General features: G+C 39.2%; 6 protein-coding genes across 7 annotated transcripts; 3 read left to right on the top strand and 3 right to left on the bottom strand.

Annotated features, from left to right (window-relative positions):
- Positions 1-30,007: 30,007 nt before the first annotated feature.
- On the top strand, positions 30,008-32,225 carry RGS2 (regulator of G protein signaling 2). The gene is made up of 5 exons (XM_032192203.1): positions 30,008-30,128; positions 30,228-30,329; positions 30,438-30,499; positions 31,240-31,406; positions 31,828-32,225. Exons 1-5 carry the CDS (start codon positions 30,016-30,018, stop codon positions 32,020-32,022), a joined length of 639 nt encoding a protein of 212 aa, XP_032048094.1. The 5' UTR covers positions 30,008-30,015; the 3' UTR covers positions 32,023-32,225.
- A 48,739-nt stretch (positions 32,226-80,964) lies between these two features.
- On the bottom strand, positions 80,965-99,182 carry UCHL5 (ubiquitin C-terminal hydrolase L5). The gene is made up of 11 exons (XM_032192703.1): positions 98,998-99,182; positions 98,509-98,572; positions 96,404-96,509; positions 88,416-88,541; positions 88,270-88,331; positions 88,044-88,174; positions 86,162-86,225; positions 84,950-85,052; positions 84,430-84,543; positions 83,984-84,082; positions 80,965-81,581 (listed from the first exon to the last, which is right to left on the bottom strand). The coding sequence occupies exons 1-11, from the start codon at positions 99,077-99,079 to the stop codon at positions 81,537-81,539; spliced, it is 996 nt and encodes a 331-aa protein (XP_032048594.1). The 5' UTR covers positions 99,080-99,182; the 3' UTR covers positions 80,965-81,536.
- Positions 99,183-99,304: 122 nt separating this feature from the next.
- Positions 99,305-117,078, top strand: RO60 (Ro60, Y RNA binding protein). Its single transcript, XM_032192793.1, has 9 exons — positions 99,305-99,449; positions 104,284-104,882; positions 105,400-105,620; positions 105,886-106,032; positions 106,783-106,920; positions 107,261-107,377; positions 108,124-108,237; positions 108,644-108,790; positions 110,116-117,078. Exons 2-9 carry the CDS (start codon positions 104,303-104,305, stop codon positions 110,266-110,268), a joined length of 1,617 nt encoding a protein of 538 aa, XP_032048684.1. The 5' UTR covers positions 99,305-99,449; positions 104,284-104,302; the 3' UTR covers positions 110,269-117,078.
- Positions 117,079-117,630: 552 nt separating this feature from the next.
- On the bottom strand, positions 117,631-120,202 carry GLRX2 (glutaredoxin 2). Its single transcript, XM_032192794.1, has 4 exons — positions 120,146-120,202; positions 119,800-119,869; positions 119,098-119,274; positions 117,631-118,471 (listed from the first exon to the last, which is right to left on the bottom strand). Exons 1-4 carry the CDS (start codon positions 120,178-120,180, stop codon positions 118,352-118,354), a joined length of 402 nt encoding a protein of 133 aa, XP_032048685.1. The 5' UTR covers positions 120,181-120,202; the 3' UTR covers positions 117,631-118,351.
- Positions 120,203-121,946: 1,744 nt separating this feature from the next.
- Positions 121,947-221,816, top strand: CDC73 (cell division cycle 73). Its single transcript, XM_032191879.1, has 17 exons — positions 121,947-122,108; positions 126,034-126,139; positions 126,561-126,630; positions 127,571-127,633; positions 127,722-127,774; positions 129,470-129,558; positions 131,815-132,031; positions 142,334-142,432; positions 143,699-143,777; positions 151,194-151,258; positions 201,008-201,065; positions 203,923-203,958; positions 204,271-204,358; positions 211,483-211,644; positions 213,530-213,630; positions 216,724-216,865; positions 218,075-221,816. Exons 1-17 carry the CDS (start codon positions 121,978-121,980, stop codon positions 218,109-218,111), a joined length of 1,596 nt encoding a protein of 531 aa, XP_032047770.1. The 5' UTR covers positions 121,947-121,977; the 3' UTR covers positions 218,112-221,816.
- Positions 175,290-182,447, bottom strand: B3GALT2 (beta-1,3-galactosyltransferase 2). Of its 2 annotated transcripts, XM_032191881.1 has the most exons (3): positions 181,863-182,447; positions 181,183-181,348; positions 175,290-177,020 (listed from the first exon to the last, which is right to left on the bottom strand). In XM_032191881.1, exon 3 carries the CDS (start codon positions 176,889-176,891, stop codon positions 175,623-175,625), a length of 1,269 nt encoding a protein of 422 aa, XP_032047772.1. In that variant the 5' UTR covers positions 176,892-177,020; positions 181,183-181,348; positions 181,863-182,447; the 3' UTR covers positions 175,290-175,622. The 2 variants fall into 2 exon arrangements, with proteins under 2 accessions (XP_032047772.1, XP_032047771.1); XM_032191880.1 differs by lacking the exon at positions 181,183-181,348.
- Positions 221,817-288,358: the final 66,542 nt, after the last annotated feature.

Genomic DNA, 288,358 nt, shown 5'->3' on the forward strand with positions numbered 1-288,358 from the left:
GAAAATGGACAAGGAGCTTCTCTTACTGTTGCTCACACTAACTGTTCTGAGTAGCAACTAATTTTTATTTCAATTTCTTTATATATAGGCTATCTTGATAGAAACTAAAAAAAAAAAAAATAAGAGGCAGAAGACTGTTCAAATTTTAGAGGTGCGTTTGATGCCTGTGCTTTTAATTGAAGTGTCAGGATTGTGCAGGGCTCAGTTAATGAACCAAGCTAAAAAAAATATCTGAAGATACTCTGTACAACTGTCCAAGTCTAATTCTTAGAATTTTCTACCTCACATTAAAAGGCCTAAAACTTGTTAAACCTTGACAGCTTCCTTATAGGAATTCTTTTCTCATTACTGATAAGGAACTCCTAAAAGCACTTAAAAGTTGCTTTTCTGCCTCAGTCCAAGTTAAACTGGAAACCTGCCAAAAGCTACACTTGTCCTTGGTCTTGTCACAGTCTTGGCCACATGAGGCAACCCCAGCAAGCCATTCACAGTGAAAAATTCATATTTACCTCCCCTTTGTGAAGACAGCAGTTTGTTTAACGAAAGGAAGGTGACATGGCTAATAGCTGATATTGCCAAAACCGTAATGGGTACGTGCACGTTACAGAACGCACAGCAGCCAATCAAGCAGCTCATCCTGTTCTAGCACATTAATAAATATTCATTAAGCTGTGTCACTTGTGTTCCCTTTTAGTAATTTAAAAAGTTGCTACCACGAGAGATGCCACTTATTTATTCCCACTACTGTAAACAATGTGGCTCTGTCTCAGGTTTCTTTAGAGATTTCTGAATTCTGGAAACCAGCCAGCTATTAGTCACAAATGAATGAATTAGCACTGAGATAAGTGTAAAGAAGGGGGAAATAATATAAAAATATTTTTTTGAAGTTCCAACATGAACTAAAATAAGCTAAATAAGAGCATGAAAAGTGTTGTCTATAAATAGACAACTGATGGAATTTTACACAAATTGGAATTGCAATTCTGTCCCTCCAGGAAGTATTGATAAGCTTCTTTTACTTTCTAAATAAAAATAGTAATAAAAAAAATACAGCAAGCAGCAATATCAGAAGAAATAACATCCCATGCTGATGAGCATACTAAGTCAGTTTAGGGCCCCTTATCTGAAGGAAGGAAAACAGCTGGAAGGGAATTTTTCATAATTTGTATTCAAATAATTCATATTTGTATAACTCCTCTAGATGTGGCCAGCTGAACAGTTCCCTTCAAGTCATTACTTGAAGGACATTAATTTCCTCTAGCAGGAAGATAAGATGTACTTCCAACACAGCTCTTCCAGCCTGTCTCATCTAGTCAGTGTTATTGCAGGTGGTGGCACAGAGGAGAGGTGAATTCCCAACATCTCTGAGCACCCAGCCTGCTGACTGGGTGCTCTTCTGCATGATCTGATGACCAACAACATAAAACCAACTTGGTCCCTCATCATATGGCAAAGCATGGTTAGTGCTTGGCATAAAGCCTTTCCCCTGTCTCATCCGTAGCTGCCAGTATAAAGAATGAAAGGGAAAAAAAGGGCAGTTAAATCATCTGCAAATTACCCTTCAAATCTAGCTATTAGCTAATTAAGTACTGCTCACAGAAGTTCAGTAACTTTTACATGTTCGTTTGCTCTTCAAAACTGTATGTGTATGATGCTTAGGTGTTTTGGAATATCAGCTACCTACTGAGCCCTTCATTCAGCATCACTAAAAAAAGAAAAATCCAATAATTCTTAAAAAAAAATAAATAAAAAATCACACTTATTCCAGTTAGAAGAGACAACATGCGACAATACAGCATCCTCATTAGCAAGGCGTACTCCAAATGGAATGATGCAACCTTGAGGTTTGGTGAGGAGCCAGAAATCACATTGATTTACCAATAGAGGTCTTGAAGTGATTTTTCAGAAATGATCCTTTTCTTCACAGAGGCTATACAGCTGGAAAGCATGCAAGCTTATAACTGGCCGATTGCAAAACAATACCTTCCACCACCAGTTTTCCAGGAACAATTTAAAGAGAGGTGTCTAAATCTCTTTAAAGAGATGTGCAAAACACAGGGTTTTGCTTTGGCAACAGTTGTTGCCACCAGACAACCCTCATCCAAGAAATTACAACTCCAGAACTTTTTGCATAATCAATTGTTCCTGTATTGCTCACAGGGAGGGGGAGCAGAACACAGAACTGGCCGTATCAGCCTTGTAAAATCCAGAGCACTTGTTATGAATCTGTCTGCCCGTTGCTGGAATTTGCACCAACAAATAGGTTAGACAGTGCTATTTCCAAGATGCAAGGTAATACACATGGATTTTTTTCTAATGCTTTACTCACACAAAGTCACGTAAGTCACCTTGCCATCCTTTTATATCCTCCTCTCCTGTCTGTGTGCATAAATTCTGCAGTTTTGAGGGAACGGGATTAAACTTTACTGCAGTGTCACTGGGGATCACTTTTCTTGTTGGAGATGTCTGAAGAGAGCAAATTTTCCACACAGATCTGGCACTGTGATACAACAGATCTGGAAAGTGATGTATTTGACCAAAAGCTTACCAGGAACAAAAAGTAGCAAGGACCATGCTGCCTCTAGTGTCAACTGGAATAAGTTTTAATGAGTAAGAGGAGTAGATCTGCTGAGTAAGAGTATGTCAGTATTAGTTGGCAACTTCTCAGAAAGACTGTTTAAAACAGTGTTCCAGGAATATTACCAAATAATTTCAGCATATTAGGTGAGTCATTGTGTTGGTGACGTGGAATAATTAGTTAAGAGGATGAAAATCAAGAAAACCGGAGAGTTCCACGTGGTAATGCTGCTGAAAAACTCAACCATCTGACACTGGATAAATGAACAAAACATTAGATGGTAACATACCCTTACAGTAAAGTAGTATTTCATAGTGCTGGCTCAACAATGGAAAAAAGAGAACATGACTACTGCACAGCAGACTTTTCAGTTAATCAATTATTTGTTATTATATGTTATTTGGTGCACTAGTTCCAAAATTATGGTTTATCAGCAGCAGATCAGAAAATAATCCAAGACCCAGAACGAGCTCAGCATAGACCCAATGTTAGCAACAGAAATAAACTAGCCTTTATGAAGCAGGTTTTTGTTTAGTCTCGAAAACCAGCTATTTCAAAATCAAATAAAATAGACATTGCTCAGGACACCGGTAGTGGCTGAGGCTCTTACTTTTGCTTAGTTTTAGCTGCATGTTTTTCCCAGGGCTCACTCAGGCTGCTGGGAACACCTGATTTCATCCTCACTTGCTGATGGAGATGAGCACTGTGATCACAACATCAGTATCAGAAAAGCTTCTCCTGTAAAGCACAAACTGTCCAGGCCATCTCACAAAGCACAATTATGAATTACCAAAAGGTTCATTAAGAAAGAGTTAATGAAGTTAACCAATGAGTTAAACCAATGTTTAACTAAGGCTGAGTGCAAGCTAGGAATGACACCTGTCAGTTTTGCATTTTTCAGGAGTCATACCACAGGCAATGACTAGCTGCCAGTCCTTCCCGTGCCTCATTCAAAACCCAGAGTAGACACCTCAAATTTCTAAAGCCACCTTTAGGTTATTCCAGTGTGTCTTCACATCCAGACAAAAACCTGGTTGAAATGGCCATTTAATCAGCACCCTCAAATGTTGTATGGAAAAAAATGACTGATAAGTTCATTTGCACAAAGCTAAGCAACAGTCTGCTGCTTTAGTCAGACTTCTGGAGAACAGGAGAGGAGGGAAAAAGGAAAGAAAGAAGAAAGGTGGGTTTTGGAGCGAGGTCTCCTATATACCACACAGGGTTTGTAGCCAGGGCAGCTGATGTGTTCAGCTTCATGAGAAGCGTTCAACTTTTTATTTTTGACAAGAGTGAAAGCTTGCAGCTAAAAGCCACATGAATTTTGCTTTGGGTTTGTTTATGGAAACGGACTGGAATAAGACAAGAAACCAACCTTACAACGGTTGTTTTTAAGAAACTTGTTTGCAGGTCTATAGATGAATACGGGAAGGAAGGACAAGAAAGCTGAAGTTCATCAGCTACATCTTTAAATTACGTATCTCCAAGTGATACTTGCCGTAAGTAAAGTGTTCTGTTATTTATCATATGGATCTGCTGAATGGCTCTAGCTCCCTTCTCATGTCATCAAGTCTTTCAATGAAAATAACGGGAAATCAAAGGCATAAGTGGAAAACAAGAGCACAATTACTACATAGGTTTATCAAATTTATTTAGAAAATAATCCAACAGCAAATGAGATGTGTAATTGAGGAGAAGATCAGCCTCGTGTTTAAGTGCGGAAGTTTAAAGAATCAGACAGGCACAAATAAGAATCCTCTCCAGACACTCAGATGAGATAAAGAGATTGCCCTTGTTATTTCCTCATCATGCATAACACAACACTGCTGATCTCTCTTCTATCAGATACAGGCCACAACCCTACTCAGAAATCAACTGACTGCAATGAATTCACCACGAGAATGAACCTAGCATTCCCAGGCAATCCTACACGGACTAGGAAACTCGGAACAGAAAAGCTAATAACAGGAGTGAAACGGGCAACACCTACTTACTGCTATAATTGGTATCAAACATTGGTACTGTGCAAATAGAAGATAGAAGCAAATAGCACTGCTTCTGGCACCTGGGAGAAAGGTTTTTTTTTTTTTCCCCCCCCCTTTTTGTTTAAATAAATTGTTCTGTTTATTCATTCTTCTGTCTTTCAGTAGAACCACAGATGTCCCTAGTCGATGAGGCATACTTCCTCTGGTATACTTGGAAAGAGCACAACACATTCAGGGAACCTACCTGTACCACAAACATTTATTCAGTGGCGCCTTCAGAAGACCACTCGTGATCTCTGTCAGGTTTTCTGTTGGGGTAAGGCAAAAAATTCTCAAAGTCTCAGCTGCAGGAGAAAGAGCACTTGCTACCTGGTGAGATTAGCGAGCCTTGTTCATACAGATAACTTTCTTTTATCAAGGAAAGGAACCAGAAGGTGACAAGGGAAGGTGACAGCTGGCAAACAGAAGGGCGGCTTCTGTATTGCTTTAAATTGTGTTGTAGAAGTAATGATGTAAAAATTACACACCCCTCTCCACCAACATTGCTACTTCAGGAGAATCTCTGCAGTGGGAACTTTTGCTTGCTTCCCCCAGTGCATAGGGCTGCACTGCACAGCTGCATCACACAGCTCCCGGAGCTGAGCAGAGCCACGTGCAACACCTCAGCAAAGGCCAGCCTGCTGAGAGACAACCCTCCTCCTCCCCGTCCAGGATTACCGTCAAGAGGAGTAAGTGGTGGGTGCTTTTATCTTCTTTCCTTTCCTACTGTGTCCAAGCCACAATGTGTGCCCTGTTAGTACACCAAGCCCATGGTAAAACTGAAATAATACAAGGAAATTTTTTGATCAATCAATTTGGGGTTACATTTTAAGCCACGTTTTCTTTCTAGCTTCTGGAAAGAAAGTGTGAAAATGTATCTTTGAAAGTACTTTAGAACAGGAAGAGGTGAAAAATCCTCTCTCTCAAGAAGAGAGAAATTCAAAAAGGCAGAGTTTAGAGATGGAGAGGTTTTAATCCAGCTTCACCCAGGGTGTGGTGTTAATGGTCACTAGCTATCTAAATCCTTCTGGTCTCCTGGTAGATTAAGAAAGCTTCATTTTTATTTTATAAAAGAAATTAAAGGCAATTTGTGAGATGAGTTTTGCAAAAAAAAATCACTCATAAAAGATAGGATGGGAACATCAAGCCTGATCTCCAACATAAAATTAAAGCCAGCAATTAGTTCCACATTAGCCTCGTAATGACCAGCAATGCTGTACCAACTTCAGACCACATTCAGATCAGTCTGGATATAAAACACAAAATAACCACACATTCACACACCATACACACAAACACAACTTTCAGCAGCCTACCAACACTGCTTTTCTGTCTTGGACAGAAGTACAAAATATCTTAGAACAGACTGTTCAGATTTGCTTGCAGATTTATAACCGGAACATTAATTCTCTGTGACACTTATTGTTGCCCTGTTTTGCTTTTTCAGATACTATCTCCTATGACATAGTAGCAATATATCAAAAAACATAATTATGTCAAACTTCAGCTAATAAAGCAAGTGCCAAATTGCTTCAAGGAAGGCTAGCAAGAAGAGTAATTTGTTAAGCCCAGGTTGGTTTCTTTGATGTAAAAGGCATACATAATATTATTTTGTATACATTTGCAGTATCAAAAACATTCCTACACCAATCTTCTACAACTGTTATCAAGAAATTACTTCAGATGGAAGTAGGGAAGCATGCTGTCTGACATTTATTCTCTTCAAGATGAGACATAAAATAATCAGCATTTTTTGTGATCATTTTTCATTATTGTAATTTTCTTTATCTATTGACTTTTTTTGACCCTTTAATTTGTAAAAGGCTTTTAAAACGCATCTGCAGCCTAATTTTAATCTAAGAAAGAACCTGTAATATAACTTCCTCCCCTCTCCCTGTTAATGACTACAAAATGCATTATACAAGAAAAAACAAAGTAAAAAAACTCTCATGTTTCATGTTTGCATGGAACACCTAACATCACTTGTACAAATTTAGAGACAGTGCAGTTTTCATATAAACATGACTTGGGTGGAGTAAATAACTCATTTCTTGTGATGCCCAAATCTGAAAATAATCAAGTCTGGAGAACAGAGCTGCAAATATAAGTAATGGGTATACTGATGGCTTTTTCTTACTTGGAGGACTAAATGCACTCTTCACCAAGGCAGAGGTCTGCATAGCAATACTATGCACAGTAGATGCAGACGTAACAGATCATACAACAAAATAATGCCTCAGTTTCTTTTTGATGCATTTAATGTTGTCAGTAACAAAACAAAAGCCATCCTTTATTCATTCTAAAGCATATGTTGTACTTTATGTGTTGAACATCACACGTGCCATAATGTGATCAAAATGCTACAGCTCTTAAAGGAGATGCTCCCAAGCTCCACGTTGGATTTCAAAACTGAGTTATATGAAAGCTACAGAAGTGTCACATAGTAATAATAAAAAAGGCACACATTTATTTCTGAGATGGTCATGTACCTGCCCAAGGAAACAGCTTCAGTAACATAACATATCTCACAGATAAGCAGCCAGTGCAGCTCACTAAGTGCCAGAAGAGCAAAGGAGAAGCTTGTTGGAGCAGGTGTGGGCTCAGATCTACTAGCATTGCTCTCTGTTGAGCATCCCAGGGTACAGGACACACAGACAGCAGAAGGTGGCAAACGCAAACCTTTGCTAGAGATTCATTTCCCAGACATAGCACAAAGATGGGTCTGAAACAGTGAAAACAAACAAAAAAAAACCAACGTATGCACGTATCTCCGTGTAACACTGAGAAATGTTCCTAGTCAAACTGTAAGCATCAGCTCCACATGCCCTGCTGTGTGCACTAGCTTTAATGAATTACTGAGCAGTGAGTACATTCTGTCCTCCTTCCTGGTAGCAGTCCAAATCTATACCCCTGCTCCCCAGGCATATTTCTCACCAGTTATGGGAAGCATTATAATCAAGTCCTTATCAAAAGATAATGGAAAATACAAAGAAGAAATAGAACTGATAAGAGACACAACACAAGCGTATTCTGGCCTGATATATCTTAGTCTGAAAATAAACCTATGGGTTGTCCTTATACTTGCCAAGCAGAAGCAAGCTGGACTTGCTTATTATCAAATCAGACACAGGTTCTTACCTATTCTTCAAGATGCTCACAAGTTGTAAGTTACACAGCAAAAATCCTGAAGCAAGACTCTTGGCCCTGCAGACAAGCCTAACAAACTGCAGGAGTGCCGTCCCTTCTCAACAGCCCAACACATGTGCAGAGCAAGGGCACTGCTGCCTGCAAACAACTCCTGAGAAATACCACTTCTAGGCACTGTAATACGCAGAACAACATCATCATAGCATTCATTCAGGCTTGGCTACTCTAAATTGTGTCTCTAACAGGCTGAGCAGAGGTCACAATCTTTAAAATACAGCTACCATTGGCAGCAAGCAAAGCGACATTAGCTGGGATGCCAGAAACCCAACTTCTGTTCGTTCCTCTCCCTGAAGGGGTTCAGGCCAACATTGCAGGAAGCTTCTGATAACATGTGAGCAATTATTCAATTCATTAAACTTGAATACTTAAAACAATGTTTCACTATACTGGAATCCCACTTAATTTACCTGCAAGTTGTAAATCCAACCATCTGTACTGCAGGAATTTGCTACAGGAGTGCTTTAGCCTCAGTTGCTCAGGTGCAAAAAATCCTGTTAGTGGATTAAATAGGTAAATTCAGCATAGCTGTTACTTCCTAAGTCACTCAGCTGTGTATTTTATGTAAGTACCCTCTATAAAATAAACTAATTACTTTAAAATTTCCAAAACACTTCCCTTCCTCTGAATACATCCCCTTCCTCCACTCAAAACCTCCAGAAACTTCATCATCTCTATATAATTGCAGTTAGATGCTCAAATACTAGTTACCACATCACCTGTTTCCACGTAGGGCAGCCCCAAATCAATAGAGATTCATGACTGTAATCATCAGCAGCTGCTAAATGAGCTGTTAGCTGTATCTACAGTAAGGCAGGAAAAACTAGCTGTTCCATGTGAGGCCATCCTGACTCACATCACTCAGATAGCTAATTTTAGATGTGAATATCTCCCTCAAAAAACATTGCATATTTTTCCTGTTATTTCTTCTCCATAGTGTTTTCTGATACATACTCTTGTCTAGTTTGAAGCACTGCATGTTATTGCGTGTACATATTCTTGGCGTGCAAAAAAGGCATTCTGTTCAATTTGAATTTGCAAAACTCCTCGACATCACACCATAATTAAAAAACTAGAGAAACCTGAAACGGCCATTCCATTGAGGATCATTAACAAAAAGAGAACTTTTTGCTGGTATCCTGTATCCCTGGGAGAACAGCTATCTGCTACTTTTTGAAACAACCGAAGTTACTATCTCTAGGTCACTATTGCAACGATTTGTAATCGCTATCAGTAAAAGTAGAAAAGCATTCAAGCCTGCCAATTAATTCAGCACGAATTTCCAGTAAAGATTGACCATTACCGAATGAACCCTGGCTGAATTCCTTCCAAGTTCAGAAGAAATACAGAGGGAGAGATTAAAATATGAAAATCTGAGCCTGCCCTTGTTTTCTTAATAGAGGTGCATCACAGGGTAGCTCTCATGGTTACTCTTTGGAGAAAGTGTCAAGGAGCAATGGGTTGTAGGCTGCATTTTGGGAGACCTGAGCCAAACTTCTCCAAAAGCCAGGTGTCAGAAGTGAGATCCTTGTCTGTGTTTATGCACATAGTTATATGGCCTGCATGTGATTAGCGCCCATGAACTTTGATTTACAAGCCTGAATCACAACTGTGCAAGGTTCTAGTTAGCTATCCGGTCACTCTGCCCTTTCTTAAATTCCAGCCATTTATTTGCATGCTTTTTACACAAAGCTGGAAGCTTAGGACTGGGAGGCAAAGTGAAAAATAAAATCCTCCCTGAGCTAATAACAGATAACTAGCCTCACAAGGTATCACAAGAAGTCATTTCACCAGGAGAAGCCATTGTTGAAAGACTGAATTTAGCATTTAAATAACCATTGCGGACAAAGCTAGGTGTTAGTAATGACAGGTAATAAAGAGATTTTAAAGATCTATTGGGATTTTCTTAAGTGTGACTGCTACAATATGTCCTGCCAAAATGTAGTAAAGTTTCGTCAAAAAAAAAAAAAAAAAAAAAGGTGTACTAACTTTCAGTAACTGTGGCACATCCTTAATATTAGTTTAGAGAAAGAGGATGGAACAAAAAGCGCATCTGACGCCTATGCAAATATTTTCTTTCCAAATCCTATTAGTCCTTAAAAAACACTTAGTCAACTGAATTTTGGCATCCAGCTCGGAAACAGCTGAACTACAACAGAACATAAGATAAGACCATTTTTCGTAAATTTCTTGGTTCAGTACATTCAGTTTGTACTGTAACTTTTTCAGATTTATTGCCGTTTCAAGTCAATGTATTATACACAGAGGAACTCTCCTGCATACAGTGTGGGTTGTCCAAGACATACAAGATGAGCAAGAAGAATTTTGTATATCTTTTCCTTCTGTATTTTACATATCAACTATTAATCCAATCTTCAACAGTATTTGGTGTAATTCACAAACACTGCACCTATTCATAAAATTTCCATTTCACTACCAAAAAGACGGAAAAATATTGCTGTTATGAGAAAAAGAAACATGCTTTGCAAGAGTCTAGTAATTCCTATGACCCTCATTTTACAATGTTCATTTCAGTATTATGTAGCAAATCCTGGCTGTAAATATAGACATTTTAAAACTAACTGCTTCATTCCTAAAGGAACTGCTTGCCAAATTTAACACGCCAAAACTTGTCTCTAGTTTCCTACTCCCTTCCAAACATACACATACTCAAAAACAAGACATCATGGGATCCTGCAAACCATGCAATACCCAATATATGTTTCCTGACCTTCTCAGTAGCTCTTTTTTATTCTACATTTCTCTATTACCATTTCTCTATTACCATTCTTCTGTTTTGCAGTTGTGCTCTGGAATTTAATTATCTCCCATTTTTACCTTTTGCCTATTAGGGGCAATTTATTCCTTAAATGGACAGTTTACATCCAGCTACCCACCCTATTATTTTGAGATTTCCTTTCCTGCTGCAGGAATGATAATGAAACAACTGCTGAGGACCATCACCCCTACCCCTCACATACACACACAATACAGACACATTTTAGTTTGTCTTTATAGTCTGCAAGTCTTGCCAGATCAGAAGGGGCTCAGGTGGTGGCAGCTGAGCTGCTCTCCTTAAAGCAGGGCAAGGCAGAAACTGCTGCAGCCATCCAGAGGAAGAAGTCCCCGTACTTCAGCTAGACCTCACTGACTCCTGTGCAACTCTGTTTTTACAAAAGTACTTCAGCAGCTGTATGGTTTTGTCATGGGTTTGCTAGGAAAGCTTGTCAAAAACAAACATTCATGCTAAAGGAAGTTCCTGCAAACCCTGACTGTTCCTTTCTGTGAAAGACCTTCAGCCTTCTTCCTATGAATTGAGGATTAAATATTTTGGTCAATAATGTAAAATACTGTTTTATGCATATAAGACTTCTCAGAAAAGTTTACCTGGAAATATGTCTAGTGTTTACGCTGTGATTAGTAAAGTGAAGCCAGGAAACCACAAAGAGGAAAAAAATATTGTATTATATGGGTTAAACAAGTTCTCTGACTCATTCTCTTAATAGTAAAAGAGTAAGCATATTTCCGTCTCCATTAATAATATAACTGCAATTAGAGCTTATAGCACGGTTGTGATAAGATGCTTTCTCCAGAATAAGTTTATTACAGTCATCAAAAATATCTGTGAACATTTAGTGGCTCAATACCTTTACGATAACAACTGTTCATTAGGGATCAATCCACAAGCATTAAGGTAACATTCCCAGTAAGGGAATATTGGCAAACAAGAGTAATCTCCCTGGAGATTTTTTAGCCAGAGACCCACCCCAGCAGCACCTACCGGCACCCCTCTGCTAGCACGGGGAACTGCTGCTGCACGCCCTGGTTTTGACTTCTCCGGCAGGAATAAATAGCGCTTCTTACTGCCCAGAACATGCATTCTTATTCTTTTGTGTTGTTCATTTTTTAGAAGTTTTTAAATGGCTGAAGTCAGAATATTTATAGCAGTACAAATTCTCTTGTATTACAGGGCAGTGATACTAATGTCAGAGACTCTAGCAAGATCTCGGCATGGATGGCCAGCAGTGCTTGACAGGTTCTCCAGGGGAGCGATTAGGAAACAACATGAACACTTGGAGATGGTTTTTGGTGCACACAGGCAGGCAATGAGAAACAACAGGCTAACCGTCTCTTTTGGAAAAGGCAGACGCTAATAAAGCACAAACGTGCAGATGAGGAAATCAAAAGGTACAGTCACAGGAACACAGGCAGAAAATCATGCTGGCAGGGTGTCAAGCTCGGCTTTTCCCAGTCAGTTGTCCACTATGCCAGGAACAAGGCTGCCTCACACCTGCAGCACACCCCCTGTACAAAATGGCTGCCCAGCCCAGGCACAGCTGCACAGGCCAGGCACGGTCTTCTTGTCATACACAACCATTCTGTCCAACACACTGCGTTTTCACTCCTGATGACTGCCCTGCTCTCCACAGTGCAGCCATTGCCTCACAACCTCTCTGAAATCCTATTAGGAATGCTGATTTTTCCTTTGCTGGTGACCTCCCTCTGGCCGGGCTGAGAAGAGGCCCCTCAGGCAGGGGCCATGGCCGGTGGCAACTGCTTTGGGGCCTTACCCTCACCAGCCGTCACCATTCCACAAGGAAGGCGAGCTAGAAGAGCCAGGATGGCCACGGGGTCTTTTGCCACAGGTGGCCATCCTGCTCGGTGTCCTGCTGCTGAGGGGAAGGCAGGCAGGAGGCACAGAGGGAGCCGTGTGGGCATGCCTGGGAGATTGTTCCCAGAAATGGCAACACCCATCCAATTTCTCCATCCAATTGCTCAATATGCTTTTATTTGTCATTAGATATACAAACAATTCTCACCCTAGACAATGCTAGACTACAAATATTTATTCTCATTAAGATAGAAGAAGAATTTCCATCTCATCCAACCTTGACCTTCTGGGTGTGGAAGATCACCTCCAGCCTGCAAACCATTAGGCCTTATATGCTTGTTTGTTGTTGTTTTTATTTATTTATTTGGTGGTGTCCTTCCCTTCCCTTCCCTTCCCTTCCCTTCCCTTCCCTTCCCTTCCCTTCCCTTCCCTTCCCTTCCCTTCCCTTCCCTTCCCTTCCCTTCCCTTCCCTTCCCTTCCCTTCCCTTCCCTTCCCTTCCCTTCCCTTCCCTTCCCTTCCCTTCCCTTCCCTTCCCTTCCCTTCCCTTCCCTTCCCTTCCCTTCCCTTCCCTTCCCTTCCCTTCCCTTCCCTTCCCTTCCCTTCCCTTCCCTTCCCTTCCCTTCCTTCTTGGCTTATTGTTATTTTTTGAATGAAGCCTTAGAAAATTTCATTCTCCCCTTACCCACTTGATGCTTCTGAATTTCTGAGCTCTTGCACAGAAATCATTTTTTTTTTTTTCCTCAAAACAGCCATCAACATGCACTTCATATCCAAGAAGCCTTTTGTGTTTTTTAGGTTGGAAGACCTCTCTGACTTTGAACCTAGAGCTACGTGAAGAAAACAAGCCAGGGCTGCCCAGTCCTCCTTCATTTGCTTCGTTTGTTTACAGATAAATGGTACGGATGTTAAGTGGAATCATCTAATTTATATGTTGAACATGATGATTTAAAGTGTATTAACTTACCATCTTAAATAGCTGTCCAGAAAATAAACTTGGCTAAACATTGCACTTTAGTTTTCAAAATTCTTCCAGTATTACAGAGCTGTTATTCAAACAATATCCCTCTGAAAAGGGACTTTTATAAAGCCTCTTCCATCTAGTCATGAGAAAGAAAGAAGAGTCAGGATGCAGAATGCCTCCTAAAGCTAATACTCTATTATGACAGAAGTGGAAGACACACATTTCGGTGATAGAACAACAGACATAATTTTTTTGAGAGCTGGGAGCCCCAAAGGTCCTTCTAGGCCTGTTAAGAAACCTTAGCACAAATATCTCTAATTCCATGTAGCAAAGCTACACAATAGAATAGGTTTTGTCATTAGCTATCCTACACAGGTAAAAGAAAATAGCACACGACAGTAATAATGCATTTTTGAATTTTCTGCAACCTCATGGCATTTATAGTAGACCAACCAAAGCTCTAATGTTTATGCTACCAAAGCCAAGCGAAAATATATAAGCAGTAGAAACCAAATGATACAGATCTGTTTACATTCTCATAGGCACTGAAACTGTTCCTTGTGGGAATGTCTGCAAATAATAGTTGAGATCATTTACCTTCTGAGGCACATCCTTCATTTTCAAAATTAGTAAACAAAAATCTTAGAGCATTGAGGATATTCTTTTGAATTTTATACACACACTGCCAAGCTAGCATTTCTGCAAAATACTGAGAAGCAAATCTAGTTCCAAGTTGTTCTTTTAACAACCTCTTTCCAGTAAAACAAAACAAAATAAAATAAAAATATCCAGATATGGAATTATTGATCTTATCCTGTTACAGAAATTCTCACATTACTGGATAGAGCTTGTAGAGACATGAGTACATTCATTGCAAGGTTAGAGAAGGAATATCTTGCAGGTCATTTCTAGAATATATTTGGAGTAAAAGAACGCATTTAAGCACTCTTGTTTTTATTCCTTGCTTCTTTTCCAGCAAGCTTGCAAGAAGAATCTTTCCTAGAAAAGCTGCTCTGTCTGGCAGCTATTCTTTCTCATCGTTTTTAGCTCTGGTTGTTTCTTTGGGTATTGCACTGCAAGAGACAGGATAATTTAATACAAGGAGACTTCAAAACTTTTAAATATTACTTTGCAAAGTTCATTTTCCGCTTTTTCTAGATGAGATTGGATTATTTTAAGATCTTCCTGTACTGCAAATGCTTATCTTTCCTTTAATTTTGGAATGCATATAAGCAAAATAATGCTAACGCGTTCTCCGAAGTACCTTCTAAAAATGTAAGATGTTCTTGTTTCTTGGAGCTTGTGCCTCTCCTGTCCCTTTCCAGGGACCTAAGGAACATGAGAACATGAGAACTAGAGATTTCATTGAAGAAATGGATTATTTATATTTTTAACAAACAACCCCCAGACAAACTTGCTGTGCCCTGTTTATAATAATACATACCAGTACAAGAACTAAGCCGCTGTCACTGAAACTTGACCACAGCAGGCATCATTGCAACCACAAACCTAAGGTTTTTTGAAACCTATGCTCAATCCTGACTGCAGTATTCAGCCCACCAAGATACCCCATATAATACCAAAACCAATTGTAATTTACTGGACCCTGTTATTCTAGCTTTTGGACCAAGCAATGTTCAGCAATGATATTTACAGAACCTAGCACTAATCCCAACACCATCTATCAGCTAAAATTCAGCATAAATCATCATGAACACCTGCTGCCATTGCAGTTTTGCTAGTCCACAACGATCTATTTAAAAAGTACTATCAGCCATCCTTTACTGAGCCCTCTCCTTAACTCTGGCTTGGTGCTGACAGCCTTTCTTTGAATGTCTTTATAGGCTGCACTGCACTGAGATTCCTGCCACAACATTTCTCGTGTGTTGCTTTATTCTTGGGAGCTAGCTTCTTATCTTTAAGAAGGTCAACAAATAGGACAAATAAGTTGGAAAGGGCAGGCATAGTTTTGTTTATAGATTAAAACCTGTCCATCTCATAAGTACTCTGAACTGTGACAAGTATTTTTTTAAAAACATTAAAATAATAAAACAAAAACAGAGTCCCAAGGAAAACAATGGGAAAATGCATGATTCCAGATGCAGATTAAATACTGTGCTGTAGGACCATATCCAGTCCTTCAGCCCAACCCTGTTTTTCCTCATTCTTATGACAAACAGTTCTAAAAACTTGCTCCATTCTTATTTCACCAGTTGTCACTAAAAAGGGGAAGTCATCTGAAGCATAAAATATGTATTGTGTGGGTAAAAATTATTACTGTCTGTACTGTCTTCACCTTCTGTAAAGGCCTGGATTTTGACTTGAATGAAACAAAAAGTGATTTCTGTTTCCTTCAGTTATCCAAAACATAGGTAAGTCATTTGAACTGTGCAAATATGAAACAGCTATAGAAAGGAATCTACTTTTTTTTCTGGAGTTAGTTTGATTTTCAGGGCCACACCAAAGACTATTTTTTTTCCTCCTAAGCATCTGTCCCTCAGAGGATCCTTCTGTAGATGCCACCATCTCCAGGCACAGGATTCCCTCCAGGAAAAAGGAGTAATCTGCATGGTCCTTAGGGTATAATGACATGAAGCCGAGCCTGTACAACTTAGAAAGAAACACTGACAAGAGCTTTCCCTTGCACCTTCTTCTCATTGTTTCTCTCCTATTGTATGCAGCAACTGGGCAAGTGAGGCAAGCGAGCACTAGATCGGCGCTGGAAAAGCCAGCTGAATTGCACCCAGAAGCTGCATGCGGTCTAGCTCCAGCACACAGAGGAACAGGAGCAAGGCCACTCCCTGCAGAAGCAAAGCACCATTTGCTCTGTTTAGCTGTGAAGTGAAACCACATCCCTCTACATCCCTTTTAAGGATGCACAAATGGTAAGGCTGAGGAACGGCAGGCCTCTGCCAGCAGGAACATCTGGAGGTTGCAGAGACTGAAATGGCTAATGTTTAAAGTCACTGATGGTTGTTCCTTCCCATAACATAAACATTGTTCTGTAAACATATTTTTTCTCTTTTGCAAGAATTAATTGTCTAGTAATAGCCCTATTTTTCTTCTTCCTTCCTTCCTTATTAGTACAGTAGTTTTAATATAGAAAAGACAAAGATGAATACAAATTTCCCACCACCGTGGTAAGTTTGTCCTTGTGCTTTGATAAACAAGAATAAGTGACTCCTCGGTTTCTCCTTGAGGTAATACCTTGTCTCTGCTTCCAGCAGGGATAAGTCTATGGTTGACATTTCTTCCTGGAATACGACTTGCTGAGCTCAACATTTTTAATTCCTTGTATGATGCAAAGTCTCCAGATCCATGAAACAAGGATATAAATTACCAGGCACAAAATAAATCTCTCTAATGGAGAAACTGTACACCTCAGAGAGAAGAAAATAAAAAAGTCATGCACATTTTATAGCTGAGATAAAGAACTGTTTTCTGATGAAGAGGATCGGCCACTTGTTTGTTTCTGCTCTGTCATTCCAGCTATATATTCATGCTTGCAACAGCAGTAAAATAGCTAAAGCAGTATTCTTGATTAATGATCTACCAGACTAATACAAAATCATCCAAACATATGACAAAACAGTGGGCTTACTGCGAATTTTAAAAGGAATGTTTGATAACAACTGAGATACTGAAGGAAGTTATTATCAGAAAAGTATTATGGGTGGAGGAATCACCTGCGGCTCTGGAGAGGGTGGCCAAGGGAAGAAGCTGATTTCTTCTCTGGTGGCTACTGAGAAGATTTTGACTTTTCCCATCTCTGTCTCTCACTCTCCACTGTCGTTTTGATTCTTCCCCTCAAATTACATTGATCATTCCATCTGATGTTTGTTATCGGCTATGAAAACCCACTAAAATTTTTTTGTGCATATGAACCTATCTCAGCATCCTTTGTGCCACAAAGGCAATTGTACCACAATTTTATAAACAAATTAAGGGTGAAACTTAGTACATACCATTAGATATATTTTTTTCAGGCTAAGGGAAAGAAAAGCCCAGTGTTAACTGGAAAGAATACAAGAAAAGCATTGGAGATCCCTCCTGATCTGAAAATCAGTAATCACGAACCTATGGTAGTTTTTTCTTGCAGAAGTGCATCTGTTGTGTTTTCTCTAAAGGTGCTGCTTGTTACTAGGGTTTTTGTACAGTGATGGACCTGCCTGGAAGACTTTCTAACCAGTGAAATATTTCAAACACATTTAAAGATACCACATGGAATGGTAGACTTGAAAAACCAACACAGTCAGCTGATGGAGCTGGCAGAACAGATACGGTCGCTGGCTACACAACCCAGTGTGGGAGAGCCCAGAGAGCTGGGATGCCCACACCAGCCAGGAGGCCCCACACATCCAGCAGAGGAAAAGGCAAAGAGCTCAGCTTGCTACCAACCACCTGGCAGGGCACCAAGGAGCTTGGCGAAGTGGGAAAACAGCCTGGAAGGAGCACAGATTATAGTCTCCATGCTGCTACATATTCCAGCAAAATGTTTTCATTTGGAAGAATCAGCATTTTCTAAGAGCAGAGCAGTCAGCTGGAACATCTCCAAACAACTCCAACACTCGTTTTAGTCACTGATGTTTTTACTCCCATCTTCCAGCTAATTAGCTACTGCTAGGAAAACGTGTGGAGATTCTCTACCTCTGCAGGTAGCATCTGTTTGTGAAGCATGCACAAACTACAAATAATGGGATCTTTGTCAACATCCAGCGTTTGGTTTGCAATCATCTCTTGTCACTCACTAAACACAGCCTCCTCATCCAGCCTTTAGATATAGTTTTGTTTCTTGCAAGAGATTAACATGTTTTTCTCACCTCATATTTTTAACAGATAAACATTTTACAAGTGACAGAACACTAAATAATTTTGCTTATCTGGTTTTTATCTATACCTCATCTTCTAAACATACTTTGAGCTGGGGTAAAATTAGACAGAGATGTTCTAAGTCCTTGGCACTTCAAATCTCTACTTTGGCTCAGCTGACAGCTCTAACTGGAAGTGATTATTTATACAGCCGTGTAAATGTTCATGGTGCTATTTAACCAAATAAAGTATATGCCATGAGTCTAGCAAAATCTTGTGCACATACAAGGTCCTTCATTGTAGGCTTTTCAGGGGTAAATACTTAAAATTTTAGTTGTGCAGTGGTCTGCAGACTAAATCTCATAAGGACACGTGAAATGCCCCAGTGGGTCACAGTAATGCCTTATCTGCCCGGCAGTGTGTCTCTAGAAGAAGATAGGTAAGAAAGCATAAGGAACCAGTTTCCTGCTCCCTTCCCAGACTGCCCTTCATCATGTGCAGTTGTTGTATTATGCTAGAGGATCTTTGTTTATTGTCCATCAACAGCAGCATCCCAGCCTGCTCCCCAACAAGAACACTAAGTGCCACAAGGTCCTGAGCATCAGGAAACAAAATCACAAGACTTACCTTCTCTGTATTTTCCAAGTGGCTCTGAACGTGATATTCCAAAAAGAACGACAATTAAGCATTAAACACAAACTGCTTAGTAACATTTTTGTCTTACGTCTTGAGTACTTGGAACACTTGTCAATGGCATCCACTTTTAATTACTGACTAAAATCTAGTTAGAAACCATGGATAAAGAAACCCAGAGCAAAAAAATGCTTAGGAATTTCACTAAGTGTGTGCCTAGAGAATGGATGTCTTGTGAGGCCATGAGAGGTGGTATTGCAGTAACTAAGAAACTAGCAGAAAAGCAGCTCAGTTTGTCTAGGTGCTGATGGAAAACCAACGATGTAAGGATTGAGCAAAGGGTGACTAAGGCAAAGTAAACAACACAAATGGATCTCTCTCTCCAGACAGACTCTCACTTGAAAATGGTTTCAGAAATGAATGGTTGGAGTTCTCTCCATGTATAACTATCCTAAATTCCCAAAAGCACAAAATGTTGTTATCACACTCAGAGAATAATCCAGTCCAAACTGCAGTCTGTCATAGATGTGGATAATTCCACGTGCATTTGAGTCTGCTTTCAAAAAAGTTTATTCAAAAAAGGTATGTGTTTCAAAGAGGCAACTGGATTTAGCAGACAATGTATTACGATGATGGCTGAAAATACTCAACGGTTACATGCATCTTAAGGAAGAAAAGTCTCTGGGCACGTGAATTCTTGCTAATGGCAAAGAAACGTGAGACAAAACACAGAGGATAAATGCTTCTCCCCTGCAATGTAATAGCCTAGTCATACAAAAGACAATGCAGCTGCACAATTAAGTACCCGGCTGCTTATGACTTAAAAATCATGCAGTACTGACTAAAGTGATCTAAGAACCTCCTCACATCCTCTTCACAGCAAGTGTTGTTGCTGTCTCATACAAATTTTCTTCTGTGGTATTCTGACTAGCTGTAAAACTTCAACACGTGTCTCAAACAGCAGTCCAGAGTTATGATTCTTGCTATTAAGCAAAAGTTAGTTACTATCCTCTATGGAGGTAAATTATATATAACCCAAGAGACATGATATGTAAAAAAAGAAACACATATTTACAAGCATCTTGTAAATCTGCGATCTGTTAACAGTGTTATCAGACTGGGTTCTTACAGTTCTATCGCTTAAACAGGATAAAACTTCTTTCTATAAATAAGTGATTCTGAAATATGAACAGAAATGATACCGACCACAAAATGGGAGAGCTAATGATTAAAACATAGGTAGTCCAATACATAAAAAATAGAAAAAGAGGGAGATTAAATCCAGGAACAACAGTAGAACTCGAGCAAACTGCAACGATTTCTTCTGCTGATGGGCCATAGATCATTACCAAGAGGCTGGGTAGCTGCAAGCTGATCTCTGGCCTTCTGAGGCTGTCATCAGATTCTACCCGGTACTGCGGGGTATTGTGAATGCAAAGGGACATAGAGGCCTGATTTTAGATTTCTTGATTTTTTTTTTTTTTTTTTCCAAAATAGTCTTGTGTCCTCAAGGGAAGAAAAAAATATGAGGATTTAATTAAATAAAAAGCTGGTGATTTCCCAGTTACCAGTGTAACTGGAAATAAAGTCTATCAGAGGACTGAGCTGGCTAGTAATGCTGTTATAAATGTAAATGCACACTAAAAAAGAAAATAAATGTCTTAGTTGCTTTGGGTCATAACAAAACTAACTTTTATTTCAGTTCCACGTTTTTTAGTTTGAATAAATACAAATAAAATAACATGGGACAGACAAAAGATTTAGTAAGAACATGTTCAAAGTAGTAACCCTGTATGATGCACACAGAGCAGTTGTGCCTCAGGAAAGCAGAAAGCATTGCGAAGAAGAAACATGCTACCAGCGTATATTTATTCTCCTCTTGTATCAAAAGGCTTTTCTTGTGTTGATTCTGCACCCAGTCCCAAATATCTGTCCTTTCTCTGTGAATTATATAAGAAACATACAATTATGATACATTCTGTATATAAAGGGAAAGCAGGAAAACTAGATACCAATTCTATTTGCATTTATTTATTTATTTATTTATTCTAATTTGAACTATTTAAAAAAAATAAATCAAGTGTTAATATTTCAGGCCATAGTAACAGCAGCTAGATAAAGTCATAGCAGTGACTGAAACCATGTTCTTACTTCTTAGCGGCAGCAACACAAGGATGGTACTGAGAAATTGGTGCCAAACCATGTTATCATCAGTAATTAATGTCAATAATTAAAATGCTGTTACATATTAAAAAACAAGTTAGTATTCAGTTTACACAGTATTTTCTGCATGTCTACACTCATGTTTTCATACTTTGGAACACATTTAAAATGAGCTGCGAGGTTACAGCCCTGATTACAAACACATTTTAACTTACCCCTGAGAGCTGACACTTAAAATATTTTAGCCACTGAGGACCACACAGCCAAGGCAGCGGGCGAGAGTGACTCTCCCTTGTCTGCTCAGGAAAGTGCATTGCAAATCTGATTCACTGCTTTACCCAGCACGTTATACACCAAGGAGACTGCGTGTGTTCATCCTGGTTCCATCTGCTATTCCCCCCCCCAATCTCTGAATTTCTCTTTCAGATTCAAGAGTAAATGGAAATATACATCATTTGCTTTGCACATACCAGGACAACATGCTTATTTACATTGTTCACATTCTCCCTTCAGCTGACGTTAATCATAAAGTGCAAAAATCCACAAACCACTAACCCCACCAGTGCTTTGCTGATGTCCAGCAAAGATAGACCAAAGACAGACATGATCTGACATTTGATCTGGAGGTGATGATCTGACATTTACTCTGAAAGAAATCCCTTTGTGAGCTGCAACACGCAGTTTACCAATGCAGGGGGTTCTCTGCTGTCAGAGCAGCTTTCACACAACCAGGAAAGAAGCAGTCAACAGCAATGCTGAGGGGCCTCTCTGCTGCTGAGTCCCAGTGTTGGTCCAATTTTAGACTCGTTACAGAAGTTTGGGCTTTCAAACTCAGGCATCGTCAGTGATTTTTTGCTGCCTAATCTTCTTCCCCATCACAGTAAACACAGTGCCTTGAATAAACTTGGGGCTGCTTCTGAATGAGTTATGGAAAGAATGAGAAAACAATGGCTGTTTGAGCTGAGCATCTTCGAACGGACCCTTCACTGAATGATGCTGGAAGAGCCACCTCTCTTTCAGCCTACATGCTGAAAGCCCTGGGAGGTTTTAGTGGCCGTTTTTCCGTTTGTAACTTAATCTGCTTGTATAATTGTTCTCCTAATTTGGCTTCTGGGCTTGTATGATTTTTTAAAATGGAATCTCTTCTTAGAACTAACAGCTCCTCTTCCCCTGCAGCGCCCTGTATTTCTCAGAGGCTTGTCCACAGATGTGCAATCGATCTCGCATAACCGCTGACTGTACACGTCAGCGGTTACAACACTGGCATTTGTCTGAAATAAAGAAAATGCAGTACAGCATACAAGGGAGGAATAATTCTATAATCATTCCATAATAAATGGAGGAAAATGTACTCTTATCTTGTACCCAAAGGAACCAGATGATAATTAATATAATGGACATTAGTTTTTAGTGGATATTAGCATAGGACATGGCAGGGAGTGATTTCCTCAAGATGTTTTTTGTTCTTCTTTCTTTTTCTTCTTGTAATTTATCTGATATGTTAAAGTATATTCCAAAGAGTTGATCTGAACCATCTTATCCCCTAAGTTCCAGTCTTGCCAGGAATGCTGTCTCAGTCTTCAAATAACAGCTTTGGTTGGAAAGCTACCAAAAAAAATAAAAAAAATCCACAACCTTATTTAAAGCAGAGGTTAAGTAAACAACTCGATTTAAAAATAATAAAATAAAATAAAATCCACAGCAGTTAACACTAGTTTATGTTAGCTGTAAAATAATTTTACCATCCCAGAACTTGAACTGTAGCTCACGTCACACCTCAGAGCAATGCGTATCACAAAAAGTAGGGAAGGATATTTCAAAGTACAGGTTTAGAAACTGCCACACAATTGGTTCAATTTTTAAAAGAATTTGGTATTAAGAAAAGTTTAATGAAAGGATCAGATAAAATCACAGTTAGTAGCACAGAGTATGCACCTGCTATGTGATAGCTGCTCATCTCTGAGACGATGCCACCAACCTAGAAACAAACACTGGCTGGCAGGGTTGCACCTGAGGAAAGCAAAGGAAGCATCCACAGGTGGTCTCAGGAAACATTTGGCCACTCCTGTGCAAGTGGAAAAATCTAATCTGAACCTTAATTAATGTTTCGTGCTCTCATTTGTCAGTGATGCTTCAGTCAATCCTTGGAGAGCATCTCTTTGCAACCAGAAAAATACAGAGTATTTCCAAGTAGAGGTCACATCACAGCTCCTGGCTGAAGGCTGCGATGTGGAGCGGAACCAAATGCTGTCAATGTAAAACAGAGCTTGCCAAAACACAGTCAGTAAGGTAGATGCAGCTACGTGCATCCCCTTCAGACTTTTAAGTGCAGCCTGTCAAAATGTGTAGTCCTGCACTGCCATTTGCTAGTGTGGTAAGCAACACAGAAAATGTTTGTTAAATGTAAAATTACCTGTCACCCTTGTCTGCTGTGGCAGTAACTGCTATGAGCAAGTCTACTGCTGGAACAACAGCAGAACATAGCTCCACTGATTTTTGGGGAGTTTTACTTGTTCAGCATGCACTGAAATGCAAGAAGTGACTTTATCGCTCTGTTCACATAGTTTAAAAGTTTGGACCATTATTTTCCGCATGGAATGACTCACCTAAAGCTGCTCGGATCCGCTGTCCTCCGAAGAGCTGTCTGAATGCTGAACAAATAACTGATGAGAAAAATGTTCCAGGAGAACAATGTACCTGCCTACAACTAATGCACTTCAGTTGGGGGACTGAGACATTATTTTGCAATGCTTAGCATTAAGTGCGTGACTAATCTGTCGAGCTGCTCGCCTGTGCCTCTTTCCCAGGCTAGCTCTGAGACAGTCGGCACCCCCAGTCCAGCCCTGGCCACAGCCTGACCTCTTCAGTGCACTCCTTAACCAGCCAGGAGGGAATTTCCAGAGCTTGATGAACCCAGACAAATATCACCCGACCATTCATTTGTCTCTCCCTTCACACTGGGAGTAGATCAGGATGCCACTGGATATATACAGTGGGATTACTAATATTGCACAGGAAACCTTCCTTCCAGCCTTCTCTAGCTTCAGAGAGCTTACTTTTACAAATTGCAACTACTCTTGTCAATACAGTGAATAGGAACTGTATGAGGTGGCAGCCCTTACTCAGATGCAGTGCCCTCTGACTTGAATAAGTGGGTGTGCTCACACAGTGCTTTCTGTTTCCTTGATTATCATATGGCTTTTACTGCATCTGAAACGCATTCATTACCTTGCTTCTTTTCACAGAAAAGCCTATACTCTAACACTGAATATTATAAAGAAAATACTATCCTTAAATAAAGAAAATGATATTTTTTTCACTGAAAAAAAAAATATATATTTTTTTTTCATTAAGAAAAACTAATTAAATCCACTGGTAGTTCCACCCAGCATTGAAATCAAGTCCTTCCAAGAAATGGTTTTGTTTAAACTTTCCCCCACCATGAAATAGGAAAGACTGACTTTTTGTCTCCAGTTCAGCTGAAATGCTTATTTTCAAAAATGCAAACACTTGAGCTGCTACAAATTTTTCTCCTCTCTAACCTTCAGCTTGCCCAGCACTGTGTTGCTGACTGCATTCACCTGTAGGAGTTGTAAAAGGGATTGGTTTTATAAGCCACGGAGACTTTCTAGCTCAGTATCTGACTAATGCCATTTAGGCACTTACAGAGACTTTCATTAACTTGGATTAAATAGTCATCAAAAGGACTGCATGTTGACTGTGTTACACACAAATAATATGATAAAGACAGTGCCCACATCCAGATTTAACAAACATATTTGATTGTTTAATGTCCCTCTGCACACTCAGTTTAACAAATATGGCCTTTGGGGAGGAAACAAAATAGACTGCAGTTTGAACAAAACACAGAGCCGGTGTTTTGCATCACCTCGTTAACCTCAAACAAGATTAATCACATCTCTTCAGCTGAGATGGTGTAACCCAGATAGTGTCTGCAAAGAAAATTTCATTGTTAAAAACACGCTGCTTCTTGCTAAGCTGTTTGTTTTCTGTGTTGACAAAAGATGTAAGGAATATGAGAATGTCCTGTCCTTTACAAGCTAGGCTATTTCAGTGGGCCTCCGTTCAGCTTCTGCTTCCAGCAGGATGAAGCAGGACTCCCACCAGCAGGACAGCACCCCAGCTGCTGTCCTGACCGCCGTTATTGATGGTTTCACCTTCGAAAACCAACGTTTCCCAATGCTGAAAGAAGCAGATTAGAGGTGGAATCAGAATCAACTGTTCAATGCCTAAATTCAGATTCTTTTTACAGTGTCGCTATAAATAAAGATGTATACATCCACATCACAGCAGTGCTGCAAGTAGGCATACGGTCCCAGTTTATCCACTTTTGGATAAATTTCAGCTCTAATTTTGGAAGCTTTGTCAGCTGCCATGGCTGTTTATGTAAAACAAGGTGGCTAACAGCTGGGAATGATGAGCGCTCACAGAGCTCTGTCTAGTTTATACATTGCTCACGGGATTTTGTTGTTAAGTGAAATGAGATCCATGTGTAATAAGATATATTTTATTTTTTATTTAGCAAAGACTGAACATTTAATTGCTCCAGTCTTACTGTTAAGCCACAGTAGTGCTAAATTTAGATCCAGAAATGGCTCCTTATTATTTGCAGGTTTGCAGTTTTACGACTGGAAAATAGTGCTGGGTGAAGAAGAGCTGCCCAGGGAGAGCAGTGCCCGAGTCAGCGAGTGCAACAAGCTGACCTCAACAAGCTTCAAGCAATTTATAGAAAACGGCAACAAAAACAACTAGAGAACCAACACGCCCTCATGCTACATGCCACTGAAGCTGTAAATGGGACTAGAAAGTCAGAACGCAAACAAGGGAATTAGAAGCAGACTAACGCTTTGAGTAAACAACTCCTCTTACACAAAAATATCAAAAGAGCGACAATTGTAATATCCATCTAGAAAATGGTGCCCTACCGTGCCATGCATGATTGATTGCCATTATTGACCAAAACACAGTGTAGAAGTATGGGCTTCCACCTGTAGCCAGGCTCCTCTGGGGTCTTCACACAGATACACGTGTCCATCCTGAGTGCTTCAGAGAAGGCACAGCCTCGAGGCAAGGTGCGAGCTGAGGCCCAGCCAATGCTGTCCCAAGAGGCGCGGTGGCGTTCCTCGCCCAGCTCCTGTGCTGATGCTTCCATCTCACACACACAGCACTGGGACAGTGAGGACTGTGTAGCTGCAAATTCAGAAAGAACACCGAAAATATGTGAAAATGCACCTGTACCATTTGCAATACATATTGCAGAACAAAAAGACATATCTCAATGGCTTATTCTTTCTTTTGAATAGGATTATTTTGTCAGTCACAGACAATAAGGGTTCAGTAAGCCGTTCCTCAGATTTAACTTTATAGATATAACTTTAACGTATAGTTTGAGCTGTCATGCGACAGCATATTCTCTCCTCCTGGCTTTACAAAACATGGCTATAACGTCTTTGGAGTATTTTTCATATGTTCTTTCCTTTCATCCAAATCTCCACTATAAAAAGAAGAAGCAAGGACTGGCATTTTAGAAAACACAGCCCCAGATTTAAATGTTATGCAGTGAGAACAGCAACTCACTGGGGACTGGGAAGAGATCAGCACAGCTATTGCAACACAGAACGTAACCAAGACGGAAAAAACCTCGTCTTCCATCCTGGATGTTTATTGCATACATTACAGTCCTCTGTACATCTTGCTATCACTGATGCTAGTGGGAAACGCAGAAGCAGAAAAAGAACAGAACATTCTCAAGAAAGCCTCTGCAAAGAGAAGTGTGATCTCCGGGGTGAGAGCTTGTGTCATTAAACGCCTGACATCAGATTTCATTGCTGGCAATAGCTGAATTCTCACCGACTTCAGCTGCAAAGTTTGGGCTATAGGCTCCCCGCCCCCACCACTTTCCAGTGGCCTTGCTGCTTTACAGTGAGATTACGGTTACAGAAATAGATGAAGTCCTCAGAAGAGCGTAAAGGAAAAGATTTGGCACCATGTCTGTATTTGGCCTCCGCAACCCAGAACCTCGCTGTTTTGACAGAGCTGAGGTCAGTGCACACAGAGTCGGAGAAAAAAAACAACACAAGAAAACCAGAAGTTGGTGCAATCAGACAATATTTAGGTTTGGGATGTCCAAAACAGGCTGTTTGATGAGCCCAAGCTCCGGGTAGCAGCACATGTCCAGCAGCCCCCTGGGGCCTGGCTGGGTCACTCAGCAGGGCGCTGGTCACAGTGCTTGATGCCAGGTGCCTCTTCTTTCTTAAAAAAATGCAAATGGAAAAGATCTTCTGTCATGCAAATGTTTAACCTTCTGGCACAGGTTAGCCTTGGAACCACAAAACACGCTGCACAACACAGTGAAGCAAGAAACCATTCTGTGAAGTTTCCCTTTTACTGGAGGAACAGTCATATCCATCCTCCCAGAGCATAATAAAAATGTAAACTAAAAATACATACTAATGCAGCCAATAAAATCAAATTTTAATCTGAATATTTCTTAAACCAAATGTTATAGTGAGTACATTTTATAAGGCCATCTGAACTCACGATTCCATATTCTGCTTTTTTTCTTAATCTGAAACACTTTTTCCACTGTCCAAAGACACCACAGTTGTTATAACTGCCTCCCTTAACAGTCACTTCCATTTTTATGGGCCTCTGAAAGAAGCAATTAAAAAGTTTAGAACAAATGCTATCACACAGCCATGATTCACACTGCTGTTTTCCATGCACTGACTCTGCCAGCTGGGCAGAGGCACGGGAATGCCCCTGCTCTACCTTGCCAGCCTCCCCCAGAGGCATCAAGAAAGCTTTTCCTCAGCTTTCAAACATCAGCAGGTCCTCAGGTGTGCTGTGGGGAAGCCCCCAAAGTATAAATGCTTAACCAAACCCTACTGCAGCTTACTAGACTCTGAAGTTTTCTCATCCTCCTGTTCGGAGCACATCCCTCCTTACATCTCTCCTATAGTCACCAGTGCTGTACCCTTGCAATTAATGCCTAATTTTCCCACTACCCCAGATGTTTTCCTCTAAACAATTTTGCATATCTCACATACCTGTCAACCCTGTAACAATTACCCATTCCCTGCACAGACTGTTCTCTCTCTCCCTTGGAGCTTCCCTGCAGTTTCCCTTCCAGCCCCATTCCCCATCAGCTGTGGATCCTGCTTCCCAGGAGAGCTTGGTGCGTTTCTCCAGCAGACAAGCACAAAACCCCAAAGTTCACCAGGTTACAATCGGTAGCACACCCCTAAGTCCAGGGCAGATACTCAAAGAAAAGGAACTCAGGGAGAATCAGGGTAAAAGAAACTTGAAGCCAGCACTGAAAATGGAGAAACCACCTATGAGTCGGGTAGATGAGGATGCACTGAGCACCGTGGCATTGCAGCACTTGGGTGAAGGAAACTCTCCTTGCAGAGCATTTGCTCCTTTACATAGGCTCTGCTATGTCATGGCCCCAGTGATGCCCAGGGCTGAGTTTCGAGCTGTTTCCTTACTCTGAAGCAGCCTAGCAGGGGCTGCATGCTGTGAGTTTCACACATGCAGACAGTTCCCAGTCCTCACACGTTGCGGGCCGCTCGGCAGCCCCTGGCCAGCTCCTGCCCAAACCGTCTGCAGCTGCACAGGCCGAAAATGCCTGGAAGCGAGCCAGCACAGCTCCATCCCTCACACAGGCACAGCCTGCCCTCGGCTCCTCTTGGCAAGTTCCTGTCAGCAAAGGTGCTGGTGCCCTTACGCCAATAACATTTCCATATCCCCTCCCTCCTGGGGTAACAGCCTCGTAATAAATTCCTGTAACAAGTCGATGTATGAGGTACAAGGCTAATGGGCTGCCTGCTGCAAAAGCCGTTTGGTAACACGCAGAGCACTGAACTTGGTTTTCCTATCAGAGCCCCTACAGGTCTTGCAAAGGACTTACAACTAGTGCCGGAAAGCATCCCTGTGCCGGTGTGTTCACAAAGCAAACAGAATTCACTTGCCCTGGGTATATCTCACCCAAGGCAAAACGCCTTGGCACGGCTTTGTGCACCTTCTGCGAGCAGGGGATGCCAGGCTGGGGGCTGGTTGCCTGGGAGGGGCGGGGGATGCTGCTGTGGCCCCGATGCTGCAGGGCTGTGCTGAAGTCAGGTTTTTGGGAAATGAGGACTCTGTGGCTGCTCTTGTGGGGCTGCAGGATGGGGAGGGGCTGCAGAGAGGGGCTGCAGGACGGGATGGGGATGCTGGACGCTGCACGGGGCGGCAGAGCCGAATTAGGGGCGGCAGGCTGCAGGGAATGGAAAGCGGCACCCCAAACACACGGCCATCCTGCGGTGTGGTGAGGGCGGACCCTTGTCTCTTGCTTTCCCGTTTGCTTGTTTAGCCTGTGGGATATGCACTGCATTTCCTTGAAAAATTCCCTTAAAAAAAACAAAAACAAAAACAAAAAAACCACAAAACTCGTCCCTCCAATAAAAGAGAAAAAAGAAAAAAGGAAAAAAAAAAAAGAAAAAAGAAAAAAGAAAAAAGAAAACAAAGGAAAAATAAGAAAAAAGAAAAAAGAAAAAAGAAAACAAAGGAAAAATAAGAAAAAAGAAAAAAAAAGAAAAAAGGAAAAAAAAAAGAAAAAAGAAAAAAAGAAGAAAGAAAACAAAGGAAAAATAAGAAAAAAGAAAAAGAAAAAAGGAAAAAAAGAAAAGAAGAAAAAATAAAAAAGGAAAAAAAATAAATTAGAAAAAAAAAGAAATAATAAAAAAGGGAAAAAGGGAAAAAAAGGAAAAAGGGGAAGAAAAAAGGGAAAAAAGGAAAAAAAGGGAAAGAAAAAAAGGGACCGTCCACATCCAAAGGCCGGGAGGGGCCGCGCCGCGGTGGGCGTGGCCTAGGAGAGGGGGGCGTGCCCACCCCGAGGGGCGTGGCGTGGGCTGGGGGCGTGCTCGTCCCCCGCGAGGGGCGTGGCCCGGGCCGGGGGGCGTGGCCTGAGGGCCTATATAAGGGGCGCGCGTCGGGCGGCAGGGCAGTGGCGGTTGCGGGCACGGTCGGGGCATGCAGAGCGCGATGCTGCTGGCGCTGCGGCCCGGCGGGCGGCACTCGGAGCGGGGCGGGCGGCGCCGCGGGGAGCTGGAGGAGGCGGAGAAGGGCCGCATGAAGCGCACCATGTGAGTGTGCCCCCGGCGGGGAGCGGTGGGGTGCGGGGGGAGGCTGGGACCCCTCTGCTGGGTGCCCCCGGTGCTAAAGGCGCTTCTCCCTTCTCCTAGCATTAAAGACTGGAAGAAGAGGCTGAGCTACTTCCTGCAGAACTCCTCTGCTTCCAGCAACGTGAAAGCCAGTAAGGGGGGGAAGCACCATGCCTACTACAGGTAAGTTACAGCGGGTTCTGATTAAATAACTCCAGTATTGCACAAAATTAAAAAAAAAAAAAAAAAGCTTGAGGAGCAGATGCTGATGTTCTCCGTGGTTCTCCGCAGGCCTTCCCCTGAAGAAGCTCGGCTGTGGGCAGAAGCCTTTGATGAACTCCTTGCTAACAAATGTAAGTTTGTCTTCAAACTCTAGCATTTAAAAGACTGAAACGATGGGGAACTTCTTGTCTTTAAGAGATTGTACCTTGCTTTGTGAACCAGTATTAAAACACTGGAATTCCCCTGCCATGGAGTATTCTCCTCCCAGAGGGAGCTGCAAGCTCTGTAGTTAAACCGTACCTGTTAGCTTGGCTTTGCCATAGGCTGTTTGCTGTGCTCTCTGCTTATCTAAGACGGACGCATTAAAACTTGGGAAGGGTTCTGCAACAAAGTTCAGTGCTCTCCAGGTTTTGTTGTAGCTCTACAAGGAAGAGCATGCAACAGCAAAGCGAAAGAGACTAAGAAATATTACTGTTTGCTCTTTGAACCTTTGAGTCATCCTTTCCATTGCAAGAAGTATTGCAGGGGGTTGTAGCCCTGTCATAAATACTTACTCCAGTCTGAAGGTTAATACGGGAGAACCTATCTAGAGAAAATTTTTTTATATGTGCAGGCATCACAAAAGGGAGCACAATGACTAGAAATGGCTTTTGTTTGTGTGTTTATCTAAAAATGAGTAACTTGAAGCCTGCCAAGCTGTTAGGGCGTTAGTTTGCTTGCGTACATAAAAGCGAACTTTTCATTGCTATCCCAGAAAGAACCAGATAAGAAACAGAGCAAAGTGTTTCGGTAGGAACAGATGTGATAAATGGGTAAATTCAAGATTCCTGAAATACTTAGTTGATGCATTTTTTTCCCCTCCTTTCCCTAGATGGTCTTGCTGCTTTCCGAGCCTTTCTGAAGTCTGAGTTCTGCGAGGAGAACATCGAGTTCTGGCTGGCCTGTGAGGACTTCAAGAAAACCAAGTCACCCCAGAAGCTCACATCAAAAGCAAAGAAGATCTACAATGACTTCATTGAGAAGGAGGCTCCCAAAGAGGTAAAGAAAACCTATTTGAACATAACTGCCCTGTTCTATGATTTTTTTTAGCCCTACTTTATTTTTCTGAACTCCTTTTGAGACACAGCTGTCTGAAATGCATCATATATGTCTCAACAAATACAACTCACCACTAATTGCCTTATCACCAAGTTGGACTATGGCACAAAGAGCATTTCAGGGAGTTCCCATCTAAGCTGGGGAAAACCAACAGTCTCACTGAACACCTGTAATGCTTGAGTTTAGCACTGAAAGATAGTAATCATCTGAATTACTTTGGGTTTTGGATTAATGAATTTTTAAAGGAAACTAAATTAATATAACCCTGTAGTAACAGGATTTTTTGAAAGCTCTTCAGAAATTCTTTGTTACATTTATTTGAATTAAGTTCTCAGAAGTAAATGTAATTTCTTTGTTTCAGATAAACATAGACTTCCAAACCAAGAACACAATCGCGCAGAACATCCAAGAAGCTACGCATACTTGCTTCAGCGCAGCGCAGAAGAGGGTTTACAGCTTAATGGAGAACAACTCGTACCCCAGGTTTTTGGAATCCGAGTTCTACCAGGAACTGTGCAAGAAGACACCTATCACCAGAGCTGCCCAAGGGACATGAGCTGTGGAGCTATGAGCTTGCTCTTTGCAAGGAGAAGCCTTTTAGTCACTGAGGAAGCAAGCCACAGCTGACCTGAAAGACTGAGGTACTGAGTACTCAGTCTCCTTTTCCATGGTGCAAAAGGACAACTACTGACTTCAGTGAAAGCTGATGGTAAAGAATGACATTGTTAGAGGGCACCCGAAGCGTGCCAGGCAGCTGCTGGCTATGCACTTATCTGAGTGCTGCAGTGGAAAGGTGCCTCCACGCCTCAGACTGAGCTGTGCAGTGTAAAGTCCTTGTCACGGCTGTGGTGTTGATAGAGCAGGTCAGAACAGGGCTTCCTTGTAAACAGAAGTGGCTCTGTACAGCTGGGCAGTGCTGGGAACTCGAGTTGGGTATTTATTTTTCCTAAACATCAACCAGTATTGCTGTCATCAGTCACTTGGTATTTTAACACCGGTTGTGTAAACTGACACCAGTTGCAGAGAAATGCGGTGGGTTTGTGTGTGACTTGTAGGCACTGCTACCCCTGTCACTGCGCTGTGAGGAAGGGAGATCCCCCTGCTCCCAGGGGGACAGGCTGTACAGCTGAGCATCCAGGGCTGGGTTGTGCCAGCAGGGCTGCACAAAGCCAGATGGAGGGCAAAACTTGGCCACAGAGAACAGGAGCTATGTAGTGTTATACTTAAAGGTGGATTATGATTGAGTTCTGCAACAATGTCATAATTCTGTCTTGAGGACAGCAAGCTTCAGTGAAGTCTTATTGTTTTTAATAAACTATTTTGATACAAAGCTGCTGTTGTTGTTTGTTTCGCACACAGATACAAGGTCTGGCACTGGAGGGGGTGTTCTGCAGTAGCTGTTCTCATGGGTGTGATCTCCAGGGTAGTTTTTAAGCTGTTACTTCTTAATCTAGCAGGCACGTTGCTTTTAGCAAAGTAAAAATCCTCAGAGCCTGGAAGTGTAACAGGGAAGATAAACTTCAGCACATCCTGTTTTAGCTACCTCCCCATGGAAATAATCTCTAGGACAGTGCAATTTGCATGCATGGGTAGGGATGACAACAAATCACCCAGAAAACAGCAGCAGCATTGCTGCTGGAGCTGAAAGGATGCTCCCTGGAACACAGCTACCTGTAACTGCTGCAGCAGCACAGCTGCTCAAGACCCCTGCTACAAGCAGGACTTGATTTTCAGGCTGCAAACCTCTGCAGTGTCAGTGGAGGTAAGACTGTAATGAAACCACTTGACTGCTGCTGTGTGAGCACTCCTTAGCAGGGAGCGTTCATGGTCATCCTTCATCCATGGATACTTTTTCTAATTGACAACATCCCAAAGCATTACCTCCAACAGTCCCACAGTTGTAAGCCATAATTTGCAAGCTTTCTGAGCTCAAGGGCTGCTCAACATCCTGGCTCCAGCTGCTTTGACCACACTCCTCAGGTCCCAGATTTACCTGTTTGGTCCATATATACCCACAACAGTCACTTCTACAGGGATCCACTTCATACACCAAGAAAATTTGCTACAGGACTTCCTATTTTAATTGTGCACCCAAAGATTGTGGGAAGGCAACTATTTTATGCATCCATATGCTCTTACATGCCCTGCAGTACACATACACAAATACACACATTATACTGCCTCTATACATGGAAAACAGCAAACACAGAGGCAACACAGCCCGATTTCCAGGGCTGAGTTTTACCTGTGGAGAGCTGGCTCCTAAAACCAAACTTTCTGATTAGTTATATCTACATCATTTAAGCACACAAAAAAATAAAATCTGAGCGGTATTTTACAGTAACAGAAAGCTTTCCCCCAACACCTAACCAGGAAAAAAGGTTGAGGCTGACAAGTGCTTTTGTAATCCAAAAAAATTTGAAGAGCATAAAAATAGCCAGAATTATACCTACTAATGACTCAGAGCCAGGGCAGGAATAATTCCATGAAATTTCATTGGCTTCAGTAAAGCCTCATCAACCTGTGCCAATCATGGTAATTAACCATTGCTGGTGTCTGGTTTCAGGGAAAGAAACATTTCTAATTTCAGCAGGTGCCAGAACTACTTATAGCACAGCCTGAAGTCCAGAGGGGAAAATTAGGTGGGGCTGCTAGGCAAGGCATCACTGCCTGAGGGCTATTCTTGTATATTCTTAATATCTGAGTTGTTTACGTGGAACTTGAAGTCTGTGCAGGCAGCTCCTTAGCTTGCACTGAGCATGCCATCAGGGTATCAAAAGCCAAGTTGTGTTGTGGCCCCAGGAAGGTTTTCATGCAGTCTGAGAGCCCTGATTTCAAGGGTACGCTTTGCAGCACAACGGTTTGATGCATCAACAACTACAAAAAAATATTAATTTCAGTAAAATGCTCAACACATCTGTGGACACATCTATTACTGCTTTATCAGTTTGCAGAAAGAGCCCTATTTTCCCAGCTCCCAGGGTAAGCTTCATCATAAAGTTTGGTACAGGCATGTTGGGAGCCCTACCACCTCTGGAAGATTGCTATGAACACTTCGTGGAGAAGCACGAACATACCAACTGCTTTAAGAGGTGCTTCTTCCATACTGTGGGCACCCTTGCAGCTATGGTTAAAACTGGTGCCCTGCTATGAGTATCCAACAGCAACAAATGAGCTGCTGATTTCCCCACCGATGCTGGTGTGGAAAGGTGGCTCTGGGAATGGCAGAGGGAGGTTCAGCAGAGCTGGGATCCTGCAAGCAAAGGTAAGGCCAGGGCATGGTTCTATTTTTTTTTTTTTTTTAAATATATATATTTTTAAACAAAACTCTCATCATGTTGTCAAGTTGCTCCAGCCCCTGGCCATGTTGACAGCCTCCCAGGCAGAATAAAATAAAGAGAAGGGATGCCTCTGGGTAACATCATTCCAGGAACCATAGCTGCAAATGAGAACAGGCTGTGAGCACGTCAGTCTGCAAACAAAGCTCGCTTTTTTAGAGAAAGGACTTGCTGCAAAAAGCTGAGGATGCAGAGAACTGGACACCTCCCAGAGGGTGGTGGTAGGGGGGCACCCCAGCTCTGCTGTCACAGCCTCCAGCAGCACCACGAGTCCTGGCTGATCCCAAGAAGTCAGCGCTGGCTCGTGCACCACTAACACAGCCAGTGTTGGGATAGGAGATCCTGCCTAACTGAAAAACACCGAACAAAAAGCAACTCAACTATCTATATATCACTTTCTTTTTTTAGCCTCTAGTTTCCCCATATCTTGTGCTTTTCTTACAGCTCTGGTTGCTGGAGGCAAGTGGTTCCCCTGCTTTCAGATCAAAAGATACATTTCTCACCCCTACAATTATGCAGAAAAAACTGAAATTGCAATCTGAGTCTGTGCACCCCTTGTAGATTCCCCAAACCAGAACATAAATGCTTCTGCTTAAATTGTATATATATATTTTTGGAAATATTAACTACAGTGTGACAATTTGAGGAAACTAGGTCATGATTTTCAAATGCCTGCATCTGGCAACAGCCTGTTTTAAAGAATTTGCTCTGCACAGGGCTATCTGACTGAGAGCCCTCCATGCTATCAAGAAGGAAACAAGTAAAGTAATCTCTTACAACAAGAAGCCAAGGCAGCTGACCCTTGGCAAGTGCACTCTGGCCCAAAGGCTGGAGAGGACCTCTGAGAACAGGGTGAGCTAAACAGCAAAGCTGACTCACCACTCCAGGCCAATGGGAAAACAATGCCACCCTGTAAACAAATTGAAATGCGCTGCTGTTGCTCCTTATATTTGTTTATTGTGGTCAAAAAATGTACCAAGACTATAAATAAAAATGCATTTCCACTTGAAATTCCAAAGTCCTATTTGGAGAACAGGAGGCTGATGACGGCTTTGCAGGGCTTTATAGGCATGCGTGCATGTTCATGGAAGGGTTCCTTGGATGGGACTTCACAACTTGGTGACTTTTATGCAGCACAAAATCATCAGCCTTTAGAAGTCTGGGGATTTTTGTATGTAAATATATTTCTGCAAATTTGGCTTAATATGATTTAAGTGGGGAAAAACTGTTTGGAGCCTGGGACAACATCCCAAACATCTTCCTTCAGGTGGCAAAGCATTACCTATGGCTTCTCCTCATCCCACCAGTCCAGCAATAGCTGGTGTCCCTCACGCATGCCAGGAACAAACTGCCAGGGAGCAGCAGGAGATGGGGACGACTGCTGGAAAGACTACAACATCAACCCATGGTCCGTGCCACAGACAGTGCAGAAATAGGGCTGGAGACAAACATACCTGCAATATAGATCCAAGATCCATCTAGGAGGGAGGAACAGACACAAGGCTGCACCTACAACACAGGGAGGGGCAGGGAAATCAAGGCTGAGCTTAAATTAAGCCCTCACCCCATGGCAGTAGGTGGCGGGGACCCAGGTGGGCCTGATCAGGACAATTAAGGCCATCAGTGCCCTGACACAACTGTGTAGGAGGTCTTTTCTGAGGGTTACTGTGCTAGCTGTATGGTCCCATCAGCTCACCGTCTTTAAGCACTCTGAATTTTTACAGAGTCTCTGCAGCAGGATTTGTGGTGAACATCCTCAGGAACACCCCACAGAGGATAGCCTCATGCACTTCTGTAGATGCACTAATTGACTTTATCCTCAGTGCTGTAGCTGCGAAATGACAGCTGGCCAGCAAAGAAACGCAGGCAAAATAGTCCCAACAGTTCTCCTACGCAGGAGTTTCAAACACGAGTCCTTTGTGTCTGTTGGCAACCTTTCATTAGAGTAAGCACTGAGATCAGAATTTCCAACAGCTACAAAGTACCCATGAGCAGCAATTACATGATGTTCCATTAAAATATTAAATATCCCATTCAAGATAATCTAATTGACAGGAATTAGTACTTGTGTTTCCCAGCCAATTTTCCCACTTCAGATCTAATGGAATAAGTTGTGTTTCTGCATTACAGATTTAGACAGAGAGCAGCTCTGTGGCCTCCTGGCTCGGAGCCTGACTTTGGGTTTTCAGAGGACATGGTACTAATCTAAAATTTATAGGGCTTGGAAAGTCGGCTGGCCAATATGGAAAAGGCACTTAGGAGCAGAGCAGGCTGTTTACTTAGCTGGTGTGCTCCTTCGCCTTCACAGATGTCAAAGGGAAATTGAAATAACAGCGACGTGAAAGGACACGAGTGTTACAGAGGGGCAGTGAGGCACTGGGCTAGCACCTTCCTGGCTCAGCCGTTTTGTAAAGGCTGACAGCATTAACCCTTCTGCCTGGACCTGCCAGAGATGAGGGCTGCTGCTGGGACTGAGCTCGGGAGGTGTCAGAGCAGTCCTGCAGCAGGACAGGGCTGTGGCAACTGCAGACTCATGGAGCTCGGAGGTCCTCCTGCTTCCAGCGGGCTTCGCGTTGCGTCACGGAGATTATCTGTCGTGTGTGGCTGCCCGCCCTGGCGTCCACCCAGGCTTCATGCGTCTGTTTGCAGAGCTGAGCTGTCTCCCGATTTGGCTGCGTCTGATTCCTGCTGTTTACACTGCCTGATACCCACTCCAAGGCTGGGACCAGGAGTCTGAGCAAGGAGAGAAATGACAGCCAGGAAGGCCAGGGCTCCTCCAGCTGCACTCAGTGCCATCAGTGGCCTGAAGGATTGCTTTTGCACCTTGTATTCTCAGCAGGAATACAAGGGGTTGGGAACAGGATCCTTCCATTCCCACAGGGAAAGCACAGCTCATGCTGCAGCAGTGTAGCTTGGCTCTTCCAGGTGGAAGTGCCAAGTAAAATCTGCAGCATAAATGGGTCATGGTTGAGAGCTGAGGAAAAAAACAGTTGTGACCTTAGGATTAGGTGGTAAAAGAGCTGTTTGGTTGGAAGGGTGGAGTTACGTAGTTACACGATCCAACTGGCTGCATCTTCGTACTGCTAGAGGGATAACACTTGTTTCAACAGGCTAATGGTGCCTGTATAAGCACATCAGGAGCTATTGAATATGCACAGAATTTTCCCGATAAAGCCTCTTGGCTTAATTTTTATACAGGAAAAAACAAGGCACTCTTCAGAGCCAGCTGTATGAATAAATTGGTTTATCTTTACACAGAGACCAAATTCGTTTTAATTTCAAATTCTCACAGATAGATTCTGTCCCTGGAGAGCCACTTACAGATAAGGGCCAAATCTATCACTCTGGAGAACTCACTGGGCCAGGACCTAGATCTGCATTCATATGGCTCTGTCCATAAGTCAGTGAGGAAGGAATAGAGGACGTGCCTTTTGCTAGCACCGAAGCAGCAATATATACTGTCACCCTTTCAATTTTCCTACAATTAACATTTGCTAACTATTTGTTGGGCCCAGACTCCTGATCCTGGTAGAAGCTATGGCAGCTAGAGGTACTGTAGAAATGCTTCAGTTACCCCCAAGCCCCACAGCAGTGTGTATGCTTTATTAAAGCTGAGAAGCTGGAATCCTTGGCAGCTATTTGTGACAACCATGGAAGTGAAACCTTTCCAATAACTGGAAGAATCCATCTGGCAGAGCTTTTTCAGAGCAATTTCCCAAAGGTTAAGAAGGCCTCTGCAGGTCTTGCTGTGTTAAATGTGCTCTGTGCCTCAGAGCTGCCTGCAGGGTCTGCTGGTGCAGTGAACCAAGATAAGGGATTGTGCTAAGTGAGCTCTGGAGCAGCACGATTGCCAGCAGGCAGGTTTGGAAAGCAGTGAAGAATGATACTTACCCTAGGACAGCTCCCAGCTGAACTGAGTCTCACTCTGCCCCAGGGATCTTCCTGAAGCTGGCAGGGGTCACCAAGCGTGGGTCTTCACACAGTGCCATGGAACAGGGCAGTGGAATTGGGATATTTAACACCTAGAAGACAAATAGATCATCTTTCCAGAGATCAGCACTTAAGCTACGTGTGTAGAGAGTCTGAAATGGCTTGAAGAGCACTAGCCCTCCTTTCTAGCCAACCTCTTTTCTCTTTTTGGCACCCCTCTCCCTGCATCCAAGTATTTCTTCTCTGAAAAAGTATCCCTGTCTAAAATGTCACATTTGCTTAATAATGTCTTGAAGCTGTTTGGCTCTGAGGAGAAGAGAGTACACAGTTTTTATGAAGTGTGGTGTTCTGGAGCACAGACACTTGTAAACTATTTCTCTTCTTGTATGTTTCCTTACAAAACCAACAAACTACACTGACATAATAATAATAATAATAAATAATAATAAAAATACTGTACTCTGGAATAAGCAGCCTGCATGCTGAAAGGTCATTTGTCTCTTGCCATGCAGATGTGCTTCAGCTCCCAGAAAAGGCACCTATACCACACACAGGAGCTTTAGCAAATCTCCCCGTATGTTTTTCCCAAGGCTGCTAGATACAGGGGAACCTACTGAAAGTGACTCTTAACTGCCTTGCCTCTTCACAGCTGAAATGCAAGGAAACTCATTTCTCAACCAGCTCCACTGGGCACCGTAGCACATGCAGTGGTTCTCTGTCAGCAGTTTCTGTCAGCCCCTGTGGCCTCACATCGGCCTGGCCCTGCTTCGCATTCAGTCATGGGTGCCTCCACGACAGGGCCCTTCTTCCCACAAGGGACATAAGGACTTGGTTAAGAGACAGAATGATATTTTAGGAAATATCAGAGATCTGCAGCTTTGGGCAGAGCAATTAGACCACCCCAGAGCACCCAGCAGACCTCAGGTAGTGCTGCATGGCTGGCGCAGCAAAGCAGGGAGCGTGCCTGTGACTGGACTGTAACAACAGGCTCCCAAAAGTAGCACCTAGACACCTCAGAGAGGGGTGACTCTCTGAAACACCATTTCAGCAGTCCCTGGGGGCTTTCTGGACCAAAACATGATTCCAGCCCCACGACAGGAGCATGGGGATTGGCGAGATGAGAGAGGAGAGCCCCTGGCATGGGCTGTGGCTTGCTCACACCAGCAGGGCCTTTGTGTCAGGGTGGACGCAAGGCAGGTGAAGCCAGGAAGGACATTGTGGGGCTGGCTGGGCACCAGTGAGGGGAACAAACCCTACAAACATTGCTTCAGCCCTGTGAACCACTGCTACACTGGGGTTTCATCCCCGGGTGGGGGGGCTCATTCCTGTCAGTATGTGAATGAGTAGGATCAATGCAGACTTGGAGGGGAAGGGTTACAATATACAGACCAGCATATTTTCCACTAGGAAATAGTAAGTGACTAACGACGTTGGCAGTCATTAACAAGAAGGCGAGTCAGGAAATAACGTCCAAAGACAGCAGCAGCTCCTCTGAGTAAGCGCAGGTTGGCGGAGCATCGCCCTGCTGCTGCCCTGCAGGGCGGGCTGGGCGCAGGCAGGTGCTCGTCCTGGTAGCGGGAGGACGATGGTGTCGATGCTACCAGAACAAAACATAAAACTACAAACACCACCACTAAGAAATACAAGGGGAGCAAAGTTCTTTTTACACGCAAAGAACAATGCCAGCTGCAGGGTTTGCACGAGGCTTTAGCACCACAAAGAACAGAGGAGCACGGATGAATTGGCACTCAGGAAGCATGGGGGCAGCTGACAGCAGATCACCAGCAGATAGGAATCCCCCTTCAGATCAAGGGTGCTGGCAGAGCATCAACATTTGCACGCCACAAGGAAAGAAACAATGAAGCTGTTTTGCTGCCTTACTGGCAACAAAATGTAGTTTGCACTTGTGGGAGCTAATGTGGCCAATTGCTTATTCCTGGAATAAGCCACTTGCATATAACCACAAAAGGATACACAGAATTATTTTAGTAGCAGTTTACCAAAACCAGCCACATTTAAGTTTTTTCTTCTTTTTTTTTTTTTTAGAATCTCAGCATGATGTCAACATGTGTATCAAAGGACCTTGAGCAACATCCCCAGCTGGATGACAGCTGTTTTGTCACATCCTTCCCAATTCCCCCGCCACATTCAGTGAGTGACACTGCACAGGATATGCTTTGGGACAGCATCAGCATTCCCACGTGAGCTTTCCAATGGTTGAACTTGCGTATTGCTACCAGCACAGATTCAGGGAATTTTGCTCAGAAGGACTAAGGATATGGTTCGCACGTTACGCTGCAGCATGACGTACCAGCAGCAGCTGCCTTATTGGGAAGAGCTCCCTCCCCATCCCTGCTCCCTGCACGTCCCTCACTGTCCTTGCATCTGATTTAGCAACTGTGCAGCTGCTGCGCAGCTGAATGAGCAAGCAGATCTGGCAGGAAGTTTTTCTTCTTTCCATGGGATCAGCTGGCTGGTCCACCTGACTGTCCAGACACCCAGCCTCTGGAAGGTTATGGGAAGAGAGGAACCTTCTGGTGGGAGGACACTGCCCAGACCATTGCAGCCTCCAGCCACATCAACCTCCCAGCCTTTACCCAGCACCTTGGGTGCACTTTGCAGGCTGTGCTGAGCAGTCTGTCCATCTGCTGGTACTGCCAGAGAACCCTAGCAGGTCATTAAAATGCAGTTTGAATCAGTCTGCAGCATCTGTGGCCCCAATGCTGACAAATCCTTTGCAGTATCATGAGCTGTGCTGTCCATACAGCTGAAATTTCCTTCCTCCTGCCAACAACAAAACTTGTGAAAAGACAGGCTTCTTTGATCTGCTCTCCCTTTGAAAAACAGAACTTCGGGGTCACCTGGTGTGTCACTAAGATTTGTGAAAAGACAGAGCTGGAACGGCAGCACATCTGGGTACGGAAACACATCCTTTCCCTCTCTGTCCCAGGTCACTGCTTAAAAACCAAGCACATTCTGCCCTGCTTCTTGAAAACAAAACAAAACAAAACAGAAAAAACAAACCCTCTGCTGAGTAAAATATATTGGCTTTCAGTGGGCTGCACCAGCTATGGCTGCAGGACCATGGCAGGGTGCAGGCAACCTTGCTGCACCAGGTTGCCTCAAGAAACAGCTATTTTGGGAAACTATTCAGATTGCTCAAAGAGGGGTCCTGCCTGAATCAGCTGGGAACAGCGTTAACATACTGACCATGGGTGAGGGGCAGGGTCCTTGTCCCTTCCCCTCAGCCAAAGGAGCCTTCAGGGGAAGGCTGTTTGAAGCCTGGGCTGTGTTTTGAAGCAGAGAGCCTTTGCTCTCCCTCTGGTGAGTACACAGCCAGACAGGCAGGAAGGTGGGGTGACCGACCTTCAGGTTCACACCCCTCATCACCGCTCTGTCATACTCTTCCCTTTGCGCTCCTCCTTGGGCACATCACCAGCCTTCTGTAAGGAATGCAATTAATCTGGAAACGGCACTGCTGATTTTCTGCCCCTCCTTCCTCGAAAACCTGACCAGACCGGTCATGTAACAGCACATGGAGATGTTCAAAGACTGCGGGAGCAACGTCCCCGTGGTGGATATCAGCAGCAAAGCTGGGAGTGCGGTGATGCCTTAATAGGGAGGGGACACCTTGGGTTGGTTCTCAGAAAAAGCTTGTTGGCTGGTTTAAGACCCAATGAATGAATTCATGTTACAGATCACCTGAACACCTACTGACGCTGCTCAGCCTTGTTGGGAGGTTCAAGGTTCAAATACAGCCTAAAAATAATTTTAGCACATTGGCTATGTGTCCTGCTATGAGTCACTGGCTTAATGCAAGTGGGTAAAAGTGTAAATGGACAAAGCGGCACAGCATCATCATTTTCCCAAAGCAGCTCAGTTGATTTCCAAATACAGCCAGGAAAGCACCAATGCAAATTCATATCTTCCAGCAGTACATTTTCATGTATTCAGTGGCTTTCTGGTGATGAGTGCAGTTTCCAGTATAAGCAAAACCCATGCTGTTATGGAACAAGGAAATACACTTTAAAACTCCTGTAGAGATTTTTACAAGGCAAATATCAGATTGAATAACACCTTGCTACAGATCCATTGCCAGAAATCAGTTTTACTGGTGATTAAGGTAACCACCTGAATTTGCCATTTTCAACAACATTTTGATACCACCAAGCAGTGATATTTGCCTAAACTAGATAAAATCGGACTGACATCATCAATAATTCAGTATATTTGAGATGAATGTTACTTCTAATTTTGCTTGTTGATGCTTATTTCTTACTGTGTAGTTTATAAATATTCTGTCCCTGCCATGCACTACCTGTAATGGAGAGAATGATTTACTGGAAACAGGCACAACTCAGCCACAGCAGCTGAACCTATTGTTATTACTGACTGCACGGTCTCTTCTGCAGTATCCAGAATCACAGTTTGACTAAGGCCAAACAAATTCTGATTAAAGCAAGAATTTTAACAGTTCTTGCTTGAACATTCACCTAAAACTTGCTAAAGCTTCATAGAAAATGTATTTAGAGTATATATGTGCTTCCAAATAACCCACACCTCCTAAATTGCTCTCTCCCAAACAGGCAGAGGGTACATAACTCACTGTTCTGCTAGGCTGCAGCAAGGAAGCCCCGTGATTGAGCCCTGCTGCAGTTTTAGGAACACCAGGGGATGGGGGTAAGTTGAAGCAGGAGGTCTTTCCCCTTTCCCAAGCCCTGATGCACGCAGATAATTATTTCTATTCTTGCAGTCTTCTCTGATTCCACAACTACTGTTTCTATTTACTGCCCTAGCTTGCGAAGATATTCCCTGAATTTGCCTTGCAAAACCCAGGGAATCCTTTTCACCCATATTTTCTCCTTGGCAAGAGAAAATGAAGTCAGCTGTATCAAATGTCTTTTTTTCTCCATGTCATATTTTTGCAAATACAGAGAAACAGATATGTCCTTGGTCAATACAAGATGATCAGAGGGATAGAAAGCAACTGTGAGATGATCTTGGAGCTCCATTTCTGGTTGGAAACAGCTCTGAAATGCAGCTTTTCTGTGCCACCAAACATTTGCCAGTTACTGATGGGCACGTCTCATCTCGCACTGCCAGCACAACTTTATTTTCATTGACCTTCTTGAGAGCAGCCACTCTCCTCCCTGGGGATCATCCAGCGCATGTTTTCCAAAAAAAACTCCTTGTGCAGCCAGCACTGACGTTTCCGATTAACCTTTACAGGCTGGGTTTTTCTGAAATCCAGCAGACGCTGGACACTCGGCCAGCACCAGCCCTGGCAGGTGACACTGCAGTGGCACCGCCCAGCTCCTTTTCAGGGCTGGGACTAAGCCCTCCAAACACCTGCAACTCTGTCTTAAGTCTTAGCTTCAAAAATGGCCCTCATTACTGCTGATACAGAAAGTTAAGTGGTACAGCTCTGGGTTTAGACCCAAAATACACCACAGTGAGGTACAAGATTCCTGTGCACTCTGTAAGTGGCTACAGTGAATTTTCTTTCTGACTATATATCCGATGTGATGATACTTATATAATAGATCCAAATTATTGATCCAGATCCAGTGCAAAGGGAGCTAGTGCTTAGAAGTTAAATGACTATTTAAAATACAGATACCTGCTAATGTTAGCATAAGATATATATGAAACACGCGTTTGGAATAGACAGACATTCCTCTCAAGTTCAGCCTTTAAGATAAGGCTGAAATTGAAACCAAACAATCGGCCACAGAAGCATCAACCTCGTCCTTGCTCAGTTCTCGGGCTGAGGCCTGGTCTGGATTTGGTGCATCAAAAGGCAACGAGGAGGACTGTTTTCCTGAACTGAAATTGGTATGACATGGAAATCAAAGAAATTCAATACCAGGTGGCAGGAAAGCCACAAGAACAGGCAGAAGTAATAAGCATCAGCTTTCCAGCTGTGCAGTTTTCTGTCCTTGCCTCATGAAAACAGTGTTTGCTGAGAAGGGCTGCCTGAAAAATTGGGACTGCATCCAGCACTAGCGGTTCGGTGAGCAGTTGAACTGAGGTCTTCCAGCCACCAGGATACTGCTTGGGTGCATGGGGACGCAAGATGAGACACCTCATTGTGTGAAGAAGCCTAGATTTAGGGGATACAAATGAGGAAATACACCCTGGCTTGAACTTGACTCTCATACAATAAATTTGGCATATTTTTGTTATAAAAAGGGAAGTTATTGATAAATCTTTCTTGCTTCTCAAACCAAAACCAGGCCTGACACTCTGAAGACAATTCTGATTGAAATAGAGCATAAGGTTTTGCAAAAAGCGGGATGGTTGGTACAAAGACTGGCATCTGCAAATGTCAGTCTAACAAATTTTGACTTTTCTGTTCAAAAATATCCCTCCTGATTCTTATGTCTGGGAAAATATTAAGTGATTCAATGAGGTTACAGTGATGCTTCAGTTTACTGGAAAATAAAAGGTTTTAATTCTTTCCGCAGCTCCATTAAGCATTTTCCTCGCAGGAGAATTTGCTGGAATAGTTAATGTGGAATAAAATATTCCACAGTACCCGGTCCAGGATAGAAATGTTCCAGCTTGGGTACACAGCTTTTTCCTAGTTTAGCCCATTTGGGGAATTACATTAAGCTAAAATGGATTCTCATTTGAAACAAGTTTCCAGTAACAGAGATGTTCATGAATCTCTTTAAATTTTAAACAGAGTTAACTCCAGAGCAATTTCCTAACACTAGGCCTTATTTTATTGCCGTACATTCCTGGGAGGAAATGGAAAATGAAGAAACGTACAAAGTCCCCAGATATCCCCTTCAATATGGCTTTCAAAGGGATGTGGCTTCACCGGGATCCTGCTGAGCACAGTAGCAAGCCCTTTAAGGAAAATCCCATTACTGCACTGTGTCTTACAACTTTCCCTTTCAAAGAACTTCCCACAGCAAAGCCCATGGGAATGGGAACACAGGCAGAAAGACCCAGATTGCGAAACCCAAGTCACACTCATTTCCCTCAGATCGGTCCTTGGAACAACTTTGCCGTCAGCTTGGAGTAGGGTTAATGCTTCAAGCTGAGAAAAAAAGAAAAAAAAAAAAAGGTGGCCGAGGGTTCTGCTCATGGCTTGACAAATAGTGCAGAGAAGGAAAGAAATAGCAAATAAATTTACAAAAGCCCTCCCTGCTTCTTGCGCTCCGGGAAGCGCCTGGCACCCAGCTACTCTTGCCAGGCGGCAGATGAAAGCAAACAAGCAGGAGCACGTCCTCGCACACTCTGCTGTGCCTCTGCAGATCGTCCAGGGGCTGAAAGTATCAGCAGCTTTAACATCTGACTCACTAGAGCAAAAGCAATGTTGGTCTGCGTGGTTATCAGAGCTGATAGCTCACTTGTGAGAAATCTCCAAGCAGCGGTTTGCAGCTGGGCATGCAAGGAGAGGGATCACGTTGTGTTTGCCCCCTTTGGCCCCACAATAATGCCCTGCTCCCAGCCACTGGCATGAGGAGGCTCCCCAATACTGGAGCTCTGGGCTTTGGGTACCCTGATGCTACCCAGAGAGGGGTGTGGAAGGCAACAGGCAGACATTTGTGCCCTTCTCTCACCCCCTCTGACTGGCAGTGGGCAAAACCACAGGGACTTGGTGTGTTGGGGGCATCCCAAAAGCCTGCAGAGTCTGTTGCTGCTCCCGGCTCAAAGGCTGGAGCAGAGCACCCTTAGGTGCTGAGACGAGGGGTTCGGCTGACTGAGCAGATCTGGAAACCAAGAAGGGCTGAAGCAGAGCTTAAAAGCTTCGTAAGGCTTTTGCTGAGGTTGTAATTAGGGCTCAAGAGCAGCGTGTTTTATCTGTCTTTCACACTCCTGTAAACACACAGAGATAGTGCTGACAGCTGGTGCTGAATTGAGCAGCTAAGGAAGGGCAAAACGCAGCTCCTCACAAATGGTAAAAAATCTAAGGTATTAGAAGTTCTCTGTCTGCACTCATACTGGAAGACCTTAGGATGAGCTTGTTTAACAGCACAGACAGCCATGCACACATCCCCATGAAAGCTTTCCTAGCTTTTATTTTAGGGTTGTGTTACCTGAGAAAGAGGTAAAAGCAGCACTGTGCTGCCAAAGCGAGGTCTGAGAATTGTGCCTTGCTGTCAGGGGCTGGAATGCGGTCCCACAGAGACTTGGGCTGGGCACTTCCCATCTATATTTAGGGTGTTGCAATCCTACCCTCTCACCCACACATTCTCACCCTCAGCGGGATGCTGGCTCTGGCATCTCTGCAGCCGAGAGTGAGCTGGCTCCCTAAATCCCAAAGTCACAAGCGGTGGCTTTTGTGCATGTGCTGTGGTGAGAGCGCACGGTGAGGCAGGACGTGGTGGCAAAACTGCTCCTCACTTTCAGCCACTTAATTGATTGAGAAAATGCTAAGAAGTGACTCAAAGCTCTCAAATACTCGATAGCACACGGTGATAAACCTGCACGTGGGGTTCTCACAGGAGCTGTCTGCAACACACCCAGAGCCTGACCCGCAGAGTTGTCTTGGATGACCTCTCATGCTGTGAGCCACGACAACATTATTAACAACCACCCGGCAGCTAATTACGCCTCACACACATCCCAGTGCACCAGCCTGTGCTGGGACAGTGTTTATGTGCCGAGTCTGTGCACGTTCCCACGCTCATAGTCAGCAGGAGCAAGGACTCACATCCATTCCCCATCCTCCCGTCTCTACCACAAAGAGGTGCACCCTTTGCTGCTCACACATTGCACTGAACGAAAACAAAAAAAATGTACCGAGTTTAAGAATAGAAACCTGATGTTCTCTGCTTGTTTGATTTTTCTTTTCATATCAGTCAGCCCATGAAGGTGCAGCCCTCGCTCTGTAGATTTAAGATTTATTCAAACAACTGTCAGACAGCATGAAGCTTTTTTTTTTTTTTTTTTTTTTTTTAGCAAAGTCCCACATACACACAGCACTCCCACTTACACCACTCATTATGCCGCTTCTTAATATTTTCCATATCAGTCACTGCTGCACACCAGGATATACATATTGAAATTTGCCCTTCCCTTTTGATTCATTCAGAAATGTCATCATGCACTGCCACAGATGTCAGCGCGGTGTCACTTACACTGCCTCGTGACACAGCTTCCTAAGCAGAGCAGTAAAAGTCGGGTGGTTAGGAAACAACTCTTAGCTGCTGCCATAGCAGTGGCAGCAATCAATCGTGGCACATTAATTAAGCGGGTATTTAGTAATACGCTGTAGTGAGATTATTTGACAAGGTTTCAGCAAGGAAAAATGAAAAGTGAAAGTTTAAGACTCGAGATTTTGCTTTAAGCAGGGCTAGGTCTTTTTGATTTAGAGCTGCACACAGATTAAAACTACGTTGTCCTCAGGCAGCACTTCTAGCTCCTGAAATCTCCTTTCCTTGTCCAAGAGCCCACAGCTGTTGGAGCTGTGGCTTAACATGACAAATTCAATTTTCTTTTTACAACACCTGTGGTTGCAAAACAAATACTGAAATAAAACTTCCAAATGTCCAGGAGACTGCAAAGCTAGCAACCCCTCCTCATCCTCCTCCAATGTAAATCCTCTTTCTCTTAAAATGTAAAAGTTTTTTAGTTTTTGAATTATGATTACATTTAACATTTAGGACTGACATAAAGTGGTGCAATGTCATTGTCTCTGCTTGCAGCCTCTGCTGCTGTAGATGGCAGAACCCTAACACTGTGGAACTTCAAAAAATTATTATTTAGACCTCACTGTGGAGGGTCAGAGCCAGACTTCCAGCAGCAGCTGCTTAAAATAGCAACCATTTTTCTCAGTTTATAAATTTAAATACCATTTATGGACACAGCACTACAGGGAGGGGGGGGGTGTGCTCCCCTTCTTATATACAAACATAGAGTTTCAGACCAGTAGGGTTAAACAAAACTGCCAAAACGACGACACACCACAGAAAACCTGTGGGCAGGCTGGAGAGGCGACACAGGAGCCAGAAACAGGAGCCGCATCCTCAGTTTGATGCCGTGAGGTGTGTGAGCACAGCACAGCAATGTGGGCTCCACTCAGCACAGCACAGCCTGCACCGCAGACACTGCTCCCTGTCATCTCACCAGCCACACGGGTGGGCAAGGGCAGGCAAAACTCACCTCACTGAGGACAAAAGGATGGTTTCACAACTATGACAGAGACGAAACAGGCTGCTGAATTCATCACAGCTCCCCGGGAGTGTTGCAACCTCCGTACTTTCTTCCCCTGCATGGGAGTCTCTCACTTTTCAGTGAAACACTTTGTGCTTAAATGGGTGCAGCTGTTGTACATCAGGGCCTTTTCAATGAAATCCTAAACGTGGCGTGAAAGGGCCTGAACAGTTTCAGGGTGCTTTTTCTTGATTCCTGCTAGTTGGGCACCCACAGTTTCGATCCCGTTTAGTAGCACATTATCTCGTGACAGGCGTCATTGGCTTCCAGGGACAAGCCGTGGAGTCGGGCAGCGAGCATTTACGGACACTGAGCCAGTCCCTGGGGAAAGGCCTTGTCTTAAATGTGCAGGCCACACCTTGCACCTCCATCTACTTGGCTGTAGGATCCGATCAGATGAGTGTAACTGCCCTAGATACGTTGGGTTTACCTCACTTTTTATCACACAAAAGCTCTCCTCAATGTGGATGACCTTCAGGAAGAAAAATTTACAGAAAGAAAGAAAGAATAAAATACAAGCAAAACCCTAAATTCAGACATTTCATTTGAGTCGCTAACACTGCGTATTTTTGTATAAGTGCTGTAGTTTAGCGCTCAGCCTTTTATCTTTGCAAATGCAAGAGACAAAGTAAATAAGCATAACAAAATATATTTATATTTTATATTTAAACATTTCAATAGCCAGAAGGAGAATGGGGTTAAGACCAGGTACACAGAAAGTTAGTGTAAGGCAACATTATTTATAAATAAATTCCCTGGGGAATGACACCAACGATTTTTCTAACAGAAGACTTCACATTCTTGCCATATTTTCCTAAAACACTTAGAGGACTTGATTATTCTTTCTGAGAAGCTGCTAGCGCAATGTGCAGACCTCTCAGATGGCTCAAAGCGCTGTCAAATAGACCCTCAGTGCCAGCTGCTCTCTGATTTTGTACCAGGCTAGAGGCAGAACTGGGCCTTCCCCTTGTACCGAGGCAGGCCATGGGCTGTACGGGGTCTCAGGAGAAATGAGGAACGGGGTCACAGATAAATGTCATGGTGTGACAGCAGGGTGAGGACAGAGCCGTGCTGCAGGCCAGGGTGCAGGCAGGCAGGAGGACGTTTCCATCATCCACCAGCCTTTACTGCAGGGAAACCCAGGCCGGGCTTCAGGTGTTTTGGCTCTGATACCACCCTGCAGGCTCAGCAGGTTTGTGTGTGTGCGGGGAGAGCAGCTGAGCCCCCTTGGTCTGTGCTAAATTCTGCCCTGCTTTCCTTCACAGGCAGGGCCTGGCGCCTCCTATCAACAGGCACAGATCGCTGACAGAGGTTGCGGCTCCTTTCCTGCATCACTGGAGATAGATTGCCTTGTACATCAGAGATTACTGCAAAGTCCAGACTAGACCATTCTTGTTTGGGGAGAAAATGAGAAAGTACAAAAGGTGACTGTGGGTTATGTTTATAGACGTACTGTGCAGTGGCAAAGCAGTACAGAAACCAGAGAACACAGAAGGGCACCAAAAATTACCAGTTCCAGGCGGATTTCGTGTGTCACCTACCTGTGAACGATCTGCAGGGAGGTGGGAGTTCATGTGGGCTGCTGCCATGGCTGGGCTAGGAAAACAGTAAGCATGTCAAGTGTCTTCAAAAACCAAAGCAGCACATGGATTCTAGAATTAAAGACCATGTCTGGATGCATATACTCAGGGAAGGCTAAGCAAAATCTTACAAGCAACAATAATTCAAGCTTTTTTTTTTTTTTTTTTTTTTGCATGTCCACTTTTGCATCCATAATTATGTTCTTTTGGGACAGATTTACACATATAACACACACCAACACTGCCTCTATTTGTGTAACACACAATGCTCTGTGTCATTCACCAGGGTAAAATTTTCGAGGAGGAAATCCTGCCTGCCTGGTGGTGCCTTCGCACAACCTTCCTTCCCCTCAGCACAGTACGAACAGCACTGTGAATGCCCTTGGCTCTCAGATGCACACCTGACTGTGCAGACCTTATTTACTTCCCTGTATGGCTCAGGTACACTTACACTATTCACAATTAGGTGCACAATGCTGTCAGCTGCAGCATCACAGCATAAAACAGAAGCTACCTTCGCTCTCCTGTGGCTCTGGTGTGCCATACACCCTTCTTTTTCTCCTTAGTATGCAAACAGCAATGTGTGTGTGTTTGATGTGCTATTTCGTCTCTGTTTTTGAGCCTGCTACTAATAGCTAAGTAGTTCTAAATGTTTATGCTGGGTCTCTTAGAATAGTTCATCTTGTATTAGGGTCAGTAGGTTCTCATTGACTTCAAAATAGATTTTAATCCTAGCCAATAATTTCGAAACAAATAATACTTTTTTTTTTTTTTTTTTTTAGACAAACAGTATCTTGATATTCTTGCTAATGCTTTATCCATCTGTTGTGACTCTTGATAGTATTTTGCAATTGGGATTACAAAAGCTTGTAAAATGCAAAGGAGAGGATGGGAAAACACTAAAGCTCCCGGTTTGGGCTCTAGCTCAAACACATTGCTGTATGCTGACAGCGTGTAGGCACTCAGTTACAACACAACACCCACTGCCACCAAGATGTCTATAAATAAAAAAATGTGGAGTTTTGCTCTTCCACATCCAGCTCATTTCAAAAGGGGCAAATTATATCCTCATATTACATTGAGATATCTACACTGGTTATTCTGAAATAGTTTTTAGGATAAAAAAAAAAATCTCTAAGTGGAAGTGCTGGTTACTTTCCAAACATGTTTCATTATCTATAATCATTTTTTTTCAAGTATTACACCTTTGTATGGAGAGGTTTACCTTCGCCAACGCAAGCTAGCAGTGAGCTGTTTGCAATCAACAGTGTCTAATTCTGAGCTATAACCCATATGCTGCCGAGCACCTGCTCTCCGCCCACTTGCAAACACTTACTGGCCTCTGCAGCTGTTCTGGGTAGCTGGAAGACAACTTCATCAATACATATTCTGTATGAATTTACACCTTCCCACATCTATCAGTATTTCTACCCTGTGCTGTACTGCCTGGAGTTGCTTCTGACCGAATGCAACCGTATCTGACACAGCAGAAAGCCTCTTCCCGGCCAGAGGTCACATTGCTGTGCAGCAAGAGCCTCACTAGCCCAGGAGTGATTTATGGTTGGCTGGAGATTTTGAACTGATAATGTTATTTGTGGTGGTAGATTGCTCACGCATCAGGAGTAGTGCAAGACACTGAAAAAGGAACACAGTGTTCTGCTATTTATGTTTTCTGTAATAGTTCCCTCAAATACTAACGTTATTAACTTTCCTGTCAAACAAATGACGCTTAATTTTAGGCCATTAATGCGTGCGCCTCTTACACCTCAGGAGGTCCTGGACAAGCTTAAAATCTGATTGATATCTGAAATATACAAGTAGCAATGTGTAATAGATGGACTTATTTCAAAGCAGCTGTTTCTGGATGGCTCCTATCACAATTTAGGACCTCAAGCCACCAGCAAACTCTAAGAGAAGTTGCATTGACTTAAGCAGCATTACTTGTGCTTTGCTAGACCAAGGTCTCAGTGCTTCTAGCTTGGAGAGTTTGGAGTGGTACCCATGAGAGGGCCAGCAGGGAAGCACTATTTGATTAAAAACATTAAAACGCACCCATAGACTACAGCAGCTGTAACCACCTGCACGCACGACACGGAACACGGAGAGTGCTGAGGCTGGTTAGATGCACAGAAAAAAGACCTGGTTAGAAAGAGGCTGACATTTGCACATAACTGCGTTTCAGCACACAAGTGTGTTCCAAACGAAAACCAGTTTCCACTGTTGCCCTTTTCACACATGCTCAGAAGTTTCCAGCCACTCACCTTTGGCAAAAAGCTTCGTGCCTGGCCCCTGCGAGAAGGTCAGTTTGTTCTGAAACACGAACAAAAATTCTTTCAGCTGTCAAAGCTGCGTGGCAGCAAATGAATTCACTTTTATATCTCTTGTCTGCTTCATCACTGTCACCATATTCACGCATCCCAACCTCTCTTACAACATCCAGATACTTTTTTTTTTTTTTGAATGTCAGATTTGTTGATTGGTAAACAGAATTTATCCCCAAAGAATTTAAATACATAACAGGGAAATCAGGTCTCTCATTGCCATGTTTTTGATTGTTTTTAGCGAAACCTATTTTGGTCCTGTACCTTTTGTGCCACTGTCACAATCTTTAAGTGCTCATGCTGACGTTTGCATAATTTGCATGAGGGAGACTGAAGTGTTTCATGGAAACACAATGTAAAGTCTAGGAAGAGAATGCTTTTCATAGGGGGCAGGAAGGAAACAACAGAGGCAAGGACAACTGGGGTAATATTTTCCATTATGCCATTCAGGGCTTGCTCTACGAGCTGCATTTATTCTGACAGACATGCTCTAAACCATAATTTTTCACTGGACTGGTATATTTCGGCCAACTATTTCCATATGAACCTACAGTTCCCCTATAGTCTTTCAGCAGAAAAAGTACAGACAGATGCAAATTAGACCATGATGTTACTGGAAGATCTACCTGCACAGACCATTTATCTTCCAGCCAGTGCCCAGCTGAAGAAAGGAGGATCCTGCGAGGAGGATCAGGAGAAAGGAGGGACTGAGAGGATTCCTTCATGTGCTGCAGTATCCTTTCAAAACACCCAAAGCAACCATTATTCCCCCCCACATTTACCTGAAATTCCAGTCCAGGCCCATGGTACCACCAGTCAGGACAACGCCACTGAGCTGGGAACGATAGGTTTTATGTTATTTTTAGAAAGCTAAGTTAGGTTAGTCACAGCTCAGAAGTGGTCCCAGGGAGGGGCAGGACTGCATAGTCCAGAGAGCTGAGGAAGGGAGGGGAGTGATGAGGTAGGGCAGGGAAGGAGGAACAGAAACATGCCGAGCTGCTCCACTGGCTAGACTGCCACTGAAAGCCTTGCTGAATACCTCAAACATTTTATCCTGGCAGTCAAGATATACCTTGGCTGGAACTTAAAGAATAATAAGGGAAGATGAGAAGACGGGAGATTTGGTGGAATAACAACAGGAGTCTTAAAAACCTGCAAAAGCCAAGCGATATAATAGTTATCAGAAATTAGCACACCAACAAACAGAGAAATCCTCAGAGTGATAGAGCCAGTTTAAAACCACAGAGGAGCTATCTTCTATTTGCAACTTCCCTCTATTTCTGTGATTATACGTTTGTTAACCCTGATAATTTATTGCATTGCTTCTATAAATATTACCTATGTTGGATTGCTTTGTCACTCAGCTTACATTTCCCGCATAGATCCCACGTGATGTTTCTCACCCCATCTTTTCTAGAAGATCTAAAAGACTAACGACTGTCAAGATAACAATGTTTCACCGAGAGGCACCTTCACACTCTTATGGCACTTCCAGCTTTGCTGGGTGCAAGTGAGTGTGTAGGAGAGATGACAAATGTAATGACAGGAGAGATGGAAATAAGAAGGCTGGACTTTTAAAATACAGTATCTTCATACATGCAACCTGCACCTCAGATAACCTCCACTTTGTCCAAAGACAAACTTTCTTTACTCACATCATCCAGTTACCTGCAGTATCCAATAGCCGAGAAAATTAGAGCTGGAAAAAGATCACAAGTGATGAGGCTGCCAGGAAAGAGGAGGTTTAGGAAGATGCTTCCTCTTGTATTACCAGCACAGCTGATGAAATGCAGTTTGTTTTACAGTCATCTAACAGTTAAAAATAGCATGAAAATGTAGTACAGAACAGAAAACTTTTAGGATTGAAAAAACATTTGTGGAAATTACTATAATAACTGGCAATATGTAGAAGAGAAAGAACTATATTCATTACACATCAGGGAAAAAAAAAAAAAAAAAAAGAGATGATGACAAGAAGACAGGTCAGAGTTCAGAGCTGAATCCTTAACCCCTTGCACATTTAGTGCCTGCTGTCCTTTCACCTCACTCCTGGTGCAGAACACTCCAGTCTTCACCATTACTTTTTTTTTTTAACCAGTTTTTCCTTACCACAGATGAGAAACGTAACCAAGGACTCAAGCAGTCCAGCTTCTGTTGCATAAGAAACTTCAGGATTTGGGGAATCTCAGTGTTAATTTTTTATTTTTATTTTTATTTTTATTTTTAAATGCAAAAAAGCATTCACAATGTCACGGAGTTACAGTGGAGCCCTTATGACCTTCACAGGGATGGAGTCATTTCACATTTATTACATCACAGAACAGACTTCAGAAACTCATTTATTTTACGCTTTAGAATGGATACTTATGCATTTATTTTTTGTTATCACATTTCAAATTACTTCCTTGCATGTAACTCCATCCCTTCAACTTTCTGTACAGGTCAAAGACCTTTTTAATCTTCTCAGGAATCTGGAGTTATTAGAAATAAGAACAAAAGTGAGAAAAGAGGAACAGAACAAAGAAACTACACAAAACCATAGCTGTTCTAAAAGCCTGAACACTCAGAGAGCTGCATTTGCACCACTGACTAAAATTAATGGGTATCACACCTTTCAGCTACCCAGCTCAGGGAGAAGGCAAGTCCTTAGGAGAGCAGAGATTTTATTTCTCCACGGACAAAAATAAAAATATAACCCTAAGCGAAAAGCTGAAATGTTTTTCTTTTTGCTTATAATAATGTTATTTCTTCTAAAAGAACATCCTTCACTCTGTAATAAGGAACTCAAGCATTTATAGTAATATATTTTAAATAGAACATGAATAGTTTAAAATCAGGTTAAAAACAATCTGGCTTGTAGTGCTTAATGGAAGATGGAAAATGCAGTCAACAAAGAAACATTATACTTCACAAGGGAAATGTTCTAATCTATTCTTAACTCATTTTTATCAATAATTCCCAGAGCTGGCTTCTAGCCATTCCAGATGAATAATCTAAAGCCAGGAAAAAAGCAGTTTGGACAGACATTATCCACATCTGTAATTCATCTGCCTTGCTATATTAAGTCATTCACCTGTTAAAAACTAATTTACTGGTATATAGATTAATATGCTTAAAGGTTACACAGCTAAAAATAACCCTGCCTCCAGGATTTTCTATACTGTGAAATACATAAATTCTCCTTGTCAGGAGGCTGCTATAAAAAGGCTTTTGCTTGTACTTCTAGAAGCAGACATTTTAAAGTTCAGTCAGGGGTTATATTTGGCAAACACAACCTGAATAGCTTCACAACATATATAAAGTTGCGTGGCTTGTTATTGAAGGTACTTTGTTATTGTCATTATTCAGGGGGAAAAAAAAAAGCTATTGGTCTCACCATGCACAGACAGAATAGTAGCATGTGCCTAAACCCAGCAAAATTGTGTATGAACATATATATTTTTTGTCAGTGGTGATTTTTACTTTTTTTTAATAACAGTAAAAAAAATAGTTTAAATCTCTAAATGCTCTATGGCTGAGCCAACTTAAAACCACAAGTTTTCTTTCTGCAAAATGACTGCCCCAGCAGGATGCAGCTGTGGCTCCTTCCCCCCTCCTATCATCCCTGTCCTGCTCGCCCACCCCAGCCACTGCTTTCCCAAGGATCCTGCTCCCGCACACCCCATCACCAGCTGCACCAGGCAGCCCATGCAACAGTCGGCCAGCATCTGTCCCCTGCTGAGTTTAGCAGGAATGAATTAGGGAATGTGGTTTTATTCTACCTTGCGCATCGTGAATAAAACCATTTGCAAGGCTGCACAGACGCACCGTAACCTCTGTGCTGCTGTTACGACAGCCCCAGTAGGGCTTAATAGAATATTTATTGCTTGTCATTAAATACAAAATGGAAAAAATGCTCTTCAACCTCTGGGAGTCTGGGATGACTTTCGCTGACCTGAAAGAAACAAACAAGGTTTCCATCTCTAATTTTAATTTGGAAAACACCGAGAAGTACTTCATGTAGGGTTAACTCTAGAGCTCTCCAGTGGCCAGGACATAACCCTTCAGTGCCACTCAGCAAGGCCTCGTGTCTTCTATGTACAGCCAAAGCCTCACGGCGTGCTAATGAAAACGCAGCAGGAAAGCCAATGTGGCAGAATGCCAGTTTCGTTAAATAGAAAATGTGCAGCTAGTAAGCTCTTGTCCATAAAAGAAGTTATCCGAGGGCCAAAACAACAATGGAAAATTGCAGTTCTAGTGTCAACGCTATGCCAAGGATTGTCAGAAACAAAGGGATTCTGCTCCAACCAAGCAGATGGAAATTCTTCTATCGCGTCGAGATAAAGCAGGCCTCCCTCCCGGGACCCAACCGCACGGTTACACCGCTGCCCGAGCAAAACCTTTCAACCACTCCCATGCAGAGCAGCATCCAGGAAGGCAGCTTGATACTGCAGCTATTTTTATGATTGATCTCCATTTCTCTTGTGCAGAGAGATACAAGCACAAGGACACCAATGTTCCATGAAAAAACTTCCTTTGATAAACAGGATGTTGGATTTTGTTTGGGGTCCCCCTCACACCTGTTCTCTTTATGGCTGCGTAAACATATCCTCGCCTCCCCGCAGATCCTTTTGCATACTGTACACATAACACATCTTCCTCCTGCTATATTCATCGCTTCAGTGGGAGCAGTTGGCGCGTCACTCAGTGCTCATGTTGTTAACAGGGCGCATGAATCACTCCTTATCTCATTTATGGCACCGTGGCAGAAAAACGCAAAGACAAATACATGAACCCATTCACAAACATTGCAAAGAAATGCACAAGTTTTCCTTTTAGCAGAACAAATAATGAGAAGTGACCTATCAGATCACAAGATCAGCTGGCATCCTGCTCTATAGAATTACTTATATTTACCTTCTCTTGCCTTATCTAACTCAATTAACTTGCGTTCAGGATATGAGTATACATTCATGTTTGTCTTTCCAAAGAGAGTACCATGACTGGAGCAAAGCTCTGTTGGAGCAAAATTCCACTGAAGTCAACATTATCCAGCCATGTAACACTAACATGGACACATGGGCTGAGTTATCGTTTGTTTTGACTGGTTAGATCATGTCCTGAAGCCGTGCCATGGCCCTCCTGAAGTCCATCACTGACCACACGAGGGGCTCCAGGCCCTGCCTCCAGCAGAATGCTCTGGGGGACACCCTGGGGTGTTCCTGAACAAACAAGGAGGGAGCAATGTCAACTTAAGGACGCTCCAGTCAACATTCCTCTCCATTTGCACCTTTCCCCACTCTTCTGGGTCCCTATCTCCTCTGACTCATCTGGGCTTTCACTGGTGTGTGCACTGCCTTCCCCTGCCTTAAAGCCAAGGACCATTCAATTCTGCAGGACAAGCATTGGCTGCCTTTGTCCAGAGAAGTCCAACTGCAGCACGGAGGAAAAAAAACACGAGATACCAAATTCTGATTTAAAAATGAGGTTTATACATAGCAGCGAGAGCATTAAATCTTGAGGTAGGAGCGGGTACGTGAGCTTACAATTAAGATGTGGCTCTTCTAGAGTTACTCTGTTTGTGATTCAGCTCTTAAATTTGGGATGGCAATTTTCTTGTAAGATCAAACACAGATCCAATATGTGTAACAAAATATAGGCTTTATCTTGAGACATATATCATCTTAATAAACAAAAGACAGGGACAGAGACAGGAAATCAATAAACTCGGTCTAGGAACAATATCAGGAACAATGAACTGGGGAAGAATAATAAGAGGAAATAGGGAAGATCAAGCACACTGAAGTAATTTTAGAAAGAAAGAAGACAATGACGTTCCTCTCAGCTAGCAGGGGAACTACAGTGAGGGTCACCTGGGTAGCTAGAAGTTATAAATAGCATGGAACAATAGCAAGTAAGAAACACCAGAACTTTTCAAGCTGAGAGGAAAGAAGTTTGACTTTAGAGTTCCATTTTTTTTTTTTTTTTTTTTTTTTTGTGTGTAGTAACTAATGATCATGTGAGAAGGACTCTACTTTTTTCCTAATTAGAGGTTGTTTATGAGTGCCCCTCTCATGGTGTGTCAGTTAGGAAGTCCAGGGCTGAGGAAAAACTGCCAAATCAGAGCTCCTGGCACATGGCCACAGGGCAAGATCAGAGAAACTAACTGAGTATTTCCAGTGAGACTGAGTGAAGAGGTAAAAATGCTGAAGAGCTTAGTTAAGACAGCTTTCTAAATGACTGCGGAATAAAGGGAGATCTGAAATAAAACATTTGAGCCAAGGAAAAAAAAAAAGTTAACTTGATTTTGAGTTGTCTCAGGCAAAAGGAAGACAATATACCTGTAAGTATATCCCATACCTCTGATTGCCTTGATGTTGTTAGAAATGACTGACAATGAGCTGATCTTTAAGAAGCACTGGTCCAGTGTCGAATGAGCTGCTGACCATTTAGGAACAGGGTTTATCTCATAGGATTTTTTTTCCCACTCCTCCACTACCCTCATTTACTTTAATCAAGCAGCAAGGTACAATACTTGTGGGCATTTACCAGCCTGCAATGCACAAGGAAAAGTTAAAAGCAAGACAATATGAAAAGGAAGAGAGACGCAGGGGGATAACGGTAACCACAGCGAGGACTGCACTGTCACAGTTCTTTTTATTAGAAAATTCCTAATTATTCCACTAAATCAAGCTCAAGCAACCCCATCTCCCAAGATAACTAGTGGCTTGCCCTATTCAGAACCTGGGTGTTTCACTGAAACCCCCTATTAAGCTTATAGAAATCTATTTATAGTTGTCATTGTAACCATCCAGTTTTCTGACTTTTCATGGGTATTTCATTACATCCTTTGTTTTCCAAAATGAGTCATTCTTGCTTTAGAGACATTTCTGAAGACAATACAATATGTGGAGATAATGTAATATTTTCCTGCCTCCAGGAGTTTTCTCAATAATTTTATTTCATTTTAGAGGACATTGTAAACATGTCTAATCACATTTCTATTCCTCTTGGGCTATACCATCAGCTGCTTTTAAACAGCATAGCTCCAATTTGGGTACCAATTCTAATGAGTCTTTCTCACTGAAATTAGCAGCATGATACAGATTGACGTTCAAACAAGATTTGGCCCAATTACATAATGTCTAACTACAGGCATTAGTTTATTTATTAAACAGTTGGAGAAACAACAATTCAATTATTTTTTAAAGCTCTTAATGACTATATAGATGGGAAAAGCACTAAAAAAAAATCATATATGTGAATACAGTAATGAAAAAGAATAAACAATATTCTTTTGGACCAACTTTGAGCTTTGTCACTACCATGACTGCCACTCATTTATATGCCAAGAAGACCTGTGGCATCCCAACTGTCCAAAAGGCATTTGGGAAAATTCATACATTTGTCCCACTGTGACCACCAGGACGACACAGACCTGCAGCAGGATACTTAACAAAGGTCACTGCTGGATTGTATTTTGCAAGTTTTGATTAAAGAGAGCTTGCAGCTATTTTTAAATTCTAGAAAACAGGCCTAACAAGGACAGACAATTAAACGAGTCTATATTTGGAGACATACTTGCTGACAATGGATTTGGCTTGAGTTGCCTTTGCTCTTTTCTGACCCCAATGAGTCAATATTTTATCCTGATTTTCAAGCTAAAAGACCACGACCAGATGTGTTTGATACACATGTGATTTTTATGACTGATTTATATATACTGACAAATTCTTGTCTTGGTTCTCCTTTGCTTCTCTTCCTCCCTCGCCTCTACTCTAGACAAGAAATAAAAATACCTTGGCCAACAGAAGGGTTTATTTGACCTCATTATATGAAGTCTAGTCGCAAACAACATTTTGACTGAGCAAAGACTTTCAAAATGATATTCCTGCTGTGCTCCAGGATTATCTTTCATTCTGATTACATGCAAATAATATGAGATCTGAAAACTATAGGGTTGTTTTTTTTTCCAACTTTCGTCATCAACAGCTGGCATGCTATGTGATGAAGAAGAAGAAAAAAATGCGTTTTTGTACTTTCAGAACTCATAACATTTATGCTGGTTTCAATGAAAAACACCAAACAGTCCCTGTTTTGTTCCCCCAAAACATATGTGTTTTAGTTACTGATTCTTAAAAGAATCCAGAGCTTCCACTTCCCTTCATGATCCCTTCAGGCTTATTTAGGACACAACAATGAGAAATTGTGCGTCACTTAGTATCTGGTAGTTTTAATCTTGATAATTTAAGATATTAGTATGTCCCACCACTTTATTTATTTTGTACTTTAATAACATTCACATGAATTTAAACAGGTAAATAAAAAAAATCCCAAATTTCCCATTATGGGTGACAGTAGACTCTGTTCTGCGCAGCTACCTGTTAGATGTGAATAAAGCAGCCAAAATCAGCCCTTTAAGAAAAAACCTTGCTAGTTTATATCAATAAAAGGCAAACAAGAAAGAAATGTTACATACATGTATATTAGAAATGGGATGCATGTTTTCAATAATGAATGCTAACATCCATTGGAAAAAATACCGAGAAGAAACAGTGAGAACTTCCTGCAGACTTCTTCAAATGTGCCCCACCACAGAAGCAATGTGAGCCGTGATAACTATTACAGTTATTAGAAGTATTTTGCTCTTCATCTGGAAGTTTAACAAAGTATTAGCCCAAACTGATGAAAATTCAGCTGAGGAAATTATACCTAAATATTCATTATTAGAATGAACTGGAAAAAATATATCCCTGTCCAATTACGTCCCAGCCCACTATTCAGCAAGGTCTACATACCCTGTTCTACGCCATAAACACCTCCTGTAAGCTCAATGCACCTCGAAGGAAAATGCTAGTGCAGCAGCTTTTGCCATAGGCTCCTGCTAAGAGTGGGATAAATAAAATAAAGGTAACGTTACAGTAAGATCATCCTGTTCCAGGTACAGCAGGGCATGGACAAACCTGTTCCGCTTTCCCTTTGTATTGCTAATGCTCTAATTTTAAATCTTTAAATATTGCTTCTTTGTTGAAAGGGATTTATGGGCAGGCACAAGTTGTCTCGTGTGCCAATAAATACCCTGGTGGTGGAATAGATACCTGAAGAGCTGTGAGGTGAGTTTGTCTAGTTTAGACTACTGCAAAGAATTTTAGTAGCAAGCTGGAAGATGCAGGAGTAGTCTGCAAAGCCGTGGTGATACATGCTCCTAACAAGCCTAACTCAGAAAACTAATAAAAGTCAGTAGTGATGGATAGACTTCAAATTTGGGATGTACAAATCAAAAGATGGTGCCACTTGGAGTACATTTCCTGGCCTGATGATAACATTAGGCAGGAACATTAGTTTACATACAGCTCAGAGCATTGGGCTGTAGAAGCTTAAAGAAGCTTGCAGGTTTCTCAGGACGAGGCAAGCAGTAGCAATTTTTGATTTTTTTTTTTTTAATTATTTTTTTCAACATTTATAACTTCACATATCCAAAGAAGAACAGGTAAAAACAACAAAAAAGTATAACAAACCACGTGGACAAACTAAGGTTGAGAAAGAGACAGTTATCAATGGATACTAAAATACATATATATTATATAGTATTGTGTATATATATTATATATGTAAGATCATATATATAGAGATAATGTATTTTTAAATGGTCATGCCCACAGCTAAAGCGAAGAAACAAGGCAGGGGCTGGCCACAGCATGTTAAATTAATCAAAGGCTTAAGGTGCAAAATTACTGAAACAAAGTTATAGCCCTAGACACGAGTTTCAAGTTACTCTCTCAACAAAACGAGCTTCCAATTGGGAAGATTCCCAAAACCACGCAGACGGGCTCAGCAGCACCTCAGGGCTACACACGATGCTGGGTGGCTGCGGAGCACCAACCCCAGCCCCAGGTGCTGCCCCAAACCAGAGAGGAACCCAGGGACAGCAGGAAATAAAAGAGAAGTTGGAATTTTCACATAGATAACGATCAGCGAGAAAACTATTGACAAAAGTTACGGTAAAGATGAAAAGTGATTTGTATAAAGGGTAGGGTAGTTCGGCACTGAGCTCCATGCCCCAAACCAGCAGCGCGGTTGCAGCGTTTTTCATTCAGACTTGAAAACATTTGCCTGATGCAAGATGCTCCTCACCCTCTAGCTGCAACCTCTCTGGTCTTACGGTGCCCTTACGCTGCCTACGAAGGACAGCCCCAGGGAACTGGGGGATCACAAATAAGATTTTATGACCTACTGGCTCGTGCCATCGTACCTTGTCCACTTACTCACACACAGGTATGGTCGTGGGCACACTCCACTGGTTAGGAAAATTCTCTACCGCATCCAAACACTGTAGTACTGCAAATGCTTCCAAAGATTTTGAGTATATTCATTATTGGGATAACTGCTCCTGAGAGCTTTCCTTTTATTTATCATTTACTCAGTCGGCAGAGAGCACAGATGCAGGGGATACAGTGGCTTCTTCATTTTACACCAGTGAAGCGGAGCACAGAAGCTGAAATAACTTGTCCTGCAGAAAATCAGTTATGGGATTGAGAAGAGAATAAAGCCCTAGGCTTATAGACCAGTGACATAATCACAAGACCCAGCTTTCCCTATGTAATTATTCTTACTGAAACCAAGTTAGCATTGGACACTGGGATGCTAGCCAGGGAATACATGGCAAGAACTGACCCAAAGGGAATTAGAAGTTTGCTTCGTGTTATTCCAGGCATGTTAATATTTAATAACCCCTACTGAAGCTGATCTGAATTTTTGCAGTGGTTCCCAAAGAGCTGAGAAGGTCTCTGAGGGAAGGACAGATGCAGAGAACTGACTGAGCGTGCTCCTTACCTCATCTTGTCCTCAAGTAGCATCTCTGTGCCTGCTTTCAACTATCCCAACCTGTTTTTTCACGCTGAACTTGAAACGGTTTGGCTTGGATGAATGCCTGTAAACGATACACAAACTTTACCTTTGTTTACTTGTTCTAGCATTGTTTTTAGTGCCGCTCGTATCTGCTACTCCACAAAAACAACAAAAAAAGCTTTTGATTTCTTGATGGTAGAGAAGCACGATCCCTTGCATGGAAATGCTCTTTGTACCCCATGACATACTGAAAGCCGCCCATAAATATTGACATTTTTGCGTTAGGTGACATTCCAAAGAAGCCATCGCTGACTTCTTATAAGCGACCTAAATATCAGAAAGGCCCAGGCTCAAACATCTTGCTGCTTGGTGCAACTGACGGAACAGTTAAACAGAGAAGCAGCAACCCTAAAAACAAATTGCCCATGCAGGGAAATATTTTCCTACAGATTATATGGCATATATTTGACATTTACTTGACCTCATTATACAGTCAAATAAGATATGTGCAGCAAAAAAGGTAGGTGCAGCAAAATTATACTTAAAGAAAGAAAAAAAAAAATCATGGCAGGAAGGTACTTTCGAAAGTTGTACTAAAACCACTGCAAATTCTGTGCTCAGAGGGGCAGGGACCAGGTGCAAGGGTCATTGCTCTGCAGGGTGGGCAACAGCAGAAAACGCAGGGCTGACTACTGCTCGCTCACCTCCGAATCCTGTGCTGGCCCTAGCACCTCACCCACACAACCCCATGTGCCATGATAACCTCGTAGGAAAATGCTACTGTGTTTGAATCAATGCAAATGTTTCTTATGTAAACCAAAGAACCTTTGCAGTAATATTTTAATTTGCAACCTGAAAACCTGCAGAATTACTGCCATTTACAGTAATCCACTCTCGCTGTGTTTACCTTGTTTTGGTAATTACTGGAAGATCGACAACACCATCCCCTACTTCAGTGCTCTCATCTAAAAATCTTCAATCTTACTTTTCCTCATTGAATGTATCACATAAGATCAACTATTTGTTTTACAGCACTTTTCCCCAATACTGCAAAAACCTGATGCAAAACCAAGAGAGGACTCCATGAGAATACAGCATTTCTCTTTCTAGTCTCCATATTGAAAGGAATGAGAGATCATTACATGTTAGGAGAACAGATAATGGAAGCCGTGTGGAGAAGAGACTTCTGCTCCCAAGTAGGAGACAAATTGGCAAACCCAGGTTTTTCACAAGAACCTCATTCTCAAAAGAGAGAAGAAAAGTTAAACCCAGAGTTTGATTTTAGCCTTCTGTGTTCAGGAAAAACATTTGAGACAGTCCCAGTGCAACCTCTGCAGATATAAAATTCATAGATGTGGCTTTGCAGAAGTCTATCACAAGGTCCCTTACATTTGCTTATGCACCCAGATGTAAATGATTCCCATACGTATTTGCAGGGCTATTTGGAAAATGTTATGAATTAGAATTGCTCAGTCAGATCATTCAATGTGATTCACTGTCTTGTTCATCACCCTTAGATCCACTGCATAGCGGACAGATATTTCCAGATGAAGCATTTGAAGAGGCAGTGAATTTCTGCAAAGAACCTTACTCAGTCACTTCCAGCAGCCCTCAGCGATCCCATCCTCAGAGCAGCTCCCATCACTTCTCTTCTCTGTCAGATGAAGATAAAGCTGTGGTTTCAGCTGTTGTTGAAGACAAAATGCACACTACTGCCATCATCCTTCAAGCTAAGCAAGTCTTGATTAAACAACTAGATGCATCCACTGAACTGCTCATCTTTTGACGCTTACACAGGACAGCAAAATGCCTGTGACAGTGGAAGGATCAAGTCCTGTTTTGTGCTACTCACTCAGAAAGGTGCTTATTTGAAGAAGGTATTTGTGTCGGCAAGGAACTGCACACCTGGAAAAGTGCTGTCTTCAGGCTGTGGGGTCGTGTTTTTTTTTTTTTTTGTTCATTTTACAGGAAAAAACACTTTAAACAGAGATAGAGGCTAAGTGGAGTCTCTGCACTGAGTAATCCTCATACATGAGAAACATTATTATTATCTGTGACAGTATAGACAAAATGATGGCACATACCAAAATGGTATAGACACAGCTGCTTTCCCCCCGCCCCCCAAAGTTTTATATTATAATAATGAGGGACAAATTCTACTTTCTGCCAGGGACTTCAAAAGAATTTGTAGAGATGTGGAACAGAACAGGATTTGTGCACTTGCAACAAATCATGGCAGAGTGTCATGTTTCTAGCAGACTTGATTTTTGAAAAAAAAGCTGGGAGTCACGCACTAAAGCATTCAGTAAACACATGACCTCCAACACACAACTGACAACATCAGGAAACTCCAAGACATTTCTGGACAAGGATTTTTCTTCATCTTACCCTGAATGAGGCTTTGCATATAGCCCCACTCGGTCTGACAGCAACTTAGTTATCAAGGTTCTTCATTAGGCAGGCTCAGCTATTCATGTCAAGGTATTTTAAGAATGTCTCTGATTTATTGTTGGAAGAAGCAGAACTGCTGAGCCTTAAGGCTTTTGCACATTGTGGGAACACATCAGGCCTTGAAAGCATTGCCCACAGACCCCACAATACGTGTGACTCATGAGATGCTATTCTTTTTTCAGCATGCAATTAAAAAAAATATTATTTATAGGATCACACATGCTACTAAGAAACTGTTTTTCTCTGAAGTTTAGGCATAGCAAGGGAATACTAATTTGGGTAAAATGTAGTATGCACAACTTCTTTGAACTAGGGCCACATAACATATCTTGGCAAAATATGTGGTTATAAAGAAGGACTTCAATTTCCCAAAATAATTCTGACATTAACAAGTTTGCTGAGGTTAACATCTGCCTGTTTTTGTCTCGGAAGTGACTTGAGCACCAAAGGAGTTTAAAGAACATGAATAGTGCATTTCCTTGTCTTAGGGTGCTCCTGTGCCTCATGATGGGTCTTTACACATATCCTCGTACAGGTCTTTCAGTTCTGGAAAAATGCTCTGGATAGGACTTGTCAAAAGCATTCAACACAGCCCCATCTGTTCCCACCACAGTTTGGGGCAAGAGGTCGGTAAAACCCAGTAGGGCAGAGAGGCATAAGATGTATATTACATGACTGTTCTTGCCATTGTCACTTGTGCTCTGAGGACTTCAGTGACGCAGGAGATGGCTCATCAGTGCTCATCTTGGCCCAGGCTATAAAGACAAAGTCTTAACAAAGATGACATTTACAAGAAAATTTAAGTCACAATCAGCCGTAACAAAGCATTACAGAATGGCACTAGGTTTATGATAGTACCTTTTCTTTGTACAAAATACCCCTTTTCTGAAGCTGATTACACCGTAGAGCATGAAGCATCATCTTACTGAAAATGAGCAGGAATTGGTTGTTTCGCATGCAGCAATCAGAAGAGAGGTAGGTACAGTTCCAAATAAAGTGGCACCTTGTAACGTGGGCTAGAACATGAAGCTAGAAATTCATGAGTGTTTAAAGCCATGCTCACACCTTGTAGTTTCAAACCTACTCGGGTTAGTCTGCTTTTCTTGCCTGAAGCCTAGGAACAGTTTTAAACCTAGTAATAGTTTTCTACGATTCAAGTAAAACAGAATTTTTAGTATCTGCAAAAAAAAAAAAAAAAAAGCAAAAAAAAAGCAAAAAAAAAGCAGGTGGATGAATTGGAACATGGTAAAGATCTGTTCAAGAGCAAACACCAGAAAACAGACGAGAGAGAGATCAGAACACTAATGAATAGGCTTGCACACTCTTTGCAGCACCGTCCTCATCTCTTAAGCTATTGATGGCAGCCTAAGAGAGGAGCCCCAGGCAGCAGCCCTGCTGCAAAAGGACCACTGCCAGTTCCACTCATGGTGCAGAAAGCAGGAGGGCAGTTCATCTGCCGGTGTCTGTTCATTCTGCAACAGTTTATAAAGCAGTGAAAGATTTTAAGTGGAAAACCCTTAAGCAGAAGACTCTTTTTGGTTTTCCCTTAAGCAGAAGACTCTTTTTGGTTTTGGCTTCCCTGCCTCTCAGCACAGAGTAAATTCATACAAGGATAGATCCTGAGAACAAATTACCTTTCCCCTCATAAACTGAACGCTGCTGTAAGTTTTTGCATTTCCCTTGTTCTCATTCAGAGCAATGGCACAGGAATCAAATGCAATAAAAATCTGTTGCTAAAACATACCCTGAAACACGACCCAGGCTGAAGGAACAACTGTCGCACTTTGCACACAATTCAGAAGGGCATTTGAGTTCCTGCTGTCACCAGAAGTTGTATTTTAATCGTTAGAGAACATGATATGCCTGGGACTGCGTGCAAGAGCTGCACAACACTGCAACATGAGCAACAGCCAGTATTTTTCCTTGGTTCATGCTAGGCAAACTGTCATAGTTTCTTTTCTCTCTATCTGATTTTATGCCAACATGTACCCAGAAAGCTGTCGTCTAGTCTTTCTGTCCCCGTGATGTATTGCACCAATCTCTTATTTCCCACAAGCTCATTTCTAAAAGAGCTTCTGTTCATTTATGTCTGCCTCATAAAAGATCTGCATTGTTTTTCTCCCCACCCCTGCCAAGACTAATAAAGAAACATTTTGCTAAGAAAAAACTCGAGCATCAATCAGATTTCATAACTGATTAGCTGGGAGATACTCTGGCTGCATTCGCAATTGGCCTCTTTCAACTGTTTTTGCTTCTAAAATTAGCTTAGCTATTTCCTGCGAGAAGTTTCAGGATAGAAGCAGAGACGCCCACAAGGCAGCACATTCGGGCTGTGAAAAGCTGATCGGGCTACCCAAGAAACCAGAGGAACTGCTCATCTCCCTGCCGCCAGCATGGCCATGGGAGCCCCACGCTGCAAGGTGCAGCCGGGAGTCCTGCATCTGTAAGCCTGATGTGGCAAGGGAAAGTCAGGAATGGGTATGTAAGACAAAGCACTGCTCATTAACTTCATCCCCTACATAACCAGGGTTCCCGTTATTATTTATGCCCGGGCTCGTTCCCACTTGGCTTGCTGCTGAGCAGCCAACACCTCACCTCTGCCAACAGCAGGATTCACGTGTCCAGGAGATGCCCTGGGTGCAACACCTCAGCCACCAGATGGTAGAAGTAGTCATTTATAAAAATGGTTCATACCCTCATGCATAAACAGATGCTCTACCCCAATTTTCAGAAGTTGTTTTCTCCAGCCAATTTACTCGCTCCTGTGAGATTCCACAGGGTAAATTCTGGGAAGTCCGAACAACCCCTGTGTGAGCAACATGTTTACACCGCACTCCGTGCAGGCCCTATTTACTCTGCTTTACACACTTCTGACTGCAGAAAAAGGTTGGACCTTGATAAAAAATAAGTTACAATTACTTCTCGGAGACGTGTACATTTTCTCCCTTTGCTCAGGTTTACTTTCTGCCACCGGGCAGGCAGCATTATGAAACACAAGCAGAGTGGCTGCTTCTGGTCACGGTGCAGTCAGTCTCATGCAAGATACTTACCAGGAGACATTTCCTTTTCAAACGAGGAGCTGACAAAACCATGTCTTGCTATGGACTGGTCTAAAGCACAGGCTGGGAACGTGTATTTCTGAGCGAGATGCAGTTTCTGAAAATAACTTGGTAGAAGAACACGATAAGACACCGTGACTGCTTCTGAAGCTCTGCTCAAGGAGTGCTCTTAAAGAAAAAAAGTAATCAAGTTGTAACAGAAAGGTCTAATAAAGGTGCCATCCCCCTGAAGTCTGTGATGACATTTTATCATAGTAATGCCAGAGGAGCAGTTAGGCACATTTGGACTAAGGTACACCTAGAGAAGATAGGCATAGAGTTTCTTTATCTAACATGTACTGTATAAAGAGAATAGATCCTTGGTAACTGAATGAAGCCAGCTTCATGAGACACATGAGACACAGCCCAAGTTTCTGTGACATTGCATATCTCACCCGGCTAGGAGAGCCAGGTAACAATTCTTTTACTTTGTCTTTTTTTTTTTTTTTTTTTTTTTTTTAGAGGAAGAGGTGGAAAGAAACCTTTTATAATTGACAACAGATCAAAATAACAGCATTATCCATGTAGCATTTTTGAACTCAAAAGGTTGTTGAGAAAAAAAAAGATTTCATCAAAACAATCACTGAGATACTGATACTGGCAACGTTACGCCAACTTCCTCCTGTGTATGCACAGACAGTAACATGGCTTCTTACAAACATACAACGCAACATGGCTGCTCACGAAGGTGACACATAATACTCCAAATAAAAAACAGAGAAAATTGTACTAAAAAAACAACAAGCAAAATAACAAGAACAGAAAGCCATTAGCTGCAAGTCTGGAGGCAAAACCGGATGCTGTTACAGTTCTTTTCAGTCCTGTTAACAATTTAGGCAGTGTTTAAACTGTGGGCATGACTGCTCTCTTCACAAGTCACTGCCAAGGTCTCAAGGAAGAAGATATAAAATGGATCATATGAGAATCGATGCACTGAATGTGAGCATCAACCTCCTCGTTTAAGGAATTCCCCCCCAAACAACATAAAGGTAATTTATTCTATTGAATTAGTATCAACTTTTAAGAGGTTGTAATTAAATTAATGTACACCCCTACTCTGCTAACATAAGATTACACCAGGCTGACTATTCCCAGGGACTCTGTCTTGCATGAATTGTATTAAAAAGTTAATTTTTCTTTGCATACTTAAAACCAAATCACGTTAGAGCCTGTAAATTATAATCCAATTACACTGTTCAGCCTCATTTAGACCTCCTGCTAAAGGAGGTCAGCACAAACAGGCAAATCCAAGAAGCTACAGCAGTGCTTTACTACAGCTGGGCATGGAAATCCCAGAGCCAAGGAGCCAGCAGAGCCCAAGCAGGAGCTGAGCAGTGTGTGCATTACACACAGCCACTCATTTGGGGATGTGCTGCGCAGTTTCTCCTTATCATCATCAACACCAAGATACATTTTCAAAAGCAGCACATCACCTTAAATATATGTTGCCAGAAAAGAAGACATCCTAAGTAGCAGGAGGCAATGATTTTCACAGAAATATTGTGGATACAGCCACAGTAAAGAATCTTGGGATTTCAGCTTGTACCTTTTTGTCAGTTGGGTTTCAGTAGGTCCTGTTCACTACTTCAGCATGGAAAGAGAAGTTTGGCAGTGTTGACAGCAGCCAGGAAGACAGAAACTCCTACAAGTCTGTTTGGCCAGCAGCAAACACTGAATGCGATGCTGCCCTAAATCCTCCCCACCTCTGCTGCTGGTGCCGGATGTGGAGCTGAGGAGAACATGAGGATGAAGACAGGCACACAGAGCCTAGAGTGCACGTCATAAGAACACTTCCACAGCAGATCTGTCAAGAGAAGGGCAGGCTTTGCACTTTTAAAGATATACAAGAAAAACAGTGGTGATGGTCCTTACCTGCTCCGTAACCCCCTCGTGGTTACAGCATTGCCCAAGGAAGAAGTGAGACGTCCTCCCTGTTCCCACAATGAGGCCGCTGGAGGGGCAGATGTACCTTAATCTGGATGGAATCAGGAGATAAAAATACAACAAAAACCTGTATCACTGTCCCTCCAGCAAGTGGCAAAGAGCTTTCTACATCAGTCTCTGCTTGCTCGATTTTTTGCGTTTTCACTCAAATTATCCAGAATGAATTTACCTTATTTAACTTTGTCTTGTGGCCATACTGTAGGCTATGTAGACACAGCTAAAAACATGAAGATCACATAGCTAGAGAGGATCCCATGCTATTTGCTCTTTCCTTACAGCTCAGGACAAGATACTCCTTGATGGGATATTCTGAAGGCACGGGGAGCCAGAAGGGGTTCTCCTGCAGGAAGACATCCAGACTTGGTACTGCCTGGCTCAGAGAGTCAGCTCTGCAGCAAGCTCATCCTCCCCAGCTCCTGACAGAAGATACCTTTGGAAAAATGAAATATCATCCCCCAGACCATCCCCCATCTGTATCAGAAGCCTTCCTGGACATGTCAGGCATCATGAAGCCTGCAATGTGGTCCAACACTTAAAAATTCCCTTGTAGCCGTGAGGCACAAGAAGAATTGGATGCTTTGATAAACCCTAAGGTAGTTTTTACTGCAAAGCAAGTGCAAGTACAAACTAGTTAGTGTGTTTGCTTTATTAATTCTGCATGTGCTAACCATGTATGTGGCAAATCACAAACTTAAAAGTAAAGAATATGCTGTAAGTACAAATGCTTCCAATGTTTCCAAAGTCCATTGAGGAAACTGGAAAAAAGAGATCAAAGTATCAATGAGGAAGTGACCTTTGTCTGTCCCTTCTATAGAGTAGTCAAAGGAACGGGACTCTATGCTTTATTCTCAAAGATAAAAAGTAGAAGTGTACTACAGGACAAGATTAAATAATCAGTACTTCATGCAAAACAGACTATTTTAATAGCTTGTAATTTTAAAGTAGCATTTACATCTCCAAATATCAATCCACTTTCTTGTGCTTCAAGTGCTTTAACATGAACTCATGACATTGTGAAATTTCACTTGACTGTGTTGCAAAAGAAAAATATCAGGAGAAGAAATAAAATAATATTAAATAAATATAGGATTACGTTTAAAAAAAAAAAAAAAAAAAAAGGGTGGGGGGAGAAGAAGGGTAGGAACAGTACATAGAAGCTTTCCAACTTTACTAGTTTGTTACATGGTTTATCAGAATGAAATAGTGACCTTAAACACTGAGCTTTTACCAAGTTTGTAAATAAGCAAGAGAACAGTAAAGCATAAAACCTCTTATAAATAATGAACTAAGAACAATATGGACTGAAGCCCAGTCTAAATTAAACATCTCATGTTTAACTCATTGCTGTCTCAAAGATGTTCTGAACTTAGTTTTATTTACGGCGTGACAGGACATGCTACAGGTATTTCTTATCTGCAACAGCTGCACACTAGCAATTGAGACAAAAACTGTTTGGAACTACAGCAAGTAGCTACTCAAAGGCAGTGAGCTGATGGCCTGTGTAAGTTACATATGCAGGCATGAGCCCTACTGTGTCTGCACAAATTATTTATGCAAGAAACCTGACTTGAGCAGACTCTTCATATGTGCATAAATATTTGCAGAACTGGGAATCAGTCAAATGCTGAGAAAAAACCCTCTTACACTAAATAAATAAATAAATATTCAAATACCTTGTGACAACATCTGAAAAAGTTGTGAAGCTCTCAACTAAGTCCCAATGCTAATCACATCTTCACAAGAAAAGGGTAACAAACAACTTCTTTGCCTGTGTGTTTGAGACATAAGACCAAATGTAATTGAAACAAACAATTAACATCACTCATCATTAAAAACCATCGGGCCATGGCATTTTTTTCTCCAGTGGAACAGCTGATGCATCTGACGTAGTGTCTGATTTTTCAGTCAAATATTTTTATTTTCTTTGGGGAAGCAGTATTTGAATGTACCATTTCAAAATGAAGGATCTTGTACAGACAAACACAGCCTTTATACCAGAACAAGGATCTGGACTTCGGCTTCACTGCAGCAAAGATTGCTATCTTTAGAGCTTGGCGTTTGCCATATAGCAAGTAATTATATTTACCAAGATACGAGGACTGTAAATTCAGAGTGTATGTCTAAAATAGAACCTGAAGCATACAATGTACCCGCTGTCTGCTACGAGCACAGTCATTAACATTTTACAGCAGTTGTGACCTATAAACTCCGTGTGCTGTGTACTGCGTTTGTGTACGCAACAAACCATGTGGTAGGCAGAAGTCACTGAATGCAGCTCTGCAGAGCAAGAATGGCTATTGTCAAAAGAAAGGCTCCGTGCAAGTCTTTGCACATCTATGTATATCTCCAGGTGCCACCTACAGGAATGCATGGACACAGAAGAGAAAATTTAATAATCTTGTATTGCACAGCAGAAAAGTCATCCAGATGTGCTCAGTGGAAAATAATTTCCTGTGACATTAATATTAACGAAAACCAGCATGTGCATTATAAGAATAAAGAACAAAGTTTGTTTCCTTTCTACATAAACCACATTCTTCTCTTCTGTTGCTCTCCCATCACACAACCAAAACTTATTTTCAAGTGCTTCTTCCATGCACTTTACAAACTTTCTCCCCACTGTCACCTCCAGCTTGCTGATAAGAAAAGTCTTGAGACGTGTTCTTTGTCAGTGCTATCCAACTCGCCTACTTCTTGCGTATTGTGTATATCTGGCTGTACTCAGCTGTTTTGTAACAAACTATGGCAAACCCATGATGCAATGATCCTGCTGCAAACACTGCATGCAATCTAACTGCTCCATCTAACATGAAAAACAAGCAGTCCTAGAATTACATAAATTTCTGCCCTTCTCATCGTCTCTTTTTTCTTCCACTTCAGCAGAAGCTTCCAAACACTTGTCTGTGTGATAGAGAAGGCCACTTCTCTCGTTTCCCCAATTTGGGTACTCTGTTGGTATTGAACTCCATTTTTCAGCTTGGATTTCAGAGTTTTCCATAAACTCTTTGGGTAATTTCAATTCCAGCATCATCTTCTGTACAAATATTGCTTAGCTTCTCGAGACAGAAGAGCATTCAGCCTCTGCAGCTCGCTAAGCCCTATCATTTACACCTGGCTTCCTTTCAGCTAGTCACAGCTTTTACCATTTTTGGTTCCCTGAGTCCACATCACGCTCTAGGCACACTTAGTCAGATTTCTGTTAAGTGTCGCAGACAATACTGTTAATGTGAGTTTGGTGGCTTCAAACTGGTAGCAGATGGCACAGCATGCAGCTTGAAGTGATTCACGAAACATAAAAAGGATAACAATCTACTGGAAGTGTCTCATCCCACTTCAAAGCACTGAAGCAAAATTCCAGCTACACAGAATTCTGATTCCCTTGCATCATTTCCAGGGAAAACAACTAAAAATTTTTTTCCGCTCCCCTTTCCATCACATAAACAATATTAGGGGCCAGGCCTCCAAAGCCAACCAGAGATTACAGCGTCTGATATTGAATAAATGAAAAAATATTTCTGAGACAGCCAAATATTCTCTTCTGGCTTTGACGTCTCTATTTCTGGTTTGTGGTGAAGTTACAGTTAAAATATTTCATGCATATAATACAAAGGGGCAGTTCATACCCCGTTTGGGAACTGACAATGCAAGAATGTGAAGTTCCCTAATATCACAGGGCTCTATCACAGGTAACATCCCACTCTCATGGTACTGCCAGCAATTGACTTGAATGCTTTTCGCAAAGAAGCAGTCTGATGATAAGTTATTGAGGATTGTTTTCACATTTAGGGTAAATTGCTACATCTTGGGATGGTGGAAGCATAAGCCAGGGAGAGCAGCACGTGCAGCAGAGTACACACTGAACAGTCTCTGGAGTCACTGCATTTGATTAAATTGACGAGTTGCTGAAGCATGAGTACAACACCAAGTGAAGGAAGAAGAGATGATCGATACCTAGAGGCATATTAAGCTCCAGAGAGCCAGTATGACCTCGTGATTGCTAGGAAAAATAGCTAACACAGAAACAGGAATCAAAACATTAAGCTAAGAAACCGAGAACATAGCAGTCAGAAAGCAATCCTAATACAGTTATGCATACAAACCTCCCAAACAACCGAGGATTCTTTGAGACCTGATTTGATAAGCACGGATATAGATAGTTTTTTATTTGATTTAAATAAAGCACCAAGTCCCAGGCACAACTATGATTTTGATGGCACACCATATGCTTCAGTTTGACCCAGGTCAATGCAGCAGGCTGCAGAAGCACGGTGAGCACTGGGTACAGAGGGGTGCAGTCGGGAAGCAGCAGGGACACGGTGCTGTCCCAGGAAAGGACCTACAGGTCCAAGGTCAAGCCACAAAGTGACCCAGCAGATATGGATCAGGATCAGGTCTGTGGAGAGTAACCAGGGCCAGGCACCAGCAGTCATCACCAGGCAAGGTGTTTTTTCAGACCAAAGGTGTCAGTGGCTTTATTCTGGGTCATGCATTAAGTGCAAGAAGTTCAGGAATGTTCAAAAACCTCAAGCCTACCATTAAAACAGAAATATCTGGGGGTGGGGTGGTCCTTTAGGCAACATAGACATTTTCTCTATTCATCATGTCATTTTGCATGTTTGTTGTGCAATATCGAAGGCAAGCCAAATTCATTAATTTAAATATATGTAATAATACAGTCTCAAAGTGGAAATAAATAATATCCTGCTGAAGCATAAAGCAAAGGCTAAAGTTCTACATCTAAACTTTGTTCCTTTGACTTTTTTCCTCAGTGGTAAGATTCAATTTTCAAGTAACTTTAGTTGTGAAGTTTGCATGTGCAGAAAACGTTTCTTACCCAAAATGCTTCCTACAATCACAGAAATCTTGAGAAAAAGAAAGAATTAATCACACTGCAAATAAAGAGAAATCCACTGCATTCATTATATCCTTCTTTTAAATTGGCACCATTTATTTGGCTCCAGTACGTCTCTTTGCTTTAATTGACCAAACCTGTGGATGACATTTCTGGTATCTTAAGTATTTACCATTCATTCGGCGAGGAATTTACGATAAAATGCTTATGGGAACTTTCATGAATGACGGAAATACCTTCAGTTAAGCAACAACTAAACAGATTCCCCAAGCAGAACCAAATCTCCTCGTTGTTTTTATTGGACATCTCTCTTTTTTTGCAGTGGGAGGAAGATCATTTTTATGTCTAATCAGTGATTTATTGTGAGTCACAAGAAGTGAATCAAATTTAATGGAAAATGAATCACATACCACAGCATCATCCATTATTGCTACTTCCTCAGGGTAAATTTCTTGCTGCTTATGGAATTCACTGATGTTTTTGTAGTCCTTGTCTGATACTCGCATGTTTCAAACACACTAAGAGGTTTAGATCCTTCATTACCTAACCTCATAAACTTAATGAAAACAATTGCAGGAAATGCTAACTGAATTAGCTTCTGTAGAAACAAACTGCAGAACATTCATGTAACAGCATACTTCAGACAGGGAATTGTTTGACGTAAAAATAAAGAGTGGATTTTTAAGAGTCAAAGCGAAAGGTCATGCTAAACGTTTGCTAGACTAAAACCTATGCTATAAGATGCTCAATACAGCAGAAAAATGCAAAATAAAGTGGTAAGAGGAGGTGGTATTATGTTGAAAAGCTACTCAAAGAAACAGCATAGCAAGTATACAGATCTATTTGTATCATAACAAGCGGATAGGTCTAACTATATCTGAAAGGCATACTCAGGGTTATTAGGCTCTTATTTTTCTCTATTTTTGTAAATCTTATAGCCTCACTGTTCAAAGGCGAGACCTTTGGAATATTGCAACTAAGAAATTAAACAAAGCATTACTTTATCTGCTGTTCATTCACACTTAAGAGCATGCCAACAATGTAGATCCAACTAATTACCAAAAGTCACAAGTCTTGCAAATCTAAGGCTTTAGCACCTGGAAGTGAAAAATAAATCTATTGTACACTGAAAGAAGAGTGAACTTCAATATTACTCCTCAAGGTATCACACATCTGCAGCACAAGCTGTGGGAGGGAAAGAAGGATAGTTTCCTACAGGAACAGTTTGGAAGAATAAGCAAATACAATATTAAACACTTTTACTTGTGTGTGGGGAGGAAATCATTCTCCACTGTGGCTTTCCAGGAATAAAGAAAAATTTCTCTACCACTACAGCGGACTTAAATCACACTTAGTCCTTCTCAGACATTAAAATCATTAAACATTTATTTCTCAAAGAGGCTCTGTTTTCGATTATGTTCGGATAACTGTACCCATGGACTCCACATCTACAGTATCTACCTCCATCGCATCACGAGAATAAATACATCTACTATTTGATCTGACATTTAAGAAGCTGATATAGCAATGTGTATGTACAGATAGCATGATCATCTTCTCTGCAATACCCTTTTATTTAAAAGGATATTGTGAACTTTAAAGAAAAGCCAGATAAGCTCATTTGCATTACTTAATGAGAGAGACAGCTAAAAATAATTTTATTTTTTAACTTTAGGTATTGCAATCTAAGTGGAAGAACTACTAGTAGTAACAGGTCATTTTCATGAACAGATGTAGAAATGCATAAACATCTATCCTTAACATATAAAAAGGCTGGCTTTATGTGTGTGTATATATAGTGTACACACACACACACACACACCTTTATATTTATATAAATATGTCTTCCTAAATCTCCCTGTGGCCTTAAACAGAACAGGAGACTGTGTCACCAATACAACCATCTGTATCTAATCTTTCCTCTAATAACTTTCTTCTGCTCAGGGGTAACTTAACTTAAACTGTTCTGGTGCAGGTCCATTCTATTTTATTCTTCTGTGACCAAAATAAAATTTATTTGAAGTAATACAATAGGAAAGATAATATTTTCCCCTGAAGCAAACACTTAAGGAGTGCAGTGGTATGTCTGACTTCATCTCTCCCTCCCAGCCAAAACCCGTGCTACTGTATTTTCACATGACTTTAACTGGGCAGCTACTCGCTCACATCAAAACACTGTTGAACATGCAAATGTTTACCATTTATGTTTTAGAACTCACGTACAAAAAAAATAAAAATATTACCCTGTGAAGGACAAAATCAGGTTATGGCAGAATTATTAATCTTGTCTATCAAAGCACTTAAAATATGAACTGCACTTGCTGTGAATATAACATGATTTTTAAAGAATCATTCAAGTCTGGTTGGTTGGTCAGCTCATTACAGTTATATCAAAAATAAATAAGTAATTGAATATCTTAGGTAATAAGGAGCAGAAGGCAATATCCCATGCATCTCAGGACAATGCCAAGTCCTTTACTATTCAGTGAATCACTATAGTGCTGATATCACATGGGTGTTCAGAGTGTTAAGTTGCTGGATCATAGTTTTCAGTGTTTCCTGTTTTAGCATTAATATATTTTTAAACTATAGCTTCAGTTATTTTTACAATTTTCATTAACTGGCTTCAAAAGCAATCAGCTAACAAACATGATCTCATGCTGCAGTTGTATCATTACACATCATTTGGCCTCACTCACCAAAATTCAAGTGGGGGTAAACAGGATTAAAGCATGTCTAAACCCTGACTATTAATAAAGACAAACACGCTGCATTATTATTAAATCTAGCACCGACAGCCAAAGCCGAGCAGTGAGACCACACTGAAATTTTACAGTGCGATTTTATGCTAACAGACTCTTAGTAAGTGGGAGACACGCTGACCTCTTTTGGGGGACAGGAAACAGCAATGGTAAAGCACATTTCTTCACAGAAACTGAACTTACTGTTTGCTACCAGTATGGCCAAATTTCTGTTTTGACAGCTACTCCACAACATATGTTTTTTTTCCAGCAAAATGCACAGCCCTTGAAATAAATCAAAGCACAAGCCTTTCACCATACTATAAAGAACAAAATACATCTTAATACTGTGAAAGAGAATAATACCCAAACCTCTATCTTGATTCTCCCCCACCCCAACACCTTTAATCTGGTAATTTTTCAAATTCACTTACAGCTTTACATTGATGTGATACCATCCTAAATGTAAGTCACACATAAATCATTACCTATAAAACCAAGACCCATTTTATGACAAGTGGTTTTACAAACTTGGTGAAAATGGTCTAAAATCATTAAGGTTTTGATCAAGAAAACCAGAAAGGCTGTGATATACAGTACGCTAGCTTTAAGTTGCTCTAGTTCTACACTAAATGCCTTTTTGGCTGATTTAAAAAACAAAACAAAACAAAACAAAAAAACACACCACATTTTTCACTCACACTGAACTATCAAGTTTTGTTCAAATTTGATCTCAACATTCACCATTCTCCCTGCCTACTCAATATCCACCTTTTTTTTTTCGTTCCACTAATTCACATTTCAGTTGCAATAGAAATTAAACAAAAAACAAAAACCAACAAAACAACCAACAATACAAACCTATTGTTTTTTTCTTCTTTAGCAAAATTCCTTTTCCTCTTATACCCACCCAAGTATGCACAGAGGAGAATGGAATAACTTCAAATTGACATTATTATGGAACAGGAAAATTGTGTTGTGGAAAGTTATTAAAAGTGAGAATGTCATGGTACAGCAGGAATCATCAGGCTATCACTTAAACTATAAACACTTTAAACAGATGAAGTTTAGAGTACAATTTTAAGCTCAGAAATGCCTCTTGAGAAAGAAAACCTTTCCCTTTTCCTAAGCAATGCTGCCTCAATGAAATACTAATGTAGAGAACACTTGTACAGAGCTATCTCCTCATCCATGGCTTACCTGATCAATTTTGTAGACAGATTTCATGTCCTTTTTTTTTTTTTTTTTGAAACAAATCTAATCCTTCCAGCCACTGCAATGACTGAAGTGTATCCTTTCAGCAGGAGAGTGCAGTTTATTTCTTTAGTCAAAATTTTATCCTGTCAATATATGCAATATATATAAAGCACCAACAAATAAAATAATTTGTTTCATATCTGGCTTTTCAGATGTGTTCTGGATACAGTACATTCTCATCATACAGGCCTGCAAGATCAAATGACCTCACAGTTCAATGTAGTCTAACTACAGGCAAAGTGAAACCTTTTACCAGTTTTAAATGTCTTCCAAACAATTTGAGTCCTTTTACTTCTTTTTCTTTATTTCTTGTCCAAGTCTTCCAGGAGAAAACTGAAAGGAAGTTTTCTAAATTAATTTACATATGCTATACACTAATAATGGTTGAATAATTGAAGAAGTACTACATATTGTTGCAATGGCCTGTTACTATCCTTATAAGAATGGTTTGCCTTTTCACAGTTCACACTGAGTAGCACTAAGAGGGTAGGAGGCTATGCAAGCTCTGCTCCCTTTGGTTCACAGAGGACAGGTCAAGCATCTTCACAGAATCACAGAATTTCTAGGTTGGAAGAGATCTCAAGATCATCGAGTCCAACCTCTGACCTAACACTAACAGTCCCCACTAAACCATATCCCTAAGCTCTACATCTAAACGTCTTTTGAAGACTTCCAGGGATGGATCTTCCAGGACAATGTTATCAACAAGAATCTTCCCACATGCTTTTTCTTATACAATTACATTTTCTTATGTGAATAAATTTTCTCTTACCTCCCAAGGTGAATTAAAAAGCATTGCTTTAAAGGCAACTTCAACATACCATATAACAGCACTAAATTATATCCAAGAACACTAACTCCCTGAGACAATGCTGTACTCTCTTTCTAAGACAAAATGACAATGCATATACTCAGAGTCATAAGACTGATGACCTTCAATACATATCTTAGTTACCTTATCCGATAATAAAAATACCACAGGAAGAAAGTTTGCCAAAATAAAAATGGGAATATTTATTATCTTTTCTACTAAAGCAATGCAGATCTTTTGAGATTATACATTGGTCTTTGCAAATGTTTCTACAGCTGAATTCATAATTTTCAACTTTGTAAAAAAATTAGACATGGACTTCTCAGAAACAAAGACACAGGGCATGTCGCTGAACATCTGGATAGTTGGGATGAGCTCAGAACAACTGTTAGTAGGGATGAGCAAAGGAAGCTCATGCTTATGCTTAAATTCTGGCATTCGCATCATCATAAACTTATGTGGGACAAAATGGGTACATTTTCCTTATGCGTTTTAGGCTCACTTCTCAAGCTTTCAGAAATCAGACTTTTAAATACTGAGTTTGATGAAGAGAACCTAAACATTACTTAGTAGCCCTACATGCACATGATGCAAGGGGAGGAAAAAAAATTGACCCGTGCATACAGTACAAGACAAACTGTAACAATTGTCAAACGTGCGCTGGACAAATTTAGAGTTTATGAAAAGTTTTATTTGTTGTCATGAAAATAGTTTCAGAAGCACATAATTATATGTATTTTGCAGTCATCTTCACTTGGCCTCCTGAACTTTCTTGGCATTCTGTTTTTCTTTCGCCTAGAAAGCAAAGGGAGATACCGTTAAACTCTGATATGACAGATCTACCTTCTATAGCTTTGACTGACTAGTCATTCTATTACTGAACCTTCAGCACAGAATGTTGTAGAAAGAGACATTCAAAATGTGCATTCAGATGCTTCAGAGGTATCCTACTGCTGGTTTACTACTAATAATATTTTATGTATAACAGCATGTAAGGATACATATAGGCATAAGTTTATATAATACAAAAGAAATGTTAAAGTTACATAATTCCTGGGGGTGTGGAAGCACTTCTTTTTATAACAGAAATTTTAACTTAGAATTTTCCTATCTCCACTCATTTCTTTTAGCTTACAAATAACTCTTACTAGTGAAAATATTTTACTTCTCAGACAAAAAATATATTCAGATACAGATTATCTGGAAAATATTAACAGGTGAATTCAAGATTAAAGGAAGATTTGTTCCAAGAAATGTAATCTAAGTAAATATAATTCCTCTAGATGTCTGCAATTCAGCATCAGGTTGGGTGGGACTGTTTGTCTGGCCTGAGGGCAGGAAGGCTCTAACAGGGATCAGGACAGGTTAGATCAATGGGCCACATCAAGCTGTGTGATGCTGCATCAGAAAGGCTAAATGCTGGGGGCTGTACTTGGGGCATAACAACCTCATGCAGTGGTACAGGCTTGGGGAAGTGGCTCAAAAGTTGCCTGGCAAAAAAAAGAGGTGGTGGTGCTGAATGTGATTCAACAGTGTGCCCAGGTGGCCAAGAAGGCCAATGGCATCCTGGCTTGTATCAGAAATAGCGTGGCCAGCAAGATTATGGAAATGATTGTCCCACTACACCTTGAGTACTGTGTTGAGTTTTGGGCCCCTCACTTCAAGAGGGGTACTGAGCTGCTCCAGTGTGTGCACAGAAGAGCAACAAAGCTGGTGAAGGGCCTAGACAACAAGATGTATGAGGAGTGGCTGAGGGAACTGCGGCTGTTTAGTCTGGAGGAAAGAAAGCTGAAGCTTTTTTTGCTCATTGCTCTTTGTAACTACCTGAAGGGAGGCTGCAGAGCAAGGAGGGTGTCAATCTCTTTTCTCAGGTGAAAAGTGATAGGATGCGAGGCAACTGCATCAAGTTACATGAGGGGAGATTTAGACTGAATATCAGGAAGACTTTCTTCATGGAAAGGTTGGTTAGACTTTAGAACAAGCTGCCCAGGGAGGTGTTACAGTTGCTGTTCCTAGAGGTATTTAAGAGACCTGTGGATATGGTGCTTACGGACATGGCTTAACGGTGGACTTGATGATCTCAAAGGTCTCTTCCAACCTAAATGATTCTGATTCTATTCTATGGGCATCAAGAAAACACAGATAGTTCCTAAGAGTGTTCATTGTCTCTCCCCCCCTCCTCAACTGGAACATCATAAAACCAGACTAAAGTTACTATTATAAACTACTACTCTACAAACGTACTCTAAGTATATTTAGCTAAATGAATATACTCATTAAATAATATTTAATTCTTTTTTCAAATTAATAATATACAGATCTTTTCTGACGTGAGTTGAAAATGAGGGATACTGGCTAAGGCACATCGATAGATATACAAGCTAGTACAATCATCTAATTACAATTTAAATACTTAAATAGCCATATTGCTATAAATATACTTTAACAACCTTGTCAAGGTGACAGACACTTTAAAAAACATGCTTTAACATTGATTTGCTATTAGGGTTTATAATAATGGCTAGATACTATACAAAGGGCAAAGCAATGAGCCAGTGAATTGGTACCGGGACGAAGACAATGAGGACAATTTTCAAGTCTTCTGAATTACCAGAGTTCTGTGCTAAGGTTGCCATCTAGCGTTGACAGCTAAATAAATCACCAGAACAGCTTTAAAGACTCCTGCTTGGCAAAAGGGATCAGCCTTGTACCTAGGTATCTGTACACGTATACTCTTATTTTCAGTTCAGAAAGGGATGTTAAGGTAGCATGGCAGAACTTCTACTACATAACTGAGGTTCCACACCACAGCCTTAATAGGAATTTTAATTTTCAGCGTAGAAAAATCCAAAATCATGCTTGTACCGTAGATTTTATGTGCTGTAACATGACCTTTACCTGATACTGGATTGCCTCTTCCTTTATCACCATCAGAAAACTTCATTTATGTTATCAAAGAGGAGATTGAACACTTTTATGCAAAAGCATGCTCTATCTCAAATCTCTGTTAGAATTCTACCTCCAGAATCACAAGGGACTATCAGATAAACCAGCAATATATTTCAACGTAGCAGTTTCAATAAATGAACCCATGCCATTTATACTGTCCTAAACAATTGACTGCATTTTAAAGAGGGTATAAAAAATTACAGCAATACATTGGCTTGTTTCTTATAAATCAACTGAAAAATACTCACTTTTTCTACTAATGGTATTAACTGTTGGTGTTCTGCTAAAGTCTTCAATAATTCCATGATGAAAGGTAAGTAGTTATGTTTTCTTCTAATATTTTCAATCTAAAAATGAATTTAAAACATTAAAAGATTATTTTGAGCATAGTGAATTTGCTTATATAATAATCATATAATAATTCTGTTAAAGTGAGAAATACACAAAGAATTGACAAAACAAAACTACAGAGAATGCAAACTGACTTGTAAGCCTTATGCTAAAAGGAAGCAAGCTAGTAAGTAACATGTAAATTCAGGATTGGCAGGTGAATTTATGTAAAATATTTAGCACATTGTTTTTCTAACACCCATTCAATTCCCTCAAATTAATTGCAACAGACTCCCATAGACATAACAGTTAGCTTTCTCTTGCATTTTTCCTATACTTTAATCAAAAAGCAAAAGCTACATACCTTATATCTTTTTAATTTTTGGTTTTCTTCTTCAATTAACATCTGGTATTTTGCAACCTCTGACTGTATAGAACTTAACATGTTACTGCTTTGATCTGTATCCATAGGCTCCTCCTTCCACAAAACAGAAAGTGTTAAACAAAGTTAGTGCAAAAAAGTCTTGCCTTTTGAGTATTTCTATTACAGAAAGATTCAGTTTTGCTTACAGTTACAGTAATATTCAAGGAATTTCTGCAGTTAATTTTAAGTGTATTATTGTTTTTTAATTAGGAAAATAATGGTTCAGTTATCACAGTTACCAGATTAGCCAGGACAGAGAGCCATATTCTGTAGCCATCCTGTACTGAGTGCTCAAATTAGCTCACGCAGGTGATCCCTGGGTATTACCAAGGTATCTCCAGCACAGCATTGGACAGGTATAGTAATCCATCCCTGCTCTTATTACTTGGAAAGGAGGTGAATAATAAAGACAGAACTGTCACCAAAGAACTACTCCACTACCTTAAATACCATGACTTACCTCTGCAAGTTGCCGCTGTAATTCTGCAATTCTCTGTTCATATATCATCTTTCTGTCAGACACAATAGCCATCAAATTAAACCTTATCTCGCCTTCACTGTATCTAAATAAAAAACAAACAAACAAATCAAAATTAGTCTCAAATCAAAAAGCCTCCCCCAGGATTTCCTTCCATTATAAGGGAATACATTTTTGGAGGGCTGGGGAAGGAACATAAAGAGTTCTATTAATTTAAGTTGTGCTATGGATCCAATCCTGCCATGAAATAAAATCAGACCTCAGATCAGCACTACCCAAACTGTAACTCCTAATAACCTGTTCTTCCAAGATACTACTGTTCCTGCCTGTGGTCCAAAAAAAAATAAATTATTTGAAACTGTATTCAGAAAAGAAAGGCACCAGGAAAAAAAAAAAAAAAAAAAAAAAGATATGTCTGACAACGAAATTTGTACAAGACTGCTGCATGCAATAGCTTTTATTTCCTTCTTACTGTTATATTTTAGACAGTAACATCCCCATACGATGTGAAAAGTACATTCAACAGTTAGATTAACAGTCCTTCCGGAGTTTAAATTCTCCAAATGGGGTGTGGCAGTCATATTTTGCTTACCAAATAAAAGTCTCCAAGTAAAAGATATTCAAAATTATTTTCTAAAACCAACATAAAATCAATTTTAACATGTTTACGGCTGTAACTTGGGCTCACAGCTAGGAAGCTGTGAAACTTCTGTAGTGCCTTTTTCTAGCTGAAATTTCCAAAATAACCAACATACGTAAGGAAAGTTTTTCTTCTATAAATACCAGATGTATGAATATATTTATTATCTGGTATTTTGAATTAAAAGTGCATGCCCAAACTTTATCCATGGTAATGGCACTGAGTTTTTCACTTGTGAAAACCCATAGGTGTCTAACAGTTAAACTTGCTCGCACTTTTTCAGAGTACTAGCAGCATCTCTCTTCACTACAGATACCTACTTTGATTAATCATACGGGAACACAGCGTATTTGAGACTTAATCTATTCATCACATTTGGCTCATGTTGGGCAATAGGTTCTGAAGTCACGCTGTGATATGCGCATAAAATGATGCACAAGCTTCATTCCTTAGAAATTCAGTTGAAAGCCTTTAATTGAAGGAAATCAAGAATAAGGATATATTTTTTAAATATGTATAAGGAGCCGTATTTTAAAAGCATCATGATCATTTACTTTTGTATACGTTTCTCTATGACAGGCCGTACAGCACTTATCCAGTCATCTTGATTGCACGCACCTAGAAAAAAAATAAAAAAATAAAAATTACTTATTCAAAGCTTATTGAAGATTCAGAACTTGTATAATTCTGGATTATGCACCAGTTTCTGATAGAATATGTACTAAGTTCTTCCTAGGCAAGAATCTTCCTAGGCAACTGCAGTCTCAAATTGATCACATGATCTTTTGGGGAAGTGGATTTACACTTTTTTGAATAGCTATATTTAGATAACTTCCCAAAACTCAGTTTTGGGAACAAAACTCAGTTTTAATAGCAAAAGCATCTAACATTTACCATGGTGATAAAGAACAGAAGAAAATTCTAATTTCAATGAGAAATTGGAAAATGGTTGGAAATCTGTAAAAAAAAAAAAAGGATGGACTCTTCAGAGAAAGAGCACAGCATATCATACCTTTAAATCTTCATATTGTATGAGAGTGTAAGAGATAAGGAAGTAAAGGAGACTATTGATTTTCTTATTCCCTGTCTTAAATAATTATTTTCCAATAAAAGTTCTTCTTTTTCATTAGGCCTACAAATGTGACCAATTGTTCCAAAGAATGTGAAAGAGCACAGAAAAAGGAAAAAAGTAATGGTAATCACAGCCATTCTATTTAGGTGAAATAAAGAGTTAACACTGCTTATGGAATACTACGTTAAAAAGCCAAACAGAAAAAAATAAAATAAAAGGATATATGATTGATAGCTTAGTCTCCTGTTTCTCTTGCAACCAACTAAAGATTCTCAAGATTCTGTTTAGACTAACTAAAGGTTAATTTCATAAATTGATAATGTCTTTCTAGCAATTTCAGGACCGTACAATAAATGAAAAAGCTTGTATGATCTTGTGACCATAATAGTTATGCTATTGATAGATGTGCTGGTTGTAGTCAGCAGCCAGACTGAAGGTGATATTTAGCAGAAAGCCATTACTCAGCCTAAAAATAAATAAAATTGTCAAGCACATTGAGAAAAGATGTTGGAAACAGAGTTTGGAACACTCTGGCTTATACCAGAGTCAAAAGAAAGTGCAGAAACATGGTAGGACTGTAACTTTTCAAGATACAAGATGTTACACGTACCACAAGTTAAGGAAGACTACAAGACATGAAACAGGAACTCTAACAGAGAATAAAAATAAGCTATGAGCAGCTATTCTCTCTGATATATTTTGGAAAATATTTGCTACCTATGGAGAAAGTGGGCACGGTGTAAGTGTCAGCTGCATAATGTACAACTACATGGGGTCAGCTGTACTTCCCCAGAAACAAACAATAAAATAAAGGGATACATTACAATTAACCTGTAGAAAAACAGCTTTCAAAACATGACATGGGAACTGTTTTGGGTAACAATACCACAAACAAAAGATAACATTGAGAATAAGGGGAACCATGCATTAATTGTAATGAAAGCAAAAAGCATTACATGGTTTTAATTTTTTTTTTTTTTTTTTTGAGACAAAGCTGAAAACAACTTATTTCCTCACATAAGAAGAGCAAATAACCATCAGTATATTATCAGTGCTTCTCAATTTGCAACAAAACTATTAAGGTATTAGAAACCCACAGGATTACATAGGCTTTTCATTTGATTACTGGATGAAAGGAGAGAGAATCAGAAACCTAGTGGAAGCAGAAAGAAAAATGGATTTTCAGATTAACAAAAATAAAACAACATGAATTTCTGCAAAGTATGCGACTGAGTTGTACATTAAGAAAATCTATATATATTTTAAATAAAGAGCTTTATTTGGTCCTAGAACATATATACAGCCAAATTGTTCCACCAAGTTATTGTTAAAAGGAAGGATGTTCAGAAAAGATGAAATATTACCTAAATCAATTGGTCCTTCCCTTAATCCATCTAGTTCATATAGCCGTCCATTAACAGGAACATAGCTTACAAAGTGAAACGCATCTTCTTCTTTTGCTGAAGACTTTGCATCAAATTCAAACATCTGTTGTCTGCAAAGAAAACGTAAGAGAAAAAAAGAGATCTGAGATTAAAAAGAACTTGCCTGAATTCTGCCTAGCTGGAAAACATGTAAAAGACTTGCTACCTGGCAAAACTGTTGTGCACTTGCCGAATCACTTCTGAGTTGCTTAGTGCCAAACCTTTCATCTGAAATTAGATAAAAAAGTTAAATTGTAACTCATCGTATATACAACACCGATACTTAAAATACAGAAAATAGTAAGCACTTACCGCAGCATCAAAACTTTGTGAAAATTCTTTAAATTCTGACAAAGTCTCTCCTAGATGGATGTCTTGATGAGCGCAATTTAATAGCACACTCACTATGGCTTGAGTAGCACAAGCATTATTTATTACCTACAAGAAAGTGCAAGCGTTGAGAATTTGCTCAGTACTGGTGACAAAAATATAGTTTAAATTTGGTAACATGTTTGGTTACACACACTGTCCTCGCTGATTCATGTTACTGCTTGCCTCTCAAGACAGCAAATCTAGCTGAGTAGCCACAGGAACAACTTTGCTGTAGAAGACCAATGAAACGAACACTGAATGTTGTATACTAGTAACTGATTAAACTAGTGTTTCACACCTCTGTTAGAAACTGTCATTCTACTGACTACCTCCCATTTTGTCCATTAATAAAGGACAAAACAACAAACAAATAAGGAAACAACACAAACCAGGAACCCTCTGATTTTAGTGGAACGACCAGTAAAACACTACTCATGGCAAGCTGCCCAAACTATATTAAACCTAGTGTTAAAAAACAAAAGAGTCATCCTCCCAAAGAGGATGTCATTCAAATAGTTCAAATAATCAGTATTCCTAACAGGATCAGAAGCACTCTAAGAATATTCATTTGGGCAATAAAGCACATAACCAGACCTGGAATGTTTTTCTTAAAAGGTTATGCTGGACAAAACGTATCAAATTTTGCTGAATGCCATATGAAATATAGATACCACACACACACACAAAAAAAAACACTTGTTTCTTACTTTCCAGTGTACCTATCCTTCTCAACAGAACATTTAAGTTACTATTGTGTGACTGTTCCTTAGACTTGAGCTAAATATTCTATTTTTAGAAATATAAACAAACTCCTTCACATTACAGTTGTGCCTTTAATAGTTTTAAAATCATATCCACACTAATATATATATAGCATTTAAAAAACATAAATGAGACCATAATACCAGAAGGACTTCAAATCAGCAGTTTTTTCCTCAGTGAGCTGAGAAAAATAATGTATTTTCAACCTGTGAGACTACTTTTCAATGGCAAATGCTACTTAACCTTCGGATTGGGAGAAAGAATGTTGCTTTTGTTTAAAAAAAAAAATAAAAAAAATAATAATTTCAGGACTGAATATGAAACCACTTCCAACAAAAAATAAGGGGTGCAGGGGGGAAGAATGAACAACTTTTTTTCATTATCAAAACCATCAAATTCTCCTCACTGAGTGCAAAGAGTTGTCAAAAGTGGGCAGAAATATCTGGCCATGTTTGCTTTTCTTTAATTCTCTTTATTTAAATTCTGTCGATCAGCATTGTCCCCTGCATTGCCATTCCTGCTCCAGAAACTGCCTCAGAGACATCACTTGTTTCTCTTGATCTTTTATGAAATCCTACTGTGTTAACACTATACGCCGTATTACACAGTTATTTTTTATAGTTCATGACATTCTTCGTTCATACTATGTCTTTCTAGTGCAGATCATAAAGTAATAATAAAACACTTCTTAGTTTAAGAAAAATACAATCTGGTTGTCTTAAATTTCAACCAAGAGAGTCAGCTGCACATGCGGCACCTGAAACAACTTAAATGGATTGCAGGTAGGCAAGCTAAAGGCTGCATTGCAGTTAGGAAAGAAAGAGCATGGAAGAAAATCAGTTGAGGGTAGTGAAATAACAAACAGCAGCAGAAAAAATGAATAACACAGACCAATAGAATGAAATAATTTGAAATCAAACTGTAACATAAAGGGAACCAAAACCAAAAGATTCTCTGCTGTGTGACTACGGAGTGGAATCAGACACTGTTGTAAGAGTACTAGGTTGAAAACAGGAGGATCTGAAATGGATTAGAGCAGGCCGGCCTGAAGCAGTGGTACAAACATTGAGGGAACTCAGCTGACACAGGAAGAAGGCAGGGAGGACAGCAGAGACCCCATGCAGTGAAGCACGTGCTATTAAAATGAAGGTACACTCGAGCAAACTTCAGCTGCAGAATAACTCACACAGGATATTAACAGCAGAGAGCACACCATGTGATGATAATTCTCACTGAAAAATCAAGATAGAATGATGAGTTGCTCTGGCAGACTGCTAACCCAACAGTGAATTCAGAAAGGGAAGGGAAAGTAAAAGAGACATTTTGAGTCTAGAGGCAGATCCTCACAGAAGCTGGACCAGCTGGATACAGGAGCTTGAACTAACAGCAAAAACACAAGGAAAAAAAAATAAACTCAGCATGGATTTGTGGTCTTACACTGAAAGGCAAATATTGGGACATTTTTGAATTCCAAGTGCAGTATGGAAGTAGTCTGCTTAAGTGTACAAGAACCATCTTAAACTATCTTGTCTTACTGCTAGAAAACAATACAGAACAAATGCAGATCTTAGACCAGTGCTAATGAAATGGAAACAAGTTACAGAACTAGAAATACTCCCAAAAATGTGAGGCAATAGGGAAGGAAAAAGCAGTAAGAAGAGAGTGCTCCAGCAGAGCAACAGGGGGAAGGGCAGGTGATTGATCTAAAAGGACAGCGTGGTGCTGGAGCCAGACGAGGGAGAAGGACCTGGTGGAAGGAGGAGGTGCCCAGCTAGCAGCAGCCCACAGGCAGGGCCAAGTACACTGACCAAGGAGGCGACTGTGGTACCAGAGGTAGATGAGTGCAAGGCTTACTTAGTACACAGCTCAGCATCCTGTCACTGCATGCAGCCAGTCCAACACTGCTGTACACGCAAGCTATTAAGTCCTTTTGGAGAGAAATGGTCAGGATGCCCATCTACCCCAACTTCCAACATATCTCCGTTACTTAAGGGTGTCTTAGTGTTGACTGCAAACATTTTCTACATTCAGACAGCATGACAGTACACACAGGTTGTCCTAGAAAAAAATCTTTTCAGCATAATAGTTTGAATTGAAGAAATTATGGAGGATTTTCTGCATTTGTCCAGAAATCTCCAAACTTACTGTATATTTCTGTCCAGTAAGTCCTGGAGCATTTGAACATTGATTTGATCAATATTCAAGGATTCTGACTTAAAGCAGACATCCATATTTGAAAGATTTTGCTGTTGGAAGCTACAAGCTCCATTTAATAATATTTGAAAAGAAAATGAAAAGCTAACAAACACAAACCAACCACCAATACATATGCACTAGCAAGATGCAGAAGCCAGACTCAACACCCTGGGAATACTGCTGCACTGCCAAGTGACACTTAGCTAAAAAGAAACCATAGCAAGGAGCTACTTGACAAGGCTATTTTGCCACGCTCTCCCATTAAGGTTCACAACTCCATAAGCAGACACCTTTCCCTAGCAATTCAGCTCAAGTTTCTGGGTCATCTTAAGGTTGTAGTACTTTGAGTCCTCAAATTACGTCCTCCATCCGATGGATCACCTAGTTTGTTTTTCAAACAAAACTTCTAAACAGCTCTGTGCTGTAACTACTAATACAACCAGCAAATCTCAAGGGTCTACATGCTAAGCATCAAAGCATTATAAAACAGTTGGCTTTACAAAGCCCAATGGCACAAAATTAACATTGAAACTTATTAATGTTTAAAACTCCTATTTAACTTAATTAATCCATCATTTGGTAAAAAAAAAAAAAAAAATAAAATATACAATCTTCCTGTCATTATGTTCCATTACTAAAAATCTTTCTGATTTTCATCAGGTGTGTATCCAAGTTCATTTAACTTCTTATGATGTTATCTGTTATCTCCCGTTTTGCTTTAGCATGGGTGTCTGGTCAATTTTAATGTTACCTAACCTGAAAATGTCAAAAAAAGAGTTTGAAATCAACTGAAGTATTTGAAAAAAAAAAAAAAAAAACACAATATTTAATGTGCTCTTATTAGTGGCACAAAGATAACTACAAACCCAAGTTTTTTTTATTACATTATCATTAGCAAGATTTTGCTTCTGAAAGTACAGACTTTTTTCCTGATTAATGATGTTATTGTTTTATTATCACAATTGTAATGTTCTATCATCAGAATGCAACACAATAAATACATGACACAAAATAAATGCATTATATCAATACTTCAGTAATAAAAACTGAAAGGGTTATTAAAATAATAATAAAAAAAGTAGGCAAGTTTACAGCTACAGCTTTCTTTTCTGTCAAAAGAGGCTTCCACTTCCACAGCGGTCAGCACAGAGTACAGCTATTCAAAACGGTGCTAAAGACAGCTGAATGCATGGAGTGGTACAACCACATAACTGCTGCATGTAAAAATAATGGCAAGGGCCTACTGAAACAACACAAAAATCAGGAAATTCAGAGTTAAGGCTGGAATTGTATCCTTAACTCACCTCATTGTGCCTAGGTATCCTAGCTCAAAGGGCAATTCATCCAGAGTTCTGTGACCCCCAAAAGAGGGCCAAATCATACCTAGGCATAACAGGGAGGCCAAATTTAAGATGAGTGCACGTAAAACTGACCAATAAAAGAAAAAAAAAGCCTTTAATATGTATGCAGATTTGACAGACTTTAAAATTCAACTCCTCCCCCCTCCCCAGCATATTCATGATTTAACCTTGTTCAGGATGGAATCGCCATTTAAAATTCCGCTACAACATCATCATGAAAGTGGGTAGGAGCAAAATATGAGCATGCAAAAGCTTATAAAAATCAGGTTTCCTAACACAATTTGAAAGTTGTTTTGCTGGACAGGGTATAGGACTTGTAGCCTTTTATATCTAAAGTTTCTTGCCAAATTAAATAATTTTCAACGTATAATATCCAATTAATATTGAACAGAAATGGAGCTACACTATTAATATAATTTCTTTCCAATATTGAATTGTTGTTGCATATTAACAGCTTAGTCTTGTTCATAGAGGATTCAGAATTTCATTTTAGAACTTCTCTGCAGTAAGACGTATTATACCCAATCTCTTTAGATGATAACATTTAAAAGAAGAAAATGTATCGGAATGGGAAAAAAAGGCAATCAACGAACTTAATGAGATTTTTATTGGCCCAGCGTCACGTCAGTTTTGAAGAAACAAACAGGCTGGTAATCTTAAAAGCCATACAAATCTTGCTAACCCAAACAAGAAATCTATTTGTCCTGGGCTTGCATCCTGTAAATGAACATATAGTTATCTTATTGATCACTTTTTTTTTGAGATGCTAAAAATAATAATAATAAAAAGATTCTTGAAAGATAACGCCCGTACCCTCCTCAAAGCCATTATAAGATTGGCCTTAAATATGTAAGGGGAAACTAAATAAAGAAGGGACGTGAACCCTGCAGCACGATAGCTGGGAGAAGTTGCTATTTTACAACAGAAATCTTTAATAGCAATGTTTGTCTTCCCTTCTGCTCCCGGGTGACTCAGCAAGATTCACAGACTGTGGTTTCAAGAAATACAGTAACATCACCTCTACCATCAGAGAAGCTCTTGTTCCCACTCACCTTTTACCAGCTTTGGCCTATACATTGTGAAACTAAATTAATACATCTGACAATGTGGCAGCAGACTAACCCAGAAAAACAAGCACAGGAAACCTACAGAAAACTGCTTGCTAACGATCTGCACCGGCTCATGGAAGTTCAATGAGCATCTGAGCCATTGGAAGAGAAGAGAACCATGCAGCCAAAAGGAGGCAGGCTGGGAGGACCAAGACTTCCATATTCTAATCAGCAGCAAATATTCACATCAGCCACTTGCTTGAAAAAACACTTATTAATCCTCAAATCACAGCTCATTGAGTTAAAACTCGCACCTTGGAGAAGTCAGCCTTAGTTAAAGCCACCGGAACTAAACAGGTGCTATACATTGCTGCCAAAATACTGAAACCAACTTGTTTCATTGATCTCTTGACTTGTAATTTTCATTTCTTTGCAGCTACTTCACTAGACATTCAGTCACAATTCCTCAAACCCTGCAAAACTGAACTGACGTGAAACATAAACTACATCTGTAAGGAACGTTTTGATTTTGCCAAGCCAGTGTACTCAACAAACAGACTAAACTAAAACATTACAAACAGATTATAATTTTAAACTCTTTTAAAGTTACTTTTGAACTATACGTTCAGTGTCATCCAGTGGAATAACTAGGAACTATTATTTTAAAATAGGGAACACTTCTGGAAACTGCTTTCCACACTTAATGAGTCAGACCAGCACACCCACCCTGAAGAAGTGCAGGTGAAGGTGGAAGGAAGATTAGAAAGGTCCTTCACCTCCACAATGAGAACTTTAACATGTTGGGATTTAATTTTAAAAGCAAAATATGAATGCTTCAATGAATGCTACAAAACAAAGAAAGCTTTTTTGTTGTTAGCCATGATTTTTTTCATATTTTTGTTAGCAAATCTAACATTATCTAAGTTTTCTGATGTACATTCTGCAAAGCCAAGTTAAAGCTCAAAGCTCTTCTTAGCCACTTACTCTTACACAGTGTCACATTCCAAAAAGGAAAATACTGGGGGGGAAAAGCAGATAAAGTAGAGCAAATAAATGCTGTGAAACTTTTGAGCTGCTACCTACTCATAGGAAATGAGAGAAAATCTCTTGTATGAGGATAAATTTGTGTTCATCTGAGAAAAAAACAAAACAAACAGAAAACAAAAAAACTTTCTACATTCATATCTGAGTTACTTCCTCCTGCCAAGTAGCTACCCTTTGACAGTTGTATCAAGGATTTTCTCTGAGATTCTTTGCAACAAGGCTACTCCATAGCCACAGCCTATTGATCACTAACAGTAGGTTTGATTATGTAGAAAGAATAACCTAAAGTGGTGCCTATCATGCCAATCAAGCTGTAAAGACAAAGGTAAGCTACTGCTGATCACTATATCCAAGAACGATGGACACTGATTGGCAGGACTCAAGAGCTGCAGCAGGGGAAGAATCAAGAAATAGTATTAAAACAGCCCAAGGAATAAAGTCAGCCACAACAGCATGAAACAGTAAGGTAAAAGGATTATAAGAGAAACTAATTAAAGACTATTATCTGCATAACAGAAGCACATATAGTCAGGTGAGCTATAAATATATCTTCTGATTCCATTGCTTTCCACATTTCTGTTTCTAGCTAGGAGTGCACGGACAATTCTTTATATCCTGAAATTTACATACGAAGCACTTCTGCATTTGTGGAAAAAGACGTGAGTGTGTGAGGCTTCTCAGAAAGCCTAATGGTTTGCCCTTTGATAAAACATATAGGGGTATCATTCTTGTTTGAACAGTTTCAATTATATCTTGAAAAAAGTTTCAAAAAAATATTACACACTTCTGCTTTCATTCTGGTTATTTTCTCTCGAGTTTTTTGCTTGTAAACAGTACAACAATATGCAGAGCAGCCTGTCAAAGGTAACACAGAATTTCAGCACTATGCTGTATTTAATGAAATGCAATGGATTACATTGGCAAAAATAATCATCCCAATTTCAACTTTCTGATTTAAATACTTCAAACTTAAAATTTACAGACCAAACTAGTCTGTAAAGTCTTAAAGAAAAGCATTATCCCTGGAAACATATTGACCTGACTGCAGAGTATTTGATAAACTCAAGAGACAAGAACTGGAGTGAAAAACATTTTTTCCTATGATTTGTTGAAAGTGGTTTCAAAAAAAGAACAACAAAAGACACACAAACCAAAAAGAACCAACACATCAATAAAAAAGCTAACTACAAAACAAGCCTTGCTCCTTCTGTCAAAAACTAAATAATTCTTTATGGTACAGAAGAGTTGCTTGCTCTTATTTATTTGTCAGCCCTCTCCTATACAAATTTTACTTTTTCTATTCCTGATAATATTTTTGTTTGACTTGATTAGCAAAGCAAATCTGATTGATCTGTCATCTTATACACTGTTTCTTGTCCCACAGGACTTGTTGCAAGTTATTCCACCTTGCAAAATGTTAATTTCTGCTTTCATTTTAACAAAATGCTAGTTTACCTTTCAGCATTAAAAGCTCTGTTTCATGACACATCTAACAAAAATACTGAACTTGCCGTACCTGTTTAGCAAAAAATATTGTATCCAGTCTGGAATCCTGAACAACAGAACCTGCTGGTTCCTCTCCAGGCTGCCACTTGAATAGGAAAATGAGCCCGTGTACTGGCCTAAAAAATAAAATTGATAGGAATAAAAACAACTGTATGGAGGAAAAGCATCAAAGCCAGAAACACATACTATAATTGAACCATATGCTGCTACAGTAATTGTTAATCATTTCTTTCTAAACACTAGGAGCTGACACTGGAAATTTTGGACCTGTTCTTTTAATTAGGCAGAACATACTTCAGACTTCTTTCCACGTATGCTAAACAATTGCAGTCTGAATTGGCATTTAGTAGTTTTCATAAGTCAGGACCAGTTTTTCTGGTCACTATAATAATTGCACAACGTCCTTTTGAATTTATTAGTGATTGGGAAATATTTTGATAGCTTTTTACCAATCGCATATATGAGCTGGAACTAAATTTTTGATACTCATTTTAGGCTTACATAAAATATTCAAAGAACAGAGCAGCTCTTGTGAAACTTCACACTTTGACATATCACTCCAAGAAGACACTTTTCTCTTCTTCTAAAACCATGTCTTGCTATTCAGACTACTTGTCTTGCACTGAAAATAGCTTTTACCGCATGTGGCACCGCATTCAGTACCCACAGCTACATTAAAGCAAAAACTTATTCATCGTATCAGTTCAAAATTGAGGTTATCTCCACAAAGGCGCCACAAAAGGTTTGTTTGCAAGAAGTGAACATGGTACTGTGCTACATAAGAAACTCTTCTGAACCTCTGACAGCATTAGCAGTAGGTCTGTTGCGGGAATTTGAAAAATGCTACATGTTAATGTATTATTAAACATCTTCAAGTTACAATGTTGTATCTGTAGATGGGAAGGAAGGAAGCTGGTGAAGACTCAAGATACACAACTGACAGTAAAAACAAGCAATGCTATAACTTTATGGGCAAAACAGGGAAGATTCCAATGGAGCACCAGATGAAGTGTATGGCTCAGGCAGCAAATAATCCACTACTGAAGTAACATTTCTGCCATTCAGGTGCCACTTGCAAAATACCTTTTTATATTCTTTTTATATATATATATATATATATATATATAAATATATACACATAATTATTTTTTTTGTGAGACAAAAAGAATCTAAAATCATACCTTCCATATTGATTGCTACCTCTCTGGAAAAATTAAATATATAAACGTAGCTTAACTGCACAGCAGTAGAATGTGGCCTAGGCTGGATGATTTTTTCTCTTAAAATATTGCTTGCAAACACAGATTAACACTTAATGCATAATGGAGAGAAGGGCAAGTGAATTACTGCTGCCGAATGAAGACAGCCCTGTTACAAATGATATCAGTCATCGTCAGTTATGACACGACTATTTGCCTTCACACACAGTTCTGTAGGAAAGATGGATAACACAAGTGCCTAGCTCCAGTAAATTAATTTAAGACAGCAGATAAAATGCCATGTTATGCAGGGAAGAAGGGAGGTAAGTTTTAAAAAAGCAACGACCAAAAGTTAAGCAACTTGTGAAAGGATGTAATTCAAGCCAATGACAAAGTCATCAGCAGATTTTCACGTTCTAGTTGCTATTATCATCTCTTCCCATAAACAGAAAAGCCATCTTACATACCAATGCATTAATAAAAGGTCATTTAATTACCAAGTACTTGATTAAATTAGGACTACAGGGAATGGCCTCGAGTTGCACCAGGGGAGGTTCAGGTTGGGAATGAGGAGACATTTCTCCTCAGGAAGAGCAGTCAGGCGTTGGGATGGGGTGCCCAGGGAGGTGGCGGAGTCACTGTCCCTGAGGGGGGTTTAAGGAAAGGTTGGACCTGGTGCTTAGGGACGTGGTTTAGTGGGAATATTGGTGGTAGAGGGACTGTAGGACCAGATGATCTTGGAGGTCTTTTCCAACCTTAATGATTCCATAAATCAAGATCCTAATTAATTTCTGGGGAAATTAGGAAAAAAAAAAAAAAAGAAAAGCCACCTTCCTGAGTTCAGTACATTTCTTTTGGAGAGTTCACACGAGCGTAAACTTAGAAAATATGCATGTCAGAAAAGAAAGCTCCTTACTTCAGTTTTTCAAAATTTTCTGGCTCCAAGCTCCAAATTTCTTCAACTTGTGCTCCTCTACAACCTGAATGAGAAAAGAGAGGTTTTCTCAGGTGCTGCACTTAAAAGGCGCATAATGAATAAAAAAAGGGAAGATTGATCTATTAGTTAAACAGAAACACAAGCAAAGTGGACTAGACTTTGTGAGGAAAAAAAAAAAAGAAATGAGATGCGACAGGAATTATAAATTAACAGGCAAAATGATTTTGTTTCTATCACCAAACGCCCCACAGACTGCCCCGCCGACACCACCACGCACCCCCTGTGCTGCCAGAGCTATAAAACGCGCGTCTATTAAAATTTCACCTCTGAGGAGCGGAGGCAGCCCCAAAAGGCTGCCCACCCCCTACCTCCATCCCCACCTCCCCCCTGCCCTCTGCTCCTCCGCCGGGAGGCTCCGAGCCCCCTCAGAGGCCGTCCCGCTGCCCCTTCCCGCCCTCCTTCCCTCACCGAAGCCCTTGATGAGCTCGGTGAAGACGCCGGGGTCGCTCTCCATCAGGCACCACTCCCCGGCGCTGCTGCCTCCCGACATGGCGGCGGCGGCGGCTCGGAGCCCTGAGGGGACGGAGCGAGCGCGCGAGGGCCGCCAGCAGCGGCACCGGCTCCGCGGCAAGGCCGAGGCGCGGCGCTCCCTTCCCGGCAGCCCCCGCAGCCCAGCTCCGGGGCGGGGACGGGGACGGGGCCGGGGATGGGACGGGGCCGGGGCCGCTCCCGCCTCCATCCGGGCACTGGGGGCGGCCCCATCCGGGGCCCGGGGATGCTGTCAGGGCGCCGCCGGGCGGAGCTGCTGGAGGCGGCCGTGGGGAGCCGGGGAGCGGCCGCGGGAGCTGCCGCGGGAGCTGCTGCCCCGCCTGGCCCAGCCGCCAGCCGGGCGGGCCCTGCCCTGCCCTGAGGTCTCGGAGGCAAGTGGGGGGCTGAGGGGCGGGGGTGAGGATGGGGGGGGATGAGGGAGAGGATGGGGGGCGCTGAGGGGGTCAGAGGGGGAATAAGGGGGACTAAGGGGGCCTGCGGGAGGGCTGAGGGGGTTATTGGGGGGATCAGGGGGTTATTGGGGGGATCAGGGGGTTATTGAGAGGATCAGGGGGTTATTGAGGGGATCAGGGGGTTTTGGGGGGAATCAGGGGGTTATTAAGGGGATCAGGGGGTTTTGGGGGGAATCAGGGTTTTTTGGGGGGAATCAGAGGGTTACTGGGGGGCTGGGGGCCGTTCAGGTGCCTGCTCGGGGCTGGTGGTTTCCAGAGGCACAGGCGCAGCCCTCAGCTCCTTCTCCATCCTCGGTTTCGGGCTGGTTTCAGCCTCGCCAGAGCAGAGTGGGCGAGCGCGGTTTCTCCCAGGACAAAGCCTATATGGTTTTGAAGAATTTGAGGGCGATTTGAAGTATTGTCTTTAAACTTTCAGCGCGATTTTTTTTTTTTGCCCCCACAAACATCCAGCTTAGCACAAGTCTAACCCTGTGTGCTTTCACTGCAAAGCTTATATCATCGCTGCTAACCTAGCAGTTTAAGAACTTAAAGACCATGGTTCTGTTAAAGCTTTCTGCTTAAAGTATATATTTTTTCGTATGTACCTGGAGCTTGTGCTGTAAGGCATCCCTTAAGAAAACCAGGAGTGATTTGGAGTAGTCGCAGAAAACGTGACCGAGGCTAACTCGGCCGTGTTATGGTACAGTGGCACATGGGTATCGACTGTCAGTCAAGGCTTAACCATCGGATAGGCTGTTTAGTGCCAGGCAAACCCATATTTTACTTACAGATTTATTTATGTTATGTTTAGAATATATAAAAACTCCTTCCCTGTGGAAAACAGTCTGGTGGATTATGGTTTACGTTTGATAAAATTCATCTGCATGGAGAATCTATGCTTACAAATGTCTAAAAGATACATATAAAATTGATTAATTAATGCTTTACCAAAACAAAACCACAATGCTTTACCAAAACAAAACCACAATAATTTAACTTCAACATTTTAGTTTGAATCGTTGATATGCATATTCTCCCATTGGTGGGAACTGGGCATTGTCAAGCTGGGCAGGTTCATATCATTTTTCTTCCATTAATAATTTAATTTGTTATAAAGTGTCTACTCTGCAACTTTTAAGGCTTTTCACACTGCTGTCTGCATTCAAACAGCTCAGAAGTTGGACATGGTTATGGAAGCAGAATATTCCTGCTGAATCCTCCATGAGTACTCAAAATTCAAGTTCACTGTTGCAGCTCAGTAGATGAGGAGTAGGGTTTTGGTAGGGCAGACACTCGCTGTGTACTTGCATTTATCCAGCTGTGGGAGTGAAAGCTGTGTGCATTTACAGGTGTTAAAGGAGGAAAATAACCTTGAAGACTGGGCAGGGGAGAGAGACTAGTTAGCAAGATGGAACACCTTTGGGAACTTGTAAGGCTGAAATATAAAACAGAATCTAGAAGTGGCCACCATGATTTAATTAGTTCAACACTGAATAAGGGTGTTAAGGAATTTATACTTTGTATTAGGACCCAGAACATGGTGTTGATTTGAACCTCTCTCAGTCCGTGAGGCAGCAATGAACCATTTGAGAGATGTCTGTTTTGTATCCTAGATACAGGTAATTGGAAGCATGCTAATTGGAAAGCATTAATAATTTTATTATTTGGCTGTTATTCATCTAGAAAATTAGAAAACGTTTCAGAAGACTTGTAAGCGTTATTGGGAGAAACACTGCAGTTAATTCATTCCATTGTGAAATACTATGTGCCATCCAACAAGAAGACTTAGAAGGCTGAATGAAAATGAAGGTGGAAATCATAAGAGTGTAAAACAGTATCTGTTTTTATAGCTCTATGAATATTCCTAAGAAAGCCAATTAAAGAGCTAAGTGTCAGAAAAACTAGAAGTGTGTATTGGTAACTGGCTTTTTAAAATACGGATGTTTGTGTCAGAAGGCAATAGGTGCTGCGGTTCACCTGTCACTTTTCAGCACTATGAGTCCATACAAAGGCCTAGCTATTTGAGTGAACATAAAAATCGTCCATTAGTAACATAAATGAATGGTATTTGTTATGTAATGTAACACAGAAGTGTACCAGGAGAATTTTCTTACCTGGTGGTTTGCTCTAAATTTCTTTAGTGCAATAAAATTTTAACGTGACAGCATGTTCCCACTTAAAGGAATTTTGCTTTTCAGGAGGATGGAAATACTAATCTTGCATTATAATACTTCATAAACAGCAACAACAACAAAATTTCAAATCAGATAACTATTAACTGTAATTTTAGAAATGTTAAAATTCTTTCATTTAGGTTTTGTTCCCGTTCTCAGGGTGGTGATGATAATGATAGCTAATGTGTGATGGTGACTAGAAGACAAAGCATGTGAGGACATCGTAATTGGGTGTAGTCCAAGTGAGACAGCGAGTGGACGTATCGGATGGAACCCATGCAAATGGAAAAATATAGGGAAAAATACAAAAATATTAAAAGAAATGCTCATATTTTGTAATATAATCCTCAGGGACATACATAACAATCAGTGGGATCATAAATGTTTTGATTCACTGAAGGCATGGCCCTTCCAGTTCAGCTTAAGTCTTGGTAGCCCATAGGTGGGTGAAAATAGTTTTCCCATTAGCTTTGTTACAGTGCAGTAATATTTGTTATGGTACAGATGAGAAAGACACAACAAGCAATTATTCTGTACGTTCCATATATATGGAGATCTACCTGCTCAGGCATGATCCTTTATGCATTACATTCTTACTTATACTTCAAGATAATGGTGTTTTTCAGTATCTTCTCACACACTCAGGTGTTTTGTTTTTTTTTTTGGTTGGTTGGCTTTTTTCCCTGAAAAATACACTAATGCGTTTCTGATTTCTGGATTTTTGTTTGGATTTTCTATGTTTATTATGGAACATTACCTACTGCGTAATGAAACCAACTAATTGAAATATACTGAAAAAAGACATTTGTTTAAGTGTTTATTTGTTTAATGTGTTTAAGACATTTAAAACAAACTGATATGGTACTCATGCATTGCAAATACCACTCTTGTTATTTTCAGTGTATTTGCATCCTTCAGATGTCAGTGAAAAAGTTGGATGAACTATGATGTATTTAAATGGCTTTGGCAGGAAACCTGGTTAGAATATTTAAGTAATATTAAGTAATGAGAAAAACAGCTGAGCTCCAATGCTCTGAATAATATAGTTAAAGATGTTTTTTAGTTAATTTTTAATTGAAACTTGCTTTTTAAAATCTGGTACGAGCATTTGGCTTCTATTTATTTTTTATTATTTTAGCAGCATGTAGAACATAATGGGACCACTGGTGATTGTTCATTTTGTTTGTTCTTATTGTTATTATTATTATTTTTTTAAATTCTGGATGCAGACAGCACGTCATTGCACGTGGGCAAGAATGGAGGAAGGCAGTCTGTAGTCTCATGCAAAGAAAGGAAAATTTGGTGTCAAAGAGGAAGTACAGAAGTTGTTTGTAAATAAGTACGTTACTCCCCTACACTGGGGAAGAAGTCTTTGTCTGCATTAGTGATATTTATTTGCGCTAACTTATCGTGGTCAATTGTGTTTATCTTCGGTACCCAAAAAAGCACATCAGAGGAAGGTATCTGCAATAATTAAAAAATGCCAAATGGATTTCTTTGAAATGTCATTTGTATGTGCATATTTTAAAATCTACATAGAGTTTGATGGATTGCAATATTGGTACTGTGTGTTTGTGTGTGTGTGTAAGTTGGTACCTCTTTAAGCTATTTAGAGTCTCTTTACTGAGGAAACTGAATTTGTTGTTGTCATGTTGATGTTTTGGGGCTAGTGATGATAGTGGGGGTTGGAATTAGATGGCCTTTAAGGTCCCTCCCCCCAAAAAACATTCTGTGATGATGGATTTTCTTCCTGTAACCCTGCTGATTTCGATTCACCTGCATTTATTTCAGTTTGTGTATTACAGGTTAAACAGTATCATGCTAAATGTTGTTTGAGCAAGAAGAGTGTTGTTGCCTACAATTACTGCTGCAGAACTCTTGCAACTCAAGAGTTTATAAATAAATAAACCTGAAAGGCTCAGACTCTGGATTTTCATGGTGTTCCCTTGCTTTTTAGCTTAAAATGTAAAACAGTACAAGACTTGCTAATATGTCCGTGTCTTGGATCTCACTTGAAACAGCAGACTGAGCCTGTAATAAAGAGATCTTTTTTTCTTGAGCTACTGCCAGTTGCTAAAAAGCTGTTGTGAAAGCCTCACTGAAGCCCACCATATTTAAACTCTCACAAAGTCTTCTGACTACCTAATTTTGCAGTATTTTACTCAATTATTTTAGCATCACCTTTCTTCACTTGGTCAGTATGACCAGCGCTTCTGCGAAATAGAGTGGGACAAGATCTGAGTTCTGACCAAATTCCAGTATACAATCCAAAAACCTACTAAGGAAACTAGTGGCAAAGGGGAATGGTGCCAGCAATATTTTCTGTACGCCACTGATTGTGGTAAAGTAGCTTCTAGCTTGGTTTTAGGGAAACAAATTTATCACCATTATAACACAGAGATTCTTTTTTTTTCCTTCTTCTTTTTCCTGTAACTGGTATTTGTTATTGCACACTGAGAGCGGACTCTTAATAGGTTTACGAAGGAAAAATTATAAATCTATGAGTATGATCCATACATTCAGATAAGAAGCAATAAAAGGATATAGTCATCAAGTTCTCACAGTACTTTTAAATAAGCTTTTTATTAATCTTTCAACAGACGTTTGGAAGTGTAAACAATGGAGGACGAGGCAAACCAAGTGCAATCCCTGAATGAAAAGCAGGTGCCTAACTCCGAGAGTGGTTATGTGTGGCACGTCACCGATACGAATCGACTGCATCGTTTCTTGTGTTTTGGTTCAGAAGGTGGTACTTACTGCACCAAGGAGCAGAAGCTGTGCTTTGAAAATGCAGAAGCTTTAACAAGGCTAATTGAAGAGGGTAGAGGTTGTGAAGTTGTTCAAGAAATAAAGACATTCAGTCAAGAAGGCAGAACAGCAAAACAGGAGCCCCTGCTTTTTGCTCTTGCAATCTGTTCGCAGTGTTCTGATGCAAAAACAAAACAAGCCGCGTTTAAAGCTGTTCCTGAGGTGTGTTGCATACCAACTCATCTCTTTACTTTCATCCAATTTAAAAAAGATCTGAAGGAGGGCATGAAATGTGGCATGTGGGGCCGTGCACTGAGGAAAGCTGTTGCAGATTGGTACAATGGAAAGAATGGCATGGCTGTTGCTTTAGCAGTTACAAAATATAAACAAAGAAGTGGTTGGTCTCATAAAGATCTCCTGAGATTGTCCCACCTAAAACCTGCCAGTGAAGGTAATATGCTTTTAATTTCCCTAGAAATACTATGTTTTAAGCCTCTTATATTTATTGTGGAACTATTTTGGAAACACTGGTACCAGTGTAGAATGATGACATATTGGTGATCATATCCTGGAACTGAGTGATCACATCAGAAATATAACTGTTTATCTTCAGAGGTAAACAGGGTTTATTTCTTGTTTTGCTCTGCGCATGTCAAGAAAAGGTAAAATAATACAATTCCCTCACTTTGTTGCTATCTAGCTTACAAATGATGAAATAAACTTTTTTCATCATTTGGGAAGATCTGTTGGTTTAGAACGAATTAGGCTCCTGGCTTATGAAGAGAATAAAACAGCTGTTCTAACTTGTATGGGGATGACCTCATTTAGCTGGTCAGCAGGTCTGGGAAATTCCATTTATGGTGGTGGTGGTTGTTTTTAACAAAAAAATGCTCTAACTTGTTTGCTTGCCAGAAAGATAAATGCCAATATGAAGAAGGTAATCCTGACTGGAAAATATTTTTCTATAGGAATTGCTATAGTCACTAAATACATTACCAAAGGGTGGAAAGATGTCCAAGAAGCTTATAAAGACAAAGCAGTTTCTGCTGAGACTGAAAAACTTCTAAAGTATCTGGAGGCTGTGGACAGGGTGAAACACACAAAAGATGAATTGGAAGTTACTCATTTAATAGAGGAATATGGTCTGGTTAGAGAACATCTACTGACAAACCATCTGAAATCTAAAGAGGTAGGTAAACTTCAGGAGCTTTGTATTCTCTTTAGAGTTAACACTTCTTAGAGTATTACGTCTTGATTTCCATTAAAAAAGCCCTTATGGTTTATTTTTTCCAAGTTTATTTACACAAGTGGCTAATTTAAAAATAATAAATATCTCTTTCATTTATTTTATAACTTGAACGTTTATTTTAAAATACAGTTATTTAATGTGCAGATGTCAGTTTTTGTACTTGGGAATCTCATCTTTTTTTTTTTTTCTCCTTCTTTGATCATAGGTTTGGAAGGCATTGCTGAAGGACATGCCCATTTCTGTATTATTGAGAAATTTAGGAAAGATGACAGCAAATTCAGTGCTTGAACCAAGAAGCTCAGAAGTGGCAATAATATGTGAAAGACTAAGAAATGAGAAATTATTAAAAAAGGTAAGAAATTTTTCATGATTTTTACTTTTAACCCCTTCTAACTTGCATTTCTTCAGGCAACCTCTTTACAGAATAAAAGAGAGATTATTTTTAAGAAATGTGTAGCTTATTCTTAAAAAACACCCAAACAACAACAGAAAACCCACGCAACAGTAGTGGAATTGCTGCCCCTTGATAATAAAACTTTAATTTCTCATTTGATTTTTTTTGCCCCTATTTCCAAAACTTTACAAATGAAGTGTATTGACGGCTAGGTTCTTTTCTTAATTTAAGTTTGAGGCAAGCTTTGCTTGTTGGGTTCATCCATTGCTCCTGAGTGTTGTAATTTAGAATGAACAAACACAAAAAGTGAGTGGAAGCCACTCTTCTAGGATCCTAGGAAATGAATGAAGAAACTAGCACAGCAGCTGAGAGAAAAAGTGACAAGGAGACTGGCTCCTTTCAGAGTGCTTTATTTTTTTCAGAGGTAATGCAATAAGAGGGAAAAGAGGGTTCCAATAGAATTCATTGCAAGATTCTGGAACGGGAATGAGGTTCATCATTGGATGATGATAAAGAAGCTACTTTACCTGTAACTGACAGCTATCAGTTCATGCTACAGCTTTAAAAAAGACTGCACAAACCTTTTGAACAAATTGAAGTAAACAGATCTTGCAGTAGGATCTTTTTAGTTTGTGTTGCCTTTTTTGTTTGTTTGTTTGTTTGAGTTCATACTACGTAAAACTTACTGTTGATTTATTTTGTCTGTAGGGTAGAATACATCCATTCCATATATTGGTTGCATTAGAAACCTATAAAGCTGGACATGGAAACAGAGGGAAGCTTTGGTGGCGTCCTGATGAAGACATTTTAGAAGCTTTAGATGCTTCGTTCTACAAAACTTTCAAGGTAATAAATAAAGTTCTTGAATTCACTAAGCTCTTTGAGAAGTCTCTTTTTTTTTCTGAAAGCTTATAAAATAATATAGAAAAATTTGTTGGGTGGATAATATTTTGAGAACCTCGTAATAAAAATCTTAGTAATGGGGATTTTATTAAACAGAGGACAAAAACAAAAATAAAAACAAAAACTGTCATATATTCAACTTTTGGCAATGTTATGGTCCTAATGTTGCCCCAAAAACAACTAAAAAAAAAAAAACACACCACACTTCTATGATTGAAAGTAGAAAAAGAAAGAAATTAATATATTATGTAGATATTTTCTTATTTTTTTCTTTTTCTTTTAGACAATTGAACCGACAGGGAAACGTTTCTTACTTGCAGTTGATGTCAGTGCATCAATGACCCAAAAAGTGTTGGGCAGTGTGCTGAATGCTAGCACGGTTGCAGCGGTGATGTGCATGGTGAGGCGTTAAACTTCTTTTATTTGTAGCTGTTTGCAGCTTGAGCTTCACTTTTGATACAAAGGTACTCTAAAACTGGTTAGAAACCAGAAGGAAGTTGATATATATAATTTTTTGTTATTATTTTTGCTACCGAAGGTGTGGCTTTATGGTAGACCAGATGCTTAAAGCAGCCAGATTCAGAAAGGTCACTTTAAAAAAGCTGGTTTCCAGTTTTAATCAAAGTGGTTGAGGCTGCTTTTTTACCTATTGAAACTGAAAATACATTGGGGAGAAAAAAAGAAACAAACAAACAAACAAAAAACCAAAAAAAATCCAGAAGCATTGATAATTTAATACAGATTGGATTGAGGAATTTTGGGATAATTTGAGCTATCAACACTGACTTTGTATCACAATTGCTTTTACCTCAGTTTGATATTCTAAAGCTTCTTGTGCATTTATATTAGAGTGGAACTTGTTTGCATTGAAAAATGTTCAGTGTTTTATGTCAAAGAGGGGAGAGAAGAAATAGGAAAGGATTTTTAGTTACAGTAATGAGAACATTTCTGCAGCTCTGATTTTGCACTGTCTATTCACAGTAGTATTACGAAGTATTTAAAGTATAGAGTGAAGCTTTAGCGTATATAATGAGCCATGCTGACTTACATACAAAAGGGTATGATGCCTCTTCAGCAGGGAATGCCTTGATTCAGTCAGGAAAAGTTCTAAATAACATTTTTATTTTTCGTCTTCCTCTTTCTCAGGTTGTAGCACGTACTGAGAAGGATTCCCATATCGTTGCCTTTTCACATGAAATTGTCCCTTGCCCTGTGACAGCTGATATGACGTTACCTCAAGTTTTAGTGAAAATGTATGAAGTATGTAAAAATAATTGAAAAAAATGCATTGCTTTTTTTTTTTTTTCTTCTAGTACTGTGATTAGTCTGTATCTGTATAGTAGAATGCTGTGTATTTTTTTTTCTCCCTTTTATTTAGGGGAAGTCCAGCAAATGTCATTATTTCAACTGCCTGAATATTAAATAAAGTAATTTAGAATGGCATTGCTAGATCACAATGGCTTAATTTGAAAACAATAACTTCAGTTATGTCATTATTTTATTTATTTAAGTGAAATGAATGAGTGAACTGTTGTTTTGTTGTTTAACAAAGACAATTCTGTATGTGATATACCACGAGGCTCACATAAAAAGTAATTTTCCATGAGTTACTAACTTCTGTAGTAATGTGTTCCATGTATACATATATTTTTTTTTTCCTTTTAAGATTCCAATGGGTACGACTGATTGTTCCCTTCCAATGATATGGGCTCAGAAAACACAGACAGCTGCTGATGTCTTCATTGTATTTACTGATAATGAGACATTTGCTGGAAATACTCATCCTGCAACAGCTCTTAGAGAGTACAGGGAGGTAAATATGCTTCTGAGTGCTTGCAATTGATGAATGCAGTATAGAATAAACACTAGTTCTCTACATGTTTTACAGATTAAACAAGTTGTTGCAATCTGCCGTAAATAATAATCTCGATATTGTTAAAAACATAAATTCTATGCTTAGGCTGAATTAGTGGAAGTAATTGCTCACATTCAAAGCCATTGAATTGAAAAAAGGATTTGTAATTAACCTACTTTGCTAGCTGTACTTGCAATATCAGTGAAAATTTGTTTGGTATTGAGACAGTGCATGAATTTCTACATTCTATAATTCTGTAATTGATTCTGAATTTTATAATTGATGAAATAATTTTTTTACAGGAAGCTCTTAAATAATGGTACTGTGCTCCCAGAATTAAATTCAACTTCGATCTCTGTATTAGATCTCACAAACATTAAACAAAGTAATGAAGACAAGTCTGTAGGGAAACACTCAAGAGGATAAGATGATAGGTACCATGTGAACAAAGCCCTATATGTTTTAAAGTGGCTATGTATGCTGTGGAGCTTTGCAATTTTGAAACAGAACTAAGAAAAACACTTCCTACCAGCACACTGCTATTAAAAATTATTTGAACAGCAAACAATCTTTTAGGCTTAAAGGGAACTATTTCTAAATTAATATATTTTAAACTGCAAAGACAAGTATGTATGGACATTGATCTTCATACCATGTCCACCCATTTGAAATTAATACCATAATCTTTAACTTGCCCAGTGAAACCTTACCACAGAGTTATTTAGTTGAGATTAGCTCCCTCCCACTCCTAAATTTTTGCTTTTAACAAAGAATTCCTGTACTCTGGCCTTAATATCACTTGCTTTGTTTTAACTTACACATGACTGACATGTAAATCAGCTCATTTAGCTGAGTTGTCCAGGTCACAGCTGCTTTATTTGTTCAACCAACACTTGGACTCTTTGCCTGAGACAAAAACATGCTCCTTGATTCGTGTTAGATGATTTGATTATTATTATTGAAAGTTTTCTCTCAGAATGATCTTCAGAATAGCAAATGCAGTGTTTACATTTGAAATCTATAAATCTTAATATTGCAGGGAAGTTTTGCCAGTAGCATTCATTGAAGTTTATTTGTATTTGCTTAAATATAACTGTTTTACTGCAACTTAAGTACGGTGTTAACAGGCAGCCTGCAATTCTTGTTACGGCATACCTAGGTTCTATCAGTATGCCTCTTCAGACAGTGGTTTATGTATGCCAGATAGCAAGATTTGGCCTCTGTCATGTTTCATTTACTGTATATGTGTGTATTTCTGAAAATATTTTCTGTTCTTCCTCTAGAAAATGGGTATTCCTGCTAAATTGATCGTATGTGGGATGACATCAAACAGCTTTACGATTGCCGATCCAGATGACAGAGGCATGTTGGATATATGTGGCTTTGATACAGGAGCTTTGGATGTTATTCAGAACTTCATTTTGGATTTGATTTAGCATTCTAGGTATCTGCTCTTCCCAATGGGTCCACTGCTGGCAACAGACTTTTCACCTTGGGAACTCCCAGCCAAATATACTTTATTAGAAAATGGCACATTATATACATATCAGAGCGTATCCGTTTTGCGAAGGGAAAACAAGAAAAGCAGATGAGACACCGCTTTTCTCTTTTCTCCTATTGCACACAATTTGAAATAACAATGGGAAGTTTGTTAAACGTAGCTACAGGGTTACACAACATGTAATTTAATTTCATTTATAATAGATTATAAATACTGAGATTTCTTTTTCCCCTGTTGCTGTGGAATGCTTGTTTGCAAGAGTGAATTGATGAATTATTCCTAGGATGGGCAGGACAGAAAAGTGGTTTTAGCTTTTGAATAATGTTAGTTTAACAACTAACATTAGTTTAGAGGGATCTTTCTTTAGACTTTTTTTTTTTTTTTTTTTTTTTTTAAAAAAAAAACTAAGGTTCAACAGTTTCCATAATTATACTTCAGATCTACAAAAGAAGTATTTTCTGGCACATGTGAGACCATGTAACTGTGATGCAGTATAAAAGTTACCCAGTGAGATTTTATACTGACAAAACTGAAAGTGGAAGAGCTCATGCTCATCTTTTATTTAGATTATTTGGATTTTCGAGGATAAAGTAACTCTTTCTAGAGAGAGGGGTAGTTTCTGTACAATGCAGTTTCAAAAGCACTATTTTAGATTTCATGTGCTTTGGTGAATATTCAACAAACCTTTTAGTAGCGAAAGGTTTTGGAAATGGCTAGGAAGCCACATTCAGTACATGTTGTAACTTCAGTTAGCATCAGCTCACTTTCAGTGAGGAAGATCAGCAAGTGCATGTGTCTTAGCCTACTCTTGAAAGCTGAGTAGCAACAACCAGAAACAAATGGCTATGTTTTCTTCAAAGGAATGTATTGGATGATACAAAAATCTTCCTAATGAGAATACTTCGTTTAAAAAAAATCTTTTTGTAGATTAACATTATTTCTGATTTCTTAAATTAATTCAATCTAACATTTTTCCAAACTACCTCCAGTTTATAGTGACCAATTCTTAAAAACTTTTATGAAGTGTACAGTTGCCTCGTTCTCAAAATCTTGTTTAGGAAGTGATTGAAACTGGATTTTTTTTTTTTTTTTAGTCTGATAGTAAGAGTGTGAGTAAATATGGAGAAAGCTAGTGAATATCTTACCACTTTGGAACAGGAATCAATAGCAATTCATGTGTATATGTATTTAAATCTGTGTGTGTGTGTATTTAGGTATGTGTGTTCAGGGGGGAAGTTAAAAGATCTCTTTCACAGATCAGTCTTAAAAGCTGAGAGCTTTTTTTCAGAGATGCTTTTACAACTTCCCCAAGATGTGTATGTCAGCCTCTTTTATGCTAATTCTGGCTGTTTTAAACAGTGAATTTGGTGTTAATTTGAAAATAATTATGGTTTATAAAGATTACCCGATTGTGGTAAATGACATGTAAGACCATATTTTTCTGCCTAAAAGACAAGCTTTTAAATGTAAAATTCAAGTTCATATTATACTTTTGATACTTGTAACACTTTTCATTATGCCTCCTACATATTGACTCGAAGTTCAAAGCTTGCATTCTGTAGGATGGTTATCTATTTTGGTGCTATCTAAAATATGAGATTACATGTTACTGAAGGTATTCTGCTACACACTTACACACTACCTTAATGAATAAATCAGAACGGTGAAGGAAGCCTTTTCTGACACTGATGTATAGGAACAACTCGAGAGTTGTTTTAAATCTGTGGCTTAAAGAGCTGATGGTAAGAATGTTAGTTTTCAGTGGACATGAATGTAGTTACTTCTGAATTATCCCTGCTATTATAATACAGCTCTGATAGAATGCTTGAACACAGGACTACCACCAGCTTGTCAGGTGACATCCAGAAAAAAACAAGCGTTCCTGCAGAAACTGATAAAATAGCACTTTGAGTTTGAAAATTAGCCATTTCCTTTGAAAAACTTCTTACCAAGTGTAGTCTTCTTGCAAAATGAACACAAGGAATTTGGGGCGTAAATGCACTTGCTCACTACATGTAAATTATTTAAAGTAAATGCACTGATGTTTTGGAGTTGTTTTTGGTAGTAATGTGTTTTAAATGAGGCAATAGTCAAACACCTGAATAGATGTTTCCTATTAAGCTAGCGATGTTGAAAATAACTGACAGATAAGTATCTTTTGCAGGTACTTTTTCTTTTTTGAAGTAGTTTTTGTGAAGTAATAGGAAATATTTTGGACTAAATATGAAATGAGAAACCTAAACTGGTATTTCAAGTAACTTTTTTGCAGTCAATTGCATAAATTTACTGCAAATAAATATTAGACTAGTTATTAACAGATTGATTGAACAGTTATTGTAGCGATGCATCTTTGAAAGCAGTCTGGTTTAAAATAAAATCCCTTGAACTACAGTAAAAGTGAAGGTGAATTTTTCAGTAGAACTTAGAGAAAATGTTGACACTAGATAGCTATGTGCTATGTTAAAGATAGTCACCCATGCTGGAGTACATAATTTGCCCCTAAATATTTACCATACCTCTGTACCAAAAAATCTTGTTAGATTATTGTAGATGCTGGTTTTCCAGTGTAAAGCTAGCACTGTTGAGATCATGTTGTCATCTGCTCCTCCTTTAAAGTTTCCAGAGAGAGGGGAAACTGAAGTAAATGCTGACAGATGAAATTTGGCAGTATGTTGGCCCTTGTTCCTCCTATTTTCTGTCTGGAGTTGGTTATTATCATACAGCAAGGGGCAAAGAAGACTGATCCTGCGTTTTCTTTTTCCATAGACTGATCTTTTTTTTTCTGTCTGTATGCTGAATTTTAGGGGAACTGTCTGACTCATTTGCTGTAACAAATTTCTCTTGATTTTAGTCTTTAGTTACTAAACAAATAATTTCTAGAACGATACCTGGACATGTGAAGAGGCAACAATTACTGTAATTTTTTTTTAAAGGAAAAAAAAACAGCTAAGACAGTTTCTCAGCTTTAGTTCAGTATACAATAAATAAAACCTTTCACTAGAGAGTGGACATGACTTTTTCAAGTTAGTGTTGTTTGCATTGGAGGAACACTGACTAACGAAAATGGGGCTATAATTGTGCACTACAGTTTAGTAGTGAAAATAGGACAGGAAAGATTTTAAAGATAGTGAAGTTTATTCAAAACATTAAAAAAAAAAAGAAAAAAAACACAATAAAAATCTAAATGCAGAGTGCAGGTGTAGACTAGGTGAATGCAGGTTTCTTGTTATTTGTCAGAATTAACAGGCTTTCAGTTTGACTGTCATTTCACTGTGAGCCCCTGATAATTCTTAAGTGTTAGATTATTGTCTAAGACTGTAATGTTCAGGCACTTTAGCATAAAGAAAGAAGAAAAGGATGTAATGGTTGGAAGCACAGCAGAGGTAAAATGTTCTTCTATAATGGAGGGCTGTAACCAGTGGACATCAGAGGTCATGTTTCCGCGTAGCAGTGATACAGACAAGAATGTGGGCACGTGCTGCTCAAGATTTCTTTAAAATTATGCATCGGTATTGTGTGTTGAATAAAGACAGTAATAATTTTGCCAAGAATTAGACTTTTGTGCCAGGATTTTTAGATCTACAGCAAGGAAAGGGAGAGTTTGGGATGCTTGTAGAACTTCCTTACAGGTAGAACTTGGGGCTTAATCCACAGTTGTGTGTTTAATAAAGAGAGGCCTCAAAGTAGGTCTAGGTCCGAAGTTAGCAGTGCCAGTCTAACTGCCCAGTACACAGCAGCCTCTAATAACTGGCCATAAAGTACCTTGCTGCTTTAAATCACTGTTAAACCTGTTTGTGAAACATAAATCATTGTGGGGACAGGACATTTGTTCTTTTTTGTTGTTGTTGCTTTTAAATTGGGGCCCACTAATACCCATTTATGGGTATGGCTTTCAAAGGCTATTCAATGAAGCGTATGTTCTTGGCTTAAAAAGTACACCAGCAGTTTTGGAAATGTATTTTACTAATGACTCTGTAAAAACACTAGGAAAATATTTTTCTCCATTGCAAAATGCTGTGCTGCTTAATCACGTAGCCACCATACCAAAAGCATTAGTATTGGTTCCGTTTATGTTGATTCTTCTATTACCCATTTTTTTCTGTGCTCTTCCTTTTCTCTGTTAATGTTGGCTTTTTTCTCCTTTTCCATCACCTCGTGAACCCAGACCTATACTTGAACCTCTTCTCACAAGCTCTTGTCCTTTCCTTTTTTGCCACTGTTCTAAATCTGCCATTTTGCTGTCATCAAGCACGTTAGCTTAGCTAAACAACTTAAGCCAGAACTGATGTCACAGTATTTATCTTAACTTAAAAAGGGACAACTTTTTCACCTTCTTTGATCATATGAATCTCTAATAAGATATTTAATTTGCTGTATCTATCAGCTTTTGGTTAAAAAAGAAAGTTGCATAATTACAAAAGTGCATCTTTGTTTCTTTAAAAAATCCAACATCTGCCTGTGAAACTAAATGGCTTACTTCTATAAAACAACCATTTAAAATCGGCTTTTCAAATGTAAAGCTTCTTTCTCGAGTTTGTTGAGTGGGTCAGAGCTTTTCATTCTGTCATATGTTACCTAGTTGTTACAAGCAGAATTAAGGAAACATTTAAATGAATCTTCTGGATGAGTGGGCAGCTTTTTAGCAATATTGAAAATATTGGAAGACTAGAATGTAGAAGCAAACCTCAGCAAAAATCACTTGTCTTGCTTGTGCTTTTAATCTTCCTTGTTTTTTTTTTAAGCATTTCATCACTTTATAGGGTTTATTTAGCTATTTGCAGTGGCTCACAGTGGACAAATACGCTGTAAGTAAATTGTTCTACTGGCTTTATTGCTGAAATGGTAGAGATTTCATCATACCCTGACAGAGTACAGTGTACAACGTTGCTGAGTAAGACTTAGGGGGAAAAGATAAAACAGTAGGACTATATTTTGTATGTGCTGCTCTGAGAGCTAGGACTTAAAATTAGCTAATTGCAGCATAAGGTATGGTGTCTTTAAGTATGTGTGCTTACATTTGGATTTATGATTTTGATACTGTAACATGTGGTTTCTTTAGGTATTTCTGCATTCTGAATTTAAGTTTAAATAAATATATTTGCATATATATGTGTGGTACAGTCAGAACTTTTACAAATACTTCATTAACAAATAACGAATGGAAATAGCTGTTTTCCTAATGTTACCAGCTTTTTAGTTAAGCACAACTATTTACAATAAAACATCTATTCTGTTACATTCTCATATAAAAGTGCAGTTCTACTCTCAAACTAATTCCATATAAGGAATGAAGAGATGAATGCATTCACAGCTCTGTCTGCTTAGTTAAATAACTTAACGTTTGTTTTTAACTACTCATGCTTCTTAGGAGCACGTTATTTGAGCTGGATGAGTGCTTAAGTATAATTCCTATTACAGAATATTTTAACGGACAATTTTTAACATTCACATCCCAAGACAACCATTACTTTAAAACAAACAGCTTTTCTTCTGGAGACACTACTAAGCAAAAAATATGGAACTTTTTATTTTGAATGCCTCTCCCTGCCCTTTTTTGTTCCTGGAGTAGAACCACACTTGAACTGCCATATAATGTTTAAATAACTTAAACATAACATGGCTTTGTGCCATCCAATAATGAAGGCACTGTCTTGCTGCTACTTTCTATGAAACGATACAAAATGAATGAGAAAACATTTGGATGGGGAGCCTTAATATAGCTGAAAAGAAATAACAAACTGGCACTCATGAGGCTCTGCAGGCGTATAGTAGGCTTTCTCAGCTATTGGAATGGAATATTGCCTTAAGTGACATTGCCCTGGGATTTCTGAAACGTAGAACTCAAAGGGGTATTTTAAACTACTGTTTTGGGACTTTTTCTATCAGGGAACAAAATGAAAAGTAAGGTCTTTGAAAAATTCCTTTGCGTACTGTTATTTTTACATGATGGATTTACAAGCTTTCAGGTGCAAAATTGTTAATCTAAGAAAACAAAACTGGCCTAAGAATTATACACAGGGAAAAAGAACACTTGGATACCAGCACATGTGCAAACTAAATTGCTTTATTAAGTATAAATTTAGGGAGAGATACACATTTGATGGTGTTTTAACTTAATGAGTGTGTCCTTGTAAAAAAAGACTTAAGGCAACGATGAAACTAGCAAAAGGTAGTGAACTGCAATAATAATATAACAAGGTCAGTGTGTTTAGTTAGCTAATTACACGTTAAAGATGCACAGTGCAGAGGACTCTATACTGAACTTTTACAAATTGTTACTTAAATTTATTTCAAAGCTGCAATGCAACAAGAAAGTCGTCAAATTCACTAAGGACAGCCTTACAGTCACAATTATCCAAGCTGAAGGTGGATGTGGCACTTTGTTTCCTTGTGGAAAGAAAGTTGTTTATGTGCACGCAGTGCCTGCAGCAATGGAAATAACAGACATCTTATTCACAAGGAGCGAATAAAAATGGACTTACTGTTTTTATTCTAAACTGTGCATCTTTAGTAGTGTAATAGTCCCTTTTATTGAGGAAAGGGATATAATTTTCTACTCGCGTATGATGAACTTTCCTGAAATAACCAAGTCTTGGCAGTGGCTGCTCTGGCTTTGGATGTACATTGTACTGAAACTATTGAATTTGGGTTTTTTAGACATTTAACTGCAAGTTAATATTGCTAGTAAACTGCATTCTGACTGTAGAACTTAAGTACTAAATAAACTCTATGCATATTAGACCCATTTTACTTGGTCTTGAGTTTCATAACAGCACTGGATTGATGATGATGTAGAGTTTAGTGTCACTGAGCTGCCTGGCTACACCAGGACATTCCAGAATGACAGCGTCCAGACTGATATAGTGGAGAGTAAAGATGAAAGTGCTTACCTACCACTCTACAACTGCAAGGATCTCTCTTCCCTTTTTCCATAGCACCTGAACTTATAATTAAGTACTTACAAGATCAGATGATGAAATACATGTATGAGGGAGGTAAACAAAGGTGGATATCCCCTCCCATTGGTGACTGTCAAGGGAGAACCTCCTACTACCCTAATCTTCCACAGACATATATGACCAAAGAATTTAACCAAAGAACAGGGGCTAGGGCTGGGAGACCCTAGAGTTCAAGCCTCTTCAGAAGATCCTAAGATACTCTCATACAATGGCAGCCTAGTCAGTTTTAAAACAGTGACTGACCCTTTGCAAGACCCCAAAGTTGCAGGTTACCTGCAATCCTCTGCTCCAACTGAGAGCAACTGTAGGAGAGAACAGTGAAGCTGACCTACTTCCTCTACTGCCAGCCTCCTTTATTTAAAAGAACAACTGATATCACAAAGCATACTCACTGATGCCATCCTTGCATAACACATTCCCCTAATTTACATTTAAGTTCTCTTGGAAATAAAATTACAATTAAAGTTGCACAAAAAAGAAGTGGTTTCAGCACTATTTACGAATACACAGAAGCAGAGCCAGTAGATACTGCTTTTAATAACAGCCGAAAAAAAATCAAACCACTACAAGTAGTGTAGAAGTAACAGATGAACAACAGTAAGAAACATGACACGCAGCAACATCACTACAAATGTGATGCTTTGTACTTTCTCTGATTGCAATTTGACATTTAAAATTTAACAAAGCCATTACATTGACCGTGTATTGTAACTGTGGTAGAATGAGACTAGAAAGACACCTTACTTTCAGGAAAACAAAATAAAACCCAGGATACTTCAAAAACCTTAACTCTACCACCAGTGCAACACCAATAAAATGACATCATTTGAATACACTTGGAGTTCCAAGAGGTTCTTAACGATTGTGGTAAAGCTGAGGCAAGGAAACCGAGTAATTTGTCAGTTCCATAGAGTCTGTGTCAGAGAATGATCTGAGATTCAGAAATTCTTGGCTTGAAGCTGTTACCCCCCAGCTGATGCAGTGTGTCTTTGCAATCTTTTTAACTTGTGTGAATTTGTACCTATATCAAGGCAGAACTAAGCTAAGCTAGATGGTGGTTCAGGATTTTCCTTTCAGCTGACATTGATGAATCAATGGCAGTAGCTTGCCTTCCTCATGAAGTCTTTGAGTATCTGTAGCACCTCCAACAAAAGTCCCATTAACAAACACTCTTGGGACCTATCGAGAACAAGAAAATTGCATCAGTCACTTCAAAAAAAGACAAAAACCTAGAGCAAAGCCCTGTGGACTCAAGTATTGTTATGTAAGCTTACACACCCACACCTACACTAAGTGGAATGTGTATGTATATGTACACACACACACACACGCACCATTTACTCTCTTAATATGCATATTAATGTTTCAGTATTACAGTACAACTCCTGCTTCTGTAATATTTACGGAAATTGAAAACTTTGTTCACTTGCTACTCAGAAGTGGATTTGAATTCACTATAGGGAAGATTCGTACAATTGAGTCAAGTGAGGCTATATAAAATTAAGGAATGGCAAACATGCTAAGTGTTAAACACAATGCAATAAATACAGCCGTACAAATGAAAACTGACTTTGATACTTCAGTCATCTTAGTGGCAGTACGGAAAAGAGATCACCTCTGAGGGACAGCCAGAAGGTCTCAAGAAAAAGCACAGAACCCTTCTGCAGTGCCTTGTTTTTCATTTAGGAGCTTGCATCCCAAGTTTACCCATCTCAGAAGACTGCAGACCTTGATATGTCCATAACCCATGGAAAACATAATTTAAATTCTTACTTTTCTTACTACATGCAAGAAAGTATACTCACTGTTCTGCCACCAGTCATCTGTTCAAGAACATCTTGTATCTGGCTTCCGTTTTCATTCAAGTCCAGTTCTACAGCTGTGTAATTTACATTCATGTGCTCAAAAAGCTTTTTTGCCTTTTTGCAGTAGAAGCACGTTGTTTTAGAGAAAATCACCACGCAGTTCTCTGAAATAATATCCTGTATATTTACAAGAACACTCAAGTAAGCGAGCCTTGTTTTTAAGTCAGTGTATTTTAACAGTATCCAACAGCCATGAAATCAAACAGGGAAATTATAAATCTGCTATTACTGTAACAAATGTTTAGTAGCAGTAATTTGACTAACTTTAATCCCCAATACTGATGATAGTACTGAATTAGACTAGAAGGCTGAAGAAAGACATACAAAGGATACAGCCTAGAAAGACCAGGTGGCAGCACTAAGGATGAACAATGCTGCCCATATTACTTGGTATTAATTACAACTAATTGTTAAAAAGTGGGTTGGACAGGCAGAACTTCTGACATAATTTTTTTGTGTAATTCAGACAAGCTTTGAAGCAGCCACAATTTAAAAAAAAAAAAAGAAGACACAAGCAGTTGAAGACACAAATGATATAATATTATAAAATAAATATAACATTATATTAATAATTATAATATAATATAATTACGTTATTATAATATTATATTATAATAATTAAAGACACAAGCAATTTGTTACCTGTATTTGGTTCGCAGCGTCATTGCTGGACAGCCCAACAGAGACGGGCTGGCTGTTCCCCATCCTAAAACTAAACAGAAACACGAGTCAGATAGGCATGCTTACAAAGAAAAGGCACCTTTTACAGCTCACAAATTATTATTTGTAAAGCATCGCAGCGCTGTCAATATCTCTCATAATTCCCCGTCACACTCAGGTTCACATCAGCTGCAACGCCGGGGGCTGTACGAGCTCGCACAGCGCGCAAGACAATCAAAATAAACCCTAGTTTTACAGACAAACACTTTTTATTTCCCTTTCCCCGTCCCTTTCCCTCCCCCCCTGTCCCCGTCCCGTCCCCACCCACCCCCGCCGCAGCCCGGCCGCCCCCCGCTGCAACATGGCGGCCGGCCGGAAGGGGCGTGGCCCCGCAGTCCTCGCGGCGGTCCGGCACGGCTCTAGGCCCCCCCCCCTCCACCCCCTTCCCGCCTCCCGGCCGAGCGCGGGGCTGCCCGCGGCGCTGCCTGCTTCGGGGGTGGCGCCCCGGGGGCCGCCTCTGAGCCCCTGGGGAGGTGCCGGGTGGGACTGGGGGTGCCGCGGGAGCCCCCTGCCCGCCTGCTGGGGTGGGACAGTGTAAAAGTGCAGCGGTCAGTCCTGTGACAAACAGCACAAACAGCACAAGGAAATCAGTTCATGTGTAAAAGCGACCCGTGTGGGCTGCCTGTGCTCCCTTATGGGTAGCAGGTTGACCCTGTTCAGACCCGGTGTGTTTGTCTTGCTCCTGTGCTACAAGGCTCAAACAATCCTTCTTGGTGTGTGTAATCTTGGTGAATTTACCTGTGGCTGCAAGTTGTCAAACCTTTTGATGAAAAAAAAAGCGTGGGTGTAGCCTGCTAAACCACGGCTGCATTAAAGTGGTCAACAAGCGCAGTTGGAAGCTGTGCCCTGGCAGTGTGCTGTCGCTGTACCAAGCTCTAACAGGTTTTCCCCTTTCAGATAAAGGTTTTCTAGATTCATCGCCTGGGCTAAATCTGATAAGCACTCAGGTATCTAATACCATGTGGTAAAAATACCGATTGGTAGTCTTACTATGTTCTCCAAAGTGAAGTGTGAGAACAGTTCTGCATACTTCCATCTAAAACTTTCAACAAAGGCACGCTGAAGTAAAAAGGCAAAACAATCACAACTTCATGAAACATAATGACTTTGTATGCTGCTAAAGAAAGTATTTGTAGTCTAGTTAAAAGCTGCTTAGGTGATGCCAAGTAGTTTCTGGATGAGAAACAGAAACAGGACTGGAACCACTGGAAGAATTTCAATTTCCATTTCAATTTTTCATGGGTTGCAGCTGCAGTAAATCTAATCTGAGAAGTTACATTCTGTTTATTCAGAATGCAATTCTGTTTATTCATGGTGGTTTTGCTTCCTTGGTACATGAATGCTATATCCCAGTGTTGGTGTTGCCTGGCGGGGAGCAGTGCGGTGGGTTCTGCTGTGCTGCTCATTTCCAGTGCTGTGGCTCAGCAGAAGATATTAAATTGGACAGAGGAGAAAGCGAAGGTGTGCTTGTAGGGAAAAACATGGATTTGGACTGACAAAAAGCCTGATGAGGCGTGCTCACAGGGGAGGCTTCGTGCCACAGAGCCCCACGAAGCCCTCCCCTCTGCGCTGCACGGACCCGGCCATGCAGATGATGAGGAGCTGGTGCGTGAGGAAAGTTTTTTGCAGAGACACCAAATATTTTCGAGATCACTTTATTCTCCTGGGGTGCCAACCACCTGCTCGCGTCAGAACCGAGTGCTGGTTCAGAACCCAACGCCAGAACTAAATCCTGACGGGAATTCAACGCCAGAACTGAATCCTGACAGGAATTAAAGTCTGACGAGTGATTTTAGCGCCTGATAACACCGGGGTCACACCACAGCGACTCCCTTTCCCCTCCCACCCCGCTCTGACGGGCGGGCGGCAGACCCCAGGCGGGGCCCCCTCAGCCCGCTGCGGCCGCCCAGGGGCGGGGCGGGGCGAGGCGAGGCGGGGCGAGGCGGGGCGGGGCGGGGCGGCGGCGCTGCTCAGGCGTTCTCCGCGGGCAGCCCGGGGCCTGGCGGCTGGCGGCGGGGTCCTCTCGCGGCTGGCGGCGGCGACGACGAGGACGGCGGCGGCGGGGCCGGCAGCGGCAGTGGCGGCGGCGGCGGGCAGAAGATGGCGGACGTGCTGAGCGTGCTGCGGCAGTACAACACGCAGAAGAAGGAGATCGTGGTGAAGGGCGACGAGGTGATCTTCGGCGAGTTCTCCTGGCCCAAGAACGTCAAGACCAACTATGTCATCTGGGGGTGAGCCGCCGGCGACGCGGGGTTTCGGGGGGTGGCGGCCGGGCTGAGCCCCGCCGGGCCTCGTTTGCCTCTTAGGGGGGGTTCCCGGGGCCGCCGGGCTCGCCTCGGGTCGCCCCCGGGGGCTGTGGGTGGGCAGGGGGGTGAGGCAGCCCCGCGGAGCCTGTCCTGGGTTTTGGGGAGAAATCCTCCAAAATCGGTGCGTGCCGGGGCTCCGGGCGGCTCGGCACCCCCCGCAGCTCGGGCTCCGGGTGGGGAGTGGGCGGTGAGCCCCGGGGAACGGGGGCTTGCTCGGCCCTGCCCTAACAGGCAGCTGGAAATCGCCTTTCTCTTCCTGGAGCGGCTACAGTCGGTTAAGTGCTACTTTGTATTTTTTTTAGAAAAGTTGTAGAACGGCAGTTTCTGTACCTGTTGGACTCGGTGGCTTTGCCGTGCGAGGGGCTGCTCTGCTCACCTTTCTCCAGAAAGTGGCAGCTGCAGGCTTGGGATATCCACCCTGAAAGGGCTTCAGTGAATCCTTTCAACCCAAGGGAAACTAACGCTGGTTGTTAAATGCCAGGTAGCGAGCGCTGCAGGTAGTGATCAAAGGGAGTGCCGTGTGCTCGGAAGTTTGCACGACCAGGAAAGCCGCAGATTTCTCAAACAAAACCCTTGTAGTTCACGCTACCCAGGGACGGATTTTTGATTTTTCATAATTACGATAAGGACGTTAACAGTGCTGTAGTGTCCTCTAGTTTGAGGAAGAAAGGAAAGAAATCTGTCTGCTTATGTTAATTTGTAGGCAGATTTTTTTAAAACTGCTGTAACTTCACGTTCAGTTTAAAGCTAGAAATGTGGTATTTCGTTGTCTATTTAAAGCTTTCAGAAATTTGCTTGGGATTTAGTTGCACTTCCTGGCTGAGAGGGGATACTGGTAGGTAGACCGGAGAGGAAGAAAATATTTGCATAAAGAGATAAGTTTTAAAGCTTTTGATAAGTCTTGATTTTGTTTTGCTGAGTAGCTACATAGAGGCTTAAGGTGTTTCCCTTGCTCCAAGTCGCTTTTCCCAGGCCGTAATAAGTAATGGTTAACTGGACAGACACGTTTCACCCCCATTCTGTAGGGAGCAGAGAAACCGATATGCTAGCCTGACTCTTCTACTGCTTAGGAAAACTTGATTTAGGTGTGGAAATTATTAACAAAAGGCAAGAAGGTGGCAGCTGGAGAGAAAAACTTTATTGGGTACATTAACACAGCTTTATCTTTATGGCCAAAGGGGGATCGTGGGGGAGCAGAGGATGTGCTGAGCAGTAGCAGTAACCACATCATAGCTGTGCAGTTCCTCATCTCTCGAGATAATGTTACAGACTTGTTATTTTTCAGTAAACTAGTAAATCCTGATTCAGACCCAAAAAGGTGGCTCCTGAACTTCTGGTAGAATGAGGCCGCTGTTGATTCACAGCATCTCTTGTGAGCCACGGTGGCATATTCTGTCTGAAATCCATAAACTGAAAAACCAGTTCCACGAGCTGGTTCTTCCTTTGAGATCACAGTTTGGGAGCTGTTAATTCTTGTAATTGCCAGGACGTACGAGGAACATCTTCAACAACTTCTAAGGTTCAAAATCTCTTACTAGGGTCACTCGAAGGGGTCCAAACTATGTGTGCAGTGAGCGGTTGTTAAGAGCTTAATCTTTCACGAAGCCAATATGATTTCTGTCTTAGGTGTCCACAGCCTGGTTGCTGTAATTGCATCTCTGTCTGCTATCGGTCTGGGGAGAGTAACCCAAGTCGGAATAGCAGCGGTGGCATTCGGTCCCTTCTAGAATTAGTCCCAGCAGACATTTAACACTGTGGCTCCTTGAGCAGCAAAGCTGGCAGAAGTCAGCAGCACTGCCTTCTCTCCGTGCTGGCGTGAGTGGCTGCCAAACAGTGAATTGGTCTGAGGAAAGGAGCCAGGGTAAGGGTAACCTGGAAACAAAACCCAGAAGGTCGTTCTGATGCAGGTTTGTTCCCAGATACAGTCCACAGAGCACAACTCGGAGTACTTCTGAAGGCAGGATGGACTAAGATGAGGTGTTTTGTTTGTTTTGACGTAAGGGTTGGTCCGCGGCCCCAGAAGAGTGATTATAGAATCGGTTTCAAAACCCAAGGAAGAAATCAATCTACCAGCACCTCATTTGCCTTGTTTACCCATCAGAGGGACTTGTTTGGACAGTTGAGAAGTTTTTAAACAGAGAGCAGCTGGTCGTGGGTATTGTGCTTTGTGTGAGACTCCGCGTGTCCAGTCTTGTATTTTTGAGGATTAGTGCTTGCTTTTGTGAATGAGACCCAGGCACTTAGAACCTCTATAAAAATCCATGCTTCAAACACAAAAAAGGAAGTAGAGCAGTTTAAAAAATGAATAAACTCGTGTCGCCCTTGGAGTGTGAATGGATGAACTGGAAATAAATTTCCGGTGCTAAAACCAAGCAGGTGAGGCTTTCTCTTTTGCATTATGTGAACATTTTCTTCAGTTTCTAAGCTGGAGTTTAACAAGAATTAAAAGTTGCATCACTTTTTTTAAGTGCTGGACTTTTCAAGGCTTGGATCGTAAGATTGTTTTTCTGAAATAACTGACGTAATTAGTAATATGGGAAAAGAAGATTAATTTCTTTTTGCTGCTTCACACAATTAACAAACGTTGGAAGTAAGCTGCATTCAGCTTAGCTTGCTTTTACCTCTTTATTTTGAGCAGGTCCTCTGGCAAGCCTGAAAGGATCACGAACTGCTGTTGAAATGCCAGTTTAGGCTTAGATTTTCTCCTTGCTGTACAATTGCTCTCCCATCTGACCCTCTCCCGTTAACATGCAGTATCTTGCATTGTCCTTGTGATAAAGCATCCTCTTGCAATGATAATGAGCATGGGGATTTCTTGCGTGTGTGGCTTAGGTGAAGTACCAGCTGTGCTCTGCCGAGCTTTGTCCATGCCTGGGGCTTTGTAATACTGTATTTCCAAATTAATAGATAACTGTTCAGTGTTTGTTTTCTAAATTACACCATTCATTGCTAAATAGTGTAAAGAAACTTGAGTAGATGAGCAGCTGGACTTTCTAATATAATCATTGGATGTGACGCACTTCAAAGAAATAAGGACTTACCCTGAGAAGAGAGAATCTACAGTGTTGATTGTAAAATGAAGTGACAACTGCAGCACGTGACACAGGCTTCACTTCAGAGCCAAGTCTATGTGGAGGAAGCTTTTGTTTCTACCAGTACTCTGAACAAGTTCAGATGCTACCTGATCAAAGATAGCAGGGAAGCAATAAAATAGCCAAATAATTCCTTGCAGTGGAGTCCAGTTTTGTTACAGTTGTTCAGCCAACTTTGTTTCCTAGTGGTTGAAAGATACAAAGTCTCTTTCCTTCCCTCCTCCTTGCAACAAAACATAACCCTTCCTTCCCCCATGTAAATACGCAGACTGAGTTCTTGGAAGGAAGGAAGAGTGATAGAAAAATCCTTTATTTTACCAATTCCTGAAGTATTTTGAATCATTTTTCTCCCTGTGAGATAAGGTGTGCTTGTTTTTCTCAGGCATCACTATGAAGGTAATGTTTTAAGCCTTCCTGTTAGTGATGAGTTCGGAAGGGGTTATTGGGTGCTTTTGATCAACATAATTTTTGTTTTGTGTAGAAAAGAAATTCCAAGAAAGCAGCAGTGGCACTATATCCACACTACAGAGACAACAGACTTTCACTTCTGGTACATTTAATAGGTGATTGTGTAGCTCTTCCAGGTTAAAGAAAGTTATGCTTGAGGAGTGGTTTTTATTTCTTCTGCCTTACCCCAGAGAGGTTGGCACTTCTGTGGTGAGTGTTTCGATGCTGGTGGTGAGCCGTGAGTAAAACCACTGTGCTTGGAGGGAAAACTCTTTGTTAAACATTAAAAACTGTGTTTCATGATTTTACAGGACCGGGAAGGAGGGTCAGCCCAGGGAATACTACACTTTGGATTCTATCTTGTTCCTGCTCAATAATGTGCACCTTTCGCATCCTGTTTATGTCCGTCGTGCTGCAGTAAGTAGACCATACAGAACTTCATTTTGTCTGGTTTGAGCTGAGTAATGTTTGCACAGTTATTGCCAGAGAATGATGGTAGCATTCTAGTGTCTGAATTTGTCTGGGGAAAGGGAAAAAGGTATGCAATGAAGTGTGTGTGTTTAAAAAATACTCTACTACTTATTTGCAAGCCTGAAGTGAAGGAGGAAAAAAGTCTGTCCTCCCTTTGTTTTATAGCAGATGACGTGTTTCATTTTGTGCAGTTAAACATCCTCCAGAAAGTAGTTGCATTTTTAAGCTTGATAGTTGTGCTTGCTTGTGACGCGGGATGTGTTTTCTGTTCTTTGTGTGGATGAGTGGTCAATGAAAGTGGAAAAATCTTAATCAAGAGTCTTTCTGAGGGAATAACAGTTTAATGTCAAGTCTGCTGTCTTTTCAGACTGAAAACATTCCTGTGGTAAGAAGACCTGATAGGAAAGACTTACTTGCATACCTAAATGGGGAGACATGTGAGTGATGTTTTCTGTTAAAGACACAGTACTCTCTTGCTTTGCATTTATGGGATAAATGAGGGGGCAACACATAAGGGTCAATCTGTAGCTTAACTGACTACGTTCAGACCTCTCAAACTAATTCTTCTTTCAATTATTTTATTCTGAACTTAACTGTTTTTAAGACGCTTAGGAGCTGCATTCCTACGCATGTTTAGAAGTGAGCTACTTGATGATTAACATCCTTGGTTAATGGTTATCTGTTAGAATGCTCCGTGTTTGTTTCTTCCTTCTCTCTAGATTGTGGGAAACTTTGATTTTGATGCAATGAGTGTGTGGGATAAAGTCTGCAGTATACTAAAATGTATCAAATCACTGCTTTTTCAGTCTGGCAGATTTTCCTGGTATTCTACTGTGCTAAAATTTCTGTTACCAACAGTCAGAGAAAAGAGGTTTCTCTGTGACCAGAGAAAGATAAATATGGCCTACTTTATCTTGCTCTGTCTTGCATGTGGTCTCTCTACGTTGGAATATGAGATGATTTCTGTAATATGAGCAGTAAGCCTTTTTTAGAGGGACCCTCAGGTTGTCTTTCTTCCAAAAAGCAGATGAACAAGTAGATCTTGATTCCAGGTTATAAAGTAATTTTTGTGACTGGTTTCTCCTGTGTAGTATATACAGATCATAGAATTGCTGACTAATGTAGGAAGGGACCACAGAGTCATCTGGTTCAGTCCCCATTTTGAAGAGTCAAATGGCCCCAGGCAATCTGATTTAACTTGGTATCAAGTTCTGAATATCTCTGCTGCCAGTGTATGACAACCTTTGATAAAGACATTATTTTCTTAATATCTAATTAGAATTTACACTGTTGCCTTTTAGCTGTTGTTCTTCATCCTTTTATACTGAAATACTTATCAAACCTTTTGTAATTACATGAAATATTGTTTGATTACAGCAACCTCGTCAAGTATAGACAGAAGTGCTCCACTTGAAATTGGCCTTCAACGATCCACTCAAGGTATAGTTCAACTAAAAAGTAGCCTCAAAGTTTGTTTTATGAAAGTATTCTGCAATGCTCCATTTTTAATGTCCTCTTTTTCTTGTAGTTAAAAGAGCAGCAGATGAAATACTAGCAGAAGCAAAGAAACCAAGAATAGAGGTAATGACAGTAACTGTCATTGATATAAATTTGGTGTGTGTGTGTGTGTAAATTATAGTTTTTATCTTGTTTTATATCAGTTCAGTCGCCCTCTGGGTGCACACGCTACTTCTGTTAGTGTGTACATGAACCAGGAGGAGATAGAACTAAGGAATTCTAGCCTCTGGTTTAAACTTGGAATTTGAGTTGCTGGCTGTACATTGGAGTGTGAAAGGGTAAAGCTTGACCACGGATCTATAAATATCTGTTGCATTATGATCTGTCTGCTGGGAGCTATGTGATTAGAATCAAAGTGCTATGTAACGAATAATTACCGTGATGTGCCATTTGTGAGCTGACATAACTTAAAACAAATGAGTACATATCAATAAGATGGGCATTTATCTGCTATTTTAGTCTCTTTATAGCAGTATACAAAACTGTTGTCCCTGTGATTTAGTATTTTCTGAGGCTATGTGTTGGATAATTAAACAGTGTATTTTCAGAATTATCTCTCGCATAAAATTGACATGTCTAGTTCTAACACATATTGTATTATGTAATTCTGCCTGGTTTTAAAAAGGAGTTTTTTTTTTTTTTTTTTTTTTCCTCAATTACTTTTTAACTGTGTTCATCCATTTTTTTTTTCTTCTGAGTTGTTAAAAATCTGTCTGTACATATTTTCGGAGCTCTGAGGCTCTTGATTTCTTCTTAGAAGAAGATTATTGTAAATACATACATTCCATTATTCCAGAATTGCATTTTAACAGTGCTTGTGTTTATCTTTATCAGCATGAGATTAGTGAGAACTTTGGGCATTCTTAATGGCTCACAAGCACAATTGCTCTGACATGACGTATCGGTGATCTGTAGAGTTACATTCTACATTTCCCTATGTGGTTGTGATGCTATTATGTTGAAGATGTACAGTTGGAAAACATTATGATTTGGAGATTCAAGAATTCTGCATACGAACCTGATCAGTTTATGGCCATCTTTTTGTTTGTTTCTTTGCTGCTCAGTCTGTGAAGTCTGTTTTAAGCTATTCAGAAACTGTTTCAGTGTAGAGATTCCAGGTCTCTCCTGATACGCAGGCATGACTGTTTTTGCCATGCTTCAGCCTTTTAGCAGTAGGACAGGCTTGACGATGATTTAGATTTTGTGGGGAAATAAGACTGATAAGACATAAATGGTATCAGCTTTAAGAAGCTGAAAAAATGGCATAAAGTTGCTTTCTCACCTTACATGTCTGTCTCCATCCTCGCTTGAGTAACTGGAAGTTGCTTTACTGGTCTTTACTCTTGACTTCTCTATATATTAAGAATGCCATTTTTGAAAGTTCTACATCAAAATGTCACAGTTCTGGGCAGTTTTCCGTAAAAACATCATTGAGCTTGTCAAAAATGTATGTATACATATTGTCCTACTTATTGTTTGTCACCTTCAAATTCTCTTACTGCTTTTCTATTATTTTGCATTCTTGTCTCAGCAAGGCACTTTATAAAGGAATGGTAGTCTCCTTTTCATTTTTCTAATTGTGATTCTTAAAAAAATTCCAGTAGGTGTACAATTAATACTAGTGCACAGTTCAAAAATGCTTGGAAATAAAGATAGTCCTTGCTAATCTTAAAGTGAATTCTATATAGCTTTAATTCTAGCTGTATTTCTTTCATTAAAGAGAATACACAAAAATTTAAGCACTGCTGTTACTCCTAGGATGAAGAGTGTGTGCGCCTTGACAAGGAGCGGTTGGCGGCTCGGTTGGAAGGACATAAAGAAGGTATCGTGCAAACAGAGCAGATCAGGTAGGAATACTTCAATTTCATATGGATAATGCTTAATTAAAAGACTAATAACAATTAGGCATGTGGTCTTACTTCTGTCCACTAGCTCTCATTGGAAGTATTTTGCCTCACCTCTATCCCCCCTTCCCTTAGGTGCTATCATCAATTATACTTGAGGGGATAGAACCTCATGCCTGGTCAGAATCCTGTTCATGAGTGGAAGTTCAGATGGTGTGGCATGAGATATCTTGTTTTTTTTTTTTTTTTTTTTTTTTTTTTTAATTCACAAGTGTAAGAGCAGTTGCCTCACGTTGCCCTCCAACCCCCACCACTTACGCTTTCTTCTGCCATGGTGTTTATCTAAGCAGTCAAAGACAATGAGCAGAATTTCAAAGGAAAGCTGATGATCTCTGTTTCAAAGAAAGAAAACCTTGTACTGAGGAGTATCTTGTGCACAAAAGGAGGAGAATAATGTAAGAATACATTTAAGGTTAGCAGGACCTCAGTTTGACTCCCTGCAGAGGTGAGCTTGTTTCCTCCAAGGAGGCAGTAGACTACCAGAGGATAATGTCCTGTCATTGCCATAAGTAGTAATCAGTATTCAAGTGTTCGAAAACTTGACCGTACCCTTTATTTTTCTGTTGAATCTATCCAGAATTTTGCAGAGAATGACACCTGTTTTTGTGTCTTACACCATATCTTCCCTAAGCCAGGCAGAGAGGAAATGAAATTATTGCAAGACCTTGTTGATGCTAAGGATCTTGTGCTTAGTAGATACTTAGTAGGATACCAAACTCTAGTAACTCATTTTCAAATACCTGAGTTCTGAAACCGTAATGTAAAGGTAGTTGCTTTATTTCTTGCATGTGTCAACTCTCAGAATGCAAAATGGGAATCATGCTTCCTGCTAGGAAGGTGTATGAGTATGCAGTAACACTTTCATCTGCATTGGATTTTGCAAATAAATAGTTTCACTTGATAGAGCAACTGCATTCTTCAAAAATTTATTTCCTGAGCATAAGCAATGTTGTGAATGCTTGTTTGTTCCTTACCAGGATTAAATTTATCAGTTAGCCTTTCAACAATTAATATAGCCAAGTGAGGTATAATTGCACCTAAGCACATAAAAATATCTTCTTTCCATCTGTCTTGTTTAGGTGTACATAAAAGGAAACTGTTTTAAAAAAAGAACAACAACAAAAAAACACACACCATTTGATTGTCATACCTGACTAAAAGTCAGGAAGTTTAAGAAACAAAGTGTAACTGTGCACATTGTTTTGTGTAAACTGATGATTTGGATGTTAGTTGCAGTGTGTTACAAGCAAAGGTTTTGGAGTATGAGACAGTATTATAGTGAAGATGACCAAATGTTATTTGTAATTACCTAGTAAAAATCTGTAAATACAGAATACAATTGAATGCAAAAGATTGTCCCTTTAAAAGTGCAAGTAATGTTCACAACCGGTGAATTTTGTCACTCTTGTTGCTCATTTAAGAGCAACAAATAAGTTCCTTTTTCAGTAGCTTAGGTGTAAAAGGAGATTGCTTCACAGTGTAATTTTTCAATGTGTTCTCAAAAAAACCATGTAAAATAGAATTGGTTACATGCAGTTGGGATTGTGCAATTCGGTCCTTTTTATTCTTCAGTTAACCTGGAAAACAATAGTGCTCAGTGTTTGGCAACTAAATCCTGCTGTGTTTACAATTAAAAGCAAACAGATAAAAATGTTGCACTTTTGGACTGAGCTGAGCTACTTCAAATACAGTTTAACGTGGACAAAGTTATTACCATCTGTTGTTTGTTTGGCCTACATGCTATGAAAAGGTAACACTGATCTTCCAAGTTCCCAAGTCCGCCTAACAGAGCCTCAACCAGAATTTAGTTTAATGCTTTGGAAGCCTGAGATTGGCTGACTAGACACAAAATTGTAATTCACTATAAATTACTAGGAGGTGAAAGTCAGATGATACTGTGAATGGAAGTGTTAGTCCTGATGCTTTACATGTGCAGTCTTTATTTCTGCTTGTTATAGTTGGGATTTTTTTTTTTTGACTTTTTTTGTGCTAATACCTGTATGGAGTCTTTTGTCAGAAAAATGCTGTTTTGGGCATTAGAATCAATGCTAAGCTCATATAATCTTTATGTATAAGTAAGGTGACTTTTTTATGGCATGAATGTAAATTTAAGCAGGAGGAAACTACTCATTCAGAAATCCTCTCAGAAGAATTGTTTGTGCTGTTATTCAGTCTCTTCTGCTATTTTTGCTCATTTAGGTCCTTGTCTGAAGCCATGTCAGTGGAAAAAATTGCTGCTATCAAAGCAAAAATCATGGCAAAGAAAAGATCCACTATCAAAACTGATCTGGATGATGACATAACTGCTCTTAAACAGAGAAGTTTTGTTGATGCTGAAGTGGATGTAACCAGAGATATTGTCAGCAGGGAGAGAGTATGGAGGACAAGAACTACAATCTTACAAAGCACAGGCAAGGTAATGCTGCAGATACCAAGCTATTTCTATGATCCAAATGGCAAACTGCATTTTCTCTTTATTGTACCTCTAGCTTGTTCACTGTAGACTTCAGATGACCAAGAGAGGATTATGCTTAGTGTTCTAGGTAAAGGTATGCTGGAGAGCTCCTGGCACAGTGACAGAGTTCATTCTTTCCTCATTACCGAAAGCTTAAAATAGATCTCAAAATACTTCCTTCAGCCATTTAAAAGATACCAAGTAGTCACTTAATTCCTCTTAAACAAAGCTGGTTTGAGCCTTACAATTGGGAAGGCTGTAGGAAGTACCTGTAGGTGTAAAACAGACAAAAGCGGGGTGTAACTGATACAAGTAGCAACATACCTACATGGAAAGAAAGTCCAAAGGCTGCTAAGCTGTGGAAAACAGTGGAAAAGTAATGAGAGAAAATAATAAAATGAACAAAACCAGAAAGAGTTGACGTGACGAGGCTTTTCTGTGTCTTTTTGTTCCTTCATGCTCCTTTAATTGATGTCTTTATCTGTACTTGGTTACGTGCCATCCAGAGCATGGTTGCAAGCACAGCTGATAGCCTGATTGTCCAAAGAGAGCAAGCTTTCTTTATAGCAGACAATTGAGGCTAAATTTCTCAAGGAAGCAGTAAGTCAATTCCTAACAGATTGCGGAGGTCTGTTTTCCTGAGGTGGTTGTCAGATTGTATCCCTTGCCTTCTCTACTTCTCTAAGTACTGTCACAGGAAAACAATGTCTCGACATTAAGCAAAGGAGTTCCCAGTTTTAGCTTGTCTTATTTTTAACAGTATTTTACATGATAGTCATTTTTGCAACATAGTCTCATGACCTCAGTGGAATAAACACTTTGGAATTATGGGGTAATTAATAGGAATATGGCACATACCTGTGCATTATGCGCAGAGTCAATATTGCTGCTTTAAGTCTGAGATTTTTAGCAATCTCACCACTGAACAGTTATAAATAAATGTTAGAGATAAATTAAAAAACAACAACAACAAAGCAAACAAAAACAATCCAAAACAAACAGAAAAACACTTCAATCATCCAAAATGTATGTATTGAAGGAATCTGGGTAACTTTTCCTCCTGTAGTGAATCAGTCATGGCATTCATATCTTTACATGCCTTGCAGGGGAGTCTTGCAAAGATGACGAGTAAAGAGTTTTTTTTTTTTTTTTTTTTTTTTTTTTTTTTTAATCCTAGTATCCCTGTAATAACAGTAAGACGAGGTAGCAATCTTAGGCAAAACCTAGCACAGGAAGAAGGACAAAAAGAGATTAAGTTTGGTCAGGGACTCTGGAAAGTAGTTCCTTTGACTAGTCTGAGGAATAATTAGCGAGTCCTTTTTTCTGTTTGCACAGAACTTTGGGAGTGTTCTCCCAATACATACAGAACAGAATACAAACAGAAATCATCAGAGGTTTATATTTTTGAGCAAGAAACTGAGAGTAAATGGGTGGGGAAACATCACTCTGTTACACAGGGCTAAGGTTATATCCCAGAACCTCACAAAGCATTTTGATTTCTGAAAGAGCCTTTGCAAAGATAGTCTCAAGTTGTTAGGAAACTCAGGTATGTTCTTTCCAGCAAATCATTCCTTATCTACTTTCCAGTTCATACAAAGAATTTTGATCCAGGTAGCACAGTACCCCCTGCAACTGCTCTTTTGGCTTTTCTGTATGATACTTGGCTTGCTAATGTGCCTATTAATTCTTTTTATTGTAATTTTTCAATATCTGCTTGATACAGATTTATCTATAGTCTCTTGAATCCTCTTAAATGTATTTAAAAATGAAGCTGCCTTCAACAGTAGTTTACCATGTAGGATCTTTTTCATATTTGAATTTCTTTAGATCTCCAGGGGTAATGGTACCAAATTATGAGAACCCTAAAATGTCAGTTTCCTTGTTTCTTTATAAAAAATGATTCAGCCTGAGACAGATCCTCAAGCTGTCTCCATCACAGAGGAAAAGCTCCTGCATGTAAACTTTCCCAGTGTTCTCTGTAGTAAACATTGATGTAGAGAAGGCTTAAGATCTAAAAGGAAAACACTAGGAATATCAGGCTTCAAAACAAAATATATCATCTTTAACATGTTTTGGGCATTTTTATCTGTTTTTTATGTCTCTGGAAAAGTACAGATTCCTTCAGCAAGATGCTCCTCAATGTTCTACGTACAGCTCTAAAGGTTTTCATGATGCTTGTGTTCTGCCCTTTTAGATGTTATCTTTTACTTTAACTATCTTTTAATAGTGACTTCATAGTTACGTCACTCCCTTAGCTGAAATTAGCAGTGAATTTTTTATGGCAAAAGGTGTAAGGTTTTCTTTTGCTTCACAAGAATGTTGGATTTGAGTACATTGATACCCCTGTTACAGTGTTCTTCAGAAGCTACATTTCGAAGTAGGTGTTCTGCGGTCTAAATAAAGAGCTGTTTTTCCTTTTGTGACTTCTTTGGCCAGATGCTCCAAGAAATAATTGCTTATGATAGCTAAAGAATTAATCTTAGCATGGCTTCCCTTCTTGACCCTCATCCTACCTACAAAATAACTGTTATCTCATAATTGCTTTCTTTGGGATTACTGGAGTTCTGTTACTGTCCAGTGTATATTGGCAGGAGAGCCCTAGTGCTTTTGTACAAGTTGCCATTCATTAACTGTCATTCAGTGGTTGTCATTCGTGCTTTGGCTCCAAGGTTGCTATAATGCACAGCCCGTATCCGTATGATCCCTTCCATTACCCCTATGTTGTACTCAGCTATTGCATTGATCCTTGGCTATCGTTATACTGATTTTGTGAGGTTGCTGTTGGTTTTTAAAAGCAGACACTTCACTTATCTTTTTTGTTTTTAAGACTTCCAGAATTTGCAGTTGTCTGCTTGCGTTATCTTTAAATTTTGCTTAGAACTTCTTGTTGAAGTATTATTTTTACTTAGTTTTCTATCTGATTATTATGCACTCCTACCCTTTTTGGGAAATCTAGTGTTTGATTTAATCCCAGGTGGATGAGTCATCCTGTGCTGTCTCTTGCACATCTGTTGGCCTTCCCAGTCTGCGCTGTAGTCTCTTAGAGTTCATGCATAATGTGACATTTTCATGTAATTGCTTTTCAGAGCCAAAGTGCATTTGTTTAGTGTGGGGTTTTTCTTGCCATTATAGTAGTTTAATTTTAGAACTATTTGGGTGGCTATATAGTTCAGAGGCAATTTAATTTCAGATTTGAATAAACGTATGCAACGTTGCTGTCTTGGTGAGCTGAGAGTCTAACCAACTGAAAACTCAACTTCTGAGTTCCCTTACCATTTCTTTAACAGCCACAATTGTTGGGGGCTTTGAGAATCCTTTGAGAGTCTCATCTCTTTTGTCTGTCTTCAGTCCTCACACAGTCCAGTTCTAATTGCTGACCTTCACAAACAAGCACAAAAATCAGGGTAAAGGAATTACTGCCTTAACACCAGAGATGTGCTGGGGGAAAGAAGCAGTACAGGCAAAGGGAGAGGAGTTCTAGAAATGAAGTCAAAATTACTTCATCTGTGGATTGATATTTGGACCAGGTGTTAGTGCTGTAAGTGTCTTGCTGTTTCTTTTGCTGGCCTTTTTTGTATAAAGCACATATAATAATTTAGGATGTTTACTTACACCATGTTAGAGGGGTATGAATTGAGTTTTTGATAACATAGTCATACTATTGACTATGAAACCTGTTTCTGGAGGGCAGGTTGAGCTTGTCAGATTTTATCTACATTAAATCAGTTTGAGCTGAAACTGTATATCTTAAGGGAAAATACTAGCAAAATACTGCTTTTGTAACTTATTTAGTGAGAGACCCTTTGTTTATTGAACTGGACATCTTTTCTGGCAGCTAGGATTTGAACCCATACATAGAATATTTAACACCATAAGTATTTGGAGTTACAAGTTTTGAATTACTGCTTTATATCTGTTTCACAAAATAAACCATTGAACATCTAGAAAAATCTTCGTGTTTAAACAGAAATTGATTCCTCCCTTTCATGTTCTTCCTTTGTCTTTCCTTCCTGAATAATTCTTTGATTTCTGTAATCTCTAGTAGCAGGCTTCAGCAATCTTTTTTTTTTTTTTTTTTTTTGAAGCAAAAAACACCTCATTCCATTTCTACTGTAAATGGAAATGTGTTCATAGCACTTGAATTCTTCCTGTAGGAATGCGAAAGTAGTCTAAGCAGGATTTTCAGCAATCACAAATATATTGGAAAGGAGTAATTATCTTAGTGATTGATGTACTTGAGTTTTCTTAGGCTCCCAGTGTGTTCAGAAATATTCTATAAATAACCAGCATAGTAATGGAGCAGGCTGGGTTGAACCTGTGCTCCTTGTGTGTAGAGAAATCTTAAAACTGGAATCGTGACAATACACTAGCAGTGGCCTTGTGAATTTATAATTCTCTGAGGTGAATGGCTGTTCTTACGGGAATAATGTGCTCTGAGCATTTCTGGTTTTTTTTTCTTCCTTCCCAAATCTTTGATCCATTTCTTTTTATGGATGTTACAGATTACTGCTAAAACTTTAAATTTGGGGTAGCAGTCTTGAGTTGTATTTTCTTGAAAGTATAAACATATCAGAACTACCTTTCCGTGAGCAAACTAACCCTATGGACAGAAGGAACAATATAATCAGTCCAATTGAACATACAGAAGGCAACTTGGTATAGGATCTGGATTATTTGAAACTGTCCCTCTAGTTTAGTTTCATAATCATTGGTTCATAAAACTGTGGGGTTTGTTAATATAAGATTTTCTTTACATGCATGTTAATTACTATGTCCGGGTTGCAATGTTGAAGGAAAAGCCTCACTTTTTACTTCCTGTTACTTCCCTTATGCAGACTGGCCAATTTGATCTTCTTACAGTCTGGGTAGATAGTCCTCTCCCTGATTAATATTTACTGTATGAGAAAGATAAAAGTAAATGTTCTGAATTTTGACTTTTTAAACATATTAAAAATATTTTTTTCCTAATGAAGTAGGAAGTAAGACCAAATAAAACACTTGTATTCTGTCTTAATCCTAGCATTTTTATATACCTCCTCGTTTTTAAAATAAAGATTTTCAATAATAGGGTTGACTACTTTGACAGTAAGTGCATATTTGAAGTAAATGCTGTTGAGATTATTTTTTTAGTTACTGTTTTCGTAATTTTTTTGTACTTTTTGATCGCTTATAGCAATGAAGTTCCCTGCCAAGGGGATTACAAACTACACTTACTGCAATTTCAGTAAAGTTTTTACTGCACCTTCTTTTAATTGACAACGCTTAAATTGAAGTAACTTTATAGCAAGACTAATATGGTATTTTAAGTTATTTTTGACAGCTAAAAGGTCTGAGTAAAATTTTGGAAATTGTAATTCTTTGTAAAAGCAATTTTGTTTTTGAGCTCTAGGTGGCAGAATTGTTCTGTGTTCCTGAAATTCACAATAGTGGTGAATTTAATTGTGAAGTTGAAAAGATGAAGGTGTCCCAGGTTAATAGCAATTAGTGCTTTCAAATGGAACGAGTGTATGGTTTTAGAAGGCCTGTGCACAAGTGACACGGTATAGATTTCAAATCCCAAACTCTACTTCAATGTATATTAGCTTACTCAGTAAAACTGGGAAGACAGTTGTATTGCTGCTAGACACTCGATGTGGTTTGAGTACAGCTCTTGAAGGAAGAATGGACCAGACCGTGAAAGTTGTTTTCATAGTGAGCAATATTGAATCTCTCTTTGGGACTAGGTACCTCAAATTTGTCAGAAAACCGCTGGGGTAACAGAGCTGTGTTACCTGAAGGAAATTTAGGTTAGCTGTAAAGTAACATCACACTTGTGCGCTTCTTCAATGACTTAAAAATAAAATAATAAACAAAAAATACCCACCTGCATTTCTATATGGTGCATATATATATATATAAGAAGAAGTAACTTCAGGTTACGTACAAAGTATTTTTTTTTTTTTTTTTTAAAGCAGATTTTATGCTGTGTTCTATTTTCAGGACATTAGTGTTGCTCTTTCATACTTCTGAGTTAATGTTTATTCTATTTTAAATTAGATGCTTTATATGTCTTTCACATAAAATACTCTTACTATAAAAATCTAGTGGGGGGAAAAAATAGAACAAGTGAGGAATGAAACTTGTCACTGGAAACAGTCCACAAATAGGGCTAATAACTATGTTTTATTTCAGTGCAGTAGACTGTAGTAGTACTTAAACTTTTTGACTGGTGGAATATTATTTGTTTCCCAGAGCAGATTTTGTGATAAGGGGTGTCTGACTTTAATTTTAATTTTCCATGGCAGTTACTGATAAATCAAGTTTTAATAATGCTTTTTTATATATGCCCTCGTTGGACAGTTTAAAGAAATTTGTCATATACTCTGCTCCAGTTTGTTAGCTATATCGATTGTGATAATTTCTTACATTGGTACTGTCCTGAAAGCATAACGAAAACGATCTATTTATACTTAGGTGGTTCTTTTGCAACTTGTTTGTTCTGTTTATACCTTCTGTATGAAACATACTGTTGTATGAGTTACTGCATGATGGTCATTGCAGGCCAAAAGTGTATGGAAAATAGTTTGAGAAGTACCATAAGCTTTCTGCAAGCACGCCTGTCAGTGCAGTTGAGCATCTTCTCCTTCTTATTCAAGGGAAGCAAAGGAATGAAAACAGGAGAGGGGCATGTACACCTGGTTCAAAAAGGAGGCATTATTTCATGACAATTCCATAATCTGTGGTCGTATTTCCATCTGTGGTCTTTACGAGGAGTTTCCGCCTTAGGAGAATAAAGATGTTGGGTCAGAAACGATGGAAACTTTTTATGGTCTGAATAAGCACAGTGCAGAAAATACCAGTACTTTGTGTAGCTGTTCTACCTGTGTTTGCATGCATGCAGCTGTCTCTGAATATCAATCTTGTATGTATTCAACCTTTGATTCTGAGGGCAGTGTAGCATACAACACAAAATACAATGCTCTAAGACTATCTTCAATTCAGAATAACAAGGAGGAGAGAATCAGCTTCAGTGGTTGTGAACAGTTTCTGTGGAAGATGCTTAGAGTTTAAGACATAGGAGTGTGCCTTAAATGACACTGGATTTAGGTGTGTGATTTAAATTTCCATGTGTAAAACTTTCTTTTAATTTTACAGTCAATCGGTTTATGTGCCACACAAACTGTTTAAATTCTCCTGTACTTTTTAAGAACACCTGAATACAGTTGGCACATTCATGCCATGCAGCACATAAGAATTACTAAAAATCTGTGATGAGAATATGCATCGTGCCTTGGTTTGTCATTGGCTGCAAAGGACTTAGCAGCATGTCTGAGCGTATCAAGCAAACGTGTAAAGAAGCGTGGAAGGGGCTTCCTGATTCTTCCTTCTCTGTCTGCTGTAAATTTGGATGATATTTATAGTATTCTACAGCTCTTGATCATCCTGGGATTCAGGTCCAACAGGAAATCCTTATCTCAAATAAGAATTTGAGTTTATAGGGTTGTTTCTAGGATCTTCTTTCTTTGCTTTGAAATGCCAGTATGTAAAATCTGATACAAACCGATTACAGCTGATTTATGGGGATGTTTTGAAGCCATGTTCTCTAAGTGTTTCTAGTTCTGTATGTCAGATTTCTGTAAGAGATATTTTTATGAGATGAAATCTGTTCTTTCTTGATGATTGGTATTAGAAACTATTATTTTTAAAATACTTTCTAAAAATCATTAGTATTATTTTTTTAAAAAGTATTATTTTTTTAAAGTATTATTTTTTGCTAATCTGATAAATAGCAGTTAAAGCTGTTCTTGTGACTAGAGTTCTTTGTCAATGAGCTTTAGGGTGAAGGATAGTTACAGAAATTAAATACAGGTTACAGGATAAATGTTGCAGGCTTTTATTTTTTTAAAGAACAAACTGTATTATATTTATATGAAAGCAGTTTTATTACAGGAGGAGTTCTGCTAGTGATGTAACTTGGTGCTCTTCCCCACCAGAGTAGGCTGATCGTATTTGTTCTGGTATTTCTCCTAAAACAGCCTGGTGTTAAATTAACACCAGTGATAGTAACTTGACTTGCTGTGTGTTAGTCACTGTGTTGGCAGGGGATCGAGCATCTGCTGCTGTAAATCTTGAGAATTTATATACGACTGAAGGTTTTCCTGAAGAACATGTGTGACTCTTGCTGTGAGATGATGATCACCAGTGTTTATCTGCCCATAGCTGCTGTCCTTGATTGTCTGTTGGTTCCCATTGCCTTCTCTTCCAATCTACATCTAGTGCGTGCATGAGTCCTCTTTGTAGAGGCATGAAGGAGGATGGGAGGAGAAATCTATTACTATAGAGAATTATTTAAGAAAATATCAGAAACCAGGTTTGATAGCTGCTGAAACATTCTTCCTCTCTTTTTCTTCCTAAGTGTGGTAGAATACTATTAGGTGTAGACATGGCTGGAGTTAATAAAGAGCTTTCATGGGAGTAGCAGCACTCTAGGCAGATAAAAACAAAAATGAATGAACTTGTCCTTTTATACGGAAGACTTCCTCAAGCATTGTTTTAAAAGAATGTTCAAATTTCTTTAAGAGCTAGTACAGAGAGAGACAGATTTTTTTTTTTGTTTTGTTTTTGTTTCCTGGTCTGTCCCCCAGATTGGAAGTTTTTGGTAATAAAACTGTTGCATTTGGTATTAAGTTTAACTAAATCTAGGGTAGAGGCTAAGGGCTGTTTATTTTCTGGATCTGTAAAGGGATAAACAATGAAAACTTAGTGGTCTTTCCTCTCTGCAGGGCTTTACAAATCAGTTGGAACCTGCAATGGACTTTGTGCTCGATCATTTTCTGTCACAACAATGTAATCCCACATCCCCAAACAAGCCAATAAACAGCAAGATGATGATTGTAGTTTGAGCATTTGTTAAAGCACTGCTGTTTTTTTCCCCTTTCGAACTGATATTACTTGTGTCCTTGGGGGACCTGCATTTTCATGGTTTCAGAGAAAACATCAGCAAGAACGCTTTGTAATTCTATGCTTATTAACGAGTTCTTTTCAGCAGACTGGAGAATATCTTTTTTTTTTTTTAACCTAAAATTCCTTGTCCTGGACCAAATTTTAATTTCCTTCAGTTTATTAAAAACTGAGATACTAAAATGCCTTTGAAAAAAAAAAAAAAACATAATTGGAAATTTAATTCCACTTTTACAAGTATGGTAACTGTAGGTTTTGTGAATGAGATAGGTTTGTGAAAGTTGGCTGTAGCTTCCCTATGACTGCAAGACTTGGCTTCTACATGGACAATCACTCTAAGTTCCTTCTCTTGTTATTTAATTAGTTCATCCTTCTGAGTTTCAGAAGACTCAGGAGCTTGTCTTTCCAAGAGGCAATATGTGATGAAACGCAGCAAGGACAAGAATTGTGATTATTATGCTGCCCAGTCCAGAGTCTGGAGGAAGTCTCTGAATTTCAAGTTAAAAAATATAGTTGCACTTTCTTTCCAAAGAACAGAGCTGATTTTGAGTATCCACATATAATTGATATGCACATGGCTCGCGGCTCTTTGAAATGTTTTTCCATTTTTTGACAGAAAGAGTGTTGCATGAGTTCTTTCAGTCTTTGTGAAAAGAACTTCTTTGTGTGTGCAAGGAATGGCTTTGCCTTCATAAGTGGTTGCTGGGGGTATTCCAGTTCCAGCCCTTCTGGCTTGGAGCAAGTTGACAATGTGCTGACTGGCTGAGGTCAAGTGAGTGAGCCTAGAGAAGCTTTGAATTAGAGCTCTCCCTATAAATTATTTCTACAAAATTCACCCCAGACATGATTGCTTTATAATTTTTGCATTTGGTTCGTAATACCAGTGGTCTTCATTAACAACATTTCAGTGTTAGCTTACAATGCTGTGGAAGACTCTAAGCATATGAATTCTTGATCCTATTCCAAGCTATTAACAAGTTGCTTTCATTAATTGATAAAAGGTTTCTTTTACTGATGATCCATTACTAAAATAGCCAGTAATGAAAGACGTGTCCATATCTCTAACTTAAAATGTGTATTAACTGGTCATGTAATAAGTGTCTGCCTTTCAAAAGGTTAATTAGCACTTTTTGTTTGGAGTAAAACAATCCTATTAATACTAGCTGGAGGAATGTGCTTAAAAACATTAATTGATATAACTCATGCCCCAATGACTTGTTTTTCTGTAAAGCACAGGTTAATGGAATGGTTTCTTCCATGTGTATTAGTATCACTTGAAACAGATTGTCATCGAGGTTCACAGGTATTCAATATGTTTTTCAGAACTTTGCCAAAAATATTTTTGCAATTCTTCAATCAGTAAAAGCCAGAGAAGAAGGCCGAGCACCTGAGCAAAGACCTGCACCAAACACAGCACCAACGGTAAGAGCAGCACCTTGAGCATGAAGGTTTTCACTCTGAAAGTGCGAGTACACTGTCTTGTGGTTATTAAACATGAAGTTTGTATTAGTTTAGTTTCAGTGAATGAGTAACTTTCAAGCATAACTTCACAGATATTCTTTGCCTTAAATTACATTTACTGGTATTTAAAGAGTTGAATATTTTAGTTTAATTTGTTCAATATGTTCTTGTTACTTACCGATGAAAGTGTTAGTGCCAGCTTCGGTATGTATCAAACACCAGAGACATTCTGCATCTATTTGGAAGAAATGCATTACTTGAGACTGCTGCCATTTCAAACAATTTTTTTTGCTGGTGGGTTTTTTGACAGATAGGGTAGCAAATGTTTAAGAATCTGGAACATGACTCACTGGCGGGAACAGCTTGAACCAGCTTTCTTTTGCCTGTAATAAATCAGGAAGACAGACTTATAGCTTTATTGTTTAAGCTGTCTGGGTATTAGACTGGATTTGTTCTGTGTGTTTACTATTGGTCTCTATTAAACATAATGTATTCTTGAACTCGGTGACAGTCTACTATAAAAACTGTTTAATTTTACTTGGGTTTATTCTTGCTACCACTGCATTTAACAAAGAACTAAATTTAAGTAGCAAGGTGAGTTTCAACTTTCAAATATTTGCTTTGTTGAATTTTATAAATTGTCCATAGGACTCTTCAAACGTACCATGCAGAATGGTATCAGACACAGAAAAAATGAATTGGTGTATAGTGGTGTGTTACAGGTGCTTTTAAAAAAACACACAAATAACATGAAACCAAACCTCTCCTTCCCCTTTTATTTACAGAATACTTTTTTCACCAAATCTGGTTTTATTTTGGCAGACTAACAGATTTCTAGCTTAATCAAGCTGGCAAGAAACATTGTGTGTGTCTGGTGGAAGCCTTAACCATGAGTTGTCAGTTGACAATTTTTTTTCTGAATCTTGAGGATATTACAGGAACTCAGTGATTTTTAGAAAACTTGAAGATTTTACCTAATGCAGTTTGCTATTACTATTTAAGTTTTGCCTCTGGTTGTTGTTGTTTCTTTCAGTATGCACTTCCAAATTTTCTGTTAGGCTGTAAGTGGATGTTGAAACTAGACACAGCAGTATTCAAATACATTGAAAATCCTACAAAGTGAACTAATTTTATTGTCTTAAGCAGTTCCGTATAATGCTTTGTGAACTTCACAAATCAGCAGATATTTTCAGGACGTCTAAAAAAAACTTATTTAACCTGTTTTAGGATCCCACTTTGCGAAATAAGCAACCTATTCCAGCTGCCTACAACAGATACGATCAGGAAAGATTCAAAGGCAAAGAGGGTAAGTTGATTGTAATCCTTCTTAAAAATAATAATTAAAATATATAAAAGGGAAATGAAATCAATGAATTGTAAAGTCAGGGTTGTAGGCTTTTCTGTGCTGTTGCTTGCAAACCTAAGCAAAGACCAAAAAAGTTATTGCTGTGCCTAAAGATAGCTTTTGTCCAGTGGTAATACTGGGTAACCAAGTCTAAAAATATTATCTCTTAGCAATGCTTTCTACCATTTAGGAAGCAAACCGAAAGCTTAGAGCCAGAACTTGCTGAAAAAAATTGTCTGGGGAAGCATGTGCATTAATAAATATATTTGCAGATCTACTGTTTTGTTTTATGAATGTTAGAGGAATCAAATGAAATAAGTTACCCCTCCTCATACAAACACAATTACTTCAGAAGTTGCTTTCAGTAATCGTGTTACTACCTTGTGTCTCTAACGAAAAAAATGACAGCAGCGCAAAATATTAGCTTCTTTCTAGAGAGAAGATGGAAATAATCTACAATATTTAAGAATTTTCATTCATTTTAAGCCAGAGTGGAAGCTTGAACTTGAGTAATGATTAGTCTTTCTAAATCAGAATTTGTTTTGTCCCCCTTGCTTTTTTTCATCTTAAGTTCTGGTTCTAGTATTGTTGTCTTGCTCTGTTTCGGTTTTGCAAATAGTGTTTGTTGTGGTCGGATGTTTTCTTGTTTCTTGTAGATTGGCAAGGCAAATTCTTCTACACTTTTGTATTGTCTCTTCATTCTTGTTATCAAACAAAATCATTCTGTTCCTTAATGAAGCTTCATATGCATGATGTTCAGGGCGCTCTTTTCCGGCTGCAATAGCTTACGTGCTGTTAAATGCTACTGTAAATTACAGATGAGCAGTTCAGCTTGCATCTTGCAGAGTGTTTTGCTTTGTCAAAGTTAATACCATTTTTTCTGTTTGGGGAAAGTGAATAACAAACATCAGAGAACTTGCATGGTATTCCATGTACGTGCTGTACTGTAGCTGATTGTGTTCAGTTCTGTGTTGAAATGGGAAAGAATGAAAAAACCCTCCCCTAAATACATCTACTGGTACTTGTTCGGTTTTGTTTCTCATAATTTGTAGTCTTCAGTACTTGAGCATTTGCCAACTAGTTTTTCTTACCCTTCATTGGAAATTGTAGTGATTTTCTTAAAGTAAATAGCTATACTGGACAGTGTGAAATTAGAGGTGGAGAAATCAATTAATGCCCAGGTATAACAGTTCAAATGTACCGATTGTACCAATTCTTGCCCCACTGAGTGCATCTAACAGTATAGGCAGCAAAGTAAAGTTTCTCTGTGCTGCTCTAAGTCTTGTCCCTTTAGTAATGTTCCACATTGTTGTTTTTTCTTAAGGTTTCAACATAGAAGTCAGTCATGGTGAAAATACCACTATTTTTAGTCTTATTTGGTGTAAATTGGAGAGGGGCTTGCTGTACAGCCACGTGATTTCATTCCATAATTGTGAAAAGAATAATTAACCAAATTGTACAGGAAAGCTTTGCTGTTGACTTCCTGCTATTGTCATTTTATGTTGAAATTATTCTTGTAATTGTTGGATTTTCAAACATAGGTACAGTTTTTCAGAAGTACGTCAATTTCAAACAAGTGTGAAGTGTTAGGTCTAGGCAATAGATAACTAAGAAATGTTTAAAACTGAGGAGACTCTGGACCACAGTAAATATTTTTTCTTGTCTCATTTTAAGTATATCTTTTAAATTGTGATTTCTGTCCTGTAGGAGAATGGGTAGTAAGAGTTCCAGAGTTCTGAAACTTGACTAACTTGTTAAACATACTTACTGCATTCATTTCTGAGGTTGTAGGGTTCTGTTTCTTTTTGGCAGAAAATGTGTAAGAGCTTCACGTTTGGAAAAAGTAGATTGTGCTTGTGATAGATCACTTCTGTGCTCTCTCTCTTTCCTGGCTTTATGTGACCAGGTGCTTTGATAATGTGTCTATTCGGTAGTGGAAAATATACGCATATTTGTGTTGTGGCTTTCTTAATACTGTGACACTTTAAGAACTTGAATTTAATTACCTGTAAGATTGTTATTAAACTGTTTTAGATGAACTTCACCGAGAAGTTTGTAAGCTCTAGCTAATGAAACTTGGAAATTTAGGCTCGAAACTTCAGTTTTACTTGTTAGGGAGTAGTACTGAAAAGGAGTGTTCAGTAAACTATTTTGTAGAATGAAATTTGGTGTCAGTGACTTAATTGCCATGGGTGTGAAGTGGGGTAGTGAATCATTTCCAGGCAGTCTGCAGAGCTATTATCTGTTTTGAAAAGTATACAGATAAAAAAAAAAAAAGTGATTATTCAATCTTATTCATCGGCAATTCAAGTAAAGTCTTTTATTTGAGTTTTCCAGCTTTGGAGAGGTGTATTCCTTCAAACTGTTTGTTTGCCTAGACTTCCTTCAAGAAGCAAGCCTTTTTAAAACTGTTATTCTTAGGCAACGTGTTGGTGCTCAAGTTTACACCTGGATGGGATGGCTAGAGCTGCAGCAGGTGCAGAAGCAAAATGTCTGGTGACCTAGATTGACAGAGAGCAGTGGGCTCTGAGCAAATGGAAGGCACTTTGAGCATTAATACTCATATGTGAGGAAATGGAACATCTGACTGCATCATGATGGAGAATATAATCAGTCCAATAAGCTGATGCATTAGTGTGCATATTTTCATTACTAGGTCTAATTCTTCTAAATGAGAGAAGGCACTCAGTTTGATGCACGGTGATGCTAGAAAGGTAACTAGTGATGAACCACGCTAGGAAAGTATATGATTCTTTAGAGAATTTTTGGGTCATTGAACTGCGAAATTGTGATCATAATACATGCAGTGACTGGAGAAGGAAAGCTAGTCTTAATGTTAGCTGGTGACAGTTTGTTTTGAAGCAATAGAACTGATTATGCAGTAGTTATTGTGTTTAGTCTCTAGAGATGCAGGTTTTAGACATATCTTGATCAAGATGTTTTTAACAATGCTTATGTTTATTAAACTGATTATATTTGGCAAACAGAAAAAGCTGTAATACATTTACCACTATAAGTTAACGCTGGGTTTTGCTTGCATTCTTTATTCTGTATTTGAAGTATTAAATCTGGACTGCTTTTTGCCTAAATGAAGTTTGTATGATTGCCTAGCTATTTCATAATTTATAGAAAAAATCCAAGTTATTGAAGACTCTTACATAGCTTTTTTTAGCGGTTGTTCTGCCTCCAATTCAAAGTTGAAAAACAAAGACCTGCAGTTTCACCATCATGATGCTTTTCTTTTTAAAGGGTCTCTTTTCTTCCCAAACACTTACTATTTTAACTGTGGTTTTCTTTATCGCCACTGGTGAAAGTACGATTTTGAAACTGGAGTTGCAAACTAATTCTTGGCCAGGCATCTATATTTCATGCCTGTGCTGCTGCATGACTCAGCAGCGCAGGTTTGAGCCGCTGAAGAAGGGATAGAAGAAGAAACGCGTAGCACTGGTGGTGTTAGAGTACGTATGGTACAGCTTTTATGCTGATGTATGCTGGGGTCACGTCCCCTGGTGCTCCAGGTTGCTCTGTGTTCTGCTCTTCTTTACTGTGACCTGTTGGTCCTCTTGTGTCCTAGGGCTGCTATTGAGCAGCTGTGTCGGGGTCAGGCGCTGCCCTCGGAGAATGCTCGGGAAGAAATGCCGCTCCTCTTTCTGTGTTGGCCCTTGAATGTCTTTTACAAACAGCTGCAGCAACCTGGCTAACAGCCTCAGTAATTTTTGAAGTGGGAATGCAGCCATAGCTGTGGAGTTCCTGACTTGGAAACGTTTGTTCCCTGCTTTGCGCAGGCTGTGTACAGGGAGTGGAGCTGAAGGTACTGTATGTAGCTCTGTGCAGAGATGAAGACCTTCAAAAAAGGCATGAACGTACAGTACGGTGACAGGGCTCTTGCAGTTCCCGGTGTTTATTTCTGCAATTGAGTGCAGTGAGTGGCTGACTGTTAGAATATCACAAGGTAAATAGCCTGAGCAAAGAATGTCTGTGCTGTTGTCAGTTTAAAGAGGGTTGCTGTGGCTATCTGGAAGCTGGCAATGCTGAACTCATTCATCAGCTGCTTAAGTGTTTGAGGCAGGGAAGTTGAGAGCTGGTGGGCTGTTGAGGAGGTGGTTTCTTCTGCTCATCCCACCCTACCTGCAGGTAGCAGGCCCTGGAGTCCCCAGGAGATCTCATAGTGGCTGTGGCGACTGTTTGCAGGAATCAAAGTGGGCACCTGCATTCTACTTGGCCCATTCAGCTTCTCTCAGACTTAAATCAATAAGAAAAGGCACTATGCCATTGTTTACCGATGATCAGAAATGTTTTATTTAGCACCTAAGTAGCTGTTAAATAGCATTGGAAGGCCTGTATACCTGCTGGAAATACACAGCAGGCTAAGAGCCCACTCTCTAATGCCTGAGGCAAGAGCTGGCTCTTCAGATCCTAGTTGTTTACTCCTCCTGCTAGGAGGAGGGAGAAGCACAAGGCTGGGAGAAGGGAACCAGAGAGATCCAAGGCCTCATTCAGTGGCTCTTGTGGCTCCTTGAACCAGGACACATTTTTGAGAGACTTAAGATTTTTGCAGAAGATGAAACCATTTGTGGTTGAACAGGGTCTTGTTCCCTGCAAGGTGCTTCTTTCCCCTTTGTTATTAGATTTCATTTTCTAACTGTGCTGCTGGCTCTGTGGGCTTTTATTCCCTTTGCGTGGCTGATGGAGACTTGAGTTACAGTTCTTGTTGTGTGTGTATATCTATATATTTAGTTCAGGAGGAATGCAAGGTTTTACAGGGACAAAGAAACAGGTTGTTGGAAAGATACCTGAAATGGAGAGCAAATGTGAAGAACTAATTAACTGTAGAAGCAAGGTTTATGCTGAGAGGAAAGGAGCGGGCAGGCCAGGCATGGTGGGGGGGTGCTGCTTGCTGGTCTTGTTAAGGGGTGTCTGTATCCCGGAGTTTGGGAAAGATGTCTGGTTGAAACAGTCGAGAACCTCTTATGTCACAGGTAAGAAGAACCTGTAATATGCCAATTTGGAGAGGGCAAAGTTTCCTCAGTTGGTAATCATCCGTAATCCCCAAACAGCTGTCATTCTAGGTTATGCATCTCTGATTGGTGTCACTCCAGGTCAGCAAAAGCATCCCTTCAACTGAAGGGAGCTCTACCACGTATTCTGTAAGGCCTCAGGCACCTCCTGAAACATTAATATGTTCCTTGCCTAGAAGCAGTGACCTATATAGTCAGTGAGAAAACTGTTGTTTGTAGAAAGGCTGGGCAGAAGAAACTTCATTATCTTTAGCTCGAGTCCAGCTGTATTCGCCCTGTGCTGAGGCTCAATGTGTAAAGAAACTCATGACTGTACGTACCTGCATTTTGCTTCTTCAAAATCAATGTTGCATAGTTCAGGAATGTCAAGTCCGGCAGAAGGGAGGGCTTTGGGAAGCTGAGACAAAGAAGGGCTGGAGCAAAGGTGAATTTGTACTGTGAGATGGAGAAACAGCCTGTGACATGGTGGGCAGTGCCAGTAAAACACGATCCAGTCAGTAAGACTGGGCATCTCTGCTGGGTGGTAGGTTTGATAATATAATTAAGGAGGAAGGGAAAAAAAGAGGAGGCAAAACTAAAATGTTCAGAAAGCAGATAACTGTCATTATGGTGAGACAAGTATGATCAGTTTGGAACTCTTTGGTATCTTCTGGTAGGCACTGGAGAGTAATAAAATCTGGAGAACTTTTCTGCCTCATTTCCTACAACTCTATGATAATCTTCATCTAAAGGAAGAAAGGATGATCAATGATAGATGCTTCCCAGGGCCATCTGTATTGTTGTCAGGGTTGTCTAGGTTTCAATTTAACTTACTCAGGGTAAGCACAAGAAGCTCTAACAGTACTGAAAAACTGATATTTTTCTTGGAAGTCTGTAGGCTCAAGTATGAGAATTAACCTTGGTTATGCATTATTTTTGGTTTGTAAGTTTTTTATGCTGCTGCATAGTGTGAAGATGATGTAACAAAAGGCAATGATCCTCCAGTTCTCAGTAAGGGTTTCTGCAAGCATCAAGTACCTTTACTCAAGTCTAGTTGAAGTAGCACAGAAGTTGCTTAGCATAGACAAATGCTTGCAGTCACCATTGTCCTCCTTATCAGAGAGGCTTGAACTGCTTGGCTTGATTGCAGCACGTGTTTCACAATCATGGCCAACCTGTGCAGTCAGGTTCATGATTGAGGAATCATGAGCCCACCTAATATGTTGCATCTCTGCCTTGCTGGGCCCACTGAGCTATAAATAATTCACCCTTATGTTGCCAGTGTAGATCCACGCAACCAATTCAGTCTTAGCAGCCTGATCCACCTGCTGGTTGACTCTTGAATACCTGAGCATCTATGTGGCATGCTTTAGCAACCAGGTTCTCTGCTTGGGTAGCAATACCTTGCCACAGTGTGGCAGCCCAGATGTGTTTGCCTCTGCGCTGCCAGTTGCTTTGCTTGCATTGCTGTAACCACCACAAACCATGCTGATGACTTCTCATGGCCATCCCTGGTGATTAGTAGTAGTCCTGTCATTTTAAGCATGAACTACTGGAGCTGTTGGTTGGTAGGGCCAACCAGCTGACAACAGATGCATGAGATTATGGAATGTACAAATGGAAAAAGGTTTCGTTGTAAATTCCAGTGGCAGTAGTCATGAGCTGACTTAGTACTGAAAATAGGAAGAGAGAAGGACTTCTCAAACCCCAGAAGGCTAGCAGCAGAAAGCTTAGTCACTGAGCACTTGTAGACTTCTGTCACTTAGCATATATTCAGCCTGATTAAAAGTGCTCCATGAAAAGGAAAGAAAAAACACAGCTTTTCATCACTTTTAGTCTGGTAGTGTGAATTTATGTGGTTTCTGTTTTATGTATCGTGATAATGACATTATTGCTTTTCTGCACTGCAGAAGTGGGTTTATCATATTAAGTGTCCGTGGTTTTATAGTCAGTTGGTATACCAGTTTCTGATTAAGTACATTTCTGTATTCATACAGCTGTGAATATGTTGCATCATAATGCATTCTGGGAACTAGCTGCTTCTACATCTTTTAGCAAAGAGAATTTCTGAGACTGCATGCATGTTGTTTCACGTTCTTGCAAATATTTAAATATAAATCCTTCCTCTGAATGATTCCATGCAGCAGAAAAAGCTTACTCTGGTTACTGAAAGCAGAAATACCAAATGGAGCGCTGCCTGAAGACAACACTGCTCTCTTAAATGCTAACCAAGTTTTGTAGTATGAACAGAACCTAAACTGAACCACCACCAAGACACGTTCCTTGCAAAAATAACTTCAACGATACTTCTTATGTTGTCTGTTTAGTCATGATGTCTCTATGCTCAGAACAATTTACAAGAGACTCTTCTGTTTTGCAGAAACGGAAGGCTTTAAAATCGATACCATGGGTACCTATCACGGAATGACTCTGAAGTCTGTAACGGTAAGCTAAAGGTCTTGCCTTAAATATGTTTTATGGAAACAATGCATGTCTTGTCAGCCTTGCCTAGGCTCTGGAAGGTCACGTCAGTTGACTAATAGAATTAATGAATGTTTTTCTCTGTGACAAGGTAAAAATGTTTTGATTAGGTCATTGCATTTTAGAGAATTTTGTTCAAGGGGTTTGTCTGCAGTCAAAAGGTAATGGGAACGCTTTGCTGGCAGGTTTGTCTTGTTGAGGTGCAGCCTCTTTATGACTGATTATGTTAAGACTGTATGACTATATTTTTGCCAGCCTTCTGTATGCCTGTTAAGGACATCTTTCATACTCAGAAGTGATAAAACTATACTTGTGAAATCTTAGTAATAAAACTAGATCTTGGAATATTGACGTGTTTCTTACTCTGTGCTTAAAAACAATAAATTTATTTAGTGGTAGAGGAATTTAACCTGCATTACTGCTTTGAAACTTTCTGGCTTAGTGAGATGGACTTCTTTTGTATAAGTTTGCAATGCTGTCAGTGGGAATTGTTACATGTACAGATGAGAGAGACCCTCGAACAGATTTCTTTTCTTGCCAATATTTCTCTGCTTTTATGGAAATGGGTTGAATGCTCTCAAGCTAATGCTGTTTTGATCTGCTGGTAAGTAGGACAAATGCTACAAAACTAATGTAGAGCCCTCATTAAAGTTTTTGCCATCTGTGTACCTATATAAATCTGATGAATTGGCAGCACTAAACACTCTCCTAAATCCATGCACTACTTCTAGTTTGCACTCCTAATTCTAATATAAAATAGTATCTTGAATGTAAATTTATTAAAACCATTTAGAACTTTTTCTTCTTGATAAAAGCTTTTGCTTAAGTCTTTCATTTCCCAACCTCATCCAGACTTCAAATATTTAAAATAATTGTATGGTAACATTTTAAGGAGGGAATCCATTTACTTCTAAAAGAGAACGTGGATGAATTCAGGAATTGATTGAGAGAGAGGGAAAAACCTATGATGTCTTCCAAAGATTTGTTCTTGTCCCTTGCGTGATTTAAGGCTGCTTTATGAGGGATTACGCTGTGTTGTTACACTAGATGCAGATTTCTATGGTATGATGTGTTTGTTTCTATTCATATTGTTGTAAATTAGTAAATAGGCCGTGTTTAAATCCTCCTATGAAAGGAGGAAAAAAGCAGGATTATAGTAAAGTAGAAAAGCTGAGATGTAACATGTTTTGTGCTAACACTGAGATGTTAGTATAAAAAATTTTAAAAGTGAAGAAATGGCATAGTAACTTTAAAAATGTTTGTTGGAGTTCATAAAAATAATTAGCTTTTTGTTTTAGGAAACCTAGCTGGTATATTCAGTATAGCACCTGAAGTTTTGAGGTAGAATTAAGCTGTCCTTGCTGGTGCCAGCCATTAAGGAGGCAGATATAACTCATAGAAAAAATTACTAATAAACCTTTTTGCAACATAAACTCGAATTTTTTGGAATAACTGTTTAAGAGGTATTGCGTGACTGCACATAGAATATCATCTGGTGTCATGAGAAATATTAAAACTCCATCTGTCATTTAGCATTTTTCCAAGAAAAGTTATAAGGGCTTTTTGAAGCCTTATTTTACAGACTATTAAAAAGTTGCCCTAGATGTTTACCTCATTCATAAATTGCGGTGACACACTGACTTTGTTTTTCAAAGGGGGGTAAAATAAATCTGTTCATTACGTGGCACAGAAGTATTCATCTGTTTTTGTCTAAACTTTGTCACAGTGATGGATCTACATAGGCCTAACCCATAATCCTCAGACAGTTGTTTTGTGCAGAATGCTTAATTTACTAGTTAGCAAATTTTGCATTAAGCTTTTACTCTTTCTGGGGGGGAGGGGTTGTTCCTGTTTTTAATGCTAGAAAATATAGGAGGAAATCGAAAATTTCTCCCCAAAAGTGAAATGGAAAAAGTCTGAATGCTCGTTACTAAATCATAGGAATATGGAGAATAAGATTGGAATGGCATCCTATGTGTGCTATGTCTTGTGTGCTATCCCCATGCTAAAGGGTATTTGTAATACGCCTTTTGAGTATTCATCAAACATCTCGATGGACTTGAAGTGCTAGGTGTAGCTCTTTATTAGAGGCTGTTTTCCAAGTCTGGACCTCTCATTTCCAGATGAATGGTGAGTGAACTTTGAAGTGCTAATTTCTATGCTATTGTTTTCCTTTTAAGTTAAGTAGCTTTTCTGTTTGTTGGGGAGTGTTTGTTTCCATTGTACTGTGGACACCAGTCATGCTTTTAAAACTTTTTATTTTGCTTGGCTAAACAAGTCTACTTGGGAAATGAGCTTGCAATTCCCATCTGAGCATTCTTTAGCTAATCCAGTTAACTTCTTTTTTTCCTTTCTTTTTGAACACAGAGATGTAAAACTTCACGTAGTCTTCCAAGTGAGAACCAGCAGCTTGTAGAAAGTTATTAAAAACTTCTTACTGGTTCTGAAAGTATAGATATCACTTGGAGATAGATGAATTAGCTATTTCACTTCATCTTCATTCTTTCTCACCTTTTCTTATTGTATTGTCGTCTAGTTTCCCATTTGGTTATGAATAGAGTTTTGGAAGAGATTATTTAACCTAGCATGGTGGTTAATCTGAGCGTTAATGTTATTTGTAATACCATTTGTCCATGCTGTTGTTTTCTCTTTGTTACATTGATTCTCTTGGCTTCCTTATTACTCATTGTCCTTTTTAATTTTTTTTTTTTTGGTTGGAACAGAACAGTTTGTTCAGGCTAGTCTTCCTTTTAAAAGGCTGATGGAGCCATTAGCTTGCAAAAGTGTTGATTTTGTTAGCAACTGGAAAAACTTTATAGGTATATGATTGCTACCTGGAGTGCAAATTGTTGACCCATTGTCTGGAGTTGCCCATCTACCTCTCTCCTAAAATTTTGAAGATATCTTTTATTTGTTTCCTGTTATCTTCCCTACGTGTCTTCTACTTGGCATTGCATGTCATATTCTAATTCTTTAATTCATTTTATGAAATGTGCAGAGCTTCAGCTTTTTGTTTGTTCTTGCTGAAATGTGAGTTGTCCTAGATGCTTGTTCTTTTTAACAGCAAAACAAACTTCTGCATTTGACTGCTTTCTTTTCATCAGTGATGTTGAAAACTTTCTTAGCATTCAAAATTTGTGCCAGAACAGATGGTGAATGGTGGGCTTTTTTTGAAGTAATGTCAGCTAAAATAACTTGTGCTGCTGGCAGTTCTTCCCTGTAACAGGGTTTTTGCTTAATTGGCGCACTTACTTTCTCTTAGGAAGAACTGACTTATTTAATGAATTTTTATTGTGAAGCCATGATTTCATTATTCTGGACCTGGAATTGTTTATAACAAGGCATCTTTCTCGGAGAGCCATTTTTTAATACCCGTGGCACTTCCCATTTGCCTGGGCTGGTGGTGTTTCAGAAGCCTCTATTCTAGTGACAGTAGCTCTTGCTCTCCAGGTACCCAGCAGTTCATGTTGCAAACTCTGCTGGGAGACTTGTAGGGACCTACAGGTCTACCTGCAGGCCTCACTTCAAAAGCATAATCCCCTGTAGAGCAGAACAGCTTCTGTGGGTTTTTTATTTTAAAGTAGGAAAGTTTACTGTTTGAAATGGATCAAATAAGAGGTAGAGAAATATGCTAATATTTTGTACCATGTAGGATGTGAAGGAATGGTGAGTGAGAATTTGGAACTGATATTCTCAATATGTTCTTTCTCGTGTACATTTGACTTGTTCAGGGCATTATCTGTCTGCTTTTCACTGACTAAAGAGAAATGCCACCTTTGAGACTAAGCCAGTGTCATCTAGTGGAAGCCTAGAAAGTGACCTTTCTTTTATATATAACGAAATTCCATTTGGGGCTAATGGTCGCTGTCACTGAGATGTGTGAAGTATTTAGCTGTTCGTATGGGTTGAGAAATAAACATCAGACCAAACTAGCTGTCTGCACCTGTTTTAGGATACTGGAGAAAATGCTGGTTCCATATGTGCCTGATAAAGCTGGATTTGATAGATTGGCGCTGAAGTGTATCCTCTTGCAAGCTGAGTGCGTGCTTTGTATTGACTCTGTGTGTATACAAGTAATATTTCTCTCCGTGACAGTAACTTGGGGTTTAGACACTGGTTGCTTTACCCGCCTTTCAGTTTTTTCTTTAAGTTTTCATACTTATAACTAATATGAAAGAAAGCAATGGACTGATACCCTGCGGAATCATTTCCACTGCTTTCAGCTCTGAGAATCCTGACTAATGATCAGCTGTGATTCAGAGCTGCTATACACTTGGATGCAAGCAAATCAGATCTGCATATTACTGCAGTAGGGCCTTACAGAAATTACTTTGCCTTTCCTAATTGCTGGAAAGCTCCCCCTTATTTAACTTGTGCTTCCTTCTGGTAATCATAGCTGCTGAAGCTCAGAAGCTCCCTGTCAGTCTTTTGTTTGCTGCAACTAATGAAATCTGTCATTGATCATCTGCACGTGTATGCAACCAGATATACCGTTGGCATTTCATTTTCTTAGTGTTCTAGTGTGCTGTAAACAGGTGGATACAACAGCTCTCTTAGGTATTGAGGCGATGTACTTTGGGCTACGCTTGAAGAATCAGCACAGTTAGTGAGTTAGGGTGTCAGTGGAGGCACCAGGCTTGTAGCGAACTCCAGTGCGAATTTCTGCAGCATGCAAGCATGTAAGTTTTGTCTCTGTTAGGAAGTTCCCTGCAAGCTTTTAGTGCTTCTGAGTTTTGTGTTAATGTTTTAGCTACAAATTCAAAACCCACTTATTTGGCTTTCCAGTGTAAACTGCCAGGCTTTACAGTAATCTTTTAGTTGTAAAATGATCCTGAGTAAACATGTGGGGGTATTGATGATTCAAAATCAAGCAAAATCAACACTGTAATGAACACATTACAATTGAATCAAATGCATTACATGGTCCTGACAGAAAACTACTAACTGCTGAGTGTTCCTACATAAGCCACACTACGTGCAGGCTTAATTTGAGAACTGGAGGGCTGTTCCAGCACCTTTAAGGTCAGGAGCATTTTTTTCCACCAGTCTCAGATGTCGGTCTCAGATTTTGAGCATTAACTTGAGAAAGTATGTTACTGCTCCCAGAATCTTCTGTGTATATTACAGTATCAGGGACTTTAATAATTTAAATGAAAGTTTTTTAACCTCTGGTATAATTTGGTGTGATTTTTGTATGTTAGAATGAAGGGAAAGGCTAAATTTCTGTCACTTTAAATACTGGGCCAGTGGAGAGAAAATGTGCAGGGGCAGAAGCAGTCAATATAGTGTATACACGTGTTCTATATAAAAGGCTATGACTCTGTAAGGTGGAAAATCCGTGAGACTTTTTCAATTCAATTGAGTGTGATTCGGTATCGAAACCTGGTATGACTTTTCAAAAGCATATGATGGAATTGAACATTGTCTTTCAACATGCAGATGAAAAGCACTTCCAAAAATAAATAAAATCTGCAAACAAATATTAGATTGGGGAGAGATAACTACTTACATCACCAGTTTTATATGCCATATCTTTATCTCATTAAAATATTTGAAAGGAGTGCTGTCGAAGGAGGAGTCAGCAAAACAAGAGACTCTTTGAAAGTGTTCAAAACCCCATCTGAAGCGGAGTGAGTTCTCATTTAGCCTGTGCATAAGCCGGTCATTATTCTGCATGCCAGCATAAGGTCAGCCTGCCCACACCCTTGGCTCCCGGGGCGAACAGCACCCTGCGTGCTCTGTGCACAAAGTGAAGCGGCTGTGATACCGTTCAGCTTTTAACCAGCAAGAGAGGGTGAGGAGAACGTGGTAATACCTGCCTATTGTAAGAGCGTTCTGCAAATGATGCTTGAGGTTGAGATTTTTTTTTTTCTTTCATTGAAGTTGTCATTTTTTTCATGTCATGTGTTTTGCTGTAACTAATCGGACATAACCACCTGTTCTTGGTCCACCAGGGTTAAGAGTTAGAACATAACCAGTAACTTAGAAAATCCTTGAGCTAGAAATTGCAGGAGACTGATGTTTCACCAGAGTAGGCTCCCAGCAACCTCATACTTTTCCTACCCTCGCAAATTGCTCTGGGACAGCAGACTGGAAGGCCCTTTCCTTGATCTTGTATCTCTGTACTCTAGTACGAGCGGATGCAATAGTTTCCTAAGGACTATCACTGTATTTTATAGGCAAAGGTCCATATGGCAATTTTAGTGGTCGGCATTTCATTGCCCCAGTCATGTTTCAAACATTAAATTACTTTCCCCTAAAAAGTTTTAATGTAAATAGCCAAGTTGTTAAAGACCAAAGAAAATTATGCACAATTGCTGCTTTCAAGAAAATGCGTTAGGTTGAACAATGCCGCACTCATTTTCTCAGTGATTGTAAATCATGTATATCTGTGCCAAGATATCTTGCCATTGTACTGCGTCATACAATAGAACTGCCTGTTTTGTTCCTCAGAATAGGTTTTTTATTTTGAGACCGAGAACTGCAGTTCAAGAAAAAACGTGGATGTTGTATAACAAGTGACACATCTGGAAGTTAAGCATTTCAGTGTTGGCCAGTGTGCTGCTGAATAGAAGAGGGAGCAAGGCCTTGAGCCATCGAGCTTTGTTATTGAATGAATGTGTCTGAAGTCGCTGTGCAGTGTAAAAACTTGATTATGTCAGCGTGCTAAGTGTGCTTGTGGTATGCCTGTCAGGTCCTTGAGGGATTTAAATGGAGGAGTGCAAAGTATGAGAATTCCGAGGATTTCTGAGTATACATTGAAGTGGAACTTCAGACATCCAGAGAGCCTTACGTACAAAAGCTTGAGAGTCTTAAAAACTCTTGGTATGAATTTTAAGATGACTTGCTAGACCTGACCTGACCTGAGGCTGAATGCTACTGGCTTATTTTCTAGCATGATGGGTGTCCCTTCACGAAACCCTTCTGTCCTGTACACTTTGAGTTAGGGCACAGATCTTCTCCAAAAGCTCCAGGACACATCTTTATTTGGAAATGTGGCCCCAGATAAAAATTTCTAGCGAATTTACTTCTGTATTCTTTGATGTGGTCTAATTTCTGCTTGAATCCTGCACAGGTGCTTAATTTAATGTCTTTCTCAGGTATTAAGATTTGACTGAAATACCTGTTAATGAAAGTTTTATAGAGCACTGCTGAGTGACACTAGCTGAATTCGAGCTACAGACATTTATACTTTGTCCTATTTGTTCTGACCAATCAAACATTATAGGCTTCACACAGCTTATACATTAAACAGTATTGTCAACGTATTTCCTTCCACAGATTATCTCCAAACATCTACTGAATACGTAATAGCTGCGTGGTCAGTTGACAGTTTGTCATCAAATTTCTTCTAATGGAGGTAGAACAATTTAGCTGTTGGGTAGCATTCAAATTTATTCACGACATTTGAATACGGTATATAGATCTTCTGCACCTTTCCTAAGGAATTTCAAGATTAAAAAAAATGTTTTAACCTACAGTCCTTAACAATGGAGATGACTGTGAAGGTTTTAACGTTTTACTGAGGCATCTCTGCAATAAGTAATTATTTAAGAGATTGGGGTCAGAGCCTTTTCCAGCACAGTTTGTTGTTCTGGTGGAAATTCTTAAATGCTTTAACAAATTTGGATTGTAATGATTCTTGTCACTGTTCCTTCTTAAATAGTTCCTGGTAATAGCTAAGAACCCAGCAAGGCAAAATAGCAGTGAGCTGAGTGTTCAGACAGCATGTCAGAAGGCATTGGTCCTGCTATGAGGAGCTCGGGCTTGAATTTAGCATAGTCTTAGTGATGTTTTCATTTCGTTTTCATGGAAATTGAAGGGTAGTGGCAGAGAACCCGTTGGGTCCCTGGAGACAGGGTCTAGGGGCATTTGGAGGATGGGAAGAATAAAGAAGTGGAAGTGAGCATGTGACAGATGGAGGACCAGAAGGCAGAAGTTCATTTTATCATCCCCTTTTCTCCCTCCCAGTCTATGGGTTACTATCCCATTGTCTTTGAATAGGAGCTGTAACGCAGTTTTGAAGTTCAACATGCTTCTCAATTTATGATACAGTAACTAAATCAAAGTTGCAGCTCAAATATTTAATGATCAGCTGAGTAGTTGATGTAACTCATCTGAGGTAACTGCAAATATTTAATGATCAGCTGAGTGGCTGATGTAACTAATCTGAGATGACTGAAGGAAGATATCCTCTGTTTGTTTATTGAGATTATACTGTTGTCATTAGGCCATATGACACGTTTCTGCTAGGTTATTTGCTTTTATTGGAGTAAGATATGATTCATTTTATTTTTGTGGAAATGAGTTTTCTGCTTGGAGTACTTGTGTATCATAGTATCCTTGTCAAACCTTCTTCTGAGCATGGAAGGTAGGAGAGTTTACTGTTATCCTAGCTATAGCAACATGCCTCAAAGTCCAGTCTTGTGTACATCTGACTCGAAGTCCTTACTACAAGTTGTTAGTGAAGCCAGAGCAAATTTTCCTTTGAGCTTTTTATTTTCATCAATTCTGTATTTTTCCATGTTGTCAAGGCCATTCCTGAATGTCTTTTAAGGGCTATTGTTCTAACTTGTAGATTTTGTTTTGGAGTTAATATTTTAAAGATTTACCTTCTTTCCTTCTTCTTGCAGCTATGTTTTTTTCTCCCTATGTAGACCTCTCCTCAATAGGTGGTTGGTGGTGTTTGAATCTATCCAGAGGGTATCTTAGAATGGGAGGCTTTCTTCACAGGTGTAAGTTACCGTGCTATTACAAGAGCATGTTACAAGGAATATGTCATAAGAAGGTCTTTTGTGGTTTTCTTATGTATTCAGATGCCAGAACTATAATACTTTCTCAGCACTGAGCACATACAGTTTGCAGAGCTCAAAACAGACGGGTCTTTGGAGGCAAGTGTTAATGAAATGCTAATGTAAGAACCCTGGATTGCAGTCTTTTGAGGGATAGATTATGTCATTCAGCACTATTTCACCACAGTGCAACACCACTAATGAAAAAATCCAATCAGAATAGCAAAATAGGTGATATTTTGAAGCCTTTAAGACAGTTTCTTCTTGCATGATTTGAGAACATATTCAGTTAAGGCAGACCACGTTTTGGTTTCTACTTGTTTGCATTTGTACTGTTCTGTCGAAGTCAAGGTGTTAACATGCCTGTGCCTTTTACGTAGCCACACGGTGTTGCAATTGGATCTGCTTGTCACTTTTGAGATGCTTAGATGTGTTCTGTTTACTTTTGATAAGAGGAACCTATACCTAAAACCCTGATATACTCAGAGTTGCTACTGTTGGTCTTGGGCACAGCCTCTCAGCATAGGCTTTCTCATTAGGTAAATGACTGTAAAGACTATGTAAATGAACTCTGCATTAGTTATGGCTCACTCAACTAGCATTTAGGCAATACTGATCATACCTTCTGGCACATACCTATGATTGCAATCTGCAGAGCTGCCATCTGGAGCTACATTTGTTTTTACTGAGTAATATGCTACTGCAGAAAATACTTGTGGCTGCTGTTGGAAGGGTGGTTCTTTGGTCTTTATTCTGCTGAAATCCTCATGAAGACATGGAGTGTAAAGGAGACCTGTGTGTGTGAATTTACATGTACATGCCCTTACTTTTTATTCGTCACTTCATTTTTTGCCCTAATTTTATTTCCTAAGGGATTATGTTTTCCTGGGGGGGAATCTGGTTTGGGGATCTTCTAAGTCAAACGAACCCCATGAGTGTACAACTTGAGACATAACACTGGAGATACCAGGCAAAAAAAACAAACAAACAACCAACCAAACAAACAAACAAAAAAAACAAAACAACAACAACAACAAAAAACCTACAAAACAATCTGGTTTCTAATGATTGTGCACAGATACATACATAGTATGAATAGTATAGTATTTCTTAAGGGTGTTGATTACACATTAAGACATTGATTTTCTTCTAAAGTGTAAAAGGAATTTTCAAAGATTCTTTTTCTCCTAAATGAACACGCTAATATTCAGTATTTAATATTTCAGGTAATGTTTGTCCAAAACATAAAATTTATATAAAGTAGTTGGTATCTTGATAGAAATTGATAAATAACTGAGAACTGTTTTTTTTTTTTTCTCCACAAATACCCATTTTGTTTAGCTAGTATATAAAGCTTTTGGTTAGACTTGATATAGAATGAATATTAACTAAGTATGGTTTTATTTCATGTTCTGTTATCATTTCATTTGGCAGACTGCTTTAGGATCTGTTCAGTTGGCTTGCTGCTTTAGAAGACTTAAGATGTGCTATTGGAACTAGAATATCTTGCTCCTCCTTTCTCTTTAAGGTTAAAAGCAGATACTTTCCCTACATAAAGGTGTATGAGTGGGTTTTGTGCATAAGCAACAGACATACTTTTACACATCGGTTTAAAAAGGAAGTGTGAAGCAAAATTGCATGAGTAAGCAAAGTGGTAGTGATGTGATTTGCTTCTTGTTAAATGTAGTTGCTGTAAATTCATTGTACTTGTAATTTCACATAATTCTTGTTTTGGAATCCTAGATTTCTTCTTAGGCAATAAAAGTAATGTATTTTTTCTCTATAATCATCCAAGTCTCTCTTTGACCCAAATAAAGTGTTACCTCCTTGTGCTCTGCTGTAACTCGGAGGGATGTGCAGTTGATCATCAGTTCAGGTGTGTGCTTTCTGGTGGCTCGGTGCTGGCATTTTGAAAAGGTACAGAAAAAGTGCTGCCTGCCTTTCCTTCCTTAGGTGCACTAGTCTGAGGGTCTGATTTCTCGGGCCAGCAATTCTCACAAAATTTGACAAAGAAGAAAATATTCTTCCAGGTTTGATAGAAACTGGCAAATAGGTTCAGAGAGTACTGTGGAAGGAGGGAAGGAGCGGTACTAAAGTAGGCTGCTAACAAATCTGTTTCCTGCTGGGAGAAAGAACCTCCTGTTTTGCTTTGGAACAAGGGAACTTGAAGATGCATCATGTAGCAGTATTAATCAGTCCTACTTCCTAGTTATCTTGGGAACAGTTGATGTAAATGAGGCAAACAGACTGTGATATTTCTGAAATCTAAATGGAATACAGTTGTCATAAGAAAAAACAACCTGCCCAATGCATTTTATTTTATTTCCCCACTGTGGTTCCTAAGTAAAACAAAATAATTCTGGGTGGAGAAGGCTTCATGAGGCCTTAAGACAAATATTTTGTAGCTAATAATTTAGTTGCCTACATTATATGCAGATGCCTCATACTAGTCTATAAATTCCATTCTGTTTTAGTGTGATATCTTATGCTGTAACAAAGCAGCACTGTTATAGTAGGTTTCTAATTAAGTCTTGAAAAATGAAAACAGTTCCAGAAATATCTGGACATGAACAGAAGGTGAAATTCAGATTGAAATAGTAAAATACATATTAGCATTAGGGTCTGCTTGTTATTCTGTCCTAAAAAGTAAAATCTAAAAGATGCTGGATTGCCTGGAATAACATTATATTTGTTTTTAAAGGATAATCTTACATGTGTTGCAAATTTCACAAGTTTGCTAAAATTTGAATGTGTAAATCAGCTTCCTTGTTCATACCTGGAATCCTTTGAAATGTATTTGTTTTGACACCTGTCCTCTGCACTAATGAAAGCATAGCCTGATCAGGCAGCTTGCTCGCCTTTATTTGGATACAGCAACACGTATATGAAAGCTGTCGTCATTAAACGTGTACTGTACAGCACAAACAATATATTCAATACATTTACAGTATTCACTCCTCAGGCAGTTCTCAGCAAAATTCTTAATGTCCTTTTATTTTGTTCTCTGGGAGGCTGCCAATAGTTGTTACATGATCAAATAGTGTGCGATCTAATATGAATATGCCACTAGATCTTTCTAAACAATGAATACAGTAACAATAATCCATATGCAGGGAATGTGTGTTTTAGGTGAAATTTTACGGTATATAGAAAATATTTTCAAATATTAAAACTGCTTTATATGGAGTTGAGGTGAAGATAAAAGTAATAAACAGCTCAAATCCTCCAGGTTAAGATCAAGAATGTATTGCACATAAACAGTAGTTACTAATGTACTAGTAATTGTGGAAGTTCTCAGTTACAAATAAAAAACTTACCTTTAAGGAAAATCATCTAAGTACCTGATGCCTCTCATAAGTGGAACAAAAATGATTGATACACCTGACATTTAATATTTGGCAGACTTAAAGGAGTTTGCCTCATGTTCAGTGAAGCGATGTTGCTTTAGTGAAACCATATTTAAACTAGATTAAAATGCATAGGGATATATTGATACTGCATACAAGTGGTGTACACAGCTTTGAGAAATATGTTCTGATTTCTTTTTTATTTAAAACAAAAGACTCATTTTGGCTCAACTAGGCTTCACCATTTTCTTCTTCTACTATATTCCCCAGAAGGAAGCTAAATGAATTCTGTCCGTAAGAAGATTGAAAGCTGATGGGTGTGGGCAGATGTTCTTTTCTCAAGGGTGAATGAGGTGGAATAAGGTTCTGTGGAAAGTCTGAAGGTGATGGGAGAAATGTTTTTCTTCCAGTTAAATTGCCATTACGGAAAGGTTTATTGGCAGGGAGGGAGCCCTCTCAGTCATTTTTAAAGTACTTGTGCTTTGTGGCATTATCTTGGGTGGAAAAGATGTATTCTGTTTTTATTTGTTAACAGCCCATTCACTCTAACAGCGATCTATTACTGTTATACATTGATGTAACTTGAAATATTACTCTGACTTGTATTTTGCTTCTTAATTCTTTATTGTTTCAATCTAGGGTACTAAAATTTAGAACTTCTCTACTCAGAAAGGTGTATGCATATGTAAATCTGGGTTCAGTTGGTTTCAGTTCCTTTGATTAATACCTTAATATTCTTCTGTTGATAAAATCCTGGCTGAAATCCTGCTTATTTGTTACTGCTGAGCTGCTGTAGGAGAGGCTCCCAGTGCATCCTGTGCGCTTTCCAGCGGTATTCACAGTGCTCTGTCGTTTACACGACCTGATGCTAACCACTGCAGCAGCCTGTGGTCCAGCTGGTGTAGCCTTCAACCTGCTGCTGAACTCTGGGTGGTACTTAGCAGTTTGTTCTTGAGCTCGCTGCCCTGTTCAGCACTGGATATTCATGGATTCTCATCTTGTTTAGGGATCTTATGACAAGCATAATGAATTTCTGGAAGTGCCTTTGCATTCATCTAAATGCTAATTGAAGAATGGTAGCTGTAGGTTTGGAGAGGGGGGGGAGTTACACCCCTCCCCTCCTCTCCGCATCTGAAACTCAATCTTTTTTTTCTTCCCGGTAGCCCTGGAGTTCCCATCCCTTTTGAAGTTCTTTCTAACCTTCTGTTGTAGCTGCTGATCTCCCCAGTATAGGATTTGTTTCGAAGGGTTAAAGTTTTTTTTATGTTTCTAGTTAAACACCCTAAGTCTTTCCATGATGAAGCTGCTACCACCTGGGTGTCTGTAGTGGCTAGGAATCATTAAGAAGTGAAGTCTTGGAAATAATTTCCTTGTTCATATTAGTGCAAGTGCTTCGTAGTTCTGCCATTCAGAAATAACCTTTTCCCTTTAATACAATGGATGATGCAATCTAATATGGCAATATACGAGCGTTCCTTAAGGCTGTATCTAGATCAAGGCACTCAAGCGAATTAAAGCAAATTACCAAAGTGTATAACATCAACATTCATAAGTTATAATGCATAAAATTGCCATTGGCTGGTGATGTCTTTAGGAATAAAATTACTTTAGCTGTAGTTTAATTTCCTTGGTTTACAGTGAGTGAAGGCCAATTTACTCCTGCGTTAGAAAAATCATGTGGGAATTGAAAGCATTTAACTTGATATGCTTTGACTTCTCACCTTTACTTCTATAAACATCTAGAAAGTGGGTTAGCCTGCTGTGTTTTGGAGACGTTTCCCAGGACTGTCGTATGCAGTTTCTGCTTCTTACGTTCCTGGGGTCCTATTTCTTTAGTGCCATGTGTGTTTGCTACTGGATTGCATAGGATTACAGATTCAATCTGAATCAGATCAACAATTAAAACTCAACTGCCAGTCCTCTTCAGTCCAGCTAGTAATGCCCTTATATAAAGAACTCCAATGGTATTTATTAACTAGCTTATACTTAGCTAGTTTATTAACTAGTATGTGTTTTGCAGCATGCACAACTGAAGATCTTCTGGATTTCATGTAAATTCAGAAAACTTTGAAGCTTTCATAATGCAAATATTGCTCTATAATTGTTTTTCCAAAGTACATAAGTTCCAGAGATCTTTCACATTACACGGTGAAACACCTATTCCCAGTACTTAAATTGAAGCCTACCACTTAAAATTTGTCTTCTCATTTGGTTACATAAACAGTATAGGGCAGATTTTTTTCTTTTATTTCTTTGGTGCTTGGTCCTGTCTAGGTATTTCACCAGAAGTGTGGCTTTCCTGAGTTTTGCCTCTTTTATCTGTTTAATAGGAAGAGATCTACTATGCAACACAGAAATGTCCCAGTTTCCAGAAGTTTATAATGAGAGAATAATTACAAAGTATTTCTACTGGTTTTTGATAGTTTCTCTTTAATGTAGCTAAGCAGCAGCACAGCAAGTTACTGTTAATTTCTGCTAACAACTTCTATAGGATCAGTTAAAAGCCCTCCAGGTAGTTGAATCTCTGTAGGTGAATATATCTGTTCATCCTCTTATTTTGCAGTTAATGGGGAAATTTGGGCAATATTTCTGCAAATTGCTGGATAAATTTATCAGCTGTTTAGGAAGGAAGTGTTGTTAATAACAGGTCCTAGTCAACATTTATTATGTATTTACTAGGCTTGTTAAAGTCTACGTGGCTACATTGGCAAACCATTGAAACCAGTCAATTTGTCTGAGTCTAATTTCATCTGATGCCAGTGTTAAGCAATAAGAGTTGGTCTACAGTACAGAACCAATTCTCTGAGATCTAAAAGACTGATGCTTATTAGAAGCTTTGAAAATGTTGTACAGAAAAGTCAGAAAATGTAGTTTGGTATTTATCACGACCACACAGATTTGTTATCTTCCGAATGCAGTCTCTAAAAAGCTACATTTAGGGAATTCATGTCCATATGTTTAAGATGAGACCAGTTAGGTTTTTGTATCTCAGAGAAATCACTGGTGTGTTCTTGTTGTGTTTAGATGGGCAGATTGTTGGAGGATTTGTTTGGAGAATGGCTCAGTTCTTCATAGAGCATTTTACAGAAATTGCCTCCATGTAGCATGTTACCACGTATCTTTTTGATATATTGGGAAAATGCTGAGTTGTGAAGAGGCAGTTGGCAAAGGAAGAAAGTAGGACAGCAAGAAAAGAAAGCTTTATTGACCACTACAAGAACAATTCTGGTTTTGTTGACTTCCCAAAAGCTGGGACAAGCTAAGGCCATGGATTGCTGTGTCTGTCTCCATTGGCCACTGCCACAAACCAAGTGCCAAGTTACTTGGTTGGCTATGCAGGGAGCCAGATCTTTTTTTTTTGTGGAGACTCCTCTCGTTGTGATAATTTCCTATTTCAAGTAACTGACAAAGCTGGTGTAAAATGCGTTCAGCAAACACTGAAAGCTATTTTTGCTCAAATGTCTTCAAGTGTCATAGGAAAAAAAAAAAAAAAAAGGAACCATCTACCACTTGGCATTCTGTGTCTGGACGTGCTGAGGAAGGCATGGCTGGATCAGTCCATCCTTTCAGCACATGAACGCCGTCCAACTCTGCAATTTGTCTTAATTATTTTCATCATTATCTTAATGCTGAAATGACTGTATCAGTGAATGTGGTTTTGTTCCCAGCACTGCAATCTGACGGAAAAGTACTTTGCCATCTTCTAGCTAGTGTACAACTCCGTGTGCTGCTTTCTGAAATGCTGTTGCACACAGGTGGTGAGGTTTGGGAGAACCAGTATGTTGAATAGCTTTCATGCTGAAAAATTAGAGCTTATACTGACAAAATGGGAAAAAAATCTGGATCTTCAGAATATGAAAAAAAAAATATTAAAAAAGGCTTACTCATTTGTTTTGAGTGAATCATATATTAGTACTTTAGCCACAAATCTCTCACAGTTCCTCATGAATAAGGAATTTCTAAGCTGCTGTAATTCCTTTCAGTATAGCTTTGTGTAAATAACAGCTTCCTGGTGGTGTAAATACTCACAAGTCTAAGAGACTGCTGTGATAAGGAACGGGGGAAAAATTGCTTTATTCCAAGTAAAGTATTTTTTTACAGTGGAGAAAACTGTAAATACAGGACTTGTAGATATTTTTCTTACAGAAGTAGAAGAGGTAAAGTATTAATATTAGTCTGGTTGTCATAAGCAGTCTAATGCACAACAGAAGTCATGTTTGTCAGGTGTGATTTACAGAATGCGTGCAGAAGATGGCAGTTACAGAAAGTGTGTGTTCAGACGTGTGAAGCTTTCTGCTGAAAAGGAGGAGGAGTAGAAAAGAAATGTGATTGTGTTCTTCATTCCAGTTTCTCCATTCTGCTCTGCTAGTGTGAAAGTTGGACAACAAATTATTTGAGGAGTTTACCTTTTTCTAATGTTCTAACAGTAGAAGTTATAACGGGGAAAAAAGTAAACAACAACAAAAAAAAGCTTTAGGGACCCAGAGAATGCTGTGCTGTTTTCTTTGTTTATTTTACTGATTATGGCAGCATTAGATTATTTTTTTTCAGGATTAGAGCCTCCAGATTACTGGGAGGAGGCTGATAGTCCTTTTTTGAAATCAGTGGAAGTGGGTATCTTAAGTTGTTTTAAGTATCCATTTCTCAACCAAATTTCTAGTAGGAAGAAAGTTGTACTTTTGCCAGATGTAGCAAGCAGACTCGCCTGCTATTATGAAGGACGTAATTCACAACTGGATAATGTGCAGCAGTAACTATGGCTTTTGAGCTTGAATAAATTACACTTTTTACAAAATAAAAGAATAGAGATAATAAAATAAAAGCATGTTCTGTCATTCTTTCAATTTATGTATCTATTTTTACCATGTTGAGAATTCAGGAAATAGTTAAACTTTAAGTAATGTGGTTAACTTCCAAAACAGATAAAGCAATATTGATTTTTGGTGAAATGATAGGAGTAGTCTGCTGCATCTGCTTTTAAAAATTGCTTCCAACTTGAAAGACAGAATTTTCTCATGACATCAGTAGGGGCGTTATTGAAAATACATTTCAGTTGAAGTTGCATTTTATTTAGGATCAATGAGATCCACCCCCCCCCTTTTTTTAGTGCCTCATTGTGCTTACAGCATAAGCTTTGCAATTTGCTTTTTGAGGAACAGATGTGTTGTCCGTTCAGGTGTATGATATTTACTCTTTTTAGAGTCTGAAGTAATGTTAAGAGCATACCTGAATTAAAATCTTGTTTCTTTAAATTATTTGGACATAAAAAGTATCTTCTTCCATGCTAAAAAAGAATCAATAAAATACAAGGCCTTAAATTATTCAAAGATGATACAATGGGAAATTGGTTATTCTCTTGATTCGCAAGGCTGGATAATTGAGTTAAATTTTTATGTCTACGAAAATCAATGCCTAGGTGGACTTTGGAGAAACGCCTATAAAAAGACTGGTATTTGCATTAACTGGCAGTACTGAATTTTTACATAAAATTTTAGACTGAGTCACAGATGGCGTTTTCCAGTGATTCATTTTTGTTTTATCGTGCATCAACCTATATGTTATGGCACAACAGGCTTTAATTATGACGTAGATTTTTTTTAAATATGCCAGATGCATACTTCTTTTGGAAGTGATGAGAGCAGCAGTGAAATCCTGAAAAGAAACCTAGAATCTCTTTTATTCTTCAAATATTCCTTAGACCTCCTCTTGTTTAAATGCAGGATATGTTAAATATTTAATAAAGGCAGTGAGCTAGGGTTTTGTTTTCCTTGGTGACTTGTTTGGTATTTTATTAACAAAGGATTTCTTGTGGCAGACAGTTTTTCGTGTTTTAAACCTTGAGCTTGCTGAGACATGGGAACACTTGGCCTTTCCACAACAAAAGACGTTGTTGTTTTTTTTTAAGAGTGGAGGGATTTAGTGTTTTTATGATGGTATGGAAGATTTTAATTTTTAACATTATAAACACTTGTGTTAAGAGGGGAAGAACGGGGTATGTGTAACTTCTTGAGGACTTTGTGCTATCTCTTACATCCTTGCAGACATGGCTATTTCCTCTAGGCTGTTGTTTGTCGTCTTGGGAAATTTTAATCCTTTGATTTCACACTGTTCTCAGTCTCTTGATCTTTATGTTGAATTAATTGCTAGACAATATCAAATCTGGTGTCCTTAAAGTATTAGAGTAAGAAATGTTTTTGCACACATCTTTCTAATGAGGGAAATAAAAAGCCTTTTCCATCATGCCCAAACTAGGTGTCTGGAAGGTCAATGTGAGTGGTTCATTGAGTATTGATACCCAAATGTCAATTAATGTTAGATCAAGCTAAATGGGCTAAAAGGAGATGGATGCACTTGTTCTGATGCACTTGTCTTCAGTGCTGTATGTTCTTCAAAATGTGTGTATATATAATATATATACATACACACACACACATTGTATGTATGGCTTGCAGTGTCTTCATATTTGAAAAAATTTATATTGGTTACATGGTGATAAAAATTATAGAATTACATCAACTTCTTCCTCCTTGCTCAGGCAAATTATACCTAGAAGACAGCAGGAGCAGCTCTGCTCACTCTTTAGAAAGTGTTTTGCAAAATGTTTCTTTCTCAGGCATTCCCAGGTGAATGAAAGCCCTTTCAGAAAATTCCCATCAAACATTTTAGCAGTCCTGACTTTGCCACCTGGTACAGCAAGTGGGCACAAGCTAAGCATTTAAATGGAAACCTTTGAGACTACGTGAAGCTTTAAGCTATAAGCATTCCCTGAGCTAGAGGGATGTTATTTTATTTTTTTAAGAGAGTGAGAAGTGACTTGAGGTTACTGTCTCAGTCAGAACATTTTGACCGCCAGCACAGCCCTGAGATCAGTGAAGGGAATGGTTCGTACCCGGTGGTTGGAGATGCACAGTAGTTAGCTCATGAAGCAAAATGCATCATTACCATCATTCAGTTAGGGTTATCGTGAAAACTGTCAGATCTAAATGCTGAAGAGTTCTTTTAACTGTTTCCATGGTGATACGAGGAGAGCAACATGGTGGTTTTCATCTCCATCCCATGTTCAGCTCAATTCTTCCGCAGTTGTTTAACTGTGAATTGAAGGTACCGGCTTGTGCCAGGCTGGCTTTCCTTTGAGTTAGCCAGGGACAAATGAAGAATATAGTGAACGCTTCCTTTCAAAATGAAATGTAAGCCCTAGATAAAACTAATCTGGCTTTCTGTGCTGTTTTGACTGGGTTGGTGCTCCTATATGTAAAATTATATGTAAAATAGCTGTTCTGGAGTTACTGACCTGCTGCTATTCATGCCGTTGTGCCACTGCTTGTAATTACTTCGGTGCAGGCTTTAATAAAGGGCATTCACTGCAATCACAAACCAGAAATCTGGTTACAGGAACAGGTTCACCTTAAAGTTTTATTTCCTCTATAAGGGGGAAAGTACAAACACTTCTCACTAGAAATTCAGATGCTGCTTTCTAATTTGGCCTCACTTTTAGTGCTTTCCCTTCATCATTGAGCCTGCCCTTGAGGTGTGTGTGTGTGTATGTATTTTTTTAATCTGTGTGGTGTTGATCAGGTGCTGTGTTTTTAGTCTCACTCCTCTGTTTTCTGATATTCAAGAGCTTTAACTGACCTGCTGCAAGTTTGTTCTCTACGGCTGTCCCCCAGCCTCCTGCCCCAGAAAGCCTTTGAATTAATTCTTGCCTTGGGTACAAAGCAAAGGCACTGTTCTCTCCTTTCTGACCTACATTTGCACGGTGCAGCATTGCATAGCTCGCAGTGCAGCTTCCCTGCTTCCCTCCTCTCCCTGGGCTCCCCTTGAGTAGTGGCTAAGTCTTGCAGAGCAGAGCTGGACGTGGGAGGCTGGGTGGACAGGCTGGAGATGGAAGCTGTAGGGATACAGCAAATGCTGTATGTGATGGGTATGATCCCCAGCCTGGAATTAGTGGGGTCAGGAATGGTGAGACTGTACCACCCGAATCACATGCTGCTTTGAAAGAGCAAACTATGAAATGAAAAGGGGAGATGCGTTTAAAATTTTATAGGTGCAGCTGTTGTAATGTAAAGAAATTGTTCAATAGTTCCTTGTATTCTTTGACAGCATAAAGTAAGGATTGAGAAATGAGCTGTAAAAATGGAAAAACAAAACAAAAAAACCACCATGGAAATTGTTTTTAGCAAAATAGTTACAAGCCTGTTCTTGTAACTGAACAGAAGTAGTAGTAATTTCTGTGTTCTTCTCTCTCTTCCATCTCTTCCTGGGAAGTTGTCAAAAATTGCAATGAGCATTCATTCAAGAGATAAGATGTTCTTGCAATGTGGGATGATGTAGATATGTTAGATTGAAGTATGACTGCGGATTGTGTTAATGTATTGGGAAATCAGGAGGGATGGGGGGCTGTCTAGAGGAATGGTGTCTAGGTTCTATGCTCGTGCTCATGCCATGCCTGATCTGGCATTGATTTTGAGACTTTTTTAACCTGAAACCTAGTCTGCCTTATTTCTTTGAGATCACTGCAATTGTATAATTTTTAATTTGTAGGACAGAAATAACTTACGACTTTTAGATAAAGATCTTATCAGACACTTTTCCCCCCTCAAAGCAACCACTGAGGCTTGTAAGTACCTTTTACTAGTATTTCTTTCAGACTATAACAGAACATGAACTTCATCTATGAAAAAAATCTGTCAATGGCTGGGGATAGGAGCAGCCTTCGTACTCCAACAGCTGTAGTTGTTCACTTCACATGATCAAACCTATTGATACAGGATCCCCAAATAACTGGGATCACCGGAGAACTGGAGATGTGAGAGGAGCAGTTCTGTTGGTAAATAATAGTGTGAGGCTTTATTTTGGTTGTCTAGTATAAATGCGTAAATCTTCACTCAGTTTGAAGTTAAATGAGGAAAAATTACTGAATTTCAATTTTCATTCCCCTGCTTACTTTGTCTAATATGTTTTTTTGCCACAATGATGGTGCTGATGACAAGACATGTTTTCCTGTAATAAGTCATGTTTTTGCATTTGATCTGAAGCAGACATACAAAGGGGGGGAGAGGGGGACGACCACAAAACACATTTAAAGAGAAGATTGCACAAACTTCTATTATTCTAAACTTCCTTTTTGAGTAAACTAGTGTTACTGATTTTTTTTTTACTTCATTGCAGAAATATTACACCTAAACACAAACTTTTATCCTGTTGCAACTGACAATGCATTTCTTGTCTTGCTTTCTGTTGGGTAGGAAGTGCCAGAACTTGCCAGAGGTTTTAATGATGGAAATGATTGTACTGTTTTGACATGAACTGTTGTTATGCTCTTCCAGAGTAAGCAAATAGCTTCAACACAAACTAAAAAGTGGCAACAGCATTTGGAGAACGGAAGGTAGATCTTTAATTCTGTAGTTTCATGTTTCACCATACAACCTCTCACTCCTGCTTCTGCAAGCTTCATAACAAACTGAAAGAAAACACTTGGATAAAAAAGGTTTAAGTAGCCTTTGGCTGTCTTGATAGTGATTCAAATGTGTTGATAAAGTAGTTTCAAATCATACCCAAATATTAATACAATTTTTAAAAAGTAGGCCGAGCTCTTAAAAGGGCCTTATGAATGGGTTTTTATTTAACATCTTGTACTCCTCACGACTATTTTAACTAGGAAGAAGTTCAATGTGCTGAACTCATTGGTATTATAACTAATTCTGCCAAACTCAGGCAGATTGGCATCTTGCATGAACTCTGAAGTGAAGTACCCAAGAGGTTGTTTGGCTGCCAAACTTTATAATGAAAGTGCCAAACTATTTAATGTTCAGTTATTAACCTCTTGGATTAGACCCAGAAGCTAGTAACAACATTTCGAACTAGCCAAAGTTGGGAAGATCCAAGTAGAGTAAATTATGGTCTAGCTTGAAAGTACTGAAGGCAGGGACTGGTGCTCAAGTACTCACCAGGAAGGAAGGAGTCAGAAGAGAACTACAAATAGGTGGTAATGTTAAAGAGTGTTCCCAAACACTTCGAATGCAGCTTGTGCTACTGTGTTACACGAATGCCAGTAATCATCACCACAACTAAGTCAATCCAATTTCAATCGAGTTGGAGAACGTTAGAATCATAGAATATCCTGAGTTGGAAGGGACCCTTAAGGATCATCAAGTCCAACTCTTGACACCGCACAGGTCTACCCAAAAGTTCAGACCATGTGACTAAGTGCACAGTCCAATCTCTTCTTAAATTCAGACAGGCTCGGTGCAGTGACCACTTCCCTGGGGAGTGTTCTGTTGTTCTGAACAGAACACGTTGTTCTGTTCTGCATAAATTTTACTATTTTCACACACTTGCTTTCCTCAGAAATGTCCATTTCTATGGTTAAAGGTATGATAGTTTATTGGAGGACCACCCAAAAAATAGTGAAGAGCAAATTCCCTTACCCATCTTTAATAAGATCTCCTTTGAATTCCTTAGAGGACTAGACCAGTGCGATACAGTCTGCTTATGTGCCTAAATTCCTGGATATAGACAGCCTTAGGGCTTCGTAAGATGATTCATCTTTTCATTACAAAGAAAAAAAAACCTGCTGTGTTCTCTGTATTGTGCATGCTATGAAAACTACACTTTAAGAATTAGGGAAAACTAGAAACGTCAGTTAATGCTGAAGCTAGCAATTTATTTCTTCCTGAGCAGCTTTACCATAAAAAGTGAAGGCTGAAGGACCATAAATATAATCACTTTTATTAAATAATAAAAGTACATCAAATATTTGTATTTTACCCAATTAAAAAGTACTGGTCAAACAGAAAACTAATCACAGTTCCATCATTTACTGCTTAATCAAATGCAGGTATTGCTTACCCTGGCACTGTGATAAATAGTAATAACCTGATTCTGATGCAATGCTTCTGTAACTCTGTTGGAAAATTAACTTTAAAAGTTCTGTTTGTTAGAAAACTTGGAAACCTGTAAATAGATTTAAGCTACTTCTTCAATCTTGTTTTCAGTGGCAGATGTAGCTTTAATTTTTAAAATTGCTTCCATTTTGTTCTCTCCTGTATTGCTATCTGGACATGTCAATCTTATGACTTAGTCCTCCCCATCTATAAAGTGAAGTGTTTGGCTTAATTTCCTCTAGCAAACCGATTTTCACTTGACTGGTCTTTTTTTTTTTTTTTTTTTGTGTCTAAAAGGCAGTAAAGAGGAAAATCAAAAAAAAAAAATTTGTAGGTTTTCTTCCTCTTTTACAAAATAGAACGTCTTTGAGACTGTAGTGAGACTTGAAGTTCCATTTTGCATATCTGATCAGCCTTTGAGCTATCTTGAAGTTCTGTAAAGAAACTAATAGCAGATTGAGTGAATTTGCACAAAGATGCCAAAATGAATGTTACTTGGCACCAGAATCTAGGAGCTTGCCCTATGACTTCTACAGAATTAAGCAACTTTGTCACCTCTTTCAGGGGGATGTAGTTGAAACTGGAGTTGAATCAAGAACACCAGTAACATTTCAGAAGGCGATGTACAAAGTGGTAGTCTGAACTTTGTTTTCATTTATCCTTTTTCCTAATCCCTCCCAAAAAGCAACCATGCCAGAACTGGATGTACTTTTACAGAGTCCTTTTGCATTGTTTTAGCGTTCTTTTGGTAGTGTCTTAATTGTAAATGCAACACTGCTAAATATGTTGTACGTTAAAGAAGTGTATAATAATTTTCATGTGGTATTTGAAAGTAAAACTGATCTGCCCTTTGTGCATTTCCTTTGTTTCTCATTCTTCATTTTACTTATACCAATTCGAGATAACAACAAATCATTACACTGTAAAGAACTAGAGGTATGAATGCATTTTTAAATAAAATTTGTGTGGAAAATATGCTCAATTACATTTTATTGGCACAGAAGTCAGCAATTGGACCACCAAAGTGTGCATGCTTATTATTGCACATTAACACAAAAATCCTTATCTCATCTTTTTTCTTCAAATTTGCTGGGAAAACCTTTTGGTTATGGTTTCATAATATCAGTGTTATCAAGAACTATACTTTTTATTTTAAATTAAAAAAATAATTTTCAGACTCCACTATGTGAGATGGGGATCAACTAAAGGCTGTCCCGTGAAGCTCATCCATTTTTCACTGTACATGCGTTCAGCGGTATTTACAAATTGCACGGGGGATACATTTGCTAGAGGGAGTGCTGTCCTTCTAGTGCAGTTTACGGTGGCGATACCTGCCTGCTTTTTCTTTCGCTGCATTGGCACAGGCATTGTGCTTATTCTGTTGTAAGTGGTTCCAGTATTTGATCAGTTCACTAGGTTGGAACTGATGGGAGGTAATTAGGTGGCTATATTTACAGCTGGAGTAAGAAACTCGCCAGTGATTGAAGACAAACTCGTTGGGTGGAGGCATAGGGTCAATTCGCAGCTTGGCAAGGCAGATCCCCACGTATACATCCTCTAAATGTAAACGTCTGATGCCTAGGGAGACTTTGAAGATTTTTTCTGCTAAATCTCCAGAAAAAACATAACCAGTTCCAGAGCAGAATACAGGATAACGTTCGCTTGGATACAAATCAGGTGGCATGTACCACTTGCTGTCCTTGTTCCTGTTAGGTGCGTAACCTCTCATTAAATAACCTGTAAAATATTTGTGCCTTGGAGGAAGTTCTGGTTTCAGAAGCTTGTGTATTAAATACTCAGTATTGACAAACATATCACTGTCAGTTTTCATAACATACGGAACACTTGGACAATAAGATGCAACCCAGTTCATTCCCATCAGAGTTTTAATGGTTAAATTATAATAGGTGTCTAAATATTCTTGTTGAATGATGTCATGGTATTGTTTACTTTCCTCTAGTATGGTGCGCTGGAGGTATCCGTTTATCTTGGTGCTTAGCCCCAGCAAAAAGATGCGAACAATTTGGATGCCAGGCGTCAGGCTTTCGTTACCCCAGGTTTGTCGAATCGCCTGTCTGGCTTCCACTTGGCCTGGCTCTGCAGCAATGAGCAAAATGAGAAAAGGGGTCTTCTCCTGGCATTTGTCAGGCTCATTGATGACGTATTTGAAATGATACGAAGCTGGATGCCCAGCGCCTTTCTCGTTGTAAATACTTCCATTGGCACTGAGCGTGTTTTCCAAACCGGTGACTCCTTGGGGTGACAGCTCGGTGTTGTTGGAGTTGGTGACTGTTTGAGGCCTGAGAGTCTGAGGTACGGCGTCCTTCCACACGTTCCTTAGAGAGCTGTGGTTCATCTCGCTCTTAGTAGACCTAAATCCTCGTATAGTGTAAGCCATGGGATTTTCTCTGAAAGCAGCCCTGCCCGGCAGCCAGTCGTGATGATTAAAAAACAGAAACACAGCAAAAAGAAATACAAGAGAGACCAGGCCAATGAGATGGGTGCGAAATAGAGACCTTTTGGTATTCCAGGTCATCTTTGCAAAGCAGCAGTGTCGTCTTCTCCACTGAAGCATGTTGTAAGAATCCAATGATGAGACAATGGCCAAGCAAAATGCTTTTCCCTTCTTTTCTGGATCCACTGCTATTCTTTGGTATTCATTTTCTTTTGCTTATGTTGAGTGATTCTCTGCAAATGGCTCACTCTGCAAAGGTTTAAACGAACAGAACATAAATTACTAATTTTACCTGCTCATAATATAAAAAGCTACAATGAGAAACTAGACATGAACCTATAATTTAGTCTTTTTTTTTTTTTTTTTTAAACAGCCCATGTTAGTATGAACAAGGTCAGATTTGTGATAAAAGACAACTTTTATCAAAAAACAAAGTTATTTGATTGGCTTGCTTATAATTCTTTTATGGTAAGAGTTGAGAATACCCCAAAGCAAACAAACAAAAACTAGAAGAAGTGGATCATGCTAGCTGAAGAAGTGTGAAGTAGACCTAAATAGCATCATGTATACTGACTGAAATCCTTGTATGGTGCTTGAGGAGGACTGAATGAAAAGGGCTTGATACCAGATGGAAGGTTTATTGGCATTAATTAAAATTGATTTGACATGCAGAGGCTCGTACAGTTCAGTTTAAAAACCCTTTTTGTAAAATGGTCATGTAGTGGTGGTGGGACAGACGGTGCAGGGCTGATTATGGCAGAGCTGTGTTAGTCACAGTACACTGCTTGGCGTGTTTCCACCGGCCCCGACTGTGCTCAGAAAGTCAATGAGAAGGTGCACCTGTCAAAATTAATTTTCAGGGTCCAGTAACCTCACTGCACAGCCCTTAGATGGTAACACATGATAACGTTTTTGGTCACCTTTCAAGCACCTTTAACCTTCTGCTCCACAAGGAAGGAAAAGCTTCAACTCCTGGCTGGTGTGCCAGGCTTGTGTGCAGCTGATTTACAGTCAAGCTGTTGATTTTTAGTGGGCAGAGATCTTAAGTAAATGCTCATATTAACAAGAAGTAAAACTGCACAGCTCTAAGTTACTTTCTGGCAAACTATCTGATGAACGTGACTCTTTTTTCCCCTCAGTGGATTTAAATGTAACTGCTGTACTTCAGTTATCATGCAGAAATGTGAAGTATTGCTAATAGCAGCTGTAACTGTAGGAAAAAGTGCCAAAGTAGTCTGTGCTTCATTTTCTCCTAAATTTTTTTCATATTCAAGAGCAGAGTCAATATGGCAGCTTCATGATGCTGCATATTAAAAGCTGATCACATCATCTTGTAAATGAACCTTTCGCTGCACAGTAGCAATTCGTTTGCGATTTTCAATTTGCTCTAATTTATTTCTGGGCCCTAGGGTTTTGTATAGGAAAAAGGATGACAGTTGAATAAGGGTCCCACAGAAAATGCTATTTTTAATATAAATGTGTAATTTATTAATTACTTTGCTATCTTCTAAAACCAATATTTGGATTAATTTTTGCATTTAAAAGCTAAGTGACATGTTATATGGGGAAATTACAGGATTTTACACTGTAAGGAAGTAATTTAAGAAGAGATGGCAGTTGAATAATATATTATTATGTGTGACTGCAACGTTCAGCCTGCCTAGTTAATGTAAGGGGAAAAGATGAGATTTCAAAAAGGATAAGGAGAGACATATAACTAAGCTTTATTTTAATTACTGTGTCAGTTGATATATAAACAGAGTAATGTATATGCAGAAGACATCACTCACAATATTTGGAAGCAAGGGGAAGTATTGCACTGAGTTGAAACTGTAGTTTGTCTGTCTTATTAACCTCCACCAGGAGGAGCAAGTAAGCGGGGATTTTAACTGTGGTTTGTAATGATAAATGTATCTAAAAAGACAAAACTGCCCCTTACTTCTTTCTGAAATGGCAAAATATTTGCCTGGTGATATGCTAAGCTCTTCCCTGTTGTTGTTGCATCATGTTCATGAATTTTGTTTTCAAGCTCACTGAAAGCATTTCTCTTTTATTATTATTTTTTAACTGCTTGGGACTGATGCTATGTAGCAGAAACTGAGCTATCTAAAAATTATTCTCCACTCCACAGATGTTAAACCTGTCTCAAAAATATGCTGCTTGAGAATCAGCCTGAAATTTCATGCTGTTCTTCTTAATGCTTCTTAGCTCAGAAATTATACCTTAGGGTAAAAAGGAACTAAGCCCCTGACGTGGAAGATATATGCTTACCTCTGCACTTACACCTTCTTTTGCATGCTTAGAGAATGAAAGCCTGCTCTCCAAACATAATTTTAAAAACCATGGTTTTAAGTTTCACTGTGGTGTGCAGTGAGTTTTAAATGAAAACGCAGCCTTTTGGGATGGATATCTCTGTATGAGCAAACACAAATGTCACTTCAAAGGGTATCCTAGAGCTCAGGGAAAATAATTGTTTGATACCAGCTTGGAGGGCAACTGTGGGAATACTTGATGAATTATCATTCCATTTCATGTGCATGCTGTTTAGGAAGAAGTCAAAACAAGAACTGCATGAAGAGCTGAATGCAGAGTAGCAGCTGTAATTTGGATTAACTTTGCCACACTGAATTATTCCACTTCTAAAACTTCAGTCGTTAGATGCAAATACTTTGGCAAATCTGTATCACATTACTAATCTGTATTTAATTTTTAGTTGAGGTGGTAGGCTTTTCGTGTGCTCCTACTTTCACATGAGAATAAGTAAAAGGGAGAATGTGGTTATATGTTACTTGTGTGAACTTAAAATTGCTGCCTTTCTATGATGCACAGAGAAATGGGGTTAGAATGGGTGAACACCCCCCTCCTATTTTTGACTGCATCTTCACATTGTGCATATTAGATTTCTTATGATTTTCATCTCATCTACCATTACAAAGCTTATTTTCAGAGAGGTTCTTTCTCCCTTAACATGTTTCCTTGATTTTTTTTTCAAGGTGGGAATTTCCTAGAAAACCTTCAGTCCCTGTTCGCCCTTTAAAAAGGCCTTGTATGGATGAAGGAAGGACCCACACCTGTTTCTTAGCATCATAAAACTATTGACTGAAGGGAAACAAAAAATACACAAACCACCACAAACAACAACTTTGCTTTGGTTTTGTTGTAATCCAGGTGTGAAACATTACAGTGGGCATTTGAAATCCAGCAATAGCTCCATTGAAAAAATACGTGCTGGGATGTGTTTAATAAAAGTAGAGAGCTGTCAGTATGTATTAAAAACAGCATCAAACAGTGTCACGAGAAAAACCATTATTTTCTCTCAGTTTAATTAGGGTTAAAGCACTACTGCATCTGCCTGATTAAAATTTCATTTCACAGAAAGCTTAAGGACAGGCACCGACCATGGGCAGTAGGTAAAAACAAAAAGCAAATAACCAGCTATAACCTAAGGTCTCTATACAGGCACCTTGTCTTCTGAAAGTATCTTGCTGCATGTAACTGCATTTTGAAACTCTGACTTAGGAGTTCTTCCTTTTGGGCACTTGGTTGTGCGGTCCCTGCTCTGTTGTCAGATGCCCGGTGTGTGCACTGTGAATGCCTCCTCGATTCTGGTTTGTGGGCTGTGCTCTGACAGTGTTTCAGCTCCTTGTACTTTCAGCCCTGCTCTATAATTGCAGCTTTACAGACTGAAGGATTCATCTCCCTGTTTACACGCCCTGGATTTTCGTATTTTGATTAGCTGTGGGCAGATTGTTTAATTAGGAGAGTTCAGAAGGCAGCCCGAGCCGCTCTTCTGACAAACAGCAGCAGTTGCATATTAGGCCTCACGTACCGTGCCTGAGTTCACTTACAAACTGCATTAATGTTTTGCACAGAACAGGCAGTGCTCAAGGTGAGGTCTGATGCTCAGGCTTTAAAATGTCAGATAGGAGAGGGGCACCGCCAGCTAGGCGTGCTTCTCCAGAAGTACTGCCTGAGGGCAGAATTTGGGGTTTGTTTTAAAAGTCCTGGGAAGTGGCTTTAAAAGTGATCTGAAATGGGTGACTGTGAGATGCATCCCTAGGTATGGGAGCTCTTTCCAGTCACGGTTGCTTCTCTGCATGTTAGCATTGCCTTGGATAAAGAAAGCACATTTATGTTGCCGATGTGGGGATTTATGGCAGTTCACTGGCAGATCCTGCAGATAAGCACTTTCATTTTGTGGTGCCTAAATCACTATAGATTTGGGTCTTAAATTTCTATTGTAAATAGTAACCTGTCTTCTTGCTTGCTTGCCACATTTGATGAAGTATTTAAATTTAAACAAGAAGCAGAAACGAATGACAATTAGTTTGAGTGCCATTTTACAACCCAAGTTAAACAGGCAGTGTTTTCCTATTAAGCAACGATGGCATGAGGTAATTTACGTGCTCACCATTTTGAATGTGTAGTGTTTGAAGGTTTCCTTTTGGGATCTCAGTGGAGCCTGATGTTACTTGTAAAATGTGGTGCCTGATCGTGCTGCTGATGGTTTAAATCATGTCCGGTCTTTTGCACGCTCCCAATTTATGCTTGGCCGATATTAGTCTGATGACATTTTGCTGTGTTTCAGGGGCAAAAAAAAGGAAAGCAAGTGTGAAAAAGGTCTGAAGGCACTTTTTAGATAATGTAATTTGACTGCACGGTCTGTTTTGATGGTTCAGTGCTCTCAGTGTGTGTCACATCATGGCCATTTTACCAGTGCTTTAAGATTACTTCAGATAAGGATTAATTCTGACCTAGTTTCCGAGGATTTCTAACTGTTTTTTCTAGATTGGAGGCTTTTGAGTTTTTAATTTCTCAGTTAAATGCAATCATTACAGTAGCTACATTATCCCTTTAATCCCTCCTGTGCCCACACCAACCTTGTGCAGGCTGTAAGCAGTGTATTAAACGAGTCTGAGATAGTGACATTGTTTGGGGTGGTGAAAGGAAAACCTCCTGGAATTTTTCCCCTGTTTAGAGACACGGTTCATTATCTCTCTGGGCTCTGCAAATTAGGAACGATCATTATCTGCAATGGCTGAAAAGGTAACAGACAATTGAATGAATATCACACACAAGGATTTGACATACCTTCCTTGGTCAGGCCATTTATGGTGCGAGGATTATACCCCCAGAAAATAGTTTTGGCACGCCATCACTTCAGCAAAAAAGATGCTATCGAACATGCGCACATCCCCCAGCAGTCTGCTTCCTGCGATCGCTTTTCACGGTATCCAATCTGTCCATCTGTCTGCTCGTTGCCGCGTTACCTTCCCTGCTCATAAGTGTTGTCCTTGTCTTGGGGCTTTTTGTTCATTGTTCGAACAAAAGGACAGTAGTTCCCGTTCCTGTTCCGATCGGGCTTGTCTGGCGTTCGCAGCCGATGTCTTGGAGCTTTTACATCTGGTGTTTCCCTTGCCGGACAATGCAGTGCTGTGTTCCCTTCTCCTCAGTATCCATATTTCTAATGGTAACGTTAGCTGTGAGTGCTAGCACGTAGTGGCTCACTTGCCTTCAGTAATAGGATTTGCCTCTCTTCCCTCCTTCATTGTTGCTAGGCAGTAGTAGAAATGGGTTCGAGCTGTTTTAGGCGAGGATTGTGGTCTCTGAAATCCATTCCGTAGTTCTTCAGCTGCTGCACAGGCAGGCAGCAGTTTAAATGTGGGCTTTGACAGATGCTGTCTTCTGACAGAGCAGAATTTAACGTCATTGCTTGGCTGAATCCCACGTGATTGTTTGCATTCATTTTGACTGAATCCAAAGGCAGCCAGAAACCTTTACAGGCTCTTGCTCCTGTGTGATAAATGATACATATTCAGTACGAGCACAATGATAGGTGAAGAGTATAAAAATTGTATGATTATTAAATGGATGATTGAAGGTTTTTTCAAATTGTTTTCACTTTTCCTTGACACTGTAACTTATGATTCTCTGGGGGATTTTTAATGCGAGACATTCTATTTCCGTTTTCCAAAAGCTGTTCTGCACTGCAAAGGAATTATAAGTACTTAAACACAAAGCTTCATTTAACCCATTTGGTGCTCTTAGCACAAATTTTTTGTGCCTACGTGATGACAAGAGGAGGTGTTTCTTTGCTCATGCTTCCTTTACACATGCTTCACATGCTTCCCCTTTGAAAGCTTTTTGTAATCTTAGGTTAGTCAATTAAGCTGGATGGCACTAATGTATAAACACGTGCTGTTAAGCTGCCTTTTTGCTGTTAATGGCTTTCTTCCTTGGTAAAGGTCGAAGTCTGCTATTGCAGGACTGGGGGCACTTGATTTCAATTATTGATGGATGTAAAATGACTTGGTTACAGACATACCTATATTACAGAATTTGTCTTTCTGGTCCCAGTGAAACTTGTGTGCCTTTCATTTCTCTTCTTTCAGTGCCTGGCCATGCTATGTGGAAGCACCTTATTATATTTACTATATGCTACAAATAAAATTGCTCAGTAGGGAATTCTGAAAATAGAATACTAGCAGCATACTTACCAAAATGTTCACTGGTCAGTGCATTTGTCCATTCTGTTTTTTTTTTTTTTTTTTTAAAGCTGAAGATTTCAGTGACTTGGACTTTTTTTTTTCTTTTAGCTAAAGGATAAAGCAAGCAGAATTGGTCTGTCATATGGATTGGGGAGGTGCTGCCTTCACTGGCAAATAAGGCTTCCCCAGGCAGTCACTGTGTTTTACTACCCTAGATGCATATTCTGCTAACTTACTAGAAACATGATCAGATTGATAAATCATCTATGCATACTAAATTTCTCTAACTTTGCCTTTAGCAGATCTTCGCTCATCTTGTGGAAAACTAAGGAAAAGCCCCCACCCTCCCCTGCTACTTTGTATTTGTGCATGTGACTGTAGCTTTAGGAAGTCAAAGTTTCAGGGAAAAAAAAAGTTATTTTTATCTAACTGCCTTCTTTAGCACTTTTGTATGATACTGGAGGTTCCTGGATATTTCAGGAGGGTGGAGCTCGCTTCGCTCTGGAAGTATGACCTGAAGATTTAAGTAACCTTGTTGTGGTTGTAGGTTGGAATAAGCTTTATTTTGGCTAAATCTCACCATGAAGGGTCAGTGGACTGCTTGTTCTTGATCCAAGGAGTAGTATGTTCCGTAATGTTACTATGGTTACATCTTAAATTAGAAGCTGCAGTCTTAGCCTTTGAGATGCTTCCATCTCTGAAAGCTGGGAAGGAGTTGTACCGATGTGAGGATGTGCCATGTGTATGTAAGGAACGCTAGAGAGATACCGTGGCCAGTGCAAGGGTGACTGTGCAGCGAGTTCTGCAAAATTAGAAACAGATGCAAGGGGTCAGATAAGATGCTTAGAATAACTCAGGCACAAGACAACTGTGAACCAGGCAGCATGTATCTGTGCAAAACAAAGGTGTGTAGCTTTGGAATATTTTCTTCCAAAAACTTTAAAATTTTCCTTTGTGTAATTTTTTTGTAGGGTATCAGTCAAACCTTGTCAAAGTACTTCGAAGATAAATTAGACCCTAAGGGTGAGCTGTTTAAATCAAGTTCTCTCTTGACAACAGTAACAGAAGTTTCTCAAATGGATGTACAGTGGTTGCAATAGTCAGGTGTACTGCTTAGGAAGAAAGATAATTTTCTGCCTGGTGGCCACGAGTCCCCTGGAAGCTAAACTAAATACATACATCACAGCTGACATGTAAACCCAATGTTCCCATATGGGCCATGCTTTTTGAGTACTCCATGAATACTCTGCAAAGATTATTCCATTTTATCAGAGTGAATTGCAGTATTATTTCAGTTGTAATGTATTTAAAGCCTTTCAAGTGACAATTCAAAATGATTAATGGCAAGACTTCCAGAGGTAGTTATCTTCACTTGAAAACTTCTATTTTTCTTCTCAAAATGTGTTCATACATGATATTAGAATGCTTAGTTCAAACTTTGTTAAGGATTGTTATGTGTATGGCCAGTGCCTGTTTGTCTCTGCTTCAAAAAGAATACGTTTCCAGTATGGCATTTAGATTAGAGAGGACAGGGTTATAGAATATTTGTAATGCGAGTGGCTATTTTGTGATCCCAGTGTGTTACTGAACTATCACGAGGATATTTGGAACTGAATGAAAAACAGCAATCTAGAAATGACCACAAGTGTCAGTATCGCCTGCCTTATTTTCCTTAGCAAAATTTCAGTATTTCTTAGTTAATTGTGAAACCCGTCTTACACTTGCTGCGTTTTTATAAATGGTTGAGATTTTGCACTCGGTTGAAATGATAGCTAAGCCATAAATTTAGCGATTCCACTAATCTTTGAATGTTTTGCATTTCGCACACAAATACAGCAATAGAGATCAATCTGAGATGACAGAACACGAGAAAAGGTTTCCAGTAACTGTGAAATGTGTGTATTTTTATGTTCCCTAATGAGCAGTTTATAATTGTTCTATCACTCAATAAAGGATTTAAGCACATCCCTGAATTTAGCGAAGTTGTTAGAGAGAAAAGACCAGATGATCTCTAAAGTCTGGAGGGCTTATTCCATTGGCCCAATGAAAAATTTCAAGGGGATTTTTCATAATTCTGAAGCTCTTAATGTTTTTTTATTAAGTGAATAGATATTCTAGCTCTCCAAGAAGAATTCAGTCCTGAGAGTTCATACAGTTCCTTGTGAAGAGCACAGGTCAGGAGTGCTTCTAAAATGCAACTGATCAGCCAAAATGCAGCTGCTTTCAGTCCACTTTCCTGTTCTGTTTTTTCATTATATGCAAATTTTATGTATTGGACAACCGTCCAGAAACATTTCTTTCCTCAATAATGTGTTGTTTTGTCTCTATCACATTTTCTCTCCTTCCAGTGTTCTGATTTTTCTTGTCTTTCCCCCAGGCTTCGCATCCAATTATTGCTGATCTTAAGTGCTAAATGAGGATTTTCTTTCCAGGGGATGGACAACATAATTTCATTTATATTGTGCAGCATTTTTGGATGTGCAGCTCTCCCCTGATGAAGTGACATGCCAGTGCCAGTGGTAGTGTTTTCTGCCTGTCACAAGTGTTCCTTTTGCATTCTGAAAAGAGCGTGGACTTTATGAAGCTTTGATTCAGCACAGCAGGAGAGAAGGCCAATGAGCAGAAGTACCAAACGTTCAGAGGCAGTTTAAAGAACTGTGGAAAATAAACTTACGTTTTCCCCTTACCTTATGACCTTTTTCATTCCAGCTGCCTGCACTATAAGATCAACTTGCCCCTAGCATCCCCCCACACTTTCCCAGCATGAGAATTTGAAATGAAAAGTGAAAATGTTGTAGGAACTGAAACTTTGGTGAAGACCTGGTACTTTATATCAAACTTCTTTCAAGACAGGAACGTGGCATCCTGGTGAAGTTAACAGGTCACCACCTCTTAGGCCTAAGGAGAAAAATGCATTGTTCTAGCTTTGACAGCCTGCCTCTTACCACCTGCCCTACCCCTTCTTTCTGCCCAATCTGTTCCCAAAAAAGGTGCAGAAAACCCTTTTCTCCTTTAGGCTGTCTTCTGGCCTTTGAAGCGTCCCAGGGATTTGAAGAGTCCTGGCCCCTCAGGTTCACTGCCCAGACACAGAGCTCCTGCTGGAGCTGCTGGACGAGCTGTGTATGTTCTGAGACTGAGAGAACTGCAGCTCTGATGTTATCTCCTTGCTTATTTGTTTGGCCATCTATACGGTTGGAAGATACATACTCAATGTACTTACTGAATATGGGGGCATTTCATCAGCCTCAAAAACTCCTGGTTCTGTGTGTTAAGTTGACATTGGTGATGCAGCTCTTCACTTCATGTTAAATAACGTGGAATCGAGCAGCTGGACTTTCAGACCTGTCAGAATTTCACCGATATTGTGACAGAGTATTGACTCTTTCAACGTGTTACATTTCCTCAGTAGCTTGAGTACATTAATTTCTACAGCTCCATTCTGTAGGTACCCACATTTACAACTGATTTTGTGGGATATGCAGGGTTTACAGTAAAAACCACAAAGGTTTAGTAAGTGTCTTAAACGCCTGAAGCCTTTTCTTCTAACACAGATGCTTAGACTGGGAAAAGCAACAAAATCTGTGGGAGAAATCCATTCTCCAGTGATCTGAATGGTGTTATCCCAGTAATAAGTTTAAATAGTATTAAATAGTTCATATTAAACGTAAAACTTGAATCTTAACTTGGAAAATAAGTCCCTTTTTAAGAGCAGTTACTTACTATGCTCTTGGACATGTTGGGGAAACTAGAATTACTTCCAGTATCCTGCATACCAACTGCTTTGATAGGTTTACTTTGGCTTGGCCAGGCAGAGTAGTGTCTGTTTTTTCCCCAAAGTTGTTCCTTGTTAATGATACCCTCAACTTAGTGGTTTCCAGTCAGTGTATATTAATGAATAAATCACCTTAATACGTTTAATATGTTTTATCATGTATTGTACTTAAATTCATTGAAGTGATTGACTGCTATTTCAAAGTAACGTGTTCTTGGGCGGAAATTTATTTGGAAGTATTCATTTTTATATGTTTCTAGTGAGCAAAGAAGTCAAGCTACTGTATGAAATGACTTCCAATGTCCGTAGTTGCTGATCTGTCCTACAGACTTCGTCTTTCTGCTTCTGAAATTCACTTTACATTTCAATGGCAGCATTCCTTTAGTTACTTCCGAGGAAATGGAGACTATACCGTGGAAAACATTCTTTTTGTCTGGTAACTATGTTCGTAATTCCTTCTGTAATTTGTGTAAGAGTCTAGTTTAATTTTGTGAGCCTGAAGGTTTTTTCATGTAAAATACTGATGTATAATCAGAATTACTGGGATTTGGCTAATACTTTAATACATGACCAAGAGGAAGTCATTAGAGCTTGGCTTGTGTTCTGTTAATAGTCAGAGAATAGTGGTTCAGAACTAGAGAATTTTTATTTTGCTGCTATCCTCAACTATATTTCAGTCATATTTCATGTAATTTGGGGTTATCTAATGGAATAAGAAAGTAGAGGCAGCTTTCTTGCATCTTGTCCGTCTCAAGGCATAGTATTGAAAATCATTAATGCATACTGTACGCAGGTTTGTATTGAACAGGAAGAAAAATATATTTAATGCCGTAGTCCTGAGTACAAAAAATTTGGCCTAAAATTAAAGATTTTCTATTTCTATGATAGAGATATATTCTAGTAACTCTTAATCACCATCTGTGAAGCTTTCTATCGCTGATCCGTATTACTAGAGTGAATTTATAGGGAGCATCTGTCATCCTTTTAAAATAAATAAATTTATCTGTCATATTCATAAATCCCACAAATCTCATGACCTTGGACGACGGGTTGCACGTTGCAGATTCTTTTTAAGTCGTCTCTCAAGGATTTGTGTAACGAAGCATTTTTCAGAAATCTGAATGCTTTTTTTTTTTTTCCTCCCAGTTAATGCATGTTTGAGCTTTACTCGCATGCAAGGGTTACGGTTTACAGTTCCGAAAGAAGGCAGCTAGCTTTAGGGAGTCCAAATTTTTTTTTCCCTCCAATCTTTGGGTCTCTGTCTTTACAGTTTTGCTTAGAGTTTCTTATTTTGCCAAGTATAAAAACCTCAGTGATTCTATTAATATCAGTAAGAAGCATAGTAATGCAAAAAAAAAAACAAAACAAAAACCCAATGGATTTCTAGTTCTGTCACATTTGTAAGCAAGGAAAGGAATCAAAATGCGTCCTTAACCAATCTTGCGTGGAAAAAGGCCTGGATGAAATAAATAGAATAAAGGGAATCCCTGTTGCTGAGAATTTAGGTCACCTCGTATTGAAAAGATAGCTTTTGCCATTTTATTTTTTTTTCCTTTTGACCCTATGTCGCATTGTGTGGAAGCATGCACCAGTATCATCTGTACTTTAATGCTGGCTTTGCCTAATGACAAGAAGGCTTGTTTTGTTCTGTGTAATTAACTTCGTTATCCGAGGTGAGCTGGGGAATGGCGTGGGGAAGGAGATAGCCCCGTAACGCGGGAACTGCTGGACGTGGCACGAAAAGAGCAGCTTCCTTGAGTCTCTGCTCTTCCCACAGTGGCAGGTTGGTTGGGACCATTGCCAGGTTAAAATTGGATCTATGTATTCACATGATAATGCCCACAATCTAATAAGGCTGGTGGAATGTCAACCATTAGGGAACAGATGCATCAGCCTACTCGGAATGGTCTGGTGGAGTCGGTTCGGTCCCGGGTGGCCAGAGCTAATAAGCTGTGATGGCTCTGTGTCGGGTTGCTCGCTTGTTCTTGAAACAATGCTGCCGCATACATGAGATGCTTGCAAGATTTATAAATAGTAGCTCCATGCTGTGTGGCAGTGCTGTTTCAGAAGCCCTGCTAGCCTGGGAAAGAAGCTAGCAATGTTTCTGCGGAGCTACCCTGAGCTAATGAAATCAGTAAATCTAAGGCACCTCTCATCTAGGATGGAAAATCTGCTGCTTGGATTATCTCATTGATTGAGATCTGATGGCAGCGATAGGCTGGTCTTGTATAGAATGGCTGTCATTGTGGCTTGTCATTATTTTTACCTAATTTCCAAATATTTCTCTTCAAAACAGACACTAGTCAATGACACAAATGTCTGAGAAGAAAAAGGTTTTTGCTGTTCCTTCAAAATAGGCACCTATTCAACTACACAAGAATATGGCAACATAGAAGCAAAGAAATAGCTCTCGAATAGTTTTTCCTTGCATTTTCAAAATGTCCTTTTAGAAGAGCAAAGGAACAAATACGAAGGTGTGAAGTTTCTGTGCTTATTACTAGCCCTTTTGAGCTACGTGTAAGCTACTATGTGCTGTCTGTTCTCAAAAGGTGATGCTGCTATTTTGATTTTGTGTTCTTTCTCATAAAAGTAGAGCAGCACCAGCATAAGACAAAGAAATTATTGGATGAGTCCCTGTGAAATTAAATCTGTTTCTGACTGGTAAAGCTCTCCAGAGCACGTACAAAAAGTTCCAGGGTGTCATAACAGAGGAATCTTGTTGCTCTATTTTTTTTTTTTCCTCCTCAGCGAGATCATTCTTGGCATTGAGAACCTTACCATCTTCCAAAACATTGTCTGCTCTCTGTGGCTTACTCATTTTTATTTCCTGCCACCTAAGTGCTCAAGAGTTTTCCAGTGAGGGGATCTTTCTTTGCAACAGATTGCTGTAAGAAAAAAAAATATATCTTGTTTACTTTTTGTCACTGACAGTAGGTTTTTTCAAAGGCAAAACAACTGTTTGAAGTACCAGGACAGCTGTGAGGGCTGAAGGAGAGCTGAGCAGGTCTTACTGCTTAAGGCAGATTTCCTTCAGGTACACTGTGAAATCCATGGGATCATTAAGGACAACTGATACTTGCTAAAAAGTGGGTAGCAGAAATAATAGTTGCTCTAAACCTTACGTGTGCCTGTGCTGCCTAGTGTAGTTTGTCATCCTAACTTTATTCACAGTAGGAAGCTACTACTTAGATCAATTTTTGTGTGGATGTATGTATATACAGACAGAAGAGGGCATTTGAGAACTTTTAAAAACCTGTTTTAAAATATGCTTTTGAGCCTGTCCGTTTAGTGGGAGGGTATTTTTTTCTGCAGTGATGGATGAAGACAGTATAGAAGTCATAGCATAATAGGAAGATCCGAAAGTTTGTGAACTTCGTGTATGGCTCTTATCCTGTCATGATCTTTGAATAGGATGCCCCCAGACTGTATGAGTGAGACCTTGCCAGCTGACCTTCATTTAAGAGGATTGCGTTTCTGCTCTACCGAAAATGCAGCTATGCCCTAGCTTTTTCAAAGAGCATTCGTATTATAAAGCAGATCTCATAATGCAAAAGCCAGAAGCTTGCAGATGGACTATCTAGCATATGGATTGTGTATAAAATGAAAAAATAAAAGTTGAATGCTGTCATCTTTGTGCTTTGAGAACGACTTAATTTAATCTTCACTACGAAAGGGAGAATAATGGGCAGTTTAGATATAATGCCAAAGGAAGCTGGAAGTAGAGGCAGACTTTTCGAAATGGAAGAAATTGTTTTGCGTGATACGGCCAAAATCCTTCCTGTATTTTAACATAATACATGGCTTATCACAATTAATTTTTTACATAGGCATATATCATTGACTTTGGTATTCTGCAATAGGGCGATAGGAACGATGCATTCATTCAGAATACAAATGCGTTAGTGGCTTTTGTTATCTATTTGCCATATAATAATAGCAATAAGAAGTTCAGTTGCATGCATGCTAGTGCAAAAAAAAATTGAGGTCGATTCTTTCAACCTTGATATTAGTTGAGAAGTACAAGTAACAAGCATTGGTGCTATCATGAAAATGTGGTGTACGTTCTCCTACTGTTCATCTTAAACACGAATCTGTGGTGCATGAGACTAAGGTACTTGTGTCTCACCCAGGTGACTGTTATATCATGATGAAAACTGATTCTGTTGCTTGATTCACATATGTGATTTCTTTTGGTTGGAGGAAAACAACCCTGTCAAAAGGTTGTATAAATTTTAAGTGCTGGGCTTTCAGAGCTCATTTAAATGAAGGAAACAAAATCAAACCAGTACCTTGTCTGTTTGTTCTTTGGGTACAAAATAGAAAGCTTGAGTTTGTTATAATGTTTGGAGAACCTATTTCATCGAGGAATCTGTTAGGGAAGTGTAAAAGCTTAGCCTAGGAAATTTGGGGTTTGAGGTTCAGGTGGTTTCATAGCTGTTTTGGCTGCCAGTAAAGTGATTTAGTGCTATGGATTAACGATCCCTGCAAAATACATTAAGTTTTTAATGTCAACATCTTTACCTAGGAAGGAAAGCCTCAGGCCTTTTGGAGTTATCCAGTTGTACTACGTAGAAGACTTGGGGGTGGGGTGTTGATTTGATCTATTTTGAGTGCCCTTTCATAATTTTAAACAAAACAATATTTTAATGAAAATTCTGGAATGAGAGTTCTCCAAGGAACGGCCTGTAGCAGAATAGATGTCACTGGCAAAGCTGGGAAGTGAGAGGATGGATGAACAGGACCATCACAGGCGTGTAACAGGACCAAAACCTTTACGTTTTTGTTCTGTGCATTTAACGGTGTGTGCAAAACTTCTTTTTAATACAATCCACAGCAAAGATATAGGTGATCTAGAACACAGTACATCAAAACTCCTGTGACTGGTAGGAGTGAGGTACTAATACTGTAAATTTTAGAAATGCTGGGACAGCAGAATATCATACCGAGAAAGAAGAGTTCATGGTTCTTACTGGTGGTGGGAGCAGCCACTTGAGAATCCTGAGGAGCACAAGGTTTTTCTGTGACATTTTCCTGTATTAAATATGGAAAGCATAGGAAACTGGAGGCCCTGAAACTCCTGAACTTCAGCATTTCAAATGAGATGGTATTAATATGCTGCTTATGAAGTTCATAGGTTCGGTTCTTGAAATATATATATCTGTTCATGAAAAAAAAATACACGTACATATGTGTTTGTGTGCACATACATTCTTATGAACCCCAAAAGTACCTTCATGCTCTGATTTAAAATGCAGGAACATGTCTTCAGGTATTTATTTTGTTAAAATCTGTATGTAAACATTTTGATCCTGCAATGGATACAGTGTCTTCAAAGAGAAACCTCCTGAAATATTTTGTTTTACTTGATACAAATGTATGAAATCACCAGGCAGAAAGAAAACAGCATTGCATTTGAGTATCAGCTCTGGTCATGGCAGTTCTCCAAATAGTGCTTTTTCCTATGGCAACTATAGCAAGCCTGTACATAGAAAATGCAAGGTACTTTGCATCTGTTGACTCAGAGTATTTTTAGTGAAATTGAAGTTTAGTCAGAAGGTGACCAGCACCTTAGTGCCTGGGGGCAGATGGCCACATGCTGGATGTCCCAGCTTCTCTCTGGTGAGAACTGGGAACGGGTTGGCTCCTCTGATCAGATCATCACCTCGCTGACGTGTGTGATGATGTTGCAGGTGAGCGAAGGAGATGAGGAACAGAATCTGCCCTGAAAGTAAGGGGTGTGTTCCCCCACCCCGACCAAAAGTGCTTTTCTTGCAGAAGCCTTTGTCTCAAGGTTTTGGTGCGGTTCCCATATGTTTTGACCTTGAATAATGCTGCGTTTGTGTACAGCGCTTGGCAAACAGATTTCACAGGGGCTTTTCTCATAGTACAAACTGTAAACATAAGGCTTAAATGAGGCATTTGACAAAGGGAAAATGATTGAATTTGTGTTCTGGCTGTGGGGAAGTGATACCTTTTGCTGCTATTAGGATGGAGGCTGCTTATCCCTCTTGTTAAGAAGCAAAGTCCATCCGTTGCACCTCCCCGCACACCAAAAATGTATCTTGTTTTGATTCACTTACCATCTTTGTGGTATATATTTTTCTGTTCAGTCTGTTTTATAAATTGCTTGAATTAAAACAAGAAGGATCTGTAGAGTAAGAGCAGGATAGAACCTGTTTTTTGTTTGTTGGGTTTTTCTGTGTGTGTGAATATGATGTTAGTTTGGTTAACTTTAGTTCTTTGATACAATTTTTTTCATACAATTGAAAATAGTCATGTGAAGTTATGGGACAGGACAAATATAAACAATATACTGTGCTTTTTGTAAGCATGCTAAGGTGCCTGCCCCTTCCCAGTTTGGGGGAATTACAGCGTGTGGATAACTACAGCCTATGCGACTGCAGAAGTCATCATTTGTTCTTCCTGGACCAAACTCAGAAATTTTCGCAGTAAATTACTGCTTTAACTTGCTTCTACAGGTGTCACTTCTCTTTTAGTACTTGGTCAACGTTTTTATTGCCAATACCCAAGCTAGTGTCTCAACGCACCGTCTGTTAATATGTGGGCTTTGATAGATGGTATAGGTAAGAAAATTAGTATTGTGTTTGCATATGGCACAGAGCACATATGGATGCATTTTTTTCCTTTTTATATTATTTCTTATTTCCCATATGTACAATTGCTATCTCTTAGCCTGTCTTGCAAGTGGGTGACCAAGACTCTGGTGAAGTGTATTAGTGTACAACTCACACAGTAAAGAAATACAGAAAGAGTTGAGAAAATTAGAGATGGCCTAAATTTCAGTGCCAGCATTACTCAACTGATTGCATGCATTTCTACCTGAACGTTACTAGCAGCCTGTTGCAGGTCTCAAGTTCACTGCTTTTTCTGGACTCTTCCCTGGCCTGTGACTGCTCAAAACAGCCCTTTCCATGTTCATCGAGGAACACGGTTTCAGGATTTCGTCCTGATAATTTAAATCTTCCATGGTGATCATGTGGGAATTTGTCTTCATCTCTCAGGCCACAGCCACCCAAGACAATTATGCTTCCTTGCAACATAATGCAATATGTAACTGTGGTGTGTGTGAAAGTCACTGCGAGCTGGGATTGCTAAAGTTGGTAAGGTATGGAAGAGTAATATTAAAACTTCGTTTTTTTTCAGTGAATACAAATAGAAAGAAGATAGTATCAGGACGAAACGTAGCTCAGAAAAGGTGGTGCTGTCTAATTTGTTTATCAAATAGTCATGGGGGAAAAAAAGAGGAAAATAGGTTTTTAATAGCTTCCTACATCTTAAGTCTTAAAATCTCAATATGGTAGCATCCCTTGGTCTAGGAACAGAATTAACTGAGGGGAGGCTGGAAAGAAGAGCTTCATCAGTTTCTGTTGCACTGAGGCTTTGAGTAGCATCACATACAGTTGCTTGGATTTTCGTTCAGTTTGGCTGTTTTGGAAAAATTTTCACACACGCGTGAAGGATCTGTCTGTATTCATTTAGGCACCTGCAGAGCTTTTAAAAATATTATTCTCACACAAAGCATTTCATGAGTCTTTCCAGAAGCTACAAAGGAACCTTTTTGAAGTCTTTTAAGCCTTTTCCTCTGCTGAGTTATCTCTCACCAAACGCAGGTGTAAGTGGGATCTTCCCGTTGCTCCATACTGAGCAACGTTTTCTTTGATGTGCATATGACAGTTCCCTTTAATACCATTTCCAAGCATGATGTGAATAGAGAAACGATGGTACGTTTCTGTGTGTTTAGTGTTTGACTGTCAGCAGTGCTTTTATGCAAATAGTCGTTTCAGCCCCATATTCTATGATGTTTTTGGTGAAGAAACACTTCATGTAAGTGTCTGGCTGATACCTGCAGTTTCAGGTGGTATAGGAACTAGAGATTGATGGATGTGTGAGGTTGAAAGTTGGAGACAAAAACGTTAGGAAATTTTAGGAAGTTCTCATTTCTGCATTTTTCAGCCCTATTGAGTTGATGTGACATGCGTTCTGATCTTAATATAAAGAAAACTACTAGAGTCTGTACGTTTGTACCTGACTTCTGATAAAGATGAAACAATCCTTTTGTTCTCAAACTGTATTTGTCAAAAAACGTACAGATTGCCACGTAATATGCATGAGTCCAGCTCAAATAATTAACTCCCCCCCCAAAAAAAAGTTCTAAGCAAAAATAAGGTTTCAGTGATAATCTACTTGTCACATGCTTCAAGGGAATGAGTCATTTAAACATACGTAGATATATGATAGGTAGGTCTTTGATTCAAAAGAAATAACCCACCAAAAAGTTCTCTTTGCAGGTTCTCTCTAAATCTCTCTCCTTTATGAGTTGTTCTTGTTTGATGGAAACAGTTTGTCCCCCAGGAAAATGGAAGTGCATGCATGGCTGGCTTCTCTCCTGCTCCAGATTCGTAATCCAACAGCGATAGTTGGTTCTTGGTGATACCGCCATAGTTTTCTGCCATCCTCACTTGCCTCTCCTTTCTCCTTCTCCCCTGTAATTATAGCGTTGCACTCTTTGAGAAGAGACTGATTTTCTTGGAGTTGTACAATGTATGTACTAACTTCAACAGTATTTCCAAAACATGGCCCCACCTATAATGAAATTTGCCATGTCTTTGTAAGAAGATGAGCATTAAGTTTTCTTTCGTGCAACTGCTTTTGGGGATTAGCAATCTCTCATCAGCATTTTTCCCTCAAACTGTGCTTGAAAAGACATGATGTTCAGTGCAAGTAGTGTTTGCATTTTGAATAAATGATTAATTTACTAATTTTTACTAATCCCTTTTGTCTTATGTCACATGAGTTTTTTAGTTGTCCAAGCGGTGAGGCAGTGGTGCTGCTTTCCTTATATAATGAGTATCGAAGTGCTTTGATAACAGTAAATATTTCCCTTTTAAATTCATTCTATAAAAATAGCTTTACTTCTGCTTCAATTCCCCTTGTATTTTTTTGATTATAAGGAAGTTGAAACAATGTAAATAGTAGAAATGACCTTTTTATTATTACTGCGATCAACACAGGATAACATGACTAATATTAGCAGTATTTGTACAACAGTTAAGGTTCTGTTATCAAATTCTATTTTATTTTACAGTGTAATTTAAATTTAGAAAGGCAGCAAAAAGCTTGCAATTTATTATTTAAATATCTGTCTTGGGGGACTGCGTATGCATATTTGTGTGCATAGAAGGATGCAAATGAGCTATACCAGCTTCATGTGTAAATAAAACGATTATGTGAAATGCTCTTTAAATTTCACTGAGATTTTCTTGATACCAATAGAAGCCTGAAAATTCTTATGAAGATTGCAGAGGCAGAGCAACTCAGTTGGATTGTTTTGCTTGGTCCTTTGGAAGATTTCATTTTGGAGGCTTTTAAGGTCTTAACATTTTTAGAACAAAGCCCTACATTTTCGGAATCTAAGCTATGTATAGGAAATAGATAAATGTTTGTATCAAGCTTAAAGTAGGGCATCCAGAGCAGATGTTCTTGAAGTCATCTGATTGTTTTGACTTTGTCGTACATTAATGATGTGTTCAAGAATTAATTTCTAGAACAGCAATATTCTTTTCAACCTCTGCAGTTGGTTTAGACTGTCTTGGTTCTTTAGCCTGTCTTTAGTACAGCTTTCGAAGGCTTAATACTTTAAATCACTCACACAATGATATTAGAGTTGCTGGTAATTAAAATGTTTTTGTACTGTCTTCTCTAAATCAAGTAGGTAAATTTGAAGTCTGTTCTTTAATTTTTTTTTTTTTTGAGTGTACTATCCAAATGTATTTTTTTTTCTTTCTCATTTGAGATCTGAGTGTTGCAGCTTTACTATGTTCACTTTTTTTTTTTTTACTAGAAGTGAGCTTGGATGAATTGTCTCCCTTCATGGATGCTGAAGCTGAAAGCCACTTAATGTTCTAAGTACAAGTAGTTGCTAATACTTTGGCAGAATCAACTGTTACGTCTCTTCCTATTTCTGTGTAGGAGCATGCAAGTTACTAGGTAACTTCTAGATTTTGGTGCAAAGGTCTTGTACTACTAGAAATTGTAAACAAGAATGAAATACAAATTAAATTTGCTAAATTAAAAAAGCCACAAGATGGCATCAAATTGTCGATTCTATCCTTTACTCCTAACCTTTTTTTAAAGGTCAAAATATTAGATTGTATAGATCTCTATGTAGGATCAGTTGAAATAGTGAATGTGCAGTGAAATAGTTGCAGTTCTTGAGTTATTCCCTTCCAGCATTTGTAGCATGCGAAGCAACAGTTTTATAAACTTTTAAGAGCTTTTTGTGCCTCAAGAGAATAAAGTACGGCTTTAAGGGGTCTAACATGGTAGGAACTATTAATATGGAAGCAGAACGAATTCTACTGGAAAGTGCATGCAGCGTTGTATCTGTAGCTGATGTGATGAAATCCAAGATGATAAGGTTTCAGGATGTTTTCCTGATTTCTTTCTATGTCATGTTGTTGCTCCTGAATGCCTAAATACTCATCTTTAATATAAATCACAAGTAAGTATATGTAACCTTCTATTGTAAGGTAGCAAAACTAAACCAAGTAACGTGTTTATGATTAAAATACCATGTAGTGTAGTTGTCTTAAAGAAGATTTGTATTTTTCAAGTTACATGGGTTTGTTACTAAATTGGTTTCAACTTATGAATATTCACAGTATACTCCTTAACAGTCTAGAGTGGCTTATGCATAAGAATTAGGTATGTCGTCTTTGAGCAAAACTGTTAAGTGCTCAGAAACTTTGAGGAAATGAATGTTCTTTAAATAGCTAAACAGTGATTTCTGCTGCTACTGATGCTCAGGGTACAGCTGCACAAACAAAAGCCCCCCTAATTGGAGTTGGAATTGGCAGTGTGTCTAGTTACTTAAGGGTAACTTTCAAATTTCTAATGTGAAGTTTTTAATGTAAGATATCTTACTGTGCACTCGCTGAGAAATAAGCTACTGTATTTACAAGGACTTAGCTTTTCTGAGGCAACTTCTCATTTGCCTACTCTAACGGCATAAATTAACAGCCACGCTTGCTGTGTGTGGTTAAAGGAACCCACTATAATATTTACTCTGTCAGCTTGATCTTTTTTTCTCTCTGAGAGAAGCCATCATATATAATTCTGTGGTTATACGTGCTTTGTAAACAGAACTCATGCCGTAAATTAGTGCTTTGTCATAGGAAAAACCTACACCTCTATGGGGATGCTCTTGAAAAGCATTCAGTTTGTATCTAAGCTTGGTACCTTTTGTTTTCAGGACGGTGTGAAATGTTGCTGAAATTATCTTTCTGACGATTTTCTTCTAGAAAGCATCTTTTTTCCCGTCACATATCTTGTCAACCGTAACTGCTTTGTACTTTCATTTTTTCTCCATCTTAATAGCATGCTTTTCTTAAAAAATAAATAAATAAATAAAATTAATAAAAATCTGTGGTTAAATCTGTGGCCACTGCAACTACATTTTCTTTAAATGATAGAGGGTGGTAATTTTAATTAATAGAAGGTGGTGATTAGGTCACTCATGATCTTAAGGTGACGAGAGGTGATGAATCAGTGGCAGAGGAAGGGTGTGTACCTTCAGTGGGTGACAACTGATCAGTGTCTGGTGAGAAGCCAGCATATCTGGGGCTGTGAGCTGAGATTCATCCGTGAAATTATCACAGTCTAAGGCGGTGATTTACAAAACTAAAAGTCATGACCTCCATCATTTTATTGATTTTGCAGAAATTGTTCTTACAAATGGAAAGGTCATGGATGTAGAATTGGTAGCTGTGTTTTTGTGTCTACTCATCTAAATGAATTTATTTCCTACCATTAATCACATACTTTGATGTTATGCTTGCAATATTATTTATTTATTTTGCAGCTGAAATGTTCTTAAAGCCTTGCCTTTTCCTTTCAGGCCTCTGCACAGGGTTTCCCATTCATCACTTCAGAGAGTTCAGACAAAAGTATGGGGAAAAAAGTCATTTGCAGGCTATGTATGTCACTTGTGACTGTATATTCTGGTGTTTTATGGAGATTTTGGTGAAGAGAAAAATCACAAGCAGAAGTCCTGTGGAAACCAGAGCAAGGCTTTGTGACTGCAATTTTTTCCAAGGCTGCAGAAAACCTCCAGCATATTTGAAGCAGCTCCTTTGTCGTACTCCCATGGCAGCTGCCAAAGGACCTGCAGGTCTGTTCGAGGTAGTGGAAGCACTCAGTAAGTGGAAGGGAAGGCAGAAAGGCTGCAGTATTGATTCAGCAGGGGAGGAAAGGTGAATGGATGCATGGGATTGCAGATAATAGTAGTTAAGCATCCAAAGAAACTAAATTGAGTTTGAAATCTGCAACTTAGCATTGCTAAGTGATGCTGGAAGTGATGTTTCTGTAGCTTGTGGGCTTGCTTTCTGTTTCATTAAGGTTCTGGGACTTCAAAGACATGCCATGGGAGAGTTCTTGGTATTTCTTCAAAATGTACCATTAGGGCACCACAGGAGCAGCCTTTTCACACAGAAAATTTTAGTTTTCTATGGAAACAGATGCAAAGTTTTATTTCTACTTTCTTGGCTAAAAGAAAGGCGATGCAGTTTTAAATAGTGCTGGTTTCTCAGTTGCAAGGCTTCTCTCAAAGATAGGCAGCCTTTACTGCTGCTCTTCCTTCAGAGTGTGCTATTCGGATTTTCATCATTTTCTCAGGAATTGCAGTGAAAGGACAGAGGCAAAAGTACCTTTTCTTAGATATTAAAACAAGTCTTAAAATAACAGTTACTGACTCAAATGCCCTACATAGATGTTGCTATTTTAACAATCAGAAAAGAGTACAGAAAAATTCAGGATTAATCCATTTCTTTCAATCAAAGGTTAAATCCTAATGCTAAAGATTAATGGGAGCTTGCAGGATGTAAAAAACTGTGTTCTCACTTTCATGGTGGAAACTTGAAAGCAGGTTCTTTGTGTTAATTAAATCATGGAACTTGAGGCTCCTTGCATGCGGTCTCTTGCTTTTTAGGTTTTTTAATTTTGAATTCCAGAACATACTGTTATTTATGCGTGGACATAAAGATGTGATAGCACCATACCGGAGTCTTTCGAAAAAGTTTTTCCTAGGCTAAGATCTCCGACCTTACCAAGTGTGTCTCAGATGGAGGATACACTCACATAGTGCTTAATGTTCAGATAAAATGCATGCTTGGTTTTGTGTTAAAGGTTTTCTGTTAGCCTTGCAAATTGAAGTGGCTGGGTTTTGGTTATTTTCTTTTTCTTTTGTTTGGTTGTTGTTTTTTTTTTATGCCGTTGGTAATACATGTATTGTTCAGTGGGGCTTCACAGAAATCACGAAGAGCAGAATTTGTTCTTGCAGAAATTTTATGTTGCTTTAAAGCAGACGTGTGACCTCACTTTTCTCTTACATGGTGTGTTGACTCTGCAGAGTTAACAAGAATAAATAGTAGTACAGGTCTTTTGTTTGTTACATTAAGGTAATTGGATAAGGCATGAGCAGAACTAATTATCATGAGAGTGCTATTTCTGGTCACTAAAACTCTTCAAGGCAGGAATACATTGCAATTCCTTGGTCCTGGCTTTCCATCCTAGAGCATAAGCAGATCATGTTTTGAAATTTCTGTAGCCAATTTCCATATTAACTCTTAGTTACGAGTGATCGGGTTTAAAATGAAGCAATACTATAAGTAAGAAAACTTTATTTGAATATAGAAGATTGTTTCTGATGGGCATCTGATGGTTAAAAGGTAAACAACAAAAAAAAAAAAAGGTAAAAGCTTATCAGGTTCTCTGCTCCCCCGCATCTAAAACAGGATCTGTAAAGAGTTTTGAGTATGTTCAATATTTTTTTCTCCTTTTTAATAGAAACACGCTGCCCTCATTTTCAGTAGATCCTCTGTAGCTCTGTGTTCATTTAAAAATATATGTACCTGACAAGAAGGCCAGCTATTAATGTTACCTTTTCTGTCTTTTCAAAGGAAGGTGCTTCTGCTCGAAAAACACAAACGCCAGCAGCACAGCCGGTACCACGACCAGGTAGGGTGACATCTTTTCATGCTTCTGCTCCAAGCAAGTATAAGCTCTGGAGAAGTTGTACTTAAAATTTTGGTTACTGAAGAATGAAGTGGGGATCCATTTTGTGGCTTTTAATGGCATATGTGTTGGAAATGACACGTGACTTTCTAGTTACTTACACCACACGTAGCTTAAGAATTGAAATGTTCTGGTGCTTGAGTTCATTCTGTTCAGAGTGTTTGCTCAGTCATCCTGTCAAAAGGACGTGACAGTGAAATTGAAATGTGTCAAGTGAAAAACTTGGCTATAAGGTTAGTAGTTCAGAAAGCCTTTTCAAATATGTAGTGAGAGTTGGTTAATACATTAAGGGGAAACAACCTAAATACAAAAGCCAGTCTCAGAAAGAGTTGTTATACTTCTTCAATATATCAGAAAGACAAGTATTTCTCTGTGTGTTATCATTATTTCTCACACTTCTTAGCACGTAAGATATGTGTAATGAAGTCAGAATCTTCAGCTGGATTTTTAAATTCCCAATCTAATAGACTTCAGCTACCAAGTCAGTTCTGTACATCAGACTGAATTTCTAATTGAAGTTCAAAGTTAGAAAGATGTAGGTATTTTGTTTTGTTTTAATGAGAAACCCATCAAAAAAGATAGAGGAATAGTGTAAAAATGCAAACAAAATTGGTGCTTCCAAACAGCGATGTGCATGGCTGTGCTTCATTTACATGTTATGAGAATTTTTGGTTTGTTGGAAGAAAGTTTCAGGTGAAAGCTATGATTTAAGAATGAGAAAATAGTTATTGTTATGAAGTGTTAAGGAGGGATCACTTTGTTTTTTGTCAGTAGTGTTTGTTTGGTTTTTTTTTAAATCAAAGCTGCCTTTTTAAATGAGTGTGCTTTTTTCTAGAAGTTCTGCTGGAGTATACAGTGTTCTTGTTTAGATTACTAAGACCTTTGAATACGTGCCTTGCTAATTCCTTGAGCTTTATTTGTAGGATTTAATGCTTTAATGTTGTAAAAGGATTCATCCCCAAAATCTATTCTAATATTGAATATTCTCACAGCATACCTAAATGCTGTTGTGCACAGGTTCTTCTGTTTGGTTATTTAGGTACCAGAAAGGTCATGCTGCCTGTCATACTTATCTCACTGGCCCTGTTGAGCATAACAATGCAAATGAAGCTGACAGACAGCAGTATGAAAAGGGTAGAGGTAGCAAGAGCAGAAATCTGACTGAATTGTCACAGGTCCCTACTTGCTACTCGTAGTTTCATGTGCATTAACTGACAAAGTGTATTTTTTATACTGATGTTGCCCTTCTCTATTCCACTAGCTCGCCTCCATACTGTTGAAATAACAGAAAAAACAGTCTGAAGAAATATATAATACTACATTCCAAAAAAGGATTTCTTATTCTGCGTGTTCTAGGACATTTGGGGGTTTGAACCTCAGGAGGGAGGGAGTGTCTGTTCATAGTGGTGACAGTATTTAAATGTGCAATGTGCAGGAGGTTGCATCATTGCACATAGAAGGATTAGCTGAATTGATGGAAACAATTGTATAATGCTGATTTGAACAAATATTTTTTTTTTTTTTTTTGGGGGGGGGATACATATTTAGATTATCTAGTTTTCTGCTAACCTGTCTCAGTACAGCTATCACATTTCTTACAGATGCTTTTTTTCTTGGCAGCTGATGCTGCCCATATGTTTCAGGAACTTTTTTTTTACAGTAAGGAGATACTTAAATTAAAAAATAAAGTAAAAACATTGGGTAGGTAAAATTCAAGTAGTTCAATGTAGTATTGCCAGTTATATCTGTGCATTTGACAGTGTTAGGAAAAGATAATTAAGGATATAGTCTCAATATTTCAACAATGGCAACTGTGTGGTGTGAATATTTATAATGTTCTAGCCAGTTTCTGAAACAGTTGGTCATAAATAAACATGAGCAAGTTGGTGCTATGAAATTGGAAGTCAATTAATGAAATTTGTCATGCATAGTAGCAGTTGAGACTTAAGGTACAGTCTGCATCAATTTTTTTACTACTGACTTTTCTAATTTTGTGAATTAGGAAAATGGTGATTATTAAGCACAATAGTCTTTTCTTTAAGTTAGGATTATTAAAAACTGAACTATAAAATATATATTTGGAGAAAGCCAGGTTATTCGGTAATAGCACCAAAGCGAAGAAACATGCGCTTTTCCAATGTTCCAACTTTGGACTGAAATACCTCCCAAAACTAGGAGGTCATGAAACATGGAAGACTAAAAAGGAAACACTTTATTGTGGGGAAAAATCCAACTAGGGGGATAATTGCAATCAGAAACTAACCCGAGTAAGTCTGAAGCTGTCAAAACTTAGCTTGTAGAAAGTTCTGTATGTCTGAAGGACAGCTAATCCCATGGATTTCATTTACTGTAACACCTACTTGTGAAAAGGTGAGGATCTGTAAAGATTGTCTTGTTGTGAAACAGTCTTCCTGTTGGTTCAGCACAGTTGAGCTTGGGATCCACAAGCAGCTTGCTTGAAGATTGCTGGCAGTGTTTTCAGTGCTGTATTGTCCTTTCCCTTTGGGGAGGATAGAGAAAGATGACTACGTTCAGAAAAAGTAGAGGAGATTGACTCAACTGTACTTGCATCTGTTTTCAGACAGTCAAAAGCTGTTTGTCTGCTGAATACTGAGACCCAAATTATAAATCCCCTTTTCAACTTTGTGTATTGCTTCTCTGAAAATGATCTAACGACTATAGTGTGACTCCTGCGTCTCAAAACATTGAAAAGTGAGATAAACATTGAAATGTTTTGAGTCTTAGCATTTGTATTATGTATTACTCATTCTGTTGTATATTCTGTTTTTTTTCTTCTCAGTTTCTCAAGCAAGACCACCTCCAAACCAGAAAAAAGGTTAGTCATTTTTAGTTACTGTCCTTTTCATTTTTGTGTGAATGATGCCCACACTTTCCTTTGCTGGAACCACAAGCAAATATAATTGTATTCTGCTAAATATGTGATTACCAATATTTAGAGACTCCTGATATAGGGATACGCTTTCTGTGGTGAATGAAGACCTTCAATTTAGGTATTTACTACAGTTTCCCTTGAATGTTTACCATAATTGAGGTCTGTTAAGCAAAATTTTGTTTTCTGTACAGCTCCTTTAATTAAAAAGAAAAAGGAAAAAAGAAGGGGAGAAATATAACTTCATTTTCTCTACAGGATCTCGAACTCCCATAATCATCATTCCGGCAGCCACAACTTCTTTAATAACAATGCTTAATGCAAAGGACCTTCTGCAAGATCTGAAGTAAGTAGCTGATTAGAACATACTGTAACATTCTGTAATACTGTATAAAAAATTGTTGTCAGATATAGAGCTTTATTAGTACAAAATTAATAAACAATCAGGAGGGAGTTTCTTTTGTCTCACGACAAACTAGTTTTACAGATGAGATTACAAAAGAATTGTATGCCTCATGAATAGTGGTTTAAAAAAAAAAAGGCAAAAAAAAAAAAAAATCAGTGTTTGCACAATTGAGCCAAATGGGCAGGTTAGAAATGGTACTGTAAGACCTTCTCAATGACTGGAGTGGCTTTCTTCTTATGTAATGCATATGCATGCATGTGCAAGTGATAACAAACGCTTACCATGGAAAAAGGCTCAGAGGAGTTGAGCAAGGATGATGACTAATCAAGCACACAACTGCTTGGCTCAGGAGGGACCTTAAAGACCATCCAGTTCCAACCCCCGTGCCATGGGCAGGGATGCCACCCAGTAGACCACATTGCCCAGGGCGCCATCCAGTCTGGCCTTGAACAACTCCAGCAAGGGGCATCCACAGCTTCTCTGGGCAATCTGGTCCAGTGCTTTACCACTCTGAGTAAAGAATTTCTGCATAACATCTAATCTAAATCTCCCCTATTGGAGTTGAAAACCTCCTCATCGTCCTATCACGATCTGCCTGTGTAAAAAGCCACTTGCCTTCTTTTTCATAAGCCCCTTTAAGTACAGAAAGGGATCGTGCAGCTCAGAGGAGAATGCAGGAGATGACCACAGCTATGGTAAGGGAAAAGAGATGCAGAGGTTGGCCTTTTAGATAAATGGCTATAGTAGCTGAGCAGATCAACTGTTTGTCTAAATGGTCTTCCTTGAGGCAATCAATAGAAGATGTTTACTTGTAGAGCCAGCCATAGCACCAGGAGGGAGGTTTATATGTTGCCTAGCCCAACACAGAGTATAAAAACTGAACAACCAAAAAATGAGCTTTGAAGAGAACAGGCTTGAGCTTTCTTCAACGCATATTTCTTCCTGGTGGCTGGGGACACACAGAATGGTGGTGATGAATATACAGTGACTGGTAATGTGAATCTGTATTGCAATCTAACTCTGTATTATATTTGTATATTATATTTGTGTGTCAATTTCAGTTCATTGCTATATTACCCTACTCACTCAAAATCCGATGTAGTGTCAAAACTATACCCAAATAAGTACATTCAATGTTAACATTAAATTCTTCTCTTTTGGAACATCTAAAAGACCCTGGTCAGAAAGTATTGGACTCTCACACTAATTGGCACTTCAGACAAGATATACTTGAGAGTAAATGTTACTCGGTAAAAATTCAGTAATAATAGGGCTTTTGATTTAGCAGTATGCTTGTGAATAAGAGCCTGTAGAGTAAGTTGTGCTTTAAGTAAGGTAGGGTAGCGTTAAGACCATCTGCAAAAGGGACTGCTACCCTTTATTAGGGTATAAATAAATAAAGTACCAAGAAAGATTGGAAAAAAGGTAGTCAAGTTTAAAAAAAAAAAGAAAAGAAGTGGAAAAGTGGGACTTCTTATGGGTAGAATAACATTGCACTGATTTCAGTGATATTTAAGATTAATTTGAAAAATTGAAAGATTCTGGTAAGTTGAAAAAAGGAAACGGAGAAGCAAAGTTGTGTTGTTTGTTAGGAAGTTGCTTGACAGCAGTAGTGAAGTTAGAAGGCGATATATAAGAATTGATATGCTCTAGAAACAGTTACAAAAGACGACATGATACATAAAACAGTGTATGCAGAGGATGAAATCAGAATACATTCTTAAAAGCAAAATCACAACCTCATATCACAGCCAACCTCTGCATGCAGAGGGATCACTTGCTCTCGAGGACAAGGAGTGGTCAGACAGTGGTCAGACTCTGACAGCGTGTTCAGTCTTTCTTTGCCAACATGGCTGTAACGTTGTAGAAGCTACATACGCATTAATACCAGAAAGATGGGAGATGTTATTTTTTGTTTAGCAATCATTATTAAATGTCTCTGTGCAGAAGTAGTGGGTATTCTTTTTTAAAGTTCATATACAGCAAAAATGATAATGAAACATTATCGGTAAGAATTGATGAAAATTCTTTTAGGGAAATAATTCTGAGTTGCTAAAATTGATTTATTACATTGCAGTGTGCTAGAATATGGCAGTTTACAAATGCTCTTGCTTAAATAAATGAACCTTTCAGATTCTAAAATTTAATTTGTTATGGCTAAATGCAATCAACATTATACTTTGCTTCCATCATGGCAAGGTAGAAATCAGTATTGTGTTTTTAATAAACAAAAACTTGTCTGACAGACCACGGTGCTTAAAGTTGCCTGTCTGTTAATATCAGTCCATTTTTCTGAAACAGTCATTTTCACAGAAAAATATACTGTTACAGATGGTCTGCACCAGTAGTCCGTTCAAAAAGTGGATAGTTATTCTTTCTTCCACCTTCAGCGCTTCCCCTATCCTTTATGAGGCTTTATACAGTTGTTTTTGAAAAATAGCGTGTCCATATTGTGGTGCTAAATTTTTAGTGAAATTGCCCTAGAATTTTTTCAAACAGCACTGTGAGATACGAGGTGCCTTCAGATCTCTAGCTATTCCTGGCTTCTAGATTACTGCCACATGCCACCAAAGATCTGGTAGGCATGCTGGACTCTTAAGGCCTCTTATGAAATATTTAATTGGTGAGAAGTCTGGCTTTTAACATTATGATTTAATGTGCGAGCAGTTACTAGATTGATCTAATTGTGTTGACAGAGGAAGTTGCTTGTTTATGTGGGTTTTTATGCTTAAGAAACAATTACATAAGCACAAGCCCTGGATTTTACATCTGTGCAGTTTATGACTGTGGTGCAGGAATAGATATAATGGAATAAAGCACCTGTATGTTATCTCCAAGTATGTCCGTGCTAGGAAGGCTGAACTGTTCCCAGCTCCATGGGGGCACAATTACAGGTAGCTTCTCTAGACTTGCTCCTAAAGAAGGCTGTGCTTGAGTGCAAAGAACTTGATCCTGGGAAGGGAAAAAAGAATAAGGGAACAAAGGAAGACGCCGACATAGTTAACAGGTATTGAAGACAAAGTGAAGAAGCAAGGGATGTTGATGAATCCAAAATGCAATAGCAAAACTCAGAAGAGCAAAATATTAATTCAGCTGTGAGAGCTCTAGCACTTTTCTAGAAGATATGCCACCTGGCCTGTAATTTTTGCATTTCAAATTTAGCAAAGTATTTTGTTTAGGAATGGCTGCGGGGTTTGTTCTTAATGTTCAGGTATGCAGAGTGTGGAACTGGCCTTGATGTAGAATGATAGATATGGGATGATTTTGCAGGGAAAAAGAGTTGTGTAGTTTCTGCCTTGAGTCACCACCTTCTGTAATTCATTCCCTACTTTCAGCTAAATTTGACAGAACAGCGATTCAGAAGCTGCATTTCATTTGCCACAAGCTTTGGAATTTAAAAAAAAAAAAAAAAAAAAGATGCTGTCCACGTGAAGAAACACCAAAATTAATGAGGAAGATGCAGATAGATTTGAATTTCTTGTATTTTTAGAGGTAATCAGCCTGCTTGTTAGCTGTATCAGAGACCAATGGTACAGCACAAGGAGGAGGGAATTTTTGGAGCAGGAGGAGTGTTTGAAGGGCATTGCAGAGGAGTTTGCTAGAAAACGTAAGAGAATCCCCAGAATTCAGGTGAGGCATCTCTGGGAGGATGAGGCACGCAGGGCTGTTTGGGTAGGAAGGCTTTGGCATGCATGTGAGCACACTGCTCACAGGCTGCAGTGCTGGCTCCCTTACTGTTCTGTGAGGTGTGCCGTAATAAAGAGGAGAGTTTGGGTTATGTGGGACAAGAGTGGAACGGAAATTTGTATCAGGAAGATGTAAACATTTAGGTGATGAATATATACTTTTATTGTGATGATGTTTTACTTAAGATATGTTTAACCATAGTCGCACTCTGCTTTCTTACCAGATAAATAAAAGCACAGTTAAACTGAATGGGTTGGAAATTTATAATTGGCCCTCTGTTAAAAACAAAGAAAAGCCTTGATAGTTAGTATCAGCAGTTTTGTGCAGCTAAAAATGATGTAGCAAACAAACCCTTTTTGAAACTTCTGTTAAAGTACAGTTTCTCTAACTGCTATATGAGCCCAGGCAACTCACTGAGATTTATTTAACTTTGATATGGAGCAAACAGTCTGAAAGATGATGGGTTGATGGGTTACAGAAGTGCATTGTTCTCTTGTGGAGGTAGGTGTATGAGGCTTTTGACACTGTAATCAAATAAGAAATAGTGAGAGGGTTGTAAAAGAAGTCTCAAATTCTAAACGTAATCAGATCTGCGTTGTGATGAGCTCAGTTACTGTCCAGCACTGGAGTTGCCTTATCCTCTGCTCATGCATTTTTCAGAAGGCCCAAATTGGGAGGCGGAAAGCATTGACCTGACCTGAGTGAAAGCATTTTAAAGTTAACGCGAGCAATTCCTATGAGTTTAGAGCTTAGACACAAGCAGTTCTGGCAGTTCAGTGGATGGTGTTTTACCAGTTACCTCCCATAATCTGATCTTGCTCAATCACTTGCCTGTTTCCCTTAAGGAAAGGGATCTGCTGCCTTTAATTGCGGAAGCGCACCAATTTTTATGCAAATACTGATTTTGGCAACTAACAACAACAGGATTGAGCACTATTAATTTCCTAGTAAGAGTATAAATATAAAGATGGTTTCTAAATAGGTGTTGGATCACTTTTTTTGACGAGGGAATAGTAATCTGGAGAAGCAACAAAAATGTAAGCTACTGCACAGTCAGGCTTCAGAACACATTTCTTGTGTATTGCATGATTAAAAAGGGGTCAAGTACAAAAGTGTAGTTAAGCTACCAGGCAGAGTATTGTGGTAAATTACTCCCAAGAGAAGGTGGTATTTTTGCTGTTTTCTTTAATAGATTTCTTGAGCTTGACTTGTATGTCTAGTGATGAAGTAAGCCTCTCATAATAGAAATTGCTGTATGATTATAAATGGTTCTCAGTTTGGGAGCACATGGCTTTTATTATGCATACTTGCATTTCAAGGATTTTGGAGCAAAGTAGCCATGGATTCAGCATGTACTTAATAAACGTTCTGTAAGCTGTCATTTATTCCTCTACTCCATGTATGTACATGTGTAAGCATCTCCTTCAACGCTTTCTTTGATAGGCAGCTTTTTTACTCTTCCATTTTGAATCTTCTCATTGTATTGTTTTTTTTCTTCAGAACATTCAGATAACAAGGTATTTGCTCTGTCCTGTTCTGTCCTCTTCAGACTTCTATATCAAGTAAAATGGGAGGGTACTGTAGTCCAGAAGATACAGGCATTATGGCAACTTTTGGTTTGCCTCAGTTAGGTAACAGTTTTTAGCTGACCATGAACTGGAGAGAAACTTGTCAATAAACTTGCATTGAAATGAATTCTTAGACACAAACACACATGTATGAAGCTAAAAGTAACGCTGAGAATGCCTGCGTCAGCCAATATTGGGGTGTTTCAGATATAACTTATAGTGGTGAAATTGCCAGCCTCTTTGCAGAATCAATATTGTTCGTTAATATCCTTGTTCCTCTAACTTGGTAGAGCTGGTTGGTTTTCCGTTTAAAATGTGTTTTTAAAAGTCTAAAACACGATACTCAATCTGTAATGTTTCTCCCCAAGCCCTGATACCACTTTCTCATTGAGTATGAAATGTTAGCAAAAGCCAGTATTTTCAAGAGGGGTGAATAACAAACTTACTTCATTTTTCTTTCCTTTTTACTGTTTCCACAGTAATTTAAAGTTCAGTCCACCTGTTTAAGCATAGTCAATTGTTTTTTAGTACTGAACTAAAAATGGGTTGAAGAGAATACCTTTAGAAATGGTTCCAGCAGCATATCCATAGATGCAGTAAATGTTCAGAATGCGCCATCTGCTCTATAATGAAGAGAAATCTTCCCTGTTGTGTGGAGTACTGTGTTTTTAAAATATAGCACCAATACTCCTGATACCTCGTGCAGATAAGTGAAATACACTGTTTCTTCTTGTCAGAACTTCGGAAATGAAATGTCAGAGGCAAACAATATTAGTAGTGCGACTGGGTGGTTCTCAATAGGCTGTTAGGAGAAGATGGCTCTGAGCTCTTGCTCTCTCCTTATTTTTTTTGCTGGCCTTGTAGGTGATACTGGTCACATCAGCATACCTTTCTGTGATGTAGTTTCACATCTGTAAAAAAGCATGATTTTATCTTTCCTCTTTCATTAGTAACAAACCCTACGCTACTCTCACATTTATGATGCTAATTTGAAGAATTGTCTGTATTTTATTTTATTTTATTAATGCCATATAGAAGAGGCTCTTGAAATGGAATTGCTTTTTTTTTTTTTCTTCAATAAAGATGGGGCTGAAAAATAAAAATTCTGAAATTGATTTGGCGGGTCATTTCTTAACCATTTCTTTTTGTCTTACTGAGATTGTGAGACATAAGGATCATGCCATCCTTATTTTGTAAGCATAATTTATCTATCAGAGAAGCTTTTAAAAAAAATCCATAATTGTAGTACATACGTTGTAGTAACCAGATGAATCATCTGATCTTGTAAAATCACTCATTAAAAAAAATTCCATTTGACCAAAAATCCCAGCTTTCACAAGGAAAAAATAATTTTGATGAGTAGGTTTAATTTCCCCAAGGACAAAAGCTATAAAATTTACTCCAGGAAGCAATGATTTCTTAATGCCTAAGCTTCCCCATGTCTTCGCGTGTTATTTATTCTTGATCATTAAAAATAATTCGTTATTGCTGTTCAGCAGGCTATGATCTGGCTTCTCATCTGCAAATGTGTTAGGTAAGGTAGGCAAGACATGCCACAAACATGTAAGAACAGCTCTGGCTGTAGATTTGAGGGGCAGAGGGCCTTTTTAGTACAACTGGTTTTATCACAAAGACTTATGAAACTTCGTCTTCTTGCTATACTGAATGAGTAGTCAGGGAGGCTTGGCATAGTAAGAATGAGGTGGCTTCAGCGACTGCCAATAATGCAACGTTCCGATAAAGTTGGTATTTTTCCTGTTGATTTGATCAAATTACTTTTGCCTACTGAATGTTTCTTTATTCTCCAAGGTTTGTACCATCAGATGAAAAGAAGAAGCAAGGCTGTCAGCGAGAAAATGAAACTCTAATACAGAGAAGGAAGGACCAGATGCAGCCTGGGGGAACTACAGTCAGCGTTACTGTACCTTACCGAGTAGTAGACCAACCTCTAAAGCTTATGCCACAAGACTGGTAAAATAGATTCCCTCATTACAAAAGTTCTTTATCAGGAGAATGCAGAATATGGAGGGGACTACTAAAATAATATTAAACTGCATAAGAAGTGAAGACAAGGCTATAAGAATGGGTTTGATTGAGACTATAGGAGTGTTGTTTCCAGGTTAAAATGATGTAAAGCTAAACTTCTTGATAGATCTTTCTTAAAAATAACATTTTGTTTTAACAATATGAGCAGCACAGCTATTTTTAGTTGGTCTGAAATGCTCCAGGAATTCGAGTAAGAATATTCATGAGTTTTCCAGTTTGTGGTACTGTAGCATGCAAGTTGCTGAAGCATGGTCCAAGAGAAGAATCCTCCTTTATTATCTTCTTTCTGAATTAGAGTCTACTGGGAAGATGCATTTGCCAACCTCTTCAACATCTGCTATTCTAACTTTGTTATAATAGTTTAAAGAGGGAAAAAAAAAAGCCAACAGTAAAAACAGAACTGTGGTTTCAGTAGTGAATCAGATTCAATGAACTGGATTTAATGATAGAAGCTCTCTTCTGAAGGGAGAGCCCCAGTTGGGGGAAGGGAATGAGAGAGAGCTTTTTGCAGCTTTTCCATAAAAGATTTTGTCTCTAAGCCCGTTCTTTGATACTATGAAAGTATATTTCTCTTTGAATAGGAAAATTCTGGAGAAATACGTTTATTATTTGTGAGGTAACGAATTAGGCAACATTTTTAGTTCTTCGTCAGAGGTGTGAGGATTTTAAATGCATGACATTTTTGATGGTTTTGTAGCTTCCAAAGTAGATTTTAGCGGAGAGGAGTATTTTTGGAAAGGTCCTATTCCTAAATTAAGTGTTCTATATTTAAATCTTGAATAAATCACAAATCAGTGGTTTTGAAATTCTAATACCAAATAGCACTTAAGATGATCAAACCTTAATATCCAAATTGGTAGGTAAAGTGCTTCTGACCAAAGAGATCAAATGATGTGTTTTTATTTAGCTCATTTTTAATCCAACAGAGCATCAGATATTAGCATCTGGAAATTAAAACGTGGAAATTCTTGAAGTTGTTGCTTTTAAAGTTTTGTTGTTGCTGTTTTTTCTGTTACCCATTACAAACCTTGCCACACAGTTTTAAGCGGCAAACCTTAAAGTTTCTGTTTCTCTCTCTCTTAAAAAAGATCACAAAGGTATCCCTTGATCATTCTTTTCCACTGGGGGTTTGGTAGACTAGAATTAAATTTGGGTGTTAGGTTAGGGATGCAATTATTTGTTCTAGTAGGTAGGAACCATGCTTGGATGATGTAAACGTTCAAGAAGAAGGCAGACTGTGTGTGGGAGGACATGTATTCTCAAAGGTTTTTCTGAAAATTTTATTAATATAAAAGCCTCATCATCTTAATCACAAATGTATTGTCTTAAACCACAGGTAATAGTTACATGCCCTCACAATAAATGACGCACTTTGCAACTGGAGGCAGAAATTTAGCAGCTGTCTCTTGCTATAAATTTTTAGAATAAAAGCTAACAGTGTGCACAATAAAGGCTTTTAAATTGCTGCATCTCAAGTTACAGTCTAATTTGTAGGGGATTATGTTTAAACTGTTTGAACACTTATAAAAAGCAAAACAATGTCCAGAAATAAACACTATTTCGCTATTTCCAATAAATAAGTCTGCAAAGGGCAGAACTAAGAGTCTAGGTAATTCACATAACGTTTTATTCCTTGCTTTGTAATGGAGAAAAAGTAGTTGTACTGAAGGTGTGGTTGTTAAATGTGATATATTACTGTTACAAAAAACAACAACAAAAAACACACTGTTAAGATGCATGTTTTCTTGAACAGGCAATGTATTCTAGATGTTCAAGGCCATCAGCATGTCCATCCTTTTTATGTTCACAGGGATCGTGTGGTGGCAGTATTCGTACAGGGTCCAGCTTGGCAGTTCAAAGGCTGGCCTTGGCTCTTGCCTGATGGATCGCCTGTTGATATCTTTGCAAAAAGTAAGGTTTTTGTTCTTGTTTAAGCATTTTAGGGTTTGTTATTCTGCTTTTAATTTTGTGGTGTTTATGCTCACGGTCAAGTGCTGTTGGACTAGGTTGGTTGAAAGAACAGGGTCTTGGGTATTCACACAGATGGCAAAGATTAATGTGTCCTCTGCAACTCTTCTGTTCTGTCCTGTGGAAGCTTGTGGAAATCTTCTCAGAGCTGTTGTCTTTACCAGAGGTTCAGAAATAGCCGCTGTACCAGAAAGGAAATTTACTTTCCAAGCCTGTAAAACAGGCAAAAAGGCTATTTATATAACACTTTATAAACAACAGGTTTACAGGCTGTCTTCAGATTTCATGACTTGTTTGAAGAGAGGTTTAATCACCCAGTATTTCACCAAGAGTTTTGCAAGTGTGGTCTGGTGTTTGACAAAAACTTGATGGTAATAATGATGGTAATAAGATACAAATACTTCTAATATGCACGTTAGATGTTTCCACTGTGTAGATTGGAACATTTTTTTGTTAGCACAGTTGTGCCAGCGTGTTTTGGTGTACACAGAGCACTTCTCTTGCACTGTTCACTATTCTAAATGCAAAGTATGCAATAATATCTAAAGAAACTTGCAAGCTTCTGTCCACTGTTGCTATTGCTTCATTGTGAAGCTGCCTTAGAAGATAGGCCTTTTTATAGCATCCAGTGTTTTCTGAGCTACAGATTAAAAAAAAATAATAATAAAATAAAAAATAAAAAATTCAGTCAGTCATCTTCCGTTTAGTATACTGAGGAGACCGGTCTGATCAGGTTTTGCATTGTGTGCATGTTTGGTATAGAAGTAGGACCCCATAAGAATGCTAGTTTGGGATGCAGAGCGAGGAACAGTCAAAAGGCTAAGGATGCATCTGTGAACCGGAAAACAGAAGGAGTTGAATGAAGGATTGAGCAGGTAGTAAGTGAAAGAGCCTTAAATTCGAAATAAAAAGAAACACAGGAGGGTTTAACAGAAGAGACTAATGAAAGAAGAAATAAAGAAAATGTGTAGGGGGAAATAGGATAGGAATTGTAATGATATATTTTGCTATGCCGAAAAAATAAATCAAAAACCTAGCCTTAGGAGTTCAGACTGGAGATGTACAAATCCTTAGATTTTTGAAGTGAAAGAAAGGCACCTTTTCTTAATTGATTCATAAAGATACGTTGAAATGCACCCTTTATGTTTTAGAAAGGCATTCAATTGTTTTAAAGCTAGCTACTTGGAAAATGCTTTCCCGATAGGAGTATCTCTAGTGCTTTTCCTAATGGCTTTATTCACTCCTCAAAATAAATGCCATGTAAATTGGGAGTGCATGGGCAATGCCAGTCTAGCTATCACTGTGCCTATATTTATTGTCTTCGATAGCCTTTGTAAAGGCACTTTCTGGGATCTGCAACAATCCATCGTTTCATCTACAGCTTGCAGTTCCTTGTGTAAGTCACAGGGTCCATGGTGATTAACAAAGATTTAAAGCATATTACTGTCATTTTGGAAAACAGGAAGGTAGCTTACCGTAAAGAATTGGAGCTGAGTCTGTCAAACTGGTTTTATTTGTTCAATTGCTATGTCACACAGCATTTTGTTAGGTGAGTCTTTAGAATTGTTCTTGGTTTTCTTTCTGCCTGTTCTGTGTCTTTAATGTTCATGTAGCAAGCAAGCTTCTTATCTTTGTGTCTGCAAGTGAGCGCATTCCAGATGAAATTTTTGAACGATGTCAAGTTAATGAGCAAATATTTAATTTGGAATATCATTTAAAAAGTCCTTAAAATGCTAGAGTGTATCATTGTGCTTTAATTCTGATTTTTTTCAGGTTCAGAAATGGGTTGTTCTCAGCTTAATATCATTTAACCTTAACACAAAGGTTGTGTCAGTTGTTTTTTTGTAAATGCAAAGCCCTGGTATGTCTCTCTTTGCTTTCCCTAGGCTTATTTTAAAATAGGCAATGTTATCTGGCAGATAATATATATGTATTCATGGTTTTGTTTCACACTGCTTGTCCAGTAGTATTATAGGGAAACAGTAAAACTGCAGACTTCATGCACACTGAACAAAAGGTTTTTTGTTTTGCTTTTGCATTTTTTAATTTCATTTTTTTATTCTGCTTTATTCCTTACTGGGAGATACTAAGGTAGACATCTTTTGGAGCACTTTTTGCTGAACCTTGGGATTCTGTTCTAATTCTAGTGGGTTCCTACTAACTTTAGCATACTGTGTTCACTAGCAGGGGTCAGGGAGTCTGTTCCCCAGTATTTTATAGATTACAATTCCTGATTATAGTACCAAATATTGTTTTAGCAGCTAACAGACAAGAGTTAGTTCCCCCAAATGTACTTTGTTTCAGTGTTACATTTTGCTCCAGTTCATCTTGACTTATCCAAGAATATATAATGCATCAAATTGATTACCAGATAGGAATTGTACAAGAGTTAAGTACTTTACACTAGACTGTGTCAAAATTATGATCTGGCCAAGAAAGCAAGAAGAATCACAAGAAAGATTTAATAGTCATTTTGCTAATGCTTGGGGTTTGCATAATTCACATGAGGCAATGCTTCCCAAAAGGAAAGTAATAGCCAATAATTTACCATTATTAGCTGAGTACTAGATCAGAAGAAATTGGCAGTACTATTTTTCAGAATATTTCGTGTAGCATTTGGGGTTTATCTGCTATCTAGGCTTCCTTCTCAGTCTCAGTAAAATGAATTGTTTTCTTTTTTTAGTGTTTTGTTTTTGTTTTCAGGTTTTGGACAACTCAAAAATCTTCAGAAAGAATATCTTTGTTTTCCAAAGAAAACTCTCATGAGTTTGCAATGAGTTTCTGCAGTTCCCTTGGAATGTCTGCAATAGGGGCCAACCTTTCACTTAGAGCTATAGTAGTATGAGCACTGGGAAGTGGTCACCAGCCACTGTATTGTGTTCAGTGCCCTTTATTGACTGGTTGACTTTCTTGAGAGATGGGCTTAATTTTATTCTCAGACTTTATTCTGAAAAAAGGGGAGATTTTCTTTGGCTAATAATTAAATACTGTGAAGTCATCTTGTTTGTGCACTAAACATTTTTCTGTTTCCTGTAGTTAAAGCTTTTCATCTCAAATATGATGAAGTACGCCTGGATCCAAATGTACAGAAATGGGATGTAACAGTGTTAGAACTAAGCTACCATAAAAGACACTTGGACAGGCCAGTATTTCTACGCTTCTGGGAAACTTTGGACAGGTACATTTCCTGTTAAAAATCCTTTCTGCTCATGCTTTTATGATGTTCAGTGGGAACGTAAAGTTATGGAAACAGGGCAATTGTATACAACTTAGACAGCTGAACAATGTTTTATATCGAAAATATTTGTTTAGACTTTCCCTGACCATGCAGTTAAACATATACAGGTATATTTTCAGTATAAACAAAATAATAGCCATCTCCAAACTGTAATGTGAGTGGGTGTAAAGGAAGGGCAGTTACTGATGACTGAGTAGTACAGCGATTCCCCCACCTCTCTTTAGGCAGAAGGAAAAGAGTGAAGAACAACTTATATGGTGCATTCTTCCGCTGTTCCCCTAGCCCTTCTCTTGGACTACAGTTCTGAGCTTTAAGAGCTCTACTCTTTTTTCTATCTGCCTCACTAGATGACAGTCTAGCAAAGGTGAGAAACTACTTTAGGATAAAAGAGCTATAAAGTATAATGTTACTCTGATGCCTCTGAGTCCACAGCACCAGATAGAAGAGGAAGGTCAGAGAAGATGTGGCATATAATGAGTTTTGGTGTAGTCTTTCTTTCCTCTGAATCTTTGGAGCCTTCCAAGTACTTAGTGCTTCCTTTCATGAGAAGCGAGGGATGGAGGAGCACCAGCAGAGCTCTGTGAAGAGCAGTGCTTCTTCTGACTTTGCTTTGCCATGGCTCATAACCCTCTCTGAAAGAAAAGTTAATTGTAGTATCTTTTTCATGATTTAGAGGAGAAACTTGGTCATGAAGCAGCTGAAATACTGAGGGAAGAGAGAAGTCCATGCATTTAATGAATGTTTAATCTTTTCATGTTGATTGCACAGCAAACTGCTCGAATGATTGAGTGGACTTCAAAAAGAAAAGTCCAGTGGGAATTGTCTAAATGATTCTGAACATCAAACTTTCTATGCTTTTTTATTTAAGTCTCAGCTAAACTATATATCTGAATTCCCTGAATGAGCTGGAGTTATTTTTAGCAACAGTTTTCAAATGCTAGAATCCTTTTGATGCCCCGGATGATGTGAATTTTCTTCAAAGCAAACATTTTAGCTGACTGTCTTGCAGTGGGACAAATACTGTGCATAATAAAGCTTTATGGCTTATAAGACATCAGTTTTAACGAAGTCTGTGTTATTCCTGAGAGAAAAATTTCTATAAATATCAAAAATAGTAATTTTTGTTTTCTGTTCTTTTTTATTTTTAAGGTATATGGTAAAGCATAAATCTCACTTGAGGTTCTGAATCCTTCAGCTGCCATTTATTTCATGGAGTATGGATTAAGAACAATGAAAGAGGCTCCAGTTCGGAGACCAGAGCTCGCACTATGTAATATGTCAAGAACTTTACGAATGAAGAAGGGTCACAGTTTAAACTTTTTATAAAATCTGGTTTGGATGCTTCATGCTATGGCAGGTTGATACCTGTTGTTATTCAGAAGCAAAGGGGTTTTGCTTAAAACTATTTTTTTAATGTTGTTAGCCTTCTAGTCTGCAATCCAAATTGTATATTTTGATAGCAGCAGTTTCTTCTCTGTTTTGTTAAATTAGGCACATTTTTAAATAATGTGTTTTGTTCCTTATTAGAAAATAGATTGATCTCCACTGCAGGTTACAAATGTGTGTGTGCCTGTGCGCATGTGCGCACGTGTGTGTATATATATGTGTGTGTGTGTCTATATATATATATGTATAAAAAAATTATAGACACACTAACGCACACATAGATGTTACCAAGGCTTTCTAAACCACTTAGCTTCTGAGCTTAGTTTTGGTTTTCTTTGCTTATTGTTTCACTTATTGAAAATATTTTGTTGTGAATGATACTACATTTTAGTCGATAGGACTTGCAAACTGAGCAAAATGAAGATTGTTTTGGATAAATCAAAATGTCAACCTGTATATGTATATTCTGTCGGTCTTTGAAAAAGGGAAGATGAAAAATCTAGAATTTTTTTTTGGATTTGTAATGTCCCAGTTTACTAAATCTTTAAACTTTATTACAAATACCTTCAGGTCATGGTAATTTTAAATCTCCATTCTCCAGAGTTCTCTTTATTTAAACTGAAAGCGTTCCTATGTACATTCCCATCTATCAAAACACCTTCATATGAGTTTAAATGTTACCAGGATTAAACAATGAATAGAAAGGAAGAGAGTTTGGATTTTTATTTTTTTTCCCTGAAACAGCCACCACAAGGATGGAATCATTTTAACTTCATTGCATTTGCACCTCTAATATCACCACTAATATTATTTTCTTGTGATGAAAGTAGCCCCGATTATGTTTACAGAAGTTGTCGTTTTCTGATATGAGTGACTAATATGGTCTCCTAACAGTCCTGCATCAGAGTGGAAAATGAACTTACTTCAGTTACCAAAGAACAGATTTGCTTGAGCTACAGTATAACTGAGGCCAGAAGACCATGGTATTTGTATGGATTTATGGTATCTGTGTATCTATTTAATAACATTAAGTTGATGTTGCATACCAGTGGATGTAGAGAATGATTAAGTATTGTAACACCTGCATGGTTTTTTTTCTGGGATAGAAAATACATGTTTATATTCCTGTTCTTGAAATCCAAAACCATGTTTTTTAATATACTTTACATTTAAGGTTTGACAAAAGTAAAATGTTCTACCTATTCTACTTTAGTTTTGCTTTTTATTTGATGTTACCTTCATTTTTAATAAAACCAGAAGGCACATCTCCTTCAGAGGTTTTTAAGATTTGTCTTAAATTTATATGAGGACTGTGAGGTCTGAAAGGGTTTTAATAATATCTTTCTATCCCTGCTGTATCAGGATTACTATCTTTAAATTTAGCCAATTATCTCAATGGAAATAAAAACAAACAAACAACGACACCAAGATTAGAAGTTGTCACTGGATTTTTGAACAGATTCTGCAAAGTGGCTGAGAAGAGCAAGCAAAACAGCTTGTTTAAAATATGTTCGAAAGTTCTCCTATTTGCATGGGCACTTCGATCAGTACCAAGTGACTCTATCTTAACACCTAAGCTTTATTAAAAGAGTATCTCTGTCATATGAGTGAGCTAAGAACATTCTACATTTTGGTTTAACCTGTGCTATAGTTAGAAAAACTGGCTATCAACACCACAGAAAGTACCATAAGGAAGTTGCCAACTTAGGGTTTGTTACTGTTTAAATAGAGGGATATAACGTATGGCTTTTTTGACTCTGAAATGTTCCAATTAGAAATGCATTTTTTTTTTCAGACTTTGTACTTTACAGTACTAAGGAAAAAAACTACAGTTTTAAAGAAACTTCTACAGTGGGCAGCAAATTTACAAACCGAACTTCGAAGAGAAGCATACTTCATGTGTACTTGTGGTATAGAGTATTGGTCTTGAAACATGCAAGCTCCAGTTATATTTTCTCTGCCCTATATTTCACTTGCATTTTAAAAGCTTGTTTGTAATCCTGGGTCCAACAGAGAAGATGGCCTGATTTAAATGTAAATTTTTGTATATATTGGGAGTAAATCCTCAGAAACCAGTGAAGTTATAATGTGAAACTGGCAGAGGAGCAAAATCCATGGAATCTTTGTATCAACTGTGCCACTTTCTATGGATTGAGCACACACTTAACATCTTCATTTTTTTGTACTTGCAGGCGATTTACAACACAAGTTGTAAAGTGTATATTGTGAAGGAGATGGCACCTGATCATCTCTGATCATGTATCTCTTTGTCAGTCATAAATGTAGTGATGTTTATAAAATGAGCCATTCTGCAATCAGATTCCTGCTGACATTATTGGAAGTTTAATTAGGTTGTCAAAGAATAGCATTCCTGCTGCCTTCAGAAATATCTGCACATAGATTATGAAACTACTTGGACTTGAAAATTTAGCCTTACAGCAGCGTTTTGCAACACAGCTGGATTTTTAGACACATGTTATGCTTAATTTATCTACAAGTTAATGTAGAGTAATAAAGAAAACTGATACTAAGAACTGGAGAAGCTGCAGGATCAGACATCTGTTTTAGTGAGCTGTATTCTTATTGTTGAGCAAATTTGACACTGCTTGGAAGTGTATAAAGTGTGTAAATTGTACTCAATTAAAATGTATAACTAAAACTGAGCTACTTTACTGACTGTAGTTTATTGAATGGTAGAATGATACTAGCATGCGAATCAAATTGGCTGTTTCTATTAAATATCCTAAGTGTCATAACTCCACACTGTTTCATAAGTACAAGATAAATGAGATGAAACACGATAAAACAAGATGAAAACTGTTTTGAAGTCTGTTCTTGGGCTCCTGTACTGTCAGCAGGTGATTATTTCTTTTGGTGGCAAGGTTATAGGGGCCAGTAGAGGTATCTGAAGTAATGATTTTATATTAGGAGCTAAAATACCTGTGATTTATGCTCTTTGAACTTTCTGAATGTTACCCTAAACAAAAACAACAAAGCAGGAATTTGTCCTACTTTACCTTATGACAACTGCTTTTTGAAATGGACTTGCATACCTGAATAAATTGCAGATCAGCATCCTCCGTTGAATAGGCTCAGCTATTTAGTTGTTACCTGGGAACTTCTGTAGCAAGATAGTTTCACAAATAGGCACTAAAGTCATTGCTAGAAATAGACAACTTAGAGAACTGTGCTGCAATGCTGTAAACCTTTTTATTTTTGAATGTAGAAGAAAATGTAGATAGCAGATTGTGTTAAGTTGCCCTTGATTGTAAGTTCAACTATGTGGTATTTGTCAGATAAGCCTTGTTCAGAACAGAAAATTTGTTTTTGGCTCTTGTTTGATATACAGGGTATAAAATATTACCATTCTCCATAGGGACCTACAAAAATAAGTTTTATTAGTACAGCTTTCATTCTTTTGCTGGTGAAATACGCATTTAGTTGCTAATTCTTGAAAACACTATACAGGAAAAAAAAAAAAAAAAAGCTGGTCAAAATTAATGGCTTAGTGATTTTAAAATTTAATGTCAGGAATGCATTTTAATTCAAAAGCCATAACTAATGCCAAGTACTTTATTAGAGCAATGAGTTCATGAAAAATTAAAATCCCTGCCTGAAGAAACTGTTGGCCAAGTAGGTTACAGTTCAGCTAATCTATGGAAAAATGTGTCACAAACTGGAATCTCTGAATGTCATATTCTGAGTTGTTCATTTGTTACTTAATTGTCTTGAAGAACTGTGGCAGCTTTGCTTTTATTTCCTGAACAGATATGTACTTCAATAGTGATTGTACAGTTTACCTTCTTTGGTTATTTATGTATTCTTTTCACCTTAAGACTGTTAACATGATATGATAACTCTGAAGCAGATATTGAAAATGTATCGCTTCAAATATGAAAACGCTTAAATGGAGCTCACGTACTTGACAACCATGAAGTGAAGATGGTTTCCTGCTGGAACTATGATCCAGTGAGTGACATGGAGTCAGTTGTTCAGCTGTCATTGATGTCTGTAGATCATTCTTCTCCTGGTGTTGATGCTATCATAGAGTCAATTTGAGACTAATGATATTTAATCAAGCAAAATGCATTGGTAGGGTAGCACACAGCAATAGGCTGTGCTTTTGCACAGACTGATTTACTGCATTCATTTGTCTTTCGAGATTTTTTTCTATATTTCTTTTATAAGAATGCTAATGCAAAGAACAATCTCAGATGTTTGAAATTTCAATGCAGAGACTAGTTCACATGTAAAACTGAAAAATATGAGGCGGTACATAAAATCTATAAGAAAAGTAGCATGGTTCTTGGTTTTTATTTGCATCTTTAAATTCTTTTGCTGTAGTTTGTTTTCATTTAAATTAAGAAAAACTCATTACGTGCTTCACAAGGTTTCTGCACGTGTCACTGAAATCAGAGGTAAGTCTTGGAGTTGCTTTAAGGTTTGGTTAAAGAGTTGGTAAATTATGAACTCTGGCCTTTGTTAATGGGACCAGAATTTACCAGTGGTTTTGAAGGTTCAAGCTGAAATAAAATATTTTCAGAAACTGGGACAGCCACCACTCGATGAAAGGAGAAGACAAACTTCTTATAAGGTTAAACCAAACCTTTAAACTAACAAAACTGTCATAAACTTGTGCTTAGTGACTCTTTTTGATAAAATCTTAAGTTGTTGAGATGTCTTTCCACTTGACCTAATATTTAAGATCTGCACTGTATTGGTGACATTTTTAGACTTAATAGCTTGGTATCAGCTGAAGTCCAGCTTTTGAAAATTGTTAGCAAAAATGTCCTGCGGAGTTTCAAAGATGGGATGCTTTCTAAATGTAGGAGTCAAATTCTTCATGAAAGAAGAAGCAAAGGAAAGCGTGTTTCTTTCAGCAATGCTTCACTGGTTTAAATGATAAATAACACTGCTGAAGATCCTGTGAATAACAGTGAGGCATTAGAGTGGAAGAACAGTTACTCCAGAACGTCATGTATAGCCGCTTTGACTCGGAGGTACTTTCAGCTATGAATACCTGACTTTGTTTAAATTCACTTGTTGCATCTTGTGTCAAACTTAGATTGCAGATTGCACTGCAGAGTGGAGGTCTTTTTGTTCTGTAATAAAACCTTTATGAAAGAGCCACAATGTTTTATGCATGTTGGAAGTAATTAGTCTGGTTGTGGAGAAGTTGCTAAAAAGGGAATAATGAGATTAAAGATGCAAGAAAATACGTAGACAGAAAAGATTCCTAAAGAAAGATTACTAAACTGAAAGATTACCACAACTGATTGTGCAGGCAGCATAATTCTGTGTGCAGTGGATTAATACCCTAAATTGCCTTCCCAGTAGTCTAATTTAACTTCATCTAACGGAGTGGTTCTGTAGATTCACTCCATCATATGAAAAATCTATCTTGAATTTGATTAATTTTAATTGTTGATCTCTTTGATTTCTTTGGCTTTGGTCAGTACCTGGTCTGTTCATTTAGCTTCCCATTCCCCCAGGTATCAAAGGAGTTGGGTGATCTTCGAAATACAAAACTTAAACGCACTTATTGTCTTTATTTGCATATATTTACATTCATGTTATTATTCTGCTGAGGAGAAATGTGCATCCCTCATGATGCATGCTGTAATTTTTACATGCTAGTTTTGTATTGCATCACAACTGAAGTACAGTGGTCTTTATATGTTGTTTTTTTTTCTGGAACAAGTTTGACATTTGGGCGTACAACATGAGACAATCGATGTAGTAACAAAGCTACATAAGAAATTATGGCTAAGGAGAACTCGGTATGTAATATTGTAGCTCTCACGAGTCTTATTTATACAATTTGATTCAGACTAGAGGAAGCTGTGCTCTCTTGCCATTCCCAAAAGTAAGAAATAGCCTTTGAGAATTTCAGCACAGCAAAATCTGTGGGGGGAAAAAAAAAAGCTAAATGCATTGAATGTGTCAGGGACTTATTCTTTTCATAAATGTCACAGAGGTACCTTCAAACACAATCTCGCCTTCTCCAGAGTCTGCAAGTCAAAATGGTGCTAAATTTGCCATCACTAGACCGGTCATTCTTTGTGCATCATGTCGTGCAACATATTTTTAAACGTTTCTTCTTTTATATTCTGGAATCATGGTTTATACTATTAGTTCAGGGATGAATGCCTTCAGATACAATGTTATCAGTCACAGTAGGAAGGACCCTGGGGCAAATATCTTGTAATTTTTAGCTCCTTAAGTGTACACTGTCTCTTGCAACGGGATATAATGACCATTGCAGGTGGTAGTGCATCTGGGAAGAGATATGTTACAGAAAAATGGAAAAACGGGAAATTATGGTCAGTGCTTAACTAGAGGTAGGGGGCAGAATAATTCAAAAGCATACTAAGTAATATGTTGCTAACCCTGTAAACTATCATTGACCTTATTCTATCCATGTCGAGCACTTTTTTATGATTATAAAACATTAGACAAAGTTTATATTTGGAATACAGAGATGTCTGGCTTTCTTTAATGCAGCTCTTAATGTTCCATACCACACTTAGCAATGCAGCATATGGCATTGTCTGCAGACTGAAAGACTCCTTAAAAACCAGCAATAACCTTGAAGCTTTTAGCAACAAGACAGAGAAATGGAGGTTCTGCTGTGTTGTAAAATGATGATAAGGTGAGGAGGTTCAGGAACATCAAAAGAGCCATATTTCTACAGTTGCTCCAGGCAACTATGATTTAGCTGAGCTTAACTTTTTGTTTATTTTGCTGAATTTTTAGGCTCTGGAGGCTACAGAAAGTGATAGGTGCTTTCTCTATTAACTGAAATGTCATAAGTCTATATGGGAAGTTTCAGGTTGAAATTTCCATGCTGAAAAATGGTGAAAATTTCTTCGTGTCATTTCCTTTATTAGAATGTGCAACTGAAACAATTTTGATGAAAGAGTTGTCTGATTCAGCTAACTACTGCATGTTTCTCCTTGGGTAAGCTAGCCAACAATGCAACACCCTAATTTAGGTCATGGGGTAAATGTAAACTGACATCGTTTGTTACTGGAGTATGTAGCTAATGAAAGCCGTTTGTCTGCTATTGGAAATTGATCACTGTGTAAGGAAAAAAAAGGTATCTAAGTTTAATAAATAAATAAATAAATAAATCTGAAAGTTAACACCTGTGTGGGAAAACCAGCTGCTTGCACACATTCATTTTGCAATTATTTTGTAAAGTATTGATTTTGAGTTGGATTATTTTGTATCTTTAACGTTTCTAGGAATTCATTGCTTCTTCCCAATGACACTAGTGCTTGATAACCTCTGTCTTCCTGTGAAGGTAGCAAGTCCAAACATCATGTCATATATATATGCCTAGAAGGCAAAAATTGAGCCTGCCTGCTGGAGAGTGTGAAAAATTGCTATTGACTTACACTTCTAAATGGATGCCTGGTACGCTGTAGGAGAAATGCTGTGCTATTAACTTTTACCTTCCTGTTAAACCTCTTAACTTCAATTATATGAAATAGTGTGTTTGTCTTTCAACAGAATAATAAATCTGATTTAGTGAAGTTGTGGGATAAAAAGCAAACCCTAATGTCATTGTGTCATGGAGAGTTAATAAGATTTATCTATAATTTTCCATAGATGCCTTTTTAACTGTTATGCTCACAAAATAGTGTGAAAAAAAAATAAAATTATTTACTCCAGGTAAAGTATTTGAAGTGTTAAATTTCCATAACTAAAATAGGTATGGAAATTCTAAACAGTATGCGATGATAGGAAAAGATCAGTAGACACTCATATCACTATGAGTATAAATATGCTCATTAAAACTGCCACGCCTTGGCACTTTTAATTTGGACTACCTCTAGTCTGAGAACAGTCTGGTGAGCTCATGGAGTTCCTGTCAATGTTCAGTTTCATTCAAGAGGAATGTGGATCATGCTCTCCAAGCCTGGTCTGTGACGAGAAAGTGCAAGCAAACTAAGCGGGTAATGGCCGGATTTTCTGTCAGAATATGTTCCTCTTTGAAACTGCAGCATGGATGTAGAAGCTTGTTCTAGATTCTGCATAAAATGGCTGACAGGGAGCAACGTTCTTGTTTTGTTGCTGTTTGTGTGTGTGTGTGTGTGTGTTGGTTTTCTATTAAACATAAATTAGGTTCTAACTACAGGTCTTTGTAATCATTCCAGATAAGTGAGAGGCTTGGTAGTCTTAGCCTAAAACTTGCGTACATCTGTAGCCTTCATCTTGACTCTGATCGTGCTGTGGTGGTGGCAGCGCTTTGTGGGTAATGTAAGCACTGTTAATTGGCCATTTGGGGAGCTTCTCTGTTATGTAAAACATTTTTTAAAATGGACGTTGTATTTATACAGATTGCAAACATTGCATTCTGTTTTCAGGGGTACACATGTATTCTATTCATGATGTTTTTTCTAAAAAGGATGCTGTTTATTACATTTTTTTCCTTTTATATTGTTGGTTTCTCCTCTTTTGCCTCAACTCTCCATTTGACTTCAACGTTACTTATTTCATCACTGGAAGAGAAATTAATGTTTTCTTTGAAGGCTCAGGAATGATCCGCTATGCCTTCTGGCATATAGAAAGTATGTGTCTTCTCTACAGACACCACGTTCATAAGGACAGGACAAGAGGCAAGGGATGGGTTGCTTCAGGAGAAATTAGGCAAAACCAAACTTGCTAGAGCGATTCAATGTAAGACTGGGTTGCCCACAGAAGTGGTAGAAACATTTCATGACTAGAAGTGCCCAGTATTTGGTTTAACTGGGCCCTGGGTAACCTCATTATGGATAAGGCTCTGCTGGTGTTTAACAGGAGGTTGGACCAGGGGATCTCTGAGGAGCTGGAACTTTCCATGGGGCCTGCTGGGGGAAGCGGTGCCTCATGCCTGGCCTGGGCCTGACCCTCAGGGCTCCGCTCCCCTCAGAGCAGGACGCTGCTGGCCTCACCCCCCTGCTCTCCCCCATCACAGACCATCAGCTCCACTGCCCTGCAGCAATTTTAACAAAACTGAAGTTTTCCCATCTCCCCTGACTGCTGTGGCGGTGGGGTACCTGGCCAGGGGAGCAGGAGGCACCTGGGCAAAGAGGACAGTGGTAAGTTCTGGCTGGGTTTTGTCTCCTCAGGTTAATCAGTCAGTTTCTGCTTACTGGAAGATGGTGGTATTTAAATGTTGTTCTGATTAATCTTCTTCTAACAGCCAGGAAGATTTTCCTACGTAAATATTAACAATCGGGTTTATTTGCTGGTAGTTTTCCTTGCCAATTACTAGCTTCAGTTAATTCACATCTTGATGTGTGAAGCACTTGTATGAGTCCAAATTTTCAGATGCGAATTGAGTAAATTACTTTCTGTGTTACAAAATATGATGTCTTCAAATATTAACTATGATTTTTTTCCTTCCATTATCAAGAGAATCACAGTGTATTTAATGGATTTAACGTAAATATAAATATTTTGAGAAGAATCAGTGTTTCTAGTCCTGTCTAAATGAATGTTTCTGTAAACATTCCTTCAAATCACTGTGGAATATTTTTATATGTGGAAATGAAAACCATACCTAAAAATAAAAATTAAAAAACAGCTATTTATAGAATTTTTATGCATTATTTGCAGAGTTACCAGGATGATTTAGAAAGATAACTTCCAATGTAATTAGCCCTCATTTATTTTCATGATCCTTACATCTGAAACATATCAAAAGCAACTTGCTAATGGACTAAAATCATGATTTGTTATAGAAATGGTGGAGTTGAACCAAGCATTACTGCAAATTGTTGTGCTCCTTGACATAGTTGTGGAGATAGAAGTGACCTTCCCCAAGCAATTTATTTATATTCACAGGAAAAATAATTCTTGCCACATGACCAGCAGGCTGTTGGGGCACAGAACTGAAGGAAATTTAAGTTTTTAACTTGGTGTAGATTCATGCTGAATACATGAATGTGCAACACTTTCACATGTATTTTGTTATATACCATATCTATATTTTACTATATTATATTGAATAATATACTTTGGAAAAAAAAAAAGGCATGTGGTGGGAGAATAAAGTTAGTCATTGGTTAGTTTTGAATCCAGAGAACTGAGGTGAAAATAGAGATTGGAGGAGAAAACATGATAATCTTCTAGCTCTTTTTCTTCCAGTCACCCCTATACAACCAATGTATATCAACTCAATCTGAAATAGCATTGTTTTTAAAATAGACCTACAAACTGCAGAGATCTGTTGATGTGGAAACCTGCATACACATGTGTTGTGGACATGTGGACCTCAGCATAGCATTGGTCGTGCTGGTGGGGTGGCATAGACCACACTGTTACGATCTGTGGCTCTTTCACCAAGCTCCTGGCTTTTCTGGCAACTCAGTGTAGTGGAAATGGGGTGGCCCTGTTTCCATAGCTGCCTGGACAATTCAGCTTGCATAGGGGGTAGTGTAGAAGGAGCATGTCTTCTGAAATCCTTGGCTATGACCCTTTGCTCAATTTCATAGCTTTTCTTTTTGGTGTCATACTGCTCCCCATGTTGGTGAAGTTCTTTTGTTTACCTCCCAACCAGTTTTAAGACCTGACATGTTTCTGTACAGTTCAGGTATTCATTGAGATGGCGAGCTGCCTGCAGTGTTCCTTCCTAGCTTCTGTTCAGAGCACGAGATGTTTCTTTTCATGGTAGTGGGACTTGTCCAGAGACGAAGGTCCAAATCTCTTTCTGTGGGTGCATCTGTCCTGGTATGGGAAGCTTATTCACAGAAAGCTTGTGGCAGCAATCAACAGAGTGCAGGGCATTTCAGACTCTGACTTTCAGGTGAAATCCAAACAAATTGGCCTGAAATCTTCTCCTCTATCAGAAAGCTGAGTTCTGAGATGTGCACAGTCAGGCCCATCTGCCAACCGTTCATCTTCTTGATCTCCTAACCTCCTAGCCACTGGTGAATGAGTTGGTCTACGCTTTTGCTTTATAAGTGGGAGATTCTGGTATCCTGAGGAAACTGGTTTATTGTTGGATTTTTTTTCCAGGTTATTCTGAGAGAGTTCTGTTTTTCTGGTAGCAACAAGGTAATATATTTTTTGTAATCCCAAACCTGATGGTCAGTAGTCTGCTTGTTATCTTCCTAGATTAATGTAGGGTAAGTGCCTTCTTCCTCTCTAGCTGAAGCAAGACAGGAAGGTGTTTTTGAGGGTGACAGATGATTAGTTCTGGACTAATTAGATTTAGAGATCTCAAATTTCTCCCTCGTATGCTGAGTGAAATGTAACAGATCTTTTTTGCCTATCATCCTATCAATTTCAGGAGGCAGCTGTTTTTCTTACCCTGTTTTTTTTTTTTTTTTTAACAGTTTCCCAAAAGGTTAGCAGTAAACATATGTCTACATACATTGTCTTGTGCGGGAACTCAGTGTGAGTGTACTTGTTGGGCCTTAACAACTGGTAACTTTCTTACCTTGCCGTTGCACACTTCGTTTATATAGTATCTTTCCCCATATCCATCACCTCTAAGAGGGTGTTAGAGGAGATCTAAGTGCTTCTGGTGAAATGTTTTCATACAGATTTTTTTTTCTAAATGCTTTGGTGCTGCTCTGCTTTTCTTGATTCTTCTGGAATTTAGTTTGCCTTCTTTCCCACGCAGTACGGCTTAGATACTCCCTACTTCATGCAGGGGAGGTCATGAAGGCTTTCTCTTACAGACAGTTGTCTGAAAGAATTATTTCTGTGTTGCTAGCTGAGAAATCCAAAACTATGGGCAAGTCACAAGCCTGTTCTAGGTGCCCAGCAGATTTTGCTGACCTGCAATAAGCTTGCCAAATGCAATCTTTTCTTGTCTTTGTGGCGCATTCCCTCTGAACTCAGACAAGGTCAGGAACCTCCCATTCCTAACATTCCTAAAAGGACAAAGCTAAGGTTTTTATGAGGCTTTCTGTTACAGTTGAGCCACCAAGAACTGATTCAGTGCTTGGCAGAGCAGCCTTTCAACTGTTGCTTGTATGACGGACAGTAAGATGCCTTGTCCGATATATCTGAGGGTGCAGGATGCTTGCTTGCAATGATCCATAGCATAACTGGATATGGGAACTAGTGCTTAGTCAATAGAAAAATTCCAAGCAGCTGCTTATTAGAATCTGAAGCTCTTCTTGAGATGGAATAATGAGTTTTAGAGATGAGTTAGATGTAGGAATTACGCTGTGAAATTCTCTGATATGTTCTGTGGGAAGCTGAGCAATCATCAGTCTCTTGTAGCCTTAAAATGGAGGGAGTTTTGGAGTGGTTTGCTTTACTGTACAGGGAAAAAAAGATTTGCTTTACTGTACAGGAAAATACAATCTGTTCTGTCACAAGAACGTCATTTGCTATCAAAGTAGTCTGAAAAAAGCAAAAGCAGAGCATATGAAACATTTACATAATCAGGTTTATTTGGACAATGTTAGAAGGAAATTTAATAGAACAAACTCATACATGTTAAAAATAACAATTACTGAAAATGTCATGCCCCTGAAAGATGTTGAACCGGTTCCAGAGTTCGCTCATTTGATTAAGACAATCTGTTCTCTTTACAGGGAAATGCAATGGATCAAAATGAAGATAGGAATTCCTCTGTGGGAAGGTGGCATACGGTATGTACTCACTGTGAATAAAAGGGCCATTATCCGGCCTTCCAGAACACATTACCTGCTCAAAAGCAGTTTATCTTGGGAGGCTGGTTTGGATTCTGGACATCAGCTCTTGGGTTTGAGCTGCTATCTTAATTTGAACTGATCACTTCTTGAAATAGAAGTGTTAGAGGTGAGAAGCAGGTGTGCTGTTTTTCCAAGCGTGAAGCAGATGTAATCAATAACTTTGCATTCATTAGCAGTTCAGTGTCTTTGTATATACTATTTAAAAATTTCCTCATTGAGCTTTTCTAAGTATTTTGTCACATATTTCTAATTGTTCAAAAGCAGCAATAAAAGATTTAATGCTCTGGAATTCTGGGGCTGTCACAATGCAGATAAATAGCCAAGCCTGTCACCTTGCTGTCATTATCATGATGTAGCACAAACTAGGACACAATCATGCTTAGAAAACTGCCATTTATCTCCGACCAGAGCGAAGACTTTGTAAAGCGATAGGGCCCTGATGTGTGCTGTACTTCAGAGGCAACCGGAAATTACGAGTAACATTTAACCTCTTACCGATGGTGAATGTTATTAGCCATTAATTTTGAGAATAGAGGTTCTTTACAGGTGTATATGTTACCTTGTAATTGCTCCATTATTTTTACATCCAAATTATGAAAGGGCATGCCCACATAATCTGCTGTATTTTATTGAAGCAGCAGTGTTGTATGTGAAAGAAGATTTCTATAATAAGAACAGGTTAGAAAAGTGCAGTGGTTTTTTTTTTTTTTTTTTTTTTTTTTTTTTTTTTTTCCTCTATAAAAATCCCTTCCTTCCTAAATACTCTGTTTGTAGTAGAGACTTAGAAAAGGCTGCAAGTCAAATTCTTCAAAACGCTTGGTAAGTGCAGCTGCTAAAAGCTCTCAGCTCCAACAGTTCTTCTTTTGTTAGGCCCTGGTTATTCAGTACATCTGTGTTATACATGATCACAGCGCGAGTCAAAGGAGGCAGGACAGGCAGAGATGTGTGACAGATATATAACATCTGGAAGGTGTATGTCAAGGTGGAGGAATGACACGGGAGTTTTTCAGTAATAGCTAATTGCAAGAATAAAATACTTTTGCACTGACTTTTCTGGGGGAAATGTTTTTGTTGTCATTCTGTAACCAGGAAGCTGTTTTCTAGCTGGGTCTCCCGCTCCCGCTTCCCCCGGACGGCGTCTATCTTATTGCTCAGACCAGGAGAGGTTTGCATTTAAATGGAGATGAGAGCTTCCCTGTCAGCTAAAGCCAAAGATGGGTTGCAGCTGATTCATGAGGTAAATGAGCCTTTGTGCTGGAAAGTAGTTCATGCTTTTAGAGTAATAGGATCTAGCAGTCATCGGTTGAGATAGCAGCAGTTGGTGCTATTGTACTTCATTCAGGAGATTGAAAGCAGTTTTTCCATCAGAAGTAAAAAGCAGCTTTCAGAACCAAATCTTTAACATATGCATATGGCAATATTGGTAGTACTTTGTGCAGCGCAGACAGCTTCAGATTCACCTCTTCCTCAAATAGAACCAGCCCTTCATGGTAGCAACATATGTTTTAAAATATCATTTTTGCCAGAGACTAGCGATTTGATGTGACTCAGTTTTCTGAAAAAGTGTAAGACTGTATCATGTGTTAACGCTAGCATGCAAAATCAACTTTCTAAATATTTTGCTATCCTGACAGTTGGAAACAGCTCAAATGAAATCTCAGGTTAATTTCGTGATGAAGAAAGTGAGTGGAGAGAGGGCTGTGCCCTGCAGTAGCTGCACAGGTTTATCCTTGTTTGGGATAACTTCAGTTTCCCGATCCCTGTGGCCGTCAATCCAGGACTGCAGTGCTCTCTCTCCCTCTGGCATTGCTTTCTCAGGGGAAGGCTAAAGGAAGGGGCATGCAGGCAGCAGATAACACCTTTTGAAATGACAGCTGGGTATCTCGTGTACTTTCTTCTGCAGAGCATTGTGGAACTAGAAGCTGACACATATTTGCTGTTCTTTCAGGCCAAGCATATTTAAAAAGCAAAACAAAACCAAGAAATGCTGAGGTTCGATCTGTCCCAGTTATGGTTCAGCTTCAGAAGCCTTTGCGGAACTTGCAAATACCATTTTTTCTACCTTGACTTGTGAGCTATAAGGATAGTTTCCCTCATTCCTAGCCTCATCAGTCTTTAAACATTGAGTCTTGACCTTCATCTGACCACTGTCTTTTCTTGGTGTATACATGGATTGCTTTGCATTCATACGTGATCTTTCTGATGAAAGAATTTGTGTTGAGATGCTGGTTGGGCTTCTGAAAGATTCAGCTCACAGGCAGGATGATACAAGAATTCTGTTCAGCAGAAGGAGTGGTTGTATTGGGCGTTTTTAAATTGGTTATTTCTCCCTGCACCCCTAAAAGGATTAGAGCAAATGATCTTCAAATTAATTAGCTTCTGTTTCACATAGGTATCATAGCAAATAAAAATCACTCTTTGAGCAGTTCTTGTATCTGTGTTTTTCAATGCCTGGAAAAAATAGGTGGGCATTAATTTTTGGTGTAAATGGTAGAACACATGAAAAACATTTTGTATTAAGGAAAGCGGACAGAGGAGAAACTTGGAGGAATAAAAGGGGAAGCAGGGAAAAACACAGAAATAATTTCACAGATGCCTTGAAACTTAGTCACATTTTAATGTAAGGATGCTTCATTTCATATTGCTTATTAGATTGGTCAACAAATAATTCCTAAGAATATTAATTGCAAGATGAGCTGGTTAGCTTCACATTTAAGACTAAATGGATCATAACTAGGTGTTTACAGAAAAGGACAGGAAATACTCTAAGGGCTATAATACTAAACTGTAAGGCTTGCAGATGCAGGGATTCTGGAAATAACATCGTGTCAGAAAAAACAATAGTAATTACAGACCAGGATTACAGACCAGTTTTGTAGCCCAACAAGAAGATACGGTTGTGTTCTGCCCACCCCAAAGGGGCAGTTTGATGCAGCGCAAAGATGAGATGAAGCCAGCTCAACAAACTCTGCTGATCCAAATATAAATTGAAGTTAGGATGGGGTGGAATTTTTAAATCTTTAAAATGAAGTGAATACGCTTTTCAGCTTGTTGCAATGACAGGCACATGGGAGCAGAGGGTCTAGCATTATCAGTCTCAACTTGTCTCTCTCCTCAGCCTTGCCTGCCACAGTTTGTGCTGGGACATGTTTAGCCAGCAGCCATTGAGCACCAAGGCATGGCAGCATTAAGGACAGCTGGGCCAGGTGATAGTTGGGTTTATGTTGCTTTATCGCAAACTGAGGTCAGTTTATATTCTGTATAATGTGGTGCTCTTCAGTACGCCTCTGTTAGCTACGCTTGTATTTAACTTATTTCTGTGGAAGTCAGTTCTTTTTTGCTTGTCAAAGAAGTACGACTATCTGAACATTGGAAAATGTGAACACTTGATTTTCATGAGCTGAAGTTCATAGGTGGTCTCTGGAGAGAGAGTTAAAAAAAAAAAAAAAAAAAGGCTCTTTTCTCACCCAGCTTTTATTTAGCGGTCAGAAAACAAAGTCTTTGCTTCAGTTGCAGCTGTGGCTTTTTCCACACCCTTTTCATATTGAGCACACACTTAAATGTTTTGTCCTGTGATCATAACATTGAACTACTAGAATATGTCAAACTTTTGATCTGCATAGGAATTAACATATACAAACAACAGGAGAAATAAAGGGCATAACTAGCTTGAAAATAAATTTCACCTTGAGATTTAGGAAGAGAAAATGCATGTTTTTAATAGCTTTATACCCCTTGAAGGCATAATAAAAGTTGACAATATTCAGACAAGAGTGAACAGACAAATATTCTCTAAAACCAAAGGACGAAGAAAGAAGCGGTACATAAAAAGTGCTGAGAGGAAAAGACAAAACTTATCTTAATAAAATGAGGCACAGGGACTAAGCTCACTGGAGTTGGAGAGATTTGTCTATTCATTTGTAGGGGCTGTGTATAGAACCTTTACAGTGTACGTGCGAGGTGCTGCTCTGCTGTTTCTTTGGGTGAGTTGCAATTTCCGTGTTCTAGCACCAAAGGGCCAAAAACTCCAATGCACGGGATTTGATATATGCAGTAAGCTTAGTGGGGAAGTGTCTTTATTTGCCTTCTCCTTCAATGTTTTTAAATGGAATATTTTTCAGCATAAGCAGAAACGCGCTTTGAAGCTTGAATCCTCAAAGCAGAAAACAGCAATTTTATAATAAATAGCAATAGTAGCAGAAAAACAATATAACAAAATTCATAGGTTTTGACTTAAATATTAGTCTAAAATTGCATCTTAAGCCAAAGCTGGTAGTAAGTGTTCATAATTCTTGGCAAGAATGCCTTTCTGCTGGAAAAACTGCACACTTGGAGTTGTGACATTCTGAAGGAATGCTTTGGTTTTCTTTGAGTTTCCAGCAGAAGTCAGGGAATTTTGGTGACTTTGAGAAATCAGCTCCTTGGAGGCTTCAATAGAAAGCCTTTGATTTGGAAGAAATATGGTGTAGGGAAAGTAGAAAGTGACTAAAAAGTCACTAAAGAAAATTTCCTACAAGTCACTTTTTTTAGGGGGGTAGTGGTGGGGAGTGTGGGGCAGGGGAACTGTGATGCTTTTACTGTTCTGCTAAAAAATTGCAGAGAAATCTCTGGGTTAAAATGTTAAACAAGATTACAAACAGCACTGGGAGGGGCTGGGGTGCACTGGAAGGAGCATGAGAAACTGAAGCTCTTCAAAGGGATTTCAGCAGGAAATGCAGCAGCAGGACACAAGCTTCTCAGTGGTCAAGGGCACAGCCAGAGTCCCAGAGAAAAACAAATTCATGGGATCTCTGCCTGTTTTTTCCCCATGCCTGTTCATTATGCTGCAGCCTTGTGGTTCCTAGGCAGTCAGTTCTAATGATTTTGAAGTGGGTTTCCGTATTTCAAAAAATTTCCAGTTCCAAGAGCGTATTCATGAGTGTTTTAAACTGTTTTAACTGTGAAGATAGTCTTGCAGATATGACCCATGCATAATGTACAGGCTGACAAACTACAGAGGTAGTAGAAAAAGTAAAACAAGCTTCCTCAGTTCCAGTCTTCAGATGATCTTTGTTATTCTCACTCCTATTTGGACGTGGCAAATATTTTCTTATTGCTTCAAGTTATAAATATATGCTAGAATACCAGCACATTTATGTATGATTTCTTTAAACTCCAAATCTACATTTGATAGTCTTCTGTTTGTGAAAGCATAAAGAATTGGTGTTCTTGAATGATGAGAGATTGCATCAAATAGTATTTAGCTGGTTTCTGGAAATGTAATTTTGTCCTAAAGGATTTATAAGGTGAAAGGAAAGGTGGATATTAATGAAGGGGGAGAAAAAGGCAACCAAACCAGATATACAGATGCTCTTTAGAGTGAGCCTGGTATACAGATCAGAAATAACAGCCTATAAGTAACTGAAATCTTACCAAACTTCCTAACATTACACTGTGAAGAAATAGGAAATTGAAGATAGCAAATTTACTAAATAAAGGTTCTGTTGCCATTGAATGAACCAGGAGCTCATAACAAAGGCTGTTTAAGACCACTTTGGAAAAGTAAGCATAACACTAGAGAACTGAGCAGGTACTAGAAAGCATGACAATGCGTGCATCAAATTAGCTGTGTGTAATTTGAACGGCGTATACTCAATTACTAGTAATAATTATTTGATTGTGTTGAATTAGGTTATCAATAAGATTCTGGCTTTGTTTTATGGTGTATTTGTTTTGTCCATAATGAGACTCTGAGTGCAGCAAACTCATGGGAATTCAAGTAACCTACTTTTTAACTTGCTTGTGACAAAGGGGTAAAAAGTGAGGAAAACAGAAAAGAAACATAAGAGCTAATCTTGAGGTGACTTTCAAAATAAATAGTGACCACCGTGTACTTTACACTGTATTATTTTTTTAGTCATATATTTTTTCCTTATTAAAGAAACATAATATTGCTAAGTAAGTAACTAGTAAGTAACTGCAAGAACCTGCTACTTCTTAATAATACTGAAATTACGCATGCTATAAAACTAATGCTTGAATGGGGCACTGTGGAGTAGCTAAGCTGAGATAAGTAGAGCTTTGGAGTGGACAGTGTTAAATATTGTCTTGAAAACTTGAACACCTCTGGGCTCAGGCAAAGGTTTTCCCTGTTGGGTTAGATAATTGCCCATTTCAATATATTCCTGCATCACACAAGTGGATTGGATTATATGAAAGCTGCCCATAAAGGAGCCTGTAGCCTTTCAGGATCTTTCTAGGGCTCTGTCTAGACATCCTCTGTTCTGTGACAGTGGATCGTGTTATCCGACCCTTTCTTTCTCTCCCACTTTCCCAGTCTATTACTACTTTTCATATCAGTTTTGCTCCCCATTTGCCCTTCTCACTTTCTTTCTTACTGCCTTTAGTATCAATGTCCTCTTTTTCTTCAGTTCTCTTTGTTTAGCTTATCCCTAGCTTACCAACTCATTCTTCCTTCCAAAGAAATAATGATAAATCCTTGATCGCTCTGCTTTGTGTTTATATCCCGTTCTCCACATCCTATCTGTTCTGTCTGTTCAGGCTGCGTACTCTTTGCAATAATGTACTCATCTTTTACAGTGTTTACAATAACAAGTCTTCACTCTTGGCTGTCCCTTAAATGTGAATTTTATGATTACACATAAAATAATCAGAGACAATTGCTTAGGCATATATGTAAATGCTACGTGCTCAGTGGTTACTTTTGCCTGTAAAGAATTCCTTTGAGTAAATGAATATCCTTTAGTATTTGAATGGGCATAGAGAATTGGCTGCTAATATTCTGTGCCTTAATGAATGCTGTGATTTTTGGAGAAGTGATTTTAGATGTCTAAGTTGGAATGGGAGCAATGATTATTTTCCAGAGGGCACTGAACATCTCACCTCTGGCACTTTTGGGAGGTCTTATGTGCCCAAACCCAAATGCTTTCAAATTATATCTCTCTATATCTCTGTAATTACATCTCTTTACGAAGTACTGGCTTACAAATTTTGAGTCCCATTTGTTCCCTGTTAACTTAAATACAAACTGTGACAACAGGGCATGATTTATTTGCCCGTTTTTCCCAATTCCTTCTTTAGGAGATCAAATTTGCTTCTTTGCTCCTTTGATTTAACCACTACCATATTTTTTTCTGTTGCTGTTGAGTTGTTTCTCTAATTACAGAGATATATCTACTTAAAAATAGCTGAAAGAATTGGCATTGCGCCCTGTTCATTTAGAAAATTTGTGGCTGCCAGGAGATATTGGTGACCAGGGCGGTCCCTTCTGGTTCTAGGTTGCATTTGACCTCAAGATACAATTTCAAACAAAGGACCCAGTGATGCTATCTGCTCAGAACAGTAGTGCTGAAAGGCTCTTCCAAAACCGTTCATTTTCTGGCAAAACTCTGGTGCTGTTGCTAGAGCTCCATTGCAAATCTTTGCTTGCTCTTAGAGCAATTCCTAATGAATCGTTTCTCTGGCAGGTGTTTCTGCAGTGTAAATGGATCACAATTGTGTTCTAGTGTTGCAGGAAATTGGAAAGCTGAGAAACAGAACTGACTGAAGTGATGTGTGATCTGAGGAGATTAGAGCAGTAGGTGATATAGGCAACAAGGTTTTGATTTGACAACTCCCTCTGGAATTGGTTCAGCCCAGTACAAGTGCATTAGCCATGTGCAAATATCACAAAACAATCAAAGCATAGTTATTTTTATCAACATTAAGGAGTCTTTGACAATTTTGATTAAAAATGTTCTTTATTTACTCTTTTCTGTGTAATTTATTTCATTGGGGAAATCTTGTCGTGATCCTGAAAAGTGGAATCCTGTGTGCCTTTCTGTTGTCTCAGGGAAAGATAAAGTGATTAATGGTAACAACAAAATGAATCCCAAGTGCATGAGTTAAACTAATGGGAGCTCAGCTGTTACACCACTAGTAAATGGAAAGGGAAACTTTTCATCTTCCTGCTGCTGAAGAGCCCAGCTTCATCATCCCCTTTTCTCGGCTTGTTTTCTTTGCTAAATTCTCATTACAACAAGTAGGGGCTGACATCTGCCAGAGAGAGTTCTTATGGATGACTGTTTTCCTGTTAACAGAGGCAAAAACCTGATGGAGGAAAAAGGGAGACTATATAAAGACACTGTTTTTCTTTGGCTTGAAAGAAAAAAAACACACACAAATGAAAAGGCTTCTGTATCCTTTGGAGGAAAAATATGTGTACAAGTTCTTTTCCAAGGGGAAGTTGGATCTTCTTAGATCTCATGAATCTTTATGGATGAAGAGAGAATGGAAGGATAGTGGTGGGGATAAACGATTGGAGGGACAGGTGGGCTTAGAAGAAAGGAAAACTAAAGGCACAGAGAGGTGTGAGAAGGGGTCACAGCAGAAACAAGTGGAGGGGGAGTGGGTGCTAAGGTGGGGAATGGTCAGACCTCACAGCTGGCTAAGGAAGAACAGGAGAAGCATCCAAAATTCACAGGTAATTGCAAGGGAAGTGGAAGCTTGGAAGGGCACAGAAGCCATGCCAGTAATACCATATAAGATGGAGATGGCTGCAGTAATGGGATCAGAAATAACAGATTTGTGTGTTTGGAGTGAGTGTAGCAGAATTAACAAGTGATTCATGGGGAGTGGGGTGAGAGGCAGAAAACTTGGCAGATAATTGGAAGGCACTAGGAGGAACCTTTTGGGGGGTGTAGTTTGGCAATACCAATAAAATTGAGGTAACCCCATCAGAAAGCATCGATGACTTATGTAATAGGATCAGAAATACCAAACGTGGGTATGGATGTGGCAAAACTAGGACCAAAAGGAAGAAGCATGCAGGAGTGGGCAGTTCCCCTAGGAGGAGGTAAGGGGATCAAGGGGGGAAGAACGAGCCTGGAAAAGACCAGGCTGCTGGTCAGTCCTTGTGCCTAGCTGGGCGCTGCACTGTCTCCACAGCTCATCCCCTCTTAGTGAGCTCTGCGTGTACTCACAGGCATGCTGCTGAGATTCAAGAGATTCAAGCTTGACCAGTGGGCCAGAAGGATGAGAGGTCCGGGCAGCAGCAATGAAAGGGTTAGGAGTTGTGGGGCCAACAGGTCTGGGGGCCTGCAACCAGCGGGGTGGAGCTCTGCAAAAGTTCAAAAGCAAAACTTTTGGGTGCCTGACTGGCTAAAGCCTTCCCTCTGTGAACTGGGTGATGCTGGGAAAGAAGACTAATGCTTTCTAATGGTGTTTGGGGTATTGGGTGAATATGAACCATAAACACGTTGGTACTTTAATGAGGTGTATGTTTATAGTTTTGCAGCTGTTTGTTACAAAAGTAATGTGTGTTGTGACCAGAAACACGGATAATATAATCTCTTTACATTAATTTCTATGTTACTAGTACGTCTGACGAAGGCATGGATAACTCCACCCATCCTAAAAGGCATGGTACAATAATTTTAGCTCATTCAATGATACAGCGCAACTTGTTCAATACAAAAAGATGTGGTGATAAGCAGGCTCCCTAATTGTGATGTCAGTAAGATAAGAAGAGGTCCTTTTTGACACAATAAATAAAAATGACAGTCCACTTAGATTCTTTGCATGCTTTGTCAGTTCCAATTCTCATCCATGTTCCTAAGTGTCTCAAACATGTCGAGATCAGAACACGCTTTGAATACCTTACAAAGTGTGATTTTAGATCTAGCAAAATCTAATGGAGATCTGCACTCTGGTCTTACTGCATCTTGCGCTCTGTACAGCAGCTCTGCAGAAAAAAAAACTCCCGACTGTCCATGGACCTTTATTTTTTCCCTCATTGCTTTGTGCATGTACAAAACAGATACAAAATATCAGCAGAGTGTTTCCACCCACATGCTAACTTCATAAATATGAATATAGCTGCAAAATAGTTGAGAATTAAGGGGTTTCACTCCATGTCCTTGGGTTTTGAACAAGCTAATACCATAACAAGATGTTTTCTTTCTAATGTTTAAGACGTATAGAGTATGTCTTAGCTGTTATTATCTAAGAAAATCCAGAAGGCAACATTAACCTTAGACTGTCCCTTCAACTGGATTGAGGGAGAAAAACTGGAATGCATTTTGCAGAAAGAAAAACAAGTCTTGATTTATAAACTTTGTATAACGGAGAAACCAGCACATGCTTGGTAAGGTGTTTCAGCAGCTGTTTTACTCTCATGGGTAAAGGATGTGTGAGTTCCTCGTCCTGAATTTTGCTGATGCTAGATACTGTAATAGCTGAACATGCTGATCATTGCAATGATGATGAATATTACCTACTAGATTAGAGAAGCCTTTTCATTAGGAAAAAATAAAACAACATCAGTGTTTTTTTAATGTGTAAATATTAACTGGCTTTTACAAAGCTTTCCTATTCTTTATTCACTATTAATAAGTTAAAAATCAGAATAATATGTGGTGTATTTCAATTGAGTTAGTGTTTTCACTTGATTTTGCAAAACTATACAATAGTTGTCTTGGGACTGTCAGACTTATGCTTTGAGCAAAGAATGTCCTTATACTGAAAAGGTGCTGTGTTTGCTTATTCTTTATTTTTATAAAATCTTTTTTTTTTTTTTTTTTTTTTGAGGAAAGTTAAAAGAACAGATTTTTTTACGTCTGTAATTAATTACCTAATTTCTGTTTAAACATAGTTTTAGCTGCACTTAATAGCCAGGTAATTCATTTTCTTATTTTTTCTAAGCTGGTTTGAGTGACGTGACCTTGAGGTACAGAGTGGCTTTCCACTCCCCACCCCAAGAGGAGTGAGGCTAAGCTATCTTTGGGGAAGGCAAAGGTTGGGTTAGAAAGGGGAGAGACAAAGCAGCAGGTAAAAAGGGGATTAAAACCAGCAAGTATTTATGTTCCTTTTAGTAGAAAACAGAAAAGCATTTTCTTAGCAGGTTTTCTTCAATTTTGCTGATGATACTTCTCTTGTAGCAAGTAGGTGGTCATGAGAAACTGTCAGCTGATCCAGACAGATCCTATGCAAGAGTTAGCAAGTTCTAATTATACAGACCCCTGAAAAATGCATTATTCTAATATTAACATTTGGAAAAGGTAGTGAATTTGAGTGGCCTACTTTTATAACTTCAAAATAGTTTTGTTACGGGTTAATTTTTCACTTCAGCTTGAGAATGGGAGAGTAGTGCATTTATGTTTGGTTTTTTGTTTGTTTGTTTTTAAATAAAGGCTGAAGCATTGCCCTTAGTGCAAAACTCAGCCCAGTCTCAGTTGTAAACCTCCAGACATCGGTTTGCTCCTTCTGCAGCTGTTCCAGCTCTGCTCATCCACCTGGAAAGGTTACCAGATGACCCTTGTCTCCATCAAAATTTCCTTTGAACATTCATCTTCCCTCAGTCGTGGCTTGGCTTTTGAAAACTTCAAGCCATGCAACAGAAGGAAACGGGGATAAAACCATTGTCAAAGCAAAGGCGGATTCTGTAAAACCAGACGGCAGATAGGGTTGGAGAAGCGAGGCAGCGGAGTTAATGAGGCCCACATGCCAAATTGGCACCTCTGTGCATGCTGGTGTCGTAGAAATTAACTGCCTGGATAGGACAAAATGATGGTATCCAAGCAATAACGTTTTAGCCACTAGCTATTTTGGCAAAAGCTTAATTAGATCAGCTATTAATTTATTAGTCTCTCAACAAATGGACTAGTTCTGCTTGTGCTTGGTCATTTTTGTGTATCTAAAGTTCTTCAGATGACTGAATGGGAAAGAAAAACAGGAGGGAAATCAGATGGGGGGCAGAATCTCCTAGGTGATGGGTGGGGTTTATTTTTAGTCAGTGAGGTATTTGTAATTAACTTTTGCACAGCTCTTTCTCCTTCTCAATAAGTACTATTTTAACTTCTGAAGACACAGCATGCTGAGGTTTACTGTAATTAATACTGAAATGTGAAGCTAGAAAGCTAATTTCAGTTAAATATGACATAAATGAAGCATTCATAATGGCAAAAAATGGCGTCTCTGCGGTGTCTAATGGTAGTTTGTTGGTATTTCATCACGTGGTAGGAAAAGCTTTAAAAACTGCCTTCCCTTTATCAGAACTCTGCTGACACTGATCATGGGAGTTTGTCTCCATCTTTCTAGAATAATCACTGGCCGCTTCATTTTTAGCTGTTCACTGGCATGCTAAGTATCCTGTAAAGAATAAAAGCCATTTTTGTTCCTCCTGTGTGTTTTAACTTTTGTCAAATTGTGCACGGAATCCATAAATGCACAAAGGACTCAAGACCAAGGGTTCTGTTAGTTTATATTGCTTTATATAACTCACATGGTTGGACACCAGTGATACCAATTCCTTTTTGACAAGTCAGCCTGCTGTTTGCTGACCAGCTCACTGACTGACAATGCAGTGTCAGACTCCTGTGCTGTTCCTTTATGCTGGAAAAGGAGCAGAAGTCAACAAAATATCCACCATTTGGATGCTGATTCTCCAGAGATTTGGTAAGGTAGGCTTGGCGAGCCCATTGGTGAAGCCGAGTGTTGGTTGCTGTAACTGGGAGGAGGGAACGTTCTTCTGGAGGCTCTGGGAATCGAAGCAGGAAGATGAAAACTTCATGCCATAATACAGCGAGGTGAATGTCTCGGGTTTTTAATTTGCCTTTTTTATGCTAAGGAAAAGAAAATGTATCCTGAAAAGAAGTCTTGCGGAAAACATTTTCCTTTTCTAAATAAATAATGTAAGCACATGGAACACAGTTGTTACCTGAGCTATTTTGCTCATGTCCTCAGCTACTGCCAGCACCTCTTATGGAGAATGTTAGGATGGTTTATTTAAGTGGAAGAAATCCAGGTGGACAACAGAGACATTCCATTGTGTGTTTTGTTTTGCTAGAAGAGTTTTTAAGTTTGGATGGGTGAAATTTGTACCTAAAATTATAAATAGCTGATAGGATTTTTGAAAGTACCATGTACAATAATACCAGGTAATTTCAGGGGGAACCTGTCAGCCAGTTTGTGCCCTAAGATTTAATTATTAACATCTGGAAAATGTTGCTTTCAATCCTAAATGTAAAAAAAAAAAAAAGAAAATAATAATATTATTTCCAGTAGGAAACATTTGCATTTTTTCTTTATTTAGATGCAAAGCTGCAACCATCTCACTTTGTAACCCCAGCTGTGAGCTTGCCATCAACCCCTGCTGGGATTTGCTGCCTGTGCACCTGGACATAGGCACTCACATTTATTGCTATGTATTTTTTTATTGCCAAAGTAGTGGGACTGTAGGGAAGTAAGCAGCACAACAGTGATATCTTGGGAAGGAAATCGATCTCTCATATTATTCTGTCTCAATTTGATTCAAAGAAAGTAATAATCAGTCTTTTAAATATGCTAGAACATCACTGGACAACTGAGGAGTATCCTCTAGCTAAAAAGAAAATCGATACCCTATGATTAATAATTCCAGAGAAATATGGCTTTTTTAGAAACTCAACATTAAAGAGATGATCATAGCTTTTAAATGCGAACTGCATTCTTGTGATTTACAAATAAGATCTCATACATGTCCTAAATTAAGTTTTAAAACTGATATTTGATATTGGAGATTACAGTTCAAAAGCATAGCTTGGTGAGCATAGTGAATTTTCTTGTTCAAGAATATCCTATGGCAGGACAATGCTCAAACATTGCATTCAGTTACATATTTAAAAAAAAAAAAAAAAAAAAAAAAAGGTTCTAAGCCCACTCAGTTTAGAATATTTGTCTCTTCTATGTCTTACCCCAGGTTTACCAAACCTCTGCTGAGATGACCTGCACTCTTAGATTTAGGCAGCTGCTTAGATGCATTTATACCACTATTCATTTTTTCTGTTATGATGGTGTTTGCAGTCAGAACAGCGGTGTGCACTTCTGTCAGAACAGTGTTAATTTTCTTCCCAACCTGCTGTGGAAGCCTGCCTGTCCTCTTGTCTCTGTCTCCATGGGACTGGGAGAAGGTCCCTGTGAAGAGCATCACTGCCCCAGTGTCAGGCCAGCCAGGCTCCAGGGCACAAAGACAGCAAAAGAGGAAAGTCTCTTGTGGAAATTTGGGTTCTTGGGATCTATTGATTAGTGCATTGCTGTGGCAAAGAATTAGACCTTTTCTTGAAAAAGGAGACTATTTCAAGGGCTGCTGTAATGATTTTTTTTTTTTCCAGAATTCATTTAAACATGAACATAAATTTACTTGCATGTGGATGTACACTCCCTCATTTTCAGTATTTCTGTCCTGTAAGCGCTAGACATCTGCAGTCACTTAGCAGAAGGTTAATGCTGGTGTTACAGGCAAAGTATAACACCTGCTCTATGGGAGTCACTTCATCGCTCTACTGTTCATCTCAGCAACATGTTTCTTCACTAATGCAGGAAGACAGTATTCCAAAATGTCTATATATAACTTGTTTAATTAGCTGAATTCAATAACTTTTTCAAGTAAAGTATGTTTTCTGCTGTTATCTCAGTAAAAGAGCTCTGGATGGAATGGCTGATGGGTATCTAACTTTCAAGAGAGAGCTCATTCTGAGCTATCTGGTCTTTTAATAGTATTTTAATAGATACTTCTCTGAGCATAAAAAGGGTAAAGTTCATGTCCATATCATTTTAGTTCTCATTCTCGTCTCAAAAGTAACCTTTTTATTTATTTATTTTTTTTTTTAATCTGACTAAACTGAAGAACAAAAAAACACTAGCAGAAAAGAAGTGGTGTATATGTTGTGTGCATATTCACATACAGACACTCAAAGTGCTGCAGAAGGTTCTATGAAATATTCACTACCAGCCATATTCACAAGTTTTACAAAGAGGGATTTCTCTGGTACTCGTGTCCCCAGAAGTAAAATTGGACTGCTGGGTTGTATGCTTCTACTGTTGAGGTCTTCTCTTGCTGCGAAGGGAGTTATTTAGTGGACACTTTTGACCAAGCCTCCCACTGGTCATAGTCCCTTCTGATTGTAGTCAATGCAATTCTAATATAGGTGAGCGACTCCTGCGTGTTCGTGAGCTTCTATTTTAGTTCAGACAGACGTTAATAAGTGGAGACTAGAGCTGTGTTTTTCAAGCTGCCTTTCAAACAGCTAATGTTAAGGCACACAGATAAATAAAGAAATTCTTGCAGAAAGATGTGGAAATACTTTTCATCCTGTAGGTTTTTACAAAAATGGTTTTCAGCTATTGATATTTTCTCCCACAAGCTTATATGATAGAGCATCATACCTCTAAAATAAATATCCATTCTGTGCATGTGTTCATTTGTAACTTCTAGTGTTTTTCCTCCTACATTCTTCCACAAGAAGATGGAGAATGATACAGGAAAGAAAAGGTAGAAGATCACTTGGGGGAGCTACAGGAGGAAAAAAACAAATTACATTTCTGCTTTCAAAGATCACCTTCTAACAGAGCTCACTTGTCACTGATATTAATTCGGTGTGCTTTCTTAAAAGCAAAGGGAAGATTTTAATCCATTTTAAAACTAGAAGCTTTTTGATCCATTTAGAGAGTGGAATTTCTTCCATTCAGGTAGGGTTTGAGGCTGATGCTGCTAAACTCTTTAGAGGACTTGAGCTTGGCATCCATTTGGAACATTATTCAGGCTATGTTGTCATGTAGACTTAAGACTAATTGATTATGACTTGTGTCCGCTTCCAGAAGCATTTTATAGACAAAACCAGTACAAACTGGAGTTCCTGATACATATATAAAAGTTGGCAACTAGTGTTTGCTGGTCATGCTTGGATATCTGATCCTAAATTCTAGCTGCTACCTCATCAGAGATGTCATTGCTGCAATTTTACAGATGGAGTTTTACAGGTAAAGTCATTGGAGAGAAGGATGGAGTGTTTTAGGAAAAGTAATCCTTCAAATGAGGCCAAAGAAATAATCTATGTAGTAACCATGCAGCAACTACATGTTCTCCTGCATGCTTTCTTGCTTTGTTATCTTTGTCTAGCAGCTGCCATTTGACTTCTCATCTAAGGACTTCTCATCTTTTTCATCTTCACTGTAATGATCAGTAATTTTCTGGCCTAAAATAGCCTGATTATTGCCTTCTTACTAGAAATTGACTGTTTATCTGAGAGAATTAATTTATCATCTTCCAGCCTTTTAAGAAAGCAATTATCACATAGCCCCACACATAAGAGAAAATTTTATGCAACATAAAGCATTAAAGATTTCCCCCCCCCCCCCCCCCCCCTAAGATAGAAGGTAATGCTGCACCTAGGTAGACGTACTAGCCATTAGGTTTTTTTCTTACATAATCCCTAGGGAAACCCTTGCAAGTAAAAATAGAAATAAGAGGTTTTGATTTGCTCTCTGCGAGGTTCCTCCCCCTTTGTCTCCCACTGAGTGAATTAGTGCTAGCTCTGTCAGGGGGCCATAGCAGAGAGCCATTTACAAATAGCAGTGGCTGCAGGGTGAAGCAGCTGTCTTAGGGTGTTCTCTCCAGAAAATACCACTTAGGCCTGCATTTCCAGGAATCACGGCACTTTCTTATTGATTTGTAGGTGAAGTTCATGGCATTAGCTGGCTCTTGTTCGTTATGACAGTTGTGAGCACATGGTGCTAGAAGGAAGGGTGGGTTGACAAGTGGTTCTTTGCTCTGGGGTATGCTGTCTGCCTTCTGGGGAATGCTCTCTGAACCAGCGAAGAGGTGGTTTGGTTATTAATTTGTTTGTAATTTGTGATACGGTGAGGAGTGTAAGAATTCTTGAGTATTTGTTGTAAATTGTATGTACTTTTAGTAATACTTTCTCTAATATCAACGCTTTCTCCAGCACATGTAGAATGACTGTGAACATCTGTGATCCAGACCTATTTGGAAAGCTTTGGTGATAACACCCAAGTTACTCTTTGTTACCTCAGGCTGTGACGTCTTCAGATCTCCGAGTGGCAGGGGTATCAAGCAGGAGAAGTATGCAAACAGGAAAGTCTGGAGTGGGATAGAACAGAATAGAATAGTTCAGCTGGAAGGGGCTGACCTAAGAGACCATCCAGACTATCTTCAAATAGTGTGGGCTGTCCAACAGGCAATGTTTTTCCAGTTCAGGCCATCAAAACAAAGCAGCAGCCAAGCAGCTCTGACGTCAGAAGTGGCTGTGCTCTCACAGGTACAGCTTTTGTGTATCTCTGAGATGATGAGGCTTTGACTAGATGAAATCAGTCAATGTCTAGTTGCGCCTTAGAGGAGTCAGCTGTGAGCCAATTTTATTTATCTATGTCGCTCTTCTGTTTCAGTTGACTATAGTATTTTTAATTTCCTGACCTGATCTGGTATTTGGCATTGCTGAGTGCTGCTGACTCCCAAACCACTCCTTCATTTTTCTAATTGAATTTCTGGCTTTTAATACCATAATTATCCTGAGGATATCTAGCTAATTTACCAAGACGAATACATTTCGTTTTTGAATGAAATCATTTAGGTCTTTCAGGATATTGGGATCTTCTTCAGCATGCAACAGAAGGATGGAAGAGCATTCTGCCAGCAGTAGCTATTGATAGAAAGTTTAAGAAATTATTTAATAAAAATTCATTTTTTCTGATGTTACCTGTGTATATTTTATTTTATTTTATTTTACTAATGCTGTTGAGGATAATACAAAGTTAGAAATTATTTCAAAGATTTCAAAGTAATGGAGAAGAAAACAGAAAATAAACTCATGCTATTGTATAAATCTGAGTGTCTGCTTCATTGACCAGCTCAAAATACAGACAGTTCATAGCAGAGAACCATATAATGTATAGAGAAGTGGTGAAAGGTGTGGTGTAGCTTCTCTGCTAGGGGAGCTTAAACATTTTCTGAATTTCCAGCCTGGGGGGCAGGGACACCTGCAGATAAATAATATTGTTATGAGTAGCTTGCAGAGAGAATAGAGAGTGATCCCTTACTGTTTCTCACCATGCAAGATCTAAGGGAGATGAAATAAATTGCTGTAACAGACCAGTGAAAACTGGCAAAATGTGTTGACGCATTCTCTAAACATCTGCTTCTGCTGTGGTCACAGTCAAGATCCAGAGCTTTGTATGGCTGCTTTAACATTATGCTCCCACTGTGAGGCAGAGAAGTGATATAATACCAAATTTCCACAGGCCCTTAGGAACTGAACACCTATGATTGTGATGGGAATTTAAGACAGTGAAGTACCTCTAATCCAGGTGTTTATAGGGCTCCTAAATTAGAGCCTCACTGAGTGTATTTTTCTTTGTATTTTGAAAAAGCAAAACTGTCTCAAAAAAATAAATTTGGAAGAAAAAACCTGAGTGGATCTGAGTGGAACTGAGCCTTTCAGCCATGTGGTTTTAAATCCTCATTTTAAGGGTGTTCAAACACTGCTGTAGAGTTTCTGCAGGAGGCAGAAGCTAACTCCTCTCCATACTGTTCATGGGTTGGCAGACACACCTGTGACATGTTTCTGTACTTCTCCGGTTTTATCTCTGCTAGAAACTTGTTTACACAGGCTGTTGGGCTGCTCTGGCTCTGTCTGGTCTGAGTAGTATGAAAAAAAAATAGGGGCTTAATTCTTCACTGACTTTAATTACAGAAGTATGTGAGTGATATACAATCTACTGCTGAACTCCATCATAGTTCAATTTACCGGTGGTACGATGATATGTGTGGCTGAATATCTAGCTGAAATCAGGCTAGATTTCTAAAAGTGCATTTTAAATATATGATGGGTTAATGAAATGTTAGAATAGGAGAAAATTGTGCTTCTCTTCAGGTACTTAAACCAAGTAAACCAAGAAGCGGTCGCTTGTACTGCATGTCCTACTGGTGTTGTACTGGGAAGGAATTCCATTTGCAGTCTCATTTGTTTTTGTCTCAGGATTCCTGGGTAGCTTTGCTAGGAGCACGTTGTTGTGGGTATGGCTGCTCATAGCATTGAAAATTTGTACATTTTAAAGTAACCAAATTTGTTTTATTTCCATATTACAATGTCTATTATCTTAATATCTGAGGAAAAACTACAGATCGCTGTTTGCTGGTATAAACTCAGTCTCAGCTGAATTCTTGAGAGACCTTTGTTTATCCAGAATCTAGTTGATGTAGAAGTCTAGTGATTATAGAGCAAGCCTCTCTTAGGAAGAGTCTAGCTTCCCCTAGTGAAAATGAGCACAAGTCCTTAGGGATTCAAAAATCAGAAAATCATCAAGAAAGGATAATTTCGCTGTCAGAGCAAGTAATATTTTGAGCATTGTCAACATAATGCATTACCATCTAATATTTGACTGTCCATAGGGATTTCACTTCTTTGTACAAGAGAGAATGATTATACAAGGTCACTACAAAATTCAGGAAGTCTCGAAAGATCTTTTATTTCTTAGCTATTTTTTCTTTTTTTCCTTTTTTGTTTAGTAGAAATGTGGAAAGGACAATGATCTTCAGGATGTTTAAGAAGAAATCAATTTTGATTCTAGTATAAATATACGGTGCCAATAATAAATCAAAAATCTGAATTAGGAAACTGAGCAACAGCTATAGCTGCATGAAAATAGAGTGCAGTAAAAGTATGAAAAAGAACACGGAAAAGAGAATACATGTATGTATTTGTGATAATATTGTGTATTATACTGGACATTATTCTGATAATGCTGATACTTGATATGCTGATACATATAGATAGATGTACAGAATTTATATGCTAATATATATACATACGCTGATAATCACTGATACATGCCGCTAGTTGTTACTTAGTGCTTGACTGGATCGACAGCTTGAATTACAAGACTGATTCATACCAGAAGTATGAGCCTTTATTTTTTGAGCTAGGAAACGTAGTTCTGTTGAATAAGAAAAAACATGAAAAACTGTCAGGTGTTCTATGCAATTTTTAAATACAGAAGGAGATAGTAGGCTAGAAATGGATGTGGATCTAGCAATAGTGGTTCCCAAGTCATGAGAAACATCTTGCTTTTAAGATATGATGTTATTTGCATACAAACAAATCACAGTTTAAAACAGCACTCTATCCACTTGTCCAGAAAATCTTAGCATGATGTCACCATTCAAACACATTGTTCTGTCTGTGGACCAAGAAAGGTGAGAAACTATTGTAGATAATTACAAAGTCTATTTCACAAATAAATTGCCCGACCAAAAAAGCACTGAATTGTATACTTGAAGCATGTGAGTAGTTTCATCTTGATATTCAAATTTAACAAAGACTTTAGACACATTATTTAGTTATAATCATGGAGATGTTATCCCTTGCTCTAGTTCTTAAAACCGTATTGTTACTTCATTTGTACTGTAAGTTCCCAGCACTTTATTTGCTGAGGTAGTATCTTGATCTACATTTGCTATTAAATCTTCCTCTGTCCCCTTTTCTAGATTTTTTTTTTTTCTTGCTTCAGCTTAGTGTTTTCAAATAAAATGCAGGTAAGTTAGATTAGAAACAAAGTAATATCAAATATCTCAAGGTTATTTTTGCATTCTAAAAACTTCCAAGGTGTTTGGTATGTTGAAATCTGTACTAGAATTTCATTTAAACAACTGTGACAGCTTTATTCAAGAGATTTTAAGGGGAATGGAGGGAACGGAGAAAAAGAAAAGCTCTGGTCTGTAACACATTTTACATAAATCCTGCATCTCATATATTTGACCCTAGTAGAAAAAACTTTATATCAAGTTTTGACTCACACTACCTTCATTTTTATATTTGAGCAATCCTGTAAGAGTCACCATAACAATCACAGCATCCATGAAAAATATTACTGTACTGAGAGAAATTAACTGCTACATCCTTTGAGATAGGCAATAAAAGTGTTGATTTTTTTTCCTTGAACAGCATATTGCTGAAAATGTTGCCTCTGGAAACTCATTTTTTGACTAAAAAATGGCCTTTGTTTGAAAACACAAAGTTATTGTTCTACAACCCACGTAAATGACTTACATCAAGCTTTTGTATTGATACAAAATGTGGAATTCCAAATTATATGGAATTTGCTAGGATAACCTTTTCATAACCATAATTGTGCATGGATACAGGAATGAATCTCAGTTGCATAATGATAATAAATGATAGGAGTCTGTACTTTCAGAAGAAAGTCTGAAATATCTGATGTAGCACAACTAATCTGAGAGAGTTGGAGAGTAGAGAAAATTGTGTTTCAGAATTAGTTTGCTACAAATAAGTGACTCTCAAAGCATAAGATCTAGTTTACACAACATATACCAAAAAGAGACACTGATTTCCCCTCATCCTACTGTAGAAACTAGCCCAGAACCCATTACTGCATAAGTAAATTCAGTGACAGGTGTATCATATAGGCTTTTTATTCAAGCCAAGTTTTAACATAGTTTGTATCACTGCTGTGTAAACAGATAGATGCTGAAAAGCAACATGCGGTGGTGCATAGGGTTCAGATTTGTGTAAGAAGTGTGATCTACTTTATGCTGAACAGGTAATTTAACCCAGGTCTTTACCACCATGCCCCTCTTTGACCTTTAAGCTTCTGAATAGCGTTATTAATATTTTCACATAAATAAAAAAAAAAGAAACAATCAGCAAAACAAACTTTCGTTCATGCAAGACAACCACAAGTTTGGGCAAAGTTATCTCGGCAGATTAATTTTTGCCCATCTGTGTTTGTGTGTGGGCTGTAAGTATAGTCACGAGGCTTTGCAGAAAAAAAGGTCTTAAACTGCTCTTTCATTTAGTATTGCTTTATGGTCAGTTAAAACAGATTGATGCTTACTACTGAAGGCAGCTACCGCAGTCTTCATTCACTGGGCTGAACTCTAACCTGTTTATAGACGCTATATTACATGAGACAGTCGTGTTATATTTATTCATCCAGGCTGGGATTTTTAAAGGACATGGAGGTAGCTACTTCCAATTAGTATTATCTTTATAATCAATTATCTGAGGGTCCCAGTGTTTACAGATCTGCACAGCGAGATTTCAGGATTATCCTACAAGAATTGCCACTCTGGTGTCATGCATGTTATTTTTTTTTTTTTTTTTCCAAGCTAAAAGGGTGAGACTTTCCTGAAAAAGTAGCAAACTAAAGGAAAAATGGGAATATGATCATGGTCAAAACTTGTATGATAATACCATTTCAGATGGTCTCCACTCCATAACGTGCCATTTTTCTCTTACTGTAATTCCATTCTAGTCTTAGTTGAACTAATATGATTTGGGTTATTACAGACATTGCAATCAGGTCTTGAAAATGTCTCAGATAATGATGCTGTCTTTTGCACAAATGACTCAAATTCAAGACTTTCCAGCAGTCTGTTTATAGTAATGTCATCTTCCTGGAGTGTAAATCAGCCTGAGATTAGCGAAGGCAAGTTCGTTTTAGCAAGAAATTGCTGCATGTCAGAGTTCTTGTAAAACAGACACGCACACGATCCTTTTAAAGTGGATGTATGCTTAATGCTACAGTTGGACAAGACAATTTATTTTTACCATGCCTTAGATATAAGAATGCTGCTGATGTTGAGAGAGGGAAAATACTGTATAGGTTTAAATTCATCAGAAGTTAGTAGATGTTGGAGTAAAATTACTTCCATTATAAAATGATTGGTGGAACTTGTCAGGAAGGAAATGATGAAGAAGGTGCTTTGCTGAAATGCTGTGTGTCATCTCGCTGCTGGCTGTGTTATTGCAAGTACCATAACATGGTACATTTTTATATGGTTATTACCCATGACAGTAACTGTTTCTTGCATGACTTTCTAACTGGTATGTTTTGTGATGATTCATGCTGGGTTACATCGGTTTTACTGTGTTACCTCATTCAATGAGATGTGAACTGACACAACGCGTTGTACGAGAAGCTGGAAAATTAAGGATAAAACATTTTTGTGTAAACCTAGTGATTTGAAAAAAACAGATTTTTTTTTCCTCTGGAAACTGAACTTTGTGTCTGAAAGATAAATTTGGAGATGACTTTATTGTTCAAGCGTGTCTAAAGTATAGGATGGGAAAAACGGGTTTGATATCTGCTCATATAATTAAATGTATTCCTAAATGACAGGGTCTAAACGTAAATGAAACAAACATGCGTCGGGAAGTAGAGAAGTGCAACAAATGCTATGCAGAAATGTTAGAGGTGAAGTTGAACTTTTTCTTTGCTCATTGCTTTCATTCACTACTCACATTAGCAGCTTGCCTCCTGCTAAGTTTTGCTCTTTGTGGCTACGTTTGATGGCTACGTTTGCAAAGTTTACTCTGCGACTTGCAAAGCAACCTTTGCAAGTTCAATTTGATTTGCAACTGTGGAGGAGTTAAGGATGTAAAAACTTCCTGAACACGTGAGGTGGAAGTGATGTGGAAGAAGTCATACAGTGGTATCCATAATTAATCTTACCTTTCTGTCAGCTGTTAATTCTGCTGTTAAATGTTACTGATTCTAGACTGCCTGTTTCTTGGAGTTAAGACTCTTTCTTACCCAAGAATGAATGCAGGAAAATCTGTATGCCACTAATAGTGATGCCAACATAGAACAAGCTTCCATCACCAGCTCCGTTAGCTATTGCTCTTTGCAGGTGTTGTTGCAGAGATAAAAGCTGCAGGTGAATGAAAACTAATCTTAGGCTTTAGTGATAGGAAAAAGATGATGGTTGCTACCAAAAATATTCTGAACTATGCATCCTGTTCTGCTAGAAAACATCAGACTATCCCCTGTAAGGAAATGTGGGCCATGAAATAAATTTAGTTTGTATGACCATATCAGATTTTTTTTTTCTTCAGAAACTAGGTGCAGCTACATTTTGAAAATATCAATGTACTTGAAGTAAATCCAAAAATTCTGTTGAAACTCTCTCTGCACTCTCCTGAGTCTATGTAATTCTATGCCTTTATTCCTTCTAGGTATTTATAATGTGGATCAAAATATTTTGTTCTTTGCTAAAGTCATACTTAGACAAATACGTTAAAAGCATGTTTAGAGAAGGGAAGGAAGAAGTTTCTCTTTCTTTATTGACAGACAAACAGAAAGTGGGTTACTGCTGCTTTAGAAATACAAAGAGTTATGAAAAGCTCTTATGAATATTCTCTTGTCTCGGAGAGATAGTAAGCCTCTATCTGTCTCTCTTCCCCTCCCATCTCATATTCAGGATGACAGCCTCATCATAATGTGGATGGGAAATTTGTCATAATCAGAGAAACTCATCTCATGGCTCAATCCATTTCATGAATATTTATTTACTTTCCAGTGGAAATTTCTGTTTCTCATCAAAAAGAGAATTAACAATCTTAAACATCCTTTTCTGACATCTTGATATCTTTGTTTCCTTCTTAGGGTAAATGATATTTTGTTAGCATACTGATGTTATCCTTAGTTGACCTCTGAAAACCAGTATATTGAAATTTTATTATGCCACCTGGGGTTTAATTTTTTCAGTCTGAGGTTGACCTTCATGCAAAGCTGAGAAAAAAAAAATAGCCTCTAGCCAATGGTAGCTTATTTTAGTAAAATTAATTTCTAAGGTCAGTCTTTTTCTAGAGCTGGCTTAGTTCCTGTAGAAGATTCCATTATAAACAGCTTTCTGAGTTGGTTGTGCTCATTTAGTGTTTCACTTCAGTTTTACATTTACTCTGGGGGTTTGTGCTTGAGCAGGGGTTGGACCAGGTGGTCCCTTCCAGCCTCAGCCATTCTGTGATTCTATAACAGTTTCTGGGGGCTGGAGGGGGTTGAAGAAAGGAATATACTTTTAATAGGACATTGCAACATTCTGAATATAATTCTTTTTTTCTAATTCAGAACAAAACCTGAAATTCTGTAATTTGTTTAGGAACACAAATACGAAAGGAAAGAAGCTTACAAATGTGAAAATGCAGTTTTGATAGTGTCAAATGGTACAATAAAACATGTCTGAAAGGAATATTTTTCTTAAAAACTGCTTTTATGGAAAAGATAAAAGAAAATGATTTCCTTTAACCTGGTTGTATTTTAAAATGTTAGCAGATTTTGAATGTTTTCATGAGGTTACATTTCTGTAACCTTAGCCATTCCTTTCCAAAATGCTGTCTGGTTATTGCCTAGGAACAGTAATGTTGACAGAAATGTGTGTAGATTTATGATGGAAATTACTAGATATAACAAAGTGATAGCTGTTTTCTGGTATTTTCTTCATATTTTTGCACTCTGTCAACACCCAAGTCTGTTTCATACATAACTTTTTGTCCATCCTCTTTTTATTCTCACTGTTCATATAGCACCTTCACTTCTATTGCAATACATAATTTTCATAGAATCATAGAATATCCTGAGTTGGAAGGGACCCTTAAGGATCATCAAGTCCAACTCTTGACACCGCACAGGTCTACCCAAAAGTTCAGACCATGTGCCTAAGTGCACAGTCCAATCTCTTCTTAAATTCAGACAGGCTCGGTGCAGTGACCACTTCCCTGGGGAGCCTGTTCCAGTGTGCAACCACCCTCTCTGTGAAGAACCCCCTCCTGACGTCCAGCCTAAATTTCCCCTGCCTCAGCTTAACCCCGTTCCCATGGGTCCTGTCACTGGTGTTAATGGAGAAAAGGTCTCCTGCCTCTCGACACCCGCTTACGAGGAAGTTGTAGACTGTGATGAGGTCTCCCGTCAGCCTCCTCTTCTCCAGGCTGAACAGGCCCAGTGACCTCAGCCGTTCCTCGTACGTCTTCCCCTCCAGGCCTTTCACCATCTTCGTAGCCCTCCTCTGGACACTTTCCAACAGTTTCATGTCCTTTTTATACTGTGGTGCCCAGAACTGCACACAGTACTCGAGGTGAGGCCGCACCAGCGCAGAGTAGAGCGGGACAATCACCTCCCTTGACCTACTAGCGATGCCGTTCTTGATGCACCCCAGGACACGATTGGCCCTCCTGGCTGCCAGAGCACACTGCTGGCTCATATTCAACTTGCTGTCTACCACGACCCCCAGATCCCTCTCTTCTAGGCTGCTCTCCAGCGTCTCATCGCCCAGTCTGTACATGCAGCCAGGGTTTCCCCGTCCCAGGTGCAGGACCCGGCACTTGCTCTTATTGAACTTCATGCGGTTGGTGATTGCCCAGCTCTCCAACCTGTCCAGATCCCTCTGTAAGGCCTTTACTCCCTCATTTTAGTCCACAACTCCTCCAAGTTTGGTGTCATCAGCAAACTTGCTCAAAATACCCTCTATTCCTACATCCAGATCGTTTATAAAAATATTGAAAAGTACCGGCCCTAAAATGGAGCCTTGAGGGACCCCACTGGTGACCGCCCGCCAGCCTGACACAGCCCCATTTACCATAACCCTTTGGGCCCTGCCCATTAGCCAATTGCTCACCCATCGTATGATGTTTTTATTTAGCTTTTATTTTATTTCAACCTATTAGTTTTCAGAGTACAATTACAATTTGAAATAGAAAGGAGTAATTGTCATTATCATGTTTTGGTCACACTCAGTTTTAATAACAATATAGTGAAGTTGTATTGAAATAATGTAATTATCACCAATTGAATTTTCAGTTGTCTTTTTAAAGCTGTATTGATAAGCTCCACTTGTATCTTTTACGCCTTTTTTTTTTGTTACCAAGTTAATTTATATAAAATTTATATGTAGCTATCCTAGAGGTGATTCACAGGCTGAATGTAACCTTCTTCAACACAAAAGAATTATGGACTGCCCATGAAAGTACACTATGAAAAGCAAATTTCTTCGCGATCATGAGAGGTTGGTGTAGCTTTGTGAAGGGAGCCTGCTAACATTTTACTTGAAACTTGCCAAAGATAGAATAGAGCTCAAGAAAGATGTGTAAATTAATATTTATTAATGTCAAACTTTCATATTTTATTCATGTTTTATTCTACAAATGTAGGAATATGATTGGTATTCTGCAAGGACATTTGAATCAGCCAACAACACAGCAAAAGCTGTCATAAAGTTCACCAAATATGACTCTTGATGTTAGTACAATTTCCATATAACCTTTTCAAAATTATCAGTACTGTTATGTTAGTAATTTATATAAAATCTATTTCTGTGACAGATCAAAGGAAGGAGGAAAAAACAGCCAAGCTTAGAAATTGAGAAAAAAAAATTGTCAGGTATTTTATTTCCTCAAAATATCAGGAAAGAAACAAAGCTGGTATTGTTCCCTCTATAGTTGGTTCTGTTCCCTCCCAGATTTTCTGTTCACTTAGAGAAGGATCCAAATGAGCTTACTTTGGGGAGAAACATTCTTCTTAATGTGAATTACTGTATAAATGGCTTCTTTTTCAGAAAAAAAAAACACATGTATTTAGAAAGATAAGTAAATTTGCCCAATACCAAGTTAAAAAAAAAAATAAAATAAATCATTTCATAAGAATTAAGTATTCTGATACACATTCACAATGTATCATTACAATTTTTTTAGAGTTTTATTAAAATGAATGAGTAATACTATTGAATTATTATTACAGGTCTTTCAGCTGAAACAAACAGGATAAAAAAGATGAAAAATAAAAATCCTAATAAGTTTTTTTAAATTGATTTTCCCCTATGATACTAATTGGAGTTTATAAAGAATCTCCGTAATGGAAAAATGGAGGTTATTTGTTGTTCAGTGCATAAACCTATCTGCTCCTGCCTTTTATAATAATTAACATGGATCTGATCAGTCTAAGCTTTGTATAGCTTTTTAGATTAGGTATCTCAAAGTCCCAAGGAGTCTTAATTTTACTGAGCTGTAAAAATAATTATATTTTAAAGTGCTTACAGTCAAATGAGGCAAGTGATGTAATGAGTAATGTCTCTCTCTTGACTGCCTTTTATGTAAGGAAGCTGAAGTTTTGGCACCTGACTAAACACTGGTCTTACATGCAGGCTGCTGATGCCCAACCTGAAATGCAGCACTTTGCTCAGAGGAAAATGAAAATATGGTGAGGTTTTATCAACAAATTCTGAAGGCAAGATTCTCTTTAAACCATGAAGAATTTCTCATAAACTGGGAATTTGTGCTGTGCTTCTCAGGAGTTAGTATAGCTGGTTTTTGTAATGTCTACAGATTTATATCAGGATGTTTGATGTCCGCATGATGCAAGTTCAAACTAACAAGCATTCTGAAGGAAAAAGGGCTGCTGCCTTTTTTTTTTTTTTTTAATATGATTTTTGCTAAGATTTTGGTAGAACCATTTTTTTTTTCTTTGTAAATGATTTCTAGGTTTCTGAAAAAGGGAGGAGGAAGAAAAATGCCCCAAATTTAATGTTTTAGGAATTTGATGGATCTGTAGGGAAACTTTTGAAAAGACATAGGGCTACCTGTATCAAATATAACAAATATATATAATATAGCAAATATAACTTTTCCATGGTATGTGGTTTCTTAACCAGTCATTTGCCTATGGAAAGACCATCTCTGATAGTTTCTTTTAGAGTCTTTTCAGAAACCCAGGCTGACTTAATCATCTGTATCTGCCTTTTATACCTATATTCAAAGAACAGCAATGTGTTTATCAGACAAGATTTTTTTGCATATTCCTAGCAAATATAATATTTTGCCCATGGATATACAGGCTTTCTACCACTTTTCCCAGTAAATCTGCCAGTCTTTCCGGTTGATCTGAGAGCCTTCTCAAAATTTGGCATTACATCTGCTGTGACTTAGAGGTGGTTTTAATCAGAAGGTTGTTGTCAGTTGTTCAAACACTTCATCTTTGAGTTCCTTTAGATGTCTTGGTTGAATATGATATGGTTCAGGCAATTTACTAAACCTGTTTTCTCTTGGAAAGCTTATTATAGAGGGAAAGAAATGTTGGATTCAAGTGTGTTTTTATTGTCATGGATCCAGATACTGCATTACTGAAGATAATGGGAATTTTGCCTGTTCATCTGGGAGGACAATCTAGGAGTTGGTAAAGAGGAAAGAAATTTGCAGTGAAATAGCCGTGTCCAGGTCTGTGACAAGAAGGAGTGGACTCAAATAGCATAAAGGAAAATGTAGTACAAAAGGAAACATTTAAGGTTTCTGAGGGATAGATTGTTCCACCCTTGAAGGTTCTTAAGAACAGAGCAGCCATATGTCTGCTGGAGATATTGCACGTAAATCAGATCTTTCTTGAGGCAGCAGGGGGCAGAGAGTCACCTGGCAGCTGATTGCATCGTTGTTACTCAAAGTGCTGTGAAGAGATGAAAAGGTGATCTGTGGAACTGAGTCGTGCAATACATGTGCAAGGGAGCGCAAATACATGCGCAAGGGAGCGCAGTGGATAGATGGCTAATGGCACCAGACACAGCGGATCGAACTCTTGACTCTTGTCCATGCCTGCCTGGCATGTCATGACAATAATAATAAAAAGTGTGATTTGCTAGAAGTCTGAATTTACTAATACACAAAGTACCAGTTTCTCTTCATCTCGCTTTCTCAGCCTCCCGACAACATGAGGTACAATATGGATGCAGGTCCTGCCCCACTCCCTCCTCTCTCTCTCCTCTCCCCCCCCCCCCAAAAAAAAAAAAAAAAAAAAGCTTGTGTAATACATCAACTGGAAGTTTAATACCTGCAATGTAGGTAATTTGTTGAGGTGATTGCTTTTTTCTATGATTCTGTCACAGAGCTTCATAGAACTAGGCAATACAGCTGATTGCTTGCTTTTAATTATAAAATTTCATATATTTCTGATAACAGAAGACAATTTCTGCAAGGATTATTTCCCACCGCTAAGAACCAGATTGCTTTATTTATTTTTTAACGTTTCCCCTTTTTCTTATTAACAGTCTTTGAACAATCTTTGGATTTTGACTTGAGTTGCACTCATGTTTTTTTTTTTTTTTGATTTAAGGTCTAATTTGAAGGTGGTTAGACTTGCCTGGGAGAGAATCAGTCTGTCTTCATAGTATCATTCCTTCCTGGTGGATTCGTGCTTGGGTCACCCATGCAAACTAGCAAACCTAAATGCATAATTTCATGTTTTTTGTTCAAAACCAGTAGCAGTCAGATCCTAGCAGCAGTGTTTGGACACATTACTGGGTAACTAATGCTTTCACTATATCCATGAAGTAAAGTATGCATTTATGATATATTTGTTAGTGCCAATAATTGTCTCAGGGCTAGAATGGGGTAGTTGTTTGTGGAAATCTTCTTAGAGGAAGCTTATAATCAAATCTTTTTAAACAGTAAGAAGAAAATCTTCCTTTCTTCTTTTTAAAACCAGAGACAATAACAGCAACAAAATTCAGCTTGCTTAAACCCTAATTCCCTTTTTAGCATGTTGAACATTGCCACAAGGTTTAGAAGGAGATGTATTTTTAATGCCTAGACGAGATGGTCAGTCACTCTCTAAGAACCTTCAGTAAAATGTTGGCTGGTTTTCTGGCTTCATTAAAATCCTCCTGCTCTTCTTGTGCAAGTAGATCAGCCCAGACAATTACACAGACCTGAATTTAGGCTGCCTCCCAACATATAAGAACATCTTCCTGTGGCTGCTATAATAAGGATAATTGGAGCCTCTTTGCTTATCTCTCATTACAAGAGAGAATTTGCTTAGAGGAGTACTGAATTAGAGGAATGTATGGTACAATTATTTCTTTTAGAGACAGCTTAATAAGAAGCATTGACAGACAAACAGGAAAAGGCTGATGTACTAAAACAACATTCTTAGGTGCCATAATTATTTCAAAGTGAGCAAAGGAGTGTAATGATGACAGGACATTTATGTCTAGAAGATGGTGAAATTCTACCCTGGGTAATCAGCCATTCACCCTCCCTGTCAAGAGCAATTGCCAGGTACAAGTAAGGCTTCAGAGTTTAACTATAATGTCAAGTTTACTGTCTTACTATAGAGATCCTATTTCAGTTGTACTGCATGACATTCTCCAGCTAATTGCTGCCACGTGATCCCCATGTATTACTGCTCAGAATGAAACAAGAATCCCATAGACAACTGGCCATGACTACTTGAATGTGTAGTATTTCTGAGAGGTGAAAATTGTTGATATGGGAAGATCTTAGCAATGCACTATTTTGAGATTCATTTTGGTAATATCTAAAATAGCACTTGTTTAAGCAAGGCTCTGTTGAATAAATGAAAGTTGCCTGGCTGCCATTGTTTTCTTCTGATTCTTCTTAAATGTAATGTAAGAGATGGGATTTTCCTTTCATTTATACCATCCTTTTCAGCATTGTCACAGGGGAATTTTGGTGGAGCAGCCACAAGAACTGAACCACACCACTGAAGGACCAAAACAACAGAAGGCTTTAAATGAGTTAGTTAAATAAATAGGACTGAGCTGTTCAAATAAAATGGCTCTCCTGTTAGTCTAGCTGCATCTGCTGTAGACTTTTGCCAGCCTTCCTGTTCAGAAGGTGATGGTGTGAGTATGAATGAACAATACCCCCAGACCATATCTGTAGGTAATGTGCCCAAAACATTTAACCTAAATACAATGCTGAGCCTAGCTGAAGTGAGATTAAGTCTAACTCTTCATCATGGAGGAGCAGGCTTCTTCACTTGTTGCCCCCCTGTAGGGATTTGTACTGATTCTGCTGCTCTGATATCTGAGATGAATTAGATCCTGCAAAGATTGTATTTTATTAATTTGTTTTAGTTTTAATATTATGAGTGATGTTTTGTACTGTAAATGCAATACCATTCTTTCACTGAAATAAATACAGATGTAGAAAATATTTTGAGACAAGTGTGATCTAAAATGTTTCAGCTCAGAACTTGCAATCTCAGACAAGGTTCTTTTACTCTATACCATTTCATTTTTTATTTTGGCAATCTTTTTCTGTGCAAGTCACAGAGGTATGACCGACCTAAGAAACAGAAGGTAGTGGAGGCTTGGCTCCAGGCATTTCTTTGGAAGAAGGACTGAATGACTTGGGCTACTTCCTTTTTGCATAGTAACTGCTACGTTTGAAAAATCATATAAAAATTAATGCTATTTATGGCATACCAAATGTGTGAGATTATCTTAAGACATAAAGGGGAAACATGTTAGAGAAATAGTGAAACACCGTAGTGTTTGGATTGTCAGGAAATCAATAACCAGCTGATGAAGGAGAGACCAATTTCTTAGCAGCCACAGAACCAGCATTCCTAAAAGCACGTTATGGCTTTTGTAAACCAGTTAACACAGGTTATAAAAGAGCTAATCCCCCTGAAACCTAGTATTACTACCTATAATGATTTTTTCATGTGGATGCCTTCTGGTCAGGTAATTAAAATAAATAATAAACCAGTATTTAATTGTCAATAACATCCACTAATGCAGGGGCTTCCACTTAATTATTAATAAATAACACGCTCTTTGCTCTTCATTTTGATTATTTTTTTCCTGCCTTTCCTTCGTCACAATTGTTGACTTCACTGCATTTTGAAAGAGCACAATTTTTCACTGTGCACTTATTTTATTTGACACAGTATTGCTATCGCTTGTCCACCTCTTCTGGAGAAACAATTGCTACTGCTACCTTTTCTTTACATTCGCTGAGAGTTGTCACAGCTTCTTCTGGGATGTAATTACTACAGATATGTCACTGTATAACTCTTCTCCTTTTCCAGCTTTTTTTTTTTTTTTTTTTTTTTTTTAAGGGTTCTGTATAATAAAATCTTTATTTGTTGACTACATTGAGTCCTATACTAGACCTCTAGGACTGTGATTCACAGCCTACATACTAGAACTTCACACTGGGCTGTTCTTAATCTTCTCTGCAAAGCCAGAGGGCTGAAACAAGGGAATACAAATTATAACAAAATGAAAAGGTTCTTTTTATTAATTTAATCCAGAAGTACGAAGTGCTGTGTTTAGTAGTGCAGACCACTGCACATTTCTGTGGAAGTGATTGCACTTGACAGGGTGGAGGAAGATGGAAACCTTCCCCCACACACACACTCGTCATGTTTGTCACAAATAGCAAGGAATATAATTGTACTGTATTTTCTATTTCTGACTTTTCCCTACTTTTCTATGCCATTGTAGTAAGCCATGTGTATACTTGATTGTGGAAGAGAAATCTTGTATAACCTTTGTGGTGGCAGCAAGTAGCTGTTGGAAAGTTTGTATTTCTTGATTTATGTATGTATTTATTTGTGATAGGTTGCTGTTAGTTCACATCCTGGGAAGTTATTAGCAATTGGAGGAGTAGGGACTACACTTCTTATGCTTTCTTGATGCCCAGGTGTGAAGAAAGTGAAGCCTCATAGCTTCCCCGACGCAAGTACCTGGTGACCTTTTTAGTGTCCTGGAATATCGAGACTGTGAAGGGGCTCTTAATGTGCACCATTTCTCATGGTGGTGGCAGTTAATGAGCATGCATCCTATAGGGGTGTCAGCTCACGCAGAATTTATATCTGCATGTATGTTTTGACCTTCTGAGCTGCACTAGCACAAGTGTTTGTGTGCAGCTGTATTTGAAAACAAATACAGAAAAGATCTGCGGTTAATAAAAAAAAAAAAAAAAAAAAAAAAAAAAGGAAAAGGTTATCCCACATCTATTACATATCTATTTCATTGCACAACCTCAGAAACCATTGTTTGAGCAAAACTGAGGGAGACAAAAGTAAGCATATACTTTGCGCAATGAGGATCGAAGGTGTTTTCACAGGGACTGCACCTAAAACAGCTGCTGCACTTTCAAGCATTAAGAAAGTGCAATACCGTATGCGCCAGTGGTTGTCCGTGCCCTTTGGAGTACCTTTTGCAGAGTGGTTTCCCACTGTCCACAACCACTACGTGTAAGTAGCTTTGAATATCATCCTGAAAAATGTGAAAGTTAATTTATTTCTTTTACACATTCCATGATTTCCACAAGTATTCTTGATGCTACAGATTGTTCATCCGACAGCACTTGGTGCCAGCACCCTTCTGTTACGCTACAGTAAAAAACCCAAACATTTATTACCTACTTGTGTTACCAGTTAGACTGCAAAAACGAAAAGAGAAAGAAAGCTTTTACCTACAAGATTTTGGAATATTAAACACAAGGGCCTGTATCATCCTTTTATTTAATGAAAACCTCAATTTTTCACAAATGACTATTGTAATTAGACTTTGCTTCTCTGATCTGAAACCTGATCTTCTGAAAGGAGAAGTGGTTGTGTTATCAATTGACAGGTTCAAACATGAAAAATAAGATAATGAACGCTGCGAAAAGTAAATGAAGCATACATAATACACCTGAGATTATATGTAATTTTGTTAAATTAATACACCATGTCTTAAAGGTAGCAGAAATACTGTAAAATGTCGTGATGAAATGGAAAAAGAAAATGTTTCATATTAATGCCATTCTAATGGAAAACCACTTAGAGCAAATAACTGTAATTTGCATTCTGATCCCTGTTCTGTGAAGTGGCTTATCAAAAAGAAATACTCCATTACTTCTCTATAAAAGTTCTAATTTTGAATTAAAAAATACTTTTCAGGTGGATCATTAGAACAAATTCTGTCCTTTAAAAGCCTGTCTCCCTTATCACAGTGCAACTTGCAAAAATGCATTTTAAACAACTTCATTCTGTACATGACAGGCTAATTTTCCTGTTCAAGGGTAATTATTGAAACTTATAAGATTCCTGTCCATTTTTTTTTCTTTTTGGAAAAGCAGACTCTAAATTACTTTAGGGACAACCTTGTTCTGTTCAAAGAAGATTTCAGTTAGAGAGATTGTTTTAAAAATCTGGCCATAAGTGTATGTTAAAAAAAAAAAAAAAGCACCCAGAAACATATTAGTGGAGATAAGAATACAGCTGATAAGAATTTGATAATCACTTGTTCTTCTTTTAAGAGCACATTTGCAATCTATGCAGCTTAGTTCCTATATAGGTTTTAAGTCATGGATTTCCCACTCATTCACTCATTTTGCTCCTTCAAAATGACTCAGTGCTGATTGTGTCTCTCCTTCCCATTTTTTTTTTTAACGTTATTGTCATCATAGAGTCATCAAAGTGTCTAGTGATTTTGGGTGAGAGACTCAATTTCTGAATGCTGAAAGAAGTGGAAACCTGCATGGCCTTGATTTTGAGAAGACAGATGCTTAGCAAATGTTGTGGTCCTTAGGAAAACTGCAGAGAAATACCCACAAAATGAACAGAGTAAGAGTGTAGCTACAGCTTAATGAAGCAAGCATAATTCTTTATGTACCACTTATGGCATGGAACATTTTAAGATTTATGTACCATACAGCACGAACAACCAGAAGTAGACTTTAGTGCAGCTGCCTTTGTTTTTGTGGAGCTGAAAACCTGCTGTGCTCATCTAAGGGCAAGTGATTACTGTTACCATCTCTTGTTTTGACAGGTATCATGGCTTAAACTAGCTTTTATATTTGAAACTAATGAAATGGTGGATAATCACTAAAAATGAAAGTAAGAAAATCAACTGTTTTAAATTAATTTCAGTAATTATTGGTAGGCAGCTCTGGAATGTAGCAATCGATATCTGCTTTGATTTTACAGCCTAGAATAATGTTGTTGATTTGTTTTCTTTAATGCCTAGACTATTTGTGATGAAGCAAATTTTACCTGCTCTTCCCAAACGAAAATATGGTTCAGCCAATGCATAAAACATCTTAAATGCTTGGCTCCTGTTGATAGCACTGTAATGAGGTTGGAAATGTACTTATCTGTAGGCATTGTATGAAGCCTAAGTATAGTTGTCAGGGTACCTGCAATTGCTTTGGAAAACAGATTTCTGAAACACTTAGGGCTCTCTGCCTGCTGAATCATTTCTACTTTCTCTGTGGACGATTGTTGAGAGACTTCGCTATGGCAGCCAAGTGGCCACTGTTGGAATAGGAGGGACCTGTTGCTCAGCATGGCACAAACTCTTCTGGGCCAAATGAATGAATGGCAAGCTCCTCTGGGAGAAGCAGCATAACATGGAGTAAGCAAAAGCAGGGAATCAAAATACGTTCTACGTTAATGACTATGTCCTTAGAAACCACAGATCAGTTTCCTGGTTTGAATACAGGGAGGAGAAGCAATGGAGATGGACCAGTGTTTTCTCCCAAGAACAGGCATAGGGTTTTTCAAAGAAGCCATATAACACCTGTGCAACTGGTTCTTGCTCATAACATCAATACTGTGAAGTCTCTTTCCATTTTTTGCTCTAATTTATTATGGAGTTAGACATATAGTGAGTGAAATGAAAAACATGATTTAAGTTTTAACTTTGTCTTCTAGTTTGTAAATGCTTCAAAATCTTTCTGAGCTTGGGTCCTGTTGTGTGGTTCTGACAGTTTTGCTTCTGACTTGCTGCACGAGTCTGCTAGCCCCTCCCATCCAGTTTTCATCAATTTTGGTTAGTTTCCTGTAGATTTCAGGTAAATTTGTCCCTTTCATTTATAAAGCTCTGCTGTCAGCTGAGTCAAACCCCAGGTTTGTTGCAGAAGACAGGAAATACAGGTATAGATCAGGCTGAGCCCTCTTTGTTTCCACGTAGCAGCCCACTGGTCATATTTCAGTAAAACGGGATGTTTCTTTTAGCTGCTTTGTACAGTTCAGCTGGTCAGTAGTATCCTTCTTTGCCCTTGGCTTTGGAAGCATCCCACAGTTGCAGCCTCTGCTTTTGGATGTTTTAGATCATTCTTCCCACTCAGATCTGAGGCCTTTATAACCTCCTGCATTCATTGTTATTTTGCGCCAGGCATGCTGGCCAAATATGAGGTTAGCCTTTTAAAAAATGCAGAGCTGGACTGAATGATCCATTTAAAGGCGCACAATTGCTTTTGATTTCCTGTTTCTGTCTTGTTTTGAAAGTGCTTCTCTATTATTTCTTCTGTCAAAACCAGGATTTCAAATGCCTTTTTAGTTTGGCCTAAAACTCATCCTGCAGAAAGGACTGAGGTGACCGGATCCTGAGCAGTACACTTTGAATTGCTTTTGACTGGAGATGCCAGGCTTCAGGAAAACTCTACCATACAAAACATGTCAATACTGCTGCTTTCAAGACACTCTTACTAAAAGTTATGCGGTGAAGCAGTATGAATTATTGACAGGCTAAACCCTTGCCTGTCACATGCTACCTGCTGCAGGTGCCTGTATCTGCAGTAGTAGTAGACGGGATCGATTCCTCTTTTTGCTCCCTCTGTCTGTCTTTATTTCCAAATGCAATTGATCACTGCCCGGTCACTGTCTTCGTAGCGTGTCTCTCCAGTAGCCACCTCATGCTCTGTTTGTCACCTTTCGCTGACACTATCGATTGCTATTTTTCTCAATCTCTCTTTTAAAAGCCTGAACAGTATACAGACCCACAGAGAGCTTAAATAAGTCAAAAGGAAAGAACCCCTTTCTTTCTTTCATTCTCCTCCCTCAAAAAGCACTTAATATGTGTGTTCTTGCCTCCGACAGATGTTATTTCTCCTTGACTTACCTCATTTCCTGTGGAAAAAAAAAAAAAAAAAAAGGGGCAGCAGAATCTCAAATATTAACACTGGCAGCTTGCAGTCTTGTGTTTCTTCCATGAGCCTACAGGGCATACCGTAGGGAGTTTGTGTTCCCTTCCATGTGCGGCTTACTGTGGCGCTTATTCCCCAGAGCCTGAATCACTATTTAGTGAACAACCTCACTGCAGCTGTAAAGAAGGAAAAAAAAAAGCCTTGTACTGAAGGAGGCTGGGGATTTTTTGAGCTTGTAGCTTTCTTGAATCTCACCCACTGTTCTGAAAGTAACAATGGTGATTAGGAAGTCTGTCGGGAAAGGTGATGCCTTGGATTTGTCACATCCACCCATCAATGCTTTAATTTCTTTCATGCTATCTGGAGGTTGACATGGAAATGGCAACTAATTAAAAGCAAATTGTTAGCGTCTTTTGAACTTGAGTGCTTCTTCAGAGATGGGAGAGGTAACCAGGCTCAGTATTTTCATTGCTGCTTACTTTTAACTCTTAAGCCTGCTTGAAGGATGTTGGTGTTGTAAATTAATATTGTTGGCAGATTTTTCAGAAGTAAAATATGTCCACTAATTAGCTCACTTGTTATTAGCTAAGGGGCCTTTAATTTTATTTTTATTTTTCATTTTCCCTACAAATTATGGCAGAATTCACCTCACAGTAAGAATAAGAAAAAAAAAAACAAAACCCTGGAGTCTGAATGTTGGAGTGGGTTCTGGTCACTTCACTGAGTTCAACAGAGGTTTGGTTTGGGGATTTCCTTCATGAGTTGATCATTTATATTCTTGTAGTGTTTTGATATAAGATCCCGAATTGCTGCAATTGCTTGTAAGAGGAAAAAAGTGTCAAATGTGCAGTTAAGATAAAAAGTCCTCCTTACTATAGGTTGATGCAGAGGTTGGGATACTGCTCTTTGCTTCTTTAGGACCATTTTCCATTTACTGGAAACGATTTGTTTGAATACAGCGGAATTTTTTGGAATAGACCATCTGTTTACCATAATATACATTCCAGTGTTAGGATGAGTGATGACTTTTTTTTTTTTTTTTCCTCTCCTGTGTGTCTATGGCTCTATTGCTACTGGCCTGGTCATCCACATTGGCTTATTCACTACTTTTCTGTTCAGATGACTTATACCTAATGGCAGTTTCAGATGAAGCACTCCCACACCATCGCTCTTGCTTGCACAGATTGGTTATCAGTACACATTTTCAACTACAAATGCCCTAGATAAATAGCAGGAAAGGTCTACTTGGGAAGTATTCAAAAGCTGGAAAGAATTCCTGTTCAAATGCATTTCATGATATTTATTACAACTTACAATTTACAATTACAATTTATTACAGTAAATAAATCCTTTATTCCTTAGACCACCTAATTACTCTTCTTTCCTGGTGCTTTAAAGTATTTGTAAACAAGCTTTTTCCTCTCTCTTTTCCTTGGTCTCCTCATAAGTACATTGCCATGCTGTGTGTTGTACACTGCTGTTTTTAATTTCCCTTTGTGATTAAGTCTAACTTGTGTACGTATAAATTTTGCTGTTCTGCTCTGGTTTCTCAGATTTGCCTGAGTTTTTGCAATAAAGAGGTACACACTGTAATGAAGTCCAGGGTGCATTCAAACTAGAAGAATGGAGAGAAAAACATTTTGATATTTCTTGTACTGTGCTCTACCTTTACAGTGTTAAATTGCGTCTCAGGTTTTCGGAGCTTTATTTTTTTTCGATTTTTTTTTTTTTTCACTTAAGTCCTTAGCAATGAATCTCATCTTGTTCATCTAGACCTATTTTGATTCTAGCTTCTGTTATTTTAGCATTGATCTTTCATTTTTCTTGAACCTTAAGCCTCCTGTATCCGAGCACTGAAGCATCATGAAATAAAAGGAACCCAAACTCTCATCCTTTAATCTGCTCTTATATTGTGTTGCCATCTGAGCTACATATCCAGGTTTTCCTCCCACAGCCATGACTGTAAGAAACTTTGCATTACTTCAGATAAAAGCTGGCTTGGCCTAGAGTCAAATTCCACAGCTAGTGGCTTAGTTATTGAACCTCTATGATGGACACACCAATGGATTTAATCTAACAGTGATACGTTTCTAGGCTAGTCAAAAGTCTTTAGAGTATATTCTTGTTTTAGTGGTTAACTGTAAATGGATTGAAATCCTAGCATTGGGAAGTACAGCACTATCTACCCTCCGTACGGTACCAATAAAGACAAGAATGCTGTGTGTAATCTCTAGCAATTATCCTGTATAGATTATTGAAAAAGTGTATCCTATTTAGTATATGTTGATTCTAGTCAAGCCTGGAGAGTTAAAATTATAGAAAGAAATGTGTAAAAAATCTGTTGCTATGGCTTAGAAGCTGCTTATCTGTACTGAAAAGAAAGGAGGAACACATGAAAATGCTTTTATGAGGAAAACATTCATGTTTAAGAAATACATTGATACTAGTGCTCTGCTAGGCATCCTTTGTTTTAAGATTTCTAGCAAATGCAACTACTTTTTAATGAGAAGAAGTTGTTCTGTGGGAGTGTGGTAGCTGTTTACCATTCGAAGTGGGGGGAGAAAAATAATCTATCTTCTATATGGCAAGCAGTTGGCTTTTAAATTCAGGCCCAGAATTACTGTAAATTAGAAATGGGAAGAAAGGGGAGAAATCCTTCATAAAGGAGAAAATAAATTGTTTAATTCCTTCCTATAATTTGGAATTATTCTGGTATTGAGGGTTCTTACCTCCTACACCCTCACTTATTTGTATTTCTTCCTCAGCTCCTTAATGCTTTGTCCTCACATGTGCTTTGCTTTGCTCTTTTTCTTCTATGTTGCACCTCTGTAGTCATGATGAGGGCACTCCACATCAATGCTGACAGGCAGTAGAGGGCTGGAAGAGAATTTAGACATTTTCTCTGTTGGAGGGGTTACAGTGTGATAGCTAAAGGAAAATGGTTTTGCTCTGTTTTCGGCATCTGGGAAATTTCCTTCAGTGCAAGATCCAAGGAAAGAAGGAGGCTTCCTTGTTTGCCTGAGGGATGTGTACAGGGGCAGCCATAGATGTCCTTCTTGATGATCTCAAGGTCCTGTGCAAGGACCTGTCTTCACCGAGCTTGAGTTTTTACCCTGACCCTTCTAAGGAAGGAAGAGTTCAACCAGAGCTTGATTAGGTTGTGGAGAATATGGAAAGAAGGAAACAATGGGAAATCAGAATTTAGAAGTTCTGCTGCTGAAGAAACTTTGATTCTTTCTGGTGTTTGATCCTTAACTTCAGTCAGTTGACTGGAACGTAGTGAAATGACAGCTCAATTTTCAGCACTTACCTAGATGCGCTGAGCACTTTGATAGGAAATTAATGGACATGAAAATATGGGGATGTGGGGATGCATGCTTTATGTGCAAAGAGCAGAATGGCAAGACTAGAGGAACACAGAATTTTCAGCAACAGGATGGAATGTAACCATGTTTTTGTGCAGAAGTGCAAGTCATTTTCCTCTGCACTCTACCATAATTTAACTAATGAAGTGCAGGAGGAATATTTATGTTAGAACTTGTTTCTAATCTCAGTTCATCGGTCACTAGAAAATCTCATTTTGAAACAGACAGTGGTTTTTATAAAGTAACTCTTCTTGTTCTTGGATTTTTTTTTAGCTCTTATAAGAATGCACAGGCCAAAAGGCTCAGTAGTGATGGGATGAAATGTTGAATGAAAGAGCATTTCCATGTCTTCAGTAGAGCAATGAGTCATTGCAAACTTGTCTATTCTTTATGTTGAATTGTGCAATAATTCAGTACCTGTGGATTTGATTAAACATGTAAGGTGTTATAGACAAGTATAAATATTAAGCTGTGGTATCCACCTGTTATTTCTTCTCAATTATCTGGTATGAAACAGAAGCTTGCACCCACTCCATGCCAACTAGCATTGTGTCTTCTGTTTGTGCTTTATTGGGTTGTTTTCCTGTTGATGTTTAATGTATTAAGGCTCAGATAATTAAGCAACTTGAACAAAATATCCAGAGATGGCTGTAACAGTGCTACTAAAATACCTCTGTCTTCTGTTTAGTGTTGTTACCCGATGAATATATGGATGTTTTCAAAGCAGTGTCTTGAGTGTCATTGTTCTTTTATTTTCAAATTGCTGTGGTTTGATTGTTCTTCTACCACCTCACTGAAGTGCTGATCATCTCGCTCTATGGCAATCTGCCTGCTGAGGAGGTGTGACATGCAGGTAGTTGCAGTTACTCAGGTGCAAACCGCAGAACAAGTTAGGGCTCAGTCATGACTATTCTCCTGATGCCTTTTTATTATTTTATTTTAGTATGGAAGCTGAAAAAAGGAACTAAGTTAATTCACCTCAGTTGGCTTGTCTCCAATAGTCTCCTGGCTGTCTATACCAGAGATTCTCTGTCTTTTTCCTTCAATTCCATCTTTTATCTCATGCTTGTTAGCTCTGGGTGATGAATATTCCTTCTCCTTCCTCCAAAGGCAAAACACAAAGTGTAGAGCTCAGCTACTCCTCTTCCCTGGTACATGACCCATGGCAGTCCACTTTGTGTTAAGAACTGCTTAGAGGAAAAGTAAAAAAAAAAATAAAGCCAAAAAAAAAAAAAAAAAAAAAAAAACCACAAAAAAAAAACCAACAACAACCAGACAAACCATCCCAGCCTTTCTCCATTAGCAGGAATAATCACTGGGATGAAGTAGTCTATGAACAAAGTTACTAAAGACCCTGCAGTTGTATGACAGTGAGAAATGTAGCTGAACTGCACACTGAGGAAGTTTAGACTGAACTTGGTGCAATGCAAAAGCTTAATAAGGTACAGAAGTGTAGTGAATATGCACACAGAGTGCAAGTATTGAAAACTCAGATGCTTCTAAGTTTTTTAAAATGAGTAGCAGCCTTATAATAATCACCTTGGCTGTCAGCTAGGGTATGTTTCTATTTTTGTTTTCCCTAGAAACAGCACAAACCTGCAGTTTAAAAAGCATCCCTTGATTAAACACTCACCGAATGCCTGTCTAGTGTAACGTGAGGCTAGACTGAGCAGAACACAGACATACATACTCCTGATAATGGCTTCTTATGTTTGAAATGATTTAATTTGGTTCAAGCATGGGATTCAGTGAGGCTGAACCTGCCAGTGTAAATGCATTTGTAAGGACATGTTTTAGAACAGTAAGCGGGCTTGGTTGACATCCTTGTCAGTCTCAAAGAAGCAATGCACTCAAGAATATGCTGTCCCAGTGCAAGCACAGTCCCAGGGATGTCCTGCAGTATGCTGGTATGCTATGGTACCCTTGCACGTCTTATAACCACTTACATACTCGTTCAGCTCATTGTTGCCAACCCCTCTCTGTAAGCAAGCTAGTTTGAATATTCTAAATAAAAATCTCTTTTGTGCAGGAAGATTTAAACTCTTCCTCCTGCAATAGAGACACAGCCATTGTCAGTGAAGCTAAAATTAACATAATTCTTGGTACTAGGGGGGCTCAAAAAGGAGCTATGCTACTGTTTTAGAATAGTACAAGAGCTTAATGCATTCTCACATTGCTGTTCTATACCCCTGGCAAATTCATGCCTTAGAGGCATAGAGGAGAATCTGGAATTTTTGCTGGCAAAAAAAAATAAACAGTCACAGAAGCACATTTGATAATGGGTTAGAAAACTGTTTAAGCAGAAGCAAAAATAAACATCACAAAGATAGATTTTGAAGGTACCCTTGGTTAAGTGAGTCTGTTAAAAATATATTTATATATATATAAATATATATCCAGTTTCTGAATATCTTACTCAGACTGCTGAGCATTTATTCATTGTGGTAATCTTATTGTATTAAGTAAGTATTCCAATCTTATTGTCTTAAGTATGTATTCCATCTTGAAATGAGATTGTTGACGTTGAGTTTATCTAAATGGTTGATACAAAATATTCACCTTCCCAGATGCTTGGAAGTCCAGTCCCTTGAGTATCTAGGGGCAGAGGGGAAGGAAGCCTGCACTGCCTGCATGTGGAATAAAATGTTCTGCTAGGTCTGAGCTCTGGAAGACAACAAAAATGATAACCTAAATCAGTTGGGCTAAGGTAGTATCTTGATAGCTTTTCACATAAATTAGCCATCTGACACTTCACTACAGCTGAATTTGTGCTGAAACAACTATGTGTCTGCCCTCATGTTTTACCACCGGCAAACCAACCTCAGTTAAATTTACACAGCCTTTTTCCTTGTTTAGACAATTCTGGTATTTACAAGCTATACATGTGGCCAGAAGTTGGGCTGAATATATTACTCAGTTGCTTTAGTAACTGCAGAATTACAAAGGGAGGCAAAATCCTTGCTGATGATGCTGACTTTTCGTGATATATTTGTGTGTTGTGTCCAACTAGATAAAGTTTTGCGGGATTTTTTTTCACTGTTTAATTTTGGCTAGTCTTGCAACTGGGTTGACTGTAGTGGGTAAAACCTCTGTTTCATGGGAATGGGCATGGGAACTCTGTCCTTTCTCAACCCTTCTTGGGCCCAGCCAGAGTAATGCTGCCTTTTTCTTTTCCATTCTGACAAGCTGAGTGAGGTTCTGCTCCTGCCAGGCAGAAAGGGAACATTTTGTCCTCTAGTGTCCTCTCAGAAAGTAAGGGGTTGAAATGAAGCAGTGGCCAAGGCATCTGGAGACTGATGGTAAAATGGAGCTTTATTACTTTAAAATGTTTTTGTGTTTCTATGGAGCATTTTCAGAATACTTCTCCTCAAGATGAAGACGTACTGTACAGCTCTTGATTTTACCTTACCTACAAGTTACCTATGAGAAAAATCTGTCCTCTGTCTTACTGCATATAAATAATTTTGCTCCCAGATATATCCCATTACTTAATTCTTTGCTTCCAAGTCCAGTGTGTTGACAAACATGCACATAATCCTGCAGCTCTAGGAATTCTCTTGGGCTTCTTTGAATTGCACACAGTTAATTACAGCATTGGCCTATATTAGCTTTAAAAAAAGCAATCGCCCAAGAGTAATTACAACATTAACTTTTAACAGGATAATAAACTTGCAATGGCACAGTCGATAACTTAGTACGTAATGTATTATGTGAATTAAGAGTGTTTTTTAGTTAATAAAAGTTGTGTAAAGCAAGCTTTTATCCATTTGTCTTAAATGACAAACTAAACCTCAGAGTAAAACCTGCACACCTACCAGATGCAATGAAAGGAGTATTAAACAAAAAGGTTGTTTTTAGCTTTAATTTGGTTAAATCTTTACTTAAAGGAATACTTTCATGCTCTGTGGATAATGCTTTTCTAAAAGGATAATAAACTCCTTTCATCCTGCCACAATAGAAATATTTAAGACTCGCTTTATATTTGTGTCTAGATAAGGCAAATTCGTTAAACCATTAAGTTGGAAATATTTCATCTGATGATATTATAATCCTTTTTGAATTTTCATGAAGTCACCATGTACAAGAACAAAAGAACTATTTTTAGACAAAAAAAAAAATTGGAACCCTATGTTTTGAGACAAAAAAATATATGCTTTTTGAACCCTATGTTTAAAATGGTTAAAACCAGATGTCTTAAATGGAGCTGAAGTCTCCTGCTTCTGATCCTGAGGGTATGCTAGTGGAGAATAAAGACCTAATGCCCGTGTTATGCTAATTTTAACCTTAACATGCTAACACGCTGTATTAACATGCTGTAACATGCTAATGTTAATGATTCGCATGGATATGGGGATCAGATATAGTGTTCCCAGTAACGCAATCAGGTGAATTTAGTCAATTTCTCCACAGGTTCCTGAGCTGGCCTTTGGCTCTATTCAAGGATCTGGCTTTATTTTTTTGAATTTAATGTAGGTTGTGTAACAAGAACTAGGATGATGTTTTGTAAGACTGAAATGTTTCACCACAGAATCAGACCAGAAAGGTCAGTTGCAAAGCTACTGGTAGTTGTCTGTTGTCTGCGAAGCCAGACACTGCCATCCACCGTATGCATCCTGCAGGCACTGCGAGGAGAGAGCTCTCTGCTTCTGCTACAATATTCTTTGCAGGTGGCAAATGGAACTTGCTAACTTCCTGGGATTTCTTTCTCCCCTGTACTGAGGCCAAGGAAATGAGAAGTGATTATTTCATAGTCCTTCAGAGAATGCAGAATGATCAAATTTATGTGCAATTAAGCATGAATATTCTATTTAATTCCGTAATAGCAAACTAGTTTTGGAGATTGGATGGTTTAGACTCCTCTTAGTCCAGAGACTGTCAGATGGGAAGGAAGCATGACAATGGAGGCAATCACTGTAAGTGTGCTGATTGATCAAAGTCAGGTATAAGTCAAATTGAATTCCATAAAGCCTCACTTGGTAAAATGTTTTGAGGCTTCATGAAATTACATTTTAAAAAATCAGGCTTACAAGTAGGGTAACTGGTATTCAATTCCTCTTTGAATATAGTATTTTTCCAATAACAATTTATGTGACAGAGGTATTTATAGCAGGCTTGACTTTTCAACTGTACTAAAACACCAACATTCTTGTTTCCTCTTTTTAAAGAATTTTATGCTGGGTGCACACTGCATGATTGGTTTTTTAATTGGTAATGCACCTTAGGGCCTGACTGGTTGCGGTTGCATTAAACTAAATCCATACTCACCTTATTGAAGGCAGAAGGGCAGACCGGCTTGTTGCTGGACAGCACTTCCCTGTGTCTCAGGACAAACCCACATCTAGATTGTTCTGAAGCACCTCTAATCCCCAGGGAGATTAATTGGTGGGTGGCCCTGGGTGAAGATGTGGCTTTCCCCAATATCCTACAATTCAGCCTCAAGTTAATCAATACTTCGTATGATTTGTTCATTTGTTTTTGTAAGTTGAAGAATATCTTTTGTTATACAAGCATTCTGAACAATTTGGTGTGTTTTTGTTTCTGATTTTGCACTTCTTAACCTAGCAGAAAAAATGATGTTAAGTCACGAGCGCCTGAGTTATCTTTACAGTGCGCATGAATATGCACATATTTTGTTTAGTGTGGAGACACACAGAAGATAGTGACAAGGCCCAGGATTCACAGGGTCCTGGTGTATTTAAATATATTTACTGGTTATAAATTGTACTGGCAGTAAATGTATTCTTCATAAAAACCTTTAATGCAAGTTCCTTTTGGCTAAACTTCTACTACAGGATTTTCTTAGGAGGAGTTAGCTACGTTAGCAGCACCATTAGAAAACAGTGATATAGTGTATATTAGCAAACAATGAAAGAAACATGAAGAATTTTTTATGAGATTAACCATGCTTTCCATTTATTTAGGAGGTGGAAGCTAATTCTCTACTGCATATCAGCAAAATTTGCCAGTATTCTAGCACAGTTATTTTTATTTAGTTTGTAAGACTAGACACATTACCTTGCTCTCATCCTGGCTCAGATCAGCTGTGCTATTTTTCTTTAGAAAGCAGGTCATTATTTACTTATATCTTGGTAATTATAGTTTTCAACAGCAAAAATATTTGCTAACATAATTAACGCAAATCTGTTACAGCAGTAGTGAAACTCATTGGCCTTTTCCTCTTGACATTTAACCATCAAGCAAGTCATTAACTATTATTGATTATTTAGCAATGACTTAGAAACTGTAACTCAATTTACAATGTGTGAACAGCTTCCCACTTGCTTTTCCCTAAGTAAACAACACAACAAACAAATCACCAGTTTCAAAAATTTCACTTATTAAATTTGTACATACAGTGGTTTTGGTGAAACTGTTTTGTCAGGGAATCAAGCTAAACAAATCAAATTTGCTGGAGGGTCAACAGAAGATGCGACTCAACCACTCCAGACAGCCAAGTCCAGTTTATTATTTACAGAGCAGAACACCATGGGAGTTAATTTAGAGGGTGATGCATGTTAGCCTTCAGTCGTGTCTGAAATGGCTTGTAATTACAGTGCAGAGAGAATCCCACTTAGGGAAGGACTGCCAGGAACTTCTTGGTTGATTATGTATGAATCAATCTATTTTCTGGTTCCATGTTCAGATGTAAAAATGAAGGCAATAGTATGCTGCATTTCTGTCATTTCTGTGCTGCTTTGTCCTGCTATGCATCAGAGGCTGCATCCTAGTGTGTGTTTACATGTGGATTTAGCACAAAACGGTTCTATTTTATGTGGGCAGCTTTTTGGTGAGAAAAAAAAAAGGAAAATATTACCCTTACATCTAATTACCTTTTAGCTATAGTGAGGGTGACTGATAAAGAAAAATAATTGACAATATTTGTCTGATATAACTTTGCCAATCTAATATCAAGTAGGCAATCCTCAATGTTTTTTTTTGTTTGGCTAGTGATAATCAACCTCCTGATTAAAGTCACATGATGGATAAATGTATTTATTGGTCATGGGAAAATGTGCTTTGATTGTCATTAACCCACTGCAGCAGGGTGATTGTATTTGTGTAGTAGGGAATGTGACCTGCTGGCTCCTTCTAGCATGGTGAAAAGAGAAAATGGCAGAAAATAGCAGGTTCAAGGGGATGGACAGAATCACAGAATTTCTAAGTTGGAAGAGACCTCAAGATCATTGAGTCCAACCTCTGACCTAACAAGTCCTCCACTAAACCATATCACTAAGCTCTACATCTAAACGTCTTTTAAAGACCTCCAGGGATGGTGACTCCACCACTTCCCTGGGCTGCCCGTTCCGATGCCTAACAACCCTTTCGGTAAAGAAGTTCGGGCATGGTTTAGCAGTGGACTTGGTAGTGCTAGGCAGATGGTTGGCCTTGATGATCTTAAGGGTCTTCTCCAACCTAAACGATTCAGATTCTAAGAGTAGAAGTGCCCTATCCTTAGGGAGATTCTCCAGGAGACTAGAGGTGGTTGCTTCTGTTCTGTCACGCTTTAGGCATCCAAGATGTCCAAGTTGTGCCCTGTAAAGCTTTCAGATGTAAACAGTTCATGTAGAAGACCAGGTTACTTTCTACTGAGAAGTACTAATTTGCTCTTGAAATTAGGCAAAGAAACAACTAAAAGAACTCAATTAAGCAGTCACATATTGTAAGCTCCACAGTAGAAATCCAGGCTCAGGTCATCTTACCTACCTATCAACTTGTAGTGACATCGTGATCCAACAATAGCATGGGGAAAACGCTTTACTATGCATACAGCTAAAGGCTTCTCCTAAGCAAATATAAAAATTTAAAGGGTAAATTATGCCCTCCAATTTCACGGGGCTAGGGAAAAGCTGTTTACACTGCTCTTAACACTTCTTTCCATGCCTCCATTTAAGACTCAAACATCAAGACTCAAATTTAAGACTCAAATTACAATTACACTTCACCGGGTAATGCAGGAAACGCTACGTGAAGTAAAAGGTAAACCAGAATAAGGGAGGAAAGTTGGCTCCCCTGCAACATGGAAAACAGACTAGAGGCAAGTTGGGCCAGATCTTCAGTGGGTACGAGCTGGCAGGCAGCCAACGAGAAGGATGCTACTTTATACTTGCTTAACCTCTACCCCTCATGTTCCCCCTCACCCCCCTTATTCTTGCAAATTTTATTTGTGCTAAGATAGAGCATCAGTTAAGATAATTCTTAAGATAAATCCTTACATTCTGTAGCAACCCTAGTTTATTTCCTGGTATATGTTAATATTACAAGCTTCTTTGAAAATAAGACAGCCACAGTAGCAGTCAAAGCCTTCTGTTTTTGGGGGGTAAGACACTACGCACTCTTCTTTCTTTCCTGTTTTTTCAAAGGTCCAGCATGTTGCAGTATCATTTCCGATGCCCAAAGAATACCATGGCTATCAGTGGCAGCAATGCTTCTGTTTCTAGATTGCCCAAAATAATCAAAAAGACCTGGGCACTCAACCTGAAGTGTGAAAAACACCTAAAACTCCATTCAATTTATCTGAACCAAGTCACTCACCAACACTTAAAGCAGTCTCCCAAAGCATGTTCCATATGGCACATTTCATGACACACAGAAGGAAAAGACAGCTATAGTTTCAAAAAGAAGAGCCAAATTTCAATTTTCTTGCTCCGCAGATAACTGCGACACCATCCCGTAAATCCCTTGCCCTGCTGGCAACTCCAGGAACAGAGAGGGGTTTTAGGATGCTCACAGTCAGAGCAAGAAAGTCCTTTCCAATCGGAATAAACAGGGAAAAAAAATAATTATAATTCCACTAACTTGGAAATGAAACTATAGAAACATTGAACAAATAAGGTTGGAAAAGACCTTCAAGATCATCTGGTCCAACCATCACCCTACCACCAATGTCACCCAATACACCATGTCCCCAAGCACCACGTCCAACCTTTCCTTGAACACCCCCAGGGCGGTGACGCCACCTCCTCCCTGGGCAACCTGCCCCAGTGCCTGACTGCTCTTCTGAGAAGTAATGTCTCCTAATTGTTTTACTTGTTGAAGAGCAGTGCTCTTTGTTCAATTCTTTAATTCTTGAGGAGCAGGGGCATGACGTTTCCATTTTTCCACTCCCCAGTGACATCACCCCACTACCAGGACTTTTCTGCTGTGACGGAGGGAGGCTTGGCAACTCCATCAGCCAGTTCCCTCAGGACCCTGGGATTCTGCTCATCAGGTCCCGTAGACCTGTACCTCTTTGGATTCATCAGCTGGTCTCGAACCTGCTCTTCGCTTACAGTGGGTGAGACTCTGCTCCCCCAGCCTCCATCTATGGGTTCAGGGAAATGAAGGATGTGGGAAGCCCATCTACCAGTGCACACAGAGGCAAAGAAGTTGCTGAGTACCTCAGCCTTCTCCACGTCTGTCATTACCAATTACTCAGATATAGAAACTCACTCCTAATAAAAGAAATTAGCCAGCTATAATCTCTCACACACTATTGTTTTCACCCCTCGGTTTATTTTCACAAAAGTTAAAGGCGCATGGTGGTTCTTGGGGACTCCTCCTGTCACCCCAGCGCAGCAGCCCCAAGGGAGCTGGGGCCTCTCTTGCGCTCTTCCTCGAGGCTCTGCGCAGAAGGGCTGCCACCTCTCGCACAAGGCCTGGCGGATGGGAAAGAAGCACTCACACAACCCCTGAGAATTGGCAAAGGTCTTTATTGCCAACATGGCTCCAGGCTAATGCCTGGAGTGGAGCCTGGGCGATGCGGAATAGGGAGCTTGCCGAGCCCTTCTGCACAGCTGCCGGTGTTCCTTCAGGACACTTTTCAGAGAGCTGCCGGCGGAGTCCCATCTTTGTTGTGGCTGAGGCGGGTCCACTTCCATGGGTTCCTCTTCATCTTCTGCACCCACCTCCATGGGCTCCGCGGGCTGGAGGACGAGCCAGTCCCTGGCAGGGACTGCCCACACAGGCTGCCTTCCACTGGGCATATTTTCTGGCCACGGTGCCGCACCAGGACGCCTCCCAGTTCCGGGCCTTGGGTCCTTTCTGTTCTCTGCTTGATTGTCACTCACGGAGTTCCTGCTGTCATCTCTCCCTCGGCCACGGCTGGGTCCCGCATCATATTCTGACCGCTGGGCACGGCTCCGCTTCCCGTGGCCCTCCAACCCACGCTCTCCGTCATCACTGGACCTCCGGCTAGGCCCAGGCCTGCTGCTGCTGTCCGTCCGAGGGGCCGGCCTGCTCCCCGCATCACTTCGGCTCCAATGATATTTATCAGAGTAGCCTCTGGGCCGGGCACCAGACACCTCCTGGGCACTGCTGGTTCTTGTGCTTGAGGTGCTGGCCCTCGACCCATGGCGCTTTCTCTCAGAGGCAGACATCCTTCTCAGTGGTCCCAGGAACAATTTCTTGTCCTCGCACTGAGAAGGGCTGCTGCTCGCCTCTCTCTCTCTTTGCTCTTAACTCTGGCCTTCCTTCAGCCAATGGCTTTCAGAAGACCAAATCGCTGAGCAAGTGGCGGGCCAGGGCCAGGGGGGCCCCTTTTATAGGGCCCGGGGCAAGGGTGGGACCGCTGATGGCCACTGTGACCTCGGCAAAGCTCTGTGATGGAGTGGCCCGTGCGAGGCCGAAGGTGGCTGCTTTGGGAGAGGCCTGGAAGATGCCCTCGTGTGGAGGAAGTAGAAGCGCTGGGGGGGCTGAGGGCCCCCTTTTCTGGGGATGGCTCCCCCCCAGGCCATTTGGCTTGCCAGAGAGAAAGGCTGCCCCATGCAACCCTGCCTCGACCCATTTTTTCCCCAGATCTCCAAGGGTCAGAGTCTCTTGTTAACAAAAAGAAAACCCCACCAACGAACCCAAACCAGACCATTTCAGGAGGCTAAAGCAGTCAAAACTGAAGTACCAATCACAGAATCACAGAATTTCTAGGTTGGAAGAGACCTCAAGATCATCGAGTCCAACCTCTGACCTAATACTAAGAGTCCCCACTAAACTATATCCCTAAGCTCTACATCTAAACATCTTTTAAAGGGTTCCTTGGGCAGCCTGTTCCAATGTCTAACAACCCATTTGGTAAAGAAGTTCTTCCTAACATCCAACCTAAAACTCCCCTGGCGCAACTTAAGCCCATTCCCCCTCGTCCTGTCACCAGGCACTTGGGAGAACAGACCAACCCCCACCTCGCTACAGCCTCCCTTGAGGTACGTGTAGAGAGCAATAAGGTCGCCCCTGAGCCTCCTTTTCTCCTGGCTGAACAAGCCCAGCTCCCTCAGCCGCTCCTTGTAGGACTTGTTCTCCAGGCCCCTCACCAGCTTCGTCGCCCTTCTCTGGACCTGCTCAAGCACCTCGATGTCCTTCTTGTAGCGAGGGGCCCAAAGCTGAACACAGTACTCGAGGTGCGGCCTCACCAGAGCCGAGTACAGGGGGATGATCACTTCCTTAGCCCTGCTGGTCACACTGTTTCTTATGCAAGCCAGGATGCTGTTGGCCTTCTTGGCCACCTGAGCACACTGCTGGCTCATATTCAGCCAACTATCAACCATCACTGCCAGGTCCTTCTCTGCCTGGCAGCTCTCCAACCACTCATCTCCCAGCCTGTAGCTCTGCTTGGGGTTATTGCACCCCAGGTGCAGGACCCGGCACTTGGCCTTGTTGAACTTCATGGAGTTGACCTCAGCCCATCGGTGCAGCCTATCCAGATCCTCCTGCAGAGCTTTCCTACCCTCAAGCAGATCGACACACGCACCTAACTTGGTGTCATCTGCGAACTTACTGAGGGTGCACTCAATGCCCTCGTCCAGATCATCGATGAAGATATTAAAGAGGACCGGCCCCAGCACCGAGCCCTGGGGGACGCCACTAGTGACTGGCCTCCAACTGGACTTGGCTCCATTCACCACGACTCTTTGGGCCCGGCTATCCAGCCAGTTTCTAACCCAATGAAGCGTGCACCAGTCCAAGCCAAGAGCAGCCAGTTTCTTGAGGAGAATGCTGTGGGAGACGGTGTCAAAAGCCTTGCTGAAGTCAAGGTAGACCACATCCACAGCCTTTCCCTCGTCCACCCAGCGCGTCACTTTGTCATAGAAGGAGATCAGGTTCGTCAAGCAGGACCTGCCTTTCATAAACCTATGCTGACTGGGCCTGATCGCCTGCTTGCCCTGCAAGTGCTGTGTGATGACTCTCAAGAGAATCTGCTCCATGAGCTTCCCTGGCACTGAGGTCAAACTGACAGGCCTGTAGTTTCCCAGGTCTGCCCTCCAGCCCTTCTTGTAGATGGGCGTCACGTTTGCTAGCCGCCAGTCAACTGGCACCTCCCCCGATAGCCAGGACTGTTGATAAATGATGGTAAGCGGCTTGGCCAGCTCCTCTGCCAGTTCTCTCAGTACCCTTGGGTGGATCCCATCCGGCCCCATCGACTTGTGCACATCCAAGTGCTGTACCAGGTCACCAACCATTTCTTCATGGATAATGAGGGCCGCATCCTGCTCCCCATCCCCTTCCACCAGCTCAGGGTACTGGGTATCCAGAGAACAACCGGTGTTGCCGCTAAAGAGTGAGGCGAAGAAGGCATTGAGCACCTCCACCTTTTCCTCATCTCCTGTAACTAAGTTTCCCCCCGCATCCAGTAAAGGATGGAGATTCTCCTTAGTCCTCCTTTTTGTATTGATGTATTTATAAAAACATTTTTTGTTATCTTTAATGGCAGTAGCCAGATTGAGCTCCAGATGAGCTTTGGCCTTTCTAATTTTGTCCCTGCACAGCCTCGCAACATCCTTATAGTCCTCCCTAGTGGCCTGTCCACTTTTCCAAAGATTATAAACTCTCTTTTTTCCTAAGCTCAAGCCACAATTCTCTGTTCAGCCAGGCTGGTCTTCCCCACCAGCTCGTCTTTGGGCAGAGAAAACTCTGAAGAAGTTGCAAAATCCTTTTATCAGACATTTCACTGAGTTTTCTTGCACAAGTAGACATTATGAAGGAGTATTACACTGGATATCTAGTCTGGCTACAAAACTAAATTATCTGCAAATATACGTGTTGTCTTTCTCTTGTTATGATGGGGTAAAGCAAATTTTTTGCTTTGGATACAAAAATAAATAAGGAGAAAATCTACTCTGTTATCTAAACATTGTCCTGCACATGAAGATGAAGACTGCACCAAATCCTGTTTGGGTGATAAGCCAACTACTGGCTTTGATACTAGTGAACTCCTGAAGCACCCTGTGTAAAAGGCATGTGATGCTTCCTGGGATCAGTATGCTGTTTACCTGGGAAATTTGTGGAGGACAGCTTCTTTGTCTGTTTGAGGAGGCTCAGGGGCGACCTTATCGCTCTCTACAGGTACCTTAAAGGAGGCTGTAGCGAGGCGGGGGTTGGCCTGTTCTCCCACGTGCCTGGTGACAGGACGAGGGGGAATGGGCTTAAGTTGCGCCAGGGGAGTTTTAGGTTGGATGTTAGGAAGAACTTCTTTACCGAAAGGGTTGTTAGGCATTAGAATGGACTGCCCAGGGAAGTGGTGGAGTCACCATCCCTGGAAGTCTTTAAAAGACGTTTAGATGTAGAGCTTAGGGGTATGGTTTAGTGGGGACTGTTAGTGTTAGGTCAGAGGTTGGACTCAATGATCTTGAGGTCTCTTCCAACCTAGAAATTCTGTGATTCTGTGATTCTGTTTCTCAAGCAGTGATCAGCGTCCTGATGCCTAGATATAAAACCAGAATGGCAGCAGGGTTGCAGGAGGAGGCATTAGGGGGGAGCTGAAAGCAGGAATAAGGTTTGCAGGGTGATAATCAGGGAAAGAGAAGAGGGAGCTGCCTGGGGAGGCTGAGGGAGCAGTGGAACATGACCAGGTGTCAGGTATTAGGTGAAGCTCTCTGTCATGGGGTAGTTTGATAGGCAGAAAGATGGCAGAAAGGGAGTTGAATGCACGTATGAGATGTCCAGCATCATTCACAACTCGAGGGCTGGAACAAATGTTTAGGGCACATCTTGTTTTAACCAAGCAATCTATTCATCACTGCCTTGTTTATGTAGGCTTAAAAAAATACTAGTACATCACCAGCCACAATAAATGAGGCACCTTAAGCACACCTTAACATATCTTAAATACAAACTTAATGAACCAAACACTCAGGCTTAAAACCACGTTTGGAACATGCTTAAATTGGATGAAGTTGCCAAAAGAATGAATTAAAAAAAAGTGCAAATTGTGATGTGTATTACTCTGTGGCCATATCAATTGTTTTAATATTTATTCAGTATCATTTTGCTATATGATTTCCTTTTCTCTGAGTCTTATCTTCAAAATTGCATTTATTCAAGGATTCTTTTTGTAGTTAATAGGCTGTTCTGTGAGAATTTATCCTGTTGCTCCCTAAAGATCAAATTTAAGCATGAAAAGAATTGCTTTCTTTTTCCAGACTGTTAAGGTAATATAAAAAATAATTTCTGTTTACCTTCCTATGCTTAATACCTCAGTCTGCGTTACATATGTGCCGAGAAGAGCGTTGATATAAAAGTAAAAAATATTTGCTAGGGCTGTTTGTGTTTGCTGCAGTGCAACTTGTTTGTGCGCTTTTTTCTTGCCACTGCAAGCCTTGAACAATGACCCAGGAACCACCAGCCTGTGGTCTGGAATTGCCTTTCCCTCATTTAAGAACATTAGGGTCTTCTGCTTCAATATGCAACTCTGTCATTGTACGATATGTACAGTGTTACTGTAGTCTCCCAAAAGGCATTTAAGTCCTCAGGAAAATATACAGAGGGTGTATTTGATGGCAAAATAAAACCATCAGCCAGTACCATAAATGTAATGTACAGGAACCGCACTGTATACTGTTACACCATCTTTCACACTTCAAAAATAATCTGAATTTTTCCAGAGAAGCAATATGTAGACTATGCATGGTGCATGTAATTAATAGCCACAACATGTGGCTCTGCCAGCTCTGTCTCCACTGGCATCATGTGCTGGGGCTCTGGGTTGCACCCTGCGTGCTCTTTGTTGGCTGATGCTGCTCCCAGCAGGACACTTAGCTTATAAAGTTTCAGGTCATTGCCTCCCCTTGGCCTGTCTTCACCGTGCACAGCTCACCAGGGAGGGCACTTTCAGCTGTGCCTCCTAAGAATTGGGCGTCTGATCCTCTGGAAGAGCCTGCTGGTAGGCACTTCCCCAGGAACTTATTTGTCAGGCCAGACGGGCTGAATGCCAAAAATTTGCCCTAATCTTGTCTTCCTACACGAGCAATTTAGAAAAAAAGAATTTCAGCCTTCTAGTTTTCTTTCAGAGTAAAGTTGCTGCTGCTAATTACTTGGAGGCATCCCTTTGGAAGACACAGACTAGTGCACCACTGAGAAGTTTCCCTCATGTCCGTAGGATGGGTGTTAGTGTGCAGCTGGGGGCACCTGAGCAGGGCAACGTAGCCCAGCCACCCTGCATGTGGCTTTCCATCATATTGTATATGTATTCACAGAAGAAAAGCTCAAGAGAAATAATATTTATTTATTTATTTTTTTAATCGCTGCCTTATTCATGTGTAGTCACAAGGTGGTACAATGCAGTGTTGTGTATCTTCAGCCTAGCTGTAGGCCGGTTTGTACAGCTACACGGTATAGAGCAATGCCATTTCATTACAAGCAAACAATTTTGCAAACAGAACGACGTTACTATGATGCTATTTCGTGTATAATGTCTTTTGATAGAGCTAAGTAGCAATGCCATGCTGAGCTGTGTCTGCTTCTCTAGTGCCTGGCTCTGGCTCTAGCTCAGGGCTGTGTGCACCACGCAGTGCTGCACAGTGGTTTTATGCCAGTGCTGCCCAGGAATTGTGTTACTGGCTGATGAAGCCATCCATCAGGAAAAATGCAAGCTTTATGATTTCTATTTAGGGAACAAACTTATTTTCAGTTCCCAAAACAATATACAGCTGCATTTTGAACAGTTTTCAATACTTGTTGTGTGAGACAGGTATATAAGAACTTCTGCTCCCAAACCCAGCAAATCTTATGCACAATTTCTGAAATGTATTCCAAAGGATCAATGTTTTCTAGGGCCTTCACAAAGCAATCCAACATTAACACTGAATGATAGGTCAATCATATAAGCGTATTTTCTGAATTTCACTTTAGCATGCTTTAGACAGCAATTTTCTAGTTAATTCCAAGAAAATTTTAGCTCAAAAATCATTTGCCTCTCTTTGTTTATAAAAATAAAACAGCGAAGAGCATCATTGTAGTATTATATTGCAAATAATGCTATTGCTTCGCAGGGCCTCCTATTCTTCTCAGTGCCCTTTCTGCTGTTTTATGCTAGTTACCTTTCAGCTCCAGTAATAAGAGGTGATAAATTAATTAGTGCAAATGTATGATAATTATTGTCAGATGAAACAAACATAAAACACAAATGGTTTATAACTAATCAATAATTATGTACTATGCTCAATCTCCAATATTCAGGGCATGTCTAAATGGTGTCATTATAACGAAAATCAAATTATTGCACAGCTGTGTTGATTACGGAGCACCATTGTAACTTTCATCTTCTTCATTTGGTTCCTGCTTAAGTCATGCTTTTGCGCCCACTTCTTAAAAATGGAAAATGTCTCCCTCTCTTTTCTGCCTGTTGATTTATAGTTAATATTGATGCATAAAATTTCCTATTATTGCAGCTTTCTCAAGGTCTTTCATGGGTATTATATAGATAGACTCCAAATTCTTTCATTGCAATAATATAGAAGCATGGAAGCAATATGGAAGATTAAAGACAAACTTAAATGATATATGTCCCTGTGTTTGGATTTAATC

This window comes from Aythya fuligula, chromosome 8, assembly GCF_009819795.1.
Source record: "Aythya fuligula isolate bAytFul2 chromosome 8, bAytFul2.pri, whole genome shotgun sequence".
NCBI lineage: Eukaryota > Metazoa > Chordata > Aves > Anseriformes > Anatidae > Aythya > Aythya fuligula.

What these genes read in the sequence shown, in the direction of transcription:
- RO60 (XM_032192793.1), top strand. Translation starts at nt 104,303, where the DNA reads ATGGAGGACGAGGCAAACCAAGTGCAATCCCTGAATGAAAAGCAGGTG. An exon ending in ATGAGAAATTATTAAAAAAG is followed by an intron (nt 106,033 to 106,782) that starts GTAAGAAATTTT and finishes TTTTGTCTGTAG; the next exon opens with GGTAGAATACATCCATTCCA. An exon ending in CTCTTAGAGAGTACAGGGAG is followed by an intron (nt 108,791 to 110,115) that starts GTAAATATGCTT and finishes TTCTTCCTCTAG; the next exon opens with AAAATGGGTATTCCTGCTAA.
- B3GALT2 (XM_032191880.1), bottom strand. Translation starts at nt 176,891, where the DNA reads ATGCTTCAGTGGAGAAGACGACACTGCTGCTTTGCAAAGATGACCTGG.
- UCHL5 (XM_032192703.1), bottom strand. Translation starts at nt 99,079, where the DNA reads ATGTCGGGAGGCAGCAGCGCCGGGGAGTGGTGCCTGATGGAGAGCGAC. An exon ending in GGAAGGACCAATTGATTTAG is followed by an intron (nt 86,226 to 88,043) that starts GTAATATTTCAT and finishes TTTTTTTTCTAG; the next exon opens with GTGCGTGCAATCAAGATGAC. An exon ending in AAAAATTAAAAAGATATAAG is followed by an intron (nt 84,083 to 84,429) that starts GTATGTAGCTTT and finishes ATTCATTTTTAG; the next exon opens with ATTGAAAATATTAGAAGAAA.
- CDC73 (XM_032191879.1), top strand. Translation starts at nt 121,978, where the DNA reads ATGGCGGACGTGCTGAGCGTGCTGCGGCAGTACAACACGCAGAAGAAG. An exon ending in ATACCTAAATGGGGAGACAT is followed by an intron (nt 126,631 to 127,570) that starts GTGAGTGATGTT and finishes GTTTGATTACAG; the next exon opens with CAACCTCGTCAAGTATAGAC. An exon ending in CCTTCAACGATCCACTCAAG is followed by an intron (nt 127,634 to 127,721) that starts GTATAGTTCAAC and finishes TTTTTCTTGTAG; the next exon opens with TTAAAAGAGCAGCAGATGAA.
- RGS2 (XM_032192203.1), top strand. Translation starts at nt 30,016, where the DNA reads ATGCAGAGCGCGATGCTGCTGGCGCTGCGGCCCGGCGGGCGGCACTCG. An exon ending in AAGCACCATGCCTACTACAG is followed by an intron (nt 30,330 to 30,437) that starts GTAAGTTACAGC and finishes GGTTCTCCGCAG; the next exon opens with GCCTTCCCCTGAAGAAGCTC. An exon ending in AGAAGGAGGCTCCCAAAGAG is followed by an intron (nt 31,407 to 31,827) that starts GTAAAGAAAACC and finishes TCTTTGTTTCAG; the next exon opens with ATAAACATAGACTTCCAAAC.
- GLRX2 (XM_032192794.1), bottom strand. Translation starts at nt 120,180, where the DNA reads ATGTTGCAGCGGGGGGCGGCCGGGCTGCGGCGGGG. An exon ending in GCGGCCGGGCTGCGGCGGGG is followed by an intron (nt 119,870 to 120,145) that starts GTGGGTGGGGAC and finishes GTTTCTGTTTAG; the next exon opens with TTTTAGGATGGGGAACAGCC. An exon ending in ACGCTGCGAACCAAATACAG is followed by an intron (nt 119,275 to 119,799) that starts GTAACAAATTGC and finishes GTAAATATACAG; the next exon opens with GATATTATTTCAGAGAACTG.